The sequence below is a fragment of the Porites lutea genome, chromosome 1 (genome assembly GCF_958299795.1).
Source record: "Porites lutea chromosome 1, jaPorLute2.1, whole genome shotgun sequence".
Classification (NCBI taxonomy): Eukaryota; Metazoa; Cnidaria; class Anthozoa; order Scleractinia; family Poritidae; genus Porites; species Porites lutea.
In genome coordinates, this window is record NC_133201.1 from 46,478,377 (window position 1) to 46,689,020 (window position 210,644).

Consider the following 210,644-nt stretch of genomic DNA (forward strand, 5'->3'; position numbering starts at 1 on the left):
TAAAACCATACAAGAATTTTTGAAAAGATCTTGTGGTTGAGCAAAACCTTACTCGTCCAAAGGACAACTTTCGAAGTTATCTCAATTGTCTGTGTGAGATTGTAGTAGTCTGGAACAACTGGACAATTGCGAATATGTATCCCTGAGCCAGGGTTCTCAATAAGTTTTAAAGTAGATAGCTAGGATGTTAAAATAGGCGGCTTGATAATTTGAGTGCTGAAAGCAATTTCAGGCTTTCATTCTCCTCACCTTCCCCTCTTCTACAAAAAGTAGATGACTCAAAATTTGGAAAAAGTGTTTTTAGCAGGTTGGTAGCACTTAATGAGAACCCGGAGAGGTGCAAAGAGACTTTCTTGCATAAAGAAACTCTTAATCACTTGACAATCCGATCTGAAAAAAGTACTTTTTTTTAGGTTTTAATCCTCCCCCGGGGGGTCCTGGTGGACAGGGTGGTGATGTCACTGCACAGGATCAAGAAAAGGTACATCAACATCAAATTAGTTTTTTTAGTTTTAAATGCAACAACTTTTAGTTATTGAGGTTATTACCCTGTTTCTTCAGCTACTTGTGTAGTTTTTTTTTGTTCATCAAAATGAGCTGAATTTGCTGAAAAATAAAAACAGAATACTTGCCAATTTAATTTTCAGACTCCAGTTTAAATTCTCAATTTTATAAGGCATATTTTTCTTCTCTTCCAAATGCTAGCTAATGGTGTTTTCCAGTTTGAATAATGTGTTTTACCTGTCAGGAGAACAGGTTTTCATCCCATATTTTTTGGCTCCTAAACTTTGATTTACTTCTTGAAGACGTTAGCAAATCTTTTCCTTAGACCCAAGTGTCAAAGCAAGAAAAGATTGTTAACAGTAAATAGCCTGTGTGCATATTCCTCCTCCCCTCAGTAAAAAAATTGGAAAGCAGGGAGGGGGGGAGGCATCTCAACACAAGCTAACAGTAAATTGCTGACAATAAAGCATATATTCATCCCCAGTCTCCAGAGTCCCAGATTCACTAAATCTTCCTTAGTCAAATAATATATTTCAATTACTGATTGATTACAATAGTTATCGTTAAGAACCATTGCTAAGGATATATCTTTTCTGTGACACTATTTTTATGCATGACCACAAACACACAAAAAAATGATTGTTTAATTCTTCTGGTAAATCTCTTTTGTTTTATTAGTGAAGGCCATTTCAAAATACTTTGCAAGTACTTACAGAAAATCTGCCCTTTTTAACTTGTATAAATTTGTTTCTTTGACTATTCTTTACAGGCTGCTCTTATCATGCAAGTTTTGAGTCTAACTGATCAACAAATTGCATTGTTGCCTGAAGATCAAAGACAGAGTATTATGGTGCTGAAAGAACAGATAGCCCACAGCACACAGCATTAATTTATGAACATTACACTGTTCTTTCAGAGTGGTGGCTTTGATTAATCTTCATTAAAATATTTGTTAAACACGTGTATCCATTTGAAGTAATTAAGTACCTTTGAGCTCCACGAAGTGATTAGACTGTAATGGTCCATTTTAACAAATGGGCAGCAATTTTCCGTGTTCTGTACTCTTACAGACTGTAGATACCGTATTTATTCAATTAACCGTCCTGGGTGCTTAGTAAATTTTTGGACCTTGCGACCTTACATTTTCGCGATTATTAGTAAGTGTAGTATGTTTATGTGGGAACAAAACAATAAATGGCAATAACAAAACGCGAAGATGTTAGAAAACTCCACCTTCGGGTAAGTCTGTTATTCAATTACAGAATTTGAGTGGGAGGGGGCTTTAGGATGGGCGCTAATTCCAGGTTGGGCAATTACTCGAATAAATACGGTATTATGTCAAAATAATATTTAAAACGAGAGTGGAAGAGCAAGTAGTTTCAAAACAAATAATTCCACAAATTGGGCACAAGTTACTAAAACGGGTAACCAGCAATTTGGAGAGAGATTTTCATCACATGGTACCTGGCAGGAAGATGTCGGTGCCCATATTTAAAATCCCTGATTGAGAGAGACCTATACCCTACACTCTTCCTCCTTTCACCCTATTCAGAACCTCTATTCAATGAAAAAAGCAGTTGAGATTTGACTATACTCATAATGTCAAAAAATGTGGCTTACATTGGGTAGATCCCCGTTAGCATTCTGGTACTTGGTTTCTGATGAATTTCAGTAGAATAGAAGAGAAAGCTTTCGTCTTCTCTGTAATGCCCAAAGCTCATACTTGACTGCGTAGCAGGCGCGTGGAAGTATTAAAAAAATAATGGCAAAGAACGGTATCGCGAGGGAGACACGCGAGGGGAGAGGGAGCGTGTCTCCCTTGCGCGTCCGTTCTTTCTTGCGCCACTGTAATTAGCCTGTGAACAGGCTTCTATTTAGGGAAAGGGTGAAAAATTCGCGAAGAGTACTTCCAAGGGCCTGCTACGCAGGCTAAGCTCATACTTACCGTGCGTGGCAGGCGCTAAGGCAGGCGCTCGCATATTAGAAGGGTCGCAAACTGTGAGGAGTCTGGGACGAATTACCGTTGAGAAGATGGCCGCCTTGCACCATCTTGCGGAAGTCACAAGTTTACTAAGCTAAGTTTCTGTGGAGCTCAGCTGGCGAACAAAATGTTAGCCCATGGTTCATTGTATTGGTGTATCTTCTTCCTCGTTTTACAGTCAAGGATAGCTTCGTCATATCCAGTGAAATGTTCCAAGCTGCTCAATATCTTTGCAAACGCAGTTTCCAACTACACTTACTGTGCTGTGAGCAACTCTCGGCCGTTTCGTTTTTGTTGTCACTGCGAGGATTTATACCGTGAAGCTCTAAACGGGCACAACAATATTGTACTAGACAAAAACTGCAGCAAGGAGTTGATCTTTGCCGAAAAACACCAGCTGGTAGAATATGCTTATGATTTTACGGTGGATATTTGGAAGAAGTCTAATTGTCCAGGTAATAATATTCTACATCTGTTCACATGATGATCGAACCTTCGATGTGTGGATTAGGCTAAGTTATGATGTACATAAAATGTCTTCTCAGGTTAAAGCATAATTTCATTTGTCTCCTATGATCAATTTAGGCTGGAGGAAAAAAAAGAAATTCTGAATATCAAAGTACAATCACAGTTAAAAGTAGTTGGGAAGGTTGTACAACTTAACAGTAGTCCATTTTAATCCTGAAAAAAGAGAGTTTTCTCTTACATTAACGTTTTGATCAACATTGGGCCAGGGGTGGGGGGAGGAAGGAAAAGAAGAGGTAAAAAAGGCAACCTTCCCAACACTTTGACAATGATTGTAGGTTAAGTACAGTGCATTTGGTTTAACGCCTGGCCAGAAAGGGGGGTGGGAGGAGGGTTACTCCCTTATATGGGTCAGATAGGAATGCGCCACCTGATAGTGTAGGGTTTTTGAGGGTCTTCAACTCCGGGGACAGTACTCGACCAATATTTGGTTATAGGTGAGCCGCTGAGGGTTTGAAACCCATGACCCAGTTTAGGACAAAAATTCCTAAAATACATACCCTGTTAAAATGCACATCATCTTGTTTTAAAGCCATTTATTAGCACTTGCCATAGAACAAATTCACATTGTAGTCATTGCTTCAGTATACTTGGAGTACAAATAAAAATCAAATTAATCGTGCAGACAATAGCCTGTGTAGCTGGTGGGATTCTTGTGCCCGAGGCACTTTCTTGGCATTGGAGTCACCACGTAAAGCGAGTGGCAAACCTGCAAAGGTAAATCTTCCCTGCCACATTTCTTACGAGTTTTGAATGCCGCCCACTTTTGTCACCTTGATTGGAACCATTTGATTACTCAATCAGAAAAAGTGGTGAAATACAAAACTGACCTGCAAATGTGGCAGGCCAAGCATAACAGTCGAGTCATGGACAAGACAACTACATGTTGCAAGTTATTCAGGATCCAGGCAGGGTATTCTGCAGTTACTCCAAACTTGAGAAACTAAAACCTGGTCATTTAGCCACAATAAAAAGCTTCATGCTTCAAAAGAGGTCAAAAAATTCCCTAAACTGCTTCATAGGTCAAATTCTGTCAGAGACAAAATACATATGAAATCAATACACAGGAAACACATCAGCTTATGACCTCTCAATCGACAAAGGTAACATTTGCTCAGTCAAAACCAAGAATCCTCCACAGCATTCTCCACCCACTTTTTGAAAGTGCCAGTCTTAAATGATCAAGCACTCTTTTTGTGTTGAGCTCAGATGGATCAGGGAGTTTGCACTGCATGACAAAAGGCAATGTTGTCTGATGCGCTTTTGTTATAGAGCTAGTTTCCTGTCTTAAAACAAGATTAGTTTTAGCCCTTTCTGAGTAAAGTATAGCAGAAGACATGCCTTAAATTTTGAGATCTATTTCCCTCAAAAAAAAGTGTTTTGAGGATTTCATTAAACCATAAATCTTATTGTGGAGTGGAGCCTTTTAGCTTGCTCAATTCTTTTTCATTTCCACTTGAACTCACTAACTTTCCCTTGGGAGGGACTAGAGATTTACATTAGCATTTGACTGATGTGTGATCACCTCTCATCTAATCAGAAACTCCTGTATGCCTGGTTGTCGGATTATTCAAAATACCCAAGAATTAGGGCAGGCAGGATTTCAATTTATTTGTCCAGCTCCCAATCTTCATGTGGCTCCGCCGCCAAAAAACTGCAGCACTCCCTCTAATCCTACCAGCTGCACAGGCTATGCAGGCAATACCCTGCTGACAGACTCGCACGAAATTAAGTGCCTGTCTAGGGCAGACTCACATGAAATTATGTACCCTGTTTAGGACACTGAGGTCAAAAACCATTCCCTGTCCAGCGGCACAGCCCCGTATAGGGCATGAAAATATGATGTGTAGTGGAGTATTTTTGACAAGATTTATTTGTTTGATATTTTGAAGCTACACTGTGTTGAGTATTTTATATAAGGTTTTGGCAATTTTTTTCAGAAGATATTGAACATGATGTTGGAAATTATCTCTCTTATCTATTCTAGATTGCTTTAATAGTAAGAAAGATGGGACACCAACTACAGTAAAATCAGAAATCAAGGAGTTCTTTAAAAAGTTAGATGAAGTTGAGCACTGCTTTTATAACAATTCTCAGGTACTGTATACCTATGTGTATAATTCAGCTGACATGCCATGTAAAAGAAGGAAATCATTGCCTCTATAAGAATATTTATTTATTATAATTATATAGCTACAATAGAATGCACGCTCTGATTGACTGCAGAGCGGGCAAGATTTCCTTGTGATGACCGGGCATTATTAGCTAGGTGTCCAAGGCATTTACAATCTGCGTTTAAGTTGATAGTGGGCATCCATGTTATGGTCAATTGACAGCTGTCAAAAAAGGGTATCTATTGACTAGTGTCAGATGACTGTATCACAGGCTCAAGTGTACAACTCATTGAGGCGGCATGTTTTTTTAAAGTTATCTGCTGACCTGGTATTGGTTTTAATTGATCGCAGGCTCAATACTTCCGGTGTTTTATATTAATGGAGCTAAAAAGGACATATGATAAATAACATTAACCTGTTCCGTTCAGTTGGATCTCAACAACCATGGTCCTACAAATATGGCAGCCATGTTGATCAATGCACTCATGTATTTCTTGGCTGATGAGCCGAAATTGATTACTTGGGGAGAGGACCACTACACTTTCCTTCTAAATATGTTGAGTTGTTTGAATAGGGAGTTTAAGATGTCACTATGCTGACAGCATCGAGAACATCAAAAAAGCATTAGGTCAGGTTAAGATTAGCAAAAGAACAACTTTGCTCATGCAGCACACTTTTCTGTACATTTCTTTGCCGTCACTGAAAGACTAAGTGAATTACCTAAAAATTTTTCATGTTTTATCAACTATGTGTACAACGACATTTCTTGTTCTCTTTTTAAACGTGGATTTTTTTTCTTAAGAGGTCAACCTCAGGCAAGTTAACCCACAGGTACTTTAGACAAAGTGAGCAATTTTAGATAATCACACTCAAGTTACAAAGAACTCAAAGAAAAAAATGGTCATTACAGTAAGTGAAACTGATGATTTATTTCTAAACGTGTGAAAATACCTCATGTTCTCTCACTTTTTTCTGTTTCATGTAATCAGCAAACAGCTTCTTTGCCACCTTTGTCAACCTCTTTGTGTTTTGTGAGTCCTTGTCTTCAACTATTTCTTTGATGTCATGCTTGGTCAAAGAAGCAAACCTGGAAGTCATGTTTTGCTCCTTCAATGACAGCAAACAACACAAAATGCATGAACTTGACATGATTACCCTTAGAAATCATGCACCACAGTCATACATGACATGATTACTCGTGACCATGAGCTCGTGTCCTTGACAGAAAAATTTGCTGTACACTTTTGGCCAATCAGAAAAGAGATAGTGAGTTGAATGTATAAAATAGCAGTAATAAAACACTGTAGTTTGGTACATGACTGCCCCACACAGGTCACCAAATTGGCAACGTTTTCAGTTTTAAGTCTGAATTTTTTTCTACTGGAGTTTATGGAGTGTTCTGTTAGCTGTTTTTTTTCTTCCAGAACTAAGTGCCTCATTTTCGTAGTGTGAAATTTTTTATTTTATTTTATTTTATTTTATTTGCCACACAGTAATTACAAAAAATATAGGAAAAGAAGAAAAAAAGAAGCGGCGAGGAGACCTAACGGAAACTATAGGAGCTTATGAGAGGTTAGGCCTCCTCGAACTATAAGCTAGAGCTGTTTCACATCAATTGAAGAAAAGAAGGCGAAAAGTCGAAGATGGAAAGACTTATGAACCTGTTTTCGTACTTACTCAATAATTTAATCTTCAGTTTTTTCTTGAAAGAGGAGAGGGATTGAGGGTTGATGACCTTGTTGTCAAGTGAATTAAAAAACTTAGGCCCTTGAAAAAAGGGCGAGAACTTCTTCGTGTTTGTACGACAATACGGTAGACGGTAGGCCTGGGAATTTCTTGTATTGTAAGAGTGGAATTGATTGCTTTGAGAGAAATTGTTATTAAACTTTGGAGGTAAGAATGAATTTTTGCAAGAATACATAAATTGGCCCAGTTGAAGCAAATGGATATCATTAAATTTTAGTATGCCGAGGTCCTTAAAGATGGGTTCAGTATCAGCATTGAAATGTGATTTATTAATAATTCTAATAATGCGCTTTTGCAGGATAACAAGGCGGCAGAGATTAGTTTTATAGGTCGAAGCCCAAACGATATTACAGTAGTAAAAATAAGGATAAGGATAATGTGTGTTTAGTGCTGGGTTGTTGTTAAATTGAAAAAGACAACAAAAACCTGCATTTCTTTAAAGCTGCTTGGTGAGTGTTGATGTTATAACTGAGGATATATCTGTGAATGTTGACTTTTGATTTAGCAACTATGATTTCTGTAAAAAAACTGAAGGCAAAAAGGTGTTTTTTCATTTTTCCATGACGATAAAAATTGTAATTTTTGTTCTTGTTTAAATTCAAAAATAAATATTTTGCAAAAAAGCGCTGACTTTTTTGCATTTAATAAATATCCCAATCTGAAGGACATTCTACTCAATGCTCACAACTGACAGTTCAGCCCAGTTTTAGGTGATTGAGGAAGTTGCAGTATTTTAAAGCAGTGTAATCTTGTACGGCTTGTTTTGGCTGTCACAGCCATCAGTGGGTTAAGACATTTGTGCTGAAGGGTTTCCAGAATGCTGTCAGTGATATTACATGTAATCTGTTTAATATATAGTATGACCTCCCCGTGGCCTAATTGGAGTAGTTGTAGTACACTGTATTACAGTGCGACCACTGTAACCTGGGCCATTTAGACAAAGTTGACCAATCAGATTAGAGGATAATACCAATACATTCCAAGAAAGTTGGTTTTGGGCCAGTCAGCAGTACATTAAAAAACAATAAGTTACTGGAAGAACAATTTTAAATATTGATAGCAAACGTTCTTCAAAGAAGATACAATGTTTCACCAGACAATGTTTTCCTATTGAAAACTTTACACCCAGGAGACATATTTGTTTGACCCAAGCTGTTATTTTGTCATCTACAAGCAATTTCTTTGCTACCATTGCCCCGCTTTGCAATAACATACAACCTCAAGTCAAAATTACAACTAACATTTACATTTTTTGCCTCCGTCACACACTCTAATGGACCTCCCAAGAAACACAGGCTTTTTTCAGCAGGTTCAAAAGGTCATGTCTGTAGGTTGTGATTGGTTAATTTCGATACATGCTGTTTATTTTGTTTCATGTTTATTATTATTGACGACTAAATTTCTCAGAAAATATTGTTATTTTCCTGTAATCTGATTGGTCAACTTTGTCTATAGGTGGCCTCGGTTGTAGTAGTCACTCTGTACCAGGGTTTCACACATATTTTTGTTGTCTCTTGATTACCTGTGTGTCTCTAGGATGTATTACTTGTAAAGCAGGGAGTTAATTCTTCTTGTTGGCCTCAATTCTCATTTGCTTGTACCTTCAGATTCACATCGTTCCTGTACCATCCAACCACAGTGGCGCCAACTCTTCTACATTACATAGTAGCTTGTGCGATAAATGCAGAGGATACTATGATGATCTGGAGAAATCTTACAAGACGATAAAAGTGTCTGATGCTCAAGATTACAAAGTTTGTGGAGATGTATCTGCTTCGGTAAGTACATTAATGCTCTGAAGAGGATAGCCTGTGAGAGCAGATGCCCTTTTAGACTTTTGTTTTACACAACCTACACAAAAGCCAAAAAAAAGGTGTTTACTTCCTGATTTTTGTTGCTCAATTTTCTTTTCTAATTATTCATGATTACCGTAATTACTTGAATAAGCCCCACCCTCAAATAAGAGCTGCATTTGGAACAAGAAAGTTAATAAGCACTGCCCCCAAATGAGTGCTGTGGCCCTGATATATAATCAAAATCAGAAGACTTTAATTCTGGTAGTTTAATATGGAAAATAACAATACCGTATACATAGTTATTATACAAATTATTCTTTGTTACGTCCAACTTTCAAATCAATGTGGCCCTCAAATAATTTGAATTCACTTGAGGTGTGAAAAATTTAATTATGAGAACTACGCGGCTTACTCGAGTAAATATGGTATGTTGTTGTCTCTCCTTACCCTATTCATAGTTGCTGTAATGAATAATTAGCAATTATTGGATGAGGCTGAGTATGATCTGAAGAATTATGGAGGCTAATGAGGGTGTTATCCTTGATCTCCTTTAATACCCTCTATGATCTCCAGAATTCTATAATCAGATCATACAAAAGTCAAATTGTTCCATTGATTGTTTTATTATTTATTCGAAATAATTCCTTGTTTGAAAACAAGCTAAAGCATACTTACCTCGATCAGTGTTTTAAGTTCCTGTCTTTATTTGTCTATTTCTCGGCAATTTGAGGAGGTATTAAACAGAGATATTTACCTCAGCAGATATTCTCCAAATAGCAGATGTTGTCCATTGAGTTGTATCCTTCCTGTTCTTGCCATGTTTTAAGGCAGTAGTTCAGCTATTTCTTCTCCGCAAACGTCTTACAGATTTGGTCAACAATAGCTGGTTATAAAGAATTAGGCATGGGATTTGAGCCAACCAGAAACGGACAAATATTTTGAATAAAATTTAATAATCATCAGGGTCAGAAGACAAACGAAACTGCGAGGTAAAAGCTGACAATTTAACTTTTTAACACCGGCTTGATTTTCTCTGATAAAGGGTTTAAAGTATTCAATAAAGAATTAGGCATGGGATTTGAGCCAACCAGAAACGGACAAATATTTTGAATAAAATTTAATAATAATCAGGGTCAGAAGACAAATGAAACTGCGAGGTAAAAGCTGACAATTTAACTTTTTAACACCGGCTTGATTTTCTCTGATAAAGGGTTTAAAGTATTCAATGGAATCGTTGGAATAGTTCCCATGCTAAACTATACGGATATCCTTGGCTTCAGTGAAGTACATACCTTTTTCAGTCTAGAACTACACAAAAGGGTAGAAATTTTACAAGTTTGAGAAAGGGTCTTTCAAAGTTTTAAAAAGTTATGCCCTTCAGAGGTTGCTCAAGTGAAAATTGGGCATACTCTTCCGTTAATTATATAATTTAGTTCATGAGTGTAGATAGAGAATTGATTTTTTTGTGGAAGAGGCAGTCTGTGGTCAAAAGCAGTTACAAGTTAGAATTAGGGGTTTGGACCTTGGAGGGAGCATCACTGTTAAAAACATTTGTAATAAAGTTTTGCTTGGGTCAGCAAAGCATGTGATCTTCTATTTGCTTTTAAAGAGATTCTCCACTCCTCTTTGTTTTGTTGTTATTCAGATGAATTATACGCGGCAGCGCTGGAGCAAAAACTTCAACTGTGTCAAGATACACACAGATTTGGTGTCTGTTGTTGCTCTTACAGTATTTTTCTGCTTTCTTCCTGTGATTTTCTACACTTCTGTCAAACTGCAGTATGATTACTCCCATGAAAGAAAGCCAGGTTAGCTTATTATGCAGTATTAAAGAAACAATCTTTTCTGTGTTGTCCATGGCTACTCTGTTCCAGGTCAGATTGTTCTATGACGTTGAGCACTCGGGTCTTTTTTGAATTTTTCGCATTTAGTACCCAAGCAGCGAGTGACACCACAATGAACTTATATGAAACTGGTGATTAATAAATTGTTGTTTTTCTCTTTCTCAACGAAGCGATTATTTTTATTTTATGGAATAAAATGGCATTAACCATGACACCATTAATAATGTTCGCTATTATTTGTTATTTGTTATTATTTATAATTATACGTGTGATCACCATTTTAACTTGAACTCAACAAGTTTTTTGCAAATTCCATTTCTATGATTCAGTAAAATATTGGCCTTTCTTTTCTCCAGGTGCCTCTTTCAGAGCTAGCCAGTCATAGTTGACCAAGTGAGTTACAAATCCAGGTAACAAGAGTCAAATGCGGTCTTGGTCAGTAGGCACTGAGGAGATGATGCATGTCATTGTCTAATTCACACTGGTGTATGATCGAAAAACATTGGCCCAACAGTAAATATCATAAATGTTTAAAAACTATCTAATTCAGGAAGGCCTAACTTATGTGAGGGTGATTAGATAACTGCAAAGATCATGATTCTATTCACCACAGTTTATAAATTCTCGATACGGAAATGATGGTATATCGCATTCTGTGTTATACAATAGTCACTAATGGCTGAACTTTTCGAATAGCTGAAAAATCTCACTTCACTTTCAGCCAATCAAGGCGGGTTTGTTCAAAGGTTTATTTCTCTGTTCAACCTCAAGTAGCCCGTAATTAACTGTTTTTGTTTATCTATTTTTTTACTATAAATGATTAAAAAACGAGCAGCTAATTTGTGGTTGAGCAACTCATTACTTCGATCACAATTGAAAAGTCATGTATATTACAGTATCATCTGTTCAAATATTGTCACTTAAAATTTCGCAGAGTAGAAAACCTTTGAGTACAAAAAATAAAAGAATAACCTATTTAGTGGTGAATGGTTTGCTTTGAAAAAGGCACGTGCCAGTCGCACGCGCGACATGTCACGATCAATTGTTCTTAGAATTATTGCGATCTATTGTTCGCCCTGTGAACGGGCAATCGTTATCGTCTGTCGAAGCGTGCTACCCATGTGTTGCTGAGGAGGTCGCGAGCGACACGAGCTGAGGTGTTCTACCACTAACAGGTGTTGCCATTACTAAAAAATATTTTCACAGGTTTTAAACAATAGCTTCTTGCAACTTAAATTGAAAAAAAAAAACGTGCTGTTTGTGCGCATTTGGTTAGGTTAAAGGTACCTGTTTTGGTTCGGAAAAATTGTCATACGACACAGGTTCATCTCAGTATGCTAAGTTGTTCTTACGAACAAGATATCTCCCGCCTCTCCCGCTTGGTTATTTTTCCGGGCAGTGACTTTTTAGCTCCATTAATTTTTTTGTCCATGTGATAAACATTTAATTTTGTGACAAAGGAAAAAATCTTTTGTCGATTTTCTCTTTCTTTTACTTTACCGTATTATCTTTTAAATACAGGTTATATTGTTTAAAGGTTCTTTGTTTATGCTAACTTGGAAAATGTTGTTGGTGATGAAAAACATAGACTGAGCGAATAAAACAATTCTTTATGTTTAAATCTAAACTGTCATTTGTTATTCCCAGCAAGTCGCGGTTCACGTTTAACTATCACTGCAGAGTTTTATGTGGCGTCTCTCAAAACTTACCTTGCCACGGAAATGTGCCAAGTTTTCCTGGCGAAATCATGTCACCTAAACGAATTCAAATTTCCCAAAACAGATGGTTGGATTCACTTAAGATCAAAAAAACTGCATGTGCAATATTACAGCTGAGGGACATTTTTCTCTTTATTTTGTTTTGCTTTGTTTGCTATCGTTCTTTGTGGAAAATACTCACAGCAAGAAACTAAGCGTTAATAAAAGTAACACAAGCTTTCGGTTGATCATATCCAACACGCTTGTCTCGTTTGTCTCAGGCGTGGTTGCCGAATGAAACAGTTTGTGATCACCTGCTTTTCGCTGCTCGTTTTTGTGTGGACACAAATTAAGAAACACTCCTGGGATAACGGTGTTGTGATAAAATGTGTTAGCGTTCGCAGCCTACAGTATATCCTATACTAACGGCCTCCTTTCTACACCCACTTTCGTTTGTCCCGTCTGATGCATTCACCAGTAAGCAACGACTGCCCTAAATCCCAATCCTTATCTCTTTCGCAAATTCCCGGTTGATACCTGGTGAGACCAGATTAGCAATGAGTCTGACAAATCAAGGCAATTCACCCGCCTAGTGTATCATGATCAGTAGAGTCTCCTAAGGTGTGCGCTCTATAACTTTCAAGTCTGTATGCAAAATCCTGCGGGGTGGCCATTCAAATGAAACCTTGGCCGGCAGCACTTTTACATAACACTATTTGTTTTTCAGCATTTTGCCAAAAGAAATGTGGTTAAGTTTGACTTGTCCACCTGTAAGAGTGAAAGCCGTTGAAGGTGCAGAACCATTTTTTACAGTCTAACCTCCACTACTCTGGCGGATACTTTCATGCTCTTGTTTTAACCTCTCTCTGAAGGCTAACGTTAGAAAATTTGTCTCCAGAGGAGGTTTAACTGTATTTTACCATGTACGTTTGAATACTTTAGAGTTAAGGCCAAATAATTCAGTCAAAACAAAAACAAAACAAACACAGGTTTGTCTTCGCGGTCATTTTTTTTTAGCGACGGAAACGTAGCTTTAGTAAGATGCGGCCATATGGGTCGATTATTACCTTCTCAACAGATTCGACTGGGAATTCGTGTTAACACTTTAAAAAGTTAAATATACACTGATCGAACTTATTTTACTATTTAATGAAGTAGGCGAAACTAGCAGGTGTTAGAAAAAGCACGTTGCCCGCTTTTGAGGTGATTGTTGTACATGAAGTTGCTTTTCCGAAAATTAACTTGCGAAATTTAAGAAATGCGATCCTGATTATGGATAGTAAGGTATTCATTCAGAAGAAATATGTAAGAGTACATATATTTAGACTGATCAAGTGTCTATAATTGTAACAAGTGTTTTAAAATTTCTTCATCTGTAGCGGACAAATAAACCCACGCGCTATACTTTTCGATAGCGACTTTTGTGATAAATCGAACGTAAATAATCAATATGGGCAGCAGTAGTGATCAATTGATCAATATGGCATTTATCCCATAATGTAAACTGAAAAGTTGGTTGCAAATATCACTTGTTGATTTCAAAATCCAAACCCAGAGGTGCGTTAGAACAACGTGCGAGAAACCGGTCATTTTCAACCAAAACTCAGTAACTCTCACAAGCAACGCGAATTGTTTTTCATTTTATACTGGTGTGTTGATTATAGCAACATTAATTTTAGTTACATTTGACAGAACGTTTCCCTTACAGCTGTGGAAATGGTTCCTCTTTGTGAGCAAACTGAGTTGAAAGTTTCCCGTATCCATGGCGAAACAAACTGATCCAGATTTTGCCGTCTTGTGAAGGGTTTTGTTTCAGTCCATTTTTGTGGGAAATACCCGGGTGTTAAACCATTGTTATTATTATTCGAAGAGAGAAGAAACTAAATAAGAACATATTGTTTCTGCGAATAAGCAGTTTGAAAACGCGTATTTCTTAGATTTTCATTTTAGCAAGCGGAGCTCGCGACTTCAGAATGGCTTTCTCTGAAGGAATTACCATACACCAGGTTTTGCGTCCTGCAAAACGCGCGAAACATGTGATTTGACATTTCTTTTATTGTTCTATTATATTTCGTGTCGTATTTGTTCATTTGTGAGTCCACCTGAGTCCTGCTTGGTAGATTTGCATAAACCGACCAAGGCTTAACAAAGAAAACATCTTGCGGGTCTTTCAATTTTAAGTAAACAGGAAGGTTGATTGCGCGTCACAGAGTTACGAAACACTCGAGGATTATAAAATTCTAGGCACTTCTGACGACAGCTACATTTGTCAATGATTGTGTGAACAACTTATCAGCAATTTACAATTTAAATTGCGAAATTCAAAAAGTACTCGACATCGAGAATAGTTTTCAAACTATTCAGCTTCTCCTTTCGGAAGAAATTTCAGTGGCTCTGGAGAAAACGCGCGGAAAACTTGGCGAGCATCTCAGTTTTTATTCCTATCTTTCTCTGCTAGACCGGGTTATATTTGTAAAGGTACCTTGACGTCTTACGGCTGATACAGTTTCCATTCTGTGCCTTTCTGGTGGAAAATTCATTCAACAACACTAACTCAACAGGTGCTTTCACGGCGCGGTAGTAAAGTCACAAGGAAGGCATGGATTTTCACAATAACAAATCAGTGGCCATGGGTGATGTCTTCGCTCCTGCACGTCGTCAACTTCACCCGTTATCTCATCACACTTCATCACCGCCCCGTCCGAATTTTGCTTCAACCAGCCAACAAGTTACTCTGCACTATCGCCCGCAAGCAGGGAGGAAACAGTTCGAGCCAAGTTGGCAGCAATTTCACGCCGATAGACTGGCCAACTCGTGTCGACGCGAAATGGACGCTGTAGATGAAGAAATGATTATGAGATTGTGTTATGCTCTTGAACTTGACAAACTTTATGTGCTTCCTGATTTAGGACTCAGTGCTGACATTGTGAATAGGATGTAAACTCTATGGCAGCGTTTTGAGTCTGCAATGAACTCACACGTCAAAATGACTGCATTTTGCGGCAAGACTTAAAAGCAGTTGCCTTAGCTCGGATCTATGGACGAAGAGACAGCGCTGCGATCAGCCGAGGGAATTGTGACAGATGACAGCTGTGAAATCTAAACAAACTTTGAGATCCTTGATACGATTTTCTCACTTTTCATGAAATTATTAACTGCCTATATCGAGTTAAGAACTGCATATATTCAGTAGTAATGTGTTTATACTATGTTTATGTTACTGGGAAATTGTTTGAAGTCGAGTAGAGTCTCTGCAGTGCTTAAGTCCCACTGCATTGACTATGAGAAAACTTCACGCTGAGATATCAGACATGCCTTTTTCGAAGCGAATTTTCGTTATTTTTCAGCAAATGAGATATCTTTGCTGTTTTTACTGCAAACACACACAATCCGTCTGATGATTCAAAATGTGTTTTAAGAACATATCAAAAGTAAAACAACTGGAAATATTTATGAAAAGACGTGAGATCTATTTATACTTTTTAAAAGGGTGTAGCTACATGTGTAAGTAGCCGGTTTTGTTTGTAGCGTACCCGTTGTGCGAAACGCGATATATTAAAAATGTATCAGTACAAGTTCAACCATGTTTTGTGTCTTTGCAGCGACACCAGTGGAGGGGAGGGAATACGTGCTATTAGGGAGCTTAAGCAAAGGCCATCAACCGGAAGTGAGGCCAAAACTTTGGACAAAACGAGTTCCGGTTCCGGTTGGCGTGGGGTTGATTTCCAGTTCGAGATTCAGTGTTGCGTAATTTTTACGTGCGTACGTGCGTAAAATTTATGTTCGCAAAGACAATAGAAGCAATACATGAAAGGTCGCTTGTAAGCGTAAAAGTTGAACCTCGCTCAACTTCTCGTTTAAGCTCAGCACGTTTTATCTTGCCTGATTAAAATTTACGTGCGTGCGACGTCAACGAGAACAGCAAAGAAACAATAGGTTAAGATTTGCAAGACAACAACTTTGCAAGTGCATCAAGCTTTTGCCGTTAGTGTGCGAGTACGACATGAAAACTGGTGAAAATGCCTAATTTCACGTTTTGTGGAGGACGTGAACACAGGGCGACCCTCTTTTTCTTTTCCTGAATGTTGGAACAGCCTTTTAGAATTCAACTTGAGGAAAAATTACCATCATTTGACGAATTAAAAGACATGGAATACGCGCGATAAAAGTTCAAGCATTGCGACTTCACTTTGTAAGTGACGTTTTCGAAACCTTCGTAGTAGACTTGTAACAAGTCGACTGCGTGAGTGGACCCTCGCCAAGCGAGCGACGTAACGGGTAACGGGCTTTAAGAAAGCTCTATAGCAGGTCGCTGTCGCCGTCGTTGTTGCTTAAGCTCCCTATGTAGTAGTACCCTGGGGCAAGATCTTGGGGTCTGAGGTGGGGGAGGGAAGAACGCGAGCATTTTCTCCCCAACCCAATCCCCCAAAGCTTGTATGTTTGCATGCTGGTCACACAGTTCCCACGACGAAGCTCACCCAGTATTCTTTGGCCAAGCTGCTTTCACGAAGGCTCCTACAACTCCCCTCGGGCCCGGCGGAGTGGCCTGTATTCTCTTATTCCTCAATGTAGAACTTTGTCACTTGGCTTTCAGAAAGAAAAACGACAGATCCTTGCGACATGAACGCCTCCGGGCTTCGTGACGTAAAATCACGATTTTAAGCTAAGACCACTGAAAATCTACTCAGTCCTTCAAAATAATTTCATCATCCTCGGGATTTTTGAGGAAGCGTTTTTCACTGCCAAGTGACCACCTAGCAGGAAAGAAAAGCTAAAGAAGCGGGAAGGTGAAGAGGAACCGAAAACTAAAGAACTCGAGGCGGCAGCGTCACGTGACTTTATTGAAAGCCCCAGAACTTTGACGTCAGTTCTTCCCATGCCCGAACTTCAGAAGCTGAAATTTAGTATCAGAAACAAAAGCCAGCGCAGTCCTCGCCTTGGAAACAAAGTTATTGGTAAGGGAGATATGCGGCGAGGTCATCCAGAAATGGACAATTTGTAAAACATTGTCAGAGCGAGGTGTGCTTTACAAATTCGCGCCTAGCCTGTAGTCGAGAACGTGAAAAAAGCGTACTGCCTACTCAAATGAGGCTCTTTGCAAGATGGCGTCATTTTACTACTACGACCAGAATCCTTCAGGGTTTTGCTTTCTTGTGCAAATTAGGGCTTTTGTTATTTAAACCTCAATGGGATTACCAAATTTAAATATGAAAGGAAAAACGAAATGAATTCTGGTCTTAGCAGTAAAAAGACGTCATCGTGTAAATGGCCCATTGCCGTTTGAAGTGGCTCTATTGCGTTGACTTATCAGTCCGACTGTTCCTCTACACTTTTTGGGATCAAATGGATTTAGTAACCGACCCTATGGTTTTATTACAATACTTGCGCTCTAGAGAGAATTATACGATAACAAATAGCAACAGAGCAGCCCTGCGATATTATGTTTATTTTAATTTCTAAGCGTATGAAAATTGATTACAAGTGTTTCATTCTCTAATCAGAGTGCCACCCGATAGACTGTTCACAGTGCCCTATTTTCTCCGGCAATTTTGAAGTTCTGGGGGCTACTCAATTGATTTCGCAAGGTGAGAAAGACTGGGAGGCAAACAGACAATTTGTACGCTTCCCAGTTTTCGCTCACCACATTGAAGGGACTATGTCATGTTAAGTTCCACATTAGTTAAAGCTGAGCTGAAATTATAGCAAAGTATTCACAGTTATCTCTTCTCGTACTTGGAATTCTAAAAGAAAGATATCAAATGATCGAGAACACAGGAGCTTAAGTTGAAAAAGTTGGCCCATTTTTTTCAATTTGCAATCTGTTTTCAACATGCTCACCGAAAGCTAAAGACTTACACTTCTAGTGGAGGTATATTTGAAGAGTAATTTTAATTCAACAGAACTATTATGTCAAGGTTTTCCTTGATTTCAATATGTTTTCATAAGGTTTTAAGATACAGTAAAACCCCGCGACTAAGAACCTGTTGGGCTAAAATTTGCCGGTTAAGCTCCCTCTATTTAAGAACCAGCTGTTTAGCCTAAAATTTAAAACAGGTTCTTCTTTTCTAAAATCTATGAAAAAATTCTGTACACTTGAGCAAATAAGTCAACATTCAGAATCCTCTTCGGAGACAGTACTATCTGTAAATGCCAATGTTTAAATTTAAGTAAAATTATTATTGATACAATTACAACAAATATATGTTATGTTCCCAAGTAGGACTTCAAAATTCTTGAGGTCAATGCTTTATTTCTATTTTTTGTGGTCATTTTTACGTAACTTCTAATTCGGTACGCAGATATAATATGACTGGGGAATAATACTCTTAGCTTTTTTGCATTTTTTTCTTCGGAAAATAAGAACCTATTTAAGAGCCTAAATAGCCTAAGCATGTGCTAACTACCATTTATATAAGAACCTGTTTAGGCTAACTTGGAAAAATCCAGGTTCTTAGTCGCAGGGGTTTTACTGTACTTTAATACAAAAAATGTTGACATAGCTCCTTTAAATCAACTCGGCGTTGAACTACCCACCTACCCCTCCCATGAGCCAGCATTAACACTTACCTCTCACTTAGGGCAAAACGTTGGCTTAGGCGGGGAGTGGGTGGGCAGTTTCCCAGAAACGTATAATCCGACAATTACACAGATAAACAGGGGAAGTGAACACTCTATACCCACGATTATAATTTGTTGTTTATGACCGAGTTACAAAATTCATTCTAACAGGTTATAGTGAACTTGAGGTTTCTTTTTAGGCGTAAATCCCTCGGCAGCATGAGAAACACGTAACAACACATGCTCATTCCACCAGGAGCTCATGACTTGAAGCGCAATAGGAAGTCCGTGATCATCATAACCAACTGGTAACGTTAAACCAGGGATACCTGTAAAATTCGCCAGGCCCATGTACCTGCATGAAACGCCAAAAAAGAAGAGACAAAAAAGCTGGATAAATATGTGCTTAAGATTCCTCAAACGGCGATTCATGGAGGAAGTGAATACAGGAAGACGAATTTTCCTTTTCTCTTTTCAAACTTGAATACAGTTTGAAGACTTCAACCCCAGCGAAAAACCAGCTACATTTCACGAAACCACATAAACGCGGTTAAGTTTAAGAGAACGCAAATTCATGTAAGTAAGGTTTTCACTGCCGTCGACGTCACACAAGACGGTTTGAGGTAAGTTTGTTAACACATGCGAAATTACGTTCGTGTTAACATAAAATCCGTTTATGATCATTCTCATGTTCACGAAAGTTCAGGAAAATAGCCGTTAACGATTCTCGTGTAAAACGGTTTTAAAGTATTCAAGTTCGTTCAAACGTACTCCCGAGGACATAGCCTATCGAACACGACAATTTTTTTACTGCTAATTTGATGAAGAAAAAACCAAATTAAGTTTGATTAAGTTGTCTGCTGTTTGGAAGGAAAATCTTCATTCGGAAAGATTAGAAAGATTTCCGAGGCCTAGATGAGATTTGAAGTTACGACCCTGGGTGCATCCGACCTAGAAGCGGATCCAAGAATCGTCAAAGAATTCTAAAAACAGATCTACTGGAGTCTCTGTGGGGAGCAAAGTCGAAATGTAATTAAAATTACACCAGCTATATAAAAGGACTGTATGTTTGTTCTGCATTTTTATCGCAATGTTTTCACTTTACCTCATTAGCTCAGTCGTCACGGCCAGATTTGACTCTCCGTACTCCAAAGCGTCGTCACGGATCTCCGGTACTTTTATACCGAGTGCTAAAAAAATAAAATCAGTGATACACCTTACTCCAAAATGGTGGCAAGTTAAGTTATACTTTGTCTTCATAATAGAAGGCTGAGAAAACAGTCGACATTCCGCAACACCGCAACTGGTTTCACGTTGTTTTCCCGCGTAATGATGTCGGAGGAACGAGCGCAGAAATTTCATACCGATGACGTGTGACTACCCACACCTGGCTAGTGCTTCTGATTGGCTGAAAATGCTTTTTCCAATCAGAAGCACTCCCATCCAGCAGCGACCCCACATCTCCTTTACGTCCGAGGGCTAAAATTGCCAGGATAGAATTCAGCTGAAACATCGCTTGCCTCCGCTCAACATATCATTAATAATCAGTGACCTCCCATCTCAGTTTTTCAATTGATTTCCCACGCCAGAAAGTTTCTTTCCTGAGCATTCATGATCATTTCAACTGTAAGCCGTTTGAACCGTTATTATTGATGAGAGAAGTGCGTTGATCACATATCTCGCGTTAATTCGCTCACGTGCGATTCCCGCATTCGCATAGAGACGACTGGAACGTGTCAGGGAAAGTCACACATGGGTGGATTTGATGTTCGGCCAAGTAGACCACGGCCAGCCCTTGACCTTTGTCTGTGAAATGTTGTATTATTTTTTAAAAAGAATTCTCAGTAAAATAAATAGTATCTATATAGCCAGAAGGTTTCCCGGCCGATCCGCCCCCTGTTACAAGACCAAAAGGGTCGCTCGGAATGGTCAACCCAGCGATAAACGACAGCAGTAACTTCTGTTTTTCAAATTCGAAACGAGTAAAAACCAATGCGCTTCTGAACGGCACATTAATATCAATAGGTGACGTCAGCGTGGGTATCGCTATTCGAAAATTCAGACGCAAACTATCGCTTATTCATTATTACTAGAAATACGTGTATCGCAGAACCTGGCGAAGCTCGGGCAGGGGGGGGGGGTCGGCCCATAAAATGTCAAGGATGGAAGGGGGGGGGGAGAATTAGAGTAAATTGGGTAGATTGGGAGGGCGAGGTTCAACACTGGCTCTAAGATTGGAAGGTGAGATGTAGTTAATCGTCTTTTGGTTGGAGTAAATTTCAACCCAGTCCTCTTTTAAGAAAAAGGATTTTCTGGGATTTAAATGGGGTTGGTGTTGTTAAGGAAGGGTAGCCAATGTTTCATAGGTTCCGTGTTCAGCCCATTTGACCCTCCTACATTGTGTAATTATAGTAAAAGAAAAAGGGTGTGATAGTTAATAACTGCAGGCGAATATGCAGCTAACACCTGCCATCTTTAATGTCTAACAATAATTACTTGTAAAGTGTGTCATTAGTCGTGAGTGGCTTAAGTGGTAGGAGATAATGCTGCCGTGAAAATAACAAGTAAATGCTGGTAATTGGAGAAAAAATATTTATTGTTAAGCGTGGGTATCGCTATTCGAAAATTCAGATGCAAACTATCGTTTATTCATTATTATTATGTCTTCGTGAGCTGTAAATAGTTACGTGATTTCGATAGTAAAAGTGTTCAAGATGGTGGCGGGGCATAAACACAGGACAGTAGTCATCATACGTTTTTGGGAAACTGCCCACTTACCCCTCCCCTAAGCCAACATGTTGCCCTAAGTGAGAAGTAAGTGTTACTGTTGGGGAGGGGTAGGTGGGCAGTTTCCCAGAATGTATTATGTATGATCCGGACAATTTACCTGGGGTGAGAATGCAATCTACGCCATCTTCAAAAATTGTTTTTAGAAAACCCATTGCCCTTGTGCGTTGCTTCATCGCCTGCAAAAAAAATGTATGAATGCGTTCTTGACGAAGCCTGAGGTCAAGATGGCGGATGGCTGGGTATGGGGCAAATACTCAGCCATCCTGATTCAGCAAACTTGGTCAATAAGGATTTATTATACAGCGAAAACAAAATCTTTCCTCGCGGGACAAAACGGGCGATCCCGAGTGGGCAAGCTCGGGCAGCCAATCGAAACGTAGGATTCGCTTCATCTTGCGCATGCCCACCAGTGGAGCCAGCCTTAGAACAAATATTAATATACCGTATTTATTCTGCGATTATTAAATTTTGGACCTTGAGAGTGGGCGCTTATTAAATGTTTTCCATTTTCAGCAAGTATTAATGTTTATTTTGCAACAAAAAAATGTATAACAACATATGAAGATGTACCAAAGCAGAATTTTAACTGTTATTGAAAGTAGTCACTTTTGATCTCCGTAAGGGGGGGGGGAGAGGATAAGGGTGGGCGCTCATTCGAGCTGGACGCTTATTAACTTGACCTAACTACAGGGTGGGCGGATATTCGAGATGAGCACATATTCGAGCTTGGACGCTTAATCGAGTAAATACGACATTGTAGTAAATGGTAGGTATCGGTAAGATTCAAGATAACTAAATATTGAGTCCGAAAAGCAAACTGAATGAAAGGCAAACTTGAACATAAGCCTTTACCTGAAAATACTCCCTTGCGCTGAACATTCGTCCCAAGCTAACGTTAGAAGCTGTTTCAGGGTTCTGAATTCAAAAACAATTATGAGCAAGTTTCACGTATTCTGCGAGTCCAAGGTAGTACTAACATCAATTTAACTCTCTCACTGCCAGAAGTTCCCTGCTAGCAGAGGTCTGTTTTCCCTGGTTTTCGGCGGAAAAGAGTCCACTGCTAGTAGAGAATGAAAGAAGTGGCCAAAGTCAACAGTAAACAAAATATCCAAATTTTATTTTGTAAAATGCCGGAAAGCAAATATTACCATGTGAAAGCATTTCCAGAGATTTCACTTGAATAGTAACACGACAGGACTTCATCCACAGACTTAAAAGTTAGAACTACGTACGAAATAAATAGTACCATGTGAAAGTACTGCTGAAGAGGTTTAATTTGAATGGTCACACCATAGGATTTCATCCACAAACTCAAAAGTTAGAACTACCTTACTAGACGCCACCAGGTATTGTGGCAGTGTTTGACATGGTGGCAAGGCGTGAATGCAGCATTCTCGCAATGACTTTGAATTACTACTTTTGATGTTTATTATTTCGCTATCATAAAACAGTGTGGAACAATTGCAAATTATTCTGTATTAAAGCCGGCTTTTTACCATTTCACTGTGGTATTTATGATATTCTTCCTCCATACCAGTCGCCATCTCTGAAGTTATGGTGATAGCATGTGCTACAAGGGTCTCCTAAAAACACAAAATAAGGGAAAAAAGGAACAGATTTTAGGGCTGTGGTAGCCATTATGGTCTTTTTAAAAGGATTAGGCCACTTTCTATAAATTGATACATGTATTCAGCATGATGGATAGTCTAAGAGGACGTAAACAAAGAAAATGAATATGTTTTTATTTTTATTTCTATTTTCTTTGCTTGTGTCTTCACTCCGCAGTTCACACATATGATTTTCATATATTCATAATTTCATCATCATCCTTTCACTGGTTTATAACGAACCAGCAACGACCTGCTCCCCGTTGTTAGCTTAATTGGTAGAGCGCTACACCGGTATCGCAGAGGTCAAGGGTTCGAATCCCGTACAAGCCTGAATTTTTTTCAGGCTTTCTTTTCGCAGCTGCAAAAGTTGCGTATATAACTTCGATGATCTTCCTCCATAATTCTTCACTCCGCAGTTCACATATATGATTTTCATATATTCATAATTTCATTAACGCCTAAATGAGTTTGGATTGTCCAAAACGTTCTATCCGTCTGCCCGGACGGATAGAAGGTCTGAAGATCGTCTCCAGAACAGGCGTCGATCTTCGGATGCGACGAACTAAACTCAAATTAAAAATTTCTATGAGAATGTATATTTAGCTTCGTTCGGGACAAAAATTTATCAAATTTGCTTTTTGCGCTGATTTAGTTTATTGGTTTGACGCGTCCGAAGTTCGACGTCTGACCCAACAGACGATCTTAACTTAATTTAGGTCGACCCAAATAAGAGTTTGGTTCGTCTCGTGAAAAGTTCGATGTCTATCATGCTGAATTTTCATATATCGAAAGTGGCCTAATTTGGAGCAAGCCCAAACTGCACTAGTGCAGGTTTAAAGTTTAGGGATAAGAAAAGGGTTTGAAACTCACAACGTAATGACAATCGTGAAACAAAAATATGCAGCGGTTGGTAAGCAAATTCTACCTGAGGGGCCGCTAAGAAATAAAAAAATAAAGCATTTTACAGCTGTACTCGTTCCCAGTCTCACCTCTTCCTCAACCTCTGACCTCGGGCGCCATCTTTGAAAAACACCGTGGTGACGGAGTAAGATCCTCGGCCATCAAATGTCTGCATCGATTTTCGTTTTATTTAGTAGAATTGTCTTTACAATTTGGCAAATTTAGCAAAAACAACGTGAGCAGGGACCTTAGGATCCGACAAAGGCGACGCCAATGAAAACGTTGCTAAAAAAATAGACTTCGAGTCTTTTCAAACTTTTCCTCGATTATTGTTGTTTTGGTTGCTAAACCTATTGTATTTTAGACGTTCCTGTTGCCGTTGTAGTTTCGTAAGGTCTCTAGTACAGTGAAGGCTAAAAAAAACTGACTTGACCGATGGTACGTCGGCAAACTGGGCACCAGAAGTCGCGTTCAGGCCTTTCCGCGCACTTTCGTGGTTTCATTCCCATCTTTATATTTTTCTCAAAATATTGAGCTTCTTTTTACGCTAAAATACGATAATACCGTTATAACACCGAAGCTTCAGTTCTCAAGTACTCAGAAACTTTTAATAGTACACTATTAAAAGTTTGGTAGCTAACTGGCGTTTTGAACAAAGCTGAGTACAACATTTCCGGTCGTCGATAAAAAAAGAGCTTGTAATCGAGAATCCAGCAGGGAATATGGTTAAAATATATGAACGCTAAAAGTTTGAGAAGGCTTCCAGAAAAACATGGTCTGAACTTATCTAATACCTGCAACTCCGGTATTTGAATTGATACAACAGACGCTCCTTTATCCTCCAAATACTTTACAGCTGTTTAAAAGAGAACAAAAGCTGGTTAGAAACCCTGACAGCAGCTCAAAATCAGCTAAAAGAATAGCTATTCAGTGTGACCAGAAGCTCATAAGGGGTTGGTTTGACAATTGAGAACTTCTACAAGCAAGGCAATTCTAACTTTGTTTTTTTTATGGATGAAATCTTACAGTGTGACCATTCAAATGAAAGCTACTGAGCAGTATCTTCACGTGGTACTCTCTACCATGCAGTCAAAGGTTGCTCTAATTTTCGAGACTTCGAATGATATCCTTAATCAAAGGCTAGTACTTTCTGTCGTTATTATGCTGTCAAGATGGTTCAAACTATTATAAAATAGCACAATTAAACTTAGCTCACAGCCGGACTTAACCGAGACTTTGCTTACAAAGTGTCCAAATTCCAATTCGACCTCATCCTCGGAGGCCCAGGGGCGGTCAGTCGGGTCGGGAAAAACGGCAGCGAAAGTTTTCAAGAACGGGCGAGAGAGACCCTAGGGTGCTACTCTTAACGAACCAGTTCCACGACTCAATCGAATGCTTGTCTTTGATTGGGCACTTTCGCCGCCGTTTATCCCGACCCAACTGACCTCCCCTGGGTCTCCGAGGATAGTTCGACCTGGGGTAGACAAAAAAACACTAAGTGGATGTTATGCCTCTTAATCGTTATTTAATTATCTATTTGTTTAGTTATTAATTTACCTTTCTCACATTGTTGGTAGACTGCCGGGTCACTGTCCTACAAAACAAATTGTTGGTAATTGGTATGTATAAAGCGCCGACTTTAACTCATTTTACTACCGAGATATGTTTGAAAAGCTGACCTTTCGATTGCTAGCATTCCTTCACTGTCAGTTTTTCAAATTTTTAAAGGTGGTGAAGGAGCCTTAATCAACTCAGTAAAATCAATTTCTTGTCAGTTTTACTCAACAAACCTTGAAATATTTCCAGTCTATTCCAAGAGTGATGCCTTTTAGAGAGGAGATATTTTCGAAGCCTTCCAGTGTCACGTCTGGTTGACAAAGAGCTGTTACAGTAAAGCACAGAAACGATTTTCATTACACGTCGGAATGTGCGCACTTGAACACAACCTAATCTCTAGCGCAGGCGTTATATTTGCGGCAACCGAGCGATCAGGGCTGCCCAGCGATCAGTAGTTCCCGTGGGCGTAGTCGATGATAGACTTTAGACTTTTGAGCGACGCACGTCAATCAGAAGTGAGGCCTATTCCATTTTAATATGTCTATATGCTACCAAATTTGAACCGCTAAGTGTCTTTCCTCTTGAAGAGACGATTTGCCCGGCGAAATCAGTACCCAGGAATTCAAACTGTCCACTTCTGGTTGGCGTGTGTCACTCAAAAACAGCAGTCACGTGACCAGTCTCTTTCCCAAATTAAGGGATACAACTCTAAAGTCACCAGATATCGAAGGAGCATGAAACAGAGTGGGCCGCCATTTTTAGGTTTTAAACTGCCCGCAGTGCAGTTCTATCGGAGTTTGAAAAACAGAGAAAATGTGACGTGTATCGCTGGATGGTCCAGTGTTCTTTCCCATAATCGCTATAGATTCCCAGAGATAACAAAAACCTGGCTCGTATGTGTCAATCACATCAAAATTGGTATTCTAGCTGACGTTCGTGCACACGTGAAGTTAGACGCTTGAAACGGACCTAACTTCTTCATGCCCTCTCCATCTCTGGTATTTGCGAATTTATGTTGCCATAATGCAATTTGCTTTCCCCACAAAATTTTGCACAAGTTTTAAGGGACGATTGTTAATTTTAAGAGAATCAAAAGGCAAGGTTTACGCAAAGTTTTGTGGGGAAAACAGATTGCATTGTAGAGAACATAAAAGTCATAAATTGTTTGAGTTGTATCCTATATTTTGCTTTGAGCCGGTCACGTACATGCGAGCTGCAAAGGGCCTCTTACGAAGTAGCAACAGTGCGATCAGTAGGGTGGGGAGGGTGGGTATTCTCCATCTCGTTTCCTTGTTTTTATCACTCATGCACCACAACCTACGCAAATTCTAGTGCAAACAGGAGCCTGCACTACAGGCTAGTGTTAATGCAGCCAATTAGCTCCTGGGCAACACGTGAGCTAGAAAGACGAAAACTGAAGACTTATAGTGAACCGAGGACATCTGATTGGGTTAGCAGAGAGAACTAACTGCCACCTGTGATGTGGCTCTTCTTGGTGACGTCTTTCACTATTCAGATTTCTGACTGGTCAGTGGAACAACGTCCTTTCCATATAAGGAATATGAAATGCGAGAAATCCGTTCGATGGATGGAACAAATCATAAATACTCAGCAAGCAATTTTCAAGATCAGACAAAAATAGTACTCACTGTTGATTAAAAACGTCTAAAACCTTCTGCTGGATCAAGTCATTTTACAACAGTTCCTACCACAAAATTAACAAAAACTCACTTTTCGGATCATCCTTGTCTTTGCCGGCTAAATATGCTGCCAAGAAAGAAAAAAGATTTATTAAAACCCATCTATAGGGAGGAATAATAATGAAAAAAAAGTATGTACTGAACAAGCTGGTTTTTACCATATACTACAGCGACATCCCTCACAGTGGCACAGAGAGGACCTGGGGACATTGGAGAGGGAATAAATCAGTCGGTAGTTTAGAATCCACCTCAGAAATAGCGAAAAAGCTGAAAAATGGGCTTTTTATGAGTTTTACGCTACAGATAACAAGACAGATAACAAGCCTCTAATAGACATGGTCACGGTTTTGGAAGCCATCTTGACGAGTAGGCAAGCGCGTGAGAAATTACAGTGTTTGTATGAGAATCTAGTGTCGAATAATTTTCGTAAAACGGCTTTTCTGTAAAAAATATGAAGGATTTTCCTTGGTACATCACCTGTCAGCTGCGACTCACAAGATCTAAAGCGATGTTACAATCCGTGACATTAGAACTTGGGTCAATAGAATGAGTAACGTTGACATGTACTCAACCTCCTTTTCCCTGTCCCTTTCAACGATAGCCTCGAACTTGGACAATTCCACCGAAAAACCATAACAAATCAACATTAGAAGAGAGAAAGACGGGTATGAGAGCAGTGTGACCCAAGTTGAGTGTCCTTGATCGTAGGCTCCTTTTTAAAATAATGTAAACGGATTAATTTTTCTCATGCTTACCACTAAAACTGACTGTATGTGCAAGGGGTGTAATTCCACTTGTACTAATGCGACCAAAAGACGCTGAAAGGGAAAACGTTGGTTAAATGCAAACATTATAAAATATCACAATACTACCTACTTCACCCCACAGAAAATTCTTTCCATGCAGTGTAGCAATCCCTCTGAGGTGTAAACTGATCCCTAATACAACAGCTCCGCACTAAATGTAAGTGAACTTGGGGAAAATCTTAAAATAGCTACGGAAACTAGGGTCTGCCGGATTATGCCGGCATAATGCTGGCATAATACTAATATTTTGGAGCATAATGCCTCTGTTTCTGAAAACTGTGAGAGGTGTATGCACATTTTGCCAGCAACTCGCTCTTAGCGACGCTCTAAAATGTACAAAGTTGATAAAAGTGGGAATATTTTAACTTGATACGTCAGACTCGTACCCAGTGCATTTTGCCATAATCCAAGTTCATTGGAGAAAGACATATCGTAAGCCTTTCAATGCCTCACAATTTCCGACCTTTCGCTTGCTCATCAAATGTTTAACTGAATAATTATTGTCTAACAATTCTTTCAAAGATACAGTCCTATAAAGGGGGGGGGAGGGGGATGGAAGTGTCATTTTAGTCCGGCATAATTAGTTCACGGGTGACGCCCGAAAGCATAATACTCTATTTTTCGAGCATAATCCGGCAGACCCTAACGGAAACCCTCGTGTATGACACGACGAGTCTTTCGAGTTCTTTGAACATCATTGTATCATGCACAATGCATGGTGTGTGAACAATGCAATATTTGCAAGCAAAATTCCATTTTTTTCGGTGCCAAAATCAGCCTGAACTTTTAAGCTTCTGTTCTTGCCTAAGTCACCTTCTCACATGGGGTGACCTGCAAGCAAGCGTTAGTGGGTGGGGGAGGAAGAGATCGCTTTATCTTTCCCTCCACCACCCCCGCCCCCTGAAAAACAGTTTAGCACGCGCATAGAGGGAAGAAGTCTCCATAAAAATTTTACAAATTTCGAATTACATGCATTTATATTAGTTATTTGATATGGAACAGAATAAAGAGTATGTATGCAATGATTGACGTTACTTGGATCATGATTTTCTAGTTTAGAACTGGTTTACATTCCTGCTGTACTTTTGCCCAGTAAGAAAATCTTATGGTAGCCTTTCTTTCAATTAAGTTCCTCGATTAAGTTTAGAATGGTAACTGCATTGTCCAAACACTATGTTGACAAAGAAGACGCTGTTTGCGAAAACGAAACGTCCCTACAAGCGGGACCCTTGGATCAATATCGCCAAACTAAACACCTCTTCTTGCTGTTAATTCTTTTCGATCATCAGGCTTTTAGTTCATTTTGGCTTCGGTGGGAAGCCAAAAAATTAATCTTGTTTGGGGTCATGGAAGCCATACTGAACATACAACAACCAGGTAAATTTATCTTTAATTCTTTTAAACATTTCTCCCTTTTTAGTTTTTTCTCATTTTGCTTTATATAATCCACTTTCCATTTCCGTTTTTATTTTTAACATTGCAATTTCCATGTAATACGCGCGCGTTTTAATGAAACGACATTCAAATTTCAAATTAGAACGGGAAAACCGTCATCACAAATCTTCGCGCGCGCGCGCTAAAAGTTTTAAATTATTTGGATAACCACGTTCATCCATACCAACTTCTAAACCTAAAATCTTGCACACAAGCAGGTCGGATGCTTTCTTTTAATTTTCCATTACTCCTAGTTATTTAATTCAATTTCTACGTGGTTCGTCACTTTAGTTCAAAAATTGAGGAGGGAAATGGAGCCGAAATGCGTCCCGCAATTGTGTCTGAGACCATTACGGGGGACGCGCCGCTCAGATTAAGCCCATTTTTTCTCCCTCTCCCCAGTTACAGTCCCAGAAATCTTTGCGAACGTTAACTCGTCCCAGTTTCCTTTTCGTTTTTAAAACGGCGATTTAGCGCGCGTGCAATTAGCGACTTTTACGTCATCCAAATCATTTGTTACGTCATACACAGAATTCGAGATAAAAATCCGAAGTATGGCTGCCCTTTTGCGAAGGGTGACCTCGCTTGGACAGTTAATACTTCAGTTTTTGAGATGCGTGATATTTCACAGAGAAAAAGACAAAGAGGCCGAGCTTCAACGAAAAATTTCTTTCGCAGAAGAAGAAACCTTTTTCGACATTTGCGGCTTCAAGGAGAGCGACGAACACTCAACGACTGATCGTGAATGCGGTGCAAGCAAAGGCAGAGGTCAGGCTTTGGCTGTCGAGAAAAAGTCAAGGCCAAGAAAGAAAAAGCGGTTTAGAAAAAATAAGATTTCTCCGGCTGAGAAGGTCGCTTGGGAAGAATGCGGCGATGTGAAAAGTGCAAAGAAATCTCACGCACCGTTAAAGTTTACTTCGCGATCTTCAAAGGCTTCAAAGTTTAAGAGCGATTTCTCAAAATCTTCTTACTGCGATAATTACAATGGTAATCTTTACCAGCACAGCTCCTTTTGTCGGAATGAAAAGGAGAAAATACGAGCCCCAAAACAAACAACAGATGATGGTTGTTACGGACAGAAAGATTTCCTGGAGTGGAAGAAAAATAAGAGCGAAAACCCAGGTTCCTCTGCGTGGCATGACAATGAAAGCGATGTGAACCCAAGTTCTGGGTCTGTAGATGCAAAGGAAAATTTCAAATTCCCATTCAGTTTATGGTCAAAGGTGTCGTGGAAAAACGTACTTGGAAAATCTAAGGGAAAGACAACAGAGTACTGTACGGAAAGGTGTACTGCCAATGACGACCTCTGTGAACAAGGCGTCTTCCAAGGAGACACTGAGTCAAAGAAAAGTTCCCCTCATGATCTCCACGGCCCGAAGTGTTCTGGTTCTTGTGAATTTATAGAGGAAGCTTTAACTGTTCAGGGTGATCGTCGGTCTAAATTTCCACTCAGCTGGAGGAAAAAAAGGAAGACGAAAAACAGTGGCATTGGACACCTTCATCCCGGATTTCAGAATCTAAAGAAAAGTTTGGACCGGCCAAACAGCATTAGATCCAAACTCCTGAATAAGTGGACAAATGTCCGGCACCGAGGTAGGAAGGGATCGGAGAAGGACGATTCCTGCGAAAATGTTCAAGGCATTGAAGTGGTGGCTGCCAGTGCAAGAGAAACTAATTCAGTTAACACCAAGAAACAGAATGTGGATTGTCTCGAGCCACCCCAGTCTTCCTCCAGCGACAAAAAAGGGAATTTAGATGACAAGTCTGACAGTTGGCGTAAATTGGCGTTAAGGTGGAGGAGAGGGAAAAAAGCAGAAAAACCTGGGATTGAACGGCTTCATCCTGGCTTTCAGAATCTAAGGAAAACCTTAGAGAAACCAAACAACGTCAGGTCAAGAATTGTCCAGAATGTGGGTAAAGTACTGGAAAGGATGGACAAAGGGTTACAGGAAATAGGTGTAGGGGAAAATCAAATGATGAAAGAAGATCTTGAAACAACTCATGACTCATCTGCTGGTTCTGAAGAACAGCCTCGCGTTAGGCCTATTAGTGAAATGGCGTTCAGGAGGAAACCCCAGAAAACAGGTGTGGAGCGACTTTATCCTGGATTTCAGAATCTAAAGAAAAACTTGGACCACCCAAACAGTTTTAGATCAAAAATAGAGAAAGGATTGAGACATCTTCGGGGAGGAACGAAAGCAAAAAGGTCGGAAAAAGAGGAATCTGAATTACAACTAAAAATCCCACCTGGAAAAGATAAGTCACCGAAATCTGGCTCTCAGCAACTTTACCCTGGTCTCCAGAACCTTAAGAAAAGTGTAGAGCAGCCGAAGGGTGTAAGATCAAAACTGGGCGTGAAGAAGTTGAGAAAGTTATGGCTTAGTCAGAATAACAAAAGATTTGAGAGAAAAGACTCACAAGGAGAGAATTAGGTCATTACACTACTACGTACTGCAATGAACACCCAAGACCTTTCATATGTAAGAGATTGTGATGCATTTTTACTTATTTTAATCATTTGTTACTCTTGTCGTTATTGTCAAGTTGAGAAGTAAAAAATGATCTGTAAGAAAAAAAAAGAGTGAAAATAATTTCAAGGTTTAGGCCGTATGGCCTAAATCATAAAAAGGCAGTTTTCGATGAAATGAAGTGCCTGAAAGGTCTTCTGTTAATGTACATAAGATTTACATAAGATTTTCTTTTATATTAAGGAACAAAATAAACTGTTTGATAGTCGCGTGTCGTTCTCTGGTTTATATATTTTCGTCAAGGTGCAATGGATCCTTTCACAGTTTTTATTTTCAACTTTTGACATGCACCAGTTACGGAAAATCCGTCGACACCGCTGAAAAGAGCGCCTTAAAATTCGTAAACTTGCCAAGTTTGAAAGTGAGGCTTCTTAAACGAGCGAAGATATAGCTCCGCAAAGGTGCGAAAATTTACATACGTTTTATATGGTGGGAGTCAAATCTGGTCCCCCTGGGGGGGGGGGGGGGGGTCCCTGCTACCAGAGGCTTCTTTTCCCTGGTATTCGGCGGGCGGGAAGAAGAAGCCTCTGCTAGCAGGGAACCCGACATGGGGGGAAGGGGGGGGGGCAGTTTTGCCTCCCACTAACCCTAACCTAATCCTACCCTACCACGGTACCACCACCATACAAACCTCTTTAAAACATTTTTCGTAAAACTTCAGACAAGAAAAATTTCAAAGATTTTTCAAGGACAAATTACAGTTTTTCTTCGGCCATCGTTGATCACATTATTTTATACTACTTTCCGCAACAAGACTTTGCAAAATGGCTGTAAAGTGACGGTAATCTTACTGCTGAGATCACGTAATTGCCTACGGACTATCAATTCGCCGAATTCAAGGACTTTTCAAGAGAACTAGTAAATTCAAGACCATTTCAAGATTGTAAGAACCGTAATAAAAATGACGGTGAAAATCACACTGAAAAAAACGCCAGCTACGCACGCTACATTTGATCCCGTCGGTCTGAAACGCCTTGGACACTTTATGAATTTTACACAACCTAGTATTCCTTGTAGCCTTTACTATCTATATCTACAGTACAAGGAAAAGCCAAGTAAAAAGGAATACTACGATGTGTAAACTTCATAAGGTGTCCAAGGGGTGGTGCTATAACGTACCTTTAATTCCCACGACTCCGCACACTGCAGCGGGAATACGTATCGATCCTCCACCGTCTGAACCTAAAGCAACTGGGCATAGGCCTGAGAAAAACAGGATTATCAAAAATTCACATTTGCTGCCTCCATTTGTGATTGAGCAGACACCCCCCCTCCCCGCCGCCCCAAACACACACAATGAACGCAGAGAGTTTGAAATGTTACGGTTTCTGGGCGCTAGCCTTGACCCTTTAAGCCTCAACAGTGACCAACATCAATTTTACTCCCAACAATAACAATGCATAATCAAAAGGAAAGGGTGTGAGAATTCATGAATGATCACCAAAGGGAAAATGCTTTGATCTTTTAACAAATTCTCCCAACTATTTGTTACATTTTGACTTTTGGGCTATTTTACTTCGATAATGGGGTTTTAAATGTACCGGCTCGTAAGAATGTCAGATGAGAGATTCGACGAGTCATCCCATTTTGTCCACCGTCTGTGGATAAGACTGTTCACAAGATGGGAAGTTCAGCAAGTCATATTAGAAAAGAAGCGCCGAAAAATTCTGACTCTCTCATGGGAATTGAGCTTATGACCGGCGATCTAACGCTTTCTCAAGAGGTTTTGGATTACGAATGGTAGGTCTCTCATGTTCCTCAGGGAAAGAAGAGGTAGCCCGCGGAAAAAAATGCCACACGGAGTGGAAGGTGACACGCGGGGAAAAAGACTAATTCGCCTTCCTCGCGAGTGTTTTTAACTTTAACGCGCGCGCTCGCGTGGGCCGCTTGATCGAGAAAACATTGCCTTGCAGCGTAAAAGGTGACACGGGGGGGGAGGGTGAGAACATCGCCTCCCTCGCGAGGGCCTCCAATTTTCCCGCGCGGTTGCGTATGTCGCACGCTCTACTATCCCTGACGAAAATGAGGGACTACTCGTAGACTACAAGCATTTCTGACCCTGATAATTAAACATATTTCCTTTTTATAGACCGCACTGGACGTTCTTACCTGCAGCTACAGCTGCAGCTGATCCACTTGAACTACCACCGGTATAATGATTCACATTGTACGGATTTCTTGGAGTTCCATGCAGTCTATGATTAAATACACAAACACACAGAACGACAATCAAGATCCAATATACATGCAGTGATTCTGAGAGTAAAATTTTTTTTAAACAATTTACGTAGGCGAAAACTTCTAAAAACCACAATGTGTTGACCTGCCCCTAAATTGGTTTGATTAGCTTGACTTGACACAGAGTGGTAGTATCCAGTTCTTACAATGTCAGAACGTCAATGAATCCGGGTCAAGCCTAAAAGCCCAGCAGAATTAAAGTAAAATATGTGGAAACGAACCCCGCTATAACGAATAGATTTTGATGGTCCCAACGTACAACTTAACCCGCTGTAACGAATATTCGGTCGCTCGCAGCAGTCAGTAAAAACGACAGATTTGAGAAGAAATCACAGCTTTTCTACGTGCAGTATTGAATTTTTGGTAATTGTTATTTATCAAATTACCCCGCTATAACGAACATTTTTGCTGTTAACCAGATAATTCGTTATAAAGGGTCTTCACTATAACGAAGACCCCGCTATAACGAACATGTTTTCGCTACCGTGGCACTTCGTTATAGCGGGGTTCCACTGTATGAGGACCATTTTAGTTTTGGTTAGAAAGGGACCGCGGAGGGGGAGGGGCTGGTAGGGCCGCGGCCCCACCACTTTTTTGCGCCCCCGCCCCCACTTTTTGTGCTAAAAAGAAAAATAATTAAAATAAAAAAAAAGACTTGAAACAAGTTTTTTCCCGTCTATATTCCGCTATATTCTCTGTATTTTCTTTAATTTCAAACGCCAGGCATTTTGTGGGTTTCCTGTGCTTTTCGCGGTAATTGTGCCCTGGGGCCGACTTGCTGCTTGATCAAACGCCATGCCTTGGCCACCCCTTCGCTTCGTTCGGCAGCGTGTTTTGTACTTCCAGCCTCGGCAGAGTTTTTTATCAGTTTTATCAGACGAAATGAAGAAAATTACTAGCTTTCTCAAGCCAAACGAAGGTGAGTAGTTGTTTTGAGTTGATAAAAGTTTTATATTTTGTCTTTCTCCTTTCGAATCAATGAAAGATTCGATGGCAAGAAGAATTACATTACTTGAACAGTGAACGGCCATAGTTAAGAAATTTTTCAGATCACTTCGGTGTAGTATTTTCTATACTAAAATTCTAATCGCGTCTTTTCTTGCATTGAATCTGAACTGACAGTTTTGTTGGTTGTTTATTAGAAAAAAATTATTTTCAATTGTCAGCCCTCCCACTTTTCACCTTGCTCCGCGGTCCCTGTTAGAGAGGGACAAAATAAGCAAAGTCTCTTGTTTAACCCTCTATTTCCCAAGAGTGATCAACACCAATTTTCTCCTAATAACATCAATATACAATCAACAGAAAAGGTTACAAAAATTACTTAAATGATCACCAAAGCAAAATGCTTTGACCTTTTATCAAATTCTCTCTCCTGATTCTTTAAGGAAATGTATGGTATCAGTCTGGAGAATTTGAATGTAGATATTGGGACGTGAAGGGTTAAGGACACAATGTGATGGCAAGGCTACTGATCCGAAGTCTGATGTGTCAAAACAACACCCCCATGCATTCACAGGAAATAAACTGAGGGAGGCCGCCTTTTCATAAGGTCTTTTAATTTCGAAGAAAATACTTATGTCCCAACCTGTTTGGATTATTTCCTGTGGTTCCAATTCCGAGCTCATGCATGTTTGTTATACCAATGATAATTGCTCCTCCATCTCTGAGCTTTTTCACAATAACAGCATCTTCTTTTGCTGGCTCACTGCCCATAAATGTGGTCCCACAACGACTATGATATGGCACCTTAAAGAACAACAACTCTTTAAATGATCATTGTCACTAGATAGTTATAAAGGACCTAATTTGGAAATAACGTATCGGTATATTTGCAGCAACGGCAACATTACAATCCAGGTAAGATCAAAGTGCTAAAACATTCCCTGAACCAAGTTTACATTAGCAACAGTGCAAACAAATAAAAGGACAGCAACTTTACGCTGCTGGCCTACAGGTACTTAAAAATGGCAGAAGATATTAACCTGCTTTCTTTCACCACATGTACTTTCCTTGAATATAGCTCTTAGTGTTACCAGTCAGCAGTTGATGTAAGAACAAGGGAAGGTAGGGATCAATCAGCGTTCTCCCGAGGTATTTAAGGCTAGGCGGACCGCCTGGCTTAAGGTGGCCCGAACCTATTTATAGGCGTGTTGGTTATGTTTTTGATTTGCGTTTTTCAGAATGAAAGATTCAACCGATTTCTATGATTTTTTGCATACCAAATAAATAATGATGGAACTTGATATAAAAACCTTTGAGAAACTGGCATATATTTAAACCGCATTTTTACGAAAAATGCAAATAACTTCGAAATCCCACGACAGATTTTCCCTTACTTCAGCAAATAAGCCTCAGAGCTCTCTAGTTTTACATCCGCAAGTTTGAAGGCAATCGTGGCCGTAGAACTCGCTGCACAAAATCATGCTGGTCAAATTTAACCTTAAAATGATACGCTAACACATTTGTGAAAGCTGACGCACGAATAGAGGTAGAGTGCCGACAGACCATCTCTATCTGAAAGGATATTCCTACCTAAAGCTTTATTGCAAGAAACAGAGTAATCAAAAACCTACGGCGAACATAGTTAGCACTACAAGAAGAACAACTTTATGCTGAGTGCGCCGTAATATTAAAGAACTTCTATTCATCAAACTTACGTTGTATTTGTCCCTTTCTTTTGGAAACAAATCTTAACAAAGCAAAATATAGCGTCTACGAAAAACTGTCAAGAGTTTTTAGCGTCGCAGGTTCCCGTTTTAAAGAGAAATAAGGCCACCAACTCCAGTACTTCTAACCATCCATTTTTCAGCTGCAATGAAAACCCTTGTATTTGGTAATTTATTCAAGCTTTTTAGACTTGCCATCACATTCGCACGGGCAGTTTGCTGTTGGTTGCTCTCCTTTGAAAAAACGACGACCTCAGAGTTAAACTTAGAACGTATACTATTGTATTGTCCTTCGAATCGAAACGCAAAAGAACAGTCCGGTCGCAGAAAGCGAATGATTCGAATGAAACAGAGTTCCAACTCGTTCTCCTTCCTTCTGACCGCGCAAGAGTCTAGTGACGGCCAGCTATTTTTTCGGGCCCCGGTAAGTAGCGGGAAAGTTCAAAGTTTACGGGTGCTTCGAGAAACGCAACTTCGGGCCCGATAAAGTTTCCCGATAAGGGTCCCGGTAAGTTAACGGGCTCCTTAATTATCGGGACTTTCGACATTGGTTATATTATTTAACCTTAAGGCTGTGACCTAATCTAGTGACTTACCACATGGTATTCCTCTTTTACAGCAACAGGAATTCCATCCATAACAGACAAAGGTTTGTCTTCTGCATATCGCTTAGTGGATGCTGCAGCCATCTGAGAGCAATAACGATGCATTGGTTAACAGTGGCTAAAATATCTAATTCTACTATTACTTCTGAATGGTAAAAAAGCTGCATACTAGCTAGCTCATTTTATCCAAGTCTCCTGGTACTAGCATTGAAAATGCCTCAGACAAAGAGTTCGGGTTGCACTGCCACCACTGTTTTTCCTCTAACTGACCGTGATTTGCTGTCTGTTACAGGGTTACAGCAGGGCTTTCGCTATTATAGCCACATAAGAATTTATGAATTGCATGAATCTATAAGAGAAGTGCTGATGCTTTTCAAAACAATAGTGGGTGATCCATTTTAGTGGGTGGGAGTGGGAATGATTTGTGAGGAAAAGTTTTCTGGGGAGAGGTTTGATGAAAAAAATGCTGCCTCAAAACCAGCACGTCAAAAAAAATCACCGGAATTCAAATCTACAGAGGTTGGCATACTTGAAAAAGGTTTGTGCAAGTAGATCATACAATTATATACACTGAAAACAAACCTTAAAAATTTCCTCTTTTTTATACTGGACAATGGCTCTCATTTTTGGCGACTGTTTGTCCATGTTCTCTATAATCTCAATCACCCTCTCAGCTATCTGCATTGGAGTGACTGTCCGTGACCTACAACAGATAAAAAATCCAGATATTTCCCATCATGCTATCGGCACTTCAATTAAAGGTTTCAACACAGTTGCACAAGTTTGATAGTTAACATTGACTAACAGTTAACATTATTACCAACTTAAATTATGCAATTACCTGTACTGCTTCAAAAGGTCTGGAATGGTAACAAAAGCAAAGGAATCTTCACTCAAGCCGTGACCACTAAAATGAAAAAATGATAAAAAAGTGAAAAAAATATAATGAAACAATAAAATTATTTATTCTTGGATTTTTCATTCAGGGACTTAAAGACCATAAACAACCTTGAAACGAAACTAGAGTCTGAACAGCTTTAATTATGAAGAACAATTACAATAACAAAACAAACGCAATGCAACATAATGCTGCTAACAAAAGTTTGACTGAATTAGATGAAGGGTTTCTTTTTTGTGACTGCACATTTCATTAACATGCGCACTCTGAAATTTAAAAGCCATTATTGTCTTTTTCCCTGCCTCAATCATATCAATCACGATAACATACCTGGAAAGACAGAAACACAAAAAAATTGCAAGTTAAAAACTATCACCTTTTGAACTTGTACATGAAATAAATTTCTATTTCCTAAGAGGTATTCAAAGGTAATTGACAGCAGCCAAGAATGCAAACGTTTGTTGGCTTTTGAACTTCAAAGATCATGTGTCATTGAAAAGCGCAGTAAAAGGTTATCTGCCACTTCCCTGGACCAAGCTAGTCACGGGAGCTACACCTTCCAGGCCATAATTCTCCAATACTAAAATAGGTTAACAAGTTGGAAATCAATAAATTACCTTTTTTCAATTAATTCTTCTAAATCCACTTTGCTGTGGGTCTTCGTCTCTGGAGATGAGGGTGGCAGAGGAAATAATGTTGGAGCATCCGGGATTCTGATTTTACGAAACAGATCCAGTTCACCTTTCCTATTCAATATTTTTAATCATTCGCGGGGAGAGATAAAAAGAATTGTATCCCTGTCAGAACTTAAGGCTTAATAATTCGGTAGCCAACCAATACCTCAAATTTATTCAAACTTACAGTAAGTTCTGGCTGCTGGGAAGTTGGCAAGCAAGGGTGCAAATTGCAAAGAAATTGTGAAAAACTTCAATATAAAGAAAGTTGATGATCACACTATTAATACTATATATATTGCAATAAATTAAGTTACAATCATTTGATCTGAATCACAAATTTGAAGATAAATATTAAGAATCTGAAGCATAAATAAAGAATATACAGTACAAGTGTATAATATTATTTCTATTCCTCTTACCATAGACTAATCTTTGTTTTAAATCAATCGTTGGTCAACAAAAAAGTGAACCTCTGGGGCCTCTGGCGGGGTGCCAGTGCACCTGTTGCACCCCCTTCTTATGGGCCTGATATTACTGTCAGTAGCTTTTGAAGTTTGAATGTTCAGAGTGTTCAGGTTTTCACAAATTTCTGCTCAATTGAGCCAGCTATTTAATTATTATCAAATCAGACATTAAAAAATTGCTGCCACAAATTTCCCACAATTATGAATAGCCCATGCATTTATTTAAAAGTAAATTTCACTCCTGAAATAAGCCTCTCAAAAATTAATATTAAAATAAAACTGCTAAAAATAGGGCTTTGAAAAATATAAGCCCCGCAAGTCTATTTTCAGATTAAATGGTGTATAAAATATACATTTGATCAAAAGAACATGCAGCTTACCTAATGGCCAAACGTCTTAAAATATCTCCAAGACCCTAGAAGATAATGGTCATGTAATGATAATAAAGAACTGACAGATGTAATCATAGGCTGCACTGCTATCAACACAAACAAAACTCTTACTGACTTTACAGTCTCCCTTTTTTTTTTTGGAAAATAATGTACCACTACAAGTTTAAATCTGCCCATGCTAATGAATTTGTTTTGGTTGAAAAAACAATATATTTTAATGTGTTTTCAAATTGCCTCCTCCATTTGGACTGACATAATGTCACTCGATCATATCTTTATCGCATGCTAGACTGCGCAATATAAGAAATAAACATTATTATTATTATGTAAATTAAGCGACCAAAATGGATCTTCATTTTAAGACTGTAACTTCATATTTTACTGAACATTCACTACAAATGGCCAGGTTTTCAGAACGCTTTTAAGTTAGGTAGCTTTACCATTTAAGAAGATGGCTGAATTTTGACATCATTTACAAAAGACTCAGAGGAAAAACCCAACCCGGCAGAGTATTCAGCCAAAATCACTAAGCAGGTGGTTACTTTCACTGTGGGCTGCCAGCTATTTTTGATGATATTACTCTCAACAAATATCATTCAATAGGGGTAGAAATAGCAATAATTTGTTACTTTATTTATCAATCAGTTTGTTAAACAGAAAATGCCACTAGCTGTATTTTGAAAATTGTTCTTATGCTTTGTTTAATCACTTACAGTTCTAGCCAACCATTTGCTGAAAATCAATTTTTTTCCAGCCAACCTTGGGATATTTTCTAACTGAAATTAAAGAAGAATACTATTTATCAGCATGGATTTGTTAAAAAAAAGAAAAATTATTGGTAGCTCAAAACAACCAATCCAACTTTCCCCTGTTAAAATTAAATAATAAAGAACATGTACATCCAAAGAACTCTAACCATTTATTGATCAAGGGAGAATATGTGATAGTCAGCATGTCCCCTGAGAGGACTTGTACTTGCTGGCTATGAATAGTCTTTACTTCAGTAATCATAAAAAACAAAAAAAGGAGACGAAGAAGAAAAGAATCTGTTAAATGCGTCGAAGAAAATTATTAATATATGTGCCCAGCTGCCAGGTATCAAACCCAGTACATCTCCACTGGAGGTTAAAGTGAAAAACCTACTAGATCATTTCATTCCAAACAAACAATTTTAAATCATTCAATACTTTCTTTCACTCTGTGCACCTTGTTTTTTTTTTTTTTTAAGTGCAAAAAAAAAACAAGGTTGGAAAAGTCCTTGAAAAGGAAAGGGGACATCAAGTATCAATCTAACATGGATTTTGAATGTAACTTACTAACTTCTTGCAAATTTATTCCCTGTAATCTAATTACCTTCAAAATGATTAATATACTAATACAAGCTTTTATATCAAATTATTGGGCTTAGAAAAAATGAAAAAAAAAAGAATCTAAAAAATTCATTAGGCAAAGAGGGCAATATAATAGCAGGTATTGAACCCGGTACCTTTGGCACCAAATGTTAACATAATGCTTTCTGGTTATTAAGCCAGTGGGCACAACTTCCTGAACACCAGGCAGGCACTGTGTCCACTGAGCTATGGAAAAACGCATATTTGACATGCACCCTGCATAAAATTCACTGTCTTTCTTTAATTTGTACACTATGCTCTTGAAAATACTGATCCTAGCACTCTGCAGGACACAATTCAAATATGAACCTGGGAAAATGGCTTGCTCTCTGTGAGTCTCTGTGTAGCATAGAGGACAAACCATCTCAGAGTTCAGGAGGTAATAGGCTCAAAACCTGTTGGGGACTCAAGATTTCTTCTTTGACCCCCACTCATGACATGATGATTATCACATTTTTCACATTCATTTATTGAGCTCATCTTTCTTTAGTTTATGTTTTAATTATGCTTTTTTTTCTAGAAAATACTTACAATACTTACTACAACAAGCTACAGCAGATCTGTACTACACTGTTAGTCAATTTAAACCACCGAAGCGTTCAACTGGCGCAGTTAACAAAGACAGGGTTCAAAAAAGGTCACATCGGGTTATACAAGACAAGCAAATTTTCCCTCCGGCTAGATAACTTTTTACGTTCAATTGCACAATCCTTGTCTAATATAAATCCAATGAAAAATGACCTAAGACAGCCTAAGGCAAGTGAAACAGCAAGGTAAAATAAAATTCAAAGCTTTCTTTTGTTCTACAGCTCTCCTCTGAGAACAGACTATAAGGAGGAGAACAGTCTAAAAGGAGAGCATCAAAAGATTGGGTTAATGACCACCTACCCCTCTCCTAAATCAATATTAACACTTACTTCTCACTTTGGGCAAATTGTGACTTGGGGGAGGGGTATGTGGCCAGTTACCCAGAAACCTCAATAGGCCTTTTTACCGATACGGCGGCCATATTGAATTTTTTAGATTTAAGGAGTATTATGGGATGCCCAGGGGGGCATGAGCATGATCCGGTATACTCGCTCACTATTTACACATGCTTTTCGGGCCAATTTTTATGTAAGTTCTCCTAGAAAAAAGATCGTAATGGGCAAAAAAGATTCCTGTGCCGTGTTTGGACGTAGTAATGATCACCTTTTTCCTGAAAAATATACAGTGAAGTTCTTCACCCGAAAAGCGCACATAAATACTGAGCGAGTGCCCCCTGGGCATCCCATAATATTCCTCAAATCTAGTAAATTCAATATGGCCGCCGTATCGGTAAAAAGGCCTATTGATCAGCATCTACTTAAAAGAAAGGTCCACATTAACTTTCTAAAGCTTTTGAAAAGGACTGGTAAGTACGGAAAGTACGCTAGGTAATTCTCTGAACCTTCGCATGCCTCTTTTTTAGGCATCACCATGGTACTTAGTTTCCAAAAGATAAAACTTACTGTGCGCTTCAAGTTATACTCAACAGGTTGATCTGGTTGACCAAGTTGTCTGTCAGCCAATGGAGGAGGAGGCCAGAAAAAGTCATAAAACATCCACAGCAACACCAGCAATCCCACTACCGCTGACAGGATACCCAACATAGCTGACCAACTCTTGGGTTAATACAGAAAAATAAAGGCTTAAAAATAAACAGAGGTTCATTATGTCAAATTACTTGGTCATACTAGAAACATCAGTGTATGTAAATTGCTACGGCCAGTATAAATTGAAAACTAGTGATAGCATTAAAAAAATGATTGTACAAAGTGTTACACTGTTATGACAACATAATTTTGACATTTGAGTCATCTTTGTGTTTTTCAGCACCAAACTGTGGGGGCTATTGACCCCCCTGCTCTGCCACCTACGCTTAGGTATCAAACTCTCCCGACAGCAGAATTTGCCTAAATTTGACACAGTAAGTGACATGGAATAATCAAGATAAAGATGGAAAGAAAATAAACTCTAAGTTAAAGTGGCATTTAAGCAGCCATGGCTGTCCTCAGATCTTAAGGTGCCCATTCACATAAAGCAAGACTCCACTGCTCAGACCTGCCTCTTTTATATGTGATAAGTTCATTGAAAATAGCATACAGTAGTTACATGTAATAATAATTATTCAATCATTCCCAACGGTGCCCATGTCAATTAAATTAAATACAAGGCTGAACCATGGAGCTTTGAACTAAGGATTCAATATTATTCTTATTCACACAATTTCGACAAGGAAATTCATTTTAATATCCTCTTTCTTTAGCCAAACCATACAAAACAGACACTGCACTTTGGAATACCCAAGAAGTTATTTTTGATTTGCCCTATCCCCCTACCCCAGGGACAGGACTGCCTCAAACAATTCCCCATCCTCACACCTGAAGGGCTGGACTTGTCCCTGGGGTTGCTTAGCCAGGGGGGATGGTAACAGGTCAAATTGAACCATGGAGCGCTTTCCATCCAACAACATTCTGGTTTGAAATTTTGAAAATTCCACACATTCTGAACGCCTGACACAGGGTAACCTTCTGGTTGCATAGACCTGACCCAAGCCACCAAACTCAACATTAATATTGCTGGTTTGCATGTGATGTCACGACGGCCAGGTTGGTGGTCAAGAACAAAAGCATTTCTCTCCTCTGGGAACTAAACTCTATTTTCATGTCAATTCTTTGAGAAAAAATTCCAAAGATCATTTTCACCATCACACAACAAAAAATAAATATATTGAAAACTGTCAAGTGGAAGAAGCCAAAAAAAGGAAATGTTATAAAAGACTAATATATAAACAGGTCTTTGTGGCCCACAGTTTCTGAGTTATTTGCTGAAACGTTTCACGCACCTTTGGAGAGCTTTGTATGGAGACACCATATTGGTGTACCATTTTGGTGCACCAATATGGCCACTGGAAATCAACAAAAACATCTGGAGTCCACTTTTTCTATAAAGACTCCTTCTTTCCACTCGAGAACTAGCATACATGCGCATAAACATGTCTTCTAATACTTGAAATGGTTATACTGCTGAAAATCATGAGGAGAGACTTTTTTTTCAATGAGACAGCATTCCTATTTTGGTGTCACACACTGTAAAAGCTCAGGCCCCAGTTCCTGAAAGGCCGATTAATGATAATCCAGGATTAAAAATTTTGTTACATTTTTGTATTTACCTTCCTACGCATCACTTAGAGTAATATTCTATGTTATCATCATTGAGTCTTGGAGTAAAGGCAAGAAAGTACTTTGTAAGCTCTAGTGACATATTCTTAGACAAGAAAACCTTGCTTAAAATTTGGCTTAATCCTGGGTTAAACTTAACCATCTTTCGAGGAACCAGGCCCAGAAGTTCAAATTGCTGTGTTTGCGAAATGAAACATGCCACGGGAATGGAAACTTGTACAAAGATTTATTTTTTTGTTTATCTTCAATCTAGTGTAAATAAGAATTCGTAAAACCTCATTATTTTGACTTTACAATTTGATGACGTCACTGTGAAAACAATTTATTGTATTGACCCCAACATGGCCGCCTTGTCACGTGGTTGCAAACCAAGAACAATTGTTCATAGAATGGGGGTACAAGAGAGAACAATTTTCGGTCCGACTGGCCGAAATGACTTGATTGGTCAACGTGAACCGAAATGGTCCATTCCACTTGACAGTGATTAGTTTTGTAACCGAATTTCCGGAATTTTGGGTGGAAATAACAATATGGAATACACTCATGCATATAAACCGAAATGACCTCTCGACCTGATAAGCTATAGCAGGCGCCAAATATCAAGCCGGCAAGTTGGTCCGGATTATTGGGGATCGATCAAGACTATTGATATATTAGATTTATAGCAACACGTACCTATTTCCTTGATATAGCAGCACTGTATTAGAAGGTTTCAAAGGCGATCGGCTTTGAAGGGTGTGGGAGTTCGTTGTTTACGTCGATCGATTGTTATCCAAAGAAGCGGGGATGTCGCGGGGACCCGCAACCTCGTTCCCAGGGTTATCTCCTACCCACCCTTCTCTCGCTCCGTAGGGTGGGTAGGAAAGAACCCTGGGAACGAGGTTGGGGGGACCCGCTCCCTGGAAAGCAACAACAACAACAACAAGTTTATTCAGTATTACCATTTTGTACAGGTGTTACTGATTAAAATAACAATAATAAACAGCTAAGTTTAAGGAAATACAGGTATGATGGAATGGTAGAATTAACTATGCGGGGACGAAGGGATTGATTGGAAGGGGAGAAAAAGGATGCTCGTTCCCATCATCCCTCTCTCGTGCTTCTCGCTTGTCTCGCGTGCTCGCGTGTTCCCCAATCCTCACTTAGCCTTGGGAAGGCCTGTGAAGGAGGCAGATACTAAGGCCTTTGTGTCGTGGGGCAAGACTTTCCACAGGTTGCTCGAGATTTTCCATAAAGTGTCCCGTAATTTCTCAAAAAGTTGCTCAAAAGTTGCTAAAAAAACAATCAAAAGTTGCTCTTTGCATTAACGAAAGTTGCTCAAAAGTTGCTCAAAAAAACAAAAACGAGTTTTGGTCTGATGCAAAAAAATGCAAATTGTACAAAAAAGTAAGATTTTTTAAGCATTTTTGTGCAATTTTGTGGCGTAACCAGCGTTGCTAGATAACTTTGTCCTAAAATTAAAAAATGTAATGAGTAAATAAGATTGTTGAATGACCTTCTTCTTAAATACCCGAAACACTCACGTCAGTCGAGTGTGAATCTTCGTCCACCATTTTAAATTTTCTCTAAAACCTGCTGCCCTAACTAACAGTCCGGTTACATTTATCTTGCGCCCATGATCTGCCCCCAGTAAAGGAGGATTTGGCTCTTTTTTTACAGGAAATTCATAAATTGTCTACTAAAACATTGTGAAATATGGAAGAAAGGCACTAAAGCTGCTCAGATGTCTAAGAATTCGAAGATAACCTGAGAAATTGTTCAGAATGCAACACGTTGCTCGAATTAGGAGAAGTTGCCAAAAGAGTTGCCGAGCAACTAGTGGAAAGCCCTAACTGGGGAGAGAGAAAAAGAAAGCGTGCGGGGCATGAGTGGGGGTGAATTAAAGTTGAGCCCAAAATCGCATTCCCCTTATTGCCCAGTGATTGACTAGCCTGCGTCAGGCGTACGAAGGCAGTGGCGCGAAATGGAGAGCGGGAAAAAAATGAGGAAAAAGGGAAGAGGAGAGAGGTCGGGTGGAGAAGGGGACGCCTATGATGAAATTTGTTTTGAAAGGCTCATTCCGCCCATTTTTGTCAGCTTGTAATCCCACCGTTTGGTTTTGGCTGTTTTTTGGGCATTTGATCAAACTTGGTTTGGGTACTGGATTTAATCTCGTACCCAGATTAGCTCAGATTGGCAAAACGAGGACTGGATTGATAAATTTCCTTCATTCCCCGAGGTGGGACAACGACAAAAAAGTTTTTACTCACGTTTCACTGCGAGCAGTCCCTCAGGATGGTCACGCGAGCGAGGAAAGGGAACTCTCCAGTTTCCCTCTCGGCCAATTCGCTCTCTCCAGTCCTGCCGAGCTTAGACTCGACTGACTGAACAGGGACTGCTCGCAGTCTAGGCTATTCTTTAAAATACCGTTAAACCTGGTAAATGGTGGGAAAAATAATCTTTTGGTAAATAAACATTCCCCTTGTCTGCAGACAATAGTAAAAACTTCGGCTAAAAAGTGAATTTGCCTTCTTCTAATTTTCATCGCGATTATTTCAACTCACTTACTTAACAAATGAAGGCGAACAGTCCGGAAGCTGGAGCCTAGGCTACTGCCTGGAGTTGAATTCCTAACCGGTCTAGAAGGAGAAATGAAATTTCGTCGTGGTTTACAACCTCCATAAAACGAGAATTTTATGCATTTTTACACCGTAGTCGTGCAGTGATAGCAAAGAAGTGTACAAAAGAGTGTGATGCACTAGCAGAGGTGTTGTTTTGCTAATCTAAGGCCCAGGCCAAACGTCAAACTTTTCATGAGGCGAACCAAACTCTAATTTGAGTCGACCTAAATTAACTAGATCGTCTGTTGGGAATAAACTGAATTGTACCAGACAAGAAATATAAAAAATTTTCTCCCGAACGAGGCTAAAGATTTATTATCATACAAACTTTTAATCTATTAATTTAGTTCGTTGCGTGTGGACATCGACTTTTGTCTCGGTGACGATCTTCAGACGTTCTATCCGTCTGAAGCAGACGGATAGAACGTGTTGGACGATCCAGACTCATTCAGACGAAATCAACTGAGCCAGACGTGTAGTCGGACTTTTCATGACTAGCCCTCTAAATTTGACTCGTCTCGTGAAAAGTTCGAGGTTTGGCGGGCCTAAGGTCCCGTCCACTCGTATCCGGATAATTTTGAAAACGGAGAAAAAAACTCCGTTTTCAAAAATACTGTAGTTCGGATACGTATGGATGGAGCCTAAGACCTATTGCTTTTTTGATGTTCTCATCGCCGTCGCTGTCATCTGATCTTAAGGTCCCCGAGTAAAAACTTAATTTCCTATTGATGGGAAAGATTCTCAGCTGGCAGGTACTGCGTCCATTTTTAGCTATAAAATTATAGTCTTTTTGCTCCACTGGCCCCTGATGAAATTAGGCTTTAAAATTACCCTGTATTTTGCTGACCGATCATTCGGTTTGTCTAGTCCGTATTATCTTTGGCCGTGTTTTCGATGACTTCCTCTGAAAAAGGGCCTGGGAAAAGGAATTCAGGAGGGAGGGTAACCAAAAAATTAAAAAAATAGATATAATCGCGATCGCAATTAGCTTGGCTCCCGGAGACGTCACGCACTAAAGCCCCAACCAATTTTGTGCCGGTATTGTGCGTGCGCAGAGTTTATGGTCCTGGTGACGTCACGTACTCTCTCCTGTCATTCAAACACGTGCTAACTATAGATGGCTGCTAGTGTGTGAAAAGCGTTCACCATCGGCAGGGTGAAAGGCGGCAATTTTCTACAACGTCAGACATCGCCAGGTAAACCCCAACAACACGTGCAAGTTACAAACAATTCATGAGGCTTTGGAATTTTTTTCCCTGTCGGTATGGTCTCGTAAAGAGCGTGTTGGCGCTGCTGAATGGCGCAAACTGCTCGGGTCCATGCCAGTAACAGCGAAGAAAGCAGTCGTCGCCTTCAACTTCCCAATAAGGAGCCTGTATCGAACACGGAACACACAAATCATCGTTTTAAAATTCCTTCAGCGGGCAGAGATTTCTTTTCTGACCCGTTCATACGTGAGAATGGTTCAAGTAGTGTAGTAGGCTCGAAAAATCAGGGTATTTTGAACGAGCTACAAGATTATATTCAGAGTACAGAACATCGGACTGTCAACAATAATAAGGGAAATTCCTTGCCCAACAAAATGGCGACGTCGAGTTCGAGTGCAACAAACCAACAAACGGCGAACGCTAATGGGTTTCAAATGTCTATGAATTCATCTACGGGACCAGTAAACAAGTCAGGAGCTGCTAGTTTGGGAATACCCGCCTCCGTTCATCTAAACAATCAACTTTCGACAATTCTCGACCCAGGGAATACCGACCCAGGAAGTTCGACGGCAAACACGGCCGTACCGTCTAGAAATCTTACTCCAACGAACCCTAACCCCGCAAGTATGAAACTTTTGGCGTCAAATCAACCTGCTTTATCACCACAAAACCAGTACGATCAATACAATCCTCGACAGGAAATGCTACTCCACGGATCGTTTCGCGAAGTTCCCATCGCACCTAGAGCGCCGAACGCAGCGGAACAATATGGCTCCCAACAAAGGTTTGCTTCTGCTCGTAGTGAAAATCAACTAAAAAGGGGGTTAAATCCCCAGACTTCTAGCCCGTTTCCGCCGGGTTATTACAATCAAGACTCAATTTCGTCTCAGGCTGGGCAAAGATCGTCTAACTCGCAACCAGATGAAAGAAATATGATTACAAACCAGCATTTTCAGTGGCAAAGTCGGCTGCAGACGTCGAACCATTGTTCGACAAATTTACCAACAAATACATCTCCCGGCCCACCGATGAGTCGAGCACAATTGCAGGTAAGACCATATTAAAACCGTTGGGAGATTGTTTATATTTTTTGGTATCTCGGGCGTTGTTAGTTTCATTTGCGGGGAGATTGGAGGGTCACAACGGCTGCAGTGAGAAACAGACATACGCTTAAAATATTTATCGTCAGAATATTCATATCACAATGGCGGACTCGAATTTAGCGCGGGGCTGATCGAGTTTCGCCAATCAGGTAAAAACGATGCAGAGCGGATTACGTCCTTCTCTGAAACGGCAAGGTTTCGATTCCTGAACCTACAAGTCCGGCGCGGTAAGTTATTTTGTGTACAATTTTGTAGACAATTTTAAACCAGGATCACCACCTGTGAAATTCATATGTCTGTTTGTATGATTGGCTCTGCTAGTGTCAATTTATAAATAATTGCGGGTACTTTTGAGACGTTGTAAGTCATTGGTCTCAGAGGGATTAAACCTTGATCATTTTATTGACCTTTCTTTTGTAAAAAAATGTAAGGGTTAGACATTTCTTTGTTATATTGGTCCACATTATTTTTGTTACAGTAAGCTTGTCTTCACCTTATTAACTTGAATTAAACTGCTTAGAAGTAAATGAGGTTGTTTCAACTTTTTCAATTGTGACAGTCATTCTGAAGCAGGTTTTGTTTCACTTTGACATGTTGCATATGATTAGATGGGAATGGATTGTACAGTACCTTCAAAACTCACAAGGGTTCCATCTATTTCTATAGTAATAACCTTAAAATGTGTACTCCATTATTTTTTAAAGTCATTTGATCTTATAATTTTACTAGTACATTGATAATATAACCTTGATGATAATAATGAAACCATGGACCCAGGTTAATACTGGAACCAAAGGGATAGAATAAGTGTAATGGACACCTTTTATTGGTTCAAAGGTTGGAGTGTCAAACTTTGAAGTGACGTAAGGGTACTTAGTATCTGTGGCTTACACAGGATTGGAAAAGTCCTCTAAAACATACCAGGCCCTTGAAAAGTCCTTGAGAATTGAATGATCAGGAAATGTCCTTAAAAAGGCCTTGAATTTCCCTCAACAGTCCTTAAATGTTATTGAAACTTTGAATACAAAGTCGGATGTTGTTCATCCTTTGCTCCTTCAAATAGTTTTACACTGAAAATATTGTTTGCTTGGTGTTCCACACACAACTACACAATTGTATGAAATAGTCTCTGTTTTGCTTCACTGTCATTTTCTGTTTCTGGTCCAGCCAAACCAACTGAATATTAAGCAAAACCTTTGAAATTCTCTTGGCCATGTCTTTTATGGGAGCAGTGGAAGATGAATGTAGTTAACTTTGTGTGATACAAAATGTAGTTCTTTTTTAGCATACAGGAGTGTTACTCCAAATAATAAAGGTTTGTTTTAAGTGAGCTTGTGAGAGAGGGAATATAAATTCATGAGTGTTTTGTTGAGACAAAGAACTGAAAATTGGTCATTAGGAATGTGTGTGCATTGAAAAGCAGGATTCCACTGTAGTCTTTCTATTTAAGAGGTGAAAACTACCAGTTAACAAATAGATTGCAAGTGACTTTTGAACGGTTAAATAGATTTTTTGAACTGTTGAACCTCTTCTCATAAGATACAGATGATTTCCTTAATTGCTTGTAAAACAGATTGGCTTAACAATGTAAACAACTTTACCAGTAATTATTGAAGTTCCAAACATTTTCTGAAGTTAATTATATCTGCATCTTGTAATGCTTATGGTGTTCACAAATATGCATATATATTGTTAGGCATTCTTAAATGCTTATTAACCAAGCAAATTGTTTTGTGCACATGCTTGACCCAAAATGACAATTTGTCCTTGAATACATGTTGTACTTCATAAAGAAAAAACAAAGGCAATCAACATGGAGGAGGTTTGGAAAAATAATGGATGTCATCAGTTTAGACAGTTGCACACAAAACAAACTGACACCTACCTTATGCAGGCCAAAGAGATCTTTTAGACCATACCCAAATTAGCACAATCTTGCTAAACTGGCAGGAGAAAAGAGCAAAAACATTGTTAAATTCACCAAAAAATTCTCATGAAATCTTGTCCCACGACTCATCACAGGGTTTGTTTAGAGTCCTTAATTCATAAAAAAAAGTATTGAAATTTGCTAACCAGTTTTCCAAAACTGCAAAAAGTTTGGAAAAATTTGTAAAAAGTATGGTCTTTGTTGTTTTGAAGCTGCAACAAGTGCCTAGTGACTTTTTTGTAGTGGTAAAATCTTATTTAGTCTCATCTGTAGCAAAAACATTCAAATGCATTTTGAGAAGTTTCATATTTTTCTAATGTCCAAATTTTGCTGTGTTTACTGTACATTTGCATCAATGGAAAATTTTGATTCTTTCCTTTTTTGAGGTTTCTATGGACTGCTTATTTGACAACTTTGAGTCTGGATAAAGAAATACCTGTGGAAAAAGTCTTTTATTTTTGCATCCAAAGATCTATAGAGTCCTGTACCCCTGATACCCACAAAATAGTTTCACAATCCTTAATTTTTCTTGGAAACTTTTCCCACCATAATTAAGTGTAGTAAAAGCCCAGGTAAAGAGAAACATTGGGGGAAGAACAGGGAAAGAAGCAGGAGAAATAGAGAGAAAAAGGTAAACGTTGAGAGGGCAGTGTTGTTTTAAGCCCTTCTGCATATGCCCAAAATTTAGAAGCTCTAATTTTGTTCCAGGGACAAGTTGCAAGTTGTAAATGATGTTTGTTATTGTCACATTTATGCTGGATTGTATCCTCCTTTCATCTTCAATGTAACAACAACTTCAAGAAATGCCTTCTGATAAGATTTTTAAGACACATTGCTTTATTGTAGATATAAGAGAATTTCTGTAGCTTACAACAAATTGACAGCATAAAATTTACATTGGCATGTCAAATGGTTGCTATGAAATTGCAGCTCTCTTAAAGAAGTGAATTACCACAAAAGTGTTATTGTTTTGATCATCCTTGCTAAGTGTAATAGTATTTTACCAAACAAAAAAGTGAAGTAAGAATTAATAAAGCTAGGTGCCTAATATCCCAGGTCCACTGAAATTCCTTTCATCCATTCATATTATGTGGCCCAATATAAGTTATATCAAGTCACATTGAAGTATCGTGGAGAGATTTATTTTGTAAAGTCCTGATGATAAGGGCTCTGTGATTGATTACTCCAAAGAACTAAAGGGAACTGCATTTAGTTTGTCATACAAACCATGGCTCTATTGGCAAGTTCCCTGTTGAGAGTTTGTCACTGATATTCCTGTAGCTATTTTGTCACAAAAATTTGACTCTATATCTTTCTGATTGGTATCTCATCTGATTTGCCTGTTCAGTGATAACACAACCAGATTCAATTACATCGACGTTTAACTTTCTCTGATTCATTTGGATAAATTCATTTCATACTTATTGTGAGAGTGTTGGCCAGAAATGTATTTTCGTAAGAAGGATATAGGTGTTACACTTAGATCCAATAGAGAGTAAAAAGAAATTACCATATGAAGTTCCTTGTGGAAACATACAACTTAGCAAAGTTCTGAATCTCACTCAAAGCTGTTATGTTAGTTAACCATGATTAGAAAACAACACACTGTCCCTACACCTTTTTTGCTGTGGTTTACATAACAGTTTCTCATTGCCAAAAAGAAAATTTCATGCATCTAAGTATCTTCTTTTTGTATTTACTGTTGATATGGCAAGGGTGTAAAGATGCTGATTAACAATGTACAGAAATTCCTTTGTTTTACTGATACCAGGGAAACAATATCATGAATTCAGTCACACATCCCAGTCCTCTTCTGGTCATCAAATTGTATGATTTAACTTGGTACTGACTGATAACATCACACTCTTCTTTTTGGCATGTCAGGGACAGAAAGCATCCCTAGCTTGTTAAACTCTGTTGTCCTTTTGAGTAATGAATCAGTCTTGTTTTTGCTGTTGTGTAATTTGTGCTATAATTTATAGCAGTGGAAATTTTCCTGCCTTGGATTGTTTGTTTGTGTAAAAGAATGTTCATAGTTTCACAGACAAATTTTTAGCCTTTACAGTATTTCCAATATAATGGCAGTTTTTCTGCCAGAATTTTGTACAACTTGGGCTTTGTTGAATTTGCAAAACATTTTCACTGCTTTTTCTGTCAGTCTTACCCAGAATTTCAGCCATCCCCTCAAGTCGCATACACTTGAAAGGGATGTCTTAATCAACAAGCTGCTAATTCCATCGAGTGACGTCACTTCTCCACTGCTTTAATTCATGTAAACATGATTTTCAATTGGCAAACAATGATCTAGATGTTACATATGGTCTACATTGTTTTTATAGTACAGTTTAACCTGCATTAAACAGCCAGCCTCGGAGAACCGGCAAATGGCTGTTTAATGGAGGTTGGCCATTCAATTGAGGTTTGTCATAAATTAGCATAATCTTAAGCAGAAACATCACTTTATTTTGAAACAAACCCGTGACAGGAGCAGCGTTACTTGTTCAAAATCAGTCATCACCTTCTTTCTCGCATTGTATTTTCCTTCATCAATACCTTGAAATTAAGTCAAACTAAGTGTATCTAGGGCTTGATGGCCACTTAATAGAGGTGACCACAATGGGTGAACTCTTGTTGGGGCAGCCAAAAGGTGGCAGCAGCAGCTGAACAGTGGTGGCTGCAATTATTATTTCAAGACTTTGGTTACTGGCCGCTTAATAGAGGGAGGTTCAACTGTATTTGAGTTAGTCCCAGGAGTAAAAACAATAATAGTAGTTTGCTGAGATACACCTGTGCATAAATCTGTTATTCACCTGTTTTTATTTTGACTTAACTTTTGAGCCACTATATACAGGAAATATAACCTTAATGCAGCCTTTTTACCATCTTTGGTTATATTTGCAACACAACAGAATAAGTTGCAGTGGGCCTACTTTATTCAGGGTCCCTTAGACAGGATTTACAACTGTAACTAATTACATTTTTAGAGGCAAACAGTGAGTCCTAGCCAAAGTTATTTGAGCCAATCGTATGAAAATGAACAGTTTTTAGTGCAAAATTCACACTCTGGTTTGACAGGTTAAAAAATTGGCAGATCTGCTAGGAAAATGTACAAAAGGTAGAAACACAAATTAATTGTTCAAAGCAACTTTGACATCCCTTATTGCAGTTAACTATTGTTAGTAGTAGTTTTATGTAAGGCTTTTTTGTAAATGTTAATGCGTGGATTGCTGTGTTCCATCAAGGAGGTTATTTGGACTTCCACAGTAAATCAAGCAGCCACTAATCTAGTATATTCTTTAATATGTTAATGTTGATATATATTAATTTTCATATAAACCCCTCACAAGTATCCATATTCCACTCTTCCAGTCCTTCATATCTGTGTAATTTTGCTAAAAGGTGCCCACTAAGTTTTTTCTTGAACATGGGCATCCTCGTGTTCAAGGCAGTGTAGCCAGAAAAAAACAAAAAACAGGGGGCTTGGCATCTTGGTAGGTGTCAGCAGAGAGCTCAGGCCCAGACCTAACTGTGGGTGGTTGGCTTCCTTTTTTTGCATGTCAAAAGTAGGGGGGTAGGGAGCGGAAATTTTGTCACTTTGATTAGAGTTTCAAGTCAGAAAGCAAGGCAAAGTCAAGGAGTTTTTCCTGTGTGATAGCCCAGCCAAATCAATGCTCTGACTCATAATCATAATGCTACTAGCAGAGCTTGGGGGAATGACTGACTGACTAGTCATAGGTGGGGAGGGTGAGTTCTTACTCCTTGGACTTGGCTTTCTAGAGACTTATCAAATCCGACAGATATATACTAATATAATATTAACTATTATTAACATTTTATGTTCGTAATATGTTTTTTCTTTATCGTTTGCTTATGAATTATCAGTCAATGTTAGTAAAGAAAATAATTCCATAACCATCAGGTTTGCAGTCAGACAGCCTGTAGCCACCACTGGCTCCTTGCAAAATGACGTCTGAAAAACGAGCGTAGAAACTGAATACTGATGATGTGCCAGCCACTACCTATATCTGGGTAGTGCCCCTGATTAGTTGATATTTTGCTTCGATAACTTGTGTGTGTGTGTGTGCACTTCCCATGAAGTATCCTATGTTAATTGCTACAGCAATAGGAAAATAATATGACATTGACCAAGTCAAAAATCTACAGCAATTGCTCTTTAAAATTCAAAATCCTACAAGCATCACCATTATAAACCTGGTCTAGGCCCTCAATGATGAAAATTTTTTAGAGCGGCATACAACAAAATTCAAAGAAACCTTCAAAGCCTTCTTTTCTTGCTACAAACAAATGGCATTTAACATAGGTACGAGGTATACAAACTATCTACAATCGTTGGAATACATAAATGTATTTTTGTTTTGATTGTGATCTAAACAGCAAGTTGTGATAAATCATTGACCTTGAAGGCAAATAGATAAAAACATTATCTTCATCACTAGTATGACTCACTCCATCGTCATAAGACACAACCTAACAAATAAAAGGCAACATTTGTAGACATCCATCATTCCTCAATATCCCTGTACTATTTGAGCTCCAAAACAGCTGAGATGTAAGTGTTAAGAACGACCCTTGCTACACAAATTTATTCATGACTGTACGTTTCCCTAGGACCTTACTGGGCTTTTCAAAAACTCTGAAGTTCAAAAGCCACCTTCACAATCATTTTTCACTGCCACCAATCCTAATTACGATCACAAGCAACAAACCTTCAAACAAATAAGCACACAAAATGGATCAAAATCCACCAATCACAAACCATGACCATTTGAACCTGCTGAAGTAAACTTCCTTTTCCTAAGAGGTTTGCTAAAGATGATTGACAGCAGCAAAACAAGCAAACAGTAGTTGGCTTTTGAACTTCAAAAATCACACGTTTTTGAAAAGCACAGTAAAGGAACCAATTTATTTGATAAACAAACATTATCACAGTTTCATTGCTTTAATCGTTTTATTTGCAGCAGCCAGGGATTCCACAACAGCAGATGCCTTACATGATGCTCGGCAACTCACACCAACAACAACAACAGTCACATCAAGCCTCTTCGCAGCAACCATATGCAGCATACATAATGCAGCAGCAGGGTGGTATGAAAGCAGGGAGCATGTCACAAGCACAGCCATACTATGGAAATATGAGCATGAGTGGTCGGCAAGTTATGGGGCAGACGAGTCTTCCAACACAGGGTCAGCAAATGGGAAGCCAAATACAGAAGCCTACTCCTGATTATACAAGCTTTCAGCAGCAACAACAGATGCAGCATAGATATCCTCAGGTACAGTATGAGACATCTGTCCTGGTGCTGTAAACACTTGGGTACTGCACATGCTCTGATGTCATTCTGTTCAATTTATTTTTAGTGCAAAGGTATTGTCATGTTAAGGTCTTTAGGGATTTAAGTATCAGCTGTTTTTGTACAGTCAAAATACTCAGCTAGTTTAATAAACATTGAATAATATTTTTCACAATTACAGGGCCATTTTTCAGTTTTTTTATAAACTATGAGAGCACAGACCATAGAAATGATGTGATGCTTTTCTCTTTCGCTCCTACATGCCATTGTCCAAGAAACTTCACTGAGAGCTGGATGTCAAGAACTTTCATTGTTATTGTAAAAAAAAAAACTCAACAGCAATTTTCCATGGTTTATACAGGGCTTCTGATATTTTGCGTGGTCGCGGACCCGCGAAATTCAGGTATTTCCGCGAAATCCCGTGAAATCCCCCAAAAAACGCGAAATCTGCCAGAAATATTTCCAAATACATGTCGGCAAAACATATTTAATACTTATCTTGGCCATTAGACCTGTTTTATTCACCCCAAACGTCCAAATTTATCTTGAAACTTCATCACTGCAACGAGTAAACAACGTCCCAAAACTACCAGGCGTTCTTAGACTAATGTTGCGAAAAACTGGGCACTAACCATTAAGCATTCGCTCGTTTCTCGAGCAAACTGTTGTTGAAAGAGCAAATGTTTATCCCTGTCAAAAAAACAAGGTTAAACAACGCTGGTCATATCGACGCAAAATTGATCGATTTTAGCGAAATTTGACAAAAAAAATCCAGCGAAATCGGCTATTTTTTACCGATTGTTTCTTGGCGAAGTTTCCCCTCGAAATTTCCCGTCAAATCGGCCGATTTTTCTAAGAATTTGCCCCTGAAAATCCTTCGAAATTTGACTCTTTTCCACTTAAATCCCAAGAAATCGGCCGATTTTTCTGCAAATTTTGACTTTTCTCCTGCGAAATCAGCCGATTTTTCCACGAATTTGCCCCTGAAAATCCCGCAAAATTTTGCTTTTTTTTCCGCGAAATATCAGAAGCCCTACCCTTTTCAACCACGGAAGTGACGTCAAAATGTTCAAAATATGAGAGGAACCACAAGCCACATCAACTCTATGGTCTATAGGAGTATGGACCATGGAAAGTTGTTCTTGATTTGTTAGATTTAGGAATGACTGTCAGGGCAGCTGCAGGATTAATCATGCATGTCCTTGCAATCCTTTTTTGTGGTTACTGGCTTTTAGCCAGTAAGGCACTATGTCAGAGTCTTTGTTAGTGTGTCGGTATGTCCATCCGTAAGGTCATTTCTCTTGTTCTTGTAGCACATGGCATTAATAGACTCTTTTGTAAGTACATTTATCATTTGAAAAATAATTGGATTGAAAGAAAAATATATGTATATAAAAGTACATGATATGTCAAGATTAAAACGCTAAGAAGTAGTGACAGTTTTGCTTATAAAATGTCAAGAAAACGGGAATAATAACTAGTAAGTGCGCTATTTTAAATGACTTCACAACCTGCAAATTCAGACCGACAACACATGTTTTTAAGCCTGTGCATATTAGAAGTTCCTACACAACATGACTGCCATGATGAATGGCTTTGTTTTGCAAGCTCATAGTTTTTGATGGACATTCGGTTCTCGTGAAACCGCTGACTGAACGTAGTTGATCATAGTTGGTGCATTTGTCCTCTTTTGGTTTAGACTATTCATTGCCATGAAGCACATGTCCTCTCAGCGGAATATTTTGTAGGGGGAAAAGTGCGGAATTGGTGCAACAGCGTGGCATGGCTCTAACCCTAACCCTTACTCTTTTTTTGTCAAATTTTAGCCTCAGTTCCCCCAACAAATGCCTTACTTGGCTCAACAGCAACAAAGACAACAACAGCAGACATACCCTCAGCCACCTACTGCAATGCCGCGATTGCCATCGTCTCATCCACAACCCATCCTTCCCAAACCAGCTTCAGCTGAAATGTTTGGTGCCTCTACCGGCCTGAGGTACGCCAGTAACAATGGAGGTGATAGTCTAGCAGGTCAGGATTTTGTGTCAAACAGGATGACAGATCAACAACAGCTTGCAATGCCTTCTGCGCCAGCGTCATATGGAAACCCACCCATGGGACGGATGAGCTCCTCTTCAGAAATGATGGCCAAGTATGGAGGAAGCAGCCAGGGTGGATACCAGCGAGGGAACCCTCCACCATTTCCTGGGTCTCTCCACTCACGGCACTCACCTTCTCCCAACATCACCTTGGGCTCACCATTGAGGAGTGTTCCTGATGGTCAGTAAGAAATTTGAAAATGTCATTAACCCTTTATTAAGTCCTAGTAGTGAGCAAGATCAATTTTCTCCTGACAATATCCATACCCTGTCAAGAGATAAGTTATGAGAATTAATAAAATGATCACCTTAGAGAAAATGCCTTGATTTATTATCAATTTTCTCAACTAATTCTTTAAGGAAATGTATGGAGATCAGTACGGAGAATTTGTATGTAAATATTGAAGCTTTAAGGGTTAACAGGTTTTAAAAAACCAGCTGGTAAAAGAGGCAACTAGTTGGCTTTTTACAAGCACAGCCAAGGATTTGAACTTTAAGTGACCAAGAAACAAATCCAGCTGGTGGTCAGAGTGTGACTCCAACCTTGGTCTGCTTGGATTACGAGTCTGACATGCTGACCACTTGATCAGTCTGCCTGTTAGGGTACATCTTAAACCTTAATTAACCCTTGAGGTCCCAAGAGTGACCAAAATCAGTTTTCTCCAAGGGCCTGTTGACATGGAGGTGGAGGACCCCAGATAGGTAAAGTAACATGTGGCAGGTCACCCCCACCTACACTGTATCATGTAAATGTGATCAAATTAAAATGAGAGATTATATGGACAGGCGGTTTACCTCACCTATCTGGGGCCACCCACCTCCATGTAAACAGGCCCTAAGACAGCTCTGATACAGCCCCCCTTTGTAAAAAATTTGTATGTGGATTTTTGATCTTTCAGGGTTAATACGTAGTGATAGAAAGTTAAACAAACACAAAAGAGGTTTTCAGCCTTCATAAACCTTACCTATCATAGACTGCTTTTCAACATTTTAAGATGTTCCTTTATCTAGGGACACCACCCTCAGTTGGTATGGCCAATTTTGGAACAGACAGCCCAGCTACATCAGGCAGCATGTCAAACTACCCTCCTGGGAAGCTGCCTACACCATTTGGAATGGGATCTTCCCAAATGTCAGGATCAGGAGTATCTAGTGGCCACCTCCCATCTTCCAGTGTAGGAAGCTTGCACTTCTCCACTGCTGGATCGAGTGTTGGTGGACCAGCTGCCGCAGCTGCTGCAGCAGCTGTGCTTGAGGCAGCCAATTCTGGAGCAAGATATCCCAATGCTGGTCCAGCTCCAGGGCAGCCGTATATGAGTTCACAAGAGATAATGCTAGGTAATAAGGATCTGACAGAGGTCTCCGTGTTGGGGGAGGGGGGGTGGTAGTAAGAGCAGTTAGGGTCTAGAGATACAGTCAACTATCTCTAAGGTGGATACCTTCAGGACCAGCCCTGACTGTCTGGCTTACGGAGAGTAAGGGTAATGTGACACCAGTAATTTTAAGAAACTAAAGCTAAACCCATTCGCAATAAATACATGTCTGTTAAACTTGTACAAAACAGCGAAAACTGGAACTCTGTAACAGAAAAGTGGAATCACTTTCTCGTTGTAAAATGAAACATTCATTACAAGCAATTGTTCACAGCCGGCTTTGTGGTTTAAATGCGTAAAAGTATACACTCTGTGAATTGGAGGAACACTACAAAATCAAAAAATTTGTAATTTACTGTCATGTGGAGCACCTACATTTGTTTTGAGGTATTTTTGCTGCATAAACAACTTCCCAATTGTCCGTTGACAGTTTCAAAAGTGTCACTTGCCTCTCTGAGAGAGGTGTCCATCTTGTAGAAAAAACAGCTTGGACCAACACCAGGTGTCCGTCTTAGAGAGGTGTCCATTAAGAGAGAGTTGACTGTAAAGTGAGTGTGTACACACACTCTTGACCAGTGTGAGCTTTCCACCTAACAGAGGTTTCTGGCTTTTGGAAGAGTCATGAACAATATTTTCTCATTTCAAAGTTGCAAGTAAGCCCCTTGAGCATTTATATAATGTGGAAATAGGTTTAAGGTTTAGTAGAAAGATAAAATTATGCTGTCTGGAAAGATAAGTAGAAAATGCTTGTGCTCTGTAGTTGCTGTTGGCATTGGGTAACCATCTTTTGTTTTGGGGCTACTATGACATCCTGCTCTATTTCTGCAGTTCCTGTGCAGTTAAAAATTAATTTGAACTTTTCCACAGGGCGTGTACCTTCCCCAACGTTGAATGAATTACCCACTGCTGAAGATGTGGAGGCAATGATTGAGTCTATGAGAGCAGGGGAGACATCCTTGTCAACTAACAATGGCGAGGATCAGCCTTCATGTGGTTCGGCCCCACCGCCACCGTCAGTGGCTACAGTGTCTGGTACAGTGGAGTCTTCACCTTCACAAGGTCCTCCTTCACTAGCACCTCAAGGAACTACTGCTAATGGTAACGAGACATAAACTGCTTTTTTGTTAGTCTGGTCGTTTCGCTGTTCTCCAAGATTTATTTAATTCTCAGTGTCTCAGTATTCTAACCATTCTAGTTCATGCGTCATTCAGACTTCTACATTTTGAGGATTAATAGTGTGATTCACTGAAAAAGGAAAAACCCAATTATCCTGAGAAGAAATTTGCTCAAAGGATGAAAAAACACTTGGAAAAAACTCCTTACACGAGCGTGAATTATCTGCGGGTCTTTGTTTCTAAATCTGAATTCTTCTGTTCATGTCCACTGTTAACTCAAAACTGAATTTTAAAAACATAGCGCGTGAATGCAAAATACCCTTAGGGATTTAAGGGACGTGTTGATATCACCAATGGATTTAATTTATAACAGCCGACATTTCGTGACACCACCACTGGTTTCACCGCAAAATGAAAGCTGAGGAACGAGTACAGAAATTCCACTGATGACATGTTACTACCCAGATCTGGGTAGTGCTTCTTATTGGTTGTGCCGTGGGTGAAATTTGCCAATCCAGGTCTGGGTAGTGACACATCATCAGGATGGAACCTCTGTGCTGGTTTTGTCAGACGTCATTTTGCTGGGAAACAAGTGTTGACAGTACGAAATGTCAGTTTTTCTCAGGCTACTTTTGTGTCTGTATGCAAGTGTTGAATGTGTTGATTCATTTATCGGTCCTTTGGATTGATTTATGCATTTTTGTTGAATGGGGGTAGTTAATAGGGTTTATTATTAGATGGAATGAACTCGAAAAGATACCATTTCGTAATCTAAGAATTTAAATTCATAAGCTTTCACCCCCATGGAAATGTGTAAAAGTCAATGATTTCTTTTTCCTCAGCACAAAGAGAGGAAGAAAATCTTATTGCTTGAATCGCATTTTAGTCTGGTCTAACTTGTGTTAAAAAGTCAATCTGTATTAAGGTGGCTCCCTAGAGTATTTACTAATAATCCGAGCTATCAAGCATACGTTACAGAAGGAAATCTAGTTACTTTGTCTTTGTGATTCTGTTCACGAGATTCACCGCTAAGGTTACCCATATAAGAAGGCTCCTTTATCAAGTTTCATTTTCTGGAGTAAGGCTGTTGCCATGGAAACATCGCATCCTTAAACAGGCAGTAATTTTGTCATTTTTGCCCATTTTTCCTTAATATTTCTAATTTCCCGCAGTGAAATGTCTTTAAACTTTGCCACTTTATATGAACGATATTGCTTAACATTTTAAAGTGGAAAAAACATGGGGTCGTTAAGACAGTTTTGCCAATATTTTGAAATTTGTAATTTTTCTTAATAGAAGAGTTTAGCTCTTACAGATTTTGACAAAAAAATGACAGTACAAAGGTACTGCGACTGTTAAGAAATGAGGCGATTTTTTTAAAAAAATTTACCGAAGGAAACGCGAGAACTCACAAAAATCCGAAAAACACGCGTGGTTCGGGGTCGTGTGAGGAAAATACGCACGCAAGCCATCACGCCCGCATGCGCATAATGCACAATGCTACTGAAAACATGTGGTTTCTTTGAAGAGTACGAAAGCCATTGTTTTGAAGCTGTTTATTAGTATTATTACGGTGATATCTCGCCAGTTGAAAAGGAGAGATAGCAGATTCAATTTTATACCTAACACAGGATGTTTTCTTCGAAGTACTTGACTGTTGTAGTTAAAATTCGAACCTTGGTGGTCACTCATGAGGATGGCGATCGTCGGAGATGAAGACGGTGATTGTGCAAGGATCGCAATAAGCTCTTCATTTCCTAATCTGCTGTACACTGTTTGCAGATCTTCAAATGTCAGCCCACTTTCGGATACTTTTTTAACCTTGTTCTTCTGTAGGGATAATTTCGACAGCGAAGTTTTTCTTTAAAAGTCTGCTGTAAAAGATGGCGCCGATCTATAAATCGTACATCATGTCCTCAGCTACACGTACAAGACCGTAGGTCTCGACTGACAACTATTGCTTTCGTCAAGGGTCAATCTGTGAGTAAAAATTATTTCTCGTTGTGCAAAAACATTTTCTAGTGCATCTTGCATGTGCGTTGAAGGACGTTTGAAACAAGAAAAAATACAAGGATGTTGGTTCATCGATGGAAAGGTTCCTTCGATTAGGTTGCAAGTTAAGTGGGAAACCTTTTTTCTGAGAAGTTTTTTAAACAATGTGATAGAGTCGGCAAGACAAAAAAAAATTACACTCCTTGTAATTTTGTCTTAAAGCCACTTCTAGAATTACTTAAATCAAATCAAATGTAAGAGAAATAAAGTGACCGAGGAATGATGACAATCTTCAGTGTTTGTTCGAGAATTGGCTCGATCTTTCAGATCTTTCCACTGACCGTGAATCAAAGGCCAGAAACAGCAACATTGCTTCCTTCTGGGTTAGTGTAGTTACTTCTTTGTTTTATATTAAGTAAAGTTTCCACTCACCATTTACTTCGACTATTTAACGTGTGTCTACTTTTGAAGTGAAAGAATTGATGTCTTTGGAAAATTTCTGCTTTGTTTTTACATACAATTTACCCTTATGGAGATCGATAGTGACTTGTAACCGGTGTAGCATTGTCTCCTCTGATAAGTGTTTGACCTACACTAATCAAACTTTTTGCACAATGAGCTTCAACAGAAAGTTAATAAAGTTTTTTGGGTGGAATATTTCGAAACTGAGAGGCCATGTTTGTTTTAATTTTTGTGTGGACGTCGTGCGGATTTTAAAGCTCGCGCCATACTAGTGTTCAGGCTGCACACAGCCAATTTACTCTAGGGAGCCACCTTAAGCAAATAGTTGGCCATTCCCAGGGGGTGATAGTTAAACACAGTATTGATTCCATATATGTTTCTATACCTACGTTGTAGCTACAGATCAAAATAGTAACAGCGATACCAAACAGCTGAACAATTCAACACTCAGCATGCCCGGTGTGAGCAAAGATGACAACCCTCCATCTGCTCCTTCATCACCTCTATCAACGTTTTCTGGTCTTTCTCCTGGGGTTTCTCCATCAGGCGTATCCATCACATCATCATTTGGTGATGCAGAAATTGACCTGGATGAAATCAATCCCTCACTTCCGAATAATCCCATCTCTATGGTAAGTTTCTAGGGTTAATGTGGATTCTTTGCAGAAGTTAAATAAAAAGCTGTCAGTTAGAACCTGTTAGGCTAAAATTTGCCAGTTAGGCCTCCTCTATACAAGAGGAGGGGGCGAGGGTGGCGCAGTGGTGAGAGCACTTGCCTCCCACCGATGTGGCCTGGTTCAAATCCCGGCGTCGACACCATACGTGGGTTGAGTTTGTTGTTGGTTCTCTCCCTTGCTCTAAGAGGTTTTTCTCCCGGTACTCTGGTTTTCCCGTCTCCTCAAAAACCAACACTTCCAAATTCCATTTCCATCTGGAACGCACGGACACGTTTAAACAAATTCGCATGAACTCTTAAGTGCTCCGTGGGTAAAAAAGCAATTTACAATTTTTTTTATTTTTTACGGGTTTAGCCTAAAATTTGAAACAGGTTCTTACTTTCTTAAACATCTAAAAAAATTATGTACACTTGGGGAACATTCAGGATCCTCTTTGGAGAGAGAGGTGCCTTATCACTCCATCTGCAATGTAATGGCATGCAGGTTTTATATAAGCAATAAGCTGAGTACCAATGAATACTCTCAGATATGGTTACATTGTATATTTTTGCTTCAAAAAATAAGAACCTAAATAGCCTAAAATTGTGCTAATTACCATTTATGTATAAACCTGTCAAGGCTAACTTGGGAAAATACAGGTTCTTACTCTCAGATTTTTGTCTCATGGGTTGAAAGTGACAATGCATGCACTTGCGGGATTGTTTAGGTTGCTGCAAAAGCAAGGCTGACATCCCTGATCTTCTGAAATTTTCACCACATACAAAAACCAGGCTTTTAGCAAGTATTGAATTCAGCTTTCGTATAATGTGAAGAACTATACAGATCAAGGAGGCTGTCATCAAGGTGAAGGCTTAGGTGGATAACGGCACCCGAGATCTGCATAATTCTTCACATCATACAAAAGCTGAATTCAATAATTGTTTTATTATACATTCAAAATATTTCTAAGGTCTTATCAAGATAACCTCCACACAGTCTTTCCTGTAAACTCTAGCCTATTTCGTGGCACAGTTCCAGGATATAAACAGGTGTTTTTATGTTAAAGATACTCTGTCCATCGAACAATGTTTTTTTTTGTTTTTTTTGGGCTGTTGCAACTTCAGATAGCCATGTCACTCTTGTACATCTCCCATAATGCACCCTATTTGCCCCCCAAATTTTGCATAACCTTTGTTTTTCATTTCTGCTGGGTATTACAGCTGTCCCAAGAGAAATTGAAAACAATGCCTATGCAACATTTGGGGGGCCAGCCTGCGAAAACATCCGTTTCTCCTTGCACTTCACCGCTGGGTACGTTTCGCGTGGAGGAACGTCTGTGACTCAGTGACAGAAATTCCATACTGATGACGTAAAATCCGTCCAGAATCCGGTCAGAAGCACTGATTGGTTGGTGGAGTAGTTACATTGTTTTTGTTATTGTTTACAAATGACAGACAAAAGACAAAAGGCCAAAAAGGTCAAATCTAAACGCAAAGAATCTCTATCAAAACAGTCAATATTTGTGGAATATAGTCTTCTCTAGAAGAAGCATTTGAGTTTTGTTGGAGCGCGTTGGCAGATGAACACAACACTTTTCCAAAATCAACCAAAAGACACATAAAATTGGACAAATTTATATTTGGAACCCCATGACTACCATTGATTTTCATCATCAGTATGGAATTTCCTCCATGCGAAACGTCCCCAGTGGCGAAGAGCGAGGAGAAACAGATGTTTTCGCAGGCTGTTGGGGGGCAAGTAAGGTGCATTATGGGAGATGTGCAAGTGGCGGATGAGTGCCAGTTTTTTTAGTTTACAGACCCCAGTTGTTCAAAAGTTGGATAGCGCAATCCACCAGATAAATCACTATCCAAAGGATAAGTGTCAGGGAAACCAATTGCGCTATCCACTGGATAGTGATTTATCCAGTGGATTTTGAACAACTGGGGCCTGGTGGATAAATAGCTAGGCGGCCCGCCTGGAAAAGATCCGTGGTCTTTTCCTCATGCAGCCTTGTTTCCAGGCAAATGTACCATCGATTAATATGCCATTGAATTTATTGCTTGCATCTTCCAAATTTGGTCAACACCAGGAAAAAGACGAAATTGAATGAATAGAGTATTATCACATGACCTACATGGGGAAAACAAGACCATCAAGCAAATGAGGTCTATTCAAATATCACCTTCTGTAGATTCCAGGCTATCACTCTTCTCAAAAGTGAGCTGCTTTTATAATCACACTGAGCTTTTTGCTTGTCCTGTTTTATAGTCTTCATACCAGTTTCCTTCATCGAAACAGAACCAGCAACAGTATGACAAGGTATGTGGTTCATGTGCTAATAATTTTCTCTCAGGACTTTGAAAACTCAGAAAATTCCCTCTCTTTATTTGCCTATTTCTTTTATAATTTCATTGAGTGACGTTAATAAAAATAATAATTATTTACCGTATTTATTCGAATAAGCGCCGCAATTGAGAGAAAGAAGCCGCGGCGCTTATGGGAGTAAATACGTTATTTCTTCTTAAGGGACTGGTCAAAAAGTATAGGGGGGGGGGGGTGGGCCGGAGCAGAGAGGGGGTGGGTCATGAGGTTTTGAGCCTAGTGCAAGGGGTGGGTCGTGCAATTTTCAGATACCCTTAGGGGGTGGGTCACCCTATTTTATTACATAAATAGGCACTAACTACTAACAAGACAGTTGACTACACTTGTTATATAAAACACAGCCAGCTGGAATTATTGCTAAAATACTCAGAAACCTCAGTGTTGTGCGGAAAAATACAAAGGGTGAAAGGCCGCACACCTATACGGGCGTGGAACCCTCTGTTAACCTTTTTTTTTGCTCTAACGAGCATGTCCTTTAATGATTTTCCTTTTTGTAAGGAAATGACTGGTGGTTCTTTAAAAATTTATTGAGGTTATAGTTGGTTTTGTATAAGATTCCATTTTTTCATTCAAGCTTCCTTTATAGTAGACACTGAGGGCTGATATTGTGTCACGAATGGCAATTTTTCTTTTTCCTCCTGTTGTTTTGTTTTAGAAGCTTAGACTCCCTTTGGTGAATTTTATTTCTGATAGTAGGTTTTCTATCAAAGATTGTGGGTAGCCTCCGTCCATCAAGCGTTTTTTTTAAAATTTGAATTATTTTTCTCAAAGGTTGTTTCTGGGGAGTTTTTTCATAGGATTCTCAAGGCTTCTCCTTTGACAAATCCTTTTTTAACATTTGGAGGGTGACACGAGGTGAAATGTGTGTGCAAGAAGGTTTCTGTTTGTTTAAAATGTGTCTTTGCATCAAGGATAGATTTTACCTTGAATCTTGTGCCTTTGTATACAACTGTGTCTAAAAACGCAGTCTCAGTGTCAAATGTTTCAGCCGTGAATTCAATAGTTGGGTGATGTAAGTTTGCTTGTTCAATGAAGGCCCTTCGATGTCTGGTTTACTAATGTCCCATGGGGAAAAGACATCGTGTATGTAGCATTTCCAAACTGTTGTTCTGAAGACAGTTTTGCTTGGAGTTGTTGTTTCAATATATGCCATTAAAATATTGGCAAAGGAATCAAATCTGCTGTCTTTGTGCCCATTGCAGTTCCATAGTTTTGCAGGAAGTGCTTTGCATTTAAGTGGAAGAAATTTTCTTTGAGGATTAATCTAAACATTTCCGGCAAGTAATGTGTAGGAATGGGTTGTCTTTCTAGAAATTTTAATTTGCTTTGTGACAGACAATTTCAATGTACCCTCGTTTTGCTGTATATTTGTGTCAAGACTCATAATGTCCATGGAAACAAGAAATGTTCGGTTTTTCACTTTTGTCTTTTCAGTGAAAGGTATGATTTCTGTGATTTTGATATTGGTTGTAGCAGCTAGTGTGAAAGTGAAGAATGATCATCGCAGTAAATTTTCCAATTAAAGCAGTTGGAAAGAAGAAGCCTGAAAAAAAATCAGGGCTTCAACGGGATTCGAACCCGTGACCTCCGCGTTACCGGTGCGTTGCTCTACCAACTGAGCTATGAAGCCACACATTGGGAGCGAGGTCAATTTACTACTACAACCGCAGTTCAAAAATGAATTATTTTCATATATACTTCACATCATTTCACTCCTCACGGGAGATATGAACTCAATAAATTGACCTCGCTCCCAATGTGTGGCTTCATAGCTCAGTTGGTAGAGCAATGCGCCGGTAACGCGGAGGGCACGGGTTCGAATCCCCTTGAAGCCCTGATTTTTTTTTTCAGGCTTCTTCTTTCCAATTGCTTTAATTGGAAAATTTACTGCGATGATCATTCTTCACTTTCATCTACAACCGCAGTTCAAAAATGAATTATTTTCATATATACTTCACCGCAGCTAGTGTATCAGCAAATTGTGTCAAGCACAGAACAAGGTTTTATTGGATTATTAAGAGGAAACCAAACATCCATGTTTTAACTAGGGGGTGGGTCATGCAATTTCCAACCTTGCTTTAGGGGTGGGTCAGTCATTTTTGTGCCGAAGGGAGGGGGTGGGTCATGTGTTTTTTATCAACCACATTTCCAAATGCTCCGGCCCACCCCCCCCCCCCCCTCCCCCTATACTTTTTTGACCAGTCCCTAAGCGCTATTTACAAGTGTAGATCAATTTTCATATTTTGTACTCGGGAAAATTTCGTCCATTTCAGTATCTCAATATCTTGGACCTATTTTAGACTTGATCAACGTTAAAACAGGCAGATGCCTGTGAAGGAAACAACGGATACAATATTTTTGAGACTTTTTATTTTTTCCTCAATGATATTCCAAATAGAAATTTACCTAGTATGTTTTTCCTACTCCCAGTTACAATGTAACTCTTCCATCCAAAGATCATTTTGCATTGGAGAAACATTTTTCGGGAGGGGAAGAAGGGTCATTCTTGTTAGAAAACTCGGTAACTGCAGTTACTGAATTCTGCCGATTAGGATCCTTTTTAATGAAAATATCATAGAGACTTGAAAAAACTCTTTACATTTTTTAATGTTGGTGAATAATTTTGCTTTTTCAGTTCTCCAAGCTATATGAACTTTCTGATGAACCAGAAAGGAAGGAATTCCTTGATAAGTACCAGGAATTCATGAATAGTCAAGGTAACTTGGAAAGAGATCTTTAAAAAGCGTGGAGGAAAATGTATAGTTGATGTCCTGGTTTGTCCGTCTATACAGGAACATCCTAGGAGGCCCAGGGGCGGTCAGTCGGGTCGGGATAAACGGCGGCGAAAGTTTTCAAAAACGGGCGAGAGAGCCCCTGGGGTGCTGCTATTAAAGAACCAGTTCCACGACTCAATCGAGTGCTTGTCTCTGATTGGGCACAAAAATCGGAAGCCAGCATCTATCGCGCTGCTTTCGTGATCTTCTTATAGGAAGGAGTTAACTTGCAAACTCGACTTTTCGCCGTACCTGTCTGGCTCGTACAGGAGAGCTTTCAAAACTGGACAGAGACAAAACGATTTCCTCTTAATATAACTCTACGTACCGATTCAGGTCATTAAAAGTTAAAACATATGAGCGCGAAATCTTGTGCGTGACTGTTTACGCCTACTCGGCATACTTGTCAGTCACGTGCAGGAGAAAATTCTTTGCCCTAGTTTGTAGGTTTGTACTTAAATATTTCTCTTCAGTGACACAAGAGGATCGAACGAAACTGGTAGACTAAACTTGCGGAGTTGCATGCACCAACCTAGAAGTACACTGGTGTTTAAGAATACCTTCGATCAGTCCACAGTCTGATTTCTTCGGGTTGGTGCATTTTTGATTTAATTAGATTGCCATTTATTATGCATGCAATAATTTCCTACTTTTTCTCACCAATAGTTAACATGAATAGAGTCGGAACATTTATGCATAATAAATGTCTCGGTTTATACGGAAATCTTACCTTTCGTTTTGTTTTGCTGACATGCTAAATTATGGGATATCTTTGATTTTGTGCCCCCATTTTCTTTGAAAACTCTTCTGGAAGAAAGCTCTTCTGCACAACCCAGACATGTACGGCGATCTTCGGCGAACAGTCAACTTTGCAGGTAAACTCCTTCGTATAAGAAGTTCACGACAGTGGCGCGATAGATTCTTGTCCTTGATTTGGCACAAAAAATCAAGCAGAGTCAAGCATTCGAATGAGTCGTGGAACTGGTTTTTTAAGAGTAGCATGCCAGGGGCTCTCTCAACCGTCCTTGAAAACGTTCGCCCCCGTTTTTCCCAGCCCGACTGACTTCCTTTGGGTCTCCGAAGATATAACGGGAATAGCCAGCATAGGAAAGAAAGCGGTTTTTTTTACTGTGGGCTAGCCAGTAACTTAAACATTTCATCCGCAGATTTACAGTGATATCTGGGCATTCAGCCAAGTGTTTGAAGTGTTTTCTACAAATTTTTGACAACTCTAATGGAATTTTTTTATGATGCAGTATCAATCAAAGAGTCCCGCGATGCGATTTTCACGTTACTCTTCTTTTTGAAAGATTTTCAATTTAGCTCTTGGAGTTGTACGACCCCGACTTCAAACATCTCTCATTTGGATTGGTTCTGCATTATGTGAAATCCAAGTTTTTTAGAGTACTTGTTAAATAGATGTCGAAAATCTCGTTCATCACTGTGAATGTTAGTACTTTCTTCTGCGGTATGACAAGAAAAGTTGATTGTTTTGCTTTTGTGTTGTGTTCAGTGAAAATCTCGATTGCATGGGAAATATTTTTCAACTATTTTTTGTTTTTATAGGCACGCAGATTAGCCAAGTTCCTGTGGTGGCAAGGCAACCTCTTGATCTCTTCAAGTTTTTCACTGTAGTCCGAGATAGAGGCGGTTTACAAGAAGTGAGTTTATTTAATAAAAACTCACCCCGCTGCGGCTAGCTACCTGTTTCAGGCCCTTTCAACCAGCTGCACGTCTTCACGAAGTTTTTCCGCGTTTCCTTTCCCGCGCTTGCGACTAGTAACAAGTTGTCCGCGTTAGGTACAGGCAAAATGTTTTCCCGCGCTTGGGACGACTTGGACTGCCAGACTGGTTACATATTTTCCCTCCTTGCGGACTGGTTACGTGGGGTGCTTACCATGTACACAAACTACCTGGGTGGACATTTGACGTGTTGGGAGAAGAACCCGTAACAAAGTATATCCAAATCAGCTGTACAAACTAAAAAAAGTAGAAAAATTGAATCGCTTCAAATCACAACCCGTATTTTCTGAAGCTTCCCAAATGGAATATTCTCCCACGGAGACGTTCTTAGGGGTTCGTCACGCGCTCCTGAATGCGTTCCTTGTGGGGCAGAAACGCGTGACGAACCCGTAAGAGAGTCTGCGTGGGAGGCTACAAACCGAATGGCACTAATCATTCAATTTTTTAACCGGAATTTCCGGTTTTTGCATGTAAATGGTAAGTACCCATGTTTTCCCGCGCGACGCTGAGACTGGTTACAAGTTTTCCCGCCTTGGACTTGTGAGTGGTGACGTCTTTCCCTCGCTGGGGGCTGGTAACTTGTTTTCCCGTACTCACTTGCAACCGTTGTTCTTCTTAGGTTGTGAGAAGAAAGCTATGGCAGGATGTCTTAGAGGCCTTAAACCTCCCTATGGATAATCCCAGTATAGTGAATAACCTTCGCAACCAGTATTCACGATACCTGCTCTCTTTTGAAATGAAACATACCAAGCAAAACTCCATTGATGACATAAAGATTAACCTTTTGGAAAATTCAGGCATTCCTCCTCCAAATGCTACTGTTACATGTTCGGAGGCAATTATACCCACAAACAGTCTTACACAAAGCCAGCGGGAAACTTCCTCCATTCACGGGTCCTACAACTCAATGACAAACGAATCTCCTGTCGGTCTGCCTCCCAGCTACAACGCTAGGGATAGCTATGCGGAATCTAGCTACGAAAATAGCAGTAAAAGTTTTCCTGACCTTAGAGACAGTTCTCTTAATTTTCAAATGAAACAACCGACTCCTCCCAATTCATTTGGAGTACCTCCGTATCCGTACTCTGGGGATAGGAGACAGAGCTTATCCAATCAACCCCAGGCAGGGCTTCCTCCATACATGTCGCAACGTAATATGTATCCGGGACCCCCTTCCATGTCGCCGTACTTTCAACAGTCGACTTCACAATCAGGGCATCCAGCGGCTAACTATCCACATTCGCAGTACCCTCAACGGGCAAGTCCCTCATTGATGGGGGCGCTCTCGTCGTCGCATTCCATGATGCCCAGTGCAAGCCCACAGGATAAGCTGCATGTTGCATTGTGGGGCTCCCAGTACAGCCCTTCAACAGAACCAGAGCACATTGTTGATTACCCTCCCGGGGCACACAGTGGGCGAGCTCCTCGTTCATCAAGCGGTCTTCCGCCCCAGTTCTCCCCAGCACCTCCCTATGGCTCATACCCAGGCCGTCAACAAAGCCAATATTCCGCCGCCACTCCGCCATATCGTCCCAGCCCCTCGCCGTCACCGTCGTCCCGGCAACCATTGGCGCAGTCACTGCAGGCGTCACAGAAGATGAAGTATCCTCACCAACAAGCAACGCAGCAACAGCAGCAGCAGTCACAGCAAGCTGTAAAGAGGGATATGCCCTTTCCTAATGACTGTGTTGAGGCCACAAGGCCTGTCTTTACCAAGAAACGCAAGCTTACGTCTAGAGACTTAGGTATGTTTGGCAATTTTTTGTTTGACAATACTTGAAACAAAAACGAAATAGAAGAAAGAAAAATTCTTTTTACACAGATGAGTCCTTTAAAGGTGCTCTCCAATGTTAAAATCCATCCAAAGCAATTTATGTTAACATGAACGTGTTACCCTGTGTCCACGCGAGTCCGTTAAAGCATTTTTGAAAAAGAAAGAAAAACAGCCTCCAAACACTTAAAAATAATTAACTGTTAACTCTGGCCTAAGGATTGGTTCTAATAGGTAGTTTAGCATACGCAACTTCACGAAATAATAGAGGGCTTTTTAAGATCCGACGGCGGCAACAGCAATTTCACATTTTATGGAGGATTTTAACAAGCGACAACAAAATTTTCTTTTCTTTTCTTTTGTTTTCGTAGGAATTTAATTCCAGGAGAATTTGTCTACACTTGATTAAGTGAGTTGGAATGATCGCGATGAAGATTATTTCAACTCAAATGAAATGTCAAATGAAAGTAAATCTCCCCGGAATTGAATTCTTGGGGACCGAACCCAAGTTAAGAATAAGAAAAAAAATTCATTGTGGTGTGTTTACGTTCTCCATAAAACGTCCCGTGAGAGAATTTCTCGAAGTAGTCGTGCAATGATGGCAAAGAAATGTACAAAAAAGTGTGTTGTACGTGCAGAGTGGTGATTTTGCTTATTAAACGTATTGCTCTTCTGACTTCCTCGTTGTCGTTGCCGTCGTCGATGCTGAAGCTCCTATAACCCCTTAAGCCCCGATATCCACATACAAATTCTCCAAACTGATCTCCATACATTTTCTTAAAGAGTTGAGAGAATTTGATAACAGATCAAAGCATTTTCTCTTTAGAGGACATTTTATTAACTCTCATAACCATTTCTCTTGGCAACATATGGATATTTGTTAGGAGAAAATTGATGTTTGTCACTATTGGGACTTAAAGGGTTAACTTCCGAAAACTGCAACGTAGAAGCAACGGGAATTTATTCCTTTTCAAATGTTATAATTTTCAGGTCCCGTGGAAGCCTGGCGAGTTATGATGTCATTGAAATCTGGTTTGTTATCGGAGGCCACTTGGGCTCTGGATACACTCAACATACTCCTGTATGACGACAATACCGTAGCGTACTTCATGTTATCGCAACTCCCGGGTCTCCTGGAAAACCTGATTGATCACTTCCGGCGGTATCTGACGGAGATTTTTGGTGCATTTGACGAGAGCGAGATCACTGTGGGTGCTAAGGTGTTTGAGCCATCTGAGAAGGAGGCAGATGAGTGCCAGCGAAGCACGGAGGAAGAGGAAGAGATTGATAAGATAAATCAAAACGCTAAGCGGAGTTTTAGCGCCGTGCTGGTCGGCTCAACGTTTCAGTTTTCCAGGGAGGGATTTCAGAGCGGTTCAAGTAACTGGCTGATGGGCGGTGGAGATACAACTCTTCATATACAGACACATATGGGTTCTATGTTGACTGAACAGCAGTGCCAGAGCACTTGTATGAAATCCGATACGGAATTGCAGTGTTCCGAGGATTTGAACTGTGGAAAAGTTCTAAGAATTTATAGCGAACAAAAACAGCTCTCTAGCATTGGAGAAAAGAAGTCGGAGGCTTTGTGTATGGACATGAATTGTCCAAGAGACAGAAAGTGTATGGTGAATTGTAAAGAACTTAAAAAAGAATCCTCTTGTCCAGTTTCGGTTAAGGAGGATTCGGAATCTAAACCCGATACTGTCGTTAAAACAGAAGAGGAGCAGAACGAGAACTCTACGGACGAAAACGATGATGAAAAGTTTACCGCTAATTTAAAAAAGGAACTTGATTTGGACTTGGATTCGGACCCTGAGGATTCCGAAGCCGACGTATATATTCAAAGAGAAGTTGTGGGTAAAATGAACGTGAAACAAGAACCAATTATTGAAGAACAATCATGCGGCAAAGAGGACGCTCCGCTCTGTTTAAGAACTGAGACCCAAGACGCTGTTTCACGGCGTTGTCTCTGCGTGTCAAACATTCTTCGAGGACTTTCTTTCGTTCCTTTAAATGACGCTGAAATGGCGCGGCACGCGGGTTTGTTATTGATCGTGGGTCGTCTGCTGCTGCTCCATCATAGACATGCTAAGCGCGTGGCTTATCGTCATTCGTATCTCCAAGAGGATATTGAGCTCGAGTCCCCCAGCGATGATCGTCAAGACTGGTGGTGGTATTGTCTGGAGGGTTTGCGTGAGAACGCGTTGGTAATCATAGCCAATATAGCGGGCCAGCTCGACTTGTCCCTTTACCCTGAAGCGATCAGTTTGCCGCTTCTGGATGGACTGCTGCATTGGTTCGTGTGCCCTTCCGCTACCGCTGAAGACCCTATGCCGACAGCAACTCCGGGCACCTCGCTATCCCCGAGACAACTTGTTCTAGAGGCCCTGGCCAAGATGAGCATATTAGAGGCCAATGTTGACCTGATTCTCTCTTCGCCCCCGTTAACACGCGTCGATGAACTCTATGGCATGTTGGTTCGTCTGGTCGGGGAGAGAGGTAATCCAGTGACGCGAGAATTTGCCCTTGTTCTTCTGTCTAACCTTGCACAAGGAGAGAATTCCTTTGTTGGTTTCGGCGACAGCAAAGCGTGCATTTCCATGTTGTTAGAATTTATCGAGGATGCGGCCTCTACCTTGAGTGCTTATTCGGCAGGCAGTGCTCTGGCCCAAGCTGGTTTTCCGTCGGAGAACTTATGCGGTACAAGTGTGGACATGTTGCGAAGGGCGGCATCGACGCTAGTTTGCCTGGCCCGGATTCGCTCAAATCGCAAGCTCTTTCTACCCTTCCAACAGCGTATCCTGCGCCTTGCGATAATGAAAGTCTTGGATAATATGATAACAGGTCATTTGGCCGAGATTCTGTTCTATTTATCAAGGTGATCTTCTCAGTGCTCAATGATGAGGCACAGTTCGCTCTCCTTTAATTTTGTTCGTAACGGTGGAGGAATCTCCAAGCAGTTAATACCAATTTTGTTCTCCAAGAACAAGTCCGTTTTTTTTGTTTAGGTATGTAGTTGTGGCCAAGCCATACAAATAGATAAAAGGTGTGTGCACTAATGTTTAACCACGTTAATGAACAGTTGTCCTTTCTCGGCGATGATTTATTTTTCATCAGTTGTATAGCTTATCTTCCGGCGACTACCATACAAAAGATACTCGGCATTATTATTTTTCTTCGGTTTTTTGCGGTGTTTCAGTGTTTGGGCCTGGTTTCAAAGTGTGGGAGTTTTCTGCAACCATTTCCTGTGTTCCGCAACATTTTCTCGAGCTCTCTCATTTAATCCGCCTTCGACCGAGCTCTCCGTTAAACCGTTAAAAAATCCTCCGGTACAAAGGAGTGGTTTCAGAAAACTCGCGCTTTATCTTAACCGTATCTTGGGGGTGAGAATCAGAATATAATTAATTGTCTTTCTAATACGTAATCGAGCGTTACTTTTTAAATAGCAACCAACTTTGCAAAAAAGAAAACCAACAACAATAGCTACTATGTAGGTATTTTGTAAGGCAAAGAAAACAGGGCACAATAAACAATGATTTTACTGTTTTTGTTTGCTTCGATTTGAGAATTGCGGTCAAGCACAAAGTGACTTTTGTATGGTAGTCTCTTCTTTCTGGAGTTTCAGTTGCTTCATCTTCCTTATCCATATGCTCGTGTCTGTCACGTAAGCTTTACTGGCGGTCCTCCATGAATATAAGTGAAATTACTTGGTTCTTTTTTTTTTCGCCGAAGGCCATGTCGTTTCCAACAGTGTTCTCGCAAGCCTCATTACAAAAATAATGCTCATTATGCTGCAACCGGCTCATTGCTAACTCGAGAAGACTGCTATTAAGACTGTTGAAAAGTTATTATAAAACAGGTTGCTAAACGTTGTAATATATGTAAAGTTTAGTTCGTCCACGACATAGTATTTCTGAAAAAAAGAGCCTTTTGTAGAATTGACGAAACAGAACATGGAAGTTTAAAATTAACATTTTTTGATATTCCTGTAGAGATGACGTAAAAAGAGGCACCGTATTGTTTGATATGAAAATTACATGTAAAAAAACGCCTCGTAGGGTAAAGTGTAAGAAAGTGTTAATTTAGCTAGAGTATATGTGGAAAGAAGATATTAAAATGCCAGTTTTTGAAAGCTTTGTCAGTGCGATTTTCTCTGATGTGAAGTGACGATTGAATGTTTATCAACAGGCCATTTGCACGATGACGTCGTTTTACCACTACTACCAGAAGCCTTCAGGGTTTTGCTTTCTTTGCAATTAGTGGTTTTGTTATGTATACCTCGCTGGGATTACCAAAGTTAAAAATGTGAAAGGAAAAACGAAGAGGATTCTGGTCGCAGTAGTTAGTGACGCCATCGTCCAAATGGCCTCACCGAAGTGGAGGTAAATACCTTTCACTTTAGCCGACTCTGGGTTGAATAGTTGTTTGAGTTTATACAACGCAAGGTGAAAAACTAGTGGACGGACGAATTACTCCTTATTTTTGGCGCGAAATTTCAGCGTTAATTTGTAATTTCACATGTGAAATTACAAAATTGCCATTATGGCAACCTTCCGTAAGTCTCAGTGTCAAGATGGCGACGAAGTTTTAAAATTCCGTGAATGAAGATGTCAAGGCACAAAAAGACGCTTTAGAAAACCTAAACACACAACTTGTAATAAATTTATCGCACTTTGTAATACCTGTCGCAATTTGTAATAAACCGTGTCGCACTTTGTAATAAAAAAGCTGTCGCAATTTGTAATAACTGTCCATCGCACTTTGTAAAAAACTAAGCTGTCGCAATTTGTAATTATTCCATCGCACTTTGTAATAAACTTAAATTATTTTCTGTGGTCAAACATGCATGTCTTCCGACATAAATCTTTCTGCCTTAATTATCACGTGACCAACGAGAATCGCTTTTATGAAAGACTTGAAACTTCCTGTGACATGTCACCAAAAAAAAGATATGAGTCATTTCATATATCTGACTTCAAAAATATTTAAATAACAAAAGCAACATTTAACAACAGAAAATTCATGAATAACCTGGAATTCGTCGTCCCGATCCATGTTTGCTTGCCACGTGACACTTGGAGTCTTCGGGGTGGGGGGGGGGGGGGGGGGGTGGGGGATAATCCTATATACATGTATGGGCTAGGTAGGTAAGTACCGCTGAGGATCTCGAACCGTAAATAGGGTATCATTTTTACCTTGTTGGCTTTGTGTCTTTGGTTTGATCCTTAGATAGGGTAAGTCAAGTAGTAATCGATGGTTTGGTTTATTATCCTTTGCATTTTGTGGAAAAAGACCTGAACACGCTCGGAAGAATTGCAAGGTCTTAGGAGTTGTACACAGGGAAGGAGAATTTTTACTATCCCAACGGTATTTGCTTTAGAGGGCTCCATAGAAAAAAATTGTTTTAAGATGGAATGATACTCTTTTCGCTCCTCTATGGGACCAAATCAATAGAGAATAACGGACCAAATGGCCAGCCGGCTCCGCTTATGATCCCAAGTGAGTTTTATAAAAACAGGTACATACAAAGGTATCTGCCAGCGAATAATTGGAATGTGTGTTTATGTTTCTGTTGTGGTTCGACGGTTCGCCACTGGTGACCTTTTTGTTTATATCATTTGCAGTAAATTACATTTTGAATTTTTACAGGCCTCGTCTGATTAAGTTGGCCAAAATATTAAGATTGCGCGTTAGATAAGGACATTGTTGTGTCGACCTGTTATCAGATCTAAAAAGGAAAGCTTTCCTGGTGTCTTTATTGAATGATGTAAGGATGGATGTCGCGATTTGTGGAAATTAAATGCCTTTTTAATAATGGTTCGTTTGTGCCTAGTGTGTCTAGATTCTGTACTCTGACAACGCTCTGTCCAGCGGCACATCCCCGTATTGGCCACATAAGGGGTAAGAGATCGAGTACACCCCCCAGGTAACCATTGCATGCAAACCATCTAATACAATAGCAAGGTTTAAGAATACAGAATTTCGTGCGTCAGACAACTAATCAACATTGATTTTAAAAAATTTTTTAGGACCGTGAATAAGTTAAATAGTTTGAATGAGCGCAGATATAAATTATAAAAGTAATTTTGTAAGTTACGTGCTTGCAGATCGAGACGTCATCCTCTTTGTTTACGAAGTACCATTCATATTTTGGCATTATATTAATGTTGGCGAAGTAAGTTGAATCACTCTCAAAACATTATTACAAAGTGCGATGGAATTATTACAAATTGCGACAGCTTAGTATATTTCAAAGTGCGATGGACAGTTATTACAAAATGCGACAGCTTTTTTATTACGAAGTGCGACACGGTTTATTACAAATTGCGACAGGTATTACAAAGTGCGATGATTATTACAAATTGCGACAGTACACACCGCTCCGTCTATGAGCGCTTTTGAAGTATAAGATATCAAAAAAGAAAAATACAATTTTAAGGTGTGTTGGTTATTAAGACTGGTTTTGTGGACTTAAATATATTCCAAATTTGACCGAAAATCGTTCTCAAAATAAACTGATCGGCGAGAAATCCGTGACACAATAAGTACATGAAAGTTAATTACTTGCTGAGAGTTTATGGACTCCCGCGGCCAACCAGCCATGAGTGAGTACAGTCTAATACCCCCGTCTCCCCCCCACTCCCTCCATAATCCAGGCCACTACTATACCTATCCACAGCACCAAACACCTTTCCAGCCAAAGCCCTGCAGTTAAAGACTCTTGTAAACGACCACCTCTCGTAAGCCCAACTGCGACCAATTTTTAGAGTGTAGGTTTTTAAATTTTTTATTGTTTTTCACCTTTTCTAAGCGACCACTCGACGCACGGTACGAAGATGAATTTTTAAATAAGGAACTTCAGATATCCTAACTTAACGATCGTGAACGAACGAACTAACTTGAAATTAGGTTCAATGATCCCCTTACAAAATGTTTAGCAAGCAGACTTCTTCCCAGACGAGACCCTCTGTCAGCTCGATTCTCATCTCGTACAAGCGACCACCTCGAGCAAGTGATCACTTAATGTTAGTATTTTGGGTGTATGAACTAATCACTTACCACCCTAAATTGCTACTCAAAAAGAGCCATCCCCACAAAACCAATCCAGCGTCACATCGTAAAACAAATTAGAAAACGATTCGTTCATCATACAAAAGTCAACATCTTCCTCATGTCAAGAATAATGTGGGACATAATTCTTGCATACTTAGAGAATTCACAACCTTCCGGCTGCCATAATGACTGTACAAGGCAAAGAAGAAAATCAAGATAGTTAAGCTCTCTGGCGCCGTGGACAGTTTTCGTGACCAAATCTAGAATCAATCCTGGGAAAGTAACCTGATTTGTTCTGTTTCAACATGGCAGAGTTACGCACCAAACTTTTCCACAAATGGTTCGGAATGTGTCTTCCACTCTTTATAATTCGCTTAAGGTCGGCATGAAAAATTGCAAAATATATTTTGATTGATCATTGGTTTGGTTCCATTTTTTCGTAGTATTCTGCCCCTCTGTATGGGACCAGTACACCTTTGATATTATTCGCGGTCTTTTCTTTGTTTAATTCGCAGATCCCTTGTTCCCTGTAGTAGTTGAAGGACTTGCAGTTTCGGTCACGTGTACAGTATAATGAACAGGCTACGTCGTTGTCAAGGGCAGTTGTAGACATCACGTGACCTACCAGACTTGCGTCCCTTTGGACAAGAAGAAATAACGCGATTTTTCTCTCTAAAAGAAAAAAACGATAAACGATCAGTCAACGGCATGAATAAAAATAAACTCAACACCCGGTATTTCAGACACACTTATTGCCCGGAATAGCAACAGTCCGACATAGCTTAATTTCTGGGTTGCAATTTTTGCAATTCAAATGTCCTAAACACTGAAAGAAAAGAACCGATTACACGTTTCAAGAGAAAAAAAGCCTCTGGTTAGCACATCAATGGAGCTAGCCTCCTTCGCAGGCTTATATAGGGGAGCTCGTTTTTCATCTCTCCCCGTACGAACTCCCCTAAAAACGCCTGTGTGGGAGACTACGCCAGTGGAGCAGGTGTGAGAAGAAATTTCCTCGAAGCATTAGTATTAGAGAGGTAACCAGTGCAAGTACATGTAAATAAACGAATGAAAAATAAAATAAAGAAATATATTTTAAAGCCCTGACTTAACTAATCTTCTAAAGCTCTTCACAAACCACATTCAGTCTAGAAATAATTTATAAAAGTTATAGCATTATTCTGCTTAAATAAGTGAGTCTCTCTTATAAACATCTTCATCAACTAAAATGGTAGTTCGTTCAAGTGGAAAAAGCTCTATCACTATACGTTTTCAATATTAACTTAGATATACTATATCTAACTGTGCCTGTGATCGTAAATCAGAGTAAACCAAATACAAAATACAGTAAACCAAATTTCGGCATGTAGTTTATGTAGACTTGGTCACCCCTCAAACCTCTCACGCTTCACGTTAGCGTTCGATCTACGCTCGTTCTTCTCAGTTTGCGCTGAAGCTAAACAGTTTGTAAGTTTTTAGCAGGCTCCTCGTTTATAATAGTGCCGACAACCCTTCTCCGCCTGCCTGCCTTCTTACTCTCTTTAATTCAGTGAATTACCATCTACCCCTCAATACATGATCGTACCTGGTATCTCGCTGTACAAATCCGGATTTAAGATGGGTTGGTATTTGTTCCCATTCGGCTGACGCACCCCAACACCGAGGTGATCTGATGGGTTGGAGTCCGCTTTCATGATGGCTTCCATGAAGTAGAACTCACCACTGACCAAGTTTATCGGGGATGATACTTGTTCAGCTTTTCTAAGAAAAAGAACTCTATCTTGCTGGTCGTTCATCACAGCATAACTTATTCCGGTATTATAAGAACCTAATGGCTGATCAGTGCAAGGTGGCGTGAAATACAGACGGTTTTACGAAAATGCAAAGCTAAAATCTGACTACAATCATTATACGAAAAGTATTTTTTTTAAAGTTTTATTGAACTTTCGTTAATAAGGTGTTTTCCCGTACATTAATTCGACTTTCATATTTGTTACTGTCCAATTCCAGACGTATGGGTGAAATCAAGTTTTGAAAAGGATTATAAGAAACTTTATGGACTTTTATAAAGTCCAGCTCGAGTCAGTATGTTGTACCTTTAAACCTTTTTAGAAGGAAGTTCCAAATGTATTGTCGAGTCGGGAAAAGTTAAGACGGAATCCACTAGGAAATTGAGAAATTTTAATTTTCGGTGTACAAAAACCTTGTACCTTTCAAGGGCTAAAGATGTAAAAAATCATCTGTAGTAACACCAAAGAAAATTTATCGCGGAAGTCCGAGAAAATGAATGTCAAATTTCACAAGAATTGTGATTGCATACTTTGTACTTTGTGAAAATTGACATTCATTTTCTAGGGTTTCCATAAGAACTTTTTTTTGGTGCTGCTACAGATGATTTATTACGTACATCGTAAGGCCTTAAAAAAAATGTAAAAAAGAGCGCAATATATACTTTAAATTATTCTGTTGCAAGATTTTTGTCCACTGAAAACCAAAATTACTCAATCCTGGTGGATTCCGTCTTAATTAGCTCAGAATATCCTAGCCTGAGAAAACAGCCAACAAATCGTTAGGCCAACACTGGTTCCAAGAAATCCTTTAACTTACAACAAATTGCTTCGATCACCATCACGTACTAAGAGAAAAGTTGTCAGGGCAATGAGAGTCACATTCTCAACCGAGTCAGTTTAGCGAGCGTTTATATGAGAAAAAAAGTTGACACCTCTGCCCAAGACAACAGCGCCAATGCATGCTCGGATCGTCTCACGTACCTTCACCGAGTTGACCAGTTTGGGCGAGGCAAAGTGTTTAATGGAGGGAAGTTGGCCCTGCTAGAAGAGTGATCTTACCATAGCCCACGGAGCCTACGTTTTGTTTATCATGTGAACTGATGTATACAGTTTGCCAATTTTTGTAAGGATAGCTCCTGGACCGGTAGGCGAGTGACTCTTCTACCCGGGATATAAGATATGCTGATACAGGAGCCCATTGGCTAATATCCAGGTACCCGGCTAGTTCTATTCGGTGAAAATGAAGAAATGATCGTCGCAGTGAACACAATTTATGCAATTGCGTAAAGAAGCCTGAAGAAAATTCAGGACTTCACTGGCCATTCTGAGGTTACACTTCAGATTTGCCCTGTGCTTTGTAAAACAGAGTGGTCATGAGAATTACAGACATGATCACACAAGATGAAGTTACTTGATATTCTATCAACTTCTCCCCACCGCTTCTATAGGAAATGAGCAGGAGTAACAAATGAGAATTCAAATTTTAACTCTTAGTGTCCAAAGGGTTAAGACATGTTAAAAGGGAAAAGGCCTCACTTTCGGTTGTCGTGCGTATGCGTCGCTGAAAAAAGTGTTTTCTCAGGCTCCCCAATATTACTCGTATTACCTAGTAAAAAAAAGCGCTTGGCATCCCCATAAACAATCCCATTATGCAACTCGACACAACATTGACCCAGCCTCATTTGGCGAATAAAACAAGAGCATCAGGAAAGCTCACATCACTTACTTGTCCCATTGTTTCCAGGTTAGGTTAAGCCCAAAAGGAACAAAAATAATTCTTCTCTTGTTAAAATTTGTGTCATCTGTACTCAGCCACAGCTCACACTCGTCTTGACATGTCATGTAGAACACGAATAAACCTGTCTCTGGAGCCTTCCGAGAAAAAAAAGGACTTCAGTAATTAGAATTTAGAGCCAACGAAGGTAAGAATGATGCTTTGACGTAAGACCTGTTTATTTTACCACCAACCCTCGCTTGTAGACAAAATTCTCTATACATTCGCCTGTTTGTTTGTTAGTTTTCTTTGGATATAAGACTACATATAAAGTTTACCATCCCATACGAAGAATTCAGGTATAAATATGCATAATATATTATTCAGGGTGGGCGCCTTGATTGATACGAGTCATTTTATCCGTCGCAGCCAGACTCGTACCCAGTCGCTATTTAAGTGTTTTTTGGGGTGAGAGAAGATTGGGGATTAGGTTGAGGCGCGCGCGAGGTCTCCTTCCCTTCCCATAAGACCCCCCGCGCGCCTCAACCTAATCCCCAATCTTCTCTCACCCCCAAAACACACTTAAACAGCGACTTAGTACGAGTCTGCGTCGCAGCATCTGATACTAAAGCTGAGCCTGTGGTCAAATAACCGGTCAACTGGCATGCAACGGAGGCAAACGAGGCTAATGGGTTACTTGTTTTAAATACGAAGCAAAATTGCCTTGTGCCATAGCCCCATGTCAAAACCGCTGATAACTGTAACATGAGTGTCTTGGTTTTGCATTCCTGAGCACTTTGAGATTGGTTTAAAAATAAAACTTCTTCGTGACACTTCCTCAATCAGAAGCAAAAACAAACTAATCATGACATGACCGCACTTGGTTTCCCGCGTAACTACATGATACACAAGCTGCTGCGGCATAGGGGCTACGATTCAAATAACGCCAGTTTTCCTTGGACTAATGATAAGGGAAAGGAAAGTAAGGAACACTTAAAAATGAATAATGCTCAAAACATGCACTAAAAAAATCATAACTAACAGTTTTCACGTTTATAGCCTGAGATGAATTTCACAAGATTTCACCAAAATATCCCTTTGGAAACAAAACAAGTTACAGCTTGTGTAGTTTTAGTAACCCTGAAGTTCCACGAGTGACTAACGTCAAATTTCTCCTAAGAAAAGCTATTCATCGTCAAGAGAAAACGTTATGAGAATTAACAAAGTAGTCACCAAAGGAAAAATGCCTTCATCAGTTTATCAAATTTTCTCAACTAATTCATTAAGAAATGTATAACGTAAATACACAATTCACTCTTCGAACTGCTAGGTATTTATGAATTAATAAACTTCAAACTTTCAAACTTTCAAACTTTAAACTATGGAGAATTTGAAAGTGGATATTGGGGCTTAAGAGGTAAATAAGCATATAGACTAATTATAGAATCAAAAGTGAATCAAAAGAGACAATTGGACAATCGTACGATGACGTCATTTTACTACGACTACCAGAATCCTTCAGTTTGTTGTTTTCTTGTGGACTTTAGGGCTATTGGTGTTTAAACCCCAGCGGGATTGACAAATTAAAATAAGAAAGAAAAAATTATATGAATTGTGGTAGTTGTAGCCAATTGTCGTCATCGTGAAAATTGCCTATTATGGGATGCTCACCCGATAGAATGTTGTCATTCGCTGTCCATAGTCATCTCCGATGCTTTGCCGTTCAAAATGCGTTATTGTATCCTTGATATTCGGGGTCCCCTCAAATTCTGACGAGGAAGTCAAATTAAAAACGTAGCTTCCCGTAATTGATTGCCAAATCTCTCTTGTAACACCGTGGCTGAGACCTAGTTAGAACGTTGGTACAAAAAATTCAAAAACAATGGCTACCATATCGTGTTAACTGACTTCCCTTGTAGTCGAGAGGAAACACAATTATGTAAAAAAATGACAGTGTGTGAAACCCTGTTAATTCACAAACTTATGCACTATAATCAGAGAGAGTTAATGATAATAGCTTGATCAAGTTTGAATCCATCAAATCCTCTGGGCCAACTCAGAGGCATTTCAACTCTAAACACAAACTTCATACACAAGTTGCTGCAGAGTTGATTAGAATTTTATGTGTTTGAATGCTTGTGGAGGGCAGGTGATTGTACTCCAGCGCATATAACAATCACGAATGCCAATTTTACTGCATATACATGGTGAATTACAAGAATAAAAAGGAACTTAAGCTCGCAATTTAACGACTGAGTATATTTTTGTGTAGCTATCGAGGCACGGAAGTAATTTTCTAAGGTAATTACGACTGTTTTCATCTTACCTTGAGCACAATTGATGTCTTTTCGCTATTTAGAAAGAAAACTATATATAAATATGTAAGAACATAAAACGTTCTGCTTAACCCTTAGAAAAACTGACAAGAGAAATCATTTGCAGAAATTCTGAAAGTCAGTTCTTACCTGTGAAAGAATAAAGGTAAAAAACCACAGCACGCACGCTAAGTTCTCACAAGACGACATTTCCAGTTCAGCCGTGTCAGTTTTTGCACATTGGCAGCTAGTGGCGATAGAACGAAAATCGCGATATATGGAGTTAATCTCTATTTTGTAAGAAAATAAGTACTAGCGGATCTCAGAGAATCTCATTACCGGAACTAGCAAAAAATTCGAGAAGCTTTCGCTTTTATTTCATTCAAACAAGTCGGAAAGTTAATTGATATTTCATAACTCAGGGTTAAAACAGACGGTTAAAACAGACGCTAATGTAGCCACTTTTTTCCTGTAAAAAATAAATCGCCTACTTCGCAATAAAAGAAAAATCATTTGAAAGCCAATGATACCACAGAAGTAAGCTCTGTACCAAAAACGCTTTTAACGGATACAGAACGGTGGGAATTTTGTTATAATTAAACAATGAGCCACATCTGTTAGGAGATAATTGCGAAGTGCTTTCCTTTGGTATTGACTCGGCTAATGGGTTTGGTCTCATTACTGAACTCGCAAAATGGATTTAAGAGCTAGATGTGAGAATTTCTAACTCAGAAAAAGCTCTATTGTTTTTTTAATTGTGTATCAAATAATCTAATACTTTCTAACAGTCGTATCTTAAAAAACTCAAGTTTAATATTCTCTGCTTTTAAACAAACGGGACCCACTTACTTTTTTTCTGAGTTTATTTCAAGCCTTTGTAACGAAGCGGCTCTAAATTTTAATATCGTCACGAATAACAGTTTTAATTTACATGAACAGAAGTTTAATAAAGAGAATACAGTATTGTGACAGTTTGGCGCCGAACAAAGAATATCTTGCAGGGATTAAAGTAATCAGTGATGACGTCATAGCCAATCGCCGTGCAACATGGGACGATTATTCAATAATAACGTAGTTATTGGAAACTGAAACGATTTTTTAATTTGATGTCTTTTTTCTCAACACTTAATTTCCAGTTCTCGTAAAAAGAAAATCGTTGTGAAATATAAACCTGACAAGAGACAAACTCACTTTCAATTTCGAGAATGAGTTCATTTCTCGCCTTTCTCTTTTGACCAAAGCAAATAAATCATTTGCAAGTAATCTATTAAATATGCACGGCAAAAAATATCCTGTTTTCTGGTGATTTTACCAAACGGTTAATGTATTGAAAATGCCACGTTCACGATCCGTTTTCTCATTTCGGAATTCGCAAGGAAAACTCGGCGTTCACAATCCGTTAACACCAGGAAAATATGTTGTTTACTTCACGTTTTCCAGCACACGGAAAACGTGGTTGAACAGTGTGCTTTCTCTCGTTAACCGCACATTTTACCAAACGGTTAATGTAAGGAAAATATCGCGTTCGTGACTCGTTTTCCAACTTCGGAAAAGACAACGACAACTTGGCATTCACCGTCAGTTAACAGAGGAAAATATGCTGTTCATGTCACATTATCCAGCACATGGAAAACGGGGTTGAACAGCTCGTTTTCTCTCGTTAACCGGAAATTTCACCAAACGGTTAATGTCGTGAAAATATCACGTTCCTAAATCCTTTTCCGACTTCGGGTAACACAAGCAAAATTCCTGGAAAACTCAACATTCACCGGCAGTAACACCAGGAAAACATGCCGTTTATTTCACGTTTTCTAGCACCTGGCAAACGCGATTCAATATTGCGTTTTGCAACTCATTTTACCATCGTTATCAGCAATGTGTAAACAGGCCGTTGACCGCCGTGTTTTATTTGGGTCCAAACATTTCCTGCCAAGAATTCCAGCAACAACTTTGGCAAGGCGGTGTCTGTGAATATTACAACGGAAATTGACTTCTCAGTAATCTCAGTTCAGCAAATTCTGAATACGATAAGACTTATTAGAGGTCTGTCGTAATCGTGGTTGTTTTCGAAAGAAACTCAAGGCATGCAAAATGGATGCAGAGGCTTCTCACACTCTTACTTCTGCCGCGAGGCCACGGAGCTAAAACGCAATGGAACAGACCATTTCTGTTTGCCTAGTAACCAGGCTCGATAGCCTCGACATCATGAGTGACACAAAGAATAAGATCACATGACCTCAAAGTCCGCGTTTCTTTCGTGTGGGAAAATTTTCTCACATTTCGAAGAAGGCGGCGGGAATTTCGAGTTTTTGTTGTTTTGCTGCCATGTCCGCGGTCGATCTTGGCCAAGAAATCTCTGTTTCGGACCGTTACTTCTTGTTATTACAAGCCACGATTAAGGGAAGCAAGGTTTTGAGGGCGCAAGTGGCCGAGAAAACGGAGAAAGAAGCGGACGTCAACAGACTTACCGTTAAGCTGTAGACGAGCTGTGTGAATTTTCGACCGAAGAAGCGTCTAGAAGGAGGAAAAAGAGCGCCAGTTCTTAACTGACGGTTTCAAGACAATTAGGGTAAGATCTATTTTAACTTCTTTTAGCATGTATTGTAACGAATTGATCTCGAAATTGAATGTAAGTCGAGGAGTTGTTAGTAAGCTACGTATAAAGTGAGGAATCTGGAATAGTGAAATTCGGAATCCGGAATACAACTACCTAAGGAAACTTTCTTGGAAGGGACAAGAGAAGAGCTCTGGAAGATAGGCTAAAACTTACCGTACCGTGTAGCACAATTTTTTGTGGGAGTTTGTTTTTGCAGATGTAACATGTATGTGAGGCCAGGAGTTTGGACATGATAATTTATTTGTTACGCTGTGGCTATATGGCCGGTAACCGGTCAAGGTTTTCAAAACACTGAATGACTGGCAGTCCTATATTCTCTGTATATTTCACAAAATCGAAAAATCCCAGCTAATCTAAATTATCATATGTCGATTAAGAAAAGTCAAATGACCCTGAAATGCTTTGTAGATCTCAAGTGTGGTGTTTGGTTTATGCTGGGCTCAGAAGATGAAACCATGTTTTGTGACACTTGGAACTTTTATGAGCTTGACTGCCGGTCAAGGTTTTCAAAACACTAAATGACCGGCAGTCCTATGTTCGCCGTAAATTTCACAAAATCGAAAAATCCTAGCTAATCTAAATTATCATATGTCGATTAAGAAAAGTCAAGCAATCCTGAAATGCTCTATAGATCTCAAGTGTAGCGTTGTTTATGCTGGGTTCAGAAGACGAAACCATGTTTTGTGACACTTAGAACTTTTTTCAGCTAGACCTGCCAGTCAAGGTGTTGAAAACACTAAATGACCGGCAGTCCTATATTCTCAGTACATTTCGCTTGACTGTTTCTTAATCGACATATGATAGTTTGGTTTAGCTGGATTATTTCTATCTGCGAAAATTTACGGAGAATATAGGACTGCTGGTCATTTAGTGTTTTCAACATCTTGACCAACAGTTGAGCCAAAAAAAAAGTGTCACAAAACATGGTTTCGTCTTCTGAGCCCAGCGTGAGCCAAACGTTATTCTTGAGATCTATAAAGCATTTCAGGATCGCTTGACTTTTCTTAATCGACATATGATAGTTTGGTTAGCTGGATTTGTTCGATTTGTGAAATTTACTGAAAAGACAGGACTGCTGGTCATTTAGTATTTTGAAAACCTTGACCGGTTACTGGCCATATAGCCACAGCGTATTTGTTATATGACAAAGTATTAATTTTTACAATCAATCCTGGCTGACTTGCAGCTAGCTAAACTAACCAAGGCAGATCAGTCTCACAAGTTCTAAATATTACAGATAACCGGATGCTGCTGGTAAAAAGAGCAATTAAAGGGACACAGTCACCTATTGGGCCACACTGACCTAGACACTACTTTTTCCAGTTTGAAAAAGATTTACCTCAACTCAAAATCAAATGTACACATCAGATACATCTAGAAATCCACTTTAATCTTGCCTAGGTTTTCATTCGATCTTCCATTTTTTTTTCTGAAAACCTCTTTCTGACTCAGCAAACTTTTATGCATCCTAGAACATCCTAGTGCTAGTAGCTGGATATAATAATTTATGGCCTAATGATAGTGTAAGGTTATACACACATACTTTTATGTTTATTGTCATGTTTTCTTAGATGTAAACACTTTGTTTAAAATTTCATTCCAAAAATTCCAAATATGATGAGATTCAAATTCTCCGGATTTCATGCCTTCTCACATTAAGCACATGGACAAGATGCACAAGATCTCAGTAATTTCAAACACCCCATTGTCTCAACTTTCTGTCGGTGTAAGTTTTATTGCACAAAATTTTATTTTAAAAAATTCAAAATTTCATTGTCTCATCTGGAATTGCCCATATAAAAAAATGAGTGCTCTGATATAACTTACAGTCTATAACTAAGATTTTGACTTGCAATTAGTTCAGCTCCACAAGGTTTGTTTAGATATTCCAGATGCGCTTCTCACTTTCTGTTTCACGCGCATCTTGTGATATGCAAAGCAGCTAAGAATTGATATGTAATGCGCATGTGCATCAGCTGACTGTGTCCCTTTAAGTCGCCTTTTACATGGAGGGAGAATTCATGCAAAGCATATTGTTATGGGTCAAATTTGTTTTCAGGTTAATCTTGATTTAACCCTGGTTGATTCTTCCTTTGTCTCCTAGCCCCAAGAGACAAAGGAAATTGAGAATCAGCTTGGGGGAGGGGGTTGGGGGAAAAGCAAACCCAGGTGCTACATGTATGCAGCACAGTGTATGGCAGCTCACTTGTGGAGTTGTATAGCTTGTGATTAACTGATCACAAATGCTTTGTTAGGTGGGTGTGAAGGCAGATAATATACAGAATCCAAGTTCAAGAGTTCAGTAAGAAGGTTGAACCTTTTTTTAAATCTGAACTTATCATTGTAGGGTGCTATGACAAAAAATTTGTGACGAGTTTGCAAGTGTGCCGACTTGAGTTGCCATTATCGTGCTGTTGTTTCTTGGTTAGATTAGGTAAGTCCAAATTTTGCTTGAGTACCTACCTGTCTAAAAAAGATACTTTAAGAGAAGATAATAGATAAGAAATTTTCACTCCAAAGGTTCATTGTGGTTCTGGGGTGAGATTAGTTTTTTGGACTGCATTGTCACCTATTTTTTTTTTATTTTGCAGGAAAATGTAGGAAAAAAATAACAGAAACTGATCAGAATGGAACAATTTTTCTTACCACTCAAATACTGTAAAATTCCGTAAATAAGCCCCGGGGCTTATATTTTTCAAAGGCCCTTTTTGAGGGGCTTATGTACGGAGGCAAATTTGCATTTCAAAATCGATTGGGCTAGCTTGTAGTGGGAAGGAAATTTACCATTTTTGCTTTGTTTTACTTTGTATTTGAGAGCAAATTCCATGTACAACCCTCCAGGGGGCTTATATTCGGAGAGGCAATTTAACGGAGGGTTTTTTGCGTTATGATTTTGAGGGGCTTATATTTGGAGGGGCTTATACATGGAGGGGCTTATTTTCGAAAATTTACGGTAATTTTTATATTTTTTTTGCATTTCTTGAGCCCCTTCTGCAGTTGAGGTCAAATGAGAAGGAAGCCCAACGAAGGATACCAACAAATATATTCATCACAAAATAGCAACTACTAGGCTACAAGCATTTGCTTGTTTCTTTATGAGTTGCTGCCCAAAAAAAAAACAACAACAACAACACCGTTGTTCTAACCCCAAATCCACACCGAACTGTTTGAGTGAAAATTTACCATCCTTTATCTTATCTTAAATTATCTCCCTGGTGGCAATCAACCAAAATTGGACTTACCTAATGCAACCATGAAACAGTCGTGCAATAATGGCTACTTATTGAGTCAGCGCTTGCAAGCTTGTCAAAAATTTATTCATGGGGCCAGCACAACAATGATTACACAGTGATATAAAAAAGCAGTTCAACCTTCCTACAGAACTCTTGAACTAGCAGGGTTGTCACTAAGATTTCAAGTTGCCGGGTAAATACAACAAGTAGGCGGGCAATCAAATGGTTAGGGATTTCTTTTGGTTCTGTTTTTCTTCTATTTTCCAATAAAAGTATCCGGGGGCCACTCTCTTAGTAGCCGGGGAAAATCCCCAGCCCCCGGCTGTTAATGACAACCCTGACTAGGATTAAGTAAATTATCAGCCTTCATACCCACTCAACGACACTTTTGTGATCAATTAATCACGAGCCATCTGACTCCACAAGTATATACTTAGCTGTACATAACATCTATATTCAAACAGTATTGTTGCAGTTTTGAAGAAGGGATTCAAGGGATAGAACACAATCCAGTGGCATTACTCGGTTGGTAGCATTTGTGAATAATTCAATTGAAGGGAAAAGAATTAAGCCTCACTAAATGTGACAACTACAGATCAGTGACCATTACTGGTTTTTCAATGAGAATATTTCTCTTGACTACAGACGCTGTGAAAGTTAGAAACAAATTTATTAAAATTAATTGATTTTTATATATTTTACCCAGAAACTTGAGAAAAGACTAAAATTGGTTACAGAAGATGAGAAGAAGATGCCAGTCTTAGAAGCCCTACATTCAGCCTTGATTCCGTCCAATGAGTCAGATGAGGAGGGTGATGTTCTCAGAACAAGGCCCCTAGAGTGGAGATCAGAGGAGGTTTCATGTTTTTTTCACAGTTTGGACTCTCGCTGTAGAAGAAGTATGTCCAACCAGCAAAAAAGGCAATCTGTTAACAGAAGGGTTGGTCCTCCAAGTACAAGAGGCCGTAATGAAGTTCCTGAGTCATTGCTCTGGGCCACTAAATTGTAGTTCTTTTCATTTTTCAATGCTTGATAACAGTGGACCTTCAATACATTTTTGAAAGTAAATCAGGGAAAACCTTGTTTCAAGATTTATTTCAGAACAAATATGGCACTTGAAATTTCTTTAACAGTGTGCTATTGCCATTTGGGGTTCCACTGGTCGACATAGATTTAACAATTATGCCTCAAGCCCAAATGGGCTAGTGACTCAGAGGCCATGAGGGCGAGAGGAATAATTTAATGTTTTAGTAAAATTCAACTAGTTGGTCCAAAATATCGAGACAAAACAACTTTAGCTAGCAAAAACACGGTTCAGCCGCCATTGTTTTGGTTTTCAAAGCCGGCGCTTTTCGCTATTAGTGGGCTATAACATATAGCCTAGTAGTAGCTCAGCCAATCAGAATGTGACATTGATAATAGACCACTAGTTGGATATATTCCAGGTGATTTTCACCAGCAAACCGAGAGAGTGCTCATCCTTGAAGGAAATGCACTCAAAATTCCACTCAATACGAGCACACATGGACTTCTTAAACTGAGGAGTGGATCAACTTCATTTTGACCTTGGAAACAGTATTGTATTAAAGTCAATGTGTGCTCGTATTGAATAGAATTTTGAGTATAAATAGAAACTTTACTACAGAAAACAATTTGTATGTAAGTGGAATGTTGACTGAAATTAATTTGTACATGCCAAGTTAGCATCGATATCTCCCGACTGTTCTTATTTGGGTCAGTTGGTTATCAGTAGATATATTGTCAAGAGTTTTCTAAATTGTACTGACCATATTCATTTGATAGTATAGAATTTTGTGAATATCTTATCTATGATTGAATGCATTTTTATAAATGGTAGTTTCAGTTTGCTGTGGAGTGTTCATAATCAATTAGAGGCATTCTGTATTGCAGACGATGAGTTGAGTTGCTGATAATAAAAGAGTTCAGAAGTACATTGAGAGCTTTTCATTACTTGTTTCCATTGAGGGATATCGGGGAGAGAATCGAAGTATTTGTATGTCGTTTAAAGCACCTGTGGCGGGCGCCGGGAAAAACAAAACTGCAACAACGAATGTTAAATTTTGAACAAAAACACCAGTGAATAAAGGACTAAGTTACATTCCCGCATAAGATCACACTGGAAACGTAGAAGATGCGCGAAAATAAGCGCATTCGACACTGAAAACGGCGCGTTTTCCTGGAGAAAAAAGTTTTGAAACGATGGAAAACATCTCATTAACCGATGGGTGAACGTTGGTGAACATGCTGTTTCCCGGCATTTTCTAGTTGTTCGCTGCCCCAGAAAACCCGAGAAAACTCACGCAGAATGACGGAAAACGTCTGTGAATTCTTTGTTTTGCCACTTGAAAACACCAGAAAACACCAACAAACGCGATTTTAAGTCACTGGAAAACGGCGGTGAACAACGGAATACGATCCGTTCATCATGTGTTAACCGTATGTTTTCCGTGTGTTTTGCATGAATTATCCGTGCGTTAACGGTCCGGTTAACGCCAGTAAAACAAGCGTTTTCCTGGTGTTAACTGAGCCTGAAAACTATCGGATAATGGAACGAATACTCAAATTCACCGGCCAGAAAACGACGGAAAAAGAGTGGATTTTACGACCGGAAAACGCGAGAGAACTTTAGCAAAATGCCGCGTTTTCGAAAATTAACCGAGAGTTTTCCGAGACGGTGAATGCCATATTTCTTGCCGTGATGGTAGTACTTTTCGATCTGTTTGATTCTTTTATTATTGGTCGGGATTCTTGGTACATGCTTTATCTTACTTTTATTATTTTCTGTTTAGTTCTGACAACTTATTTTCAGATGTCAGACAGTAGCGTTAACCTAGCTCGTGGAAGGTAATAGTTATAAACAGCACATTTTCGTTTATAATCGAGAACGAGGTTTTTAGTGTTGCTTCTACACTCGAGTTGTTCATCAACTAGACTTTCCGGCCAGAATAAATTAGCTGAGAAAAAGATGAAGGAAAGAGTAGCTAATTAAAGCTAAACCCTCGAAAAGTAAACCAGACCATCGACTCAGTACAGACAACACATAGGAGAACGTTATTAAAGGCGGCTTAATTTCGCAGGTCGACGTCGCCTTCTCAAAGATGACATATTCTGGCTTCCGTATATAATATAGCCGGTATAGTGATATCAGCAACTCTTAAGATTGGAGTTATAATGACACTTTATATAGAATCACTCTGTAGTCGAATGTCATAGCAACCGTGGCCAACTAGTTTCTACAATAAGATCTCAAACACGTTAGGCTTTTGCGGTAAGACTGAAACCAACCACGGTTTTCCGACGTAGTCAGAGTCAGCAAAGTTAGTTATTAAAGATTAAACAAAGATAATGGACAGCCAAAAAATCGAAAAATCTCCGACTCTTCTTGCATGTCTTTTCGAGAAGTGAAGTGAAGTCTGGCAATGATTAGACTACTCCGAGCAAGAGAATAGTGACACCCTGTTCTTTTGGCATGTTCAGTCATTTGATCGTTCAGAACGTCAACAACCGTCAGAAAAACAGTACTTTCCTTACAATGAAACATTAAATTTCTGTAGTTCTTGCGTTGAACATATATATGTCGTCTTCACTGTGAGTGTGAAAACTTAGTGAGTTATATAAAAGCCTGCTGTCAGTTGAATTTGCTCTTTTTGACATGTTTCAATTCGAACTCGACCCAGTTCTCTCTCCTTCCAGAGGCTCTCATTAGCATCGCTTGCCCCTTCCCAACATTCCCCGCGCTCTTTATTTCCCCTTCTCCTGTCTCTGGTGAGTTGCAAAAAAGAAGCTTCTGCTGTAGTCCAAAAGAAGGTTAAAGAGCTGACAAAGGAGACATATTTTGGCAGGTTGAGGATGGAGGTGAGTTGTCAAGTATTTGGATCCTTTTGCTACACGTCATGGCTTCCTGACGGACGTTTTGTCATTCCTTGTAATAGCCTGCGAGCAAGCTCTACTATTTGGGCAAGCGAAGTGAGCCTCGCGAGAACGCGCGAGCGAGGGGGCGAGGCCCCAGCCCCTCGTGGCTTCGCCGCTCGCTCGCACGTTCTCGCGAGGCTCGCTTCACTTGCCCATGTAGGAGAGCTTGCTCGCAGGCTATCCTTGTCCACGCGAGTCCTCTAAAGGTTTTAAAAACATCCAACTGTACTTTCGGTACTTATGGCTTCCGTTCAGACGTGAAAGATATTCTCCATTTACGAACTAATCCATTCTGGGGACTGTTTTAAGCTCTAGACGCTTAAATATATCGCTCAAGCGTAAATAAAGAGTTCACTGCTCTTATCAGTGATGTTAAGCAAGCTGTTTTATTTAAGATCACTCTTGGTTATATTAACCGCGAGTTTGCAATCTCCCTTAAAAACTAAACTTAACTGTGTAACCATATTACTCAATTAGAATTCTTTAAATAAAAAAATATAAATATGTACTTCAAGATATCAGCAATTTCACAAAATCACAATATTTTTTGCAGCGGTTATGTTCAACTCCATGATATGTTTGTTGTTCCTAACTACACCTTACCCCACCCTAGAAAAGTTATTCGAAGATTTTTCGAGGGTGGTGTTAGAGAGTTATCGTATTTATTCGAATAAACGCTGCGGCATATATTAAATTTTTTTGGCATTTTCAATGGGGAAACGCTTTAAGGGCTGTGTTTATTTTAGGATGGCCCTGATTTCCAAATCATATTTCGTAAATCACTGACACTTATTTGTAAATATTATCCTGAAAATAGAATGATGCTTAAAGTTCAACGCAATGCACTCTTTTTACGGGGAGATAGAATCGTAAGTGTCTGGACGGTGTAAATTAATGCTTAGTATCGATAGTTGCCGAAATTCTTCTGAGTGCTCTTGGTGCGGCGTTTATTTGTGGGCGGTGCTGTCTATTAGTAATTTTCCTTCCCCCGGCGGCGGCGTTTATTCGAGGGAGGTGTTTAATCGAATAAATACAGCAACTGCTTTTTCCTCAGCCCTTGTCGATTAGATCTCTTAGCCCCTGTGGGATGCGTTTGTTTTCCCATAAATAGTTTCTTTTGAAAAAAAAGTCATTTTCAGTTCCAGTCTGGTTTTTTCTGTTGCATTTCCTTCGTGGAGATTAAAAAGGGAAAGTTAAAAATCTTCATTCTTGAATCTGTCAAAGTTTGATGACAAGAAATTGAGTAGCAGTTTGTCCATGTAACGTTTTGGTGGCTCTTTTTATTTGGCCGTTTCTCTTGATACCCACCAACATATCATGAGGTTGTTTCCTAAAATATCTGTGGGATGCGTACGAATGGAACGCGTTTTGCTCATGGGTCTCCTTGAACAATGAATCCCTCTTGTTTTGATTACGCTGAAATAAAATTGAAAGATTGAAGTGACATTAAAAGGTGTCTATTTAAATAGGCCGGGTCACTTAACAAAAATAGGCCATGGGTGAAAACATTTTCACTAACTTAAAACTGAGGGGGTGGTCGATGTTCTTAAGTGTTTCTCATGAAGAGGGAAATAGGTTAACACTTGGGATGTCTCGAAAAGTTATTCATTTTTAACTAATGAAAAATATGCAAATATCTACGGCCAACAAGGCCAAAAAAAACTTTTAGCAAATGTCAGAGCTTATGGGAAAAGCTATTTGACTTAATTGGTACAAGATAATTAACTATATTGGCATGCCAAAACTGTGTGGCTATGTAATATCCCATATTTTAGCCTCTTCGTTCCTTGTGAACTTAAAAAATTACTTGTTACAGCTTTGTGTCAAACAACTCCTAAGCATTGCAGAAAACGCTACAAACAACAGAAACGAACTTTGAATATGTGTTAGGTTAGCAAGTTTTCAAAAGCCACAAATGTAATCCGTTTTAAGATTGTTTATTTATCAATGCCTTTTTTTTATTTGCAGTTTTGAACACTTGTTAATTGTTATGTTTTACTTGTTTTAATGACAGACACCACGGTTTGAATTTTCAGTGATAAATTTCGTGTCACGGTTCCTCTAAACCACATATAACAACCCTTCAATGATGCTACTTAAAAATTCTATGGTACCGCAAATGTATGTCAAGTGTTAATGATACTTCGAGGCTTTGAAAACATGTCTGCCCAACACTCCTTCTCCAACGACGTCGACGCCATATGTGGGTTGAGTTTGTTGTTGGTTCTCTCCCTTGCTCCGAGAGGCTTTTCTCCGGGTACTCCGGTTTCCCCTCTCCTCAAAAACCAACATTTCCAGATTCCAATTCGACCAGGAATCAGGTAGACGAAGAACCACTATGTGAATGTGCTACCCGCAAATCGTTATTTTATTTTATTTATTTATTTCTAACGATGATAATTTCTTCACTTACCAGTCCTCGAAGTGTCCCGTTTCTTCTCATCGTCAAATATCTTCCGGTTATTATGCTCTTTAATCTGACGAGACTGGTACCAAAAGACTGCATCTCAAATACTACTAAAATATGGCAAACAAAAAAAGAATTGATCCGCATTCCCAACTCCACCTACCACTTCACTCTAATTTTGGCAAGAATTTCACCGCCGTTAAACGAAAGAAGTACTTCAAAGCTATCATCAGAAACGAGAAGGGAATTGGAGCAGAAATACGTCCCGCAATTGGTTCTGGGATTGTTACTTGTGACGCGCCAGTTAGCAATTGGCCAAGTTTTCCTTTTCCCTAGTAACAGTCCCAGATGTCTTTCCGAACGTCAACTCGCCTCAGTTTCCTTTAAGAGGGAAGTCGCCAGGAGCCGATTACTTGGAGCCTCCATATGTGCTGTACCCTTGAGTCAACCCATTCCCGTAAAGATTTATTTTTAGAACAGGCTTTCCCGCGAAATTGATGTGTTCTCGAGGACGTCCGCATATTTCTGTAGTGAGAAAAAAATGGCGACGAAAGAGGGAAATAGGCCAACAAGTTTACTCCTTGTTCCATCACCGTAGCTCCTGCCTCCGTTCCTTCCCTTACAACCCAGGAAAGCTGGTTTCGAGTTAATATGAATAATATGTAATCTGGCTTAAAAAGTAATCGGCTCCTGAAGTCGCCTATTTCCTTCAGTAGCCTGTGTACAGACGTCCCCCCTCCCTCAGAAAAAATCGGGAGAGGAGACGTCTGTGATTCGCCGTCGTTAATCGTGTTCCGGTATACATTTGCATAAATTATTTTTTTGTTCTTTCGCTGACAGTTGAAAAGGCACATGTAGGTCGAAAAATAGCTCTGGCGCCTGTGCACAGGCTAGCAGAACATCTTTACGCAATGTCTACCCAAAAATCCAGATATAAGATCTCTGATTACAGTGAAGCCAGGTCAAGCGTACCTCCTAAGATCCTATTTATTATTCGAAAGTTGAACCGTTGGTAGTTGTAGATTTCAGATTCATCTCTGTGGGGATTCTTGCATGCGTAATGAGCCGTGAATTCACACGCGACTCAGTTACGAAATTTCTACTAGCTCAGTTTCCCTGAATTTGGCGTAAATGTCTTCTAAGACATTTAATCCATTCAAAGATTTTCAAGCTGACCAAATGCAGAGAAGTTCTCTCAAAATATTCACTGCTTATTCGGCATACGGGAATGCCGATTTAAATTTGACACCAGCTACGGGAACGACTAACGCATTCATTTTTTCAAATAATCAATTTTGTAATATAATCTGTTTAGGGTAAGCTTGACCTGCCTTGGCTGTTAACGTTGGATTTTGTATGTCTTCTCTTTTATTTACAATACCGACCGGTACAGACAGACGCACCCGCAACCGGTGCAGCAAACATCGGTGGTCTTAACTTCTCATGCCTTTTCGAGAAAGCCGAAATACAAATACCGGTAAACAAATATGAATGTCCACAAAGGCTGAGCCTGTCCTCGGGGAATTTATCCTAAGGTTCATTCACCAATCACAACACCGGAAATTATTTGCGTCATGGCAGTAACATTACAACCAATCAGAGGATGTCCCCAACATTCCGGGGAAACGGGAACACGATTATCGTCGGCGATTCACAGACGTCTCCTCTCCCGATTTTTCCCGAGGGAGGGGGACGTCTGTACACAGGCTATTTCTTCAGTTGTGTAGGAGCTGCTCGTAAGGTTTCTCCTGATTGGTCGCAGGAAACAATGACATATCATTCTTTCAATTGTTTTAGTATCGTTTGGGGTCAGGGTTAGGCACCATTGGTGACTTCTCTTCCGAGCAGCTGCTACAAGAAACCAGTTGCCTTTCGTAATCGGCTCGTTACCATTATTAACATTTGATGACACTTTTGGTAACCAAGCCTTTAGTCATGATAGAAGAAAATTGTTGGTAAGCACATACGACTATTATATTCCTCCATAAAAATAATCTGTAACTAGGAAGTTTGATGTCTTAGTCGTATAAAACGGCGTTGTAGTCGTGCAAACAACGGCAAAAATAGACAAAAAAGCGTGCTGCAAGTGCAAACTTGTTTTGTTGCTAATTAGATCTATTGATCTTGATGCCATTTTCATTGCCGTCCCCGTTTAGCATAACACGATTTATTTTTTTTTGTTTATAACTATTATTAACCAGAGCTTCACTTTTAGCCCTGGCTAAATCTATATATTACACTTAATTAAAGAGGGTGGCACGGAATTGTTGAGGTATTTTAAACTAACAAACTTGTGGCCCTCAATCTAAAATAATAATAAAAATAACATACTATGTAAGCAAAGTGTATATAGAAATATAAGAGCTAAATGATGATATTTTGTTTTGTTGCTTCCAGTTACAGACAAAGTTAGATTTTTGATTCAGTTCATTTTTCTTGGACTTAAATGATAAGCGTGATATCATCATCTTGGCTCGAGATGTTTTTTTATGTCCCCCCCCCCCAAAAAAAAAAGCCCCCAGGATATAAGCGCATCTGGATATAAGTTTCCCCCGATATAAGTCCTCCGGGGTTGAGCCCGTCCAAAATCCCTTTAGAAATGGTATAAGCCCATGACTTATGACCGGGATCTTACGGTACTAATGTACAGATTGTGTTAAGCAAACACAAGCCCCAGTGAGTACAAAGACTTTTCTTCACATATTTTCAGTAAAAATAGCACGAGGCTTCCACAGATGTCTACTTCATACATTCTACTCTGTGCTCCGTTTTCCAGCGTCCTTTCTTAACTAATTTGTTCCTCGAGATTATCTTCTAGATTGGTGATAGACAAAATCATCAAGGAGTATAAGGAACCGCGACGACTACAGCTAAGAGAATGTCAAAATGGAAAAAAAGAACGCTTTTATGAGCGAAACAACCGCTCTGCACGTAGTACATCACACTTTTGTTTGTACATTTCTTAACGTCCATTGCGCGACTACGACGAGAAACTTCCTAAGTGGAACTTAATGAGTAGTTTTATGAGGACGTCAACACATGCACCAAGACGAATTTTTTCGAATACAGACCTCAAGAATTCAACATCGCTAGTGAGGCTAAAGAAAGGCGATAAACTTTGAAGGAACGCAGAGTTTTGGTGCCGTTTTTACTTCTTTTTCTTTTTTTACTTCTCTTTGAGTTTCTACACAATACTTATTTCTGGCCAAAGTTAACGTAATTCAGAATGAGACATTTCTTAAAAGATACTGCGTGAGCTTCACTTTTGGCCTTGGCTAGGTATTACATAATACCACATAGTTCGATGACAAATTTGTTTACTCACGGTCATGCACAACATTGTAGCTCTTACCGTATTTACTATCCTGATCAAGTGTTCCTTTCACGACTCCATTTGGAAGAATTTGAAGATGATAACCACTACGGCAGAATATCTTACAGTGCGTTGAGGTGGTTGGAAGCTTCGTTATTTTGCGAACACGTTTCAAGAAATTTTCTCCTGAAGGTTGAGGCCATTTCTGCTTCTTGTAAAGGAACGTTTTGAATGATTTTTTAGGTTTGTGCCTGGTCGCCGAAGAGGGAACACTATCAGGCTTGCCTTCCTTATGCTGCTCTTTGGTATCATTGTCTGGTTTTGCGGATGTACACCTCTCTGTGCAGTAACAGATTTGAAGCATCAACAGCAGTAAGCCTCCGAAGTTCATGGCTAAAAGCTTCTGAGATAAGAACATTAGACGGCTTAGAACCTTAAATGCAAGATGTGTTAACGAAATTGTGGCGATTTAAAGATTCAGTCCATTAACTCGGTTAACGCACGTCTTAAAGTAAATGCTAGTCCACATCATTAGGGGTAAAATGGCAAACGGGTTTTTATAGCTGCCCCCTTGACCCATATCTTCAATTTTTTGGAAGCAATTCAGTTCATTTGTTTTCACTAAGATCACCCCAGTGACTGGAAGTGCACCAGAGTTAAACTCCATTCTTCAAAGCCGACTCGAAGAATAGACTCAGCTAGAGATTACAAGCCCATTTTCGTTCTTTAAAAGACTGCAAAATATCTTTGAAGAAGCAATCTTCACTCAGACATGCAAGTATTTCGACAACAAGTATTTCGACATGCAAGTATTTCGGGTTTTTACACCGCTGTTTTCTACGTTGACTGATTTTATCAGTGTGACCGAGAATGTGGTATCTCCCCTAATAAGGCTGATCATACGATCCTATTAGCGAAATTCACAACTGTATTGGTTTAGGAGAATCAGTGTAACCTTTTTAGAACGACTGTGTCTGATAGAACACAGGCTACAGTTACGTAATAAGCAATGTGAACTCTTAAACAGGCTATATTCATTGCGGGGTTTCCCCGGGCTTCAGTGATAGGACCCATTTTTTTCTTTTCATATATCAATAACTTGCCTAACTGTATCTTTTTTTCAGATGTGCGAATGTGCCCAGATGATACTTAAGTCAGTTACGCCTCTAAAGACCTTGAAGAGTATTTAATCCCTTACGTATTCATGACCTAGACCATGTAAAACAATGACATGATTCAAATCATTTGAAGCTTTAATGTCGTCAAGACTAAAACGTCTGTTTTTTGGGCCACGACATCAAATCCCTTTGTTGCCTAGTCATGGATCAGGATAATTATATTGCCTTGAAGGGTATTCATCAGATAGAGGAATCTCAACGTGCAAGTGGATGAGACACTTTCTTGGTTCCTCACTAGTTTTGAGGTCTAAGGCGAGCAAAACTGAGTTCTTGCAGTATGTTTCAAACGACCCTTATAACAATTTGCAAACAATTGATTTTTTTTGGAGGGGGTATTTGTTCTTGTCTTTGCAAAAAACTTTAAATAAGTTATAAAATATCTGCACCTATAAAAGCTGGTTGGCATGTCAAATAGATTTGCTCAGATTTCCCGTGACCTCCACTTGATAAGCCTCACCGATAGACGAGCTAAAGATTTGAAACTCTTACACGGCTCAAAACAACAGTGAACAAACGAGTACTTGCATATCTGTTTGTGAAAGAGACATAATAAAAACCAAAAAAAAAAAATCCTGACACTATTTCAGACCAAAATATGTCATTATTCACACCCATTTTCAGACCTGACCTCTAAGAAATTATGTCACCATTACTCAGATTAAAGCATTAACGAAATAGATTTGTTCCTTTCTTATTCATTTGGAATTGAAATAATAAATGCGTGCACACATTTCCGTAGTTTCCCCGGAAATCCATACCCGATTCCAGACCAAAATGGTCAAAAACCATACCCTTTGGAGCCGCACACATACCTATATGGCTTATGTTAGCAAGTAACCTCCCCCCCCCACCCCCCGCCAGGGCAGGACACTACTTGAAATCGTTTTCATGCCTTCATCAATTAAGGGGTACCAGAAACCCTTAGAGGTGTCTTACGTGTAAGTAATGTAGCACGTTCCGGTTAAACTGCAGATACGTAGAACCCTTTAACTTCAAATTAAAGCTAATTGAACTGGCTATGTAAATAAATCAACAATTTTAAAAAAACTTGCACTGTCGATTTTTCAATGATTGTTTTTTTTTAAATAGTGCCCGTCCAAACTAATCAGTATAAATTTGAAAACGTATGAAAGATTTTTCTCTGGTTGGGTAGAAACAAATAAAATGTTTTCTGTCCACTGTGCAACGCAAATCACCTTCTTTAAATGTCCAATTCAAAACGCCTTTCAAAAAAGTTCTTTCATGAAAATGTTTTCCAGCCTCAATGAAACGCAAAGTTGCGGGGGTGGGTGGGGGGGGGGGGGGGGGGAAGGATTCAAATCTATCACTTTGAAAAAAGTTTTTGAAAAGTTTCGTTTTGGATGGTTTACATATTCTTGTTCTATGTCGTGTGAATAGAGTTGCGTCTTTAGATTTATCTGATGTATTGTAGACGAGTCAAAATATTGAAAAAAAGATAGAACTTTATGTCAGCGAAATGACATGAGTTGTAGTATGTGGTTACAGTAATTTTCTTTTAAAAACAATGTTTTCCCTTAGCATAAAACCACTCCTTTCCTGTTAGATGTCCAACTCGAGAATGCAACGTTACCATTAGCAACATTTGATGGTCTCGAAGGAGTTTAACAAACTTAGCTAGAAACTACTCTAAATTTGCTGGAGATAAAATTGATACTGATAAACTCGATGTTTTTAGCACAACCCCTTCAAGATAAAATCAGAGATACATTATATCTCTTACCTCAGATTCAAATCGGACTGTTGGTGATTAGATTTAGCTCAGTAAGTACCAGACAGTGAAAACAGATCACTTGTCTTATATGGTACGATTTTTAAATAATTCTGCCGTCTTATAGCAATTTCGCACATTATAAATTCAATTAAAGCAGCGATGACAAGACTATAATTAGCACTTAAGAAAACACGGACACTCCAGGGCATTAGCACTCTATTGTAGAATCAACGAGAAACTGCAAAGAAAGCTCAGACTCTAAAACAGAGAGTTTAACTGAGTTCGTCATTAATTATTGTTTATCTCTGTTCGAATGGATGTTCTGCGGTTTGCTCGATTCATATGCAAAGGATTGCTCTGCCTTCTTGAAATTCTTTGGTGTTAGTTGCCATTGTGTTGTTCTGCTTAGGATGTGAAACAAAAAGGCAAAGTTTACGGCCTTTCAATAGCAAACAAAGCACCACCTATCCTTTATTAACACTCTATTTCGGTCATTCAAAGAAACCAGATGAATGGAGGTTAAATCGCTTCCGGATACATCCAGTTCCTTCAAGCTTTTATTAAACTAAAGCTTTAAAATCCTTGAAGGAAATTGCTATCGTGTACGAGATTTTTTATCTCCCTTAAGGTTATCCGTAGGAATTTACCTTGAATTTAGTGTTTGTTTGTTGTTTCGTCGTGGCTCATTGGTACTTTAAACCGAAAGAAAAATCCGTTTTGTCAAGTGGTTGCATGACTGATCGGTTTATGTCTTTATTATCGCTGACTTGAGTAAGTGTTAACTGAAGTAATTTACGCTGCATAAATAACTAGCGGTATTATTTTAGCACGTGTTTCAGCCGAACATTTCTGTTTCTACTGAGATTCTTTAGTCTCCCATGACATCGGCTTCTTCTTTGAGGTTTTGTACTAGGTGGAAAATGCTATTGTTGAATAAAATTCCTGCAAATCATGACGCTGATGTTGTTTCTATGAATACATTGAATAAAGCTTTTTGAAGGCGGAGTAAAATAACAAAAGATGGCGAAATCGTTGTCCTTCCTTCTTCCCGCCCTAAATTTTTTCATAAAGAGTAATGTTGGTATGTAAACAGCAAATTGAATTTATGTGGCTAGTTTATAACTCATATTTTATAGCTAAACGGATATCGCTGTTAATTATTCCGTATTTGCCTTCCGGAACGTATTAAGAACAAGTCAAAAGTTTAACAATTCGTTATGACGCAAGTTATAACATGATTTAAATTTTAATCATTTTGTTAACAACAACGACTGACTATAGCTATGTAGACTCACTGATCAACTTAACAGGCTTTTTGTAAATCAGTTTCTTTATCGCATTAAACCGTTAATAAACCTGACCTCCCGAAAACGGAACCCACCCTTTCATTTGTGCCATAGTATATCTTTCTTCAGTTTTTTGCCATTATTTTGATAGTGCTGTATCGAGCTTATTGTGAGACAAGCTTACCCGTTCGGTATATCAATTGTCTCAATTCAGTCAGTGATTTCTCCACATATATGAATAGAATCCTACCAACTGATTTCGGAAATACAGTGGAACCCCGCTATCACGAAGACCCCGTTATAACGAAAAACATCTGATTAAAGCCCCGCAGAATTACAGTAAAGTATGTGGAAACGAACCCCGCTATAACGAAATGACCGTTATAACGAATATGTTTTGACGGTCCAAACGCACAATTTACCCCGCTGTAACAAATATTTTGTCCGGTCGCTCGCGGCAGTCAGTAAAAACGACAGAATTGAGTAGAATCGAAATCACAGCTTGCTTTAATTGAAAGTGTTTTTGAATTTGATGTCTTGATTGTCAGCGCATTACACTGACAGTTAACAGTAAAGGAATAAAAGTAATGTTTTCTACGTTCAGTATTGAATTTTTGGTAATTATTATTTATTAATTCACCCCGCTATAATGATGCTATAATGCTGTTAACCAGATACTTCGTTATAACGGGGTCTTCGCCATAACGGAGACCCTGCCGGTATAACGAGCAATTTTTCCGGTACCGTGGCACTTCGTTATAGCGGAGTTTCACTGTACTAAACTATATGTTCAGCCACCATATACTCTCTATGCCCTGTTCTCTTTGCTTACTGGTTCGTCAGCACTTTCAATTCGAACTTCAGTGTAAACGATATCTATAACCCACGGGTAAAACTATTAGATCGCGTTTTCATGGATGCTCCTCTATGATCATTGCAGCTGGTGTAAAAAAGTTCTGGAGTACTCATGCAAATCAACTTGCTGATATTTTACAATGGACTTGTTTTAGCATTTATTGAGTATCTCACTCTCTCTTGCTCCAGTATGATAAAACTTTTGGGAGAACTAAATATAAAAACAGAGGTCTGGTCATAAAACATTTTCTTCATAAGCCGGGTAAATTATAAATCTTGACTGGGGGTCTTTCGCAGAGTACCTTCATCTTTCATTGTTCAAGCGGACTCCTTGTGCGGAGGCAGAATCGAGGTAGCAGGACCAGTTTTCTTCCAGTTTTGTCAGTTTTATTACTGCTCCACATCTTTGAGGTCTGGCCTCCGCACTCATTGGTTAATAGTCGTGGTTTTGCTGTTGAGTACAGTGGAATCTCTCTACCACGGCCACCTTGGGGACAGAAGAAAGAGGCCGTTGTGGAGAGGTGACCGCTCTAGGGGGGTAGGGGTGTCATATGACAAATTCTTTTTAGGGAGTACAACATGTTTATCGTGCTACGTTCTTGCTTACTGTATCCCATAGTGTTAAACCAATCATAAATAATATACAGAGAGATAAAATACACAAATCAAAATGTTAACGTGACAGAACGAACAAGTATCGTGGTCAATTTATGCTTACTGCAGCAGTATAAATGGAACACAATCAAGATACAATTAATCATAACCGCGCCTTACGGATCAAATTTCGTGACCATTCCTGACTTTTTCAAGAGTCGAAAATAAAAAAAGCCGTTGTCGAGAGGTTATTTTCGCAGTTGGGACACGGTTTAGTGACCGTAGCCGTTGTAGAGAGGTTAAAAAAGAGTCAATGTATGGACTGTCCGCCGGGACAAAAACAGTGGCCGTAGTCAGTAAAGGTGGCCGTTGGTGGGGGTTCGACTATATTTAAGGCGGGTATCCCAGCTTGAAGTAAACTTCTATTGATGTAGAATAGGTCTACCGTCAACTTTCCAAGACTTCACTTATGTAATTGATAAAAAAAGATGGTAACTATAAGTTCGACAGTGAATAAAGAAAATGAAGTGGTCAGCGTGTCAAGTGCGCGATGCGAAAAAACACTTGAGGGCAAGGCAGGATTTGGGGCAAGTAAAAAGCTTCCATTAAAGTCGGTCCAGAAAAATGTGTAGCGAACTTACTCATCGCTCACTTTTAACTTCATACTGTTTGTAACGGAACCTCAATCCATTACCGAGCAGGGCATGAGGACATGGATTAAGAGTTCTAGCAGGTGATCCTGAATTCACTCTAAACTGAATTCAGTATGGTCCACTTGGGATCAGAATCTTTAGCTAATTATATTAAAATGTGAGACGCCTTCCAATCTAGGGACAGTGGAAATTTTCTGGAATAGTTTTATTTACAAATTTGATTTTCTAAGGTCGGCGTTGCGGATTTGTAGGGAGGCAGCAGGTCATCGCACTTACAATAACCCCCCTCCTAGTTCCAGCCAGGTTTGGGAGCCGGTAGATTAACTCCGGTACAAAGAATCTTTTGTATTTCGAATTTTGTAAGAATTATTTAATATTATCAATGTTGACCGACGGCCACTGGGTACTCACGCAATTTCATATACATCAACTTGTTAGAATGTCCTGTCGACTCGGCCCGGTTACTATTCAATAATAATTAGCAAAGTTCGAGAATTTTTTTCTCTCAGTGATCAAAAAGAGATCAATTCATAAAAATTACTTTTTAAGCACAGTGAAAAAAGTTTATCATCTAATAGATCACAACTATATATGAGAATTTTCCAAGAGAATAAAACGCAAAAAAAGATAACATAATTAAATAAATAATGTATTTTTTTCTCTTTGAAGGAAAAGAGGAAATGTCCTTACGGAGTAACAAGACTGACCCAACGAGCGTATTATATTTCTGCACGACACGACCAGCGTAGTAATCATTTTTTAAAAGGACTTCCGTATTGCTTCAATACGTTAGTCCACATTAAGTGCAGTTGGCACAGCTCTCTCTGTAAATATTTGGAGCTTATTGGTTCAGAGGTACAGAAAAGTGAAAGTTGAAAATTGAATGAGTTTTTCTCGCGTTTGATTTTGAAACCTCTTTGCTCTATTCAGTCACAGATGGGCAATATTTTTAAACGCGCATCCTGCTTATACAACAATAAAACGGAAGGAACCTTAAAAGTCATTAAATAGGAAAGTAGAATTCCACAATGATGAGTTCGTCTCCGGAGTTGCGGTTGTGCCTGAATCAGCAGGAAAACCGTCTCCTGCATGTAATCTCAGTGACCCGAGCAAAGCAAAAGATTTCTTTATTTTTCTTACTGTACAGACCACCATGATTATAAAGGTACTTTGCATAATTTATTGCGCCGCTCAATTTGCTTCAAGCTGAGTCAAACTGCGAGATTAACAGCAGTATTTTCTGTTCGGTTTGATCACCTACTGTAGCTCGTATCCGTGTCTTTCTAAGCTTGTTTCCATTTTCACGTCGACTTTTTCCGGTCGAGGCCAGTGGCTCACCAAGACGTCTTACCATCTCAGACAGGTCTGATAAAATTGCTTGACTAACAGTTTTTTGTGATTGATCAATTTTGTCTCAAATAGACATTAAATAGTTCAGCGTCTTTTAAGACGTATCTTTCATAAAAACGCGCGTTGGCGTCGGGGAATTCGAAATGTTTTCAGAGGTAAGTATTTATTGAAGTTTCCATTTAAGCCAGTGTGGGGTAAAAATGTCTTAATGGGAAAACTACGTAGTTTCACTGCATTCAAATTCACGGAATTAAGACAGAAATGCGTGGGAAGTATCTTGGAGTTAAACATTTTGGAACGGCTCATTAATGAGAGGGGATGTCTAAAGGACGAAATAACTATTGTTAGACTTCCAAAAAAAGCTCTTTCTGCCAACGAGAAACGGTCTTTATGAATAGGAAAACGCTGAGGGTTTCTAATGATCAAAGCATTAAGAGAGAGAATCCAAAGTTCAGAGTTTTGTTGTTCTGCTACATGAATAGATAAGCCCTTTTGCTGGGGTCGTCACAATTTGCCGGCCCTGTTTCCCGAGCCCAGGAGAAACCATATGCCTTAAAAAAATGGCAGCATGAAAATAAACACAGGTTTGACCAACCAATGCATAAACATCACTCAGTTAGAAGTATCCTCAGTACCTTATCATATTTTGCATTTCTTTCTTTCGCTATCAATTGAAGCGACTTTTTAACGATTGGCTTTGCTTTTCAAATTGTTCTCATGTTTATGCTTGTGCATCTAGCTCATTAACTAATTATGATATTGCAGATTTAGAGAGAATGAATTGCGTGTTCTTATCCTACAGAAATGTTTGTTTGACAAATATGATCTTTATAAATGCTAAGAAAAAACTGCATCTACTATGAGTTGCCCATTGACTGTAATTAAATAGAAACCTTGATTTTTGAGGCAAAAAAAATGTGGGAACATTGTGGCTGGCTTAGTTGTTAACTTATTTTGGATGTAATCATCCTGCTTTCGTTTTTAACAGCGCACCCAGTTTGAAGAAAAAAACAGTCTAGATTAAGCCAAAACCTGCCGGTTTTCTGAAACGGAAATAACATATAGGATCAGTTTTAAGCCGTAAAAAGACGTTTGGTTTCACTTCAGTGTTCCTTACCCGTTTTTCGCTTAACTAATACATGTGAAAACATTGATTACAATAAACCGAGTGGATTTCATGACATTATTACAAAGCCTTTTTAAATAGCCTCAAATAGCTTTCTTTGTATTGAAATTTAAGCAAATCATCCGTCATATCCAAGTTAGGACCCCTGCCTTAATTTCCATGCAGTGTGTAATTGATTAGTCTCAATAACAATAAATGTAGAACCCTGAGAATTCAAAATGCACTAAACAAACAAACATATGGTGTTGGAAACATTACATTTCCGATAAAGACCTTAGTCACTCTAACCTGTCTTTAAAGCTATCTGTTTGCATTTCAACTTTTTGAAGACATTAAGACATTCGTTTTAGTTAAATCAACCCTGTCACGCCCTTTGGGCCCTTTTCTTCAAAGTCCCGGTAACTTTCCGGGCCCGAAAGCAAGTAATATACTGTAATCACTATCAAAAGAATAAAAGCGAGGATGCAAGCTAAAAAAAAAAAATTGTTAATTGTAAAGTTATCATGTTATCTCCAAAAACTATATGAAACATCATTTTCTTTGCTACATGGTGTAGGGGTCATAAGGTGTCTGACCTTCTTTTCAGGCAAGTTTTACACTAGAGGGATTTTCCAGATTTGTGATGAATCCGAAACGTTGTGATACCAGATTTCTTTTAATTGTCGTTCAAGAAATGCAGATGTGTGAATCCGAAATCAGTAAAAACGTTACAGCGGTTTGATTGCGTCCCTGGAGATGTTGAATGAAGTTAATACCTTGAATCCGATTACTGTTCAATCGGCAACGTTTTGCAGTGTAAACAATTCTTCCAACGAATCGGCCGGATGCTTTTTCGCCTGCGATCATCAGGGACGGCGGAGCCGGGGGGGTGTAAAAGCCCCTCCACCCGAAAAATGTTTTTGTTTAAGTAGGTACGTGCTGTAAGCACTAGAAGTGCCTGTCATTTCACACCTTATCCGGCTAGGTTGAGATTTTTTAGAGAAATATCTCATTGAGAATGTTGAAAATACCATTTCCGAGCCTCTAGATTTCAAAATTTTCAGGGAGAGGATTCCCCCCAACCCCCCACCCCAACAAACATGTGTCTCCGGCGCGAGTTTTTAAGCGCAGTTTCCCCCTAGTTGAAATTGCGCTCCGCCGTCCCTGAGGATACCAGTTTTTGGTAAAACAGAAATGGTGAACGTAATCGGCGACAAACTGCCAAACTGCACGATAACCGTTTTCGCGCATGAATGTCGGCAGATTTATCGATGTGTGTAATTCGTTGGGAATCCGAATACGGTTAATAGTACAAACGCCAACGCCTGCGAATCTAAAACCCTTAATGTTGTAAATCCGAAAACATTAAAAACTCCGGATAAATCTCGCCTAAGGGATTCCATCTCGCAAGGACCATTTTTCAAATTGGAATGCTTTGAAATTAAAGGCGTGTTTTTTACGTTACGTTTGGGCCATTAAACTTTATATACAACAGAATATTTTATGTCAAGCAGTTTTGTCAACATTGGAACACAATAGAAAGCATGAGGACGAGAACTACTACGAGTATGAGATTTAACTTAGAGATTTTTCGCGTATTCTCGATAAAATCAGATTCAACCCTGAACTTTATTGTTTTACTTTTTACTTGAAAATTTAATGCAGCTATTTTCTATTGGAGAGGGTTTAAAAGACTGATTGCCTTGACAAATGTTTTATTTAAGGTGTTAAGGCAAGGGTCAAACGTCGAACGTTACTTGTAACGAACTTAATGCTAATGAGAAAAATTTATTGTTTTCGCTTATTATCACTAAGTTCGTCCATGTGAAGCTCAACGGTTGACCCTAGCCTGAACCAAACGTCTACTTACATACGTTGCAGATGAGCTGAAATATCTGGCGTTGTTTATACCTAAGGACCAAACAAAAGAAAAAGAGAATTTAACTGAGTTTAATAGTGCCCGCAAACGTTTTCTCGCAAATTTCTTGCGCTCCCTCCAGAGTTGACTTGGACGTCGGATTTGCAACGATTTGCTTGGCTTTATATTTGCCTCCGCAAGATCTGATTGGTTGTTTAAATCATGTACATTTAAATCATCTAGTCAATGATATTTTTGGATCGTCCAATGATAGGTCTTGCTAAAGCGAAATGGGTTCTGAACGCGCGCGCTGCGCAAGCGGCGCCCCATAGCTAAGACATTTGGTTATTTATTCACCCGAGAAATTTTAGTTGCGTGACCATACCGTCCACCCGTCCTCCCACACCACAGGGCAACCAATGTGAAACCTACAATCGGCGACAAAATTGTTGAGACACTTTCCTAAAAAGAGGTGTTTTGAGCGACCCTGAGAAAGGGTCCCCCCACCCCTCCCCCCTTGACATTGTTGGGTCGTCTCCGAGTGCCCACAAACCTTGAGGCCAGCGGTACAACACTGAATAGGGGGAGTGGGGAGGGGGGACCATTGAAAGGTATTTCACACCTTTTTAAAAAAGAACAAATAAAACCTTGCTCATAAGATGTCTTTTTTCCGGAGGTGTCTCAACTAATTTTGTCGCCGATTGTAGTGTGGGAGCTTGCAACATGAAATTGCACATCCATGTTGTGGTCAATTGGCAGCTGTCAAAACAGGGTATGCGCTGACCAACATCACATGACCGTATCGCGGGCTCAGGGGTCGACTCATCGGGGTTGCGAGTTTTTTGAAGTTATCCGCTTACATGTTGCTGGTTTTCAACTGATCGCAGGCTCAACTCCAGGTGGATTTCTTTGCAATGGTTGCAAGTGTATCGTTTGAAGTAAATTACAAATTTATTAACGAGTGCTTCGCCTTTTGCCTTGGCTAAATCTATATCTTAGACTTGAATTTTTTTTTCACAGCGTGGTCATACTATCCTCTTCCTCGGAGTGGCCGTGGTTATTGCTCTACTCCCGTATGTGGTCACTAGGTCCATCAAACCTCAAGTTTGTCCTCACATAAAAAACTATCACCATATGAACAGTTCAGAGCCCTTGCCAATACGAATCAACTACCAGATCTTCAAAGTGACCTCCAATTTTCCTTCAAACGTGCAAATTGTGCAGCTTTTTTGCAAGACAGGATATTTTCTAGGGTTAAATAATATCGCCAAGAAGAATCGAATTGTCGGAATTTTGAACCAATCAAGTGAAAACAGTAAGTTTTTCCTGATTATTTGTCGTTCTTTTAATTTCCACATTTAAATAAAGGTCTCCTTTATATAATACAAGACGAAATTCACAGGATAAATACATTCTTTAACATCATCTCACAGGTGAAGGGGCGAGGTTCTCAGTGATTCTCTGAAGCACAAAATGCTGTAAAAGAGGACATACTATAATCAGGAACCCATAATCTGGAGCGAGCAACTTCCGTGTACTCGTGTCACGGCGTTTTCACGCACCAGGATATTTTTAGAACGGTTTTGGCGCGAATTTAGAATATCTTTAAAGTCCCACAAACCAGTCAGCAAGACCTACAGACCTAAAAATAATAATTTTTGCTTTTTAATGACGTTACGTTTTTCTTTTTGATATCTTATACTTCGAATGAGTTCATAGACGTGGCGGAGATTCCATTTTTGCGGAAAAAATTGCCCTAAAATGTGTCTATAAATACACTGGTTCGTAAAAACGCCGTGACATAGGCCTAGTTTGAGAGTTGCTCGCTCCGGGTTATGGGCTCCTTGATGTTAGTCGAGACTCTAAGAATAACCAGCTTTAAGAGACTGTCATGCATAACTGTGTCTTGTGTTTGTTATTGAGTTAAAGAACCATTGACTTTTTTATGATGAATACTTGTCTCTAACAAAAGTTACTTTTTCTTTGAGAACACACGCTGGTTAACCGGATTTCGTTTCCTTCCAATACAGCATTGTTCGAGTCCCAGTCCTTTGGAACAAGCATACTAAGACTGCGTAATCTTGTCACTGGGAGGTTTCTGGCCATTAATTCAAATGGGAAGGTCGTTACTCAGGTAATATGTTTCGCCATCCAGGCTAAAGTTATGGCTCTGGAGCAAATCTTGAAAAATACGTAAATTATCAATCATTTATCATTTTCTACCGTTTTCAATGATTACCGCAGCAGGATTAGCTCAGTCGGTAGAGCGCTTGATTGCAGAGCGAGAGGTCGCGGGTTCGATTCCCGGGGCCGTACCAATACTTAGGGTCTGAGAAATGGAGGTACTGCCTTTGCACTGCAAGCGGCTGGACCTTCGCGTGGCTCGGATGACCATATAAAGTAACAGTGCCTTCTACAGCAGGAGGCCTAGAAATAGTGTCCGAATTAGTACTTTCGTGTTAAATACATTGGCGCTAAAATAAAGTGCATTTTTGTCATTGAATAGAAAGTGTTTCGTATTTACCCAGAGACAAAGAAATGACGAAAGATATCTTAGGACTCACTGGATGAACTGAAAAAATTTGGGTCACGGTTTTTCATGCTGCAGACCCTACAATAGTCAATTTCGTTGAAATGCCAGAAGAAAGTTGAGGATTTTTCAAGTCACAAATTCTTCACCGACTTCTCTGACTTTCGTCTTTCTCTCCTTCGCTGCAGGACCCTATGGGCTCTTGCCTTCCCCAGTGTCCACGCTCCTCCCTTTTTTCCATTTAGAAATAAGCGAATCAACTTTGGGTGGGGCATAGTGTGACAATTGTTTCAACAAATGTGATGACTTTTGAGGCAAATTCAGCCATTTCTAGGCACGGTTCAGTTCGTATGCACTAGCAGGGTTAGATTAAACGCCAAACTAGCGTTTTTGCATTTCTATTGTGGAAAATACGTTTTTTTATCAAACGGGGTGCACAAGACAGATGAGATTGTTTTTTAAAACTTCTTTTCTTTTCTCTAGGCTAAAGTCACCGATGAAAGCTTTTTTAAGACGATGTACGAGGAAAACTATTTTCACACCTTCGCTTCTCATAAATATTTTAAACATAGACGGCATGATCTCTTCCTGGGAATCAAGCAGAATGGCCGCAGCAAATCTCCAAAGCTAACTTCCCCGGGACAAATTTCAGTTCAGTTTGTCTTGTTGCCTAACAATAACACAGAGGAGAAGGCTCGTATAACGTCGCGCGCAAAACAGAATCGTGTTAGACAAGACAAGCGAGATAAAGGATGGTAAACTCCGACGAATTCGAGGGCGAAACAAAAGGAAAACTTATTATTGTCAGGACCATTGTGAAAAATTATCATACAGTTTTTTGTAGCTCTGGTTAAACGGGCAACAAAAATGTGAAACTTCTGAAACTTGTTTCGAAACATTGCTGCAAAACAAGTTGGATAGCGATGTTGCGCGTTTTACCATCCTCGTTCAAACCTGTCTTGCAACAAATCAGGTAATTGCAAATTGAGTGAGTACTGACTTCTGATTGGATAAAATTACGCGAGAGTCTCGCCATAAGCGGGAGACATCTTTTCGCAACCTGGAAAAACCTAATGTGTTGAAAGGACAGGGTGCAAGATTTTATTTGTGGGTGGTAAAACCCGCAACATTGCTATTTATCTCGTTTAGCAGCAATATTGCGAAAGTTGCACGTTTTCGTGGCTCGTTTCACCGTAGCTTTAGCAAAAAAGGTATACTTTTTCTTCAGTGGCGGGTCCAGACCTTCAGATATGGACGGGGGGGGGGGAGGAGGCCTGGTCATCCAGACCCTGAGATAAGCGGGGGGAGCGGTCTCAAATTTTTTTTTCGGCCCTTCGGGCCTCGGTTTGGTCTAAAAATAAGGGGTGAGCCCTCCCCTGGATCCGCCACAATTTAAAGCCAGTCGTACCTTTTTTGAAGTGTGATTTTCGCTTTCTACTTAGTTATTTCCAAGCGCACGAGCACTGGTTACCTGCATGATGTTGTTACTTGTAGATCCCGTAGATGGCTAGTAGTGGTGGCTATATACCGAGGCCGCAAAGCGGCGCGGTAAATATCTTACCACTAACCACCGACACTGAGGTGATTAATTGTTTTAGTATATACTAAAACAGTGAGATAATTGAGCACAAAAATGATGATTTTTTAAACTCATTTACTGTTGCCAAAGATTACAATTTTTGTGCGCAATGACCGAACGGCCGCCGTCGTCGCTTTTTCTTGCTGACAAATAAAACATTGAAGGCATTTTTTTAGCTCTTGCCGGTAAATTTCTTCAAAAGGAGTTGTGAATTCTTTTTGTATTCAAAATCATTCTATAAAAAAGATTATTAAATTTAGTTTTAAGCTTATTTATAAACAAGTCAACTAAATAAAGTAACGCAAGACTTAAGCTTAATTTGCATTTGCAAACAAAAAACTTTTTCACCAGTTTTATCGATAAATTCAATTGAAAAAGACAAAGCTTTACCTGTTGAAACTTCCAAACCGAACCTCTTCACCTTCTTCGTGTATTTTAGGAACAGATTGCTTGATTAGTTGTGAAATGTCTTTGTTTGTTACGGCAGCAAACCGGAAAGGCATTTTGCTCGCAACTTACGCGAGTTTGGCGTCGCTCTCTCGGAGGAACTGGAGGTGAATCAGTGAATGGTGCAGGATATCCACTGATTGAGTAGCCAATCAGAGCGCGCGAAAAACACTATCCACTGTTTTAATATATACTAATAAATGATATAGCACTTCTACAAGATCAGTGTGTCCACGCAGTATTTGTGTGATTTTCTGTCAACAACATACACTAAAATAGGATGTTAGTTGTTTGGGTCTTTTTTTTGTAGCAGCTTTTTACAAGATGATCACTCGCTATGTAGCCTGTACTTGTCGCACACTTGGGATGACGTCATTTGACTACAACGACCAGAATCCTTCAGGGGTTTTGCTTCCTTGTGCAAATTAGGACTTTTGTTGTTTAAACCTCGCTGGGATTACCAAATTTAAATTTAAGATGAAAAACGAAAGTGATTCTGGTTGTAGTAGCAAAATGACGCCATCGTGCAAATGGCCTATTCTAGGTATTCTAATTTCACACGAAGAGGATCATGTGATCGAAACATTACGTTGACAGTTAATTTATATGAGGATGCTTTACCGAGGGGAAAGTTGACTACAATTAATAGAGATGTTTGTGTTATTAACTACAATTAATAGAGATGTTTGTGTTATTAAAAGTGTTGAATCATTTCTCATCTGTTTCTTTCTTTGAGTTGCCGTTTGGCGTGTTCGGTTTCCACATTTTCCATGATAATAATAAAAGTTCTTTAGCCATGGTAACCTCCTCAGCGTAAAGGGATGATGATGATGATGATGATGATGATGATGATGATGATGATGATGATGATGATAACAGTAAATTAAAAATAAATTTATACAAGATACCCATCAGTTTGTCAGCACTGTTATCAAAGGAATCCTTTTAGAACTCTTGAGGAAAGAGTTTAACATTTCTTGCCATTCTTCTTAGAGTTATGCCTCTGAAGAATTCCATCCTTGAGATGTCAAGCGTAATTCACGAAATGGTAAAATGCTTGAAGGCAAGCTACAAATCTCTCGCTAGTTTGTCGAACAAACAAAAGTTTACACTAAGCCATATGCAGAACCTCACTTCTAAAAGAAAGAGGGATTTTTTTGTTTTTTTAACTTTTTTCATTTTTTATCTTTTTCTTTTTGGATGAGAAGGTCGATGTAGACCATCATTTCGCCCACGCAGAGGAAAATGTTGGTTAAAAAAGCTTACAAATACCAAGGCTGAAACAAATAAACAAGCAAACAGACGAACAGACAAGACAAAAACATTGCACAATTCTTTCTTAGAAGAAATTGCCCAACAGCCCCTCAAAATTAAATGGTTCGTCCCTTAAAAGATACGTGTGTTTGACTTGAGGCTGAAAAGGCGTGGCGCATTATACGAATAAGACATTAGAGACGTCACCAATGTTTAGCTCAAGTCCTGTCTGAGTGACTGTAATTCTTAATGCCTTGTGAATGATTATTTATTCGACTGTTGATCGCTGTCCCGTGGAATTTTTCAGGGGGCAACCCTAGGGCCTTTTCTTCTTTTTTGTCGATCTCGACAATCGCCACTTTAGAAACGAGAAGGAAACTGGACCTAATTAACTTTCACAAAGACATTTGGGATTGTGACTGGGAACAGGGAAAAACATTGGCGAATAGTTGACCGATGTAGAAGGCCTAAATGTAATAAACGGTCCTAAATGTAATAAAGTCCTAAATGTAATAACAATTTGCCCTAAATGTAATAAACTCTCAAGCTGCCAATTACAGTAATTACTCGAATAAGCCCTGCCCTCAAATAAGCGCCGCATTTGGAGGGGGTGGGAGAGTTAATTAGCGCCGCTGCGCTTATTCGAGTAAATACAGTACTAAACGGTATTGCTATGGTATTAGGCTCCGCTCTCAAATAAGCGCCGCATTTTTGGAGAAAAAAGTTAATAAGCGCCGCGGCGCTAATTCGCGTAAATTCGGTTCATTTCCTTATGCACTGTGAAACTTAACGTTTACAAATAAATTGCTTGTAAACGGCAAAGTAACAGTATTTTTCTAAAAAAAGTAATATTTAAGCGATAGAAAACTTTTTTCCTGTGTTTGAATAGCCTGATATAAACACTCGAGGGGTTGGGAGAATTCGAGACAGTTATGCAAACCCTCGACGTCGTCTCAGGTTTGCATAACTGTCAAGATCGAATAAAGAATAAAGTGCATTTAGGGAGGAAGGAACCAAGAAAGGGGTTCTTATAAGGTAGCTGTAATTAGCTAGAGTTCGAGTTGCACTTACCCCCATGCCATATATTTCTAAACAGAGAGGAAAAGGTCGTTATTCTTGCTATGTGTGTACCATTTTCTTTTTGAATGAATGTCTTATTCAAAACAAATTTGCAATATGGATTTGCGAAGTGTTCCATTCACCTAGGCACGATTTCCGCGACTCTGTCGGTCCTTTCCGAGAAGAGACTGCTCGGTGGAGGACCGCGGGCTCATTTCCAGAACAGCGGCTGGTAAGCGAGCCCACAATTCACCTTGTTCACTCTAACGAGCCTATACTGTGCATAGGAAAGAAGCTAGCACAGGCAAGCAGCCTACCTGGAAACACAATTTTCAAAACATAACACGAAATCAGGAGTCATTCTGCATATTCCGAGGATAACAAATCTCACACTTAGAATACAAATCCCTCTCGATAACTGGTGTCGTCCCTCTCGTTCCAACGGAATGTCTTTGGATACGAGATTACAGCAGGATTAAATTAAGGTTTTAAAAGGTTTATCTTCCAGATGGCTTTATTACAAGGATTATTTACCTTAGGTATTTTTTTCAAACACTGCACGTTTTCTAGATCACAGCGGGTTATTTTATTTTATTTTATTTGCCACCCAATAATTACAAAAAATATAGGAAAATAGAAAAAAAAAAAAGAAGTGGGAAGGAGGCCTCCTCGAACTACGGGCTAGAGCTGTTTAACATCAATTGAAGAAAAGATGGCGAAAAGTTGAAGATGGAAAGATTTATAAACTGTTTTCGTACTTACTCAGTTATAAAAAACGTCTGCAGTTTGATTGGCTTAGAGCAGTGGTATTTCAGCTTAATTTGAAATACCTACATGTGAAAATTACAAACCTTTTGCTGGTAGTAGTATAAAAAAATAATAGCATGATTTGCAGTGATATTTGGCATAAATAGCACTCGCGCTATTTCAAAATTGTCTCAAATTTCACTCGCTTAACGGGTCATGAAATTACGTGTAACAATTTCGAAATATCACTCGTTGTATTTATGCCAAATATCACTACAAATCATGCTATTGCCTATACTAATCTCATCTTTAGTATTTCCTAAAAGAGGAAAGGGATTGAGAGTTGATGACGTCGTTGTCATGTGAATTAAAAACTCAGTTCGTTGAAAAAAGGGCAAGAACTTATTATATATATATTAGTGTTTGTTCGACAATACGGTAGACGGTGGGCATGGGAATTTCTCGTATTGTAAGAGTGGAATTGATTGCTTTGGGAGAAATTGTTATTCAGCCTTGGAAATAAGAATGCATTTTTGCAAGAAAACATAAATTGGCCCAGTCGAAGCAAATGAATATCATCAAATTTTATTTAGTATACCGAAGTCCTTAAAGATGGTCTCTATATAAGCACTGAAATGTGATTTATCAATAATTCTAATTATGCGCTTTTGCAGGATAACAAGACAGCGGAAATTGGTTTTATAGGTCGAAGCCCAAACTATATTGCAGTAGTAAAAAAAGGTTAAGTAACAGCAAATTAAATATCAAGATTAATCGACGCGCGGATGATCCACTTGCGACCATGCATTTTTGCCAAACGCGGTATCTAATTGGCTTTTTACAAATCTTTTTTGGATTTTTTACATTTGGACTTAATTCAAAAATAAATGTAGTCAAATTACTCTTGAAGCTCAGTGGGTACTCACATCCGATTAGATTTACAAAATGAATAAATATAAACTTATGTTTATAGCTGCGAACAGTCTGTTTTGAGGTGGCCATTTTGAATTCTAAACACGTGGGCGGTTGGTGTAAGGGCGGCAAGCAGGGTGGATTTTACGTGGGTTGCAAACTTCTCCGGAAACTAGATGGCTCCCCAAGAATTGTATTTTCTTAGAGTTATGAGATGTTTGCGAAGGTATCTCGTCTCCAAACCGGGTAACAGTTTCCATATGTAACTCAGCTTGAACTCATTTGAAATGGCCGGCATAAGTTAACAGATTGCTTGCATGAATAAGTTAATAATTATTATTTTTAAATTTCTTTCAAGTATGATTTTAAATCAGATTTAAGGCCTACTTACGTTGAAACAAGACATTTTTAGCTAGCTGTACTCGCTCTAAAACCGCCATTTTCTTACTACATAAGAATCAGCCGAAATTAAATCGCATTTTGTCTCTCTCTGGCGTAGACATGTTTTTAAAATTTAATTGCCCTGTTCCGCAGTAGCTCCAAAAGAACGCCACGGAGATAGCACGATGATTTAACGTTCTTAAGGCAATAAAACTTGCCCCAATACTATAGACGAACCATCAAAACTTGTCGTTTCTTGAATTTCTCCATTTACCCAAATTGAGTGGAAGGAACAGATTTGAATCTTGTCCTGGTAATGTTGTTGTGCCTTTTCTTACTTCCCCATTACGTTTGATGCCGATAAACATATCATAAAATTGTCTCATGTAATACTTGAAGGATGCGAAGGATACATATGAATTCTCTTCATGATGTTGATAAAACAAACATTCGTTGGTTGCATTTTCCTGCGGAGGAAATGAAAGAAATGAGTACCCACTGAAACTTACTTACATACATTCAAAATGCTCATATCTCTTGTAGTTGTTTTCGAATTCTGAAAACTGCGTTGAAACTGTTCTCGTAAGCCACGCCTCTAAAAGTTAGCCGAGAAGTCGAGAAACACCGGCATCCTAAGCGGAATGTGCCTGGCGTCGTTTTAACGTTTTTTGAAGAGCGAGGAGAAACGGATGTTTTCGCATGCTATGAGGACTCTTGAATAACTAAGATCACGGATTTGCTGCTTTTTTCGAGGTCAACTAAGGCCGTCTGTGTTTTTCTTCAGTGTGATTTTGTATATATTGATATAAACTTAAAACTGCCTGAGAATTCCAAAAAATATGAGGATAATGGTATAGAGAATGTTACTTGATTTTTTCGCGAATTTTTAGGCGTTTTTACAAATTTTTTGGAATTTTGAATTAAGGGAGCTTTTTTGGAGGAAATCTCTGAAACATTCTGGGCCTTCTTGGGAGGTCTCGCGACTTTCCAGGGGAAAATGTTTCCAGGAAAAAATAAATAAATAAAATAGCGAATGAAAGGCCAACTTTCATTTGACACTGATGCTTGCTCTGTTGTAGGTAATTTCATTTGGTTAGTAGCATGTCTTCTCCTCAAATGCAGGCACATTGTCTGCAGAGCAACTTTTGCAAAAATTTCATACAAAACTTAACTGAATAAAGGACTTGTGAAAAAATACAACATTAAAGAACGAAACAACTTCAAGATAAGTAAAGAAGTTAAGAAAGAATAGTAAAGGATACAAAATCGGCAGACGTACTCTTGTTTGCAACATTCCTTTAGAATCCATGGCAAGATATTTCCCAGTTGCAATATTTAGGATTCGCAATATACTTGTTCCAAAGGACTGTAACTCAAACTTCACTGCAAAATAACAATGATAATAATAAAAAAAAAAGTATCACTTTGGTTACCTCCATAAAAGATACCGATTACTTTGACAATTCAGTCAATTAAAATTTAAACTGTTATGAGTCATTTAGAAAGAAATTGAAGGGGTGAAATAATTTGTCTATTTACTTTAAAGTAACCTTTTGACAAGGACCCTGGGAATGCAGTCGTATTTCCGGTCGTCGCTTCTCTCCACGTCAAAAGACGACCGGAAATACGTCTGCTTTTGCGAGAGCCTTTTAACTGTCATAACAGGCTCTCTCCATTTGAATCCTTTCTCTTTGTTTAGAAGAAAATGCAAGACTTGTCGCAGGGTACCACGACTTTTAAGTCAACATCGAAGACATCACTGTTTGGCTTCTGTTCCATTTTTCGCGCGGCCAAAACCGAAAATCCCATTCCTCTTTCTTTGCTCCGAAACCACACGGAAACGCCTGACTATTGCTCTGGTAATGGCTACCAGAAGCACCTACTTGGGTACAGGAAGTACATATAGCACCAAATAGCACATCCGGTTTCACACGGTTTCTTGTTTTGAGATGGTCTGTTCCTCTGCTCCTCCCAGCGGTACTGCTTACCAAAAAAGGCTTCAGACAATTCCAAAGAATCCAAGGGCTATATGTCGGTCAGGATTCAACGTGTCCTTTCTTCAAGCTTTCGATTATTTTGTTCAAGGAACAGATCAGGGACCAGATTTCATAAATCTTGACGTCGGAAGTAAACGCTCCCTTTTATGTTGAACCCGTTTAAACGTTTTATTTTAACCCCACGCGTTAGCAACTTTATCTGAAGGTACGCTTTATGTGCCACTGACGCCAGCGATCCTAAGATTTTAGTCATTTCATACTTCAAGGCGGAAAAACTGAGGCGATACAACTGTTATGAAATAGTTGGATCTGAGAAAAATATTTCCGGAAAACAGGAAACGAACTTTGGGTAAGTAAAACATTGTTCAGAAGGAATGACTGATAAGTGACGTAAAGATTTCTTCTATAACGAAGGCGCTAGCTAAGAGTCGGGAGTCTTTTTACAGATTTCACTTTTTTAAACAAACTAAGTGAAAGTCGATATGATTTTGAGGCTCTCTGATCTTCCAGCAAAAATAAATAATATTTTGTACTTTCCTCCCCTTTTTGAGACAAACTTTGCCAAATATATTCTTAACACTAAAAACAATTTTTCATCTACCAATAAACATTCACGAACCAAATTTTTTCCACTTTTTTGATAATTGATGTCATAGCTGAGCTGCATTACAACTCAGTTTATGGCTAAAATTTCGTCCTCCGAAACTGTCGCGAAACGAGAATCCATTTTGAGCGCCTTCCCGGCCAATTATAGCGGCCAAAAGCATTGAATAGCAATGGAAAGTTTGAGTTACCGGAGCCAATGAAAACGCACTCGCAAACTGCCAGCCACTCACTGATTTGGTAAATACTTAAAACTAATAGCATTCAATTAATAAAACGTTATTTACTTAGTCGATAGCAAGAGTTAGTTTTAGAGTAGAATGTACAGTTCCATCACCGCTTGATGACAAAATTGAGTTAAGGCACTTAAACAGGAATATTGCAGACATACTTACCGTTTTCGCTATTTTGATTCAGAGAGCTTGAAATCGTTCCATTATGGTCCACCTGCAAGAACAAACCAACTCGACAAAAGAGAATCACTTGTTTCGTGTTTGTTGGTTCCGCTGTCAAAAACACTGGAGGTCCCTGGTTGGCGTCTGTCCTTCTTAAAATTTTCAATGGGCGCTTAAACATTCCCGAACTACCTTCTGTGGAAGTGTTTGCTTTGTCCGTGGTATTTGTTGTCTGGTGTAAGCTTATGTCGTGCGATAGGACATAAATCGGCATTAGGGCTAAGAGCACTTGGAAAACCAACTGAAAAAAATCAACAGCACCAGTCAACAACACTAGTCGCATAGCCTAAAGTAAGAATAAGAAATAGGAAGTCAAGCTATTGAGATTGAAGATATCCTTTACCGATAAGTATAAAATTCGCATCTTGAGCGTGTTGATCCGATTTAGCAACACTGAGAGAGGACAAGAACAGAAAATTGCAGAGGTACCACTCTCTGTGCTTGCCAACTGGGATATATAAAATTTCGGCTGGGCTGGAGAAGTCCAACGCTCTAAATTCCGGAATGTGACACCCTTTTAACTTTTTTTTTTCGCTGTCGCTTGTCAAAATCCACTGGCTTAAGATTCGGTGGTTTGTTTTTCGGTGAGTTTTATAAGTACAAATATGAAGGGCGTTAATCTCCTTAGCAATCTATTCTAGAGCCAGTCCCACTTATTTCACCATAGGCACTAGACAGTTTATGGCTCATCTATCTGCCACCCACTTTGTTTTGTTTGGATTATTGAGGAGCAGTAAATAAACACTGCGGAATTGCAATTTTGAGTGTTTTGTTTTCACGTTCTGGAAAGATTCTTTAAACTGAAGGGCTTTTTTGTTCTTTAAGTATGACAGTTCAAAAGCGTTTTTTCGATATATGATATAATATTAAATACAAGTAAAACATGCATATCCAGTTAGGTCATTGACAACATGTTTCTCTCAAATACAGAAACTTTTTAACAGAATCTTTTGCTTCATTATTTTCATGAGTGTCGCTCACTGACCTCATGAAGTTTCTTGCCTTGGCAAGTTATTGCAGGCAAAAATCCAAAGAATCTTCACTTCTCAATTTAAAATCCACTAAGACATTACTACGCTCTTCAACCCTCTTCATTTAATTGCATTTCCGTTCTGTTTTTATTTTAAGTTCGATTTTATTGTCGGAAAGTTTCGAATGCAGTCTACATGTCAAAAATTCACGCTTTCTTTACCCAGTTTTCAAAGACCACTTTAGCGACCCTACTTAGGAATCGAGGCAATGTAAACGATATGTCTGATTACTTCCGTTTTTGGAAGAAAAAAATGATAATACAAGTTAATAATCTTTACTTTGCTTTGAGCGTGGGACTTGTAGGATGAAAATATGTAGTGACGGGCGCTTTTTACTAAAGTTTCCTTCTGAACTTTGCATCTAAGTGAGGATAATACAAGTAACACAAGAGGAAAAAGAAAACAAAGACGGCACCCAATATTTGCCGAATTTGAGGGGAAATGTGGGGAACTTGCCACTGCAGGCGCGGGCTCACTCGGGGAGCACGCGTGGCTGAGGTACCCTTCCCTCCAATGTCGTCCCGGTTTCCCTCCTTGTTCCCCTCATAAACTAAAACTTTTAAGTTCCAACTGGAAGTTGAAGAGCCATTTTGTCAATGTGCTACCACTAAATCGTGGTCATCAGTTTATTTATTTATTTTAGCTAGTGGATTAAATGGAGAAACTAAATCTAATTTCCTAATCAAACTCAACCTTTTTTAAATCTAATTTCCTATTGTTCACGAAAGTTAATTTCACCAGGAACCGTCAATTAGATTCTTATTCCTTATTCTGAAACTGTAGACAGCATAAGAGGGATGACCTCATCAACACGGAAGTCGTGGTTGTAACTACATTCCATGATCTTCAAACCTCACGGATATTCAAGGCCACGGCAAGAAACCGATGAGGAGTAACGAGCTGTATTACGGCAAAGATTTATTAACAAACGACAGTAGACTAACCGCCTCAGTAAAAAGAAATATCCAGGAGTGCTTTTGAATTGCCCAAGACAAGATAGCCGCGAGTAACATTTCTTGTTAAACCTTATTAACCTTCGAACCCGGTGTGGGTGAATGGAACACTTAATCGCGAACGATTATCTGCGCAGGAAACTTACTGTGGGGGCTAAGAAGAAACAAGATGTTAAAGAGGGATTTTTAAAGTATCTGTTAATCCTATATTGTTTTTTAGAATCACTTCGTTGACGTTCCAGGCGATCCATTAGAACGTTAATCTTGTGATTTCTTCGGAATTTCGGGAGTATCTTATTTGGAATAAAAATTATTTCAAGTTTTTCTGTTTACAACTTTAACTTAGTATAGAGGCAAAGAGAGCAAAACAGACATCTGAAAAACTGCGATAACCTTGCGTGGCTGTCGACCCTTTTCAATTGTACTTAGAAAATAGTTTTCGTCTCTTATCCCTTCTTGAACATGATACTATTAATATTGCATGAAATTCAAACAATTGCCCCCGTTAGAGGGCAAAGTGTCACCAGTAAATTTCTCTACTACTTTGAAAAAAAATTTTCGTAGGATTAATTTAAAAATGTGGAAATCTTTATTTCTGCATTCTTAGCTTACCTTACTCCTTTCAAAGTGAAGATGAACTATAATATAACGTTTAGACCAAACCTGAGATCAGGGGTTTTTTATTTATTTATTTATTTGCTTCTTTGGCTCGAGAGGGAAAAAATAACGCCTGATACAGATTACAGAGATAAACGGAGAGGGCACGATCGCAGGCTAGGTTAGACCATAATTGACAGAGGTACCTTACCGCGGAAATGGTGACAAATCATAACTATTAATAAAAACCCCAGCCGTTAAACTTTGTAGTGAATAGACAACAATCTATTTTTTATATTATTGACTATTATAGTATTTTAATCGTATACGTTTTTGTAGTTTTATTGAGGGTGTAGATTTTATTGTAAATAATCCCCTTTGACATATTATTTTTAATAGTATAGTTTGTTTAGTGTCCCAAATTAGTCCCTTTGGGCTAAATACTTTGACACTTAAATTAATGTTCTTACCTTATTTACTTAAACCACAACCCACGCCAGGTTTTTAATTAATAAGAGTTTTTATGTGTTTAAACTGTGCATTTAAGAGGATAATCAGCAAACATATACTTGACTTAAGAGTATCGACTTTTCGGGAATGTGCCAACCAAGAGAGGAGACAATCGATCGACTGACAGAGTACATCATGACTGCTATCACCACGGCTTTCCGGCTTAAAGGTGCTATGTCACGAAGATATTGCCGTTTTAGGGCAATTTTGCGCTGAAGTCATTACTTAGTGTTTTTTACCCATACATAAAATACTCCGTTAGAGAGATGAGGAAGATATGAAACAAATTGCTTAAAAAAGCACTTACTAACAACACTTTTTTTGGTGCTTTTTTGCCGGCATAGCGTTGAAACTTGGCCCAAATATTTTTCAAGTTTCAATCCATGTTTATCTTTGGTATCCGTGGCAACAGTGTCGACAATATTTAAATGTGGTCTTAAACAACAAATCTGGACCAATATTTATGGAATTCAATTGATGTGATGATAAGTTCAAGTTCTAGCTTTGTAAAAAGATAGTTATATCGTGATATAGCCCTAGCTTTAATCCTTGTGTTCTACTAAGATCGCTTATCATTAAACAGTAATAACTAATAATCAAAAATAATTTAATAACTTATATCGCGCAGGTATTCATAAAAATGATCAAATGAGCATTGCATTGGTAAGAAAAGCATACAATGCGATAAACAATGAGAATGTAAACACTTCTACAATAAAAATCTAAAATATCGATATGTAACAATTAGAATTCATTTAACTATAAGCAAACTTAAAAAGGTGTGTCTTAACATGGCTCTTAAAAGTATGCAAGTGCGGAATCTCGCGAAGCTCGAGGGTCAGAGCTAGAGCATTCCATAACTGTAAACAAACTTCGAACTTCGTTCAACTTTAGAATTTGAAAAATATGCAAAAATGCAAATTTCACGAACGAAAGACGATATTTGTTCGTTCTTTCTCGAATTTGAGGCACTATATGTCAATCTAGGGAGCAAAAAAAGGAATAACTGTTAGAAATTGTGTGTTTCTGGTTTTCTTCAGAAAAAGCGTCGTCACTTGAAGGCTTGTAAGCTTTCTTTTAAACTATGAAACTTGTCATCAGACAGAATTTAAGGAAGTAGCTATGTCTAATTAAGTAGAGGAAATGACTCCTTAAATATCTGAAGTTGGACCAGAAAACTGAAACTGTCAGAGAATCTGCTACAAACACTCACGCAGGCCAAAAAATTATGATTTCGTTCTAGAATCGTCATTTGATGAGGAAGTAACCTCTCCACTGTAGGTCTCTTTAAGTAGAGGAAATGACTCCTTAAATTTTTGAAATTGGACCAAAATACAAACTGTCAACAAAACTGCTGAACAGCTCACGCGAGGCAAAGTACGTAGTTGAGCACTGGGCCTTATTGGCTGGGAATCACTTTGAGAGGAAAATTTACTGGGGCATTAAAATGATATATTTTTGATGTTATTCAAGAGCGAGATCTTAGAAGTATCCTATACTCAAAATGTGTATGAAATAGTTTTTGAGTTTGCTTTAATTAATGGAATTTCCTAACGATTTTTTTCATTGCTTGTCAGTGAAAATTTTTATCCTATAGAGTGCATGTTTCTGGCCTTTATGATCTGTATACCTGAAAATAGTATAGTTAGGTAATGAGATAGAATGCTCTCCTTGGAGCTTGTAGGCTAAAGTAACAACAGTAATGAGATAGAACTTTATAAGATGTGATCAGTCGAATGTTACTCATTCTTCTTCTATATTTTTTAATAATCTTAAAAGATAACTAAGGAATATTCCAGAAAAAGAACAATTATTTTGCAGAAACGTATTCGCTAACCGAATATCATTGCAAACCTGTTGTGTTGCACTTTCCCATGCAAATCTAGAAGGAAAATAAGGTTCACTATTTTATTTCTATTCAGTGGTTTCTGCCGGTTCTAATAATAATAATGAACTTTATTAAAGTCTCATGTCTTATAGCTCAGGCACAGTGCCTTACTAATTGGGGTGACTGTTCTTATAAACATTTCAGGCATGCATATATGCATGCCTGAATATGGTCCTTATAGCGACGTGTGGTAAATATTTGATAGCTATAAACTTACGCCCTCTGCTGCTTCCTCTGCGAAAATCTTCTACTCTGCTCTGTCTCTTGAAATAAGTTGCGGTCGGTTAAAAATAACTTCCCAGCTGGGACGAGCTCTTTTAAACCCATTAACTAAGTGAAGAGTTCTTTGGACTAGTAAAGATAAACTGCTTGGCACGCGCTATTTGTCGAGGACTTTGCGCCGCTTTGTAGTATAAAAAATGAATGGTTCTCTGATATTTCTTGGCAGACTCCTATAAAATTTGCACTCAATAATTTTCACCAGCTTAACCTGTTGGCTGCTATACCGAATATATGTATTTCGGAAATGAAAAGTATTGTATAAAACTTTAAGCTACACTTAATCTGTGTATTTTAGTGTTAAAAAAATGTTGCATATAGGAATTAAACAACGTAATAGTAATCTCTACATGTATAGCGTCCTCATATTGTCTGGCTCGAGTATCTGTATAAAACAGTGTAGGTCATATGTGTATATACTGGCGATTTATAAAGTTGTTGTTCAAATGATGAATGTATAAATTTCATATGTTTGAATTGTGGAATGAAGAAATAACTTTGTGTAGTTTGAAAGGACAGCGTGAAAAAATTCAGGCTTGCCGGCCAGGATTCCGTCAACTGAAGATTCCGAATGTCTGTTTTTTTTCAGGCTTTCGTTCAGTTGCAAATGTTTAAGATGCGTCCTTAATCACGATGATTTTCTTTGCGTTTTAAGTTGTGTTGTTGCTTGGCCTTTTTACAGCAAACTAAAATCAGAATGCGTTGCACGTTCTTAGTCCCTTCTCTTGATTTCTATCCGGATGCTGTCTGAGACTGGCTCAGTCCCGTTAGAATAAAAAAAGTGTAATCTAAGCCTCGAGACAAGTTTTAAGTAAATATTCTTCCCGAAGATTTGTCCCATTTTCATCAGATCTTAGAGCGGTTTCTTGTTTACGAGTTGAGAATCACCAAATGACGTCGCTTTACTCCAACAACTGAATTCTGTAGGTTGTCGTACCGACTACAATGGACCGACTTCTGTGGAACCACGATATAATGAACTCCTCCTGTGGCGGGAAACAGCTCAAAACACCCCTCATATATCTACTCCGTGTATCCATATCTAGCGTTAGATGCGTTAAACAAAGGACACGGCTCACTGCAAGTCATTTTCGCAGACGTTCGGAAGGGATTTGATTTTGAAATTGAATTTGATCATATGATATAATTGCTGTGCAAGTTATCCAGCTTTAATTTGCACACCGGATTGGCTGGGTGTATTAAGGCGCATTCTCCGTGTTAAAAGTCAAGATGACTTACTCTCCTTCTGGGGTCCTCGCGCAAAATTTGTGGATAATTCAACAACAATGAAAGTGATTCCTTAACTTTAGTGCTAATGACATTCAATCTTTTTCAGTTAAGAACTTTACAAATGTAATATGCCCTTTAAGTGCAAGTCTATTTCTGTTTTTCACTACATGACTCGAATTCTGGTTCTTTTAACTCCACTCGAATGCCATTCCATTAGCTCTTCTTGTTGTATAACGGTAAAAACAGTAAAACTAACACTGGTCAACACGAAAGCTGTTTGATGTTAATTTGTGCAACGAACAAATCCCGTTTAATCATGAAGAAATGCCTTATCATGTTACCGTTTCTGATGAAATAAGTTAAATTTGTACTGCACCATACACTGAAGTGCTGAAACATCAACTAACTATCTTTTTTACACGGAAAATTAGACTGTTTACAGCCCCTATTTTTGGTAAGATCGTAGAGATCGAGCCCTTTGCGTCACGGGCAACCATCTTGGATGAGTGTCATAAGCTACTTAGGTGACGAGGGATTAGAATTTGGACAAAATGCGCTCGAAATTATTCAAAATTGAATTTTGCAATCGACCCCTATTACTCGAATTGTTTTTAGTTTCCCCTCAGAGTTCGAGATACAGGGGATCTACTGTAGTTCTTTTTGTAGAAGTCTATATTATAATAACGTATCATAGCCGTACATGTTTGATGTTTTCGCTTGAGGCTTTTCCCTGGGGTTCCGTGTCACTGCATGGGGGTGTGTAGGGGAACACGTTTCCACAGATTTTTTGGCCACTTCTCGAGGGTGGTCAGTTTAGTGGTTTTTCGCATCTGGCTTGGCACGTGCTCTAGCTTGGTTAGGACATATGATACTGTTTTGCTATAGCAATGACATTGATGTATGTTAATGAGGATACCTCTACATCAGATGACTGACTGGCGCATCCTGTTTGGATACACTCAAGGAGGATTGGAAGGTCTTCCCGCGAGTCTTTGCGAAGCGGGTTTTTGTCATGTTGACATTTTGGGGAAATCGGCGAGTTGAAATTTTTCCTAATTTCGATGTCGTTTATCTTCATTTTTACACCGCGATGGAGTAAAGAAAAAAGTATAAGATTTTTATTGTGCTATTATCGTTCTCTCTGTGTATTTTTTAAAGAGATATAACGCTCGGAAGATGTTAAAAAATCCATTTAATCAAGGGCACTTATGTCGTTTATTTTGCGCGCTATGTTTTCCTGCGAAAGACACTCGACAAAAAGGATTAAAAAAAATCGTTTCATAGAGGGAGTTTTCGATTGAAAACGTCACCAGATTAAATATGAATAATTTTTGCTAGAAAATAATGCAAAGCTCTCCAAAGGTCGTCTAATATTGATCTCAAACAAAGCCATCGAAAATCCCTTTGTTTGTTGTTATTAAATTGTATAATTATCAGATGACCGACTGACCGACTGTCTCGTGTCAGTGAAGCCAGAATATTGATTTTGGGTCGAGAAAAAAAAAGCATGCTCAGTCATTTCTTCCCTGAAACAGAAAGCTGAAAGACAAAAATATATGCTCAGTTTCATTTAATGCTTTTGTAAATATTAGAAAAAAATCGGCCAGTGAAGTAAGCTAGTCCTAGGCTACCACGATGAAGTCCCAGACATCCCAGGGTCCTTTGTTAATCCAGTATGGAGGACGAGCCCCAAGCACCGCAAGCTCTGGGAACTGCTTTACTTTTAGTTGTTTTTCCGGTGATCGCGCTATTGTCACTTCATTTCCTCTCTGCAAAAAACACAAGATATCCCCCACTTATCAAAGGTTGGATTCCTTGGCTTGGATGTGCGATTGACTTTGGAAAAGCTCCTCTCGACTTCATCAAGAAATCTTGGCAGAGGCAAGGAGCTGTGTTTACTTTGTATGCAGCTGGGCAGCGAATGACCTTTCTAACAGATGTTGACGACCTTCCGTTGTTCTTTAACTCGCCGCAGGCGGATTTTCAGTTAGCGGTTGAGGAGGCGGTGAAAAACACAGCTGGAATCGACAAGGGCGATTTTTTTGCCAATCATCGTAAAATCCATGACTTGGTTAAAGGAAGATTGTCGTCCACGTCCAATTTGCAGAAATTAGCCCCAAAGGTTGCACGTCACATAGACGAGTACCTTAGCAATGGTATGTGTGTTCAAGTATAAAAGAGTTACAGTGGAACTTGTTGATAAAGGGGTAAACATGTTACAGTGGTTCCAGAATCTTCGAGGGGATCAGTGTGGGGTGTCTCTAAGGGCTCAAGGACAAAGCATAGTGGTTTTTCTAAGTTAAAGTTGGCACGGGAGAATTTTAAGACTATTGATTCTGCTAAAAAAATTGCACTCTTGGGAATATGTTGACTATCTGTGAGAGATTTGGGCTTCTGAACATTTCAAAGAACTTACCACATGTTAAATATTAAATGCTTAGACTGATTTCACCTCAGCCTTAGGCCTTAATGCCCATTGAGTTTTGTTTCCTATCCACTGACTGGCCCATTTCTGTTAAAAATTATGAAAACAAAAAAAAATTCCATTCTATAGTAAATATCTGATGTTTTTTCTTCTGCAAAAAACAAACAGTTCACTACAATTTTTTCTTGAACTGAAAATTAATATCATCTTTTACTTTTATGGTTAACTTGTATAAAAAAGGTTTGATGTTTTATGTAGGAATAGCTTAGTACACACCTTGCCATCATTTTTGTTTAAAATGCTGGTGTTTTGACATCCACAAGAATTGCTTGTAGTAATTTCTTTTCTTTCCTATTTTTTGCTTGACCAACCAATTCTCCCCATTGAAGAGAAGGCAATGGGAAACAAAACACTTTGACCCACTTAAATGTATCACCTTAAGGGCTTTACAATATTATTCTTATAATGCCACTACTCACGGGGGCAAGGATGGTGCAGTGGTGAGAGCACTCATCTCCCACCAGTGTGGCTGGGATTCAAATCCTGGCGTCGATGCCATATGTGAGTGTGAATTTGTTGTTAGTTTTCTCCTTGCTCTGAGAGGTTTTCCTCTGAGCACTACAGTTTTCCCCTCTCCTCAAAAACCCTTGCTCTGAGAGGTTTTCCTCTGGGTACTCCAGTTTTCCCCTCTCCACAAAAACCAACATTTCCAAAGTCCAATTCGACTAGGAATCAGGTAGATGAAGAACCACTTGGTGGATGTGCTACCTCTTAATCGTTATTTATTTATTTGTTTATTATTTACTCACCAGCCAAAATTCCAGAGGCTGAAGTTGACCTGATGAGTTTGGTTCGTGATGTTGTCTTCAGTGCTGTTGTTCCTACACTCTTTGGATCTGGTGTCCTTCCTCAGTCTATAAAAGAGTTCAAAAAGTTCCAAAAACAGTTTGTTCAATTTGATGGCAGCTTTGAACATGGAGCGAGGCTACCTGAATTTCTGTTGAAAGACTGGTCCAAGTCAAAACATTTTTTGTTGGATAAGTTCTCTGATGTACTACAAAAGCAATTGTGCACAGGTGTCAAAGAGGATTCTTTGCTTCAGTCAATGGTTGATTCACTGACTGGAGACTGTGCACCAAATTATGCTGTTCTCTTGCTCTGGGCATCACTTGCAAATGCTGTTCCAATAACATTCTGGACTTTGGCATCAGTGCTGGGTAACCAGGCCATCAAGAAGGATGTGCAGAAGGAAATTGATGAAGTACTGGGACCATACATAAATAGTGAAGGTAATAAAGGACCTGTTTGTATGAGGTGAGCTAGCCTACTTAGCTGGGTTGGCCCACTTTACTGGGCTGGCTTGGCTCAAATGAGGGCAAAACAGCTGTCCATGGCCTGCCACTGCCTGCATGATAATGGCTGTACACATGTCTGAGGTATTGCAGGCCATACCTCAGAGTTGTGTATTGTGATCATTATTCTCAGATGGTTGAATTCCTAACAGAGGAGTCAGATCATTTTTATTTGTCTTATTCTTCTCTGACATGATGAATGTTTTATCTTCTGATAAAGTTTTTCCACATAGAGGTCTGCAGATTTAGTACCAAAAATTGGACCTTCTGATGTTATTTTGTGTGTGTGTGTTATATTTTGTTGGTACCAATCACATAATTAGATGTTAGTAGACACAGGCAAACCTCCAAAACATAATCCTATTCACAGCTGGTGCATGTAGTTTTTAATTTTTTCCTCACATCTGATCGGTTCTTCCTCATAACACAATTATACTCCCGCAATATTTCTGGAGATCACAGGTTTTAGTGGTCTGAGAGTTAAATAATGAAATAATTAAGCTATTTTACATTTAATTCTTATTCTCTGGATGTTTCTGATTGTTTGTTCACTTACATCACATGACCTTTTACTGCAAAGGCAACAAAATGGATGAAAGGAAATGTAGTCGCATATTAATAAATAATCTGTCTTTGCACAGAAACCGTGACACTGTGTTGCGCAGCTAGCATAGAGCATATCACGTGTTAGAGAGTATAAAGTAATACTCAGGCCCTAGTTATTCAAATGTTGGATAGCCCTATCATAAAGATAAATCGTAAGATAAGAATTAGGAAAACCAATTTTGCCATAACGTTTATATAGATTTATCCAATGGATAGCGTTAATCCACCCCTCGAACAAGTGGTCTCAGGTGTATTAATATTATTAAAAGTAAACTTTCATATGCTCATTTGTAGGATCGTTGTCAACAGTGACTTTAGAAGACATTAAGAAACTGCAGTTTGTCGAGTACTGTATACTTGAAGTTATTCGCCTACATTCTCCTGGTGTTATTGCCCGAAAACTTACAGAACCCCTTCAAGTGCAGGAGTTCACAATTCCAGCAGGCGATACGCTGATGATCTCACCTTATTGGACGCATAGAAACGAGGCTGTTTACCCAGATGCAGACTCCTTTAATCCAAACCGTTGGAAGGAGACACCTCGCTCAGATAAACCCGCTGCAGCAGAGAATTTCATTGCGTTTGGTGGTGGTCGTTTTCAGTGTCCAGGTCGTAGGTTTGCTTTGATGGAAATCCAAATGTTTGTATCTGCAATCCTCTGTGTTTACGACATGGAGTTAGTAAATTCGGAAGTTCCTTTGCCTTCCCCGCGACACGTGGTCGGCGTCCCACATCCTGACTCAACTTGTTATGTGAAAATACGCAAAAGATTCAAGACTGAAGCATGACTGTCTTTCCCTTTTTGTCCTTTTTTACAACAATAGCAAAATTGAAAATGATGACTGTATGAATTTCATATTATTTGAACCGCGGAATGAAGAATTAAATAAAGCCGGGAAGATCGTCGTAGCGAAAGACTCACCTTCGCAGTCGCGAAATGAAAGCCTGAAAAAAATAAGGCTTGCCGGGATGCGAACCCTGACCTGGTCAATACCGGTGCAGCGCTCTAACCAACTGAGCTAGCAAGCTGCTCCCTTTCCAAACTTTAAAAAAAAAAGAAAAAAAAACCGTGGTAGGGTCTATTGCTGCAGTAATTACTGAGCCATAGTGCAGAAAAAGTTCCAGGGATAGATCTTCGAGCTTGCGAATGGAACAGCATATTTTCCAAAAATTCTCTCCCCCGCAAAAAGGACAACCTCGCGTAATGGGAAGCGCCTTTTTTCCCATTGTTACCCCACACATTCAACTGTTTCTTTCAACTGTCGCGCAATCCAAACTCCATGATCCCTCATGATGACGTAATTAGCATTATATAAGACCATGCAAGGGTGTTAGTTTGCAACGGCCAGCTGGAGAGAAAGTCGAACACGTTTCGGAAACGGTGACAATTTCTTCCGAAAGCAGCTCCACCACGCCAGTGTGCACGTCGACGACTTTGACCAGTATTTTTTACCTCGGTTGTCTCCACTACTGGGAGTTCTTATGTTGGTCTATAATAATCCATGTTTTAATTATCCATGTTTTATCAATCCATGTTTTGTTGTTTGTTGTTTGTTCCAGCCCATGTTTTATCATATGCCGTAATTTATTTTTTTTTTTTTTGATAAATTATCACAGGGTCAAAGTTTTTTTCTCTCCTGTTTTTTGTAGGTTCAAAACATTCCAGACCTTTTATTGTAATTTGTATTCACTGTGTAAGCGCTGGGTGTGCTGCAACCGCATGGGTCATTTGTGAATTGGGAGGCGCTGTGTGGGCTTGTGTCACGTGAGATTTGAAGAATCGTGATGCGCTGTGTGGACTCACGTGATATGAGATTTACACACAAAAAAGAAAAAAAATGTTGCGCTGTGTTAGCCTACGAAAGCATCCGTTTCTCCTCGCTCTTCGTCGCTGGGGACGTTTCGCGAAATGTCCTCAGCGGCGAAGAGCGAGGAGAAACGAATGCTTTCCCAGGCTATGTGTGGGCTCACCTGACATGGAAGTTAAAAAATCGTGATGCGCTGTGTGGGCTCATGTAACATGAGATTTAAACACACCAAAAGAAAGATTAAAAAGGAAAAAAGTCGTGATTCGCTGTTGAACTCACGTGACATGTAGTTCGACATTCAAAGCGCTTTTTTTAACCCTATGCTTCGTTGGCGGCGTTGGAGTGATTAGGGTTAAGCACTGACGACGATAACGGCAACGAGAACGGCGAAAAAACAATTGGTTTAGAATAAGAAAACAACAAATTTGCACGTGCATCAAGCTTTTTTGTACATTTCTTTGGCGTAGTCGCACGACTACGACCTGAAAATGCCTAAATTTCACGTCTTGTCGAGGACGGGAACACAAGACAACAACTTTCTTTTCCTTTTCCTGAACTTTGATACAGTCTTTTAGAACAACTCCAGAACAATTTGCCAGCGTTTGACATTCGAGATGGAATAAGTGCGATAAAGTTTAAGGCAGCGCAAATTCACTTTTCAAGTAACGTTTCCGTAGCCGTCGTCGTTGTTGCTTAAGCTCCCTTTTGCCTAGTCCCTATACTGCGTCTTTCCAGGCCCTGTCGGTCAATGCAATTTGGGCGGGAGACGCCTAGACAATCTCGGAGTGCGCATGCGTGAGCATTTTTGCATTTTTGAAAAGTTCCTACGTTCAACTGGAACAATCATTATCTATAAATAACTTTGCGCGTGAATATCCTTCTCTTAAAGATCAGTACTATTGACACTATTACAAAAATAACTAACCTTGCTTCTGTTATCAAAGAACAAAAGTATTACTTTGATTCGGAAAGAATACTACTGTATAAGTAATTATAAGTAAAATGATATTTCTTTATTGATAAAAAGATTTGAAACAGTAGTTTGTTGACATTCTACCAAATTTAGAGACCAAATTCAACAGACTGTCCGATTAGTTTGATAAGTTTCCAAATTCGAAAATTAAATTACATAAAATATTTCGAAGTGAAATGATAACGAGAAATTTATAGGAGCAAGCGAAAATAGAGAAACGAAAGATAGCTTTTCATATCCAAGAATAAATATAAACTTATTTCTTTAGCTTACCTTCCGATTCTTGATCAAATGATTTTTTTGCTACGCTGTTTTGCTTAGCCTACAAATAGTTTTTGAGACGAAATAAAGTTCAAATTAGTTTAATAATGAGATAAATGAAAAAGAAAGGCCAAAGGACTTTCAACAATGAAAACGTGCATAGAATAAAAATGCTCGGTTTACCTCTTTATCCTCTGTACTCTCCATGGCTACTGGACATCTTTCATCAGCGCGGAAAAGTTATTGACAGCTCTCCCTATTCCAAAAGCTCCGCCCCAAGTGAGACAAAATGTCTCACTTCTCCGAGTTTGTCTGGGCCTCAAAAACTTTCTCGGACCACGTGACCCGAAACGCATTGGCCGCGCATAATGTCCACCAGCGTTTTTTTCTTTTTTTGTTTTCGATGAATTTTGCGAGTTCGGCGAGGACGAGCGCACCCTCTTGTGCTGGCGGATAATAAAATTACGACTCCGCTTACGACTCCGACTCCAGACTGTTCACAGTCCTCTATTTTCCGTAAGATCGTCGAGATCGAGCGCTTTGCGTTACGGGCTGGCACCTAGTATGAGTGGCGGGGGCGCTATAATCCCCGACGCCCGCCCCCTCGGTACCTAAGACTCGCTATATCTCGTCGACAGTCTGGACAGTCTACTCCGACTCCGTCGCTAGTGAAAACCAGTTGAAAACCAGCCTTAATACGCGTGCTCGTCAATAGAGAGAAGTGTAAGGTAGTGTTAGGCATGATTGCAAAATTCCCGGATCTGAACAGTCTTTCTTGACTCAATTCTTGACAGAGACGCCTTGAAATGGCGTTTCTGTCAATTTGTCGAACGATGGAAGAAAAGTTTGGGCTACCGTTTTGTTCCAGGATGCATTCATGCACAGCAAAGTCATACATGTCAATTTTTTCGATTTTTTTTACCATATTTGCAGGATTACGTTTTTTTGAAAATTAGAAATTTTTTTTCCATGACAATGTGGCGTGACGACTTCTCCTCTCTGTATCTAAAGAGAAATGAGAGGTCTGTCAACAGGTTATGGGAGGATTCTCTCTTCTCTAGACTGTTCAAAGAACTCTATTTTTACGTAAGATCATCGAGATCGAGCGCTTTGCGTTACGAGCTGCCATCTTGCATGAATGTCAAAACTACTTAGGGGGCGGGGGCGGTTTGGGAGGAAGCGAGAATTTTCCTCTATTTTTTTTCTATTTTTCTCCATCTTTGAAAATGAAACAAAGTACTCTGAATTTATTAATCATGTCAGCAATCCTGAACGTAAACGTACCGCCTCCAAAGTTAGGATAGGAAATCAGAACTTAAAAATCGAAACTGGAAGATTTACAATTCTCAAAACCCTTGAAGATCTTAGAATTTGTGATCACTGCAGACTAACTTTCTATGGGAGCACATCCTTCGGAGAGACACATCATTTGCGCATAAGTGACATGGTCCCTGACTGCTGATGCAGGCTCAAAAGTAAACTAACATTTCCGGTGATCGGCGACACGACAGCAGCGAGGAATGAAAGTTTTGACCAGAAATTGGCGATTTCTGAGGTAAGTACATCTTCTCGTCAGGACATGCCAATATTTTCTTCCTTTAGGTCTCTTTCCTGCAAAGTAACTCGTAAGTGATTTCCCTGTAACATGCAGTTGTTCACTCATATTTTGTTATCCCACTTACATTTAAGGCTCAAATTTTAACAGCTGATTTTAAGCTTGTAAGCTTACATATGTAAAATACTATGCTAGAGTAGAATTATAGTTTTTTTGGCATCTCTTTGGTTTGAAAAAATAAATAAATAAAAGCACCTGGAAGTAGTTACGTTGAAAAATCGAAGAGATCGCAGAATAACCGGCCTGCTAAATGTCTTAGGGCCTGTTTACAAGGAGAGAGGGTTACCCTTGTGCTTGGGTTACCCTAGCAAGCGGTTAAAGTTAGCCCTGGTTTACAAACAGATTTCACGGGTAGGGTTACCCTATCACCCGGGTTAACTTTACAAGCTTTGCTGACGCGTTTCCTCATGGGTGACATTCTTTGTAACGGACCAAAATTTGCATTAATCTTGGAGCTCTATGGAAAACACGTTGGGAAAAAAAGAGAAAATATTATCATCGTAGACAGAATATAACTTTTTTTTCAGATGTTTATAATTAAGCTCAGAAATTGCATAATACCATTCAAATTGGCACGATTACTGGTCACGCATGACGGCGGAAAGTTGACCCGGGTAGGCAAGTTATCCCTAGCTGAGCATTCCCAAGGCAGGTAGAGTAACCCTCTTGCTAGGGTAACCCTAGCACTCAGGTAGGGTTACCCTGGGGCTAGGGTAACCCTACCTGCCTTGAAAATACATTGTGCGAAAAAAGAAGAAATATGCAAGTGCCAGGGTAACCCTCCCTCCTTGTAAATAGGACCTTACTTGAAACACTGCTCCCGCAGTCCCACACTCCCGCAGTTGCTGAAAAGTGATTATATGTGAGTATACAACCAGGGGCATAGCTACCTATACGCATGGTATGCATAAGCGTACCTGGAAAACTGTCAAGGGTAAAAATAATATCATAGATATTGGCTATTAACAGCCCTGGTTGATGACCAATAGGGCTGTCTTGGTTGCTTATTTTAAGTCAAGAGGGGTGCATAATTCAGGAAGGAATTGTGATCAGGGGAAGGAGCCAAATTGTCTTAGCAATCAGTGGTGAACTACTTTTTTATTCACACTGATTTAGTCTAGACATCATGCCAACTCTCTGACTTATTATAAACCAGTGTATGTAATATTCTTTATAGATTTCTTCCACAATTAGAAGGCTGGAATAAAGAATTACTGTGCAGAAATTGCTTTTCTGACAAGGGCAGCGGACCACATCATCTTTGTTCTTCAAGTACTGCGGTAATTAAATAAATTATAAAACTAGAAATACAAATCTCGCAATGACCCTCACGAAACTGTTTTTTAGTAGCACGACTCAAGTAAGCCCTGTCGCTAGGCAACTATGGATACCAAAGCAATAGAAAAAAAGAGGTATGATAGAAGCAAAATCGCAGCCTGCTTGCGATGATGTCATGCTGCTGGGACGCAATCGTGACTTTGTTGTCAGGCAGCTGCGGATACCAAACCAACAGAAAGAAAGGTTTACGACCAAAGCCTAATTGCACTCTGCTTACGATCCTCACGCGTGCCGCATGACAAAATTATAAATTTGCTTTCACGAGGCACTTCACTCAGAATAAATTGCTTAGCATCTATATCATGGCCACCCACTATACTAAATAACGTCTTTCTATAGCTGCTTAGAAATCTTTCATTGCACACAATGTGATAAATTGTATCACTTTGAAAGTTTAAAATATTTTGTATTGTGTGAATAAAAGTTATAGACAATTTATTATTGGATGAGGTTTTTTTGATATCCAGAATAATCATGGACGAGGTAAGCGTTATCAGCTGAGCCAAAGGCCGAGGCTAATAACCCTTGCCAAGACCTTGATTTACTGGATATTGCAAGAACCGAATCTAATAAATTATACATGTAATTATTAGATGTGGTTTTTGTTATTGTTTTATTATACATTGTTTTGACGAAAAGAATGACAAAGACACTGTTGCACGGAACTGAACTGACCTTGCTGTTGGAAATCATGCATTGCGCGTGCAACCTACAGATTAGTCATATTTTATGTGCTAGTAGATAACCAACTAATCTGTCGGTTGCGCTGATTTTCAAAATTAGCTGTAGGCTGTTAGCCAATGAGAAGACAGATAGTGTGTACAATGTATACTAATTATAATTCTTTTTTCTGTTACTCAGGTGCACAATGTAGAATCTCGTTGGGTTAATCTTCTACTCAAAATGGCTGATCATGATGTACCCACCACTGAGGCTCTTCCATCACAAAATAGGATGACTCAAATCCGTGAAATGTTGAGTACAGCAGTTAGAATGAGGAGAACAGATTCTTCTGGTGACCTTATGCCAAATGTAAGCAGCGCTTGCTGTTTTAGACATATTTTACACAGATTTAGCAAACACAATGTGACAATGGTGATGATGGTTGTGGCAGATGCTGGGGAGGGGGGGGGGGGGGGGTGTAAATTCCCATAAATTTTGTGTGTGCCGCCCAGGGTCTTAAACCCTGGCCCTATTTAAGGAGGAGAAAAAACAAAAACTGATACCCTATTTAAAGCCCAAAACTGAAAAGTGAGACCCAATTTAAGGGAAAAACAAAACTAAGAATTTTATGTAAAACACACAAATCTTACTTAATTTGCTTTCTTAATACTCTAAGGTAAAGTTGCATTTAGACAGATGAATTGTTTCTCGTTTAGCTGGGCATTTATTTATATATGCCTGTATATAATAGTGGTACCCTCTCTAATGATGGCACAGGGAACACAATACCCTGGGTGCCAGAGACTTTTCTAGTGAGGTTTCCGGTTTCTGTCAAGTCTTTATAGTGATCCTTGCGGCCTCTGCCATCACTTAAAATTCCCGCTGCACATGAGAAAAACCTCTGGTACCCAGGGTAGGAACACAACACCAACAAGGACAAAAGTGGTACCCTTTATAATGATGCATGGAAACCCCTTCCAGTACAAAAAAATGGAGAACTTGAAGTTATATTCGGTCCTTTCCAATTTCTAATTTTCTTGCAGGCTGTTGCTAAGGAGGTTAGGCACTTTTACAGTGGCTTAATCACAAAGGTATTAAAACATACAACTAGTGTCTCTTTAGTTGTATCATTTTAATAAACTTATATTTGACACCAGCACAGCACAATGTTCATTTGAGACTGTGAGCCATCCCTTTTTAGTCGATCAAGTTGTGGCTCGGCAGTTGGAAAGCAAAAGAGCTGAGAGGAGAACTGGAGAGATGCAGAAAGTAAAGGACTGCTCTCTTCTCTTCCCAACTGCCGCATTAAAGTGATGGGAATGTAAATCATAGTGTGAGTTGTAGGGGTGTTATTATAATTATTTGGGCTCACTATCTGTGTTCTCATTGTCTATAACAGCCTACAGTTAGTTTTGGAAATCACGCCACCTTCAGATTAGTTATATATCTGCTAGCAGATAACTGGCTAACCTGTGGGTTGTGCATGCAATGCATGATTTCCAAAAACAATGTCGTGTCAGTTTCATTCGATGATGTGTTTTCATCATTTTCTTCCAAACAATTAATAATAAAAAATTGTTAGATTCTGTTTTTGTGATAGATATCTGGAATAATCAAGGTCTCGATAAGTGTTGTCAGGCTCGGCCTTTGGCTCTGCTGATAACAAATGCTGCTGCCAATAAATGAATTGTTTAGAATTAGCAGATTTTGGTCTCACTTAGGGTGTTCAGGATAGAGAGCTAATACTTTTTATCCAGTCAATTGTATGGCCGAATTGTTTTCTTTAGGAGTTAATTAAATCCTGAGCCAAGTCAGATTTGTTCTTTTTAAGGTTTTGACAGTCGTCCCCATCTTTTAGTCCCTCTCCCTCCACCCTCCACCCTCCACTCCTTTGTCTGTTTCCCTCCTCCCTTGTTCGCCTGTAACATGCCTGCTTGTGCAACATTCTTGAGAATCTACTAGCAATCTAAATGTTTATTTTGAAACTTGCATGTCATGACAGGCTGAAAAACTGGCGTTTTTTCTTGTCCTCGAACGTGATCTCGGAGTTGACCATGAAGAAGTTATGGAAACTGCGGCAAGCCTATCAAAAGCTCAGGTCAGTGGCTAAAAGTGATTTTAATTTATTCTCTATTTGGGCTGACCAATTTCGGATATTTCTTTTTCTTCGCATGCAATTACTTTCCTTCCTAAATGAGTGACTGTTCCAGACAAGAACATTGTATGCAGTGGTTTGTGGGAGTGTATACGGCAACGAGGATTACTAGGATTGCCCTATTGTAGCCAGTGGCTTGATTGTCTTGGAGAACTAAGATTTTCTCCTTTGTCTCACGCCCCTGGGTATTTACGATTGTTTCTTCCTTCCCAAAGCATTTATTTTTGTAGCTCATGTCGTTGATAAGTTCTGTAGTATGAGAAAATAGCCGAAATTTTGCGACGCCAACACTGGTTTCCTCTCGAAATGACGTCTGAGAAACGAGCGCAGAACTTCCACTGATGACCTGTTACTACCCGGATCTGGGTAGTGCCTATGATTCGTCGTGCGGCGTAGGAAATTTGTTTCAACCAATCAGAAGCACTACCCATATCTGGGAAGTGACGCGTCATCAGCATGGAATTTCTGCGCTCGTTTCTCAGACGTCATTTCGCGGGAAAACCACTGGCGTCGTGAAATGTCGGCTGTTTTCTCCGGCCATAAGACTTTTTATTTCATTTTTTTTATGGCGCAGAAAAATGGCGTTCCAGCCATGTTGAGAGCTGAAGACAAGCTGCGACAGGCGCTTGAGCCGGCTCATATCCAGTTGTTATCACAGATCAGCAAGCTGCAGGGAGGCGTCAAGGATATTGTGGACATGAGAAATGATCTGCTGGTAAGATAGAAGAGAGGGCGGATAAAAATGAGTAACAACTGAGTGCAAGTTGATTGACCTTTGTGTTAACTCACCCATTGTACACATGAATCCACTCCCCAATGCCCACACGTCTACATTTTCTCCACTTGGTGTTAGAAAATTTTAACCGAAAAAAAAGCTGGTTTAGTGTTCGTTGTTCTAAAACGTGTTGTATCAAGGGTTAGGGTTTTTGACGTCCTATCAAAGAACTTATCAAAAAGTGTGCGAGCTAACCAAAGATATGGTTCAGAATACTTGCGGTGTCTAAGTTGAACATGTTTCAAGTTGTAGAACTAGCATTAGGAAAATAAAAATAAGCCAAACCTTGAACAATCAATGTAAAAATAAACTGACCAGTCGTCCTTATTAAAGGAGTCGGCTACATTTATGCATAGAAACACTGATCACCAAAGCAACGTTCTCAGTTTCGTTGAGTCACAGACTTTGGTTACGACCGGCAGTTCGGCACCTTTTTGAACAGTAAAATTCTGGTTGACTGTCAGATGCAAAAGGTTAAATGTGAAGTGTCTTTTATTACCAAGGAAGGATTGAACGATGAGAAAGACCCTGTTGCCAGACAAGAGCTTCAGGCTTTAAGCACCTCCATCAAGAATCTACTTGCTCAATGGTTTGCAGTTGGATTGTTGGATCTTAAACAAGTCACGTGGGATTCACCTGGAAGCATTCTTGAAAAGGTACAAGGCTGTGCTCTAAGTATAATTGAAGGGAGCCCAGTGCCCTGAACCTGTGAAATCTGGGGTACCCAGCATATGATTTTTATGAAAAAACTAAGAAATTCTAGTCGTCAAGCCCAAAAGTTAAGTACCAGGGGACACCGGGCTCTGCTAGAGCATAGCCCTGAGGTACTTACCCGAAATCGATCGTTGTCTTTGTTTTTCTTGTTGTTGTTGTTGTTATTGTTTACGAATTAACGTTGCATAATTATGCTAAAACTCAGAACGCCGGAACCGCACAGAAAACCTGGCAAAAGATAAAATGAGCACAGCGTACTAATCTGGGCTTAGAAGTAAATAGTAATTAAGGTGACTGCCAGTGTGAATAGAAATTTACTCTGGTGCAGTTGCGGGGATAATATAGTGCATCAAGGTGCCGTTGCTACTCATTGTTGATCACTTACTGAAGCAATCAGTCATACTGGGGCATGCGCAGACTAAATTGAATAGACTGTTATGTCCAGAAATACTCGCTAATGAGATTCTTGCTCCTAATGGAAGACATCAAGAAGTGTCCCGTAACCTTAATCCTCACCTGAACGCAAGCAATTCTGTCAAAAATGAAATCATATGGAAATTCAAATAATTGTGTTCAATATAAAGTACTTATCACGGTAAGTGTTGTGTGTATTTCTGAACAAAAGTGACTTGGGAATAATGCGTCAAGTGATATCGCTTCTAGTCATTAGGGTAAGACGTAATTGTAATAGAGTGACACTGATTAACGTATTTTACCCGGTTCTGTATGCCTTTTTTACGTGTGTTTCGAGTAATTTGATTGCCTGTAGTTGTGTTAAAACTACAACAACAATAAGATTGTTGTTAGTCTACTGACAGGGTTCTTTGTAAAATTGTGTATTTGAAAGCCTCTTCCTGAAAATCGCAGAATTACTGCATATCCCCAGAGATAAGAACGAGTCTTTCACAATCGCAAAAATTAGTTCCCGCAAAAAATCTCTAATCCGCAAAATTATACTTCCGCAAAAATTTTGTGGCACACTGTAACTTATTTCTCTTACCGTGCAAGAAGATTGGACGAGCGAAAAAAGCGTGCTACCTCCTCTCCCCAACCCTCAAGCGGCTTCTCGCACGTTTTTTCTCGATCCATACTCCCCTGGAACAGGCTAAAGGAAGGCTTTTCTCACATGTCTTAGTACATGCTCGTTTCTTTTAGATTATACGTTACGAGGCAGTACATTCTATGTACGGCTGGGAAGATCTAAAGCGGCGGCTTGCTCCTGACAGGCGGTGTTATATCTACACGCATCGCTCAATGCCTGGGGAACCTGTGGTAGTCTTACATACGGCCTTGGAATATGAAATTTCTGATAATATTCAGGTTTGTTTAATAACAGTTTGATTGAAACATCATCGCAGTTTAAAATGAATCACGGTCTAGAGGCGATTTTTCTTACCTTCCCGGAAGAAAGGAAAATGGTTAGAATTTTCCGGAGTATTGAAAAATCGGGATAAAATTATAGTGTTTAATTACGAAGGAAAGTTAAAGTTTTGGTTTGAATTATCGAGATTTTCAAGAAACCGAGGGTTCGACGAATCAAGATTCTTCTGTACAACCTGTTTTTACGGCAGTGAAACCAGGCATTTGTTTCGCTGTTTAGTTTTTCATGTCTTGAATCGTGAAGTTTCCACGAGCCAAAAGAACACATGCATAAGAAGCTACATGTACTCTAGGGCGCTCTCTCTTTTCTTGACTTCCTAATTTAGTACATCAAAGTAAACATTTCACAGTGATTCGTGGGTAAAGCGAAGTAGGAAATAGGCAAGTCTGGAGAATTTATTGGTACCATTGCTACTGCTCCCCGCTCTACATAATTATACGAAGGCAGTGATGGAGTTTAGTTGTTATGAGAACTTTTTATTTTTTATTCAGGTTATACTTAGTGAACCAGAGGTTGATCGAGACGAGTATGAATATGAACTGGAGAAGAGGACTACAGCTGTATTTTATTCCATTACCTCGACGCAGAAAGGTGATATTGAGCGTGTTTTTGTATATGGACATAAAAACTCGTCTTGAAAATCAATGAGATAGTTCCGCAACTGACAGAATCCTCTTGACTCTCTCTCTAACGGAAACCTCTATTAGACGGACACCTAGAGTTGGTCCCTGTCTTTCTTTACTCCGTTTATTTGACTCTCTATACGACGGCCATCTCTCTGAGATGGACACTTAATGCCAATCCCAAAGGTGTCCGTTTTAGAGCGAGTTGGCTGAATGCTAGACTTGAAAATCAAGAAAATAGTTCAACTTACAGAATCCTCTTCTACTCTCTCTTACTGGACACCTCTATAAGACGGACACCTCTGTAAAACGGACACCTCTATAAGACGGACACCTCTGTAAGACGGACAGCTCTGTAAGACGGATTCCTCTGTAAGATGGACACCTCTATAAGACGGACACCTCTGTAAAACGGACACCTCTGCAAAATGGACACCTCTGTAAGACGGACACCTATGTAAAACGGGCACCTCTGTAAGACGGGCACCTCTGTAAAACGGACACCTAAAGTTGGTCCCTGCCTTTCTTTCTCCTGTTATTTGCCTTCCCACAGGTGTCCGTCTTAGAGCGAATTGACTGTATGCTAGTCATGAAAATCAAGGAGTTAGTTTAGTTGACAGAATCCTCAGTTTCTACCCCAAAATGTGTTTACGGAGACTGTCTCTTCTGCACAAGGTCTAATCCGTAAGTCCCAAAAATGACTAACATCAATTTTCTCTTAACAGCATCAATACATATTGAAGAGAAAAGGTTATGAGAATGAAATTATAACTTAAGGGAAAATGCTCTGATCTGTTATCAAATTCTCTCAACTAATTATAGTCAGTGTGTGGAGATATGTCATGAGTATGTGGGTATTGGGGGTGAATAGGTTCGGTGAAGCCTCTTCGGCATTCTTTCAAATGGATTCGTAAACGTATATCATCGATCCTTTTAGAGTGGTTTTCGTTTGAGTGTCGTAAAACCAAAACCAAAGTAAATACTCTGGCCAATCACATAGGACACAGACAATACATTGAACCAATCAAAACTCGAAGTAATTACATGTGGCTGACGCAAAGCGCGGGAAAATGCATGCGAGCGCGTCACAATTGGCTTTGGTTTTACTTCTGATTGGATGAAAAGGTGGCGCGAATCTTTTAAGCCAATCGCATCGTGTAGAAAGTGCAAAACCAATTACTTTTCGACACTCAAATGAAAACCGCTCTAAAAGCTGAATGAGGCTTTGTTCACACTATATCGAAGCTTTTGCACCGGCACGGAAACCATACTGGGTATGACTTCTGTTCACACGCAAGAACAGTAATTTCGGCGCGATTTCTGTAACCGAGCGAAGCTGCGCTGCGCCAATCTTTAAAGTGAAGAGTCAGATATTGGATAGATGTTCATACTCATTATCCGGTACAGTGTTAAAATAGCCTAAGACAATACTCTTGGGTTCGAAACGATAAAATCGTAGCAGGCGCGGATCCACACCGGTTTTCATCGTTTTACGGAAATCGGTCACATTTTTCATATTAAATATATTTTTAATAATAAAAATGCTTTCCAGTTGAAATCTAGCCAGTATCCCGTCTGAATGACTCGGAAACCCAGGAAAGGGACTTTAAGGAGTAAAAATCAAAACATTTCTTGGGGGAGCCCGCCTTGGACCCCACTAGAAGCTCGCGCCTTCTGCGCTCGTTTAGCAAATAAGTCAGTATTTATCCTAGATCCGCACCTGCGTAGTAAGGTTGTTGTTGTTATTGTTTTCCTGCAGGACTTAGTGGTGTAGATCTTGGTAATTTTCTAATAAAACACGTGGTAGAGCAGTTACAGCACGAGTTTCCAAACATCACGCAGTACTCAACACTGTCTCCGATTCCTGGGTTTAGACAGTGGCTTAAATTACAGATAAGCCACGCTCTAGACCAGCAAGGTAGGACCCTGTATAAATATTCATATTTACTGACCTCAGAACAACGGCTCCTGATGGAATACGCGGTGGCCGAGTTTATGGCTAGTGCTTTGAACTCCGTATTAAGATGTCCGGCTTCGCTCCCCGCTGGGGTTATCAGGGAGCTTAAACAACAACAACGGCAACGAAAACGGGAAAAAAAGCAACAGATTTAAATTGGCAAAACGACAACGCTGAACGTACATCACGCTTTTTTGCACATTTCTTTGCCGTCGTTGTTCGATTAGGACGTAAAACTGCATCCTTTCACATTTCGTTGAGGACTTGAACACACAAGGCAACGATTTTCTAATTTATTTTTTGATTAAGATACAGTCCTTTAGAATTCAAGCCCAGAAAAATCTCGCCAACATTTGACAAATTGAAAGACATGGATCTTGAGCGATGAATTTTGAAACATGGTATATTCAGTTGTTAAGAGACGTCTTCGTCGTCCTCGTTGCTTCAAGAGGAAGCTTCCTGTTATGTTGTGTTCTTGCACAAGACACCATTATGGTGCCTCACTTCACCCATTGACCCTTTTAATTAGTAGGAGTGACTAACATCAATTTTTTTCTTACAATATCCTTACATAATCAAGAGAAAAGGTTAGGAAAACTACAGGAAAATGCTCTGATCAAATATTAAATTCTTTCAGGAAATGTATGGAGATCTTGGAGCCATTGTTGCAAATTACGCGAGGCACCCAAACAAACTCTAGGGAACTTAAGCAAGGACGTTTTGAGCGACGCACGTCAACCGGAAGTGGCCGTTTTGCATTACTAAGCAGCAATTTTTCACTATTTTCTGGTAATTCGTCTCAGTAAGAGTAAAGATACTTAGCAATACATATTTGGTAGCGTCAAGGTATATTAAAAGAGAAAAAGGCTCACTTCCGGTTGACGTGCGTTGCTCAAAAACGTCGTTGCTTAAGCTCCCGTATGTCATCATTTGGACCGGTCAGGCCGCGAACTCAGCCGTGAACCATTTTTGCGAGCAGTTTGCGTCTTATATAAGCCGCGGCTCTTTTTTCTCTCGTACAAACGACCCTAATGAAACGAGGTCGAGGCTGGGTGGACAATTTTTTACACAGCACTGTATGTTGTCAACCCAAGCCTGGAATTGGTGCCTTTGTTCACGGAAATGCAGGATCCACCTATTGAACTGGCTGTTTGTCGCCTAATAAACTTTTCACCATAGGACCAGCTTCATAGTTTTCATCTTTCTTGAATGAAAGATTTCTTCATTTTCTTGACAGAAAATGATCTTCCCCAAACTCTTCTTTTGGAAGATGAACAAAAACAGATTCTTGAAGCTCGTCAAAATACGGACATGTCTTCGCTTGTAGTGTTTAAGGTGGGTATACATGTGGCATCCTTTGCTGTGTTTTTCCTGCTGATAACTTATTTATTTATTTATTTATTTATTTATTTCTCCAACTCCTAGCTGCGTGATACATAGTTATGTAAATATAACTGAGAAAAATAATAATAGTAACAGATAAAGATTTACAAAGGAAAAAAGACGCGTAAAATAGAAATTACAACACTTAAATTGAATTACATTGTATATTGGAAGGAGAGGAGAGGGGCACATCTAGATAAACTAATATTGTGCCCCTTAAAGTTATGTATAACAAAGGACTTAAGATTATTAATAAAAAAGTAAACCAAAAATGACAAATAGCTCAGAAAGTTATAAAAGGGATATTGATTCATTAGTATTGAGCCAGGTATTAGCGTAAAAGTGCTTTTTTAAACATTTTTTTAGATGGTTTGTCTCTAATGCATTGCAGAATAACCTTCCAAAAGAAACTTCCAATAATGCTGGGGCAAAATCTCCTAGGATTAGTTCGAAATAAAGGTATTGCAACTTGATTGGATGATGCACTGCGGGTACTGTAATTATGTAGTTCAGATACTAATGAAACAGGTATATTAGGAAACTTTTCATGGTGAAAATAATCATAAAAAAGCATACATGTGTTCAGTTTAACAATATCAGGAAATTTCAGAAGGCCTAAGGATGTGTAGTGTGGAGTTATTGATTCCATTAAAAGAACATCATTTATAACACGAACCGCTTTGTTTTGTAACTTTACGATTTGAGACAATGGACTTAGTTGTTCCATGTTATCAAAATAAGGGGCATGATGCCCATTATTTAGGTAGACTTTGACCATTGCCTCAATCTTTGCGCTAAAAATCGATGAAGTCGCCATCTTGGATTATGAGACATAACAGGGAGCTTTAGCATCGACGACGGTAACGGTAGCAAAAAAAATTCCCGTTTTTTCAATCGTTGTCGCGTTTATTCCAATTTGCAGAAAATGGTAAGTGCAGGCGAATTTCCCTGGAGTTGATTTCTTGAGGACCGCACTCAAGTTTAGAGAGAGGAAAAGAGATTCGTCGTCGCTTGTTTACGTCCTCCATAAAACTTGCAATTTGGCATTTTCACGTCGTAGTCGTGCAAGGACGGTAAAGAAATGTACAAAAAAGGGTGATGCACGTGCAAAGTTGTTGTTTTGCGTAATAAACCTATTGCTTTTTTGACGTCCTGGTTGCCGTCGTCGTCGTCGTCGTTGCTAAAGCTCCCTATTGCTCTGGGTACGGTGAGGTGATGATGAGAATCCTTGGGGATTGTGTGGGTGTCGCGTTCTTCGCATAATCCAAGATGGTGACTACATGCTCAAAAGTAACGGCTCAACGGTTCTCAGCCAAAACCTAGAAATACTGCTAAAAGTCTATCATTTGCAAATAGCCTTGTTCGACAGACTTGCAGCAGGTTAATCATAAAAACATCTTTCTTCCTTCTGTAGGAGATCTTGGAGACCAGTGATTGGCATCGTGACCCAGCCATATCTAACTGCTTGAAGTCCCCTCTGCTGCGCTTGTGTGCCAGGTACCTGATGGGCTGCGATTCAAATTATTAAAGCAACTGCTTCTCAAAATCCTTGAAACTGAAGATGAGTTTATTGTCAATACCATCAAAACAATTTGAAATCAAAGAAGACCTCGAGAGAACGGTTCAGTTTTATTTAAAATGACTCTGCCATGACACTGTAAATCAGAAAAATCTGTTTTAGCCTAAAAGTGGGGCCGTTTCGGTGGGTAAAATTCAGTCCTATTTTTGAGTCTGGTTCGGCTCCGTTAAATCAGGGCTAATACGGTCCAATTACCTAGGGCTAATGTGGACCCGAGGGGCTGAAATGGGTCCCAGCGTAGGCTGGAGTAGCCTTTTGATGGGGCTGTTATGGCTTAATTTGTGTGCAAATGGATTCGGAGGGGCTGAATCAGACTTTGGCCAGCCGGGCTGAATTGGCACTTTCTAATTTTCAGTGTTGCACTTAGCGTCCCACGCAGGCGTTTTTAGGGGAGGGATGAAAAACGAACTCCCCAAAAAACGTTTGCGTGGGAGGCTGTGTTGCACTATACCTCAACTATAAATGCTATAAATGCATGTCACGGCTTTGGCTTTTGATTGCCAGTATGGAAACGGATCACAACTTGTAAAACTTGGGTAACTTTTTAAATTTAAAGCCCTTTGCTTTAGAGAAATGGCGATAAATCAATTATGCTTTGTTTTCGCTTTCTGTTAGAACTATTTCGTATCATTCATTTAGAGTTCCGAGTACGATTTAAGCTCGGCTTTGACGCCAAAAAATCATAACATGCCCCCTTTAAACTGATGGATTGATTAATTGGGAGAGGCGGAGGCTGTTACAAATTCCACCCTCCTTTCAGTATGACCAATCGGAAGTAACAACAAACTTCGCTCACGTTTCAAGACGCGTGCGTTCGTTTCAAGCTGATTTCTAAATTTGTCTTGCATTTTGTGAAGACACAGAATAATTTAAAAAGTGTTATTTCAAGTGTTGTGTTAAAGTTTTGAAGTCCTTTGTGACTGAGCAGGGCAATTAATTACTTTGGCATGTTTTTAGATTTGACACCGAGTTGAAGACTGATTTATGACTAAAACTTATTGTGAACCGTTTCAGGTATCTGTACAAAGAAAAGAGAAGAGGATTTGTCATGGATCCTGTTGGTAAGACTGTTCTCTTAAACTGAGCACTAGGAGTATGTAACACATGAATATGCTGCAATTTGTGAATTAGGTCTTCTATGAAAGGGAACCTAGATAGGTGTGGTTACATTGGACACTTTTACCTTGGGATATTGGTGTGGTGCATGTGACCGGAATTTCCTGAGATAAATTTCCCGATGGAAATATCTATGGCTACGTCGAAAAGAAGAAAGAAAGCGCCCATGATATTTGACGTGTTAAATAGCTAGGGGGTGCCGATACCCAGGGCAAGAAAACCACACTGTAAATCAGAAAGATCTGTTTTAGCCCCCAAAATAGGGCCGTTTCGGTGCGTAAAATAGAGTCCCATTTTTGAGTCTAATTTGGTTTCCTTAAATTAGGGCTAATAGCGGAGCTCTCGGGCGCGAAGCGCGCGCAGCGGAGCACCATGGGTAAGAAAATGTGGTAATCTACCCATCCAAGAAAACTTGTTAATCACGTGACCGTACGCCCGACCGTCCGTCCGCACCACAGGCATACGAATGTGAAATAACTCAATCAACAGGTATCGTAACCCAAATGCAACTCGAGGTTATTTTGGCGGGAAATTGCATAGCCACCCGCGTCTGTAAAGCAGAGGCAAACGAGGAAAAGGGCAACAGAGATTTAGAGCGAGAGATAAAAAACAAAGGAGACATTTTTGGAGGAAGAACAACATGAAAATTTTGTAGCGGCGGTGACAAAAAGAGAAATGCTAGCGGCCGCCAATGCAAGGAGAAAATGAGCGGCAGTGAAAAAAAAAGTGAACGAGAACACGTACGACATTTCCTCCATAAAAAAGTTTCTGGAAGTTTGACGTTGTGGTCGTGCAAAACTACGGCAAAGAAATGTACAAAAAAAGTGTGCTGAACGTGCAAAGTTGCTTTTTTACTAATTAGACCTATTGTTGTTTTTTCACCGTTCTCCGGCGTTGCTTTCGCCGCTTAGCATTACACGATTTTATATTTTGTTTGAACAAACTATAAATATTATCGAGAGCTTCGCTTTTAGCCCTGGCTAAATCTATATTACAGTCCAGTTAGCTAGGGCTGATTTGGTCCCAGGGCTGAAATGGGCCCTAGCGTGGGCTGGAATAGCCTTTTGATTGAGCTTTTTTGGCCTGAATTGTGCTCAAATGACTCCAGGAAGGGTTGAATCAGACTTTGGCCTGCAGGGCTGAATTGACACTTTGGGGCTGAAACAGGTCTTTTTAATTTTCAGTGCAATTTAGCATTCTTTATTAGACACCAACATGAAACCGCAATAAAAATTGTTTATTTTAGCGGGTTCCTTGCGAGCTGTTTCAGGAAAGGTCGATGTTCACGTGGCAGATTTTCACGTTAAGATGAAAGCAACCGGGCAATATTATTAAGGTTTTAAGGCAAGATTTCAGCTGGTTTCTTGGTTCAGATGTAAGAAACAGCTGTAAGAAAGATATTAACCAAAATATGTTCGTATCCTGACAACTGCAAACTGGAATCTAAGGCCTAGATTAAAAAAAAATGGTATATACCCTTGCTGATTTTTATCAGGACTAAGATAGCAAATGAAATTCTTGCTTCAATTATACGTAAAAATGAATTTATTACCGCGAAAACGCGATTGAAGCGTAAGACTGGCTAATTTTCCTTGCTGAGTAATTCATGTGTAACCACATCTTACCACGTTAAATTTACCATGGATGTCTTACCGTTGGAAATGCCTTTTACCGTGGTATGTGTAACCGCACCTATCTAGGGGTACTTACCACTAGCTGATAGCTTACTCAATCTTCTTTCGCATTTCGTAGTCAGGAAAGCAGGCTGTCTTCTGTATAAACGGGTCAAGGGTTGCATGGGTTGCTCTGTGTACATGTCTCATGAGTAAGGAATTTTCTGTCCCGTTTTTTGGCTGTTGGTAAAAGTGACTGTAGCTTGCTTTTCAATTTTTTACTTTTTAAAGTCCAAGGCTTATGGAAATTTCGGCGCAGTGAAAATCATTTCTGATTAGATGCATGTTTCTTTCCCCGATATTGTTAGAGATGATTTAGAAATATTGTTAGGTTTGATGGTCTCTTTAGGCCTCTCACGCAGCTGTTAGTTCAAGAGAGGATACAGGCTTGACTGGTGCGCTTTATTGGAGCTTTGGCCGTCAGGCATCATTCAAAAGCCCGAATTAACAAACCATCAATATGATGATAATATTTTCTCAAAACAATGCCTTTTGTTGAGAAAAGAATTCCTGCACAAATGATCTCACATGTGTTATTTTTGCTTAATTGGTCTTCCTTTTTTTTTGTCAGGAAATTTTCACATCAGGAACGGTGCGTGCATGTGGAGACTGAATTGGTTTGCGGATTTAAGCGCTAGAGGATTCCAGAATTCCTTTGGACTTATGGTGAACTATAGATACGTTTTAGAAGAAGTGGACAAGAACAACCAACAATACTTACTTAACGGAACAGTGGCTGCCTCACCTCAGTTTCTAGAGCTACTATAGTAACCTTACAGGGTGCGCTTCAGGTTGCGTGATCGTGTGCGTTACTTCGTTGCTTGATCGTGATCGTGTACTCGTGTAACTTACTCAAAAAAACTACAGTTTCTAGAACTACTGTCGGTAGTAACCTTAACAGGTGTGTTTCAGGTTGCCTGATCTTATGGGTTACTTGGTTGCGTGATCGTAACTGCCTGATCGTGTAAATTTCCTGGCTATACGTCTTCATGTGCGTTACATGACTGCGTGGGGAAAAAGCTCGGTGGTCTTAAGGGAGTGTAAAAACGTCTTTGTGTCTTTTTATGACGGAGATCCTGTCGAGATAGGCGATAAAATCGAGAGCAGAGATAACAATTTGACAATGGTTCTCATAAATGGCTCACAAACTTATCGTCAGGCTAATTTTAATAACCTAAAGCAATAATTTATCTTTTCGAAATGTTTAACCTGCAGGGACTGAAAAACAGTTATTTATTTAATTTTTCTGTCTTTACTACTATTAAAGACAGCGGATTTATCTGCCTCTAATTGTCCATGTATTTCTAAAACCAGTCCGCACCTATTCTTTTAGTAGCGTTTCCAGTCCCTACTCCGTTGGTTAGAATTAATTTGCGCCGGACCACCGGTCAGTTGACGGTCGAATTGCTTTGATATAATGTTGAATTTAAACCAAGAAAGTTCCAATGTTCCAGGATAAATGTCCTCATTCGCCCTAAATGGCCTCCTTCCTTTGACTCTTTGTTTAACAGAAAGCCCCCTCGAACAACGTAATTTTCTTCTTTATTTTATCGTTTGTTTACGAGAAGCGTGGGTATGGTAAACCTTCAATCTCTTGAAACCAGCTGAACGTTTTTAATGGAGACGTGTGCTCGCAAGCTGTAAATGCGTTTTAAGAAAATGCTACTCGTTGCTTGGCTTTAATGAAACTTCAGTAGGTATGTAATTGTAAACGTAATTCTTTTGTCAATTTATGGGTAGACTTGGTACCCAGAATTCGTGTCCCCCCAGCTGATTTACTCCCTACTGGACCATTCACAACTAGAGCCATACTATAAATTTTTTACAATCTAGTTTTGCCCAGATTCCAGATTTAAATCACGATTTAAATAGGAAACTGTGCTTGTAGATGTGGTGAAAAAAAAATTAGTCTTTCCCTGCGAAAATCGCCTTCAAATTAGTCTAAGTTTCAATCATGGAATTTCCATTGGAAACAAGGCGTGGGAGCTTAAGTGGCTTCCTCAATTCAAACGCCACGCGTTCAGCATAATTGTGTTCCAAGGATGTATTCCTCGAGGAAGTTATTTTGAAAACAGAGAAAAAATCAACACTTGCAAATCTAACCATCGCAGCTGACGGAAGTCGTTATGAAGGCCATTTGACAACCATTTTGCAGGGTTTTCAAAATGAAATTTAAAATGTCTTATTTTGGAGCACCGATCGTTGTTAAGCAACATGATGAAACTTGAAGCCTAACTGAATGTCTTTTTGACCAAGGAAAACTGAAGTGTCAGAGGAAGCTTCGATTCCCGCCAGTTGTAACCCTAAAAAGCGATTTTATCTTTGATAATGTTCTTAAAATGCGATTAGCAAAATCGGATCTTATTTCTGTTGAAAAATATTTAGCTTTAGGCAACTTATCTAATTTTTATTTGACTTCAGTGAGCAAAGTGTCGGAACAAACCATTTACAGGCAGATGTCATTCTCTTGCGCCACTTGACATATTCATTCGAATTTCAAGAAAATTAATTGTGAGATACAATTGCTTTCCGAACATTTTTTATTGCCAGAAACCGGCATAAAGAGGCTTTCAAATTGTCATTCAGAATTGTATTTATTTCGTTCTGATATAGATCTATATGCTCCTGTAATTTTAAAGCGGTTTCAAACCATTATTTAGCCTCGCTATCGTCCTCTAGGTATATAGGATTTCACGACTACACACGGTAAGGATGGGGTGTATGATATGCGAGGAGCACTGAATAGGGTATAATTGGAATATTTTATACCTTTCAATTGACAACTGATTCATTGCTGAAGAGGCAATTAATGGATTTCCATAGTCTCTTGGTGAGTACGTGATCCGAACGTCAATGGCAAGGAAATAAGTTTGCCAGCAGTCGAAACGCTCAATCAAAAAAGCACGTACAGCTTCATTGCACTGGAAGACCAACACATATCTGTTCTATGCCATATCATTACCTTCTGCAAGGGTTGATCTCTGGTAGGTTAATTCATTGTCTTTGTTATCTTTAAAAAAAGTCTCTTTAGTTCTTATTTATTGACCGCTGTGTTAAATATGGACCTTTATACGATAGAATCGCCATTTGTAAAGGGCTCAAATTTTTTTTTCAAAAACCAGTCGATAAATTTAAACGTTGGGGTAAAAAACTCAGTAGGGTAAGGAAGGGAGTCCCAGACATGTACGTTACGTTTCGTTTTGGCGCAAAAATGAACCATTTTAGGAGCAGCCAACCGAGTTGCTCGAGTAAAAATCTAGATTGTATTTTCTTGTGTTCGACTTACGACAAAAGTTTCGAAAAAACATTTCTTATGCTTTGCTTTTTGCTTGGTCACGCTTTTGGTCAGTCTCCAGGAACAACCTAGTCTGGCCTCCCCCCGCTTGGTCAAGTGAATTCATGAATGAAAACTCATGCTACATCTAATATATAAACTAAGGCAAAAGCGAAGCTCTCGCTAGTATTTATAGTTTACTCGAACAAAATATAAAATCGTGTAATTGTAAGCGGCAACGGAAACGGCCAAAACAGTTAGTAGCAAAAAAACAACTTTGCACGTGCAGCACACCTTTTTGTAAATTTCTTTGCCGTTATTTTGAACTACTACAACGTGAAACTTATAGAAACTTCCTAGTTACACGTTCAGTATGGAGGAAATGCCGTAAGTGTTCCTGTTCACTTTTTTTTTCATGTTAAATCCTTTTAGTTCTTCTCATTCAATTTCGGGCCAGATACTGTCAGAGCAACAAGGAACTTTGAAGGTACCTAACATCATCATAGTTTAGAGACGTTGTCATCTAAAGTCGCCGATTGACATGAATAGCTCGTCAAACTCAACAGCATCGTCTTCCTTGCCTAAAGGTACCTCAGCAATGCCTGGTATAACTCCTTTCACTCAAATCACTTACTCTGTAATCGCTACAGTGGCTTTTCTTGGAAATACCTTAGTAATTTGTGTCTTTGGACGAGAGAGAACACTATTGAAGAAATCCTATAACATTTTGATACTGACCCTGGCCATAGCTGATGTTCTGACAGCCACCCTTTTAGTTACAAACCCAGCATTTGTTCTTGGTGACTCGTTTCCGTACCCAACTAATCACGTCATGGGAGAGATCTTCTGCAGATTTTTTTGGGATCGCGTTTTTCTTTTCCAGCTTGTGATTTTCTCAGCGTACATTTGCTTGGCTCTGTCAACGGAGCGGTGGTATGCGGTTGTAAAGCCTTTCAATTACAGCAACACTTTTAACACTAAAAGAACTCTCATTTACATTCTCGCGGCTTGGGTGTGGTCGCTTATTCTATGCGGCAGCACGTTTTTCGAAGTCGGTTACGTTCCGTCAAATCCACCAAGTCGGCGTTGCAAGTGGTTATTTTTGTGGGGTAAACAGCCGACTCGGGCTATCGTTGGCATAATTCAAGTCTCTTTCAAAATGATTTTCCCTTGTTTAACCATGCTTGCCTTATATGGGCACATGGTCTACAAGACCACCTTGTTCGCCGCCTCTTCAGCAGAGAGCAGGGCCAAAATGCGCGGGAAAATTACGCGTATGGTGGGTCTTGCCTGCCTGATGTTGACTGTATGTTTGGCGCCCAGTCAGACCAACTACGCGCTGGCAATGGCGGGAAAGGCGAAGCTTGATAACAAACTTCATCATGGACTTTCGCTTCTTGTCTTCATCAATAGTTGTGCAAATCCCTTCATTTACGTGCTGAGCAACAGGAATTATCGACTTGTAATCTGGAAACTCTTTTCTGCATGTAGCGGACGTGACCGAAGAAATATTTTGAACCGTGGTAGAATTCATCCTGTGCTCTCAGGATCAAGCACAGACGATAAAGGGGCTGGAGACAAATATATGGCGGAGGAAACACAATTTTAATGTGTGATTACTCAACCTCTTCTGTTTTAAAAATTGCGACGAAAAAACTAGGGACTATAATTTGCGCGGTACCCATTTGTTGACTCTAAGAAAGCCAAGAACGACAACTTCTGATTTTAAGCGACGTGTGCAAAGCCTCAATAAGTTTGATTAGTTTTTTAAAATAATTTTTGTCTTGTTTAGTGTGTGTATATTTTTCCACTCTTAAAGATCTTAATTTTTTTTTCGCTCGAAGATATTAGCCATATAGTGTAGCTACACTAAAATTCGAGTTTAAATAAAGATTATATATGTATCAATGTATGTATGTTGAAGTAGGAAATTAAGTTAAAAAGCCCAGAACGTGCAAGAGACGAAAAAAAAATTCTGAAACCAGACCAAAAAGAAATCCCTCAAAAGCACTGTCAGGCTGTTTAAACCTGCATTAAAGAGCCACGCGTCCACGCTCGCGCGAATGAAAATTTCCACCTGGAGGAAACAGGCTACACAAAGCTGTGCCCGCTTATATTTTCTTTCCTCTTTCCAATCTTCCTCGAGGGTGGTAATGTCCACGAGCATTTTGGGGATACTAGTTCTCTCGCTCTAAAAAAGGACGTCCTAAGTAAGGATTAATACAGTTCTCTTTTTTTCCATATAATATTATACTAAGATAATAGCAGTTTTTTGTGCCCTCTTTAAACGACAATTCCCTTGCCATTTAGAAAAGATTATATTAACATTGAGAGAAATTCACATATTCTGTTCTCCGTTTAATGTTCAATACAGTACTTCATCAATACCTATCCTCTATCATTGATACCTATATATCTAGATACACCATTTAACGTTTACACATTTTTACACAATACTCAGTGTATTAACATCAATGTTAGAATTTTTCTAGGCACAGAATCGTGTTACATTCTTACTAATAATCTATTAACAAACAAGCTAAGAAACTGCTTACAACAGAAGGAAGCACTGTTCCTTTCTAGAATGATTAACATTTTGTTTCAAACATTCCGTTTAAGCCTTCTAAAAAGGCAACTCTTCAATGCAAAATGTTTAAATAATCCTGTAAGTTTAAAAAATCCAATACATGAGCAATGGCAAAAACTGTTTTGTTCGTTATTTGTAATTGATTTTGGAGCAAAATCCTTACATATTTATACCTAACCCAAATCATGCGAAGCATTGCTCACTTGGCTTATTTTGAACATAGCTATTAAAGTCATTAAAGTGGAAGGGTTATGAAACCCGTTAGACTCCTCTGTTATGTTTTTGTTAGCTTTTTTGGACCTGAACGTGCACATCGTTCAATACCATCCCTATCATTTTGAACTTACTGACCAATAGAAAAATCGCATTAATTTGTTCAGTTAAAACTTGTGAACAAAAAACAACGAATTGTGCACGGTCAGGGAGCTTCCAGCATAATCTACAGTACTGTTGTTTTCAACTTTAATGTTTGCCTGCTTTCATAACCAGTCTCCTCTCCTATGTTTTGAATAACTTGGTTTCTAAGCGAAGTCGTCAGCAGCGCACTGATCTGTTGGTTAAAAATTACACCCTGTTTTCCTATTTTTACACCAGTGTTTCTCCTTTGTTTTGACCGAGTCTAAGGGCCTGTTTACATAGAGGTGGACCCCAGGTGGGTGAGGTAAACCGCTTAGGTGGGGTAACCCGTCTGCCCGTATAATCTCTCATATGGTCACCCCACCGATCATGTAAACGTAACCAAATTAAAATGAGAGATAATATGGACAGGTGGGTTACCCCACCTAAGCAGGTTACCTCACCTACCTGGGCCCCCCACCTCCATGTAAACCGGCCCTAAAGAGCCTACCCACCGCATCCTACCCGACCTTGCCCAAAAAAGAACAATCAGGAATAAAACTTTTTACCTTCATGTATACGGGTAGGTGAGTTTAACAATCTATAACAAACTTGAATATTTTTTTCGAAGCCGCTTAACACAAACTAAAATACAACGAGAATCTAGCCTGAATAGCAAACCTTCATGTGCGAGCAAACCTCTAGATCTGAGGTGACAGGTCCAATTTTCACAACCATAAGAAGGGATGGGTGGGGGGTACATAATTTCGGAAATCCCCATAGGGGGTCGGGTTGCCAAAATTGCAAAAGGCTGGGTGGAGTGTACAAGTGCCTTGTGAAATTCTGTTCTCCAGATTGATTTTATTAACCCCCTCTCCCCAAGCCGTAATCAATAAAAGCCTCCTTTCTTTCGCGCTTTGCTCGCACGGGGACGTTTGCTTCTTAGACTAGTAGGGAACAAGCATGCGGCACAAGAGTTGCGTGACGGCTGTCTATGAACAACAACAGTGTTGCTGCGGGAGTAGTTCTCAATTTAGTATCCTTAAAAACGGCGTGTCCGTTGTGGGGAAGTGTCTGCTGTACGGGAGCTGTTTGTAACCTCATCCTTCAATTCTACCGAGGGTACGTTTCTATCAGCAAAGCGGTTCGATCGATCATAAGAGTTGACTGTTCTATCATCATACGATGTTGCTGCAACATGCCTGTGCAGATTACCACAGGCTTCCCACCTGTGCGGTCACGTGACAAGGCCTCAAACCTGATACCACTTCTTATCTTTGTACTTAAGTGTCAGCTGATGAGCAGCGTCCGCGAAGGCCTTGGCTCGAACATTCATCTGCTCAGTTCTCTGTTCTAGTTCAGACAGCTTTTCCCCTCTCTCTAAGAGAGCCTAAAATAAACCAGATTGTTTTGAACTTATTCTTTTTTAACACGACATCGTGAATTTGCTACATCTTCGCAATAATAAGATATTACAGCACAGATTGAAAATGATACAGCCAACAGAGAGAACAAAAGCGTTTTCTTTTTTTTCTCTCTCTCTCTTATTTAGGAAATAACTTCATTAGTCTGTCCAATCCTTATCCCTTTTTTATCTCTTTTCTGCATTGGATAATCCATAAAACAAGGAAAACTCATTATTCATGGTTTATTCTTTTTCCTATTTTGTTCTTACACTTTTTTCTTTCACGCATTATATATTTTTCCCAGTAGAAAAAGAATCGAAAGATAAGCAGACTTCTAGGATAATTTCTCCAATCCTGTTTTCAATACTATTTTATTTTCAGTCAGTAACAAAGTGTGTCACAGAACCTCACCTGTTTGTTCCTAGCCACAACACCAGCTAATCCGCTGGACGTTTCCTGTAGTTTTTCCATACCAGGGCCATTAAAACGATCTGTCAGACTACGAGACGCATTTCCACTCTCTGTACCGACTGTCAGAGGCAAAAGCAAAACAACAACGCTAGACAAAGTTCAAATGTACTGTGTGTGTGTGTCCAGCCTCGAGGTAGAGTTCTCGAGAGCTCGATGTTTGACTCGAGAAAAATAGCAACTCGAGACAAGACAAAACTGTTTTTAGAGGGACCAGACATAAAGTGCTTTTCAAAACAGCCCCAGGGAAAAACAAAACAAAACAAAACAAAACAAAACAAAACAAAACAAACAAACAACAAAAAATCAAATCTTTACAGTCACGCCAAGTCAAGCATTCCCCCATCGATTATATTAATGAACTGACTATTTGAAAAATGAACCCGTTAGTACTGCTCAGTATTCGGTCAGATTGAAAAAGCCTTTGCATAAATAATACATTGTAGGCTCCTATATGAAGACATTTACATCACATTTAAGAATAGTGTACTATAACTATCTCGTGTGTGAATTCACTGTTCATTACGCATGCAGGAATGCAGAGATGAATCTGAAATCTACAACTACTAACGGATTTACCTTTCCAAAAATCATTTCATTGAGGAAATGTTGCAGGGGGGGGGGGGGGGGGGGGTTACACTTAATCCTGCTTGACTGTTGCACACTATAATCTACGCGAGATACACCAGAATTAGTTAAGGCCATGTGATCATTCAAATCGGCCTAAACCACATGTAATGCAATTCTAAAAACTGAAGAGAGGACCGTTACATTTTTCCTTCGTTATCGAGCTCTTCTTCAAATCTTCAATACTATCTGTGAGTAATCCTCATTTCTTCGATACTAACCGCCATGTTCAGTCCGGAAAAAAAAAGAGATTCGTGCGTTGTTTGCATTATTGCACAACTCAGCTGAACCGTCAAATCACATGTATTGGGAAAATGCAATGTTGCTTCTGTCTAATGGATTGACGGACTGACTGTCCATTTTTTTGAATAGATAATTTTGACAAAAGATTAAGAAACCGATATGATTTACTAAAAGAACACTTACAAAGCTGTTCCCTATCAAGAGGTGAAGCTGCGGAGCTAAACAAGCTGCTAAAAAAGCCTTTACTGGGAGGTTCAGGTGTCTCCATAGCACGGAATAATGATCCTTGATTTTCTGTTAACGTCCTGAAATAATTCAAACGGAATGGCAATCAATTCTCATCTTGGCATGGAACAAAAACTAAGAGCGCTTTCCAATTGTAAAGAGAATTCCACTATCTATCGAACCTAACCAGCCAGATCAGTCTACTCTTACATGGTATATTCAGCAGTGGTGGGATTTAGGGAAAATTTCGAGTAAGGGTTACATTTTTTAAAATGAAGAAATGATCGTCGCAGTTACATTTTTCTTTCAAAATGACCGGTCCGCCGGCCAGTTACGACTTTTGGAAAGCGCTCAGATACAAAAAGGTACGAATCACATGAGTGTAACCAAGTGCACAGTAACGTTCAGTTAATACAGTTTCACATTGAACGGGTAAAAAAATTCGGATTCAGGAGCATGAATTCATGGACACTAACATAAAATTCCCACTTACCCTGGTCTGACGAACATCGAAAGCCGCTGGATTTCGAACGGCGAGCACAAAATCAATGCCTGGGCATCGTCAGAAAATACCAATGTCTTGAGGAATCTAAGCAAAGAAAAACAACTCAAAAATTACAGTAATTGCCGAACTATGCGTAGTTTTTGTCATGGGAACCAGTTAAAAGTTGAGATATCGTCATACATCGAGACACGTCTGGTACGTGACGGAATAGCACATTTGCCGGGACAGTAAAAGAGAGTCTGTAAGCAAGTTTTCCATTTGAGATTCGCGTCAGGCGAAGGATCACGCGCGAGCGACGACCGAATTGAGACTAGACGTCGAGACAGGAGAAGGAAGGAGAGCCCCTTTTTCCGGTCCCACTCCACCCTCAATTCTTTCGTGGCTCGCTGGCGCGTGAAACACGCACTACTTCCCTAGCACTCAAAATAGAGAGCCTGCTTGCAGGCTAATTACGAACCCTACCCAGCCCCCTATATAAAAAAGAAGGAGCATTCTAAGCCCATTAGCAGTGATAGGTTTGGGCAAACCAACACCCTACCCTTCCCCCAAGTGAAACAGTACTAACCTGTATTCCTTCAAAAGGAAGGAGCATTCTACGTCCATTTGGGCAAATCGACACCCTACCCCACTCCCTGGTGAAACAGTACTAACCTGTATTCCTTCAAAAGGAAGGAGCACTCTACGTCCATTAGCGGTGATAGGTTTGGTAGGCTGAGTGCAAGCACCTTTCCTAGACTAGTGAGACACAACAAGCAGCTGCTTCCTACATCAAAATCATAAGATATTGGTTAGCCTGTGTCTGAATATGCCCTGGCTTTAGCAACGGAGACAGGAATAACGGTTTTTATGTTACAGCGAAGGTCTGGCCACCGGTGCCACTTGACAAAGTTTTCGACATTTTTTTGGCACGTTTTCCATACATTTTTAAAAACTTCGATGGGTTTCCTGTCATCTATAGCCAATCAAAATTCAACATGTCTTGGCGGCGAAGTCGCGCAATTACACACAGTAGTAGAGATCAAAGCTTTTAACCCTATAAGTCCCAATAGTGAACAACATCAATTTCCTTCTAACAATATCCATACATTGTCAAGAGACGAGGTCATGAGAATAAATAAAATGATCACCAAAGTGAAAATGCTTTGATATTTTATCAAATTCTGTCAACTAATTCTTAAGCAAATATATAGATCAGTTTGGAGAATTTGTATGTGGATATTGGGCCTCAAAGGGTTAAGACACGACACTGCCCTCAAAACCACATGGATGTGGACTGGTTCTATACTATAAGGAGCCAACCAAACCCATTAGATGAACAACAATTTGCAATGAGGACATACCTACCACCAATGTGGCCTGGGTTCGGGTGTTAGTAGAACGCGGGGTCGAGGTCGGGGTTGGGGTCTATCCTTTTTTTTTAAACAATCCTGTTTTAGGGTTAGGGTCAGAGTTAGGTTAGGGTTAGGGTTAGTGTCAACCCTAACCCTAAAACAGCATTATTTAAAAAAAAAAAAGATAGATCCCGATCCCCCGTTTCAGTGATACCCTCTAGGTTCCTTTCCCAGCGTCGCCGCAATAAGTGGGTTGAGTTGGTTGTTGGCCCTCGCCCTTTCTCCAAGAGCTTTTTCTCTGAGTACTCTGGTTTCTCCTCCCTAAAAAACCCACACTTGCAAATTTCATTTTAATCTGGACACGTACAAACACTTTCAAACGAGTTCTTAAGGGGCTCGTAGGTGTTTCGTGGGTAACCAAATTAAGCACAAAAACTTGTGGAAAACATGTGACAACGATGTCGAAAACTTTATCCAGTGGAAATAGTAAGCAGATTTAGCAAAGACAACGTCACCAAAGACAGCAAGAAACTAAGCACCCTGAGGTTGTGTTCAGTCCTTTCACAGCGCTATCACGTTCTTATTAATCTGACGTTGCGTTGTGTTTGCTTCATATGCCCAGTAGTAGTATCATTACTGTTAAAGAAGTCACGTTAACCTGTTACCTTCAACGACAACAGCGGCTGTCTTGAGTAACACGGCGGAGTCATCATCAAGGAGGTTTGCTTCGGAAAAGCTCTTTGGATTTGTTTGATTTGTCGGCAATGAGTACACCTTTAAATTAAACATTACAAAACAAAAACAAGACAAAGGTATTGTTTTACTTCTAATAAGCAGTGGCATCGGGAAAAAAATTATGCTTTCCGATTATCACTCCTGACTTGTATTTGACATAATTCTTAGTATGGCCAAACGATCACTTCTGGCGCCAGAGGAACAAAAGAAAAACAAACAACCAACCCAAAAAACACGGCCCGAAAGCCTTAATCTCAATGGATATTTGTACGTTGCAACGTCCAATGTTCACGTTAATAAATCTTTGGTGTAAGTTGTTTAGGCTTAAGCATTAGTTCAGTGGCAAAATGTTCAGAGATATACTCTTTCGTGCGATCTGTTCATCTTATCCCTGCTCAGGGGTCAGTTTAAGGATATAGGTATACCTGAGGACAGATGAACTCCAACCCGCCCCCCCCCCCCCCTCTCCCTCCACCCTCCCGCCCACCACCACCACTACCACTGAAAGAAATCATAGAACTAAATACTTTTCACTTTCTTCCCGGTTTTTTTACTTACATAACTCCTATTGCCAAAAAAAATTCTTAGAAGTAAACATGGTAAATAGGGTGGTCCTCAACTGAATGTCAAAAGCAATTTCGCTACGGCGTTGTTTTTCATAGCTTAAGATTTTGTTGGATAAAATTATATCTAACGTCACTTGTTTAGCTAATCAGAAGTAAGACTACACTAATAGTGACTTGCTCGTACGCATTTTCCCGCGCTCGCAGAGCGTGGTTTACTGCGGCTTTATCTGCGTGGTTATTCCCAAACAAAGTTCTTTGGTTTAGTTTGTTCTCTAATCTTTGCTGTAAAAACCCCTCTGCATGGCATTCAAATAACAAAAACCCATTTAAGTCTACGCCATTAATACATTACTGACTCCCTTTTTAAAACTTTTATTACGTCAAGCAAAACTTTATCTGACCTTGGCTTCTCGTTCCGTACAAATAACTACAAAATGCCTGTCAAATATTTCTCTTGTCATCATCGAGTTTCCTGAAAAAGAGAAGAAAGCTCATTTTGAAAAGTTTAGGGTCAATTAAAAGAACCACTTCTACAAAATTAATTTTAGGAAACTTTGAAGAAATTCTAACATAGTCTGAGTGTGCCAGGCTCTCGGTCAGTGCAGGCGAGCGAAAACTAAAAAAAGCGCGCGCGCTCTTCCTAGCCCTGCCGCGGTTTTGCCCGCTTTTTTTTTCGATCCGTTGTACTCACTATCTTGGAGCCTAGTACAGGCTAATTCTAACAAGGAACAAGTAGCAAAGTTATTGCAGTGGACAAAAGGGAAATTGGGATGAAAGAATATGCCTCCACCGAGAAAAACTAACGATGAGAACTGAGACCCATCTTTCAGATACAGACGTGTGACACAGGACCCCTATCCTAGGGTAGTGTTTCGTACGTTTTATAGTTTAACTGAACAGAAGTCAACTATCGGAAGCATCACCAGTGCAAAACGAAATACTTTCCAACTTTATAACTGTATGAGTGGCTACGATTATCAAATAACGGACCTTGGTAAGCAGTAAATAACTCGATTACAAGAAAAACAAAAACAACTGTAGCCATGGATAATACAAAGACATCCAGTCTTTCTATTATCCATGCTGTAACACATTACCAGGTTCAGTTCCTCAGAGATTTCAGATCGCAGCGTGCAAAGAAGGTCGTGTCCGATAGCCCGGGACTAATTTAATTGAATACGATTTCAGAGTTTGTGTTAATGTGACATAAGAAAATAACATAGTCATTTAGCTACTGTGCTGTTCGAGTAACGTACCAACGCTCTACTCCCAAACTGGCCCATACTTACTCTTGTTCTGGTGTGAATCTTTTTCCTTCCAAAACTGAAATGGCGAAGGAAAGAGATGTCCCTGACCATCCAGGATCACAATGCTTTGAATCACGCCTGCTTTAGGATGGAATAAAGACCCTGTAACGTGATCAAAACCACATGTTATTTACCTCCGCTTATCAGCTGTGGGCTTAATCCTGCATGTATGTCTCAAGAGGGACCAACATCAATTTTCTCCCGACAAAATCAATACATCATCCAGAGTAAAGGTTATGAGAATAAATAAAATGATCACCTAAGGGAAAATGCTTTGATCTTTGAACAAATTCTCTCAACTAATTCTGTAAGGAAATGTATTGAGATCCGTTTGGAGAATTTGTATGTGGATCTTAGGGCTTAAAGAGTTAAGCCTGTAACGAAGGTGAAACCCTCGTTTCCCTTAGACTTAGTAAACAACTACAGGAAAATTATAAACCAGCAATCCTGGACAAAAGTCCTGCATATATTCACAGTACTGCATATATTCATATTTTTCTGTCATTTCTCGGTTCTCTCTTAAAACAGTGCATCCTTTTCGAAATTTTCTTACAGTTCTCCCTCCTCCCACCCTATACAAGGTTGAAACTCAGAAAAAATTCTGGATATACGCGTCCAACGTTGTTTGTGGGGCGAGGGGAGAGGTTAGACCTGTGTGAATTGGAAAATGCCCCAGAAGTGCAAAAGTGTCCCAAGAGTTTTGTCCACGATTGAAGTTTCGAGAGGTGGCGCTGTGGCGATCGAGAGCACTCGCCCCCCACCAATGTGGCCCAGGTTCAAATCCCAGCGTTGAAGCCATATGTGGGTTGAGTTTGTTAGTTCTCTCCCTCGCTCAGAGAAATTTTTCTCTAGGTACTCCGGTTTTCCCCTCTCCTCAAAAACCAACGTTTCCAAATTGCAATTCGATCAAAAATCAGGTAGACGAAGAACCACTGGGTGGATTTGCTACCCCTAAATCCAAACTGTAAATCGTTTATAAATTATGTCTGAAGCTCATACAAGAAACAGGAGCACCTATCAGCTCTGTCGGCTCCAATGTACATGTTGTAGTTAATTTTTTTTCTCTGGTAGATTTTTATTTTCTTTTGTTTCAATGCCATTAACATACATTAACATACCCAAAAACAAAAAAAAAAAGAAAAATTACCTGAGATAAAAAATTAACCACAGCATACCTACTCGACAGTCAAAGACAATAAAACATTTGAGTACCGATACATTGTCAGGTAACCTTTCTGTATTACGTACCTGTAGTTATAGATAGCACAGGTTGTGAATCTCTTTCCTCTCGGACCGGCAAGTTAAGCACCACAACAAACACATTACCAAGGGCTGTTCCAACCCACAGACATGGGCTCACCAAGTTGTCTGCAAAATATTCAACCGGGATAACGTGACACAGAGTAGCTTAAAATATAAACGTACGGGATTTTAGACATGCAGCGATTAAAAGATCACCCAGGGGTTTGTGTTCCAGCTCACAGTTTGGGCGCAATGAGGTTCCAGCAAGGGCTGACAAAAACTAAATAAAATAGATGATTGGCGAGAACAACCAGATGTCATAGATAACTAAGCTACTCAATATTTTTGTAAAATCTTGTTTAAGGCCGTTTTAGTATTCTTAATAATTTTCTGAAAGATGTGTGGTCGTGGAGCGGGGGGGCCATTTTTCTTTCTAGTTTCGGCCAATGAGGCGAGTCCTCGTAGCAAAGCACCTTTGCTGCCCCTTCATGGACTAGACAGAATAAATACTGCACTTTAAGGCACCGTTATTTAGAAAGGTTGACGACAGTAAGAATCGACAGTAAGAATCACTTCCGTAATTCATTAAAATGCCAATCAAGGGATACCTCGTATAACAGGACACACAATGACTATCTGATGTAACATTACATACCATTCTTTTTAGTAAACGTGCATGCAAATCGTACACAACTGATGCTATCAGGAGGACCAGGATCCAGCACGGGAGCGCTTGACGTTCTTGATCGTAACCAACCATCTACAGCTTCACTGCCATTTTGATCACCCAACTTAGCGCTCAGCCTTCTCACTGGGGGAGGGGGTCGGATTGGACGACTCTTCCTCCTTTCAGGTTTTGAGCTGGTATCAACCTGGAATTCCCCTCCTGTGCCATCAGCATTGATAGTGAATGTCAGGGGGGTGCCAGTTACAACTGCTGTGCCAGCAGATGGTGTCGCTGTTGCTGACGGTGAATCTGACACAGCTGCAAAGAATTTTTTTTGCCACAGACCTGTTTAGTTTGACTTGTTTTTGGTCCATTTTAGACCACAAAAATGCAATGTGTAGTTCCAGAAAATATCCATACCCCCCGCCCATAACGGAGGGTAACGGAAATTCCGAGGGGAGGGGGGGGGGTCTGAAAGGAGGCGATTTCCGAGGGGGTGGGGGAGGGTTGCTTACCGAGTCTCTTCTTCCAGGGCGTCTGAGTAAGATTGCTGAGTTATTCAATACATAACAGCTTCTCTGTGAGCAAGCTATCAGTTAGTTTACTGCTACCGGTGTTTAAAAACAAGTATTGTTTTCATTAATAATCTTTTATTTACGGTCGGCTAAATGTTTTTTTCACGGCTTACGCGATAGTTTTCTTCAATACAACTAACATCGCCTCGTAAATAAGCTTCCGGTTATCTAGCTGTTGCTTTATTACACGCTTGATTCACCGTAATTTGGTCGTGTTCTAAGCCTTCTTGTAACATGTTCTAACTGAAATGAAGTAATGAAAGTTCATGTGGTATTAAGTTTGAATGTAACTGGTTCTTTTGCAGATGACATTATTCCTTTAGTCAGTAGTGTAATAGGCCATTTGCACGATAGCGTCATTTTACTACTAAGACCAGAATCCTTTTCGTGTTTTCTTTCACATTAAAATGTTGTACTCCCAGTGAGGTTTAAATAACAAAAGCCCTATTTGCACAAGAAAGCAAAACCCTAAAGGATTCTGTAGTGAAATGACGTCATCATGTAAGTGGCCTATCAGGTATCGCATCTATGATTAATTATTAGCTTAGACGTCCTTGAGATTATAAGACACAGTATAAATATTTTTTCTCATTTTATCACACACAAAAATAAATTATCTTTGGCATAATGATATCGTGCAACAATATTTTTGACCCAAATATTATTTCCAAAGAGTACCCAATCAAGTTAAATAATTACGGAAATACCGGGGGGGGGGGTCTTAAGCAAAAGTGCACTCCGTGAAGGGGGGGGGTATGGACATTTCAGGGGTATATGAATGCATAAATTGTGAGAAGCAAAGGAAAAATTTCTTTTACAAACCTACAGTCTCAGTTAAAATTGTTGGCACGCTTAACTATCTTGTTGGTGTGCAAGATTTGGAGAGTTAACTGCGATAAATAACATTTGTAGGACGAGGGGACGGGCCAAAAGCAAAAAAAAAAAAAAAACAGCGTTGGGTGGAAGTGTCCCAACTACTTTTGTCTGAGACTGTAGGTCTTTCAATAAAAAATTCTGCACCATAAAGTGGAAAGCAGAATTCAAAAAAAAATTTAGGGAGTTTAAGCAAAGACTTTTCTGGGCAACACACGCCAATTAGAAGTGGAATTTTTGCGTTCTTCGGCGGTGGTTCTGCTCAAGTGTTCGGGCAAATCGTCTCTAGAAGAGTACAGAAACTTAGCAACCCAAATTTAGTGGCGTCAAGGAAGGGAGAAGACATCATGTAGCATCGGCATCGGTTCGCGTGCTCAAAGGCGTGTTTGCTCAAGTATCTTATTTTCAATCCAAACTTGGGTTCTCGGCCAAGTGAAGAGTTTTGCTGCTTAATACTTACCACTCATGTCCTGTGCTGACAAAACTGTTACAAGCTTCTTTTGAATGATGTCAACAAGCGCCAGAGAAGGGCCATTACTGATGGAAATGCTAAATAATGGGAAACAAACCAGCTTACAAAAAAAATGCCATTTTGTAAATGGAAACAGCAAAAACAACAACTTGGGTAAATGGGAGTGGTCACTGTCATCATTCAAGTTCAAGTTCAAGTTTATTGTTTTGCCATAAGTTATAATACATAAAAAAGAAATCACTAAATATTAAAAGCTAATGATGCAAAAGCCCAAGGAAACCACCAGGCTTATAAGGAATAGGCTCCCTCAATTAATTATTACAATGAAGTATAAACAGTAGTATGTTTGCAAAGTCAATGGCAGAGTTACAGTAATTATTATAATACATTAGATAATTGCATTAATCATAGTTAGGCTAAAAAAGCAAAGTGACGGGGAAAAAAATTAAAAAAATAACTGGAAATGAAAAGTAGAGGGAAAGAACTAGAGAAGTGAAGAGGTTTAAAACAGATGTGACCAAGTTTTCTCGTGGATGCCAATAAGCTGATACAGAATAAAGCATTAATCACTAGTTCTAGACAGGCCCTGAGGAACTTGCACAATATAGACTAACAGAATGGTATTTGGAACTTACACTCCAAAGTCTGAGCTGACTGCCAAGTTGCTTGGAGGTATGACATCAGATCCTGAGGAAAGAACCATACAGCAGACAGATGGCTGAAATCCTGGAGACCTCTTGTACAAACCAGTCTTACAGGTTAGAGTTGGAGACAATGCAGGCATAGAGCTTGAGGTGAGACTTAGCACCAGGCCCTCTCCTTTATCATCAGTTGGGCTTGAGGCTTCAGCAGAATCTGGTGACAAGTCTGCATTCTGATCATTCATCATACTGATGTCAACTTGCTACAAACAAAGAAGAAAATGATTTCAAACAACTATTTCAGCACATCCAACCAGAAGACAAGGAACAATAAGGTTCTCAGGCACACACTAAGGATTGATGATTGATGGTGGTGGTGGTGGTAGTGGTGGTAGTAGTAGTGGTGGTAGTGGTAGTGGTGGTGGTGGTGATGATGATGATGATGATGATGATGATGTTGGTGGTAGTGGTGGTGGTGGTGGTGATGGTGGTAGTGGTAGTGGTGGTGATGATGATGATGGTTATGATGATGATGATGATGATGATGATGATGATGATGATGATGATGATAATGATGATGGTGGTGGTGGTAGTGATGATGTTGGTGGTAGTGGTGGTGGTGGTGGTGATGGTGGTAGTGGTAGTGGTGGTGATGATGATGATGATGATGATCATGATGATGATGATGATGATAATGATGATGGTGGTGGTGGTAGTGATGGTGGTGGTGGTGGTATTGATGATGCAATGATGATAAGAAGACTTAACACCACAAAATTAATAACAAAACAATTTTGAGTCAAAACTAATTTCTGTAGCATGCTCCTTTGTGGTAAAATAATTAAGAATGAAACCTCTATGTCGTACATGTATTTTTTTCATAAACTGGTTTCACTTTCATAGCAGTGTGAGTTCTCCCTCTGGGCAGAAACACTATGCTAGCAGATAAAGCTGACTGATACTGTAACAGGACTGCCATTAAGGGGCAAGGGCAAGGGATTTCTCCTGGCATGATCCCTAGCTACTTTCATAGGGATCAAAAAGAAAACAGAACCAAAAGAACCTGCTAGCTATTCAACTCCCAGCTACAAACTGAATACATGTAAATCCAGCAACTTTAAGTCTTAGTGACAGCTCTGCTGTAAAGTCCTTTGTTAGTTAATTATCTTCTTGGGATGTTTCATGTATTATCATGTCACTGATGCAGAGGGAATAAGACCAGGGACGTGAAACACTGGCGAACTTATGTCATAGGATGGCAGAGGAAAGAATGTGTGACAAGCATGACAAAAATTATGTTTGAAAACTTCACCAAATTCCTCCTTCCTAAACAGACCTTTTTGTACAAGACAAGAACATAGTAACGTTAAGTGAAGATCACAACAAACATGGAAATAATAGCCCTGTCACATTTGTCACACACAAACATTTTGCCATCATCTTCCTTTAGGTAGCAGGCACTTGAAAATAATATAGGCCCAAGAAAGTTTGGAGCATGTGAGGGGGACATACACGTGCCTTGTTCTCTCTCTCGTGCATAACTTCCAAGCACCTGATATGAAGCCTGCTTCTTTCCACCATCGTATTGCATAAGATCACTAATAACTATACCACTTACCACAAGTTCTAATGTTTCTTCCGTCATGCTAAACTGATACACTATCACATGACTACTACCAGCCAGTAGAAGAGTCCTACTTCGCACACATAGCTCCACCATGTTTACAGCAAAGCAATCAATGTCCACCATTGATGACGGACAACTTTCTGAATTGTTATTGCCACAGCTTCCTTCAGATGGTGGGTCCTTTCCATTGGTTTCACTGTTTTCTGTTGTACTTGTGTTTTTCTCAAAAATTTTACTTGTCGATAGTTTGTAGAGACACTTTAGGACATCTGTGAGGAAAACAAGGACAAGTTGACTCATAGATTGCTGTTCAGTTATGGGTTTATCCTCACAACATCACACAAAGGTGATGGTCAGTGGGAAGCAAAGATGGCAGAAATTATTTGCTCACTGCGGATGACATGTTTTTTGCTTACAGCTTAATGCGAATTCTAACCAATTTTTTCTTTATTTTTTTGGTGTGTTGTGTCAATTTATGGTGTTTTTCTATTAATCTTTACTGATATTTGGTTGTTGTTGTTGTTTTTTCTTTTTCTTTCTTTTTGTCCTGTATATTTACTTTTGTACCAGTTTATAATATGTATGTGTACAAAATTTATCAATTATTTGTCATGCCTCTTTCCTGACTTTTTGCACATTTTCAATTATTATAATGATGGTCACCCAACTAGTTTAGCTTTAGAATTATTTTGAGTATCCAACTACTGTACGTATTGTTGTTATTATAATATTACTATTATTGTTATTACTATATTTCTTGTAATTTTTTTAGTTGTCTGTGTAAAGTAGAAATAAAGTGGTTTGTTTCTTTATTTGTTGTTTGTTTAGTTTGTCACAAGGACCTAGTATAATAACTGTTCCCTAACAGAGCCACTGTGTGGATGACATAGGAATGTTGTTATAGGAAAGCACCATTTTGCTCCCAAACTGACATGATCTGACATGCTGCAGCATGCAGGCAGCCTTATTAAATTTCTTGTCCCTGGGACTTTTTACACGTTAACTTCAACATGTGGCCCAGCATGTGCCAAACTTTAACCTTCTTTCCAGAACCAATCACTTAATTTTAGTCAATAAAAATATAACTTTCTATAGCGTAGCACTTAGGCCTCTAGTAGAGAAAATCTGAAGTATGGTGTGACCATAATGTTTATTGAACCTAGTTTCAAGAATGTAAATTGAGATAATAAATTATTTTGTTGTTACATGTAATTTTAGTACTTTTAGGAATTACTAAGGAGAGTGAATGCATAGTAAAGGAAAAAACAGATGAAAACTGTGGATCCATAAAAAAGGAGATAAAAACTATGAGGGAAAGAGTTTGGCATCTTTGATTGGAAAGCTGCACTAAGAAATTCATAACGTGCAAGTTTTAAAGTGCAATTTAATTTGCAATAATATGATGTCTGGCAGATATGAGTTTTATAACTACCTGACTTGGCAGCCCAGAACTTTACTGACCCATCTGAGTGTCTGAAATGACAAAAAAAATTGTGGCTTTGAACAGGAACACCACTGCAGGGCTCGAAAAAAGCCCCATCTGGTCACCCACGACAACTAGTTCTTTTTGATGGGCAAATGACTGTTAAAGCTCACTTACCCAACAGCAACAGTCCAGGCAATGTCATTCTTGAACTAAATCATTAGCTACCAAAGCAAGAAGTTGCCCTGGGCAAGCAAAAACATGAGCTGCTTGCATGCTAAAGACATGCTGAAATTCTTTTTTTTTCTAGCACTGCTAAAAGACCCGGCTGCCATTCAATGTGTTCTCTTTGTCACCCTAACAAGCCCACATTCCCCAAGCTTCATTCTTTTGTTTCTGATTTTTACCCTTGGATACCTTTGATCCCCACCCACAATTCAAAAGTTCCATAGACTCTGATCCTCTAATATGGGACAGATTGTAAACTTTTCAAGTTGAGACAAAACAACATAAACAGCTTAGAAAAATGCTCCTTATGAAATTTGGGCCAGTGAGGTTAAGTGAACCTCACTTGTAGCATAAAGCTTTAGTTGATTAATTAAATTCATTAATTTATTTCTCCTTAGAACAACTTGTAATGAAAATACGCTACACCCTGGCTAGAATTGAAGGCAGTGCTTCTGTTGTGCCCCATTAATTGATCTGTCTATTGTGCATGTGCTTTTCCCAAAACTGTCAATTTTGTTAAAAGCACTTGGTGTAACTAAGTTACAGCATCAGACACTACAGCAGCGGTAACTTCCAAGCCATGCTTGATCTGAGAGTGACACAACCAGATAAAACACTCACCCAGTTACGATGAGCTCTGCAGTGGCACTCTCTGATGGCTCACTTAAAATTCCTCCAGAAATTGGCCATGGCTTTCATTAAATGAAGAGAAAATCATATAGTACTAAGAATGTTAAGATACTGTCAAACACCTATTACATTGTAATTATGCATCCACCAATAGGGAAGGGAATAGTGGCCATGCCACTTAATCAAGGTCAGCTGGTCAATAGCGGTTCTGTTTTACACAAATAAATAAAGATAGTTTATTTCACTTTCTTGCAAATAAAAAAATTGAATGAGCAAGACAGTGATATGTTAGTGATATGTATACAATCTAAAAAATACAACATAACTATACTTAGAAGGAGTATACATTTATACTAGTAATCATGTTTAAGATGTCTAAATATAAAAAAATAGTCAGTTCTCTTAGTTCTTCTTAAGGTGACTCGAACCACTTGTTTTTTTTTTTTTTTTTGGGGGGGGGGGGTACCATCCTACTTTGAAGCTCTCTGGTATTCCCACCTTTACTTTTATCGTAAGTCTAACACATAGAATGGATAACATATAGATCAATCTACAATATAACATAAAATTTTTGGCGATCGGAGTAAATGTCACGTGGTCATAATACCACACCCCTTTGAGGTCTGAGTTGAAAATCTGCTGTTGCTGGCATTTTTTCGTAAAAATCTCTCGGCTACACATAGTGCGCATTAATGCCTTCCGCTGAACAGAGTTTCACCAAAATTGCAAAGACCCAATTCGAGAAATTCAGCGGTTTCCAAATTTAGGTCATAATTTATGCGAAAATGATAAGCAAACTTTACACGGATTATAGCTGATAAACTATGAGATTCATCTCTGTATTTTGGGCATCCTTATAACAGATGGGTCCTTGCAAGTCAGCAAAACGCTTTAGGGCCTTGTAAATGCTCGCGATTTTGCACAAAGCAAACATATAGAAATTATAGTTTTTGCTATTTGTTGACGTTTGTCAACGTTTAAGAGTCCTTCTCACGAAAAAAGCATTTTCTTAAAAATTTGTAGTTTTTTTTCCTTCAAAGTTTTTCAGGGCCACAATTGATTAACTAACTACCCGGACCACCGTGCACGCCTAGTTTCAACAAATCGAGAAAATTTCGCATACTAACACTACGACGATACGATACTTTTACTTTACGCGGGGGACATTAGGGTGCCTCCTCTGGGCCGGAACCCTGCGGGGGCAACAAAAAACTACAGTAGGCATAAATTTTTATGTTTGCTGACAAGAATGAATATTGAGGCTTTGCTCAACAAACCTGAGGTGTACTGCTTTCCCTTTGTAACTGTCTCTTTCTTGTGCGACTAATGGCTGTAGAACTCAGTGCTTTTATGAAATCCTTGGGGCATTCACTATAAAACTGTGTGCACGTAACAGGAGACTCGTGAACATTAAATGCATAGGGAACTTCCAAAGCTGTTGGCCTGCAAAGACCAGAACATAATTATAATTGCCTTCAGCTAGCAAACCATGCATCCATGCATACAGTCACAAGGAGGATGTATGCAGAGTTTACAAACTAAGCCAAATATTATATCCTTGACTCCAAAGAATTCCTACAAACTCATTTTGACTTCAGCTTACAGCAGCTTAGGAAATTATTGGATCTTAGCCAAAGTTTATTCTCTACCGGCCAAAATTCTTTAAAAGTTTAGAATCCTAGTGAAAGGATACAAAATGGAAGGTATTGGCTAAGTTTATTTCTTGTTCAAATGAGGTTAATTTGCTTTTTTGTTGTCATAAGTTATGCTTGTGCCAATGTTACCACTATAATTTTGAATGGTTCATGTAAAAATCTCTCTGCATGCCAATTAACTTTTAAGTCACCACAAAAAATCCAAAGGGTCACACCACAGAGAGAATATGTTCCCCCTTTTCCATCTGCCCACAAGTGCGTGTATGTTTTTACTTCTAGTTTTATTTGTTTCTTTTTTTTGTGAGGGGAAGGATTGTAGTGTCCAGAAGATATAGTACAAAGGCTTGCATGAACCTATCATCACAATGTGTGCCAAGGTATAAATTATGGAGGAAGGATAAGAAAAGAAAGGTGACTATAAAAAATAACATACTTTGCAGAGGATGAAAGAAGGTCATATACCAAGATCTTTATTGGTGTTAGAACCACAACAGCTCTTGGATCTTGTACATCTGTCAAGGAAGATGAGAAGGGTATTATGGTTTTAAACATACTCCCTAATACTTAGTACACGTAATAATTATATCTTGCAAATTCTTAAGTACAGTTACAAGTACATGTACAGTTTACATTTGTATCCTTGCTTAAAATATTTTTCTTGGTTTCTAATGATTAATTAATATAATAGATACTTAACATGTTATCCTTTCAAGACACCAAATATTCATAAATTGTATATCACTGGCATGGCAAATATCTTGTATAGTTAACTGTTAATCTCTGGTAATTTTGATTTTTCTTTTGTTTCACCTTCATTAGCACACAAATCAACATACCCAAAAACAAAAAGAAAACAAAACGACCTGAGATAAAAAATTAACTGCGACTTATATCTTGGAGGTTTTCATGCCAGCTCTCTGCGGCCTAAAGTGTACAGGATTGTCATGCAAAGTCTTACCACATGAACATTGCCAATGATAAACTTTTGTACGTTCATTTACTCAATAATACACTGTACACAGTGATTTTGTTACCTCTTCGTCCCGCCTCCCTTATGCCTGAAAATCTCCAAAGACGCAAAATAAATCATGGCATGTGTCCTGTGGGACACAAAGATCGATCGATCGATCTGAAGACGAGTTTTTGTAGAATATCCTGTCTGTGTCATTTCTGTGGTAGTTATTATGGCTGTTGTTAAACTAGGCATATTTCTGTTAGCCTTTTTTGTGCTTTAAAATAGAAGGACTCTAAATTAACTTCAGTACACTGTAAAACAGAGTTTTGGAGTCAATTTACATGTAGAACTTCTTGTTTTTTGAACTGGGACTCATTGGTACTGGACTTGGATTCATGATTTTTCACAAGATGAGTCCCAGGACTCACCATAACTATTTGCAGTAAACTTCACTGTGTACATGTAGATGATTGAATGACACTTTATTTCAATAGGGTCCATAATTACAGTCACACTGTAGTCTCCCTTATAGCCCTGATAAAGAATGATATGAACTGGTCAGGACTTTATTGCCAAATTAAACTGTCCTCACCTTCACCCCACGGTGTTGATGTAATACAAACGAAGTCAATCACAGTGTCTGTACATAAGACTCTCAATGATCTACTGCCTTGCATTAATGTTAGCCCTTTCTTTTTACTGCTGCACGTTCCTCCAGAAAACAGAACAAAAGGATCCCTGAAATTGGAGCATAACAAATGTATAACAACAAATTTAAATATGATGTAAAATTTACTGCTGAAGACAAAAAAAGTGTTTTTTGGGGGAGGGCTTTCGCCCTTCCACCCATTTGAAAATTCAAGTTTACGTTATAGCTTCATTTTTCCTTTCAAAATAATATTGTCATTTAATCCCCCCCCTCCATCCCCCTTGGAAGTTAGACAAATTCTCTGTGCGGTGTGTAAGAATATTCTCTGGAACCACACAGAGGTCACATGATAGGATTTCATAAAAACAGATTAGTTAAAGGTGTGACTAACAAATATATGTAGGTATCCTAGGTGTCATACACTTAACAAGGTGATTTCTTTTATGGCTTCACCTTTCAATCGGCTAGTCTAGTCAACATGTCCTCAGAAAATACCCTAAGAAAAAGATGGTAATCTCTATTCTTGAGCAAAGAAAGACATACCCAGAGCTTACAGCTAACCATTGGACCTTAAATATTGCTTGACAAGGTCTCCCTTTGTCAGATTTTGCTGGAAGATAGGAGAAGAGAATATAGTATCAACAACATGGTGTAAGAGAACAAATACAATAAAAAGCCTAATTATACACATCATGTATATATGTTGTGGTTCAATTTTATTCTTGGTTTAAATTTTACTCTCATTGATTCCAAACTCATTACCATACATTTCCATACCCTAAAACAAAGGAGAGTAAAATTGAACCAAGGATAAAATTGAACCACAACATATAATAATAATAATAATAATAATAATAATAATAATAATAATAATAATAATAATAATAATAATAATAATAATAATATTTGTTTATTTCCACCATTCGCAGATTTCTCTGAATTGCAGGTAGGGTCAGGCAAAGCACTTACAAACATACACTTATACATATAAACATATAAATATAAAAACATAAATATAATAAAGTAGTAATATGGTAGAAATCGCATACACATTATTACACACAATTGATATACGGTGAATATTTAACTGACACGAATTCTGAGAACCGGTCAGTTCGGCCGGGTAACACATGGCATGATGGTCCTGACCTCAGTGAATACGAGGTTTGCGACGAGATGACCCTGCTGGATATTAGGGGGTAAAGCGGGCTAGCGTGCATAATTTCCGTCACAAATTTCTTGCACCCCAGGTGGCGTCTGGCCTCTAGAGACAGAAGCCCGGCACGCGCAAGGGTGTCCTTGTAGCTCAAGTCAGGACCAAAGATGATTCGTAGGGCTCTCTTTTGCACTCTTTCTAAAGCCATGCAGAGATACTGCGGTAAATCTGCAAAAACTACCGATGCATACTCTAGAACAGATCTTAGTAGGGAACAATACACAGCCACCAACTCCCCATCTTGCACCCCACAAGCTTTCAGTTTTCTTAGAGCATAAAGGCGGCGGTTTGATTTCTTTATTATATAGTCACAATGAGTTGACTATATAATAAAAATATATAAATCGACTATATACACAGAGATGAAATTTTTTTCATGTTGTAAAGTTTACAACAGCAAATCAATTTCATGAAAAGATGGAAGGTTCTGCAAAATAATATTGAATAGTTGCACATTTTGCACAACATTGTTCTTCTTTCACCTTCCATAATCTCCCATTATGCAATACAAGGCACAACAACCACTACGCCTAACAGCACTGTACTTCCCTCCCCAAATTTTCGTTGTCTACATAGTACATGTATGACAGTCACATATAACAGGACAATTCCAGTAAGAACCAAAACTGAGCTTTAAGTAGTTAAACAATGTGAAACAACATGGAAAAAATAATAAAGAACTACATGTCATCTGACATTTCCTGGACTACGACTGACTTAGAATTTGAAAAATGCTAAAATGCCTTTCACAGGGTACCGTAAGGGTAAAGTTCTGACAAGCAACATGGTCACAAATCTGCAACATACCCCTAAGAGAATAATGGGGACAAATGACACAAAGATGGGATTTTTTCTGGTATAAACAATATTTACTTCAACATGTGATCTAAGAGCACAAAGGTTTCGTCAAGAGAGACTTGGGTTGAAATTGCAAGTGCAACAAAGACAAGTGCGACAACAATATTGGTTAAAATACTGACAAGGATTAACTTCCTCCTCAATACATGAAACAACAGCTACTGACATCCAGACCAGAGACATTAGATACTCCCCAACCCCCACCCCCTCCCCACTAATAGGCCTCGTTCACTGCAAAGGAGACAAGACACCACCATACCCCTGTCAGGGGATTTTACCCATCTTCAAAGAGGACACTCACTATGAGGTCTTATTGTTTCCACTGGCTTCCCCCCACTTTTCAGACTCCATATTGTCAAGGTGCCCTCAGTATGAGAGCACATAAACTGTTTTCCATCATTTAACCAATGAGCAGAAATGACTGGCTGTTGGAAAGAAAAACAGAAAAAGGATATTGGTTATGAAGCAATTCAAAAGAAGTTGCTAAATAGAAGGCTCATAAAATTTAAAAGTACACAAACATTTTTTTCAAGAAACCACTCTAGAATTTCAGGCACAGTGCCGGTACCCAAGTAAAAAGTCGAGACTTTGTACTCGGGCACAATAGTCAGCACCAGGTCTCCGTTTTCATGCTGTTTCTGTTAGTTCTGGGGAAGTCCATTATTTTGTACTCTCTGCTAAGCTTAAAAATGGCAGTAGTAACAAGTATGTACATGGTTACATATCAGGAACCATTTTGTATCAGTACCCAGCTGGCACTGGTTCCTGTGCACCAAGCATGGACAGCCCCTATGATAGTCAGAAATTCAGCTCTTTCTTTGTCTTCTACAGCAGCTTTTTTTTGTTCACTATTAGCTAAGCTGCCTCGTTTCCAGACAAATATACCAATGATCAACCTCATCTCCAAGCAAATATGCCATCAAATTGATGGTATATTGCCACAACTTCCAAATTTGGTCAATGCCAGCTGGTTATGAAGAATTAGCCAGGGGATTTGAGCCATTCAGAAATGGTGAAACAGTTTGAATGAATAATATAATTCACAAAGAGTGTAAATGCCTCGGAAGATTTGGAGAAAAAAAGGAGGAATTATAAACTAGCACAATGTAAAAAACACATATCTTTCATACTTGAGGAAAAATACATCTTTGTTCCACTGTTCTCCCTCTGAGGGACCAAACAACAACTGTTCCAGAATTAAAAGCTAAAAGTAACTGAAAGAAAACATAAAAAAATGACAAAAACAACAAGGAAAAATTTAACAATGCTTAACACTATTTTCTAAACACTATGTACACTGTTTAATGTTCATAATAGAAAATTTGAGCCTTGTAATGCATCCATACAGTGAAAGATTTTACAACAACTTGAACAATTTCAAAATTATATGTTTGATTTGCATGTCGCCTGCTTTACTATGGGAGCTTTCTAAAATGTAAAAATAAAATTGTGATTACAGTTATTTGAAGAGCTCAGTGAACTCCAGGCACATGACTGTTTTCAAATAATTTTTAACTGTCCGATTCCACCATTGAAATCACTTAAAATTGAGACAATTTATCTATGAAAGGTAATGCTTACATAACCGTGGCAACAAAGCAAATGCAACTTGCATTAAGTTTTCAGTCATAAGGAGAAATGTTCAACTACCTTATTAGGGTCCACAGGGTTTCCACTAATATGTACAACAGGACCTGGGTGAGTTTTACATTTTCTAGACAATGAAACAAAACAAAAAGAAAAAAGGGAATTTCAAAATTAATGTATTTATTGTTTCCATGTACTCAGGGCTCAAAAAATGTTAAAGCTTACTTGCCCAATGGGCAAGAGTCGAGGCAACTCATCCTCTAACAAAATCATTAACTAAAGATGAGCAGGAAGTGGCACTAGCCGAGCAAAATCGTGACAGCTGCTTGCCCAAAGGACAAATTATCTGGAATTCAAGCCCGGATGTACTTATGATCACAAGACCCTCTAAAGAAAAAGATGGATATAATGTTGAAGGTATGCGATGTTTAAAAATGAAAGCAAAATGGCTCTCTCTCAGGCTTAGTAGTGGGTGCTTGCAGCATACTAAGCTCAATTCTTTACTGTGTTGATGATGATAATGATGATGAACTTTATTCATGAATGTGTCGATGTATTTAGCTGACGCTAATTGGGGACACAACATAAAGATAAAATAAATAATGAATAATATGATAAATAAAAGATAAGAAATAAAAAGCTATAAAAAAAGCTTTAGTATAATCCTATAATTATATATTATATATACATTAATTTTATATGCTATACATTTATATTATATCTACATTTATATGCTTAAATAATCAAAACAATTCTATGAACACGGGTACAACTTAAGAGGTACAAATTACGCACGCGGAGCAATTGTTGCCATTTATCAGTTCAGTAAGATCCTTACATCTAATATGAAACTTAAACCTACAATCAGGGACAAAAGTAGTTGACACACTTGTTTAAAACGGGTGCTTTTAACAAACATTTAATTCATTTATTATTTCATTCCTTTTAAACGCCGTAAATCCCCCGACCCTCCGAATCAATGTTGTCTGAAGTAAAAAAAAGACTTGAGGGTCCAAAATTCAACATTGATTTTGGGGGGAAGGGGTTGGGGTAGACAGGGGAAGGGGATAAGTATATCCACTATGCAAAAAGGGGCCATTTTGCGGAAGTGTGTCAACACTTTTGTCCCTCATTGTCTGAACGCAAAATTGTGCTACTGCACACAAGTTGAGCCGTGCATAACATTGATTTTAACTGAAATTAAAGGAATCAATGACATAATTATGTTATTGGTGGTGGGGGTGATATAGACTTATTCACGACCGAATTATAGGGCCAATTCGAATTACGCGATGACGTAATAAAAGGGCTGCGATATCCAGAATTAACGGCGATATGGTTTACAAGCTAAAAAAAGAAAGCTGAAACTCGCGCCTATGTACAATTTTTGATGAATTTCAAGGGGGTGCGTACTGAAAATATTTTTAATAAAGTGGATATTTCTCGTTCTTCACTTTGTCCTATTGTTAAGGCCCAAACAATCACGGGTAGGGTAAAGATTGACACGTAGTGGGGATAGTCACTGGCCGGCCACGGAAATATGGAGCGTTAGTGAGGAGCGGCCGTCACTGCGTTCAATATCGAAACTACGGAAAAGTGAAGGTAAATTCATGACCAATTCAATAAAAAACTAAGGACAGCGTAGCAAACATTGCAAGTGTACACGAAAACAATTACTTTCAATCCCACCTCGTGACACCCTGTGTGACATGATAACGCAACGCAAATAGCGTGACATAAGCGCATATGTCTGTGTATTTCGACTGCATTTCTCAAGCGAAACCCTGTGTTTTTGTGTATTGTCAGCAGAGAAAATGAAAAGAGAGCTTTGAAACATGAACTGGTATTTGACTCTCAAAGAAAAGGACAGCTCAAACTGAGGAAAATACTGCTTCCTTCGTGTTACAACGGTTAACCATGTTTCGGCAAAGGGAAAGTAACATTAGTCTGTTATGACCTCTTAATGTCGATATGTATTCTCGTAGTTAACCGTTGAAACTCCTTATTCGCGCCACATCGCTGGAATTTTTCTCGCCAAGAATACGTATTGCGAAGCACTTTCTACATAGCGGAATCTTCTTTTGCCTTTTGTGAGGAATTAGCGCATAAAAAAGGAAAATTTACCAGCGCACGGCCGTCATCGATCACGTGTTAACCCGCTTTGCTTGTCATCAGGTGAACTTCTGGGCCAAAGTAATTGCTGTTTTGGCGATGATACAAACTGGTGTGTCTATTTTGAAAACAATTTCTTTGGCTTTATGCGATTTACGAGCTGGGAAATGAAATAGTTGTCCGTCCAACATCAATAAACAATCATGCCACTGAATAAATGGCGGGCGGTCTTGTAAAACCATTACAAAAGTACATTCCTAACCTCGACGCCTACCTACGCTAAAGGTTTGGATCAGTTAGGTTAGAAAAGGTCTCAAAAAAAACACACACACATCTATTTATATATAGGGCACAGCACAAACGGCTGGCCCATCATTTATGAGGTTCATAACCTGTATATTGTTCACGTCCTTTCACTAATGGCAAAGGTCAATGTCAGAAAAATATTGCATGTCCCCTCTGTTACTCTGCAGTACTTCATTCGCTTAAGTTAACCATCTACCAGAACAATTTTCATTGTACCTTAACGTTTCCATCCTTTTTCCACTATTGATAATACTTGTGAAAACATTACATCCGCAGCAACGGCATTGATCACAACACAAATCATTTCGTCTCGACCCGACAGGGTATCAGGAACGCGCGCGGGGGGACAAGATTAAGTAATGACATACGCTCCGTACATTTGACTCTACGTATACTACAAATCAGGACGAAACTCTATAAATTGGTGTTTAAAAACAAACAATTTGGCCCATAGAGTAACGTCATCGCACAAAAATTCAGCAGCGTCAAAAATCTAGCCGGAAAACACAGATTTATATTTCAGACAATCAGGGACAAAAGTAGTTGACACACTTGTTTAAAACGGGTGCTTTTAACAAACATTTAATTCATTTATTATTTCATTCCTTTTAAACGCCGTAAATCCCCCGACCCTCCGAATCAATGTTGTCTGAAGTAAAAAAAAGACTTGAGGGTCCAAAATTCAACATTGATTTTGGGGGGAAGGGGTCGGGGTAGACAGGGGAAGGGGATAAGTATATCCACTATGCAAAAAGGGGCCATTTTGCGGAAGTGTGTCAACACTTTTGTCCCTCATTGTAGATAGGCTGCTCGTTTCAGTGATGTTTTTATCTAGCTTGTTCCATAAAAAGGGTCCAAGATATCTAAGAGAGTGTTTACCATACAACACAGAATTAAATGTAGGAATATCAAAATTTTGGTTTCTAAAATTATATTTGCAAGACTTAGTACTGAACATGTCACAAATAAAATCAGGAACTAGCCTATATTTAACCTTGCACATGAGTATAACTATGTCTTGTAATCTCGTATTAAGAAGCCTTGGTAGTTTAGCACGATCTAACAAGTTCATATATGTTTCTGAATGTGAGTTATAAACTACATGTATCCTTAGTGTCCGCTCTTGAATTCTTTCAACCTTTCTTGTATCTGACGCCTTACAGAAATGCCATGTGAGATGACAATAGGTGAGATATGGCATGATAGCAGTTTTATAAAGTAATAGTTTAGTCTCCATAGTAATTAAGTTTCTTAACCTGGCGAGAATGCCTACCCTTTGACTGGTCTTTTTGCATAATTCGCTAATATGTTGGCTAAAAATTAGATTCTCATCGAAGTTCACACCCAGTAGCTAGATATTCTCTGTTGTCTTAATCGCTTGATCACCGATCTTGATGTTAATCAGTTCAGTTTTTGTTGAAGAATTTAGACATTATAACAGTCTATGACTATGACACAGCTAGGTAACATTACTTACATTTCTATAACTTTATTCCAGTTTATTGTGTACCCTGATAACTGGAAACTCTCAATATTTACAACATGGATATTTCCTCGTTCTGTCCCAACATATAGCCACTTGGATGAAAATGGTAGGTGCATACAAGTTAATCTACAATAAAAACAAGAAGATTGAGATTTCAACCATCACTCTTAGGCACGCTAAAATACTAAAACAAAAAAATAGTTGCTTACATGAAAACACCAAAGAAGAGTAAGGGTATTTGCATGGAAGGGTATCTCGAAAAATATCACTTCTCACTATTCCTCTGCATTCACAATTAGTCCACAACTACGACACCGAAGTGTACACTCCCATAGCGTCTTTTTCATTTTCAGGTAGCTGTGAATGCCATTTTTTTGTTCACTATTGGCCAGTACTGCCTCATTTCCAGGAAAATATACCACTAATCAACCTCGTTTCCAAGCAAATATACCATCAACTTAATGGTATATTGATCCCATCTTCCACGTCAATTGGAATTTCTGCACTTGTTCCTCAGATGTCATTTCACAGGGATACCAAATGGGGCATAGTGAAATGTTGGCTGTTTTCTCAGTCTAACACAGTACACCCTGTAAGGAACCACCAATCACAGCACTTGGGTGATAACTTATAAGAAGTTTGAGTGTATAAATAACTCCTCTGTAACATCTATACTCGTTCAAGTTGTTTCTCATCAAAGTGGCTAGGAGCCAAAGATGTAAGCTATATATAATTATCCAAAATGGAACATCACAGTCGTACAAAATACTCACTTTTCCCTGTTAAATCTTAACGACTGTACAAGAGCAGGTTGTGCTTGTCTTAAATTCCACAAATGAATGTAGTCATCTTCACAAAGACTTATCAAAGCTCCCTGTCAAAACAAAATGCCACTGAGTCACTTTGTGAATTGTGACTTGACAACAACACAGTCACATTTTTTTAACATTCACAGCAGCAACTAAAAACTAAGGGATCCAGGAAAGAATGTAACTGGTTTAATTAACAGTAGTACAGTTGAACCCCCATTAAACGGCCACCCTCGGAGTACCAGCAAAGTGGCTGCTTAATGGAGACTGGCCACTCAGTAGAGGTTCATCATATTATCAGAATTATCTTAAGCACAAACATCACTTTTTTGAAACAAACATGCGATAGGAGAACCATCACTGGTCCACAATCCATCATCACCTTCTCTAAGATTTTTTTTCCTTCAATATACATTTTAATCTTAAGGTATCTCCACCAGCAAATTTTCAATGTAATGAAGAGATCTGTGTTCGACCAAAGGTTAGAATTCTAGTAAAGCTGAGTTATTGATGACAAAAAATGGACCAAATTACAAAATAGCAAATTGTGCCCTAGAAGGCGGATTAATATTGGAGCTGTATGGTGGTTGAACACAGGATTATTCTGTTCTATGTCCTTATTTGTGTTCCATTTCTTTTTTAACAATAACTGTAAGGACTTTCTAAAATGTTGATTTTTCTCTGTGCCACCCTGGGTGGTAATTATATTAACACCTTTTGGGTGATGAAGAACAGTTTATATATAATTTAGTTCCTCAAGAACCAAGAAATACTTTTGATGTACTGATGTAAAGATATTAGCCATAAAATGACTATTAAAAACCATGCAAAAATGTGCCAAATTTGCCAGTGCAGATATCTTAAAATAAAGCCAAACTAGGTGTATCAAGGGTTTGATTTTTCCTTAATAAAGGTGAAAACAATTTGAGAACTCTTGTTGGGACAGGCAAAAGGTGGCCATGGCCGCTTAATAGAGGTGGCCTCTTAACAAAGGTTTTATTCCCCATTCTTTTCTACAATTATTTCAAGACTTTAACTACTGGCTGCTTAATGGAGGGTGGCTGCTAAACAGGTGGCCGTTTAGTGGAAGTTAACCCGTATTACAATAAAGACAGGTACATCGATCAAAGTTACTTTGCAAGAGTGGTAGTCTTTTCAGACAAACAGACTTGTCTGAATCCCTTATGATAAGATTGGCCATTTGGACAATGATATCATTTGACTACTAAAGTAAAATGCCGCGAAGAAGAACCTTTTCTGAAGTTTGGCAAAATTGATTCTTATAGTTTGGAGTACTTGTTGGAAGTTTAGGCTAAATAGGTTCTTAATTAGGTTCTTAATTTTTATGAAGAAGGATGCTGTTGTTGATTACAAGAAATTGCTATAAATGGTATTTGTCCTTCATAATAGGCATTTATTAACCAAAAATCTAACAAAACTAGGTTAACAGCTAGAAGATATGCAGTTTTCAACAATGGTTGTATACATTATACATTTATTATATAACGTAATATAAATTTCCCATATTAAAGCCAGACTTTTGGTCAAAATGTTTATGAAAATGTAGTCTAACCCCACATATAAGAACCTGTTGATTTTTCTTGGCTAAACTGGTTCTCATATTTTAAAGCATTAAAATGACAAATTTTTGCCCGCAGGTTCTTAAATCCTAGGTTCTTCTTCGCAGCATTTTACTGTACCACTACGACCAGAATCCTTCACAGTTTAGCTTCCTGGTGCAAATCAAGGCTTTTATCAATGGGTTCTGGTAGTAGTAGTCAAATGACATCATCATGCAAATGACCAATTGAAATTTGGAAGTGCTAGTTTCTGTAAAAAGAAGAGAAAATTCCTTGAATTATAACAAGTAAGCATGATATGCAGTTCCAATTTTTAACTCCGTGGATAAATCTCTCCGTTGGGACAAAGTTAATGCTTCTTTTGATTTATTAAATTTAAACTTCATTTTTAAGGCTCAGAGGACACCAACAAAAATAAATGAATGAAAGTTTTTTTCAGATTTGTTCATTTGTGTCTTCTAAGCCTTGCTAGCAAGAAAGTATCGTTTAGAAGCCTTCACTTGAATAGGCTTCTTTTAATGTGCTGGAATTCAAATCCAGCCTATTCAAACTGAAAGCTTCTAAGCAGCACTTGTTATATTGTGCAAGATGCAGCCTGTTTGAATCATAAAAGGGAAGAGGAAGGAAGGGGGAATGAGAAAAGGAAAAATGGAGAGACGATACTGTGTTATCCTCCACCTTCCCCGTTTTATGCCTATATAGTGCGATCATTCAAGCTACTGAGCAGTACTCTGCTGTGGTACTATTTACTACCTGTATAATGTTCAAAATGGTTCTAACATGTCAATTTATAAATGAAGTCATCAAGTGTAACCATTCAAAAGTGACCTACTGTGCAATATTGTTTTGGATCAGCAATTTTTTCCTGTTGTGTGATCATTCAAATGAATCCTCTTTTAAAGTACTTTTTGATGACATGATATGACTTGGTTTTCTACATTTTAAATGTGATTTGATACGATTTCCCTGTATTATTAAGTCCAAAATAATGAAACGTAAGAAGAACACGCGAAGGGAGCATTAACACAATAATTCTTTGCTTGTCTATTCACAGTTGTAAGGATTTGTATTTTGTTTTTACCTCTTATGGGAATAATTTTTAAAGGATTTTTGTCCAATTTTCAGCAAGAAATAATTTTCATGTAAGAAAAATAGAAAACCTACAGGCCAAACCTAGAGTATATTAATTTAAATGAGCTTGTGATTTTGATAACCAGAAGACTACTGAAACATGAAGTCAGGAAGTCGTTTGTGAACAACAACTTGGGAGCCAAAAAAAAAAGATTCATAACTAAAATAAACTTAATAAAAACCATTCCTAAAAAAACATCGAGTCTATAGTTATAATTAGCATTATAAAAATCAAGTACGTGTCAAGAATCACTGCTGCATTTGATATCACACCATTGAAAACTTAAAAACCACTGTATTGATGGCGATTTGTTCTCACCTCATTAATGAGAAATATAAGATCTCTAACGGCAGCACCACTCTCGTGCTGTATATGACATTCAACCCCGGGTTGCCCAAGGCTGCAATGAATGCTAGTCAAGGAAAAAATGCTCTTGTTTTCAAAGTAATCGATCATCTGTTAATTAGACAAAACTGTTAGAAGCGAAACTTTACTTAAAGATATGATTAAAAATGTGGTGATGTTTTGTCGACACCTTTTGACGGTCATTTCGATTGAAAACAAACCGACGGATTGCAAAACGCTGAATGTGAGATTGCACATGTTTGTTTCTTTCAGGGAAGACCTCCCAAAAGATGACTAACAACAAAATATAACAATAATATTTCTTCACCGCAATAATAGACAATACCACGTACATGTACTTTACTGCCGCATCCGTTTTAATATGTGATTATCTAACCAACAAATTTCCAGAGAAATTAATATTCCTTGTACATAAATACAAAATTACCAAATAAAAACCCATTCACAATCAGCTCGTATTAAAGCTTGTTCGCGTGATGTTATTAAAGCTTACTTAAGTCTTAGGACAATTTGTTTGTGTAAAAAAAAAGAAACTTATTACACTGGCTGGCCATAAAACACACTAAAAGCACGTATATTGGAGTTTCAAGAGGAAAGACTTTTAAGTTCATGATCGTAAGTTTACGTGGAAAAGCATGTTGCAAGATAAGGATACATTCGTACGGAACCATCATAAGCTCCTATGGCCAAAATACTTTGAACCGGGTCGTGAGCAAGGCAAGTCGGCTGAAATGGAAATCCATAACGCGAAGTCTGCGAAAACAGAAACAAAAATAAAGCGCTAGTTTATTGTTAGAAACGTTGAAAGATAACTTTAACTAAAGCTAATTGCTCATTTGCTTGCAACAACTAGAAATTAAAGCTTAATCATGATCGATGTGAATAATTTCAAACCTGTGTGAAAACGAAGTCTTCGGCCTTCAGTCTGTCTGTAATCACCGGTTCTTCCTTGCAGCTGTTGTTTCCCTTTGGCCCCCCATGCCCAGACCGAACTACTTTGGTTAATCTTTTCATTAATGTTCTTGCTGTGACATTTTCGGTGTTATTTAATATTTTCAGCCTACAACTTCTTCACTTTTATCCACTTTGAAGATCGCACATAAACACAAAGGCTTGTGGGAGATTATGTAAATACGAGAACCCGGATGGGATGCCCAATATAATATAGGTCCGCTATGCGTGCGATCTTGAAAGGACAACTTTGGCAAACAAAAGGGACGATAAGTGGGATCTTTGCGTGCATGTGTGTTTGTATCAAGACAAGAAATGAAGAATAAAACTTTTAATGAAATGCAAGACGCATCTAACACATATGAAGATATATTTTATTGCCTAACATTTCGGTTAGGCGAACAAGACTCCTTATTTAGTGGAGAAAAACAATAAGAAATGGGAGGAGGGAAACAATAAAATGAGACGAAAGAAGAGGCGAATGTAAAAAAAAAAAATCCACAAAAGCAATAGACTAATTTCGATATATTAAAAATGTAGACTTGGCATCGATGCTTGGGGAATAAAACAAGAGAACTCATCTTAAGGCCCAGCAATGAATGTTACATATCTTTTGTTTCATTTCTCCTAGCCTCTGAGCCAAGAATGAATTTTAATATATCGAAATTGGTCTATTATCGTATTAAGTGCTCGACAGAAAAGTTTCCACTCGTCCTTAAGAAAACATTCCTTCAAAATCACTGTGGTTTATTTTATTCCTCTTAAAGAATCACGATAGTCACTTAGTTATTGATCGCGACTTTTAGACCGCGTACTGCAGGTCTTCATCAGGCGATAGCGTCGATACCAAGTCTCTCATCCAACCTTTCTGGTTATCCTTGGGATACTCTTGTTGTGCTGCATTGCTGAACATGGTAGAAGATTGGAGGTTGAGTCTTGACAAACGAGAGGCTGTTGTTACGCATGCAGGTGAGCTTATGGTTTCACAGATCGAGCATTGGAATTGACGAGGATTTAATTGCAAGAAAAGAGACAGGTAGGAAAATTTTGGGGGTCTCTCAGAGGTACCTTTTATATCAATCATTTAAACTCATAAACACACTTTAATAGTAATTCCCCTTGGGGCTTTTCAGTCACTATTTACAAGATAAAACTAAAGAATAAAGGAAATATATTACATTAAAATTATTGTTTAGAAATTAAATGGCCCTTGATTAAGTTTCTGAAACGTTTTAACGAGGAGCAGGCTTTTAAATTGTCATCTAAGTTGTTCCAGGTGTTAACAGCTCTACAAATAAACGTTCGCTGACCAGTAGCCGTTTTAAGCAGTGGTATTTCTAGGGTGTAGCGCATGCGCATAACCAGGCCATGAATGGTGGATCGTTTGCGGAATTTGTCACAGAAATAGGCAGGAGCGAGGTTGTTTACACACTCAGTATATGCCATAACCAAGTCTCTCTCGGATATAAAAGCTGTTTGACAGGTAGCCAGTTGAGCTGGCGCAAAAGCGGAGTGACATGATCATATTTCCTAGAATTCGTGACAATTTTGCAAGCGAAATTTTGTAGCAACCTGAAAATTCTTTGCATTAGAAGCAGATGTGCTCGACCACACCGTAGAGCAATAAAACATCTTACTGCATGAAAACAAGCGATAAAATTAATAATGTAAGTTTTTTTTTAATCCAATTTAAACTTGACACTGTTGATCTGGCATAACTTAAATAGACACAAAGAAACTACAGATTCGAGACTTCGAGGCTTTGGCTGAAATAGCAGGTTCAAGATATTTTCGCAGAAAGGACACAGACAAGTTCTCGGGTAGTCTTCTTAAAATTTGCCCATGCAGTCAAGAGGAACTTGGTTTTGGCTGGATTTATAAGAAGATGAGTTTCGCAGCACCATGTTGCAACTCGATGCATGACAGTCTTGCTCTAGTTTCGGGACTGCTATGGCGGAATCTAGAATACGATACGTAAACGTTCGTGTCATCGACGTATAAGATTTAAGGCAACATTTTTAAGAAGCAAAGGGAAGGTCATTCATGTATATGCAGAAAGGCGAGAAAATAGCCCCTTGCGGCACCTCATGGGAGACTGGCAGGGAGGCTGAAAGGGTAGAATTTATGTGAACGAACTGGGAGCGGACAAGGAGTTTTGAGAAGTGGAAGGCAAAGCGCCGGTTTGTGACAATTTCTGAAAAGTATTCTGTGATGATTGATGCTGTTGAACTATCAAGTAGTCTAAATTTGCAAACATCTCTCTACTGTTGGATGCAGTTGACACTTCTGAATATGCATCAAACGTTTCCCCTATACCATGAACTCTCATCTTCATTTATTATCAACATGGTTTCAACGCATCTAAGACTCAGCTTTCGTGTGCTGAACAATATCTCCCTCATTCACTGTGCTTACTCCTGAGACATTGTTCTTCCCACTCGAACATAATCTTCATACCATCCCACTTTGCCAAGAATCTTGCTCGAGCATTAGAACCACGAAGACCTTATACCACGGTGAACACTCCTACCCCTGTAAAAATACATCACTTGACACGCGTCTTGGCTAGAGACGAATCGGTATGGGGTTGCTCTCTAGAAACTCTCTACATCGACATTAACAAATCTGAACTTCTTCGGGTGGTAAAAGTTACAAAACGAAATTAATATCCTCTCGAGGTAGTGAAAAAATTACGTGTTAATTAATGAACCATGCTCTTCATTTTATTATCAGGCAAACAGTGCGCGATCAATGATCAAAGACCTTTGTCAGGTCAACAAACGTTATGTAGAGATATCTCTTCTGTTCTTGACACTTTTCCTGGCTGGGCATGCCGTCCAGCACACACCATGTCAGCAGTTTTCTGGGAGGTGACCATCTTCTAGGCGACTTCTAGGCTCGATTTCTGCCGTCTCCCGGGTCCGGTTTTTCGGTGGGGGGGGGGGGGGGGGGATGAGTGCGGGCTCATTTTCCCGAACAGCGGCTGGTAATCGAGCTTAACCATCTTCCAGGTGCTGTATAAGGCGGTTAAGGACGACTCTTGCAAGGATTTTGTCAGCAATAACTAGGGAGAAATCCCTTGGTGATTGTCGGTTGATTGCTTGCTTCCCTTCTTTTGCAGAGGTGTACAATGCAGGCATCCTTAAGTTCCCCAAGGAATAACCTCTTGCCGCCACATGGAATGAAAAAGCTCGGTGAGCTTCTGTTATAGGACTTGCCCTTCTGCATTGAAGCCTATAGCAGGGATGTAATCTGATCCTATTTTGGTGTAAAAGTAGGCTGCTTTCCTGGAGGCAGAGGTGTTATCTTGTTGATATGCTCTAAGAATGTCGTTTTGGGGGGCTAAACGTGAAAAATCGGCGGACAGGCCTCAGTTTATGTTTTGTCTCCAAAAAATCGGTATCACCCGTGAAAAGGGAAAAATTGAAAAAAATATAGGGCTTACACCAGGATTGGAACCTGGATTTTTGCGGATGCAAGTCATCGTTCAAGAACACGAGACCGAGACAATCTTTCACTGATCGTGCGCTTTATGTCCTCCATTTTATTTTGGCCAAAACAAGTTTGTCTCGCTAAAAACCGGTTTAACCTGTATTGCCCAAGGCGCCTTAGCTGAAAAGCCGCGATTTTGAATAATTTTGCCCAAGCATACGTCAAATACTACTGTCCTTAAAGGTTAATATTCTGTCCGGTGTGACCCCCCAGTACTTCACTACATAGTTAAGACTCCAATCTAACATTTTTCAGAAACACATCGTAGTTTTACGGATATAGCCCCATAGGAAGCGCCTGGGTCTTGTCATTCAGACAAAAAAATAATAAGCAGACGATTTTTGTCAAACCAGGATAATATGATTGATTAAAAACAAACTGCACTGCAGTAGAGGAGGTACCGTAATAAATAACCTGTAACATCATATGCGCATAGTATCATTGACAAGTGATGCCATTAATAAAAAGCTCTTGAGCAAAATGGGCCCCCAAGGATACCCCTGAGGCACACCAACTTACGAGTCCCTTTAGATAGAACATGTTCCTAAACCTTTAACTATCTGCCGACGGTCCACAAAGAAGAAGGAAACTAACCTCAAGGCAGATGAGGAGAAACTGTAGGCGTTCAACTTTGCCAAAAGACGTCTGTGACAGATTGAGTCAATCAATGCAATTTGCTTGGATCTACCTCAACTGAGTTGATCTCTTCTCTGTTGTTGAGACATTTCTGCCAGTCCTTGGACATTTTAAGACATGTAATACAGTGAAATGAGTGATTTAGAATTACTGAAAAATTAGAGAAAGGTAGCTGTGAAAGGCGTAGTACACTCAATCCAAAAGGATTCTTTTAAAACTGTCAAAAACTAGACAGGGAGAAAGTGGTCTCCATTTTTATATCGTATTCTTTTTGGGAGGACTGATGGGAGTCATGTTGATGAATTTCCACTTAAATGGCTAATAAGAATAACTTTCAATACAGAACTTAAGTAATTTTGCAACAGGCCCAGCAGCCTTCTTTGGATTCAAGAAGTTTTAACTACTTAAATTACAGGTTGCAGTTAATAGCCTCAAAGTTAAAATTGTCTAGGTATTAACGTCTTCTTTCAAAGTTAAAATTTATTAGTCGCTAAAATTTTCATCAAGCTCTCAGGTAACTTTGAGACTAGGACCGTGGGAGGAATTCCACTTCGGAGGGGAAAATTGATAGCTAGGAATTATTTTCTTCGTGTTAAGAAGGCGCAATCTCTTCATTTATTGAGGTTCTATTTACTGTTCTACAACCAACACCGTTCTGCCTAAGAACACTCTAAAACATATTTCAGGTATTTGCCCCAGCACCTTAATATTACAAAACAAGTAAAAAATGAAGACGTGGCAGTTGGATTTAGTTGGATTTAGCTTGTATTTTAGTCTTTTAGGTTTTAGATGAAAACTTAATTAAAACATTGCCTGATTTTGAACCAAGGAGGGCTGGGTACGAGTCCGTTTGTCATGGGATAAACAACACGTAACCCAGATAGTCAGAAAGAGCCCAACGCGCTTCTTCTCAAGTTTGGTGTTAATCGGGCGACTATTGAACAAGACACAGCTATTTAAATACTCGAAAATGTACTAAGAGATGCATGGTTTGCTGGACACCCTCCCCTGTCCGGACGTCTATATATTTCTTAGCAAATTTTGGAGTTTTGAATAGCTGCATCTCGTTCAATATCGGCCCCCCCAAAACAATAAAGTTTAGGATTCTGTAAATCTCCGTTTCCCCCTTCAGAGCTATGTGGGCCTAGTGTTTTTTGTTCAATTACAAGGACTCTTACCCAGCCCCCCTGGGTTTGAAATTAGAAAATGCTGCGATGGTCAGTGTAAGGAGAGATTTCCGATGTATTCTTTATTTGATTCGAGTTTCATATTTAGTTTTAAATATTCCCTTTGAAGTTGTGTTAGCCGTAATTTACATTGAATTTGCATTGAGTTGTTTTAGTTCCCTTAGATTATACACATTTTACTTCAATGTTTACTTTGAAAATGATAATTTGTTTCTGGATAATTATACAGCTTATTTACTGAATAATTGGATCTTTCGCCTGTTCAAATGCCAACCATTCGTAGTTATTACTTTTGACATTTTGAGGGATCCTGAGCAAAGGAAACTCGAATTCTTTTGCACAGCTTTACTGCTGAATCTTCGTGGGTTTCCTAAATTCACTTGCTTGACTAACATTTAGTTTTGAGTTATTTAGTTTAACATATGAACTTTAAAACTGGATTTATCCAGATTTGTTTTCGCCGTTCAGCTGATTTTATTCAGCCTTCTTTCCATTTGTTTTGTGATGTTGTAATAAGTTGATCGGTTAGTATAAATAGAGCACTGACAGTCCTGTTTTTCGATTTACATTGCGATTGTACATGCTTGTACGATTTTACATTGCGGATTTAATTGATTGTACAAGTTACGTTGACGAGCTGAAGATTAAACTGTTGAAGTCCAAGCTTGAGTCCTGTACTGTTTCCAGTTGTAGCAGATCCGGTACCTTGGAATAGTGACGAGTTCCTTTCCCGCTTCCCAAGCGAGTTGCGAGTTAGTTTTCCCCCTTGTTGTTCTTACGCCGAAGTCGCTCGAGTTCTCTTTACGCTTAAGTCCCCTATTTGTGCTTGGAAGGGCAAAACCTATCGTCACATCAGTTCTTTCTTTCAGGAAAAGGCGATGATAATAAAAATACAGCTTTTGACATTTGATTTTCGGCCTTTTGGCCCCATCATAACCTCCAAAATACCATCGCAGGAGGCAAGACCACGCATGCTCCAGAAATTGACAGTGATATGTGTAGATATGAGCAATAAGCACAAGAAAATGCATTCAGTACAGCAGGAAACAGGCACGTTTTTCTGTGTCGAAGCTTTTTCGGTCATTCCAAGTAAAGCTGGTACTTAGATAAAAGCAGGGATTCGTCATTTCCAGTGGTCGATTGGATCTATTTTTCAATAGGTAAGGCACAGATCTATTCTGCAGGTCCAAATATTTTTTAGGCGATTTTAATTTCCTGAGCGCTTAGAAAAACTTCTCCTTCTCTGTGCTGCGTCTCGGTGTTGTTACTCAAGTCGAGTTTTTCGAGACTGAAATGGGAATAAAACCTCTGAAAATAGGAGTAGGGGCCGTTTCATCTACTCTCGGGAAGATTCTCGAGAAAATCTACGCGGAATGCTAAGTTTAGTGCACAACGACGACGGACATCTACACTTACCTCGACGTATATGAATTGCAATATCCCCTAAGAGAACAAGACCTCGGTGGAAACATACTCCCATGTATCTTAGGTTTTGACCCATATGAGCAAAGGCTTGAATACTCGGAGCCATGAAAGTGCTGGGATGGAAAAAAAAAAAAAAACACTGCTAAGAGTGCAAGCCAAGGCTACCGAGTCGATGCCTTATGCCTTCCTGAAGAACAACAAAATTTGAATCACAACTTAGATCTTTCAAAATCCCATCCTCAATGCTACATTCATTTTGTACTGAAAAAGATCATTTATTTGCCGGGGAAACTGAAGCAAAGACGCCAAGACGCATGTAGACTTTTTGCATTCACATGGGTAGTAAATTTGCCCCATTTTTCTGGTTCAGTCTACAAGAATGAAGACACTTAGCGATACAAATTTGCAGCGTCAAGGCATATTAAAAGTGGAAAAGCCTCACGTCCTGTTGACGTGCGTTGTTCACGACCGTTTTTTCTTAAGCTCTCTTACTTCCATATCACGTGCGACACCTGAAATATCAGTTTAGAATCGGTCAGTTTTCGAAAGTACTTGCACGAAATAACTGATAGAGTAAAATAAAATAACGACTTAAGGATACCACATCCACTTCTGAGAGGTTCTTCTTTCACCTGATTCCTGGTCGAATTTGATTATGGAAATTTTGGTCTTTGAGGAGAGGGGAAAACCGGAGCACCCGGAGAAAAACTTCTCGGAGTAAAGGAGACAACAAGCAACACAGAACAAACTCAACCTACGTATGGCGTCAACACCCGAATTTGGAGGGAGGAGAGTGCTCTCACAAATCTGCCACCCTTGCCCCCTTTTGAATTACCTTCTTAAGTCCTTGTGACGATAATCACTGTTTACACTCTCTCTAAGTTACTAGCTTTCTTTTAAATTCCTGTAAAATTCCTGCTAAATTCTTGTAGAACCCTTACTGTGGGACTTGAATTTTAAAGAACTCGGTGTACATCTTATCATATCCTGACATTAGGCTCCTTTAGTCTGTTCCAGGCTTCGACTAGGATAAGCTCTTGTTGACACTTAGAATTTTGGATTTGAAACTTACAACGTATTATTATTTCAAACATCTAGATGTCTTAAGCGTCTTGAGACCGATTTTATGAAGTTAGGTAATTGAACATTCGCGCAGACTTAAATATCAAGTCGTTTGTACTATATAGAAGAATAACCTTGCTTTTTCTGTCAGAATGTTACTTTTTCGGGTCAAAAATGGGAAACCAAAATTCGTCAATAAGCCCGATAGGTCTATTAATTCCTTTTCCTGTGAACGAAATTCTTTGATGTGACCGTATTCAAATGAAACCTCGACGGCAGAACTTTTGCATCGTGCTATTTACCTCTTAGGATTAGACAAACAGAAATGTCGAATTTTTGTGGAACTTTTTTTTTCCTACGGCCTCCATTAAGAGCGAAAGCCGCATTAAAAGAGGCACCAACCATAAAGCTCTTTATCTGAACGGCAACAGATTTTAAAGCTCTTTAAATAGTTTTGCCGTCAATTCTGCGCCAAGATCTCTGCCATTGAAAACCAGCGTACCCCAGCATAGAGATGAAGTGAGTATTTTGAAGACGAAAAATCTGAAAAATTTGACCGTGAAAGGCAATTCATCCTGCAAACTCGTTCAACCTCCTTTCAGCGACATACAGATAAGAACTTGCCTTCGCCAATATAATATAATTATGGTCCTTTGCCAACTTTACAAGAATGGTACACGTCGAAGAAATCAGTTAGCCAACCCTCAACGAATAAACTTATTTCAAGGGGGGACGTGAAAAACTAGGCTATTAACATTATTCCAAAAGCTCTACAGTTTCATTTAAGCATGAATCAAAACTTCAACCTTTCATTAAACTTCCCTGGCTTGAGAATAACGAAATCCTGGGTATTTTCAGAACGCCGAACGTAACGGTCTTTGGAACGCCAAATGACTCTAAAGTTATGTGACTAGGGCTTGGAAAATGAGTGAATTTATATTTGTTCAATTCGCCCTGTATAATTACCCTAAAATTCACTCAGTTTTCCAACACAAATTACTAAACTTTGGAGTCAAAGGCAGTTCGGTGGCCATTAGGCGTTCCGCAAAATACCCCGGGAGCCCTTCCTGCAAGACTTCGCCGACCGTCTCTCTCCCGAAGGATAAATAAATAAACTCCCAGACACAGTGGTAAAGCTTTATTGGCTGACAATTCTTTCTATTAGCGATCACTATCCCCACTGTTCTTATTTTCATGACCCAAACTGATACCTGCGTTTTAGCGGCGCGGGTATACTATGTATCTTTGGCTAGATAGATAATGGCCTAATGGAACCCGTTTTCAGCTGAAAAAGTGTATAGATTGTGGCCGCTTTTGTGTGATGTGTACCCGAAAATTGTGCGTCAAATTTATCTATGTTCATCTGGAAACTATAACGACAGGTATCATTCTCAGTTACGAAGATCGATTTGCGGCTCAAGAATAGAGGACTTGGTTTATCAAATTGTGCGCAGAACCGGCTTAAGATTATCACAAGCATAAAAGTATACACATCCCAAATATTTTCTCATGACAAAAGAAACAATAATTAGATTTTATCATAACAGGAGGGAATAAGTCCAGCTGGGTGTGAAGACAATTAGGAAAAAGACGCCGACTATGTAGCTTGCCATGAAATAATCATGAAATGGACAGCCTGGGAGCATACTTCATTAGTGATTCAGCAAAGAATCGTCCTTCTGGTTGTCTAGTGGGTGATACACAGACTTTACCACTCCTGGATATTAGTATACAGTTCAAAGTCCCAAGAACGAATGATCAGTCATCCTTCGAACTAAGGTCTGTAGAAATGAATCAAATTAAATTCCATCCTTCATGTTTCGTTCACCAAACTTTTGTGGGTCATTTTCAATTACTGTGAAAGCGTCAATGTTGACAAAGCGAGGGGATTGCGAGTTTCAGAACTTTCCAGCGAAGGGTGTGAGTGACAAAAAGAAAACAAACGAAAAGATGAAACATCTAATTGGGAGATTTTATACTCTAACATAAGTTTGCATCAACCTAACTGGTCTGTTCTTGTGTCGATATAAAAAAGCATCTTTCCGTTTTCCTGTTCATTCCCTCCAATCCCTACAATTTCACTGAAATTTCCTGTGTTGACGCCATTGTTTTGAAATATCACACCATAAAAACGACACTGAAAAGCTTCTAGAAATTCATTTGAACGGCGATTAAGGAATAAACTGGGATGCCGGTTGCAGCTAAGTGCTGCCCAGTACCTATAATCTGAATAGTCACACTTTTAGAACTCCAGTTAGATGCACCTATATTTGACAAGAAGGCTTTTCCAAAAACTTTGGGTCAACGCTGGGTTGCACATTCGTTCATGAAACTGGTTCTAGTAGATTTGATACCAACTGTTCCTCCTCAGGCTCAAACACACGAAAAGGGGAATTCGTGCTCAGAACGTTTCATTGGAAAGGTCAAACAAACTCAAACGCTAGAACTCATCTTGCCAAGCATCATAACAAACAATACCACAAAAATCTTGCTCATGCAATAGCTTTGTTTGGTTAGTGAACATATTGATTTCGTTTACAGACCCAAAAAATAATCTACCTTATAAAACCCAACACTATCACGGAGAATCTTTTTGAGGCATTTCTTTAAAATCCACCTATTCACCATCGACACTAAATGAAACTGAACGATAGATTAATGTCCTTATCGTTGACCTTGTTTATTCTGTGGTTAGATATTTCATTTCCTTTGTTCAGGTTCGCCTATTTCCTCTAAGTTCAAAACAACCCCATGGGTGAAGTCAAGCTTTTAAAGATAATTTCCTGCACGGACTTCAAACAAAGTTAATGGGCATCTTGCATAGCCACGACCAACTCGGTGCACGAAAAGTAAGGCTCTGTAACTTTCCGTTAAATGGTCAAATAACTGGCCTAAAACTAATAGCATTCTGTCATATATACACAACGTCATACAGTTCCAAAGTAACGGGGAATTACTGCATTAAATTTGAAGTATGTTGTCCAGTGGGTAATCTTTGCTCACTCCGAGGTGTCAAAGTGTTTCAAAAATATTTCAAGAATATTATTCCTTAAGTAAAGCAACTGTTAAGGAATTGATAAGGTACATTGACATTTTCTACTATAAAAATAAACTACAAAATACCGCAAAGGCTGTGTTTACGAATATGTCTCTCAGCTTGCGATAATGAAAGAACAATATTTTGTGAGCTTAACTTTATCTCCCTCTGACATGGGGTCAAAGGGATGTTAGGCTCAAGATAGAAATCTCGAAAGGGGTTGACCAACTTCCGCTATTTATCACCAGAAAATATACTGTCATTATCGCGCATTTTTGACGTTTTTATTTCACTGAACAGCACAGCATTTATTATTTTCACCCTATGCAAGAACATCCGGGAAATTTTTGCTTGTGCAATCTGGAATCCTGGGCTTTGGAATCCGGAATCCTACTAAGGATTGTAATCCAGAATCCAAGTTTCATTGACAAAGAATACGTAATCCAATGCTTTCAATCCGGAATCCACGGTGCAGAATTCAGAATTCAAGCCTGTCTTGGATTCTCTTGCATGGGGCAATTATCGGAATAGACAAATGTCCTTAGTTTTCCCAAAGTTCATTTTACCTGAACGCTAGCATTCACTTACAAAGACTTGCATGTCACGGTGGGCGTGTAACCGTAAACATGAATTATTCTCCTTTAAATACCAATGTTCATCAGGCAAAGGCACTGCGTCCTTTTTTTTGCAACATGGATGAATGATAACACTACTGTTAACCCTTTAAGCCCCGATATCCACATGTAAACTCTCCATACTGATCTTCATACATTTCTTTAAAGAATTAGTTGAGAGAATTTGATAGCAGATCAGAGCATTTTCTCTTTACTGATCATTTTATTAATTCTCATAACCATTTCTCTTGGCAACATATGGATATTGTTTGGGAGAAAATTGATGTTGGTCACTATTGGGACTTACAGGGTTAAGTAGCAATACTTTTCCAAGCAACCTTGGAGTTTGTACGGTGATGCACTGCTACATGCAAAGAATGAACGCCATTATGTCCTTTCCATCGTTTAAAATACAATCACGTGGTTGTATGTGTACAAATGCTAAAGTGTAAGTCATTGTTGGGAACTGTGAGGTTCTAGCTTGGCTAGTTAACAAAGGAACCGAGACATCTGATTGTTTGCCATTTACATGGGCAAACCAGGACTAGTAAACTTCATCCCGGGATCGCGTTTACCATTTGTACAAATCAGTTCCATTTACCAAAAAACGACCACGTAGGCCTGAACCCGATATCAAAGATGGCTTTGAAGAAATGGAACGCGAGTTTCCGTTTGGAATATTCTGTCCGGAAAAACAGGACCTAACCTTTTCAGATGTTCCGTTGTTCCCGGAAATTTTCGGATGGAACGACCCAAAAAGTCGTGCTCCAATTACTTTCCATCCAGATTTTCCTGAAAATTTTGGTAAATGGTAATCAACCCCCGTTCTTCTAGTTCTATATCTTTTATTCTTCTCAGCGTTCAACAACTACAACAATTGTTCTTCTACTAGCAAGCTAATTACCAGCGAATTAAATAACCAAATCTTGTAGACGTGTTTGGGTTAGGGGGCTGACCGTGAGAACTTTCCATCGCATATCCTGTCGCTTAACTTGTGTAGAATAGAATAGTCTACACAGTGGTAATTTACAAGTACCAAAGAACCAATTGAATGCTAGCGGTAAAACTGCTCGGTAGGACTAAGAAAACAAAACAGGAACTTCAAGGTAGGTAAAACTCAGGGTCAACTGTAATCCCCGAAAATGTCTACTTCAAAGAACTACAATTAAGTTTAAGATAACAAATCCTTCAAACAGACGATACTTCCCAAAAACTCAGGAACTAACCGTGTGGGCTATACATTGAATTTCTTTGGACTGTGAACTGTTTATTAAAAAACTAGCTAGCACGTACTACTAACTAATCATTCGGACACCCTAAACATAAAAAAAAAAACTTAAAAAAAAACAAACTAAAAAACAAAGCAACTATTTCATAACATAATTGTAAATGTCAAGAACCAGACGGTAAGCAATCAGTTACTGTACAACAGCATTGTAAGAATCGAACCAAGAGCAGTTTTTCAATAGTGCGGATATTTTCTGAAACTCGGCTGCAAGCTGTAAGTGCCTTCCTCCCCTTTCCCGATTCAAGGGCCTTCCCTCTATATTAGCCGCCGGGACCTGAACACGGTCCTCAAGTGACCAGTGTTCCTTATCCTCGACATCCAGCAAAACCTGAAAAGAGAAACGCAAACAGAAATGCTCGGAGTTAGTTACTCCGGGAGTATACCATCTACTCAGATTATTATATCCCCGATACTTCTTACTACTCCATGATAGGAAATTACAAGCTATTTAAGACTTAACCCCTCCCCCCCGCTCTTTTTGGCAGACGAATGTATACGTATGCAGTGCCGGATCAAGACCTTGCGATAAGAGGGGGGGGGGGGGGGGGGGTCATCCAGACCCTTAGAAAAGGGGGGAGGGAACCGGTCTCCAAAAACATTTTTTGGCCCTTCTGACCTCAGTCTCTCCTGGATCCACCACCGGTATGGCCTTTAAAAATGAATTTTTCTACGTTTGTCTACGAAAATGTTAGTTGTTTCGACTTCCCCAAACCACTTTGTGAAGCCTTTGTTCTGTATTACGGCTAGCCATAAATGCAATCGTTATTTTATTTTATTATTACTATTTTTTATTGCGTTTTTCAGGCGATGAAAGGAAAGAGTGAGGTAAAGGTTGCCAGGTCCGGCTGTGCAGCGTTTTTCCAGTCCCTCACGGTCAATTCACTTCGGTGACGTATCCGAGGCAAATCCGAGGCGAACGGAGGGGAAACAGCTTCGCTTAGACCACGTGACCCGAAACGCTTTGGCCGCGCGGAATAATGAGGCTTAGGGACTAGTCAAAGGTAGAGGTGGGTATGAAGCAAAGGCCACGAGTGACAGGGGATGTTGTGTTCTCCCTCGTCACGCCTGTCTGATCTGCACATTATCTGTGTACAGAAAACAGACATGTGTGCAACTTTCTTCGCTTGTTATTGACTTCAAAACAGGTAAAACTAAGGAAAATACTCAGGCGCTAATCTGACAAATACAAACTTTATGTAGGAGTAGAAAGGCTCATCCTTTACTGAAACTGGGTACCAGATTATGGACTAGAGTTTATTAGTAGAATCCAACTAGTGGTCTATTATCAATGCTGCGTTCTGATTGGTTGAGCTCTTACTAGGCTATATGGTATTGCCCACTAATAGCGAAAAGCGCGGGCTTTTTGGCGGTAATAAGGATTAAAGGCTAGCTTAAACTAGCTAAATTTTTTTTCTTGTTATTTTTGACCAACCAGTTGGATTTTACTAAAACAGTTATTCCTCTCGCCCTCATGGCCTCTGAGTCAATAGCCCATTCGGCCTTCGGTCTCATGGGCTATTGGCTCAGAGTCAATTCGGGCTCGAGAAATAATTGTTAATTATTCACCTTGTACAAGAAACTACCAGGTACAGTCCAACCCAGTTAGAGCGGTTTTCACTTGACTGTCGAAAGGGATTGGTTTTGGTTTTGGTTTTGGTTTTACTACGCCCTTTGGTTGGCTAGTGTATTTACTTTGGTTTTGGTTTTACGACAGTCAAGTGAAAACCGCTCTAATGCAGACAATGAGGAAACCATAGAAAGTGTGTGTATTAATGGGGTGTTCGTATTAGAGGGTTTAGAAAAGGAAAAATGTAAGGAATTTCTTTCTCCAGGGACAAAGCAAACTGTCCCTAATAAGGAGGTGTCCGTATTAAGCGGGCGTCCGTAAAGCGGGGTTGACTGTACCTACAGCTACGGGCAATAGTCCAGTTTCGAATTAAAAATTACCGCTGAATACAAACATTAATGACACATTCATACAGGGTTAGCATCGAGGTAAAGTAAAATATTCAGAAATTCCGGCAAGTAAGTGTTTGAAATTTGAATATACACAATAGACAGAGCAATAAACATGTCTTTTTCTCGTTGGAATGTGTGAATATATTACTTCAGATGGAGGCTAAGGCTGTAAAAAATGCGTCTTCACTTCTTTAATTCAGCGGTCATAGCGAACTCGAAAATGGACTATTGCGTGCTTATGCGCATTAGAGAAAAATATTTCGTTGCATTCAATGCTTTACTCGTCTACAGCTTTGTCCTTGTCGTCAGTGACGTGAAGGTCCCGCAAATTTTTTTCAGGTTTACTTGTAATTGCCTAAGGTGGCTGAACACAGCTTTGGAAGTTTGAAAGCATATGTCATGTGCCAAATCATGCATGGCAAGAGGAAGGTTGCAGCTCAAAAGCTGAAACTTGGCAAGTGAAAAATATACTGATGAAAGATTTTGATTGACAGGTAAAATTTGACGTTTTCGTAGTTTTCCATGGCAACATTAACGATTGATAACAACCTTAAAAGTTCACTTTTGCTTAATTTACATAAAATTCGCTTATTAGATTTTCTTATAAACTTGCACACAGCTTACTATAATTAATCATTGCCATTTGAAACTTATTTGACCAAGTTTTAACAGACGGGTTTTTAGATAATTGTACTGTAATTAGTAAATGTGTCACAAAATTGGTCTGTTCAACTTTTTAAAGTTCTCATTATTTAAAATACGATGAAAGGAAAAATTCTGCCAAATATCACAAAATCTTAATGAGTAGATTTTGAGAAATCGTCTTCTGTGTACCAATTCTTCTTTCTTTTTCGCCGCCATGTTTGTTTGTCAGTCTAATTTAAAACACGCGCCGTCACGCGAGTTGGCCGCTGACAACCCGCAAAACTGTATTCAACCTCCTTAAATTGCAGTAACCACTGCGACGATCATATCTCCATTCAAAAGTTGTATTTCTGCAGTTCACATCATCTTCATGTCTCATTCCTTTCACGGGTTAAGATGAACTCAACAAATTGGCCTGCTCCCAATGTGTGGGTCTTCATAGCTCAAACGCTGTAATTTCATGCAAAAACTATTCGAGTCCTATAGCTGCCGACGGCTATCCTATTTTGTTATTAGTCCTGTACCCACTGTTTAAAGGTGGACAGCACTATCTAACGGATATGCTGCTGTAATTATCGTTATCGGCACTAAGATCGACTTTTATCAGAACCATGATATTCTAGTTGTGATGAAGCTGCCTGTTGAACCCTTTTCGTATCACCCCCGCACCCCTCCTTGCACATACTATAGTGAAAACAGCGTTTTGATTCCGCTGACGACTCTGTCCGATCTAATTCACGAGCTAGTGAAAACTAGAATGTCGCGATTGCAAGCGGAAGTAAAAGGCTTTGACTGATTGTGGAACAAAATGTCTAAAAAAATTTTCTCACCGTATTTATTGCAAAAATGAGATACTTGTATCAGCTGGCACCGCATGAGTCAAGGATGTGTTCCCATTATACAGTTTTCACTGTACAGAGACGCATCTATGGTAACTGACCTCATCTCTTTTCTCGATCTGAGTGAACTAGCGTTCATCGTTTCACATAAGAAGAGTAAAGCGCGCGTTTTGATTTGTCAATGGTCGTATTTACACTAGAGAAGGATTATCCGTCTGAGACGGATTATCCGTTGGATAACTCGCGTCAGACAGATAATACGTCTTAATTTGAAAATGGAACGGCCTTAATTGTGGATGGACAATCCGCGTGACTTTATCCATCTGTTTTTCCGTCGATTTTGACGGATTTTGCAGACGGATTATTCTTCTCGAGTGTGAAAACGGGCAATAATCAATTTACTATTTGGCCATAAATGACAACCTCGTTCCCAGGATTCTCTCCTACTCGTCCCTGCGGAGCGACGAGTAGGAGAGAACCCTGGGAACGAGATGCGGTGAATGATTGCGCGTCCGTAAGAGTTGAGCAAGTGTACTTAGCAAGCAACGTGAGAGCGCTTGTTTTGTTGTCGGACTTTCACGTGCAATTTTTTTAAAAATCTACACATTAAAATTTGATGAAATTGGTCAGAAATAATGTCTATATCACACTTCAGTCGATGAAAGCCTAAAAATTAACGTTGAACGAATGAGTTTTTTGACACAATCAAGTTTCTCTTTAAACCTTTTTTTCTTGAAAAATTCAGTAACTGTTTGTTACAATTTGGTTAACCTGTTTTTAAATGTAAGGTGTGCTGTACAAAATTCATCGGGAAATCTAATCACTGATTTTACCTAAACCTAATAAATTCAAGATTTTAGGCATGTTTTCAACCATCCATGTTGACACGGCTACGATCGAAATCTTACGTTTAACCCAATAAATTAATGTAATGTTTTATAAATATGTTTCGTCTGCGCCAAATTTGAACTTTATAACTTCAACTGGTCGTAAATAACACCCCTATGAATCGTAACGATACACAACCTATCAAACTTTGTTTAGCCACCTTACTGAATGAAGGTTCAACTGTATGTCGCTACGAAAGCTGTTATTAACCCTTTCACTGCCAAATGTGGCCAAAGGCAAATTTCGACCAAATTTCCAAATTTCATTTTCTAAAATTTTGACAAACAAATAGCACCACACGAAAGTACAGAGGGAAAGCTTTCATTTGAATGGTCACATCATAGGATTTCCTCTGCCGACTTAAAAGTTAGACTCGCCTTACAAAACTCCATCAAACACTCTGGCAGTGAAGGGGTTAAAAACTGTGCCATTACAAGATCGAGAATTTGCTGACTGATAATAACGAACCTTTCAATGGGTCGACTTGTTTTTGTAACCCTTGTGAAGACTCTTTTAAAATATTTGCTTCTTCCTTGCTTTAATTCATCATAACATTCGGCTTTTAAGAGTACTATTACAGGCCAAGGCAGAGTTCCAGAGTTTTTTTTCTTGTCAAAGAATCTTCAGGGGCGGATCTAGGGGGAGGGTGCAGGGGCTGCACACCCCCTCCCATTGAGATGACCTATGGTTTTCTTTTCTTTCTTTCTTTCTTTCTTTCTTTCTTTCTTTCTTTCTTTCTTTCTTTCTTTCTTTCTTTCTTTCTTTCTTTCTTTCTTTCACTGTGCAGTCCGCTTTCACAGTCATACAAAATCTAATGTAACGTTTTTTGATATGTATTCACAGCAGTTCACTTATTGCCTAGTCAAAAGCCTTCTTCTTCGTATTCGTATTCTTCGTTACGCTATTCCTTAGTGGTGTACCCCCGACTAAGAAAAATCCTGGA

The 210,644-nt window shown here is 39.2% G+C and overlaps 12 protein-coding genes and 1 non-coding gene across 14 annotated transcripts in view; 7 read left to right on the forward strand and 6 right to left on the reverse strand.

Moving 5' to 3' along the window:
• The window catches only part of LOC140952870 (uncharacterized), a 15,640-nt gene extending 14,171 nt beyond the window's left edge, over positions 1-1,469 (forward strand). The window contains exons 10-11 of the mRNA XM_073402321.1: positions 414-481; positions 1,274-1,469. Coding sequence (XP_073258422.1) covers positions 414-481; positions 1,274-1,393 — 188 coding nt within the window. The 3' untranslated portion in view covers positions 1,394-1,469. The remainder of the gene's footprint in view (positions 1-413; positions 482-1,273) is intronic.
• Positions 1,470-2,516: 1,047 nt separating this feature from the next.
• LOC140952879 (osteopetrosis-associated transmembrane protein 1-like) lies at positions 2,517-11,481 on the forward strand. The gene is made up of 5 exons (XM_073402332.1): positions 2,517-2,940; positions 4,998-5,107; positions 8,478-8,648; positions 10,312-10,474; positions 10,867-11,481. Exons 1-5 carry the CDS (start codon positions 2,613-2,615, stop codon positions 10,893-10,895), a joined length of 801 nt encoding a protein of 266 aa, XP_073258433.1. The 5' UTR covers positions 2,517-2,612; the 3' UTR covers positions 10,896-11,481.
• Positions 11,482-17,645: 6,164 nt separating this feature from the next.
• Positions 17,646-43,067, reverse strand: LOC140952888 (uncharacterized). The gene is made up of 21 exons (XM_073402341.1): positions 42,912-43,067; positions 40,744-40,806; positions 40,019-40,053; positions 39,115-39,243; positions 38,441-38,506; positions 38,182-38,302; positions 37,591-37,683; positions 35,914-36,074; positions 34,200-34,285; positions 33,210-33,293; positions 28,078-28,140; positions 27,481-27,522; positions 27,354-27,389; positions 25,856-25,947; positions 25,623-25,659; positions 24,860-24,921; positions 23,052-23,138; positions 22,408-22,470; positions 21,653-21,731; positions 19,871-19,955; positions 17,646-19,120 (listed from the first exon to the last, which is right to left on the reverse strand). The coding sequence occupies exons 1-21, from the start codon at positions 43,050-43,052 to the stop codon at positions 18,925-18,927; spliced, it is 1,821 nt and encodes a 606-aa protein (XP_073258442.1). The 5' UTR covers positions 43,053-43,067; the 3' UTR covers positions 17,646-18,924.
• Positions 43,068-48,338: 5,271 nt separating this feature from the next.
• Positions 48,339-77,279, forward strand: LOC140952898 (uncharacterized). 2 transcript variants are annotated; one of them, XM_073402350.1, is made up of 11 exons: positions 48,339-49,481; positions 56,442-56,756; positions 58,601-59,054; positions 59,885-60,211; positions 61,114-61,344; positions 64,212-64,447; positions 66,743-66,793; positions 69,492-69,573; positions 71,197-71,291; positions 71,993-73,118; positions 74,135-77,279. In XM_073402350.1, exons 1-11 carry the CDS (start codon positions 48,522-48,524, stop codon positions 76,027-76,029), a joined length of 5,772 nt encoding a protein of 1,923 aa, XP_073258451.1. In that variant the 5' UTR covers positions 48,339-48,521; the 3' UTR covers positions 76,030-77,279. The 2 variants fall into 2 exon arrangements, with proteins under 2 accessions (XP_073258451.1, XP_073258459.1); XM_073402358.1 differs by having other exon boundaries at positions 56,445-56,756.
• Positions 68,414-68,486, reverse strand: Trnat-ggu (transfer RNA threonine (anticodon GGU)). Its single transcript has one exon. It is a non-coding gene; the product is annotated as a tRNA-Thr (tRNA).
• Positions 77,280-79,922: 2,643 nt separating the features above from the next.
• On the reverse strand, positions 79,923-86,226 carry LOC140930914 (beta-1,4-N-acetylgalactosaminyltransferase 3-like). The gene is made up of 6 exons (XM_073380635.1): positions 86,167-86,226; positions 86,028-86,052; positions 85,373-85,548; positions 83,714-83,859; positions 81,783-81,958; positions 79,923-80,872 (listed from the first exon to the last, which is right to left on the reverse strand). The coding sequence occupies exons 1-6, from the start codon at positions 86,224-86,226 to the stop codon at positions 80,616-80,618; spliced, it is 840 nt and encodes a 279-aa protein (XP_073236736.1). The 3' UTR covers positions 79,923-80,615.
• Positions 86,227-97,017: 10,791 nt separating this feature from the next.
• On the reverse strand, positions 97,018-101,949 carry LOC140930925 (fibroblast growth factor 1-like). Its single transcript, XM_073380646.1, has 3 exons — positions 101,559-101,949; positions 98,213-98,316; positions 97,018-97,215 (listed from the first exon to the last, which is right to left on the reverse strand). Exons 1-3 carry the CDS (start codon positions 101,935-101,937, stop codon positions 97,018-97,020), a joined length of 681 nt encoding a protein of 226 aa, XP_073236747.1. The 5' UTR covers positions 101,938-101,949.
• A 7,197-nt stretch (positions 101,950-109,146) lies between these two features.
• LOC140939092 (fibroblast growth factor 1-like) lies at positions 109,147-115,427 on the forward strand. Its single transcript, XM_073388655.1, has 4 exons — positions 109,147-109,322; positions 113,151-113,445; positions 114,161-114,264; positions 115,144-115,427. The coding sequence occupies exons 1-4, from the start codon at positions 109,311-109,313 to the stop codon at positions 115,417-115,419; spliced, it is 687 nt and encodes a 228-aa protein (XP_073244756.1). The 5' UTR covers positions 109,147-109,310; the 3' UTR covers positions 115,420-115,427.
• A 4,961-nt stretch (positions 115,428-120,388) lies between these two features.
• Positions 120,389-124,164, reverse strand: LOC140930936 (fibroblast growth factor 1-like; the record flags this gene model as incomplete). Its single annotated transcript, XM_073380654.1, has 3 exons — positions 120,389-121,506; positions 122,319-122,422; positions 124,035-124,164. Coding segments are annotated over 3 exons (462 nt in total), but the record flags the coding sequence as incomplete, so codon positions are not given.
• An 8,067-nt stretch (positions 124,165-132,231) lies between these two features.
• LOC140939102 (24-hydroxycholesterol 7-alpha-hydroxylase-like) lies at positions 132,232-136,330 on the forward strand. Its single transcript, XM_073388666.1, has 3 exons — positions 132,232-132,738; positions 133,820-134,296; positions 135,260-136,330. Exons 1-3 carry the CDS (start codon positions 132,258-132,260, stop codon positions 135,751-135,753), a joined length of 1,452 nt encoding a protein of 483 aa, XP_073244767.1. The 5' UTR covers positions 132,232-132,257; the 3' UTR covers positions 135,754-136,330.
• Positions 136,331-139,498: 3,168 nt separating this feature from the next.
• LOC140952921 (malonyl-CoA decarboxylase, mitochondrial-like) lies at positions 139,499-155,979 on the forward strand. Its single transcript, XM_073402379.1, has 12 exons — positions 139,499-139,562; positions 141,822-141,992; positions 143,626-143,721; positions 144,353-144,493; positions 145,057-145,209; positions 146,423-146,587; positions 147,140-147,239; positions 149,031-149,189; positions 150,466-150,563; positions 152,026-152,108; positions 153,205-153,251; positions 155,551-155,979. Exons 2-12 carry the CDS (start codon positions 141,864-141,866, stop codon positions 155,745-155,747), a joined length of 1,368 nt encoding a protein of 455 aa, XP_073258480.1. The 5' UTR covers positions 139,499-139,562; positions 141,822-141,863; the 3' UTR covers positions 155,748-155,979.
• A 2,562-nt stretch (positions 155,980-158,541) lies between these two features.
• LOC140952931 (QRFP-like peptide receptor) lies at positions 158,542-159,864 on the forward strand. The gene has a single exon (XM_073402388.1). The coding sequence runs from the start codon at positions 158,795-158,797 to the stop codon at positions 159,860-159,862; it is 1,068 nt and encodes a 355-aa protein (XP_073258489.1). The 5' UTR covers positions 158,542-158,794; the 3' UTR covers positions 159,863-159,864.
• Positions 159,865-160,598: 734 nt separating this feature from the next.
• Positions 160,599-192,771, reverse strand: LOC140952912 (syntaxin-binding protein 5-like). The gene is made up of 27 exons (XM_073402369.1): positions 192,573-192,771; positions 192,334-192,431; positions 191,631-191,712; positions 188,565-188,665; positions 187,783-187,917; positions 183,951-184,014; positions 183,431-183,514; positions 182,602-182,725; positions 180,770-180,836; positions 180,170-180,315; positions 179,056-179,134; positions 178,245-178,410; positions 176,959-177,029; positions 176,119-176,159; positions 174,678-174,955; positions 173,054-173,322; positions 172,407-172,495; positions 170,487-170,816; positions 169,838-169,957; positions 168,572-168,691; positions 167,684-167,754; positions 166,647-166,755; positions 165,302-165,413; positions 164,639-164,734; positions 164,104-164,225; positions 162,994-163,112; positions 160,599-162,566 (listed from the first exon to the last, which is right to left on the reverse strand). Exons 1-27 carry the CDS (start codon positions 192,690-192,692, stop codon positions 162,429-162,431), a joined length of 3,351 nt encoding a protein of 1,116 aa, XP_073258470.1. The 5' UTR covers positions 192,693-192,771; the 3' UTR covers positions 160,599-162,428.
• Positions 192,772-210,644: the final 17,873 nt, after the last annotated feature.

Excerpts from the sequence above, each read along its gene's own strand:
- LOC140952879 (XM_073402332.1), top strand. The coding sequence starts at position 2,613 with ATGTTAGCCCATGGTTCATTGTATTGGTGTATCTTCTTCCTCGTTTTA. Across the intron at positions 8,649-10,311 it reads GTGGAGATGTATCTGCTTCG|ATGAATTATACGCGGCAGCG; the intron begins GTAAGTACATTA and ends GTTGTTATTCAG. Across the intron at positions 10,475-10,866 it reads CTCCCATGAAAGAAAGCCAG|GTGCCTCTTTCAGAGCTAGC; the intron begins GTTAGCTTATTA and ends TCTTTTCTCCAG.
- LOC140952888 (XM_073402341.1), bottom strand. The coding sequence starts at position 43,052 with ATGTTGGGTATCCTGTCAGCGGTAGTGGGATTGCTGGTGTTGCTGTGG. Across the intron at positions 40,807-42,911 it reads AGTATAACTTGAAGCGCACA|TTAGAAAATATCCCAAGGTT; the intron begins GTAAGTTTTATC and ends CTTTAATTTCAG. Across the intron at positions 19,956-21,652 it reads AGATTGCATTCTCACCCCAG|CACTCGGTATAAAAGTACCG; the intron begins GTAAATTGTCCG and ends TTATTTTTTTAG.
- LOC140952898 (XM_073402350.1), top strand. The coding sequence starts at position 48,522 with ATGGCGCAAACTGCTCGGGTCCATGCCAGTAACAGCGAAGAAAGCAGT. Across the intron at positions 64,448-66,742 it reads CGAATAATCCCATCTCTATG|TCTTCATACCAGTTTCCTTC; the intron begins GTAAGTTTCTAG and ends CCTGTTTTATAG. Across the intron at positions 69,574-71,196 it reads GGAATTCATGAATAGTCAAG|GCACGCAGATTAGCCAAGTT; the intron begins GTAACTTGGAAA and ends TTGTTTTTATAG.
- LOC140930914 (XM_073380635.1), bottom strand. The coding sequence starts at position 86,226 with ATGTCGTCTTGTGAGAACTTAGCGTGCGTGCTGTGGTTTTTTACCTTT. Across the intron at positions 83,860-85,372 it reads GAATGACAACATTCTATCGG|GCTCCAGAGACAGGTTTATT; the intron begins GTGAGCATCCCA and ends TTTTCTCGGAAG. Across the intron at positions 81,959-83,713 it reads ACCTGGAAACAATGGGACAA|AAAAGCTGAACAAGTATCAT; the intron begins GTAAGTGATGTG and ends TCTTTTTCTTAG.
- LOC140930925 (XM_073380646.1), bottom strand. The coding sequence starts at position 101,937 with ATGTTCTTATCTCAGAAGCTTTTAGCCATGAACTTCGGAGGCTTACTG. Across the intron at positions 98,317-101,558 it reads TGATCAGGATAGTAAATACG|TAGTATTTGAGATGCAGTCT; the intron begins GTAAGAGCTACA and ends GCCATATTTTAG. Across the intron at positions 97,216-98,212 it reads ACGGGACACTTCGAGGACTG|CGTAATCAAAACAAGAGGGA; the intron begins GTAAGTGAAGAA and ends ATTTTATTTCAG.
- LOC140939092 (XM_073388655.1), top strand. Across the intron at positions 113,446-114,160 it reads GAACCAATCAAGTGAAAACA|CATTGTTCGAGTCCCAGTCC; the intron begins GTAAGTTTTTCC and ends CTTCCAATACAG. Across the intron at positions 114,265-115,143 it reads ATGGGAAGGTCGTTACTCAG|GCTAAAGTCACCGATGAAAG; the intron begins GTAATATGTTTC and ends TCTTTTCTCTAG.
- LOC140939102 (XM_073388666.1), top strand. The coding sequence starts at position 132,258 with ATGGAGGACGAGCCCCAAGCACCGCAAGCTCTGGGAACTGCTTTACTT. Across the intron at positions 132,739-133,819 it reads AGACGAGTACCTTAGCAATG|CCAAAATTCCAGAGGCTGAA; the intron begins GTATGTGTGTTC and ends TTTACTCACCAG. Across the intron at positions 134,297-135,259 it reads ACCATACATAAATAGTGAAG|GATCGTTGTCAACAGTGACT; the intron begins GTAATAAAGGAC and ends GCTCATTTGTAG.
- LOC140952921 (XM_073402379.1), top strand. The coding sequence starts at position 141,864 with ATGGCTGATCATGATGTACCCACCACTGAGGCTCTTCCATCACAAAAT. Across the intron at positions 141,993-143,625 it reads CTGGTGACCTTATGCCAAAT|GCTGAAAAACTGGCGTTTTT; the intron begins GTAAGCAGCGCT and ends ATGTCATGACAG. Across the intron at positions 150,564-152,025 it reads CTTCGCTTGTAGTGTTTAAG|GAGATCTTGGAGACCAGTGA; the intron begins GTGGGTATACAT and ends TTCCTTCTGTAG.
- LOC140952931 (XM_073402388.1), top strand. The coding sequence starts at position 158,795 with ATGAATAGCTCGTCAAACTCAACAGCATCGTCTTCCTTGCCTAAAGGT.
- LOC140952912 (XM_073402369.1), bottom strand. The coding sequence starts at position 192,692 with ATGAAAAGATTAACCAAAGTAGTTCGGTCTGGGCATGGGGGGCCAAAG. Across the intron at positions 188,666-191,630 it reads TTATATTTCTCATTAATGAG|GGAGCTTTGATAAGTCTTTG; the intron begins GTGAGAACAAAT and ends TTGTTTTGACAG. Across the intron at positions 184,015-187,782 it reads TGGAATAAAGTTATAGAAAT|AAAATGTAAAACTCACCCAG; the intron begins GTAAGTAATGTT and ends TTCATTGTCTAG.